Here is a 258,403-nt window from a genome sequence, read left to right on the forward strand (position 1 = left end):
TTTTTCTTAGCGACTGGCAGAACAAGAAGTAGGACTGAGGGGACTTGTAGGTTCTAAAGTTTTACATTATTTTGTTTTTGAATGCAGTTATGTAACCAAAAAAAAAAAAAAAAATCTCCATTCGTAAGTTGCACTTTCACGATAAAGAGATCGTACTACAATATTTGTATGAGGTGAATTAAAAAATACTATTTCTTTTATCATTTTTTACAGTGCAAATATTTGTAATATAATATAAAGTGAGTGCTGTAAACTTTGTATTTTAAATCAATATATTTGAAAAGGTAGGAAAAACATCAAATATTTAATACATTTCAATTTGGGCCTTTTTCTTATATAGAATTGGTATTCTATTGTTTAACCGTGTGATTAAAATTGCGATTAATCGCTATTAATTTTTTAATCACAATTGTTTGAGTTAATTGCATGAGTTAACTGCAAGTAATTGATAGCCCTAATTACTACATTTTTTACTTTTTGTTCCAGACCAGTTGTAATACAGTGCACCCCCACATCCAGTGGACATGGTTAGAAAGTGGCTGTACTGTACAAAAATCAGCTGCAGCCCATAGGAGAGTGTAATCGCAGCTGTTTCTTGGTCTCAGGCTCTTTCATGGCCTGGAGCCCTCATTTATAGCCTCCAACCAGGAATCCGATCTAATCACAAAATGCTGTCTTGCTGGATTGGCTGATTCTGCCTGCTGGGCTTCTCTTCGGAACAGGGCTGACTGCTCCCTGTAACGTGGCCAGATAGCAAGTTTGAAAAATTGGGACGGGCTGGGGGATAATAGCCACTTATATAAGACAAAGGCCCAAATATTGGGACTGTCAGTATAAAATCGGGACATCTGGTCACCCTAGTACCCTGCCCCACAGCCTTTAAAGGGACAGACCACTCTGTTACACCTCTTTTAATCTCAGTTTCCCAGGAATTTTTCTAGAATGAGGCTGCATTAATGTATCAGGTTCTTTTATTCTTTGTTTTCTTTCTGGTCTTTCCTCCCCATTCAAATTTTAAAAATCAGATTGTTTCCATTTTGTGGAAATGTTTCTCTTTTCATCTTTCTTAGTCCCCTGGCTGCTGATCTGCATGTCTCCAGCCACGCTAAATTAACTCTTGTGGGAACAGCATGTTTTGTTGCTCACTCCAAAAGTGACTCTTCAGTGCCAGGGGATGAGCAGCAGAGACACAGGCTTATGTGAACTTTTTAAACCTATCAGTAGTACTTGAGCTCAGCAGCCGGGCAGTTAATAAAGATGGTTTATTAATGGACAAAGGCCAACAAGCAGGGGATGAAACAGGAATGCCTGTTTCTTTTGGCTGTTTTATATTTATCAGTGGGACATGGACAGTAAAATGTGCTGAGATTTATAGACATCTTAAAAAGAGTCAATACCTTTGGGTGTGACTTAAAAAAAATCACACTCTTATTTCATGGATTGCCAAATGAAATAATATGTAGCACACAATCAAAATGGCAAAACAGGAAACCTCTGGTTTCCAATCTCAGCTGCTTCCATACCCTCTTAACCCTCTGTTCATATATATTCCTGTGTACTTGTGCTGGGAGCACAGCCGGACACAACACTTGTGCTGACAGCAGGATGCCTGAGGCAGACATACTCTAGGAGCTTGGATGTGTCCATAACTAGTATGCACTGTTAAATAGTTGGCTTCATGTTAACAATAATATAAAAGCTGAAATAAGACTGAAAATTTAAGCCTAGCAACAATGAATCAAATTTGTTAAGATACATTCACTTTATATTTTTTAAAAGCTGGTCAATAGCATCTTTCACTGTGACATATTGAAATTACCGAATGCATAAAAAAAATAAAACAAATTAATGAAACTGAAAATTATTTTCACTTGCTAAAGTGCTAATATATCATTTTTGTTTCTGGGCTAGCTGGAGAGGGTAAATGCATATTTAATATTATAGAACTGACTACTCATGCAATCATTACAAACAGCATCACATAAATGTAAAATTATTAAACTATTTGTAAGACATCATGAAAACATTCATTTTTATTATACCTTTCTTCAGATTTAACAATACCACTTGATCAGATTTTCCCATGAAATACTGTCTCTTCACAGAAAATTACTTCTAGTAAGTAAAATAAGCAGGCACTATTTGGAGCCAACTTTTCCAAAGCAATGAGCAGCGTAGCTCATGTGGTGATGAACATCTTAGAAAAACATTAGAGAGGGTGACTGGGTTTCTTCTTTCAGAGCTATAGGTACTAAATCAAACATACCGTACAGTACTCCCTACTGAACAAAGGTGGGCATTTGGAGACTAGTGACCTGCATCAAATCTTTTTTATATACATTCAAATGTTGCTACAGGAATAATTACATGATCTCTGCATAGCCAATTTTAACTTCAATAGCAATCCCACAACATCAGCTGACTCAAAAGTAGCCTGGCTATATATGACAGAGGATGAATATTTGAGTTGTATTAGTTTTGTAGAGGAATACTTGCAATTGTCAGGCTGTAATGTTAGCATGAATATTTAAAAACAAGTTGGTAATAACTGGGGCAAATAAAAATGGTCAATGCTGCCACATCCTGAGTCCCCATTCAACCCAGGACCAGAGGAATTAAAATGACTGCTCCCTTTAGGGCAAGAATTGCAGTGTTCACCTGACAATGCTGGGACCTGATAACTCTTTCAGTGGGTCCTGATAATCTCCCCTGCAAACGGGCTTAAACTCGTATTTATGTCCCAGAGTGAAGAATGCTCTTGTGAGAAGTGCAGTGTGTTCTGGTCTATCGGTACAGGGGAAACCCCAAAGTGCAGAGGAATCTGAATGGAGCTGTGGGACTCAGTGGAAAAGCTCCTGGCTCCCACTGGAGGGAGATGGCTCTTGGCTGGCTCCCACTGTCACTGTGAAGAGGTGGGATTCATTATAGTCCGTTCAGAGAGGGGAGAGAGCATGGTCTAGTAGTATATGATACATTCCTAGGTTTAAAGAATCACTTTTATAGAGCCCCTTTTTTATTTATACAACTGTTGATTTGATTTCTATTAAAATATATAGGATTTTCCTGTAAAATGATATGTAATATTCATTAGTGTTTTTTTTTTAAATAAACAGTCCCTTTAATCCATTAAAGATGATGATAGAGAGTTGTGTACTGGCAACGGCATGTTACTTTGTTGGGAAGTAGGAGCCTAAGGGTTGATCTACACACAGTTTGAATCCCAGTTTAACAAAATCAGTATAGTGAAACTGGTGCAAAACCTTTGTATGGACACTCTTTTTTTAGATTAGAAAAGTCCTATTTCACTCTGTTTTGTATATAAATGAGCCCTTAGAAAACTGGAGCTGAGTTGCGTATACCTCAGCTGCAGTGTGGTTTTCCTGTGATATGCTAGGCCAACAATATAAAATTTTTGTGGCTTCATTTTACAGTTAGTGTAGGTGTTGTGGAATCCAATCATGTGATCACAAAATGCTGTTCACACAGTAAATGGAAATCATTGTCTAAAGATTTCTCAAAATGCCAAGGACATTGTTCTAGTCCACATCTAGTCTAACCTTCATTTAAGCAGCAGGAACACCGGGAAAACAAACACTGCCCACACAGATATGATAAAACGTCAGCAGAACAATGATATGTCATAGCAACAGGGGAGGCTTCTGATTTCTGAAAGTGGGTAGGGAAATAATGAACAAGGTTCTGACATGCAGTTTCTCTCTGTCTCTCTAAAGAGATGAGGATTGGCAGCTATTGGGTTATGGAAAGGTGAGGCATGGTACCCTGTGCTGATTTCCTAAAGAGCCTGTTAGCTACAGCTTTTAGGATCTATACACTTCATTACTTTCAGCTTACTCTAAAATAAGATTCTCCTATAACCAACTAACAATATGGTACATTGTTTCTGATAATGCCAACATAAAACGTGAAAGGAATTTTGCAAACTTGCAGTCTCATGGGTGCATATTTTAAGAAGCTGAACTAAAATCCTTTACACATCACACACAGCAATACCTTCTTTTGCTTTAGCTGAGATTGAAAATAAGAAAACTTCAGATAACTATCTGTTACCCAGCACACAGTACATTGAAAAAGTATGCACATTAATTATGTGTATAATTAGCATATAAACTCTTGCAACAGATTTACAATAAAAGTGAGTTACTTCAAGTTGTGTCCATGTTTTGTGCTTCCTTCATTCTGTTTTTCCCCTTCAATATCTTTGCTTCAGATTCTTTAGTGTGTCTTCCCTCTGATTAATGTAGTTTGCATACTTTTTGAAATTGCCACTTTTCTTTTTCTTGGCAACAGGAGAGCTGACAATTGTAGGCTTAATGCAGAAATTACTGGGTGAGGTTCTGTGGCTTGTGAAAGAGGTCAGACAAGATGATCATAATGACTTCTTCTGACCTCCAAACCTATGACTCTGTGAAAGAATGGTCTCAAAGATACCTTCCTCTCCCATTTCCCCCCTCCTCCTCCTCCTCGCTATTTATCCTGCCTTAGGTGAACGGATGTACGCTGGCTACCAGAAGGTTGTTACAACATTTGCTTCTGATTTAGAATCCAGAGTAAGTGGGTTTAATAGATCACTACTGAGATGTTCCCCTTGGTAACTCTGACAAACCAGTGTTCAGAAGTAAATATAGGGTCACTTGTAAATCCTTCAGAAATCCCTGATTATAGTAAATCCCTGAATATCTTGTCTTGGGAGCTCAGTTTTATATAGCATTAAAGGACAGTGTAAAGAAGTGAGGAAGTGATTCTATGACGTATAGGGCCAAAATGTAGGGGTCCTCAAAATTTAATACAAGAACAAATGTTTTCATAGAATCATAGATCATCAGGGTTGGAAGGGACCTCAGGAGGTCATCTAGTCCAACCCCCTGTTCAAAGCAGGAACAATCCCCAACTAAATCATCCCAGCCAGGGCTTTGTCAAGCCTGACCTTAAAAACTTCTAAGGAAGGAGATTCCACCACCTCCGTAGGTAATGCATTCCAGTGTTTCACCACCCTCCTAGTGAAAAAGTTTTTCCTAATATCCAACCTAAATCTCCCCCAATGCAACTTGAGACCATTACTCTTTGTTCTGTCATCTGCTACCACTGAGAACAGTCTAGAGCCATCCTCTTTGGAACCCCCTTTCAGGTAGTTGAAAGCAGCTATCATATCCCCCCTCATTCTTCTCTTCCGCAGACTAAACAATCCCAGTTCCCTCAGCCTCTCCTCACAAGTCATGTGTTCCAGTCCCCTAATCATTTTGGTTGCCCTCCGCTGGACTCTTTCCAATTTATCCACATCCTTCTTGTAGTGTGGGGCCCAAAACTGGACACAGTACTCCAGATGAGACCTCACCAATGTCGAATAGAGGGGAACGATCACGTCCCTCGATATGCTGGCAATGCCCCTACTTATACATTCCAAAATGCCATTGGCCTTCTTGGCAACAAGGGCACACTGTTGACTCATATCCAGCTTCTCATCCACTGTAACCCCTAGGTCCTTTTCCGCAGAACTGCTGCCTAGCCATTCGGTCCCTAGTCTGTAGCAGTGCATGGGATTCTTCTGTCCTAAGTGCAGGACTCTGCATTTGTCCTTGTTGAACCTCATCAGATTTCTTTTGGCCCAATCCTTCAATTTGTCTAGGTCCCTCTGTATCCTATCCCTACCCTCCAGCGTATCTACCTCTCCTCTCAGTTTAGTGTCATCTGCAAATTTTCTGAAGGTGCAATCCACACCATCCTCCAGATCATTTATGAAGATATTGAACAAAACGGTGTGAGGACCGACCCTTGGGGCACTCCACTTGATACCGGCTGCCAACTAGACATGAAGCCATTGATCACTACCCCTTGAGCCCGACAATCTAGCCAGCTTTCTATCCACCTTATAGTCCATTCATCCGGCCCATATTTCTTTAACTTGCTGGCAAGAATACTGTGGGAGACAGTGTCAAAAGATTTGCTAAAGTCAAGGAATAACATGTCCACTGCTTTCCCTTCATCCACAGAACCAGTTATTTCATCATAGAAGGCAATTAGATTAGTAAGGCAAGACTTGCCCTTGGTGAATCCATGCTGACGGTTCCTGATCACTTTCCTCTCCTCTAAGTGCTTCAGAATTGATTCCTTGAGGACCTGCTCCATGATTTTTCCAGGGACTGAGGTGAGGCTGACTGGCCTGTAGTTCCCAGGATCCTCCTCCTTCCCTTTTTTAACGTTGGGCACTACATTAGCCTTTTTCCAGTCGTCCGGGACTTCCCCCGATCGCCATGAGTTTTCAAAGATAATGGCCAATGGCTCTGCAATCACATCCGCCAACTCCTTTAGCACTCTCGGATGCAACGCATCCAGCCCCATGGACTTGTGCTTCTCCAGCTTTTCTAAATAGTCCCAAACACTTCTTTCTCCACAGAGGGCTGGTCACCTCCTCCCCATACTGTGCTGCCCCGTGCAGTAGTCTGGGAGCTGACCTTGTTCGTGAAGACAGAGGCAAAAAAAGCATTGAGTACATTTAGCTTTTTCCACATCCTCTGTCCCTAGGTTGCCTCCCTCATTCAGTAAGGGGCCCACATTTTCCTTGACTTTCTTCGTGTTGCTAACATACCTGAAGAAACCCTTCTTGTTACTCTTAACATCTCTTGCTAGCTGCAACTCCAGGTGTGATTTGGCCTTCCTGATTTCATTCCTGCATGCCCAATCAATATTTTTATACTCATCCCTGGTCATTTGTCCAATCTTCTACTTCTCGTAAGCTTCTTTTTTGTATTTAAGATCAGCAAGGATTTCACTGTTAAGCCAAGCTGGTTGCCTGCCATATTTACTATTCTTTCTACACATCGGGATGGTTTGGATCAGGATCTGGTTTGTTTTCATGATGTTTCTTTAGATTTCAGTGAAAATACATGTTCCTGGGGGATTTAAACATTCCCCTGTGGCGTTAGGAACCCAAACACAATGGCAGTATGTGAAAGAGAAAGTTCTCACTTCCTGTTCCTGCCAAGATGTCTCTTCCAGTGAGTTCTCTGCTTGTGATGGTGGAAGAGTCTGTCTATTTGGAAACTGATGCAGAAGTTACTGTGTACAGATTGGTGGATCTTGTGGTGCTTCCTCATTTCCTGAGCTCGGGGTAGTCAAAGGATTCCAAGCAGCACTGCAATGACTGATGAAAGCCGCACTTTGAATGGCAGAGCCTCTCTACTTGTAGGGGGAAGGACCTTGTCCTTTACTGATACAGGATTGGGAAGGGTGAGGAAATGGGAACCTTCGAGAACCTGGACAATACAGATGGGGATATGAGCACTGGTAATGTGGGGGAGAATACTGGAAATGGGGAGGCAGAAAAAGAGAAACTAGGGAAGGGACATCCACAGACAACTGGTTATGCAGGAATCCCAGTCACCAAGGAGAGATTGGCAGGCTATGGGTATAGCAGATGCTCTTGCTGGGGAGCAGGTTTCGATGTGCTCAACTTCAGGAATGGAAAAATTTCTTGAAGTCAGACAAGAAAAAGAGAATCCAAGGAGACTGCTGGGGTTACAGTAACTGAGGGTGGCCTACCAACTGTCCAAACCATGTAGCATTTTCATAGTTCAAACGGATAGCAGGTTCTCTGTATCAACTGGAGTACAGACAACATGTGGCCCAAGTGCAACCGCCAGCCTGTGCTGAAAATAACCACATCATTGAGGGATCATAGATGCCACTGCAAACTGGCAATGATGGCAAAGCATGTGGTCCAGGAGGTGCTGGAAGCGGGCTGTGGCTCTGTGCAAGCCAAAAGGCATGGTGGTGAACTGAAAGAGCCCAAGGGGAGTGGCAAATGCTGTTTTTCCCTCAAGTCTCGCATAAGGGGTATTTGCCAGTGCCCTTTTGTCAAGTCTAGGGCTGTGATATACTTGGCCTTTTCTAGATGATCCAGAAACTAATCTAGCCACAGCAAGGGGGAAGTGTCAAACTGGGATACAATATATAACCTCCAGAAATCCATGCAGAACTGGATAGTGTTGAGTTCCAGCATTGCCTGTACCTCCCGCTTCACCGAGCTACTCAAGGATTTGATAGGTCTTGTGGAAGGGAAGAGACCAGCAAGTTCAGACCTCCAGGGGATGCCTAGAGATGCTCCCATGATCAGATGGAGGCAGAACCAGAGAGAGATGGTCATCTGGCACCTGCAAGGGAGGCCAATCAGAGTCCAGCTGGCCAGATAAAAAGGGCTGGCTGCTTCTACTAGGGGCCAGTTGTGGGTGAAGCCAGGACACAGAAGAAAGGCTCTTGCCCTAAGCCATGTAACCTGACCTGATCCAGGGCCTAATCTTGATAATGCTGGCCAGCGGTCTCTATGAAGGACTAGGGTACACATTATGGACTCTATCACCCAGATGGCTATTTTGAGTTGCGGTTCAGTTTGTTTTCTGTGAACCCCAGAAGGGGTCTGGGCTGAGAGCTGACCTGGCTGGAGGGCTGGGCAGTGCTGACTGTTGCGGAACCAGGACAAAGGGGCACTAGAAGAAGAGTCCCTGCAATGCCGCATTCTCACAGAAGAAGGTGCTCCGGTGGTGAGTGCACCCTATACCACAGGTATGGTCCAGTCCTTGGTGCCATGGTGATCAGTTTCTTAGATGTACCTCAGATAAATGGAGGGAAGTGCAATGGACTGTCGTGAATGTAATGTAAAATGTAAACAAGTACCATAAGTTGTGAAAAGCATATTCAGTTTAAAAAATCAATAGTCCAAGTTTTAGTTATTGACATGGGTAGGGAACTCTTTCCATTTAGATGTGGCTTTAATCTTGAGTATGTGCCTTTAAGATCACACCTCACATTTTCAGTTTGTGATTCATGCTGTGTGGCACCCAACCCCACTTCTGCATGCCAAAGCCATGGCAGAACAATGAGAGAGCCTGGCACATGCTGTCTGTAGCTCACTGAGCCACTTATGTGTCATGAACTGTCACATACCTTTAATAAAACAACTGCAGAAGAATAAGGTACTCCAGCAAAGGTATGGATTTTCTACAACTACAGTAGAAAATAGGATACATCCTAAAGGACAAAATGGGTTTTGAAGCAAAGATGTAGAATGGCCATCATTTTGAATTAATGGAATGAATCCTGAGGCCACTTATGATACTTTAAAAACTTAATTTTTGCTTTAAATGTGCTATTGTCTTGCTGTTTATAAATCCTACAGTAATTGCTCAAATAGACTTTTTAAACAGAAATTAGGGTTTTTAAAACTTCTAAAATGGCCCAAAGGGTGGTTGTGAGTAGTGTCAATATGTGAGAAAGAAATACTACAAGATTGTGAGTCCTCTGTATATTATTTGTGAATGTGTTCTTCTAGATTCCCTCCTTTTCTCTCCATTTTCTTTCTCACCTCCACCTCAGCCTGTGATTGGGCTACACTGTCTCTCAGGAAATATACAGATACTGAAACATGCAACAAATAGATTATGGAGCAGGTAGGAGCACAGTTATGAAGTAAAAATATTAGAGGAACTTATAGTTTACTTTAGAAAAGATCTGGCAGTCAGATACCCCAGTGATGAACATGGTGTAAATGCCTAGGTCGGAAGACTTCTGACTAGATTTCCTATACAAATAATACATGGAGACCTGGAATTCTGGGGATGTTTTCCCGCTTTTTTTTTTTTTTTTTGGCGCATCTTAATGGAATGGCAAACAAAAGGAGACAAGAACTTAAAAAAACACTGACTACTGTATTTGCAATCTTGTTCTTTCATGCCTGGTTACGAATATAAAAAGAATAGAAACTTCATATTTTTGAAAGGAGAGGATTAAAAAAATCCAAACCTTAAATTAGAAACTGACTGAGGATTTAAATAAGAAATAAAAGCTTTTTTCCTTTTTTGCAGGGGAGGATGGATGCTATTGGGAAAAGGAGTAGAAAATGAGTGGGGAGAATTGTAACACTAGGGCCTGATTTCACTCTGTTATACCACCGTACATCAGGTATAACAACGGAAATCAATGGAGGTACACTGGTGCAAAGGGGTGGAGAACTGGGCCCCTTGAATAAAAGGAATCGAGAAAGAGGCAAAATAAGAGGAAGATAAATTAAAAACATTGAAACGCTGTGATCAAGGATGCAACTGACTTAATTGTTTATTGGAAGGGCCAAGGAGATGGGAAGTTGCTACTCCACTCTGTCCTTTCCCTTGTGTAAGTTCTCTTATCATTGGTTAGCTCCTGATGGGTGGTTCTCTTGGTAAAAAGATGAAAAGTGGTGTTCTCCTTGAGGGCCAGATTCTCCACAGCCCCTTGCAGCTTGTGTAGTCATTGACACCTGTGCAAACGGAGTATAAAAGGCTACTACTGGTGTAAGTGAATGGAGAATTCTGATCTGTTAACATTTTACATGTAATCTGCCTAGGTGTAAAGGACACAGAAAATGCAAGGTAGTGGGTAAGTAGGACCACAAAGTCTCCCCGCTTTGGATGTGCATTGTGTAAGCTCTCTGCCCACCAATGTCTGTATTGTCTCTGCTCTAAGCTTGCCTCCAGACATGAGGTGCAGTGATGCTACCCTCAAGTGTATAAAAATCACAATACAGGTCCCCAAAATCATGAGATTTCAAAAAGTAATAAAGATTGGGTTCTATTTACCTTCTGGCTTTGGAGCCTTTAAGGCTCATGTTTTCAAGCTTTTTCTCTGTAATTAGAGGGCTAAAGCTTAGGTTTTTTTAAATGTAAGATGACACTTTCAAGTAATCAAACGTCTCCTGGGGGTGGGGCTTTAAGAAAAATCTCGAACATTGAGCAACACAGCAGCACTGTGTCTAGCGGCTCAGCTGTGAGCCTACAACTGGTGTTTAGAAGGCAGTCAAGGAGAAGGACATCAGCTCTTCACATCTGCTGCAAGAGAGAAATAGGCGGGCTAACCAACCCTCAGGACCACAGCAAAGGAGACAGCCTGGAGAAGTAAAGGAAATAGGACCAGAGGGAGTGTCTGTTTTCCTGGGCAAATAAGTCTCATCTCTGCCCATTCACAGCCTAGCCTGTCAAGCTTGCTTTCAACTCAGGTTTCGCACAAGTGCTCACTAGGCAGGGATGAAGTCTCCTCCTCCTCCCTGCTTAATGGAAGCCTGCTGGACCCAAAGACTCCGTGTCCTCTGTGGTTGAGTGTAAATCAGTAGAGCGCTGGCAGCAGCATCTGGACCATGAATTACTTGTCAGGTATCACTCAGCTAGTGTGACTGTTGCCCACTCACACTGCCTTTGCTCTGCCTTTCATCCCAGCCCACGTGACTCACCAGCAGAGCTGTGAGGAGTAAGGAAGGTTTCCTCTCCAGCTCCTATGCTCAGCAGCTAGAGGCTCAGCTCAGGGCTGTTGAAAAGTCAGTCAAAGCTTGCCACCTCCTCCCCCTCATCTCCTCACTGTCCCCATGCGGATTCTGAGAGTACAACAGGGGGAAGGGGCATGAAGTGAAGAGGAGGAGGTGGCGGTTCACACTGGTTTGGTTCAGGCTTTCTTGCTCACTTGTTTCCTGGCCTTGAAGGGGCATCTTCTGCCACCATATATTCCAACTTCCTAGGAGCCGGTCATCATGGTAGGAAGGAGGAGATGGACAATGTGGAGGAGAAAGAACCAGAAAGTGAGAGAGTAGTGATGATGGTAGGGAGGAGGTGAAAGAGAGAGAGAGGCAGGAGAGAATACACTGAAGATAAAATAAGGGAGGCTGGAAGTGTGGCTAATGCAAAGCTCTGGTAGTCAGGAATTCAGGAGTCTATTTCCAGCTCTGTGTGTGGTATCTTAGATAGGTCACAGTCATCTCACCCTGGTTGTGGTCATATAAAATACAGTAAGGATGAAAATTATGGTGCTTGGAACTTAAGTGGTTAATTGGAACAGATAAATCACATGACTGACAATTTGATCAAGGGAGGGAGCTTGCTGGGGAAAATATGAGAAGAGCTCACAGAGAAAGCTTTCTCTGATTTATGATTAAAAAGATAAATAAGGAAGGTGCTGTCCCTATAAGCGTCTCATCAAAACGTCAGTGAGAAAGGTTAAGGACAGTGGTGTTAGAACAGTAGCTGATTGTGGAAAATGAATGGGATAAATAGTGGCATGAGAAACAAATTGTTTAAATGCTTGAAGGGCACATGTGCTGCCGGCAGTAATGCTGCAGGAAATTAACTTAAACAAAAAAGAGCTTAGGAAGCTAAAAATCAAATGGGGGAGAGAAATGATTTTATGATGTAGCCAAGTTAGGCACAGGCCTGATAAGGTTTCCTGAGTTGTACTGTAATCACACACTGAGGAATACAGTAATGCAGTTTGGTTTTTGCTACTCAACTTTTAAATGAAGCATCTGTGTTTAAAATTCAGTCAGCACAAACAGAATCATGCCTGCACTAAAGATGCTTTGTTATATATTCAGAAACTGTGGTCTAGAAACTTTTCTGTTGCTTTCAAGTTTGTGTTTTCAGTGCACGGGAGCAGCATTGTAGCTCTAAAGCCCAGTCTGTTAGTCTGAAATTTAAATAATTGCATGGTCATTAAATTTTAGACAAAAAGGAATTGACTCTAAAACCAGCTGATATGTTATGATTAGAGCAATAGCAATGCCTTCATTCATCACAACGAAGTTACATTGTTGGAGAACATAATTCACATTTTTTTATTGAAAGATTAAAAAGAATTTGTTGACAGCTTTCAAACAAAGAACTTTTAATACAACAAACTACAGCAGGAATAATCAGTAAGTAGCATTTTTACCCAACAGGTGTTTAGCTCTTTAACTATGGCTTGCTGCCAATAGAGAAATATGAAAGATTTAATAGCTCAATATGCTGCCCAGTCAAGTGTGTCCCATGCTGACAAACATCAGAAAGCTGACAGGGAGAAACTTAAAGAAATGTAAAATATTACATTTGTGTAAAGAAATGGGAAATATTTAATATTAGCATTCTTTTAGAAGAAGTCCTGGCTTTCAGCATTCAGTTTGACATTCTTGTCATAAATATGTCAAGGTATGTTTCTGAGGATGTCTTTGCTAAAGAGCTTTCAGGACACCTGTCAATTTAAGTGTGTACTAAAATATCTGGGTTCCTTTTTTATTTTGTTCATGGGATAATTTTATAGTATGGAACTAAATGGTATTGGTAGTTAAAGGTGGTATTTACGGATGGTCTGAAGTGTGTGTGTGTGTTCATTCATTTAGATATTCTGGATACAAGCAGGGCATCCCAAAAACTGAACTCCTGTCTTCCTTCAGTCGAATGATAAACTTAAGTATAGAGAAGTCTGACTAATTAAATGAGTCTAGTATTCTGCTTCTGCCAGTGGCCTATGCTTGTCTCATTCTCTGTGTGTATCTGTTACAAATCTCAGTTTTATCCCCCCAGTTAAAATCAGGGAAGTGTGAAGTTGGTGTTTCCAGCCCCAAGCAGAAATTTGTTTTGAAACATAACTGTAGGGTTTATTACACACATCAGATCAAAGATTCATTGAGCCAGGGATCCATTTTCAGAAGGTGAAAATCCCACATAATGTACTTGGATTTTTGGTGCTGGCTATCCTTACATAAAAGAGCATTTGTAAAACTGTTACATTACATTGCTATACATGGGGGAAGGAGATCTTTTCTGACTTCTGGCATGATCAGCCAATAATCTGAAACCTGCGATTTGATTACCTTTTTCTTAGTATGAATATATCACTCTTTATATATTTATTTTAAAAACAGCAATGGAAAGAGATTGATATTGATGCTGGGTGATATAACAACTTTAGGGGTCTTCTGGCTTTAAAAAGTCAGGTCTTTTGGGGAACAATGGTTCTTCCCCAGTATTGTTAAAAGAAGGTTACATCTTATACTGTAGACTGGATCCAAGTATGTTTGATGGTGTTCCCGAACTGTGCTGCAGCTCTGCTCTGTCCCTGGCTGAGGCATAGTTAAGGACTGTGGTTAAACCATAGCTACCATACCTGGCACATGTCAAAGCAGAACTGCTTTAACCATGTTGGGGGAGAAAGATGCTTTAAGTGGGTACCCAACTCAGTAGGTGTTATAACATAGGACCAACAGGAGAGTTTTTACTTATTTCAGCCTTAGCTATGTTACTGTTGCACATGTTACTCTTTCTGCAGAGCAAGATTGTCTCCAATTAATAGGAGCACCTCAGCCATTAACTTTACTGAGGTGTTTTATTCCAGAGTGTAGATACTGACATTATTATTAAACAGGGTAGCATTAAAAAAAAACAAACCCTAAACAAAAAAACCCCAAGTCACTTCTGAAAAGAATATTCTCTTATACATCTTACCTTTCACTTTTCTGGCATAGGCTTTTCATTCTCTCTCCAAAGTCAGACTGCTTAGGAGATTGGGAAATAAAAAGAAGGAACAATCAAGAGAAAACAGACTCCCTTCCCCTGTTGTAACTGCATTGTGGCCCTTTGTTCCCAGGATGCAGAACTGCTGGCAGGGACAAACAAACCAGTTTAGATTAAATAAGAACCCTTTCACCCACTGAGATTCTGGGATTCAAAAAAAATTTCCTCTCCCATTCTACTTCATTTTTGTACTCCAAGGATCTGGCTGGGACTGAAAATATGAAAACACTAAGCACAAGGCTCTTCCTGCTTCCTGGGCTGGAAATACCAGAAGCCTCGTAGGAGGGAGAGAAGGGGGATGGGGGGGAAGCCTATTGTTGTGTGATTTACATCTAAAATCTGCAAACCCACCGGGTTCTGATAGCACCCAAACTTCTGAGGACTTTATTGAAGCTGGACTTTGAATCTTTTGACCTTCACCTGTTATCAATAGGACAAAAGCCACTTTAAATGCAGCTTGAATGTCCTGCCAGTGAATTCAGTCAAGTGACAAAACTAGTGCTTTGCTACTGGAAACTCTGCATATACCTTTTCAATGCCGAACTACTGTCTAGATAGTAAATAACTTGGTAATGAGTGCAATGTAAAAACCTTGATTGAGTGACTAAGTACAGATATAAGCTTAGATCTCTCGATTTGTTGTTTGATGTTGCATTATGTGAATTATGCATATTTAGGCATAAATGTTAATAAGACATACCATGTTGAATTGAGGCATAAACCTCCTGTCAAATATAAAGTGAAGGGTAACCACCTTTATGTATGCAGTAACATCAAATCCCTCCTGGCCAGAGGTACAGAATCACTTACCTGTAAAGGGTTAATCAGTTCCATTAACTGAGTTGGCACCTGACCAGAAGGATGAATGGGGAAAGAAGATACTTTCAAGTCGGGGGTGGGGGGGAAGAAAGGCTTTTTCCCTTTGGAAAAAGGTTTGGGCTTTTTGTTTAGTTCCCTCTTGGGACAAAGAGAGGGACCAAGCAGCTAACCCAGCTCTACTGAAATGATACATCTAAAGTTACAGAAATTGTAAGTAATAGCAAGGAAATGCGTTAGATTATCTTTTGTTTTAGCTTGTGAATTTTCCTTATGCTAAGAGGGAGGTTTACTCATGTTTTTGTAACTTTGAAGTTGAGCCTAGAGGAGAATCCTCTGTTTTTAAATATTATCCTGTAAGATTACCTTCCATCCTGATTTTACAGAGGTGCTTCTTTTACTTTTTTCCTTTTATTATAAAGTTCTTCTTTTAAGAACCTGATTGATTTCAGTGTCCTAAACATAAAGGGTCTGGGGTCTGTACTTTTATTAAAGGCAATTGGTTCGTATATTATTCTCAAGCCTCCCCAGGAAAAGGGGCGAAGGGGTTTGGGGGGATATTTTGGAGAAATAGGAACTCCAAGTGGTCCTTTTCCTGAATCTTTATCTAAATCGCTTGGTGGTGGCAGCAATACCGTCCAAGATCAAGGGAAGGATTTGTGCCTTGGGGAAGTTTTTAACTTAAGCTGGTAGAAATAAGCTTAGGAGGTCTTTCATGTGGGTCCCCACATCTGTACCCCAGAGTTCAGAATGGGGAGGGAACTGACATCTCCATTTTCTTGAATCTTTAACTCTCACATACATCACAGATGACTGCCCTCTGACCAGATTTGATGGTGGTCTGAGGGCTCTGCATTTCACTGACCAGGCTGCTCCAAATTGGCTTGGCAAGCTCCACATCCAATAAAAATACTGCTGTGCCTATTTATTTAAAAAAAACATAGTATGGGAAATCACTGGCTGATCTGAGAACTCTGAGCAATGGGCCATTCATATGAGGGGAATTTGCTACAACATCGCTCTGGGACTTTTCCCTGCAAAGTCTTTTTAAAAATTTTTTGAGACTGACAAAACAAAATTCATTGAGTCTGAGAAGGTAATTTTTAAAAGTTACATATCCAGAAAGGAATAGTGGATTGGGCAAAGTTTCTGTATGACACTGCAGATTCAAGTGTTGTGAAGAGGTCTTGAATTGTCAAGGGCTGACTTTATTGTGAAATGCTGAATTCATTCAGAAACTGTACGCAAAAGATTAAAAACTTCATTATATCCTTACAACTTTTGGTGTTCACCAGCTCTTGCCTCTCTCACCTACTGGCAGGTATGTGGTTGGGAGTAGAAGGGGTGTGAGGGGAAGGAGTTCTGTTATGCTGATTCTCCACTGGTGTAGGTCCTTTAGGAAACCCATAGGAACCTCACATCAGTAGTGTACGTTAGAGCAGTTCCTTCGCTGCTCTAATTAATGCCAAGGCTGGGCTGGTGCTGAATCAGGGAACCATAACTGGATTGCGGATGGCCTTAATTTCCCCTCAACAGAGCAGAGCTTGGACACAGAGAAACAAGCCTAAATCATTATGTATACATGCAAAGAGAGAGGTAAGGTTGGTTGTTCAATCTTAGGCCTCATTCCTGCTTGTGAAACGTAAGCATGTGAGTTTTCTACACTGGGGAAAGGATTTTTTCCCCTCACTCAGTGAAACTTGGGGGGAGGAGGGGAGTCTTCTCTAGGAAGCAAGCAAGGATGGAAAATATAATCCCCAAAAGTGAATTTTTTGGGAGAGTTAAGCATATGAAATAGGAAACAAAAGGAAGTGCTCTGCAACTTATTATAGCAGGTACTGAGAATGCCTGTTTTAATGAAACTTTAATAGCAACTCCATTAAAAGTTAACTGATTTTCTACCAACTCCTTAAATTTCCACCTATTACATGGTAGCTGGCCCTCTGAAAGGCTCAGGCACTCAGCCTACCTGTGACAGGTTCTGCTGAGGAGAATGAGTCAGCCCACATCCACCTGTGAATACCTAGCTAAGTTAATTTGCTAAGAAACATCTGGACCTAATAAATCTGGGCCTAATAATAGAGAGCTCAGTCAGAAGCCCCCAAAACACAGAGGAAATTCCTGCGGAGAGGGACTTCTCAGGGGAGTTAAGGAACTGTTAAGGCTGATTCCCCAGTCTGGCACTTTAAATGCAGAAAGTGGGGGCCCACAAGGACTCTAAAAATTAATACTTGCCACTCCAGGCTTGTATTAAACCCCCAAGGTTACAGTTTAAAAAAAAAAACGCAAAAACACACACACACCTTTGATTGGTAAATGCTGCTACTGCCCAAGTGCAAAATCCCTCTGAGAATCCAGGAAGGCATGCTTGGGAATTCCTTCCTGTGGGGTATCCTGAAGCCCTTTCACCCCCTACCCCCTCTGGGGAAGAGCTGGGGAAGAAAAACAGAGGAAATCAGCTGTTGCCACCAGTTAATTAAACAACATGTGCACATACCTCTTACAACACAAAAATCCAATCCTGTTCTTAGAAAAGGTAAGTTTTATTAAAAAAATAAAGAAAATACATCTGGAAACTCAGGCTATTGCTAGCTTTAAGAAAAACACTTAAAAGGATTAAGCATCAAGACTAACATTCTTGAGGTCCAATTTAAAGGTTACAAGCAAAACAGAAGTATTTGGGGTTAGCACAGAGGAGTGCACAAGAAATAAAAGGGATAAACCTAATCGCCTCTTCCTAGACATTTCCTGATCTACTTACATATCTGGGGGTTTAAATGAGTAGCTTCTAGGTATAATTCTGATTATTTTTTCATACCTGGCCCCAAGCTTCTAACAGCATAGTTCTGCCCTGTCCCCTTGCTCTGGGAGAACAGACAGACAAAAGGGGAGTCTTGTTTCAATTTTAAAAAGTTCTAACTTCCCATTGGCTCTCCTGGCCAGGTGCCCACTCACTTCTTTTAATCCTTTACAGGTAAGGCAAGTAAAGAACAGCTACTAAAAGGGATTTTATAGCTAACTGGCTGGGTGGGTCCATAAAAGGAAGCTTACCCCTCCTCCCCTTCATTTATCACAGGAACTCACCAGGAAAGGCAATTTAGGAGAAATACTCTTAGATGAAAGAGGTTTTGCAAGGGACGAGCTATGAGTGCCAAGCTCCCAGGGAGACGTGGTCCGAGTGAAAGGATGTTACCAAACAGGGACAGGTGGTCCAGATCACAGAGGAACCACATGTTGCTCTGGAGAAGAGCTGAAGTGGTTTGGACTCAGCACCCTTACAGAGGTCAAAGAGGGAATGGTTCCACAGGTGGTGGCAAGAGGCCTGATTGGGGGTATAGGGGCAGGTCATGAGGGCCTTTGTGGTAAGGAGCCTGGATGGAGGAGATGGATGGACTCAAGGGGGGCAGATGGAACAACATTCATTCAGCCCCCCAGCTAGGGAGCTGGGGAAAGGTTTGTTTGTGTACCATATTTTGGCCTTTGGTTAAATAAATTAGATCTCTGAAGGGGCCCTGTTTCTTATGTAAGCCTCATTGAAAGCCCATTAGGGAAAACTGAGGCATGGATGCAACCACAGTTCTGCACCAGGGGGTTCTGCATGCTGCATTGTTGTTAAGCAACACTGTGCCAGTACATGGTGCCTTGGATTCTGTGAAGGGGCTCGGGGTTAAGCTGGGTAGGGCTGAAGTAAAAGAAAAGAGCCTGAGAAGAAAGCCACTTTAGGGCAATGACAGCTATCGCTTGTCTGTGTGACTCTGTATATATTCCTGTTAGAGTTTGGAATCCAGCCTCTCTGTATCAGATTATATTTCTTCTGCTAGCTACATACCTAATGTACAATCAGTTCCTGCCGCTAGATGCCTTCATGACTAAAGATAAAAGGCAGTATTGACCTTGCAGCCTGAGAAAGGAAGAGATGAAGTACGTACTGTGCATGCCCTATGTCAGTCCTTTGTTATAAATAAGGCTATGATTATGTCATGGAATCCGTGACTTCCATTCACCTCTGTATCATTTTCTGCCCTAGGGCTGGAACTTCCAGCCAGTCCCACCTCTGCAGCTCTCAGCTGCCCAGCCGTGGCAGGGGGGCTGCCCAGGCAGGGCGGCTGGCCGGCAGGGGGAAAGACCCCTGTCAGCTGCCCACTTGTGGCAGCTGGTGGGGAGACCCCCACACCTCCCAGCTGCCCCAGAGATGAGAGGAGCCTGCAGCAGCCCAGCCCCCAGACCTCCCATGCACCACAGCAGGGGGGACCTGGGAGCCCCAGCAGCAGTGGGTGTTGAACTCACCTACCCCTTTTGTTAGGGATATTTTTACTGAAAGGCAGGGACAGGTCACAGGCTTCCATGAATTTTTGTTTATTGCCTGTAACCTGTCTATGACTTTTACGAAAAATATGCATGAAAAAAACGTAGCTTTATTTATAATTTACACAAGATGCCTATTCAAGGCTCTAGGTGCCCTGACACATCATTAATAATACAGTAAAATCCCAGCAGCATTAAAATAATAATTTCAATAGTAACTTGGCCAGCCAGCTGCCCACAGAAACTCTTTCCCGCCCCGTTATAGTAAGTTTTGTTTTATCACTTTCATATTCTGCTTTCCTAATATCACATTGGCTCATGTATTTTTCAGCCTTTCTGACTAGTAATCACTGGTTCCTATAGGCATATTTCAATTTTTTAAATGTAAGTGAAAAATAAAGTTGCCTTGTTACCTGTTGATGCTTGTTCTCCTCATTGTACCTCTCAACTGTACCTTAGATTGACACAGGTCACTTATTGAGTCCCAAATCTCTGTCCTAACTAAATGTGGTGTTAACTCACTGTGTAAACTGACATAAGAAATATTGAAACCTCATGATGCTGAGGTTATAGAAAACTTTATGGGTGAAATCTTGGCCCCATCAAAGTTAATGTCAGAACTCGCATTGATTTCACTACTGCCAGATTTTTTTGATACTGTATTTGGCACGGTCATTCCTAGTCAAACCAGTTTTGTAAGCTGGCTGGAGACAGAGGCAAAATCATAAAAGTTAACAGTTCTGGCATTGTCCCTTAATGATTCTTGGTTAGTTAATAGGTGGCTGTCAGGAGCCATCTTCTCCTTTCAGATCACCACCAAGTCAGTTAAACCAAAGGGGACATACAGAAAATATTTCCCTGCCCAGGCCAAATTCCAAGCTCTCTTTCTGCTTTCTCTCTCTGCTTCTCTGTTCTTTCTGCCTCTTTCAGATACACAAACCTTCACTAAACAGCAAACAGGTGAAATTCTGCCTCAAACATGTGCCTTGTATTTGCCTGTGTTCTGGGGGGAGGCTGCTATTGTTTCAGCTATCTGGTTCCATAAAGGATCTTACCTGTTGCCTACATTTATGCCAAGTAAAGGGTGGCTGTTACACCTTCTGGTTTCAGTAAGGTTTAACCCATAACAATAATATTAGAGAAATTAGTTCAATAAGTGTCCTATCCAGTGAGGAATCTCTTACCCACAGGGCTTGTCTACTGTGACAAAGCTCTGTCCTTGCCTCCATGGGTCCCGCATTTCCTGGCAGATTTCATTAGCCTCAGAGGCTCACTGTGACCCTCCACCTAACCCTTCTTTCTCTAGAGACAAGGATCACAGTCTACTGAACCATTTTCATCATAAGCCAGCAAGGGAGGGGAGGAGAAGCTATTCTTCCTTGCGCAGTCTCTGTTGTCTCCCAGTCTCAGTGATTAATCAGGGGGTAAAGGGGGGGGGGGGGAGCCTAGGCCCACCTTCTACTCCAGGCTCCAGCCCAGGGACCCTAATAGTATCAGCTATGGCAGCTGATCTTTTAGAAACAGGACATGTACAATTCCCTGGGCTACTTCCCCCACAGAAGCCCTCAAATCCTCAAGCTCCATTTCACCCTTAGCTCAGGGCCTCCTTCCTTGTGCCTGATATGGTGTGTACTACTCAGCCTCTCCAACAGCACAACTTCCTCCCACAGCTCCTGACATGCACACCCACCTGACTAACTGGGAGGCTTTTAACCAGTTTCAGCCAGCCCCTGATTGGCTTCAGGTATCCCAATCAACTTAGCATTCTCCCTGCCTTCTGAAAAGTTCTTAATTGGCCCCAGGTGTCTTAATTGACCTGGAGCAGCTACCATTTCACTTATCCTGGTACCAGGGATTTGTTTAGCCTGGAGCCAATATATCTACCACTACTTTTCTATAGCCAACTGGCCTTGCCCCGTCACACTACACGTGGTAATTTACTGAATCAGCTATTCTAGAATAGCTGTTTTGGGTAAACTTCCTCAAAAGAAGGCAAAAGCCAAAATACATAAATTGATTGATTTGACTTGTTGTTTAGATCCTTGAATGCATCATTGTAACCAGTTAATATCTGGATCATAAGGCCTCTAGCTGTGTTTTTAGTTGTATTACTGTTTGTAATGTGTGTATTTAATAGGAAAGGAATATATGTGCAGTTTGGGATAAGAGGAAGTGTTGAAAACCTATATTGCTACCTACTTTCTTTTGCACAGCCACTTGGGATTGTAATGTGACATCACAAGACATGCTCCAGCTATGGCCACAGAGGAAGAACTTAAAGCCTTAGATGAGTCTTACTATTGCTGTTCCTCAGAATGCAAAGTAAGTGACTAATAAGCTAAAAAGATACAAGGTAAAGTACATTGTATGGGTTAGAGGTTTCAGTTTCATTGAGTAAAGAGGAAGCAAGATGATGATTACAGTAGCATAGAAGAGGAAAAACTTCCTTGACTTGGGATATTTTCATCTCTATAGAATTTTGTCTTAAACCATAAAACAGAAAAATAATTGCATTTTAGAATTTTAAGTCTTACTAATAAAGAAAATCAAATGCCAACTCTTTCTGGTAGTAACATCACACTTATTTTTGACAATTTCAAATACCCATTTGTGCCAAATTAAGTAGAATTTGTCCTATCCCAGTGTGACATACCAGGGTACAATCCAGACTAATGAGCCACTGTGTCACCCCAGCCCTACAACCTTAGGTGCCTTACAAAGCCTTGCTGAAGTAGCTCCACCTGGGCTGCTCTCAAAGAGCCTCCAGCGTGCAGGCCACATCCTCAGTGTCTGTGAGGTGCAATGTATCTGCAGCCACCCAGCCACTGGGTTACACTCTGGCTCTCATCAGCCTTGGTTATACTTCAGGGTGACCCCAACGCTTCCCCAGTCCCAGATTTCCCCCCAGAAATGTATGTCCTGTACTACCCAGCCCTCTCTTGGGCAGAACAAAGTCTTTTAAGTCCATTATTCCTTAAAGGGAATAATGTGCCATTTTATTATCTAAAATAGTTATTCAGACACATCAATTTAAACACACTGGATTAGATAAAACAGTAAAACAAGTTTATTAACTACAAAGAGATAGGGTTCAGGTGAGTACAAGTAATGAGGCTTAAAAGTCAGAAATGGTTACAAGAAAAATGAAGTTAAGATGTTTACTAATACCTAAATTAACAAACTATATCAAGATTCAAGCAAAGTTTCTCACCACATGCCTTCAGCAAACATACTGGCCAAACCTTGTAGGCCAGGATCCCACCTCAGAGACCAACAAATGCTTCCTTCATTGTATCAGGTGCAATGAATGAGATGGCCATGGAGAGGCGGGAGGGTGCCTTGGGGTGTTTGCCCCTCCTTTTATAGTTTCAGTCCCTCTCTTGAAAAACATTTCCAGCTGGGCACTAGGAGACAAAGAATCTATGTGGAAGCATGTTTCCTGCTGGCTTTTTCTCACCTGCTTGAGATTTTTTTGTTTCCCTTCCTGCTTGATGACTTTGTTTACTGCTTAAATGCAAATTAAGCAGAGCACACATTTGTTTGTTTAGGACAGACCTGTTTGCCAACCTCAGTTTGTGGAGGACTGTGGGGTATGGAGTATGGGTTAATAACATCATACAGGGAAATCTTATAACTTTACACACAGTATTGCCACACATTTTATCAGGACAATACTGACCAGCAAATTATAAGTTTTCGAATGATACCTTACAAGACATGCCTTGTACAAAAATTATTACAATAGTTTATAGGGTATGAATGGGGGTGGGAGTGGTATGCTGTCACAGCCAGCTTTTAAACATAATTTCTAAAGTGCCTGCCTCTAGATAGAGGGAGAGAGCTCTGCTTCACCATTGTGTTGACCAAGAAAAAGCGCTTCAGATCATGAGTCTAAAGCAGTCGCAAGACCTAGGCTGTCTCCTGCAATTATTTCCTGATCCCTCAATTCCTATTTAAGCCAATGGGAGCTGAAGGTGTAGGATTGATCCTCTATTGCGTGAGTAAGAGTGGTATGCTGTGTGCGCGCATGAGCGCTCCATAACTGAAGACAGCAATTGCAACTCTGACTGTGCAGCCTCTCAGAGGAGTGCAGGAATCTGGCCCTCAGAGGTCCAGAGAGGCCTGGGCCACTTCCAGCTTTTGAGGCCCCTAGCCATGATAAAAATAAAAAAATGACGACACATGAAAACAAAATAAGGCACCAAAAAAAGAATGAGACATAATTTGAATTTTTTTTATTTAACAAATGCTTTTCTGGTCCGATAGGGATGAGCATAAAAACAAGTTGCAAAACTTATCAAATGCCAAAAAATTAACAAGTGTCTAAATTTGAGGCCCCCTTTGAGCTTTGAGGCCCAGGCCAAATGGCCCTCCTGGCCCCACCTCTGAATGGCTCTGGCAGGAATAACAGGGTGGGCCTGGGTGTGCATAGTCATTAAAATTAAGTATGCCAATTTCATTTTCCAAGTATAGGCTCTGAGTCAGCAAAGCACTTAGGTATGTGCTTGTCATTTAGAATGTTCTTAAGTATTGTTAAAGTGCTTAAAGTTAAGCACATGCGTAAGTGCTTTGCTGAACTGCACCCTTAGCCACTTAATTGTCTGTCCAAATTTAAGAACTTGCCCATCAGAATCAGTGGGTCATGATGTATTTTAAAGTACTCGGTACTGCTTTGTTCTGTGTTTTCTTAAAAATCAAATTACCAGCCAAGAAATTTGATTGTGAAAACATGTTGAAAATGTTTCCTTTGTATAAAATGTTTACAAAGTTAAAAGATGACAACTGGGTAAAAGAACTAGCACTGACAATTTCAACAAAACAAAAACAGAACAAATGAAATATTTATTCATTTCCATGTAAAGTGTCATGTATGATACTGTGGATCAGACTCCACTTCATCCACCTGAATCACTAATCAAAAAGATATTCGGATAATTATCTGGAGAGTTCCAAAATCATATTAAATTTATTTAATAGTACTGCAAAAGTATATTAGAGTGCAGCCAGTTTGCCTGTATATTAAAGTTAAAGATCTCAAATATTTTCATCATATCAGGTGCTGTGCTGTGCTGTGTTTTAGGAAAATATGTATTCCAAGATCCATAAAATACCTGTTTATTCTTTGCCTCAGGAGGCAGGGAGAGGGCTGGACAAGGGATGCATTTGGCCTCAGACAGAACTACTCTAAGAGCACAGATGCACATACGCACTTTCTGCTCTGTTTTACCAGTGCTGATGTTGACCCTGGAACAGGGTGCGGCTTCATGGTCCACTATCCATGTGACTGGTCCTGGGCTGCCATTGCACGAGTTGCACGTCACCAGAACCAGCATTGCCTTACCCATATGTTATGTGCAGGATGAAGACGTGCAAGATGCATAAAAATGTTGCAGTTTTGTCACATATGTTGTAAAGCAGAGGAACTAAAGTGTGTTTACTCTCTCCCCCCCAACCAATTGGGTTTGAGGACAAAGGGCCAGGTTTTGTTGAACTCTTACCAAGCATGGGTATTTTAGAGGTATAGGTTTGACAAATTATAATTAAAATGTGTAAGGAGTTGAAGTGGATTTGGGAGAATTTAAAAAAATGTTTAAAGTAGTTTACATTCCTGTTTTTTGAAAATCTGAATATGTAATTGCCTCCTCAGTTAGCTGCATTACTGTCTGTGAAAAAGTTTTTCCTATTGTGCTGCCTCTCTCAAGAATGAAGATTTGAGTCAAATAATTTAAACTTTCTTCCTGCATTATGAGATTTCATGGCAATTTTCATGTTGCATTTATGCCCATACAGCCCACAGTTTTTTTTTTCTTTATGGGTAGTAAGAGATCTTTGCTTAAATCTGTTTTCTGTTTCTCTGAAATCAACAAATGTTTATAAAAGGTAAAATGTTTTGTTGAATTTTGGTCAGGAAAGATGAGCTATTAATACTGGGTTTCTGTTGCTATGGTGATCTGTCAATGTAAAAAAATTGTCAATATGCTTCTCTGTGAGCAAAATGTATGTGGCTTGCAGGAATTACTAATTACCAGAGCACCAAAGAAGGCAGTTACTTGATACAATAGTTTTTATCTAAAGGGACAAATGTTCTATTAATGCAGCACAACCATCTGGACTAGAAAGCTTAGGATAGTTATAGCTTTTCTTTGGGGTGACTTAAAATGACTTTGCAGTTCTGTTGACAGCAGAGAGGGTTGCAATGAATACTCATGATGAATGGCTTACATGAGCGGAGTAAGAAACCAATTCTGGGTTAAATTTATTCATAGTGCATTTTTAATGTATAAATGAAGGAATCAGCTAATGAACTTGGATGACAAAATACGAAGTAGTGTAACATTCTTGTATATGAGTTGTCCTGAAAATCCATCAGGTCAGAAAATGTTTGTTACACCCTGAGACCCCAATATTCACCATTGTCATCTAATTAGGATATATCTTATACAAAGTATGCCTTGTGAGGTGTCATTCTAAAAGTCTTGATCTGCTAGACGGTAATATCTTGTTGGATTGTATGTGCTATTGTTGTGAGTGAAGTTATGAAGTTTCGCTATGTATGTGTTGCTGAAACACTTCCTGAGGTTGAAAACACCCTCAAGCAGCCTTTCAGATACGACAGTAAAAAGGCCAAACAATGTTAATAGCTTATTGAGGAAATGCACACAAGCACAAGGATTACCCCAGGAGCTGTGTACAATAGAAACCTCTCAGAGATAGCACTTCACAATGGGAACTGTTTGATCCAGATCACATAAAAGAACTTTCCAGCAAGTGGGGAGAAGATATAAAAGGGGGGAAATGATATTATGGGGGGACCTCACTCTGTCTTCAACAACACACCTGGAAACACCTGAGGAACCGTGGGAAATGACGGTCCCAGGCTAGAAGGATTTTTAGCCTATGTATGAAAACCTGGGAAAGCCAAGGCAACTTGTACCTTAAGAATCTGCCAGCCTGTTTATCACACAGGGTGAGAATTTGTAAATTTATATCTTACCTATCTAGAGTGTTAAACTCAGTTTGCAGTTTTTGTTTATTTACTAAGGTAATCTGCTTTGATCTGTTTGCTATTCCTTATGATCACTTAAAATTTACCTTTTGTAGTTAATAAACTTATTTCTTGTTTATAACATAACCCAGTTTGTGCAATTCATTTCGGGGGCAGGGGAGGGGCAGCAAGAAGCTGTACATCTCTCTCTCCACTTGAGGGACAGGGTGCATTTTTATGAGCTTGCACTGTGCATATCTTTCTATACAGTGCAAGACAGTATTATTTAGGGTTTATCCCCCAAAAGGGGTGTGCACGTGAGTGCTGGGTGAGTCCTCTCACACAGAGCTGACTTCAGTCTGTGTCTGCAGTTGGGTGTGGCTCTACCTGTATGTGTGTGCGTCGCAAGAGGCCAGAAAGCCTAATTCAGCAAAACAGGGAGAGGAAGTCCAGGCTGGTGGAGCAGGAGAGGCTCAGTGACATCCCAGTACATCAGGTGGCACCCCTGACGAGGGGGTCCAACCCGTCACAGTGTTGACAAACACATTTTAACTCGGATGATATTAAATGTGACTAGAACCTCATGTAGACAAGGACAGTTTGTGTTTTAAAAGTCTTGGTTGTTTTTTCATCCCTGAGATTGACCAAAAAGGAGGCAAAACAACCTTATCTCAGATCTTCCTGCTCTGATACCAGAAGAAATGGAGGCTACTGGAATAAGTGATATGCAGCAGCATCCTTAGGTGAGCTGCTAGGCAAATAGCTTGATATAGGCCTATCTACACAGGTATATGCTTATGTAAAGATTCTTCTTTGATTGCTGGTCCCTATGTGTATTCCACACAGGGGTGTGCATGCGAGACATAAGAGACAGCATGGGCTCATACCACTCTAGTTCATTCTTGCTGCTGCATGACTTGAGTCAGAATCCTTGTGTTCACAGATTTCTCCAGCTTTTTTCTCTCGATAGAACCTGTAAATAGATATGTAAATAGTTTTTATATTAGTATAGCTTTTATATTAGTATAGTTAGTATAACTTGTTCTCCCCAGTACTGGGGACTCCCTTCCCATTGTCTGGGACTACACTCAGCGTTCTGGGGTTCAAGAATTGCGTCTCCTGTCCTTGATCCTTCTCTGAAACCCCCCAAGTCTGGAGGGTAAATTGTGAAAGAAGAAAGATCTCTTGGTGACCCCAGCTCCAAAACACAAGGACTGTCATCCGCTGGTTCAGTCTAGGGCAGTAGTTTTCAACCTTTGGTCTGCAGATCCCTGGGGGTCTGCAGACTATTTCTAAGATTTCCAAAAGGGTCTACACCTCCATTTGCAATTTTTTAGTGATCTGCAAATGAAAAAGGTTGGTCTAGGAGTGTGGTTCTGGACTTGGTACCAGCTGTTGTTGGTACCAGCTCACTTGTCCAAGGACTGCAGAACCATCACTTCTGACTATTGGAACTCCCAGACACTGGAATGTCTGGAGACATATAAAACACTGGAGGATATCTTTCTCCATTATCCACCGTATCTCATCCTCTCCAGCCTGGCCCTCCTGAGGGATGTTACTTTGCTGGAGGATGATATTATTTCAGTGTTTCAGGAACTGTCTCATCTCCAACCATGAGGCAGGAATGCCCTGGTACCAACGGCCCCACCATTGAAAGGGGAGCAGTTACAGATTTGGACTCGTCAGATGTTCCGGCTGCTCCTCCATCCCTTCGGAGAGAGCCGAGCCCTGACAGGCAGTCATAGAATATCAGGGTTGGAAGGGACCTCAGGAGGTCATCTAGTCCAACCCCCTGCTCAAAGCAGGACCGATCCCCAACTAAATCATCCCAGCCAGGGCTTTGTCAAGCCTGACCTTAAAAGCTTCTAAGGAAGGAGATTCCACCACCTCCCCAGGTAACGCATTCTGTGTTTCACCATCCTCCTAGTGAAAAAGTTTTTGCTAATATCCAACCTAAACCTCCCCCACTGCAACTTGAGACTATTACTCCTTGTTCTGTCATCTGCTACCATTGAGAACAGTCTAGAGCAATCCTCTTTGGAACCTGCTTTCAGGTAGTTGCAAGCAGTTATCAAATCCCCCCTCATTCTTCTCTTCCGCAGGCTAAACAATCCCAGTTCCCTCAGCCTCTCCTCATAACTCATGTGTTCCAGTCCCCTAATCATTTTTGTTGCCCTCCGCTGGATGTTTTCCAATTTTTTCACATCCTTCTTGTAATGTGGGGCCCAAAACTGGACATATTCTCCAGATGAGGCCTCACCAATGTTGAATAGAGGGGAAACAATCACATCCCTCGATCTGCTGGCAATGCCCCTACTTATACATCCCAAAATGCCACTGGCCTTCTTGGCAACAAGGGCACACTGTTGACTTATATCCAGCTTCTCGTCCACTGTAACCCCTAGGTCCTTTTCCGCAGAATTGCTGCCTAGCCATTCGGTCCCTAGTCTGTAGCGGTGCATGGGATTCTTCCGTCCTAAGTGCAGGACTTTGCACTTGTCCTTGTTGAACCTCATCAGATTTCTTTTGGCCCAATCCTCTAATTTGTCTAGGTCCCTCTGTATCCTATCCCTACCCTCCAGCGTATCTACCACTCCTCCCAGTTTAGTGTCATCTGCAAACTTGCTGAGGGTGCAATCCACACCATCCTCCAGATCATTAATGAAGATATTGAACAAAACCTTGGGGCACTCCACTTGATACCGGCTGCCAACTAGACATGAAGCCATTGATCGTTACCCATTGAGCCTGACAATCTAGCCAGCTTTCTATCCACCTTAAAGTCCATTCATCCAGCCCATACTTCTTTAACTTGCTGGCAAGAATACTGTGGGAGACCATGTCAAAAGCTTTGCTAAAGTCAAGGAACAACATGTCCACCGCTTTCCCCTCATCCACAGAGCCAGTTATCTCATCACAGAAGGCAATTAGATTAGTCAGGCATGACTTGCCCGTGGTGAATCCATGCTCACTGTTTCTGATCACTTTCCTCTCCTCTAAACGCTTCAGAATTGATTCCTTGAGAACCTGCTCCATGATTTTTCCAGGGACTGAGGTGAGGCTGACTGGCCTGTAGTTCCCTGGATCCTCCTTCTTCCCTTTTTAAAAGATGGGCACTACATTAGCCTTTCCAGTCATCCGGGACCTCCCCCCGATCGCCATGAGTTTTCAAAGGCTCTGCAATCACATCCGCCAACTCCTATAGCACTCTCGTATGCAGCACATTCGGCCCCATGGACTTGTGCTCGTCCAGCTTTTCTAAATAGTCCCGACCACTTCTTTCTCCATAGAGGGCTGGTCACTTCCTCCCCTTGCTGTGCTGCCCCGTGCAGTAGTCTGGGAGCTGACCTTGTTCGTGAAGACAGAGGCAAAAAAAGCATTGAGTACTTTAGCTTTTTCCACATCCTCTGTCCCTAGGTTGCCTCCCTCATTCAGTAAGGGGCCCACACGTTCCTTGACTTTCTTCTTGTTGCTAACATACCTGAAGAAACCCTTCTTGTTACTTTTAACATCTCTTGCTAGCTGCAACTCCAGGTGTGATTTGGCCTTCCTGATTTCACTCCTGCATACCCAAGCAATATTTTTATACTCTTCCCTGGTCATTTGTCCACTCTTCCACTTCTTGTAAGCTTCTTTTTTGTGTTTAAGATCAGCAAGGATTTAACTGTTAAGCCAAGCTGGTTGCCTGCCATATTTACTATTCTTTCTACACATCGAGATGGTTTGTCACTGTAACCTCAATAAGGATTCTTTAAAATACAGCCAGCTCTCCTGGACTCCTTTCCCCCTCATGTTATTCTCCCGGGCATCCTGCCCATCAGTTCCCTGAGGTTGTCAAAATCTGCTTTTCTGAAGTCCAGGGTCCATATTCTGCTACTCTCCTTTCTTTCTTGTGTCAGGATCCTGAACTCGACCATCTCATGGTCACTGCCTCCCAGGTTCCCATCCACTTTTGCTACCCCTACTAATTCTTCCCGGTTTGTGAGCAGCAGGTCAAGAAGAGCTCTGCCCCTCGGAGAGTGCATCCAGGAGATCTGGATACTATCCCTCCAGACATGACTTCCCCAGGGAACGCTTGTACCTGATACCATGTGGTCCCCCCCACAAAAAGTTGACCCCCCCCACTTTCTGGCCCTATCGGGGCCCAGGGATCCCTATGGCAGGTGCCCATGACCCGTCCAGGAATTTTACCACACTTCTCCTTTTCTGCACCCACTGGAGCTGTTGGAGGATGAGGATATTGACCTGGATCCTCAGGTACTGTTGGGACTGTCATTGTCGTCTCTGGATGAAGCAGTCACTCCTTCCTCTCCATCTCAATGGGACAATCATAGGCAGTACCAGGAGCTACTGCGGAGGATTGCCAATGACTTCCAGTTACGGCTGGAGGACGTCAAGGATGCTCAACTCCAGCTCCTGGATATTTTGCAACCTGCAGGCCAAAGTAAGATAGCACTTCCAGTCAACGAGGCCATCACGGAGCTAGCTAGATTGGTCCAGCATACTGCAGCATCCTGCACCCCCACCCATAGAAGAGCTCAGAGGCGCTATTTTAACAACTATTCCAGGCTGACGGACTTTGAAGACAAGCTTCCCCCGAGGCCAGAGCCCAATTTCAGTTCTTCATAGAGTAGGGTAAGTTAATGGCAAGATCATCCCTTCAGGCTGCAGTGGATGCAGCAGATATGGCATCTGGCCACTGGTATAGTCAGAAAAGGGTTTCTTGGCTACAGTCTTTAGATTTCCCCAAGGAGGTACAGAAATACCACACAGGACCTTCCCTTTGAGTCAAATCTCTTCAGTGAGAGAACAGATGAGTCCATACATGTATTGAAAGACTCAAGATGGACTCAACACTCCCTGAGGATTTACACTTTGGCCCTAAGGAGAAAACACCAGAGATGAGCCTATAGGCCACGGTCGCCCTCTCCTCAAGTGTTCTACTACCAACATCCTGCCGAACCTCTGTGGAAACATCAAAGGGTTCAGAAGCCTCACTTCTTGGCCCCCTTTACAAAGATGACCTCTACCCGTTCCCAGCCACCTGCAAAGGGCTACAATTGATGTCTTGGTTGAGACCTGCCTATCAACACTGATGCCAATTACCTCTTTCCCCATTATTTTGAAGGTCTGTTTCCCACTCTTCACCCTCAGTTGGCACTTTGATCATCACAGACAGCTGGGTCTTGGAAATGATCCATCGAGCATACTCCATTGAATTCCTCCCCTTCCCCTCTCCTAAGTCCCCTTCCCAGTTCCCCTTCAGGAACTACTCTCATGAGGTGATTCTTCATTAAGAGGCAGACTCCCTCCTACAATGTGGGGTGATAGAGCATGTCTCATCTCAGTTTTAAGGGAAAGGGTTCTATTTCCCATATTTCCTCGTCCCCAAAAAAGACAGAGGGTAGACACTCATTCTGGACCTTCTTCAACTGTGGCTCTTGATATGAAGGATGCATACTTTCATGTAGAAATTCATCCCTCTCACAGAAGGTTTCTGCAATTTATGGTGGGCCAAGAACAATTCCAGTTCAGAATTCTTCTCTTTGGCTAGCAATAGCATCCAGAGTGTTTACAAAAGTTTTCTCTGTGGTAACAGCCCAAACGAAATGTTCAAGTTACACAGTCGTCCTATAGCTAAACGACTGGCTCTTGGTAAGTTGCTCCTGCTGAGAGGTCAAGTTGGTGTCGGAGTTTCTGCTCCATCTTCTAGCAGCCCTGGATTTCTGCATAAACAAAGAAAAGTCCATTTTATGACCCATGAGGATGATAAACTTCATCAGAACAACACTGGACTCTGTTTCTGTGAGAATTTTCCTTCTCACAGAAAGATTTCAGATAATGAGCAGCCTGATAGCACGGATTACTTGAAGACCAAGAATTTCAGTCAGAATGTGCCTCTTGCTTTTAGGCCATATGGCCTTGTGCACTTATATGATACCATACATCATGCTTCATCTATGATGTCTACAGTCTTGGCTCTGGTTGGGCCGCTCACCAGACAAAGATCCCAACAACTCTAGAGTGACTGTTCCCAGCAGAGTCACTGTCTCCCTCACCTGGTAGCTGAACCCAGAGAAAGTGAGAGTGGGTGTTGCCTTCAACACTCCCACCCCAATGCCACCATCCTAACAGATGCTTTCCTTCTGGGTTGGGGTGCTCATCTGAACAACAAGGTACCTGGACCACATGGAAGGCCAGACTGTGCATCAGTATTTTAGAACTGAGAACAATTTGCCAGGGTTGCAAGTGGTGTCAGACAGTATCACCACAGTCATTTACATAAACAATCTGGGTGGAGCCAGATCTCTTCCCCTTTACCTGGAAGCAGTCAGGCTTTGAAACTGATGCATCAGAAACAGCATCACTAACAAAGCTGCATACCTCCCAGGTGCTCAGAACACTTCAGCAGCTAACCTGAGCAGGTGCTTCTCTGTGGCCTATGAGTGGGAGATTGACATCTCAGTTCTGAGCAAGATATTCACTCAGCGGGGTACACCTCAATGGGCTCTCTTTATGTTCCAAACAGAAAAATTTCCCTGTACTGCTCCAAAAGAGCTATGGGCTATGGCACCCAGGGTGATGCTGTCCTGTTGTCGTGGATAAACCATCTCAGATATTCCTTTTCTCCCATTCCCCTACTACCACAGGTCCTGAGAAAGATCCATCATGACAGGACTAGAGGCATTTTCCTAGCACCCAGTTTGGTTCCCAGAGTTCCTGAAAATGTTAGCCCTCCCTCAGTCAGGATCTGCCTCTTCCCGGACCCCTTAACTGTGGAGGGGGGTAGAATCCAGATTTCTCCATCTCATGGCCTGGTGTTTGGATGAGCATTGGAAAACAGAATGCTTCTATTCAGCACCTGTTCATTCTATCCTTAAACCCAAAGTAGGAAAGATTCAATTAGGACCTACTACCTAGCAAAATGGAGGTGTTTCTCTACCTGGAGGCAGCATCATCAACCTTCTCCGGGCACTGCAAATATTCTGGTCATTTTAGAGTATATCCTGGCTCTAAAAGAAATTTGGGCCTTTTCATTAGCTCACTGTGAGTCCATCTCTCAGGAATTAGTGCCTGCCTTCATCCGGTAGAATGATGTTCTGTTTTCACCCACCCAGCTACAATAATATTCATGAGGGGCCTAGTCAGGACCTTTCCACCCAGGGTCAAACCTACACCTCAATGGGACCTCAACTGCATCCTGTCAATATTCACCAGACCACCGTTTGAACCTTTGGCAACATGCTACATGTCGCACCTGTCTATGAAAGTTGTATTTTTAATTACTATTACTTTAGCCAGGAGGGTGAGTGAGTTTGGGAGCCTTCATGGCAGATCCCTTTATCCTTTTGCCTCCATCCAAAGTTCCTCCCCAAAGTTATTTATGAATTCCACGTCCACCAAAGTATCCACTTACTTGTCCTTTTTCTGAAACCCTAGGCTTCTGCAGAAAAGACTTCATTCCCTTGACATCCGACCTGCCCTGGTGTTCTGCAAAGGACCAAACCTAACAGAAAATCACCAAAACTTTTTCTCGACATAGTAGAAAAATTGTGAGGTCAAGCAAGATCCTCTCAGAGAATCTCTAAGTCAGTTACTGGGTGCAACAGTGGGTGCTACAGGTTAGAACACATACCTCCTCCTGAAGACACATCCCACTGGGGCACAAGCCACATCACAAGCATCCCTGCAGGACATTGCAATACTAGACATATGCAGATTGGCCACCTGGAGCTCCAGCCACATGTTTGCTAGTTCAGGCTTCTGCTGCAGATATAGCAGTGGGAACTGCAATACTGCAAGCATCTTTGCTGCTGGCTTCCTTGTACCCCCCCTCCAGCCTGAGCACTGCTCGTAAATCACCCATGTGTGGAATACACATAGCGACCAGCACTTGAAGAAGAACTAGAGGTTATTTACCTGTAACTGGAAGCTCTTTCAGATGTATTGTCCCTATCTGTATTCTACTACCTGCTCTCTGTCCCCTCTGCTTTGGATTTTGTTGGATTTGTGGTAAGAAGAGGAACTGGAGAGTCACTGGTCTACACTGCCTTGTTTGTCCTCAGTTGGGAGCATGAGGAATGCTACTATACATGTGCAGCCCAATGGACTCTGCTTGTTAGAATTTTTGGACTTGGGCACATGACGCACATGTGTATCCGTGTGTGGACTACAGATAGGGACCACACATCTTGAAGAACTACAAGTTACAGGTAAGTAACCTCCATTTCCAATACAAACGTTAGTACGCAATAACATTATGAAGTTTTGGGATGTTCCCTGGAGGATTTTGATTCCAGTCAAAATTGTTTGACATTTTGGGGTTGGGGTAATCCTATTTTCACATGTCATGTAATATGAACTTTAAGGGAAACTGTACACATTGATCAGATGAGCATGCTGACATTTTGAAAGATAAGCACCTCTCAGCATTAAAAAACTCAGACATACATTTGTTGTTTCCTTTGGTATCATCTTTTGAATTGGCAGATTTCTGGGTTGTGGGTTGAGACTCTGAATTTTTTTGAAGGCTGTGATAGACAGAACAAACTGAATGGAACTTGTTTATCCGAATTATGAGAGGGGCCTGTGGTATATGCATGTATCCAGGCAATAAAGGGCATGTTTTTGGGTGCAACATGTATTTAGACGGATAGACCTTTCATTTGATTGACATGCATGCAGCTTTAATAAAAGCTGTCATTGCTGTTCACTTTTGTAAATTGACCTCTTTGCGAGAGGTGAACATGAATGGCTGGAGTTTGGACTGTCAATGGAATGGTATGATCTTTGACTAACATGTGAGATACGGGGGTCAGATTCTAACTCCCGCTTTGGTCCCTTTGTATGGGGGCTTGGGAGGGCGAGGTTATCATCCCCAGCTGACACAGATGGCTCCTACTCCATCCTCGTTGCAGCCTACAGTATAGGGGATGTGCATGGCCAGAGTGTGGTATACTCTGGCTATCCCTAGCTGGCAGATGGTCCCTTCAGGGGATGGGAGCTGCTCTAACCTGCACGTGGGACCAAGCAGAGAGTCAGGGAACTATAACTAGATCCCTGAGAGTGACCCGTATAAGCTGGATGCATCAGGGAATCTGGTATGAGATTGTTGTTGCTGTGTCTGCACCAGGCCATTACTGACCAATCTTTCAGGTTCAATGTTCCTTTTCAATATACATATACCTAGTGAATAAGTTCTGGAGAAAGGGATTTGATTAGCCGTGTTAGAAAATTGTCTTATTTATGCAGACTAGGGAGTGATCAAACAATTGTACTCATTTTTGGCTTAACAGAAAATTTTAAATAAGTTAGGATTGTTGTGATTTAATTTTAACTTAATTATCAGTTTTGCTCCATACCTTACTGCAATGTCACTAAATCAGGAATGCTGACCCAGGAATCACCTTATACAGCCCATCAAATTCTTTTAAAATGTACGATTGATTTAAAATATTCTGTGAACTCACTATTTGTGCACAACATGTATATTTTGCAGTAGACACAATTCTTGTAGAAAGGACTGCTCATGAGTGTGGATATTTTACTTACTGCTATCCTCCACTGAAAAAACATGGCTAATTTTAATTACCTTACCTCTTCTACATCTGGCTGCTCTGCAATAGCTTTTTTTCTTTCTGTAGAAAGTTGGCAAATGATTCTCTGATGCTGTTTTATGTTTGGCCAGCAGGGGAGGCTTGTGCACAAAAAGTGAAATTGTTCATGTTTGGAAAATGTATAATGTAGTATCATCAGATCTGTGACATTTGTAGTGTCTTAAATGAACCGACTTTCTTGACTTAATCTAAAGTTGGCAGACATTTTGTAAAAACAGCCACTACAAAAACTGTTAGACATTTGAGCGCTGGCCTGAGGCTACCATCAGGCCTTTCAGAATGATTAGTACCCTCCTCTGTGAACCCATATAGCATTACTTTGCTGTACAGTATGGAAGCTGTAATTGTTGCGCACACTTTTATTTCAGAGAGTTCTGTTTTTCCCCCCTTTCTAATCACAATGTGAGGGCTTGGAGAAGTGAGATAGGTTTTGCGGGTCTTTTAGGCCTAGAGCCACAACAGGATTTAGATGTGCAATGCTCAGTGTTGCAACATGTAACTTTCAGGCTTCCTGTACAATGCATAGGGAGAGTTAGGTGCCTAACCCACTATCCTTGGAAGCAGTGACTCTGAAAAAGACTTGGGGGTTGTGGTGGATAAACAGCTGAATATGAGATCCCATTTTGATGATGTGGCCTAAAGAACTAATGTGATCCTGGGGTGTATAAACAGGAATCTCAAATAGGAGTAGAAAAGTTATTTTACCTCTGTATTTTGCACTGGTGCAGTTGCTGTTGGAATACTGTATCCACAATTCAAGAAGGATGTTGATAAACTAGAGAGGGTTCAGAGAAGAGCCATGAGAATAATTAAAGGATTAGAAAACATGTCTTATAGAGAGAGACTCAAAGAACTTAATCTAGTTAGTTTAACAAAGAGAACATCAAAGTGGGCTGATTTGATTACAGTCTATAAGTATCTACATGGGGAACAAATATTTAACAATGGGCTCTTCAATCTAGCAGAGAAAGGTGTAACACAATCCAATAGTTGGAAGTTGAAGCTACACAAATTCAGACAAGAAATAAGGTGTAAATTTTTAACAGTAAGGATAATTAACCATTGGAACAATTTACTATAGATTGTGGTGGATTCTCCATCGCTGACAATTTTTAAATCAAGATTGGATGTTTTTCTCCAAGATCTGCTCTACGAATTATTTTGGGGAAGTTCTGTGGCCTGAGTTATACTGGAGGTCAGACTAGATGATCACAATAGTTCCTTCTGGCTTTGGAATCTATGAGGAAAACAAGAAGTAAGGGACACTCAGAAGCCAGCCAGCAGGCTGAGCAGGAGCTGCCGAAGCTAGCCAGTAGGAGATGCTGAGGAGAGAAGGGTATGGCCTAAGCCCTGCCCCACCAAGGTAGTTGGGCACCCATATCGTCTTGGGTAATCACAGCTGTGAACCCTCTCTGGGAGCTAGGTACCTAAGCCAGGTCAGCTCTTCCTCACAAAGACAGAAAGACACCCCCCCAACACACATACCTCCCACCCCCATTCATAGCCAATAACCTGTGACTAGGGCACTCACCTATTTGCAGATCCCCACTCTGCCTTAATTGGAACAGAGACTTGAGTCCAGGTTTCCCCTATCTGGAGGAGAGCCCTAACAACTGGGCTATTGGCCATACTGGGGTGAGTTTCTCTCAGTCTTTCCTGTTGAAGCTCTTCCACTTTGTATACGTTAAATATTCACTGCAGCAGGGATTTGAACTTGCATTTCCCAGGGAGTGCTCTAACCATTGGCATATACAGTTAGTCTCGTCCTGATCCAATGACTTGTTCATGATTTATACAAAGTGGACCAGCTTCAACAGGAGAGACTGAGAGAAGACCTGTGCCAGAATACCCAATAGCCTGGTGGTTTGGGTGCTCACCTGGGATGTAGGAGACCTGGGTCTCTGCTCTGAATGAAGCAGAGTGGGGATTTGCAAACAAGCCTAGACATCCCAGGTGAGTGCCTATCTAGTGGGCTATTGGTTATTCTGGGGGATACACATGCACATGTGATCATGCCACTCAGCCAGCCCCAAAAATTCCTGAACTGGTCACCTCTGGCTGTCTTGTGTGTGAGGTCCAGTCTGGTAGGCATGCTCTGAGAACACTTGTTGGATTGAACCCCACAGGTGAGGCAAGCAAGGGAACACCTAATCTGAGAACTCTGCCGGGGCCTAGGCATGAGCTAGGATGACACTGAGCTGCTTAGCGTTGTTAGGACTTGAGCAGTTTTGCACGTACCCACCAATTGAAATTTAGTGCACCTAGTGGACTTCACTGGCAGGAATTTAGACACCCCCAGGGTTAGATGGCAACTGAGTGGGGGTTTTGAGGATCTCAGTGGCATGTAAACATTGGACGTAGGTGCCTAAATCTCTTTTTGTGGATTTAGTGCTTAGTGCCCAATAGAGAAGACTGCAGTCCTGCCGCCGTGGTCTTGTGGTGCACCTAAGAGGAGGGCCGCTGACCACAATGACTGTTAGGAGGCTTATTCCTTCACCCACTTACTTCCCTGGTCTTTCTCACATGAACAGAGAGCAACAATACCCGAAGTCCTAAGGTGCAAACAATTCAATGTTTATTGGGGTGAATTTCCAGCAAGCATGATTCCAGTTTCCTTCCTTAGTGTCCCCATTCCCAGGTCTGACATCACAGAGCCTTACCTGTGTCCCTGTTCCCATTTCTGCCCTTAGCAAAACATGATTCCCATTTCCCCACCCCTATTCCCTGTTCCCATTTCCCCCCTTAGCAAAACATGATTCCCATTTCCCCCACCCACTTCCTGGTTGACTGCAGACTATATAGTAAAACTTGAGTTCTGCTTAGCTATACCTTAACCAATCATTTTCCTGAAATTTAACTAACCAATCCTAACATATTGTAACATGATTATGTAACCAATTATATCCCACCACCTTAACTAGTTTACACCCAGCAAAATTAATTATACGGCAGACAGAAACAATCACAGAACCAGACAGAGACCATGCAAATAAACAATAGCAAAGTGACAGGTTTCAGAGTAACAGCCGTGTTAGTCTGTATTCGCAAAAAGAAAAGGAGTACTTGTGGCACCTTAGAGACTAACCAATTTATTTGAGCATGAGCTTTCGTGAGCTACAGCTCACTTCATCGGATGCATCTGCAAAGTGGCATAACAAAGTGGGAACTATAATGACAAAACAGTACAGAAGTGAGGATTTCACATCCCAGCTATTGATAAGTGAGTTCTTGCCAGACAGGATGCTATCAAACTAAGTTTCCTTTTACATCTTCTAGGCACTTCCCTTTCTCTGGAGGCGATAGGCATTATCAGGACAGGATTGTACCTAACAGCCCAATAGCACCTGATTGCAATGTGACTGGTTTGGAATGTGAGGATGTGACCGTTCACTTCCCAGCTTATGGCTGCCTCTGCTGCTTAACCAAAGGCCTTAGCCCAAGAACAAGGCCTCAGACTGTCACAGTAAGAGAAGACTCTTACGCTGGCAGACAGTGATTTTGATTCTTTCTTTTATACCTCTATAACTAGCTAAGTGATAAGAATACACCTAAATTCTTAGAGTATAGGCCTTTACAGACAGGCCTGAATATCTATATCCTAACAATGACTTGGGACTTTGCAGGTTAATTCCCAGCCAGAGTTAAGGATGATCACAGGGTGGTATTTCTACCTGTGAGCTAATTTGGTCTGCAGGGACAGGATTACTCTCTCTCTCCTCAATCCTGACACTACAATAAACTCCATTCATCCAAGGAGATTAAAGTAGGATATAAACAAACATTAAGATTCCTCACCCTGTGGAACCATTTTAGTAAGTAAGCTAAAGACCAGCCAGGGTCATTGACTTGCCCAAGTTCAGGGCAGGATTGCCAACCCCTAGCATTCGGGATTCTGCACAATTATAGTATGACCCCACCCAGGTCTTATTCGGACCCTGCTGCCTGCACTCTCCCCACACCACCAATGACCAGCTAGACCCACTGGAGAATGAGCAGGAGGATGTGGGAAAGGAGCTGCCCTCTGAGAGCCAGGATCTTTTTGGGACTCAGGAAGCTGTTGACAGCCAAGTGGAGAGGCAGCCGCAGTCCTGCCCTGCTACGACAGACCCTGATTCCTACCCTGAATCAACTGATGCCAAATCCCAGCCAGAAACCCAGCCTGGGAGTGAAAAATCAAATCCCATGGAATGAACTTGGGCATGTAAGTACCTATTATTATTGGCGGATGTGTGCTAGGAGTCCCATTTCCCTTCCCCCTTTCTGCTGCTTCAAAATGGCTTCCCCCAGCGCGGTGCAGGCACAATCTGTGGTCCCTCCTCCTGCCCCGCCCTGTGGCAGATTTGAATAACAAAGCATTCATTTGTGCAAAATTCAACAGTTTATGGAGGCAGAACTTATAGGGAAAGAAATGTGGTTCGTTTTTGCAGTTTACATGAGGTCTCAGTGCACATTGCATGGCTGGTCACGGCACAGACAATGCTGCTTCCCATGCGTACAAATGCCCTGTAACACACACTGTAGTGGACAGTCCATTGCAGGGCCCTATCTATTTTCCTCTGCACTTTCTCCGAGTCTGCAGGGGAGATATAGCAAAACTTTTAACACTGAGAAACAGCTTGGTTTTGTTTTGCACATTATAGGGAATAGCCCCTCTCGCATGTCCCCAGTATAGCTTGCAAGCCCTTCCCGCTCCTGCAGCACTTCTGGGGGACAATCCTGGTGAATAACTTCACAGCGTATCTTGGTGGTCTGTCCTTTGCCTTTTAAATAAGACCACCTCGGCCTCTTAGTTACATGCCTCAGCGTAACATCGTTGAGTGTCAAAACAGCTTAAAGATGTAGAGGGGATTACTGGCTCTCTTGCTCCCCATAATCTCCCTCCTTTACGCCTCTGAGGCCATAGTAAGCCAAAATACCCTCCTGCAAAACATGCTGCTGCTAGGCCAGTGGCTCTGCAGTCCCTTAATTTGGGATCCAGTCATGCTCTTCAACCCCCAGACAATGCTAGCTACTGGGACCAGCTGCACTTGTAACCTCTGTGCTCCTGCAACAGTGCTCTCAGAGGCTCCCATTCACCTCTCAGATCCAACCTCTGAGAACCGGCAACACCAGCACCTGGGAGTCCAGCTCTTTTCAGCCACAGCACTCAACCCCAGAACACATGCAGACGAGAAGTGCCAGAGACGAGGCGTGTACTCACTCTTAACTTTAGAAAGACCTTATCCCACCAATTGTTGTATTTGAAATGTTCACTTTTGTACTCTGAGCTTTGTTTGCACTGTTGCAGAAATTAAAGGTTTGCATATAGCTGGTGACTGAAGACGACTGATTAAATATATTTCCAAATACAAAGGTATATTCTTCCATTGTCATTAAAATTTTATTATCTGTTTACAATACATCCACTATAAGTTGTCTTTGCACTTAACACAGAAAATCCTTTAAATAAAGCTGAAATAATTCAGAAGGCTTTACAAAAGCACATAGGGAAGTTTAAACACAATACCCCAGTGCACACAATGTCTGCATCCCAACATGCCCACCACTGGCTGACAGGTTTATGCAGGAGACTCAAACTATGAACAGTAGGCATCCCTGACAGAATTACCCCTGGTGTTTGTTCTCTGTGGGATGTGTTGCTGGCTTCTCAAACCTCCAAGCAAGTCTTTGCACCTCAGCCATCAGCAAGGTTTTCCTCCTTACTATCACAACGATTGTGTAAAAACACAACATGCAGTGGAACATCTTTTTTCCTGCTACTTCCAACCTACTCCATTGTCAGCGCCATCTGCTTTTCAAATGGCCAAGTGGACACTCGACCACTGTGCTGCAGCTACTCAGGCAATAGTTAAAATGTTCCTTCCTTCTGTCCAAGCAGCCTGTATGTCTCTTCAAATTAGCCAGGGCATCAGGGGAATAAGTTGGGCCTCCCAGAATAACCGGACCAACCTTCACACCATTAATGTCCACATTGCTCCTCGGGGCAAACAGTCCTTTCTCCATTAATTTAAATAGTACTGCATTCTGAAGGATCCTAGCATTCTAGACCCTCCCAGGGCACGTGCATTTATGTCTGTAAACCTGCTGAGGTGGTCCATCAGTCCTTGGAGCACCATGGAGAAATACCCCTGTTATATATTCTGTACCCTGGCTCGGGAATGATGGGCACATAGGTTCCATCAATTGCCCTACGAGAGTTTGGGAAACCATGTGTGCAAAGCCATAAGTAATCTCCTGAGCATTACCCAGCCTCAATACCTCTGTTAGACAGCACCTTATTAATGCCATAGCAGACCCGCATGAGAATGGCCTCAGCAGTTGATCTCCCTGCCCAGAATTGGTTGGCTACAGACCAGTAACATTTTGAGGTGGCCAGCTTCCAGATGATAATGGCGACCTGTTTCTCCATGCGTACAGGACACCATGTATTGGTAGTCTGTCACTGAAGCTTCAGGGTCAGTTCTGCAGAGATCTCAAAAGAGGTAGCCTTCCCCATCCTGAAGTTCTCTTGCTTCGCCTGGTCTTCCCAGCTTTGCAAACCAATCCTCTCCCACCAGTCTAGGCTGGTTTCCCAGTTCCAGAAACAGTGCTGAATTCTGTGTAGGTGATCCAGAAACCAGTCCTCTTGTTCCAGCACCTATTTCACCCGGTGTTGAGTAATATTTAAAGAGGAAAATAACCTGTTAAGTGCTATTATTATTATTACATGCGGTGCAGCTGTAGCTGTGTTGGTCCCAGGATATTAGAGACACAAGGGGGTGAGGTAATATCTTTTATTGGACCAACTTCTGTTCGTGAGAGAACAAGCTTTTGAGCCACACAGAGCTCTTGTCTCATTGTTGTTACTGTTGTTGAGTTTGCTTGGAGTTCTTACTTATCAAACTCAAAAAATAATTCTTTACTCATCAAACTTGAAAAAAGGGGGAGGGGAATGGGTTGATAGTGAATGTGCTCGTCTTGCTGTCTGAACAGAGAAGGATTAATTCAAGCAGCCCCTCTTAAACATTTTGTCATATGTGAAGCAGCTCATTATATTCCCTCTACTGGAACTTATAAATGCAGCCACAAAATGGGTGGGGAGAAGTGTAAAGATCACTTCCTTTTGCAAATTTAGAAATCTGATTATCTGGCACTAAGTTCTGAGCTAGAGGAGTCTTTGGGAGAGGAACTGCTCTAGTTGGGGAGACTGTACAAGTCTAGGTAAGCAAGTAGGAACAAGAAAGGTCTGGCGTATGTAAAAAGAATCCCCTGCTCCTTAAACACAAGATTGCTGCTGGCTGCTTAGTAATACAGCTGCAGATTGGGCAGGGCAATCCCCCCTTCTTCTTAAGCATGCTTAGGGGAAATCAAGGATGCTTGCCCAACCCCCTCCAAACAAAAGAGACAGAAATAAGGTATGCAGATCAGTGAAACTCTTGATGGAAGTGTCACAAGAACTGAGCTTATATAAATACAGAAATCTAGGGAATGAAATCCTACTCATTGAGGCTGACTTGCCCAAGATAAAGAAAGATAAGCCTTGCAAAGGAGTCTGAGAATTTTGGTTAATGCAAACAACTGATTTCACCAGAATAGCTCTGAAAAGGAAGCCAACACCTGCAGGCCAAATATTTAATTACTTGGCTGCAGTAACTGACTTCAATGCAAACATTGTCAAGGCAATGTTTCAATGTCTAGGCTGTCTTTAGGGAATTACAGGCTTTCTCAGTAACATCTAATGTATTCAGCGAATGTCCCCATATTGTTAATTGCAGGGAACCTCCTTCTGCCTCTGGTAGCAGTCAATTTAGTGCACATATTCTGGCTTCAGTCACTGGAGGCTGTTCTAGTTTAAAGTCAGTGGGAGCTGTGCATGCACACTAGAGAGTGAATTTGCCCTTCAGCATGTAAAAAGGCTCTGACTCACTATTATTAATTATTTGTATTATCGTAGCACCTAGGAGCCCCAGTCATGGACCAGGACCCCATTGTGTTAAGTGCTGTACAAACACAGACCAAAATACAGTCTCTGCCCCAAAGAGCTCACAATCTAAGTAATTACAACCGAAGCATCTATTAATAGGCAAATTGGTGACTTTTGCTGTGTTTGAAACCTTTTCCTCCTCTGTATGGATAACATGAATTATTCAGATACTATGGTGATAGGAGCTTGTAAGAACCTAGCTAGCTAGTAATTAATGTAGCGTATATAGTGCCTTTTGATCTGAAAATCTCAAAAGAATTTGTAGATATTAATTGCTTACATTTTAAGCCTCACAAAATTTGAAATGAGTTCGGGATGATGTCCCCTCCGGTAGCCCTTTCATTTCATATTGCTGTTCTAGCAATGGCCAGTATTTTGGGTTATTTACATAATGACCTCCACTAGATGGTGAACAATGAGAAATAAGTTTGTTTTCTTCTCATTTCCTTTCCTGTCTGGTCAACGGTGACATCTAGGTCACCAAAGGCAGCTCTGCTTTGCCTAGCAGAGCAGAACCCTACTAGCAATACTGCTTGGGAAAATCAGCCTGCAGACAGTGATGAAGTGAGATAGTTTCAATGCTTTTCCTTGGACTAGAATACGTTGTCTTTGTAATGCACCAGCCATTCCCCCAGCCATAGCTGAAGTTCCAGTGTTGCTGCCAAATCTTTGTCTCATGCTGAGCAACATACTGCTAGCAAGCCACAAGGCCAGATATTATGCTGTTGCTGTAAGATCAATGTAAGTGAGCTTCTCATTTCCATATGTAGTAAGATCTCTGAGCACAAAATCAGGTATCAGTTGTCACCCATTTAAATGCTTGTTTGTGAGCATGCATGTGTAGTGGAGGCTTAGTGACCTTTCTTTTGATGTTAGCTAAATGTTGCTGCAACCATTCTAATAGTTTAGGGGGAGATATTTAAAAGGCATAAATGATAGTTAGATGCCTAACTCTTATTGATTTTCAATGTAGGGGAGTAGGAGAAGGATTAGATATTTAGCTTCCATTTGTACCTCTGAAAATCACCCTTTTAGATTATATTTTTGGATAAGGGTCACTCTTTCTTGCGGGATGGGAAGGCAGTTGTTCATTCCTTGGTGAAGTCCTGGCTATATATTCCTCACATCTCCCCCATCTCATTTTAAACTTCCTTATCTTCAGATCTTTGTGTTGCAGCCAGTGTGTCTCTGACTGATGACTCTAGTCTACAGGATTCCCTTCAGAGTCTGTCTACGCTGTTCTTAAATTGGTTTAGAGGTCACTGATGAAAAACACAAGGCAGCCTGCTCCCAACAAAGTTGAACTTCCAACTCTGCAGCTTCCCTAGTCCCCGCCAGAACAAGGGACAGTAATGAAAGGCTCTTAAGTCAGTGGGCACAACTTCCAGTGACTTTTAGAGTCGTGCCACTTTAATCCAGGGAAGAAGTTGGCCCTTGGGATCAATCACCCTGAGGAGCAGAGCACAGGCATTAGGCCACCAGCTTGGCAACTTTCAGTCTTTTAAGTCATTAACTCCTTCACGGTAGCAGCCTCTACTACGTTGCCTTGTGTGCAGATGAAAAGCAAACTGTCAAAACACAGTGGAGTATAAAATTAACTCTAGTGGCTATTTTTCCTCTAGCACAATCTCTAACTGGCTGAAACCCTGCTATCTCCTTCAAAGATTTCCAAGTGAAGAAGGTCTTCTAAAAATAACTGTGACTGTTCATTTTTAACATGTACTTTTACTCTTCTGACATAAACCCAGGTTATCTGTCTGGTTAAACTGAGTTTATGGTTGGTTTGTGTCACTGGATTGGTGCAAAACTAGAGCATACTGGTGAATAATATGGCCACTAGAGTGTGGTGGTCATATGAGGCATTACAAATCAAAGTTTTGTCTGCTTTCTGTGGTCCATACAGATCCTACAGCACGTTCCATAATGGTAGGGGTTTGTCCTGCTGTCCTTGGCCAAAACTCCCTCTTACATCAAACTCTTATGCTGGTTGCTTGCTTCTCTTTACCTTAGAGCTGGCTGTGTTTTGAAAAGAAAGTTATTGTAGACATGCAAACATCATCTTTTAAATTCTTCTAAAAATTGCATTGCGGTGTTCTCCATTTTATTGGGAATAACCTGAGAACATAAACCATCTTTATATCTGATTTTTGTTGGTCACCTTAGCCAGCCTGGTCTGTACTATTTATAAATACTATCTGAACAAATACCCCAAATAATCTTTGACACATGATTTCTGACTAGGGGCTAGAAGGCTTCACTCATTAGGGAGCTAGCAGACAGTATGAGGTTTTAGTTACATTTTTCACAGTAAAGGCTAGGTTTTTAACACTGCTAGTTAGGACAAAGACTGTAATTCTTCTTCTTCTCCTCGATTGTAAAATGTGTCCAGCATAAGAAGGTAGCTGCCATCTGAATTGAATACACGGCCTTGATAAACGAGGGAGCAAAGGAATGTGGTTTAGCAGCTATTCAGAAGTAGCCAAATGACTTGCAGGAGCTATCAAGTGTGACAAACTAGGGTTGCAAACCTGCCAAGATTCATTCACTGGCGAGGAAGCATACTTCTTTTGGAGTAATTTTCATGCAGTGTCTAAAATACTTCACCTTTGTGATGATGATTTTGTAGTGTGAAAGCTTTTCAGTTATAACTTTATTTTGAATAGTTTATTTTCTGTATTTATTTATTTTCTATAATTATTTACATGGCTGCCAGAAGACAGCCCTGAAATTGAACAGGAGTACCGGTGGCACCTTAGAGACTAAGAAATGTATTTGAGCATAAGCTTTTTGGGGGGGGCTACAGCTTGAAATTGAGAAATCTCGTGTGTGCGAAGCTTAGGGACCCCACTGGAAGGTAACCATCCACTTTACTGCTATTTGCTTACACTTGTATCCCTGTAATCCCATTTAATACCTTCCAACACACCCTGCCGCCCTAATCCCAGAGGGAGGGCGCATGATCACCCCGGCCCATAGGAAGCAGCATAGGGCCTAGTAGTGATGCAACCGCCTCCCCGGTGTCCAGGCCGCGAGGGTGGGGATGCTGCGGCGGCGCCAGCGGGTCACGTGACAGGGAGCGGCGCAGCCCCGACCTCCTCGTTCCGCCGCCTGCCGGCGAGCCCTGCAGGAGGCGGCGCGGGCCTTTCCCGCTCCCTGCCAACGTCAAGCGCCTAATGGCGCCCCGCGCAGCTCTGTTCGCGACGTGCCCTGGGCGGCGCGGGCGTGTTAAAACAGAGGGGCCGCTCCCCGAGGAGGCGGCACGCTAGGCTCCTCCTGGGTTTGAAGCATCCCTGTGGCCCCAGCGCGGCTCCCGGGTGTTGTGTGTGTTCCCACCGAGCCTTGCCCTGGGCCGCGGGTATTTACGTGCGAGAGGCTCTCAGGGGCCCCTCGGCCTTTAAGTGCAGGAATTTCCCCTGGCTCGTCTTGCTCTCGCTGTAAGTGCCATGCCCTATGCAGGAAGTGATGGCCGCAGGCTCGCTCGCTCGGGCTGGAGCTTCGCGTAGCCGCCAAACAAGCAGGTGTCCCAGCGCGCCCGAAATAACTAACGTACGTGGGGAACGTGCAGTGATGTATCATTTTTGGGGCGCTGGGAAGCCCACCTTCTTTTCCTGCACATCGGCTGTCCATCACAGTGCCTAGGAGAGGGCTTGTCTCTTCCCCAATGCTGCAGAGCCCTCCCGTAACAGCCAATCCCAGCGCAGGAAGTGGGCAGGTTTTACTCTGTCACTATCCCCTGTGTGGAAAAACCCTCTGCATCCTTTTTTTGCTTGGTGGGGGGAGAGGAGGAAGAAGCGGTTCCCCTGCAGTTTAGAAGCTTTTCGTGCAAGGCGGGGGAGAGGGGAAAAAAAAAAAAAAGATCCTTTAAATCGGTCCTGTGAGAGTTGTGTTTGTGTCCTGACTGCTTTGGTGTTCAGCAAAATCCTTCAATTATCTTACTTAATCAGACAGGATGATAGCTGCCCAGCTGCTGGCCTATTTCTTCACAGAATTGAAGGATGATCAGGTCAAAAAGGTAAGTCAGAAACCGAATATTTGCACCCCAATGGCCAATTTATTTTTCATAAAGATGTCTTTGTGTTGTCAGTGGGCGACCTGTGCTTCCACTTGATGAAAATATTTGTTAGAAAAGCTGAATGTAGCAAAATCGGAAATATTTGCTTTAATAAAACGAATTATCTTCTCTAGTGCATGTGGGGTGTTTTAGAAAAGCAGTGGAGCCTTGAGTTTGTAAAATGTGAAGGATATAACCCCTAAAAAGCTGTGTAATATGCTGCAGTGTCCTTGAAAGAAGGATGTAGATGTCATTTCTCTACTGAGCAGTCCCTCCAGGGCCTTTGAAGAATAGTCTAAAATACATGAATACAATCAGTCAGTCTCATAATATGTGACTGTATGAACGGTAAATATGTTTTATTACACTGGGAATTCAAGGCCCAGGACACTTATTATTTAAAAATTAAGTTATCTTAACTGTAATTTATTCATTTTTAAAGTAGAGTCCTAACCAACAAAATCTGCCTATTTCTTGTTGTTAATCATTGCTAGCTAAAAAGATTACTTTAGAGTGAAAGAACTGAGTTGAATGTAACCTTGAAAATGTAGACTGATAATTTATTCACAAATTTGAAGCAATTTATTTATATTCTTATTAAAGTGGAAAAATAGGGTCACAAGAATTTCCGCTAAGGTTATTTTACCCAGTTATGCTTTGTCCCCATGTCTCATAGGTGGTCCCTTAGAGAGACGGGCCTCTATATAGAGGTGAAATATTTTGTTTTTAATATCATCAGAATAATGTCCTTAGGTCTCTTACGGGAGGAGGCCTAACATTTTATTATACTAGGTGTAGCACCACTGCGGGTGTAGGCTATAAACACAGACTTTGCAGAAATATTAAAGAAAAAATATAAAAGTTTCCTTATGCTGCTGAATTTGTAATGACTGTAAGGTATTTTAACTACATTTGATGTAGTTTTGTTGTCAGTGTGTTATTGCAGCCTCGTATAAAAACAAAAAGAGCTCTAATTATCAGGAAGTCAGTTCCACGTGCATCACTTCAATACATTTCTTTTTATTTTTTGCTCTTTGTAAACAGCAGCATATATAGAGGTGGTCACTCCTTTTTTTTATTAGTGCTTGCACAGATGTGTCTTTCAAGAATGTGAGTTAAAAATAAATTCAAGTCACAAACAATTTTGGATTTTATGTTGTTGTCACTTATGAATGTATGGGCCAACAGTAATATTTTTATAGTGAATTGACAGAGGCTGGAAGTTGTGTTAAAAGCATGATTTTTAAGCACTTAAAGGAGAATATTGTTGTGTGCCAGTTAGTTGCATGGTGTTACTGTTTAACAGCATAGTACAAAATGGGTGTGGAGTTCAGTGTAAATAGATGGTAAAACAATATTACCTTATTTCTGAGTATTACTGGTTGCATGGGCGTGGTGGCTTAACATGAAAAGGAAAAGCATAGTAGTTTAGTTGAATAGTTAGGAATGCTGGAGATTTTGGTACTAGGCCAAAAAAAAAAAAGGTTGACTCTCTTTCTGAAGAAGCTCAGTGGCCTTTCACAAGCAGGTGCCATAGCCTGGAAGATTCTGCCAACCTTTTCTGTACAACGTTTGTCCATATTATGTGGATTTGGGGGGAGAAATGGGGAGAAGGAGAGAGGAATATTGTTAAAGGTGCATGTAAGATTTTTTGTTAAACTCTGAATAATGTGGCCTTGTCCTTTTCTGTTAATGTTACAAATGTGCATTTTTGTAGTAATATCTGAGCTTGTCTGCCTAGACTACGGAAATTTGCACCTGTGTGACTAGATTAATGTTGCTACATTAGTGCAAATGGTCAGCGTAGATGCACTGGATTTGTACAATTTAGCCCAGTAACTAGCCAAGATGAGTCACGTTGGTGCATGCCACATCTTAACGCTGGTATATCCCATCCATGCTGGGGTTTTCTCCTATGTAGTTAAATCAGTGTACTGGTAACTACACCAGTGAGCAAAAAACAAACCCCCCCAGAAAGCTATTCTCCCTCTTCCCCCAATAAAATAAAATAAAAAAAACAAACCAATAAAAACTCCAAACTCGGACAAAAAAACCAGTTAGGCAGGGCCTAAGAATGTGCTGTATTTTTAAAAGTTGCTTCTTGCAGCTTTAGGTCTCTTGTTTGTTCCATTAGGTTTTCCCCATCAAAAATATCTGTAGGAGGTAGAGGATTAGGAGTAACTGTTTAGTCTGGAGGAAGATCCTGAATCTGCCTTCTCACTGAATTTTTCTATTAGCTGAATCTATGTAACATGTATATTTGTTTTCTTGAAACACTTTTGCATGCCACTTACTGCTCCAGATTTACAAGCCTGTGTAAAGTATAATCTGTTTTTTTTGTTGTTACATTTAACAATCCAAAATAAACAAAAAATCACGACCACAGTGGAGGTGGTTCGTACAAAAGATGTCACAAGCTTTACATTTACTGCATCTGAAATGCTTGTTATGATGCATGCTATCGGTGAAGTTCTGTGGTGTTGTCTCACAGATATTGTTATAAAAATATAGACAGTGTGTTTGTAAATTTTGTTACAATGAGAATCATAATTTTATTTGACTGCACTAGAAACCATTGTGATTGGGTATTTTAGAAATATAGATTAAAATCCCATTTAGATTGCACACAAATCTAAGCATAGAAGTAAAATATTTCTATATGTGCACCCTAAATCAGAATCTATTGATATTGAAGCTAAGAACAGCGACCCCTCCCCCCTTTAAAAAAAAAAGATAAATTAATAAAAAATCAGTTTGGGAAGGTTTATGAGGGGGCTGGATGGATCAGAATTCTAGTCCTGTTCTGACCCTCAAAATACTGGAGATCTATGCACCATGTTGACCCGTGATAGTGGTACAATTGTACTTATCCTCAGTATATTGCACACAAGAATACTTGCATTTATTTCTCATTTTCAGCTCCCTCCTAGCTGTGCTTCCTCCTCAAAAGGGGGAGGTCTCCTTTATTCTACTACAGACTGATTTGTTTCCACTCCTCAGTCACAACCCCTCTATTACCTGCCTCCCCTGTAACTTCGTACTGTTCCACATCCATATAGTTCCAACCCTGAATATAGGCCTGAATTTTTAATCTTAGTCTCCCTTGCACTGGTTCTTGGCCTGAGGTTTAGGTGACAGCTGGTAGTGCAGGTGGTGAGTCACACTGAGAATGCCACTATAGGGCATGGGGGATAAGGAAGGATTATCAGCAAAGAAGAGACAAGGTAGGCTGGAACTTGTTCAGCCTGAGTCCCACATTGGTCTGTATCTCAGTGACTAGAAATTTTCCCTTCTCCACAGAATCTTTGTGGTCACGTAATACAGGCAGTACTCTAGTGTCATTCACCTGGTAGTTAACCAGTTTCCTCAGAGTCAGTAACTTTAAGGATCTGTACTATAGGAGTTACCTTCGCATAGTGCGATTCATTGTGGAGATGATATGGTTCTGAGACATGTGCAGTACCTAGGTATAATGAGTTAAGAATACTGCCTCCAGCTTAACTCGAATATAGATATAAAATTTGTTTTTCTTTGTTTAAGACAGGCCCTTGAAGGAGAGATCCACTAATTTTGCTTAGTACAGTGTCTGGAAAATTTTAAAGGCAGGAATCACTATAGTGTGGAAAGAACATAGTGTGTGTTTCATGGGCAGAAATAGTATATGTGAACAAAATTTGTGGGGCTGTAATATATGAAAAAGGAGTCACTTCCATATAAAATCATGTGTCAATATATGATCTCATGCAAGTCCAATATGTAAACTAAGCTAAAAGTATACCATAGCATTAATAGGTACATAAGATGCATATAGTTTTGTTCCATGTGGGATAAACTGTGAAATGAATTGGAAAACTCACTTTTTCATTATAATTGGTATTGATGAGCTTTTGCTGATAGCAGCTCTGGTGGCAGTTTTAGGGCAAAATTTTAGGAGACGTATGGTAAGTTTGTCTCTCTGCACACATGCTGATTAAGACCTGATCCTGCAAAGAATTAAGCATAACTTTATGTACTGTGAAAGACCAGGGGGGTGAAGTAATATATTTTATTGGACCGCATTCTGTTGATGAAAGTGTGGCGAGAGTGTCACTCGAAAGCATCTCTCTTTCACCAACAGAAGGCAGTCCAATTAGGGTGCCAGACATCCGGTTTTAGACCGGAACGCTTCGTTGAAAAGGGACCCTAGTGGCTCTAGTCAGCACCAGTGGCTGGGCTGTTAAAAAGTCAAGTCAGCAGCGCAGCAGGGCTCATGCAGGCTCCCTGCCTGCCCTGGCTCCGTGCGGCTCCTGGAAGCGGCAACGTGTCCCTGCAGCCCCCGGCACAGGGGCCAAGGAGGCTCCATGTGCTGGCCCTGCCCCAAGTGCTGGCTCTGAAGCTCCCATTGGCCAGAAACTGTGGCTAATGGGAGCTGCGGGGGCGGCGCCAGTGGGTGTGGGCAGCATGCACTGTGCAGAGCCGCCTGCTCGTGTCTCCGTCTGGGGGCCAAACATGCTGGCCACTTCTGGGAGCAGCGCGGAGCCAGGGCAGGCAGGGAGCCTGCTTTAGCCCCACTGCACTGCCAACTGGGAGCTGCCTGAAGTAAGCGCTGCCCAGCTGGAGCCCTCACCCCCTGCCCCAACCCAGTGAAAGTGGGTGAGGGTGAGGGAGGGGGGCTGGAGGGAGTGGGGGTGGGGCCTTGGGGAAGGGTAAGGGTAGGACTGTTAGGTTTTGTGCAATTAGAAAGTTGTCAACCCTAAGTCCAGTAAAAGATATTACCTCATGCATCTTGTCTGTAATATCCTGGGGCCACAACAACACTGCAAAGAACTTTATGTACTGTGATCATTCTCATTGACTTTCGTGTAACAGCTCACAGTACATAAAGTTGAGCAGGTGTATAAGTCTTTGCAGGATCAGGGCCTGGTCCTTCAAAAGGCTGAGTTCTTTTGTTTTCTATTAGATTTACAAATGCAATGGTAAGCTGTGTGTGAAGTTTAAGATTTTGCCAATTTTCTATCTAGTCAAGGAGCGGTTAATTTTTACTCATCGGGTGCCTGACAAAATCTCGAAATAGATAATGAAATAAAAAGGAAAAAACTCTGAAAAGCATTTTGTTTTTTAAAAATGCAGGCAATGTGATGTAAATGGCAATTGTTTGGATATAATAAAATTAATAGAATTAACTACCTGGAATCACTGCTGTATAGGAGCCATTAAAAGGTTACAAACTGAAGCAATATGTAATTGAAAAGGGAAGAGTCTTGCAATGTTTAAACTATTTTCATTAGTGCATCTTTTACTCCTGATGAATATTCCTCACATTTAAATGAGCATGCTACATGAACAACTGTATAGTAGGAGTGTTTGCATAAGTTAATGACTTCCCTATAAGGACTGTGTGAATAAAATAGGTGCTAATGAGTTTTGGAAATCTTTATAAGAAGGAGGCCTCTCTCTGTCCTTGGGTATGCCTGAGACTCCCATTGGTGTCAGTGCAAACTAGATATGCATCTAAGGGCAGTTATTGGGCCTTAGTAACTGAGTCGGTGTTTACGTAGAAATGTGAGCACATACAGTTATATTTATCTACAGATCCCCCAACAGATTACTGCAGTTCTTGGAATTCAAGAAGTCTTTTCTAATGTATGAAAATGAATCAGCATTACATGTTTTAGTCAAGAAAAATTACTAGTATACTATTTTGTTTATAGCACTCTCCATTTAAAAAATAGTTAATATACTTTTAAAATCAAATGGAAACTATTAAGTCTTTTGTAGGGCTCCATGCTTCCATTATCATGAATTATGTCATTTCTCAGGACATGCCAGCTGTTGGTAAAGGTACAAATTCTGCTGTTGGCATCAGTGCAGCCGTTCACTTCAAAACTTCAGAGTCACTCTGCTGAACCTTTGGAGGGCTTCTTCCCTTCCCTTCCCTTCCATATAAGTTCCTCAGGACCATCTCCCAGCGTGCGCAGGCAGCAGCAGCCAGATCTTCACAGAAGGTCTTCCCAGCTTGAAATCGGGATAAGCTCCACTGGTGCAAGCATGGGCTTTGCCTGCCTGCACTAGGGATTGTAGCAGGCAGCTGCACCAATGGGTGTGTAATCTGGGCAAATCCTGTTTCAAGTATTGTATGTTGGGCAATAATGAGAGGATGCCACGCTTGTAAAACTGAACAGGCTCTTTAATGAGAGAACTGTGTTACAGAGATGCTGCAGCTTCAGTTAGCTGTCAAGCCATGTGCGTACAGACTGACTTGCCGATGCCTCCTCCAAACTTTTCTGCAACCTGAGCTCAGGGCTGGTCCTCAGTGTTTTGTAACTCAGGGCGGAAAACGTTTTTGGTGTTCCCCCAACAGCTGAGCTACAAAACCCAAAAAGCCAACAAAAAACTCCCAACCCAAACAAACTAAAATCAGACCAGCACCTCCCCAGGTGTTCATTTGGCACCACCCTTAATGTTTGTCCCTGTGGCTGGCCCTGCCTGTGCTGCTGCCTCCTAATTCCACACAGGTTGCTTCATCGTCAGTCTAGAGAAGGTCTAAATAGTTTCCAGATGAGCTCTTGTGGGGAACACCTTATTAAATCTCCTATTCAGTAAAGTGGCACTTTCCTAATTGTGGCCTCTCAGCAAACATTTTCCAAAGTGTCCCTTAACTGGATATTGTGCATGAGCTATATTTGATACTTAACCAGAAAAAGGAGAGTGTGTATTGTTTGTAGTGATTTTTCTTGTAGTTCGTGCTTAATTAGTAGCTCTGTAAGGGGGATGACTTCAAGAAAGCAGTGTCCATCTCCTTCCCCTCCCACCACACCCTTATACTTGGTAGAATGACTGTAACCATTTTCCGTCAACAAAGAGAGCTGGCTGGTTTGTTAGAAGTGGAATGCATTGGAGCGATCTGTTTTGAAGTGAGATTTTCCATGGATTTCAGTGTGCATCTCTGTACACCCAAGATCCCTGCCATAATTGTGTAACTGTGAGAAATGTTGTCATTGGTTTTTCAGAATGAGAAAAATATCCACCTTTTACTGTACATGGTGTTTGTTTAGCTTTATCAAGGAATGGTACATTGTCCAAGAGGTGGTCAGCTCAGGCTAGTTTGATTTTGATTTCCTTTCTTCGAACACCCTCACTAAAGTTTATGCAAATAGTATAGGTGGATCACTTCTTTAGCCTTCAACACGTTATTGTAAATGGGAGGCAGGAGGTGGAGCATCTACAGAGTTTATTTTAGATGCATTACAAGATATTATAAAGCATCTAACAGCCAATTAGATCACTACAAGAGCAAGGAGATTATGGACAGTCAAGACTTAGAATGACGGTGCAGTCTGATGACGGTGCAGCCTTAATTAGTGTCCCCCCCCCATTCGTTTTAAAAAGACAATACCTCAGGCCTCTTGCATATGGCTGAGTGCTGGAGACTGATGCCTTCTGTTTATTCCCAGAAAACCTGCGGCATGGGTAGCAGCAGTGCAAGGCCCCTCACCCTTTCACCGTTATGCCTTAGCTGTTCTGGAGAGACAGCCTTGAGTAGTGGTAGCATAATTCACTCTCCAGAATCATTGAGTTCTTGGTCTGTTTATTGAAACTGCCCATGAAAGCGCCATCTGTGGTGGTTTCGGTAATGAGGATACTCCTCCACTAGGAGGGGGACTGAGCACCAACTCATTCCAATGTTCTGAACGTGAGATTGTAACAGCATCCACCCGCTACTGATCTGGACTGGATTCAGACAGATGATTTCAAGATCAGATGGCTAGTTTTTAGGTGGAACCCTGGATAAATTAATATAATCTCCCATTTATGGACTCGTGTATAGTATTATTTCTTGTAATTGCTGTGTCTAATTTTTTTTCCCAATTTATCTTTCGGTAACTTTCCAATTTTCTTCTGTTAAGCTGTGTATTAAATGCTTTACAACATATTCAAGGATTGATAATAAAAAAGGTTCAACCTAACTTTGACGCAGAGGGATGAGGATGCAGCCCTATCGATTTAAGATGAGACCAAGTGAGATCTGACAGGCTAAATATGGTTAGACCTGGTCAGTGCAAGAGAAATCTAAGGTGCTGCAGGAAGTGTTGTTTTCGGTGGTTCAATAGTTCAGAGCACTGGTACATGAATGCTTGGTAATTATGTTAGGGTGCCTTGTTCTGTCACATGTGCCATCTGCGGTTGAGATGTCAAACTGAGATTTCGATCACTTGGGATTGAAATACTTTTTGCAAGAGTAATTGCATTGGGACTGGTTTCCTGTCCAAATTCCATTTTGGGCCCTAATTACATTCTGACTGGCTATATTCTCCTTAAGCTGGACAATAGTAGAGTATTCTTTGTCACTTCCTGCCTTACACCCACACACTAAACAACAGTTTATGTTCATCTGTATATATATGTGAGAGTACGTTATGGTGCTGGTGTGGTAATCAAAGTCGGGTTTTTGAATGATGGATATTAATATTACCTAATCAAATACAAGATTAAAGGAGAGGGTCTTGGTAAAGGACCCTCATGTATCTGATGTGTTTGCGCCACTGCAGGCACATTGATTGTCAGGTACATGGGTTGCATTTTAATGCTCTGGACCATGTAGTAAGCTGTGGTTAGTACAGAGAGTAAAAGAGGCCATGTGACGTGGAAAGTGTTGCTTCAGGCTGATGAATTTCTAGGTCAATATTTACAAGCCAGACAGTAAACTGGGATAGACTAGAAGCTGATGGTAAACAAGAATGGGACACAGATGTCTTTTAACCAGATCTCTGAAGGTTGAATTGTTTCTCTGAAGTATCATGCTGCTGTTATCCTCTTCAAAGAGGATTTGTGTAATATTGTGAACAAAACAGTGCTGGGCGTCAGGGGAAGCTGGAACTCACACCTCTTTCCAGTGGTATAATTTCCTATTTCTAACTATGTAGGGTTGTGAAATAATGAACTGTAAAACTGACATTTTTGTGTACTGAAAGGCTGGCACTGACCCCGGACTGAGTTACCCTTGGTCTTGGGCTGGGGTAATTTTAGAGGGGTGTGTGGGGATGTGGCTCTTTGAAGTTGGTCAGTGGTTAGAATGCTCTAATAAATTCTGGAAACGTGGATTAGTGAGCAAGGACAGATGAGTCAGTCAGAGGGTGCGTGATAAGCTGCAGATCCATGACATTAATTTATCATTTTGCCTCCACATATTAGATGTGTTCTTATGCTTTTATATAATATACAATAAATATGTTTATAAAGCATTTTTGGATCCTTTGTGATGAAAGGCACTAAATATGAGAGGATAATGTATAGAGGAAACAAATCCCCCCCCCAATCCACTGAGATGAGAATAGATGTTAAAAAGGGAGATTTTTATCCTAAACTTTCCAACAGTCCAAAGAGTTAAATAACTTGGGAATGAGCTTTCCTTGCCTCTTCAGATTAATCCAGGTGGTTTCATTAATAATTACAGCTGTTTCTGTTGCTTTTTGGCAATGCGCTCTTGTGATGTGTAGCTGTGTGCAGATGTGGCCAGGAAGTTTTGTAACCCTGAGTCTTGCAGGGTGGATGAAGCTTAGCCAGACTGACTCCTTTATGGTTCCCACAGAAGTCTGAATGTGTTGCTCTTTGATGCATTTCATCTTGTGATCACATGGCAAATGCCTCTAGTTTGTCTAGCTGTCTTGGTTGCTGTTGTCTCCTGACATCTCTTGCTCTGGGGAATGTTTGCACAGATAATATCTTTGGCATACCAGATGGGAGCAGACGCCCATATAGTGCTGCATGCTGGACAGTGGACTCAATCCTTCCAGCAGTTGTGTGTGCAGCTATCATAGACTTGGGGCAGAATTGGGTCTATTATTGTTGAAATGCAAGTTTTCCTTATTGTGTGGAAATGCAAAAATTGTGCTATGTCTTTGTCAAAGTTATCACTGCCTTGAATGCTCCTGTAGTTTACTGCACTACTTCATTTTTTCTTGGGAGAGAATCAGAGAAATGAGGACTCTGCTCGCTGGATATTTTCTAATCAAATAAGCTATTGAATAGTTCTTCTGGTTATTTTCTTGCTCAGCTTGATAAATATTGTAATTGCTGAATTGTAAAAGAATTAATTTGAAGCCTGTTGGGGATTTATTTCATGCCCTTGGGGCAGTTGCTTTTGTGGACGAGGGAAAAGATTTTTAAAAGACGCAAAGCAGAGATTTATTCATTAATATTTCTGTGCAGAATAATGTAATACACAGATATTTGTATTCAGAGAAGTGTGTACCTGAATCTAGAAAGGATCCAAATCTGGAATCTTGAATTCAAATCTCTGTACCTCTTTGGTATTGGGTTTGTTTCCATGGTTCTAAATGTGTCCCAGTGGTTTTGGTGCCATTCTGGATTCAAAACCAGACTGGACATGCACTATGTTTGTAGTTTGGATGTGATCTGTGATCTTGCAAGATTTTCTGCATGTTGTTTTTGTAAATGTTAACCAAACTAGTAATGATCTGTTTGAGCCTTCTAACCTTGTTCAGAGCCTGCTGTAGACAGCCCTGCTATGTCAGGTCAGCCTTCTGCAAAATGTGTATAATAGAGTCTATGATCCTGTAGCTTCTGGGGAAGTAGCACTCGGTAGATACTCTGGTGAACTGGAGAGTAGTGTACACTGTACCCTTGATTCATTCTGAGCTATGCTCCACAAAATTATGAAGAATTCAGATTCAAAAGCTTTTTGGAACTGTTGCATAATGTATTTAAATGCCTTAGTGTCACTCTACTCTGGGAGCCCAGATCTGCAAGCCACTGTTACCTCACTACCTTAATAAGAGAGCGCTTTGCTGGAGACAGACCAGTCTGTCTGCTTCACTAGCAAATACCTTGAGACTCTGCCAGTTTTAACTGTGCCTTGCATAAGTGATCCCCAATTCCTGAGTTCTCCAGGGATGTCTGTCTGCAGTGTCCATTCCCTCTCACTGAGCACTCACAGAAATTAAGTTTGCTACCTCCAAAGAGCCAGAGCACACACCAGTCTGTTAGTTTGGCTGAAATCCCTGCACTGGGCTGACTTTGTAATAAAACAAGAATAAGCTTATTAATAAAGAAACAGATTTAGGTGATACCAAGGAAGAATTAAAAAGATAGGAAAGGATTACAAACAATACAAAAATAACACACTTTCTGGTGCCTACACCTTAATTTTAGCAAGCAATGTCTTTAGCTAAAATGATTTCTCAATTACATCAAGCTACCAGCATTTCTAGCCTTCCAGGCAAGAGGATCCAGTGCTGCCTCCTTTCCCGCCAGGGGATGGATAGCTAGAATGTATTTTTGCTCCCCCTATATTTCCCAAAATCCATTGTTTTTGTCTCAAGAGCCAGGAAAACCTCCTGAAAATTCAGAATCTGGTGTGTATGTCCCCTCCCTCAGTGTGCTCATCCAGCTGTTTCCTCTGCTACTTGTTAGCTTGATTGCTTTGTTTACCTTATGTGCAATTTTACTTTAATTGTCCTTAACTTGCAGTCAAGCCATGCAGACAGACAAATTTGCATTCCCTTATGTAAGGCAGGCTCGTTTATCCACTGCTGCTAAAAGGAAAAGGAGTACTTGTGGCACCTGAGAGACTAACCAATTTATTTGAGCATAAGCTTTCATGAGCTACAGCTCACTTCACTGGGTGCATAAAGTGGAAAATACAGTGAGGAGATTTATATACACACAGACCGTGGAAAAAATGGGTGTTTATAATACACATTGTAAGGAGAGTGATCACTTAAGATGAGCGATTACCAGCAGGAGAGTGGGATGGGGGGGGAGAGAAGCTTTAGAAGTGATAATCAAGGTGGGCCATTTCCAGCACATTTCTAGGAGTTAACAAGAATGTCTGAGGAACAGTGGGGGGGAAGGAGAGGAGAGGAATAAACAAGGGGAAATAGTTTTACTTTGTATAATGACTCAACCCCTCCCAGTCTCTATTCAAGCCTAAGTTAATTGTATCCAATTTGCAAATTAATTCCAATTCAGCAGTCTCTCGTTGGAGTCTGTTTTTGAAGTTTTTTTGTTGAAGAATTGCCACTTTTAGGTCAGAAATCGAGTGACCAGAGAGATTGAAGTGTCCTCCGAGTGGTTTATGAATGTTATAATTCTTGACATCTGATTTGTGTCCATTTATTCTTTTACGTAGAGACTGTCCAGTTTGACCAATGTACATGGCAGAGGGGCATTGCTGGCACATGATGGTATATATCACATTGGTAGATGTGCAGGTGAACGAGCCTCTGATAGTGTGGCTGATGTGATTAGGCCCTATGATGGTGTCCCCTGAATAGATATGTGGGCACAGTTGGCAACGGGCTTTGTTGCAATGATAGGTTCCTGGGTTAGTGGTTCTGTTGTGTGGTGTATGGTTGCTGGTGAGTATTTGCTTCAGGTTGGGGGTGCTGTCTGTAAGCAAGGACTGGCCTGTCTCCCAAGATCTGTGAGAGTGATGGGTCGTCCTTCAGGATAGGTTGTAGATCCTTGATGATGCGTTGGAGAGGTTTTAGTTGGGGCCTGAAGGTGATGGCTAGTGGTGTTCTGTTATTTTCTTTGTTGGGCCTGTCCTGTAGTAGGTGACTTCTGGGTACTCTTCTGGCTCTGTCAATCTGTTTCTTCACTTCAGTAGGTGGGTATTGTAGTTGTAAGAATGCTTGATAGAGATTTTGTAGGTGTGTGTCTCTGTCCGAGGGGTTGGAGCAAATGTGGTTGTATCGTAGAGCTTGGCTGTAGACAATGGATCGTGTGGTGTGGTCTGGATGAAAGCTGGAGGCATGTAGGTAGGAATAGCGGTCAGTAGGTTTCTGGTATGGGGTGGCGTTTATGTGACCATCGCTTATTAGCACTGTAGTGTCCAGGAAGTGGTTCTCTTGTGTGGACTGGTCCAGGCTGAGGTTGATGGTGGGATGGAAATTGTTGAAATCATGGTGGAATTCCTCAAGGGCTTCTTTTCCATGCCTCTAAAACATATTTTAAGAACATATTTCTAGCACACATACATAATTCTTTATACACAACCCGTATATACATCAGGCAATGAAATTCATGACCAGCATGTCACCAGTTCTTATGATACCTTACAAGACACTGTTTGACTAAATCAACTGTATATAGCCAGTGGGCATAAAAGGCACTCTTAGGCTTTGTCTACACTGAACCTGAATTTTTGTTGTTCAGGGGTGTGAAAAAAACAAAAGTTTTACCGACGAAAAGCGCTGGTGTGAACAGCGCTTTGTCAGCAGGAGAGCTCTCCTGCCAACAAAGCTACTGCCGCTCATTGTGGGTGGAAGCTTTTTGTTGGCGGGAGAGCGTTCTACAGCTCTCAAACAGCGGCTACACTGCGCACCTTTTAGTGGCATGGATGTAGCGGCACAGCTGTGTCGCTAAACAGTGCATAGTGTAGACAGCCTCAGGGTCACAGTCTCCTATCCAAGGATCTCAAAGTATTTTCCAGACATTAATTCTTTTTTCCCCAGATCTTTCTCCTTTGGTCCCCATTGTTTACCCAGCCCAGTATTTATGGGCCCTAAATTGCAGTGAAACCTTTTCATAATGAAATTAGAGCCTCTTTGCTCTAAACTACTCCTTGTCCTTAAGCTAGGCTGATGATGATGATGATAAACAAGTTCCAGGCTTCAGGGCATAAGCTGATTACCTTCAGAGAGGAAGGAAAGGAAGGAATTTCCCTTCTCACTCCAAATGTATAATATTGTATACTACAAACAAGTGCATTATCTTGGGGGGGAGTTTCACCTAGTTTTAAACCTGAGGAAGGATTCAAGGCTAGATGTGCCTCTGCTCTAATTTGGTATGGCAGTTACTGTGTTCTTTTCTTTTTCTTTTCGAGTTAAAAGAATAGAAAACTTGTTGGTATTGGTTGTATTTCTCATTCGCAGAGTCCCAGAATCAAACTAGAAGAATCATATGTTCAATATATAAACATATAATCTGCTGGAAAAGTCCAGTTAAAGAAAAGAGTGTCTGCATTCACACAAGCAAATGCAGGATTTTAACTTTACTTTTTCAGAGTAACAGCTGTGTTAGTCTGTATTTGCAAAAAGAAAAGGAGTACTTGTGGCACCTTAGAGACTAACCAATTTATTTGAGCATGAGCTTTCGTGAGCTACAGCTCACTTCATCGGATGCATACCGTGGAAACTGCAGCAGACATATGTCTGCTGCAGTTTCCACGGTATGCATCCGATGAAGTGAGCTGTAGCTCACGAAAGCTCATGCTCAAATAAATTGGTTAGTCTCTAAGGTGCCACAAGTACTCCTTTTCTTTTAACTTCACTTTTATTTTCTTTATTTCCAGATTGATAAATATCTTTATTCCATGCGGCTCTCTGATGAAACACTGGTGGATATTATGGCTCGCTTCAAGAGGGAGATGCAAAATGGTCTTTCTAGAGACTTCAATCCAACAGCCACAGTAAAAATGCTTCCTACATTTGTAAGGTCAATTCCTGATGGCTCAGGTAAGGATTAGAATATTGTGTGATGTGTTAATGTAAGACACTGCATGAAAATGTCTTTTTAAACACTACTGAAACCAAACAAAGCATTTTACTTTCTGGAAAGCCTCATATGCATGTATTCATTCCAATGCATGGAACTAACTTGCATAATTTCTTTACAGACCTATGCAAAATGGGTCACATTAAACCTGGAAGAGATTTTTTTACACTTCTTTCTAGGTATTCTGTCTATCAACACTCCCACACTGTTAGTCGGATTGAAAACCTTGTTTTCATTACAAAATTCTTGTTGGTAAAATTACAGATTTTTTTTTTTTTTAACCGATTAGCAGTGGTGTATAGTGGACTAGGGGTTTTAAAGGTGGACATATGAGTGAGTGTCTTTTAAAAATACCACATATCCTTCACAACCCAAGGAGATGGTGCGTTGGTATTTTGGTAGCAGATTTTGCCCTTATTTTAATTCTCTCAGTGATTCATTTTCAGTCTCTGCGTTATTTAATATACATGAGTTAGTAATTACACTGCATTTCTGCAGTAGATTTAAATCTTTGTTTGCAGCATAGTTGTGCAGTCATGTTGGGAGAACCAGTTGGGTTAAAACCAAAAAGTTAATATTAGGCAGTGAAACACTGGGCTGTATTGTGAGTGGAAATCTTTTATGCTTCTGCTCTGCTTTCGCTTCTTGTAGCTTAATACTAATTTTTTATGCTTGAAATTAGAGAACTGTGTTACGCATATTTTTCAAGTCCCCCAGTTTCACTTTTGTGCTATTGGCTACTATGTTGAAATTTACTAGTGTGCGGATTGCCAGCCCAAAGCCATTTATCCGCTTAAGCCAGACATAGAAGCTGCTGTGGCAGACCCTTGGTGAAGTGACCATGCATAGTTGCTACGGGAATGGGTTTTGCCAGGGTAGTGGGAGTGATCCTGGGTTGGGGGTCCATGTTTATGTAGATTCAGTAGCCCCAATGTCTCATCCAACAGATATGGAGAGTATATGGCTGCCATAGAGGGGTGATTCAGGAGTTCTGCACTCTGGCTATGAATGGGATGGAATGGATTTCATTTTTCCACTCCCTCTGCATGCTACCACACTGAACCCAAATACTTTAGACTTTCTACAGAGGGAGTAAATTTCACTCTATGTGCATGTCTTGAGTTGTATGTTGGCCTAAGAAGGAAGGAATGACATGGCTGTGACTGGCCATGCATTCTGTTCTCCTGTTCATTGCTGCAGAGAATGTATGTTCCTGGTGCCCTATGGCAATTCTAACATTTTGCTGACCCTGAGCTTCAGATTTTCCTGCATCTTCACTTCTTCCAGGCAAGCACAAATATATCCCCTATCTCACCAACACTCAGTCTCTATTAGATAAAAACCATGACACATACTGGTAAGTGAAACAGATAACATTATGAATTATTAAAAGACATAAATACAGAACCAGGAGACCTTTAGGCACAATGCAGCATGCTGCAGGATGGCCTAGGCCTGGAATAGGTGGGAGGTATTGGGCGTCAAGATTTAGAAACCATCGGGGTTGGACCTGGTGCAACAAGCCTGGTTCCAGGCAGTGCTGTTAGCGTCTCACTTTCATAAACAACAGCTTAACTTGGAATAAAAAACAAAATATAATAAAATAGTGACATTAAAATCCAATCCTTAGGCAGAGCTGAGACAGGAAAAATGTAAAATTTAGTGTCTCCCCTCATCAGGAGTGTACAAATGAATTAAAATATTGGTTTCATCATAAATATTACATGACTTACAAAAAGAAACGGCAGATATTATTCAAGAAGTGCTTTTATTGCTCAACTCTATTCCCATTTAAATTGGTGATAATAAAACTCCCATTGACTTCATTGGTGCACAAAGAAAGTGGTGATAGTACGTGTGTTGCTGTACAAACATAGAAGATGACACCAGCCTTCTCCAAGGAGCTTGCAGTCTATATCTAGTTCAGACACAGAAGTAGACTGTGCACTCTTGAAGTAGTGTAGGTTTTTAGTATCTATCTTTGGATAATAATTGAAAAATTAAATGATTATGCTGCTCAATATTTGTATAAAATGCATGTCTGACTTAAAATATGAAAAATACAATATTTTCTGTACGTAACTATTGGTGTTTGTGTTCCTGAAATTGCAAATACATTGTCCGTCATGTGTCTTACATTCTCCACAAATGAAAAATCCAGTATTGAACTAATGAGACTAGAGTGCCCCTTTCATTTTTAATAATAGAATGCTGAATGAAGATTTTTGCCCTTACTCTTCTGTACAAAATCCTTTACCACAGTCATGGAAAAGTGGCTGTTATATCTCTGTTTAGACTCTGGTAAAAGATGTTGGACATAACTCACCCATTGTATGAGCCAATAAAAAGCGGCACCAGGTGAAACTGGAAATGGGAAAATATTGAGCAGTTCATGGATTTCTGGGACCTAGAACCTAATGCACTCAGACCAGAGACACATGTATCTAAGGCCTTGTCTACACTACTGGGGTAAGCTGACCTAAGTTGCGCTACTCCAGCCATGTGAGTAATGTAACTGGAGTCGACGTAGCTTAGGTCGAGTTACCACGGTGTCTTTACTGCGCTGTGTCAACGGGAGACGCTCTCCCATTGACTTGCCTTCCTCTCGGGGAGCTGGAGTATCGGACCGGAGAGCACTCTGCCATTGATTTAGTGAGTCTTCACTAGACCCACTAAATTGACACACACTGCTGCATCGATTGCAGAGTCGATCTCCCCAGTAGTGAAGATAAACCCTAAGATCAGAATAGAGTCCTGTGGGAACAATCTTGCTAACAAGATTTACAAGATTGTTAAATCTTGTAACAACTGTGAAAATTTAGTGACAATAATTTCAGTGCATGAATTAGCTGTAAATCCCAAACCATGAAGGATGAATGAAAGCTTAATATTCTGAAGAAATTCTGTTAATAATAAACCTTTTGAGTAATATCTTTTAAAGACTTTGGAGATGTTCTTAGAATTATTATTATTTTTTAAAATTCTGAAGTCATTAATTTGAGAATGCAGAAATGTTCTTGGCCATAATGGTCAGGAAAGCATCTGAAGCTATTTAAAATGCTTTACAAAAAGATCTTTATGAATTAACTTCTGGTATGCTTAATTGCATTTTTGTGTTACAAAACTTAGACTAAAGGCTGTTACTTAGGTTTAAGTTGTGAAATAATCTAAATCTGAAACATTAATATACTCATAGAATGTTTTTTTTTTTTAAACTGAAAAGCCTGAATTTCTTATTAAACTTTTGGTTTGTAAGGAGAGCCAAATATATTTGCAAACAAATGTGTTAATTTGTTACCTATTGCCGGAATAGACGTTTCTGAAGTGCAGTATTTGTTTGAAGTATATTCCAGGGTGCATTTAAGCTTGAAAAAGGACCATCTGTTCTAGTGTTTGTTTATCATTCATTATTGAAGGTAATGGCTTGTACCAGACAAATGATGTTTTCTTATGTTATGGCTTATTCAGGTATTTCATTTAATGAGGTGACCGGGGTGAATACTTTAACTTCGATTCTGTGACAGCTGAGACAGCTATGAAAACCCTTTTTACTGTGTTAAATATGATAAAAGAAGCTACATGAAGAATTTTGAGGCTATGTTCAGATTTTAAATTATGTTCATTTGCACAACTTAAATAATTTCTAAAACTGTGTAGTTTTAAAATACATGTGAAAGTACTAAGGGAGCTTTCTTCCAGTAAACAAAACAGGATCAGCCCAATGTTTGAGGCAGCAGAAAAAGAGAGCTTGAAGTTATGTGGTAAAAGTATTAGAAGAGACTTAGATTATAAATTTTGTCTTTAATATTCAACTTTACCAGTTGTAGTTTATTTTTTATGTATGAATTGTTTTTGATGTCTCGCATATGGTGGTTTGCTTGATACTAGATGCTGCAACTTGGGAGAACTTGAACAACTTCTGTAGGGAACTTACTTACCCCTTTAGGAGTTCCTAATTTCCAGGATGGAAAATGACAGCTGGTAGGTGTCTCAGACTGGCCCAGTAATCCCCTGTACAGTCACCAGTCTGTTGCAAGTGGATCCAGTCATTGGGCCCCACATGTTTCCAAAGCAACTGGGTCTGGGTAGAGTCTAGTCACTATTTCTAGCTCTGAGACTCTAGAGAGCATGCTCCCAGGGTCAGCCCCCTTGTCTGACATCCTTCCGTGAGATATGGAAAACTTCTATACAGCCACCCTAGATGCTGAAACCAGCGTGAGACCTCCTGACCTCCCCGAGTCACTTACACATGCTCCCTCCATAGTTCCCTCTAGGCTGTGGGCACTCTGGTTTCACTCACTTAACCCCTTGAGAGACAGTGTGGCAGAAAAGCAAGGAACCCAAGTGTAGCTGAGGAATTGCTTAATCACAAAAAGAAAAGGAGTACTTGTGGCACCTTAGAGACTAACCAATTTATTTGAGCATGAGCTTTCGTGAGCTACAGCTCACTTCATTGGATGCATACCGTGGAAACTGCAGCAGACATTATATACACACAGAGATCATGAAACAATACCTCCTCCCACCCCACTGTCCTGCTGGTAATAGCTTATCTAAAGTGATCATCAAGTTGGGCCATTTCCAGCACAAATCCAGGTTTTCTTGCCCTCCCCCCCCTCCCCCCCACACAAACTCACTCTCCTGCTGGTAATAGCCCATCCAAAGTGACAACTCTCTTCACAATGTGCATGATAATCAAGGTGGGCCATTTCCTGCACAAATCCAGGTTCTGTCACCCCCTCACCCCCCTCCAAAAACCACACACACAAACTCACTATCCTGCTAGTAATAGCTCATCCAAAGTGACCACTCTCCCTACAATGTGCATGGTAATCAAGGTGGGCCATGTCCAGCACAAATCCAGGCTTTCTCACACCCCCCGCCCCCTTTTTTTCCGGACAGTCTCTATGTAAAAGAATAAATGGACACAAATCAGATGTAAAGAATTATAACATTCATAAACCAGTCGGAGAACACTTCAATCTCTCTGGTCACGCAATCACAGACATGAAGGTCGCTATCTTAAAACAAAAAAACTTCAAATCCAGACTCCAGCAAGAAACTGCTGAATTGGAATTCATTTGCAAATTGGATACTATTAATTTAGGCTTAAATAGAGACTGGGAGTGGCTATTTCCCCTTGTTTTTTCCTACCCCCCCCCCCCCCAGACGTTCTGGTTAAACTTGGATTTAAACTTGGAGAGTTGTCACTTTGGATGAGCTATTACCAGCAGGAGAGTGAGTTTGTGTGTGAGGGTGTGGAGGGTGAGAGAACCTGGATTTGTGCTGGAAATGGCCCAACTTGATGATCACTTCAGAGAAGCTATTACCAGCAGGACAGTGGGGTGGGAGGAGGTATTGTTTCATGATCTCTGTGTGTATATAATATCTGCTGCAGTTTCCACGGTATGCATCCGATGAAGTGAGCTGTAGCTCACGAAAGCTCATGCTCAAATAAATTGGTTCATCTCTAAGGTGCCACAAGTACTCCTTTTCTTTTTGCGAATACAGACTAACACGGCTGTTACTCTGAAACCTGCTTAATCACAGTCATTTGAGGCCTTGTCTAGAGGGAGAAAGTGTGTGGTAGCAGGATCCACATAGCCAGTTAGTGCACAGCATGCTAGTGTGCCATAGATTTATACCCATGTTGCCGTGTACTAACGCTCAGTGTAGACAAGCCATTACTCTTAAAACACTTGAGAGTTATAGCACTTGGAAAATAACAAGTCCTGACATGCCCCCTCTCCTAGTTTGAGCTCCTCCTTTCACGTGAGTCTGTGGTTCATCAGGGCTTGTCAACATTGCTATGCTGCTGTAGTGCTTCAGTGAAGATGCTACCTCTGCTGATGGGAGAGCTCCACCTCTCCAGGAGGTGGTAGCTATTGCGACAGGAGAAGCACGCCTGTTGACATAGCACTGTCTACATCAGGAGTTCGGTTGGAGCAACACAGTTATACAGAGATGTGCCTTTTCCATACCCCTGAGTGACGTGGTTATACCGACCATAAATTCGTAATGTAGACGCGGGCTCAGTGTTTCAGATGGGGCAGAGTCCCTCCTGCCCTCTCTCTCCTGCAAGTCCTCCTTATGTGTGGTGGTGGTCAGTCCCCACAGAGCAGAATCCCATCTTATATAGGGCCTTGTTTCCGTGCAATGCGCTCAAACTGTGGGGTTCTGTGTTCACCAGTCTTCAGCAAGGTGTCAAATGCCTTTCCTAGGCAGGGCAACTGCCTGGAATGCAGCAGAGTAGGCTGCCCCTGGACAAGTCTGAACTAATGCAGCTATAGTGCCAATATATCAACACAGGTACAAAACAGATTTCACAATTTGATGTAGTCCTATCACACTTTGTCACAGTGGGATCATTCCTTCTTGAAAGTTACACTGCCTATGGAAGCTTAGTAGGCAGGTTTCTGGAAGACTCTGTGCACATAACATCAAAGCGGGACAGATGAGGAGAGGTGGAAGTATAAATAAGACTCTACTAGCTTTTACAGAGGAGTGGTCAGAATAATGTCAGATGTAAGTTCTGGTAGCAGTAGGCAAATTACAGACACATGAGTTGTGGGACAAAGATTTGGGGTCAGTCAAATTAGATTCTTGACCATATAGATGGATGCGAGAGTTGAGTTGAAGAGAAGCTGGAGATAATGAAGTTTCAGGGATGATACTTAGCAGTTAAAAGTGCATCAGTATTGATTTTAGACAGACACATGGCTGAAACAAGCAATGTCAAGGGAGTTGGGAATTTCCTTCATAGGAATTATACAAGAGGTTGAATTCAAAAGAAAGGTGAGATAGATATTTATATGGATCAAGGATTGAATCCCGTGAGGCATCATAGTAATGAGGACAAGTGGTGCAATTGGGTCTGTGCTAACTGCAATGAATGGTATAATATGTGGCAAAGGATTTATTCTGTTACTCTTGATAAGTGAAATCCTGGTCCAGAAGAAGTCCGTGGCAAAACTCTCATTGACTTCAATCGAGCCACATATGTATATGTAGTTTCTGAAGTTTAACCAAAGTGACAAATCAGTGAAGAGGTGGAATTTGGGAGAACACAAGAAAGTGCAGTGTTACCTTAACTGTGCTGCTAAGCTGGAAACAGCCTTCTAAAATCCATTGGCTTTTCTGTGTGTGTGGGTGGGGAGGAGGAGCGTGGCTCAAGGGCTTCAGTGTTCATGTATTGCACATACTGGCCTGTAGCTCATTGTTATAAAGATTGTGTAAGTGTTTCCCTCATTATCTCTTCTTTAAACCGTTAATGATCACTGTCCTGGTTTGTTCCATTGTCGGATAAGACAAGACAGTTCAAGTGTCATCACCTGGATCAGTCAAGTATATTTACACAGCAGTAAAACAAGCACTGAAAGTGTGACCTTTTCAGATATATGCCAGTCTCTGTAGCATGACTGGGTCACATTCTTAAGGCTTTTTGAACTGCTCTTGAGGTAGATGATCAACTGAATTGGCTTCGAAGTTTTGAAACCCGTCTCCTCTCCTTTTGAGATAGGGACGGAAATGTCCTAATATTTTCCCTGGTTTGCAGGAGGAGATCATTTTAGGCAGCTGTATCTGTGTCAGATTCAGCAGAAGTCACAAATTTTGAACTCGTCTGTTGTGACAGCTATCGGTTTGTCGAGACAGTTTTTAGTATGACTTCTCTCTGTCTGACATCTGTTGCATTACTGTAGTTTTCAGGGAAATTTAGCTCCCATGAATGAAACTCTTGGTTTATAGGTTTCAGAGTAACAGCCGTGTTAGTCTGTATTCGCAAAAAGAAAAGGAGTACTTTTGGCACCTTAGAGACTAACCAATTTATTTGAGCATAAGCATTATCATACACATTGTAAGGAGAGTGATCACTTCAGATAAGCTATTACTAGCAGGAGAGTGGGGTGGGAGGGAGAGAAAACCTTTTGTAGTGGTAAACACCCATTTTTTCATGGTTTGTATGTATAAGAACATCTTCTGTATTTTCCACAGTATGCATCCGATGAAGTGAGCTGTAGCTCACGAAAGCTTATGCTCAAATAAATTGGTTAGTCTCTAAGGTGCCACAAGTACTCCTTTTCTTTTCTTGGTTTATAGTTAACTGTGTTCCAGTGTAAGTTGGAGTGATTTAAGGCTAAATTGTATCCAGATGCACCAAAACTTCAGAGTTCTCCCAGAAATACTTTAGGTCCCCCTGGAAAGACTCTTCCTCTCAGTCTGTGCCCTCCCCCACAGAAACACTCTTTAATCTTCCACACATCATGATTCCATTCCTTCCAGATTTATGATGTTTTCAGCTTGCTCCTCAGATCTTCCTCATTGAGTCTGGTGAGCTTAGTCATGATGCCTGAACCCTGCATCCAGTGGCACTTGCCAGTAGCCCTTTGTAAGATCCATGGTGGTAAGGTATCGAGCTCCTCCCAATTTGTCTAGGAGCTCATCAGGCCTGGGCATGGGGTAGGCATCAGATACAGTGATAGCATTGAGCTTCCGATAGTCCACACAGAACTGGATCGACCCATCCCTGATTGCTGACCACTACTCCGTTGCCCTCTCTCTGGATAAGCCACACTATTATATACTTGACATCACTGATGTTCAGTGTTGCTATGGCAGTAATCTTAGGTTGAATTGCAGGGAATTAGCTTGACATACTGTGTATAGGCATGCTGGAGATAGAACTTATTTGCCATAAGCATAGTACATGTATTTATGCTTTGTACATAGATTGATGTTTCATAGGTCAGAGCCATTTAACAATTCTGATTACTTGAATCTTGTCTTCCAAATAGAGAAAGGAGATTTCATTGCATTGGATCTTGGTGGATCTTATTTTCGAATTCTGCGAGTGAAGGTCTCTCATGAGAAAAAGCAGACAGTACAAATGGAAACTGAGATTTATAACACACCAGAAGATATCATGCATGGCACTGGAACCCGGGTAGGTTTCTTTTCTCAGGGATACTTATCTAAAATATTAGATCTTTTACATTATCATTTTAAAGAAGTGTAGAAAGAAAAATCTTATTAATGCTTTAATATTCAAAATTATGTATTGAACTCTCTAATTCTTATTGATATTAAGAATAAATAAGCAGCCTTGATAATTATCCAAGGGAACTAGAATACAGCCTTCACTGCACAAGTCACTTCCTGCTGAGTTTGAATTTACAGTTCTAAACCAATTTCTGTGTCTTACCATGTTCTGAAAATGTATGGGAACAGGGTTGAAAAACCTCCCAGTCTTTATAAAGGATTAGCTCAATCTACCTTACAATTGAAATGTAGGGCTGTGCCTAGAAGCAGATAAAGATTGGTGACAGGACCAAGTATTCATCCGCCTGGAAGAGGACTCTTGCATGAAAGAGTATGAGGACTGTAGTGTGTTTAAAAAAATATATATACTGTAGGTGGCAAAGTGTTTTATCACCAGATAAATGTGACTTGGTGGTGAATGCTGTTTGAAACCGGGTAGGTGTAATTTTTTCAATCTCCTGTGTTCCTGGAATACCAAATTTGCCTGTGGAGAAGCATTTACTATATGGTCAGGAAATGGGATTACAGAGAATATTTTACATATATATAAATACTCTGCTCCACTGTAACACACATTATGGGATTTTCATTGTTGGGCAAATACAGTTTTTGCTACCTCTCTTTTATTTCTTCATAAGAAGGAGGAGCCATTGAAGAATGTAAAGATTGCCATTTAGAAAATTCAAAGTCCATTTTTTAAAAGTTGAAGAAATGGTTGTAAAGGGATTTCCATCCTCTAATTTTTGCAGATCTGATGACAATTGTTACATAGTTATGATATACAGTATCATCTGATGATCACTCAAATTATTGGGATTAATTTGTATAACAGTTATAGTGATATTTGATCTACACTACTACTATTACAAAGGTTTAAAAAGTTGTGTGTTTTATTACTTTGGCTAGATTGAATGGGTCGGGATTTATCTGAAAGCATACATTGATGTTCATGTACATTTTTAAATTGATTTATGTTACGATTTTTGTGGAGAGGTGGGGTTAAAACTGTTGGGAGGTTTCAGGTGGAAAAGTACCAGGAGAAATGGGTAGACCCATGGACAGTCTGCAGTATACATTTAACACATACAGCTCTACTCTCTCCTTATCACTTTCCCTAAATTTTGATGGTGGCTCTGCCATTCTCCTGACCCCCAGCCCCACATTCCACCGGTGGCTGGTTGTATGTTTTTTTTTGTTTTTGTTTTTTAAACAAAACAGTGACCAAAAAAACGCTAAAGCGTAATGCTGCTGCCTGTTACTCCCTGTGTGATCAGCTGGGTGGCTTTCCAAATGTGTTGCTCGATAGGGTGACCAGATATCCCAATTTTATAGGGTCAGTCCTGATATTTAGAGCCCTGCAATTCTGCGGATATCCGCAGATGTGGTTGTCCGTGGACTATTTTTGTGGATAGTGGGTTGGATGCGGATACAATCACACAAGGCTGTGCTCACCAGTGACGCCTGGCCCGCAGTGTCCGGCTCTGGCAGCTTGGGGGGCACAACACGCTCAGGGCCAGGAGCCAGTGGCTGGGGCTGGGCAGCAGGCTGAAGTCGGGGACATCCAGCACCTGCTCGCTGCGCTGCTTCCCGTCCAGCGGCTTGGACCCCTCAGCAGCACCAGCATCCTCATCATGGCCTGGCCCGGCAGCACTGGCAGCGCTCCCGCCTGCCGGCTCCTCGGCAGTGGGGCCTTCCCCCAGCTGTGGGGATTGGAGCAGGTGGGCCCTGGCGCCACACCCCCTGCCCCGCTATGAGGCAACACGCACTGCTGCTGCCGTCGTTCGCGAGCCCCCGGGAGCAGCATGTGATGCGATGCTCCTTCCCCCCAGCCTCCGCACCGCCTCTTCCCTGCAAGACACACGCTTCCCCGCTTGCTCATCTCCACTCTCTCCTCTCCCCACCCACCAGTCGCTTGTCCTTGTGAGACAGCTTGCTGGTGCAGCTACACGGAAAAGACAGCTAGTGGATTGCAGGTTGGATCGTGGGTTGATTCTGGCAGATGCAGATCCACATTTTTGTGTCTGCTAGGGCTCTACTGATATTTGCGGCTTTGTCTTACATAGGCGCCTATTACTCTCTACCCCCTATCCTGATTTTTCATACTTGCTATCTGGGCACCCTGTTGCTCCAAGATGTGCTACAGAAGTTGGGGATTTGGGTAGCTTCATGTAATCTATCAACTTTTTTCCTGGCCCCATGGCAGCAGCAGGAGGAGCTTCTGTGGAGGAGTTGGGCAATTGCCAGCTTTTCACAAGACTGCTCATCCTCTGCTCTCCAGCATCCTCTGCTGCTTCCCTTTCTGCCCCTAACTCAGAGGCCAATGAGAGACTGGCCAGAGCATGATTTTTCTCCCTGTTGCCACAGTGGCTACCACATGGCTTTTTGGTCTTGTGGGACTCTTAAGCATTTCTGGGATGCTTGAGGTGACATTTACATCCGTTGCCTCTTTAGAATCCTGTGGCGGATTGGATGAAGAGAGATGGGAGGAAGAGTGATTCCCAAATCCTATCACTTAATCATGCTGATCGAACTAGCACACACTAAAAGTAGGGTGTAGCCACAGTGTCATGAATGGCAGGAGGGTCTCACTGCTCAAGTACATGCTTAGCATCTTGGGTGGGTACGTTCTTGGAGTGACTAGCTCCTCTGTGGCTGCACTCTGTTTTTAGCAAGCTAGCTTGGTCAGATGTCTCCATGATATGAAATTTGCACCTGCAGCTTTAAGGGTATGTGTAGACATACCCTTAGAGAACTCAATGAGGATTGGAACCCATTGTGCTAGGTGCTGTACAAATACATAGTGAAAGGCTGTCCCTGCCCTAAAGGGAATTAAGTCTAATTTATGGCAAGATTCCACAAGCAGGTGCTGCAAACAATGGGAAAAAATAGAGGAGAGAGGGCACAGGAAACACTAAATGTGTATTCTTATTACTTGGGCTAGTGGTGTGCGCAGTTAGATGGTTAAGGCCAGTTAAATATGATTTTTAAAAGTAAGTCATAAGATAAACAAATAAGGCAACTATTAGAAGGCCCTACATATATTAAGAGACCAGCTGCCTGGGCTCAAAACTAAAAGGAATTGTCAAGAGGGCTTTAAACTGGGAAGAGAGGTAGGAACGGTAGTTATAACTGTACTCTAATGACTAGATACTCTCTAGTCTATCTAGATACTGGTAAAGAAAGAAATAAGCTGGAAAGATCATCAGAATTAGATCCATTTCCTTAGTTCTTGTATGACAATGTAAACATGACTAAAATTTTCAGTGGTGGTATGTTAGTGGCAGAATTCGTGCTGTACTTCTACAAGGGCATCTGAGGAAACTGATAGGCACTCAGGTAGTTAATGATTAAATGCTTTTGACTGATTCTTATGCTAGTGGTTCCTTTAAATTTGTGAACCAATTTCACAATTACCTGAATAGCTGTTCCATTGACCTTCTGAACAGGATTGGTTACTAGCGCTCGTTAACCTCAAAGATTTATCCTCTTAAATCCCATTCAGATTAGTGGAGGAATTGTGAATGATGACTTCATGTCTAGCTGGCAGAGCTTATTTTGAGATTTTCCATGTTAGTGTATTCAGACTTTTATCCTTCCCCATCTGTCAGATACAGACATATTTCGCTTTTATATAAGTAAATTTCATTTAATCTCCTGTTGAAGTCTCGGGCAAAATTCCCATTTACTTCAGTTGTGCAGTATCAGGCCCAAAGTTTCTAGAGATTCTTCCAAGTCAGTCTAAAGAGCTAGAGCTAATTTAAAACCTGATTTCTGTATTGATCTTTATACTCAACATCCTACTGAAATAGTGTTTGAGTCTGAGCGATACACATTTAGCTGTTTTTCTGCTGGGTTCCTTATTCCTGAAGTTTACTCTAGCTCCCTAACTCTCTCAGATCTGTAAATTCCTTCCAATTAGACATTAACCCTTAAAAAAATACTGATTTGCAAACTTCCAGCCAAATGAATCCTTCGGAGGACTTGTGTATGAGTCAAAGTGACACTTTGGAAAAAATCATAAACCCAGTAGTAATAAAGATGGTAGCAAAAATTGTAAGCATGTATCTCTCACTTCGTTACTCTGCCTAACAATCCATTTCTCTCTCCTATAGTTCGTTGGTTTAGTTTTATTTTTTAATCTGGTACAGTAATTCCCGTACAATATAAATTAAAGACACTCCTGACTGTGCTTTCATACTCGTAAAAGCATAGCTAATAGCTAGTTAATGCACTTGATTTGCCTGTGTAGTTTTTATGTATTAAAATACCTTTTATGCTGTAAAGATGTGCTCTGAGCCATTGGTGCACATTTTGTGGTTTCAGCTCACTCGGGCGTTTAGTGAGGGTGGATAGTTTAGCAGTCTAACAATTACATACAATATATCTATACTTCTTGGAACCACAGGTTTAAATCCTGTCAGGTTGCCCTTCATCTTCTCCAAGACAATGCATGGAGTTCCACAAAACTCACCGTGTACAGTAGGGGATCTTTTTGAATTAGAATTTAAAAAGCAGGGCCTGTGTCCTCCTGGTGGCCCTGGCTGTTTGCCTTAGAGCAGGAGTTTGTATAGGGTTTCCAACTTGCACAAAACCAAATACCCTTGCCCTGCCCCCTGCCTCACCCCCTCTGAGAACCTGCTCCTTCTCACTCCATCCTCCCCTCCCTCTGTCACTTGCTCTCCCCACCCTCACTCACTCGCTCATTTTCACCGGGCTGCCTCTGAGGGCTGAGGTGTGGAAGGGGGCTCTGGGCTGGGGCTGAGGGTTTCGGAGTGCGGGAGAGGGCTCTGGGTTGGGGCAAGGGGTTGAGGTGCAGGGGTATCTGAGGGCTCTGGCTGGGGGTGCAGACTCTGGGGTGGGGCTGGAGATAAGGGTTTAGGAGGGTGCTCTGGGCTGGGACTGAGGGGTCAGAGGGCAGGAGGGGGATCAGGGCTGGGGCAGTGGGTTGGCGGGGGGGGGGGGGAAGTGAGGGCTCCTGCTGGGGATGTGGGATCTGAGGTGGGGCTGGGTATGAGGGGTTTAGGGTGCAGGAGGTGGCTCTGGGCTGGGATCAAGGGGTTCAGAGGGCAGGAGGGGGATCAGAGCTGGGACGGGGTTGGGGCACGCGGGGGAGCTCAGCGGTTCAGGGTCCGGGCAGCGCTTACCCCAAGCAGCTCCCAGAAGCAGCAGCATGTCCCCACTCCAGCTCCTATGTGGAGGCATGGCCAGGCAGCTCTGTGCACTGCCCCGTCCGCAGGCGCTGTCCCCACAGCTCCCATTGGCTGAGATTCCCAATGGGAGCTGCGGGGGTGGTGCTTGGGTTGGGGGTAGTGTGCAGAGCCCCCTGGCTGCCCCTATGGGTAGGAGCCAGAGAGGGGACATGCTGGAGGGGGGATATGCCTGCTGCATCGCGCTGCCAACCAGACAGTCAAAGGCCTAGTCAGCGGTGCTGACCGGAGGTGCCTGGATCCCTTTTCGACCAGGTGTTCTGGTTGAAAACCTGGTCACCCTAAATTTGCACCAGTGTCCTTGGCTAAAATGTCCTCTTCCTGGACTGTAATTTAATGAGCTCTCTGCTTGTTGTTCACCTGGCTAACCCTAGTGGGGGCAACATTTTAGTGGTGGTATGTATAGTTTGGAAAGCACTTCCACTTGGAAGACAATATATAGATGTATAATGTATTATTACTGTAACAACTCATTTTATATGAACTGTAATACTCTTTTGTTTAATTATAATTCTTTTTATCTCTCATCTGGACAGCTGAGCATGATGTTACAAAAGTGAAGCCTCTTTGATTTCCTTTGCTTTCTTGTTGTGTATGAGGGTACTGGTGCTCTCAATTGCAAAAGATTATAAATTGCAGTGTCCTCTCTGAAATGACCATAATAATGCTTAATCAGATTAGCTCTTATTTTAGTTATGTGTTTAATGTAGTCTAGTAAGTAGAAATGTCATGCAAACCACTTTTTGGTTCTTCTGAACTGAATAGTCTTGTAAAAAAAATCCCTTTTAAGTTTCATATTTGCTGCTGTCTGTAGTATTTCCTTTATCATTGTGGGATCTTGTAAATTATTTTGATTACAGCTAGTTAAGTACATGGCAACCTATGAGTGATAAAAGGGCTATTTTGTAGTCTCAGTCAGTAGCCCTTGAGTGCTGGTATTTTTCCAGGTTTGTAGTCTCCAAAGAGTCACAATGTGAAAGAAATATAATCTGCTGATACAAGGGGAGAGATTTGTTATAGGTCAATTTGAGGCACAGCCAGCCTTTTGTACTGATAGATATGAATATATTTCTTTTGACATTTCAATCCAAGGAGCTGAGTCAGCTCTATGGTGTGCTCTGTGTATTGCTGTATAGTTAATCACTTTGGCTGGCGGAATGGTCCTCAGTAGACTCTGCGTTTGATGATCTAACTGGAGGTTTCATAGTAATTGAAGAGAATGATCACACACACACACTTTCCATGTGTACAATTTCTGATGTCAGTAAACTGAGAAGTGAATAGCCACAAGAATGAGTGGGTAAAGCCAAGGGGGGATGGAGATGGCAACGACAAGTGTCTCCTGCTGTCTCCTCAAAAAAGCCCAGTGTAAGTTAAAGCTTCCAGAGTCCGCTTTCATTCATGCTACACTTCTTAGCTGACCTCTCAACCCATCTACTCCTATTTTTCTGGCTTTTTCTGGGAGAAACAAACCTGAATGTTCATTTATGGTGTCCTGCATCCTGGCTAGCAGCCCCAAATGATTGTCATTTTAGCAGCTAAGCCATTGTATTAGATGTAGATTTGTTTGTTGATATCATTGCTGGTGCAGAAAATGACACTCGAACCAATAAAGTTCATAATACCCTCGTTGTAACTGACTGACCACTGATAGGTTCGGCCAATCATTTCAGCATTCAGATGGAGTTTGGCCACCGATAGTGTTCTGGACTCTCTTGTTAGGTGTCATCTGAAAAGGAGAGATCTGTTAAAAGATGGAGCATCAGTCACTGGCCTGATTTGCAGCACAGGGAGCAGGTGTATGGGTATGCTCAAACCAGACTGGCGCTCCAGTGCTTCTTATTTTGAAAAGGCTATGAAGTGCTTTGACTCTTACCTGGTTTGAGATTGGAGAGTTGGACTACCATAGTAAGAACCCCAGTAAGGGGTTCCCTTCCGCAGTAAGGGGGGAAGAGAGGTTTTCTAGTGTTGCCTGCCCTGGCCATCTTGTCTTGCTGTGCTGTCCTGGCTTTTCTCTTTGGCTTGCAGTAATGCTGTAGTGCTTGTCACATCTAAGGAGCTACAGTACTGAAGATGTCATCAGTTGACAGAATGTACCCTGCCTGCATAGCTTGGCATTTTAAAAATTCTGTTTCCATCACAGTTTGTCCCTTGGAGCATGTGCAGTATTTTAAAAATCTGTTTTTTCATGCGGTTTTTTTTTTTTTTTTTTTTTTTTTAAATGAGACGATGTTACTCAAGGGTTCAGTCCTGCAAGGTTCTGCTGTTTGTGGTCTCAATCTAACAACGCTTCAAGGAATATGAATAGTTTAATTGACTAAAATGATTATTTCAGCTGCTTAAAGTTAAGCTTGTGTTGATTTGCTGTGTCAGCTTCTTGTATGATCAAATGCCAAATATAAGCCCTTTCAGGTAACTGCATTTACCTAATAAATGTATTATTAATAATCTCTTAAAAGAAACTGATTTTTTCGTCTCATCAAATTATTAATAGATGTGTTATACTAAAGAGGCACTTTCCATCATTTTAAGTTTTGCATTTTTTAAAGAGTGGTGGGAAAAAAAGTTAAGTAGAATTTGCTAAAAGAACAATTTCTTTTCCTTACTTATTGAATATTGAAATATTTATCTATTTTGCCTTAATTTTAAAGCGTTATCAGTTCTAAATGACACATGGAAAATGTCTTTTTAAATTTATGAATTGGTTGTTTATAACGGTCACTTTAATTGTTTCCAGTGTTTCCTGTGAGGGTCAAGGCATATTTTTTCCTGAAAACTGTCTTTCTGACTATTGTCATTTTATGTTTCTCTTTTTCTTACAGCTCTTTGATCATGTTGCTGAATGCCTGGGAGATTTCATGGAGAAGCAACAAATCAAGGACAAGAAATTGCCAGTTGGGTTTACATTTTCTTTCCCTTGTAGACAATCCAAGCTAGATGAGGTAAGAATATTTCAGAATTTTATTAATGTAAGCAGAAACACTGTGCTATTAACCCTTCCCTCCTCTCCTCCCTGTCAACAAACAAGCAGTATTTCAGCTGGCCTGACTCTCAGTGTAAGAATCAATTATTGAATATTTCATTGTGGTACTTCATCTCAAGATGATTTAAAAATACTTTTTAACAAATGACCAGTTTCTACTATTTTTCTGTTAACCTTTTAGGTTGAATGATGATGTTTTAATTTAAAGTATAGTATACGGGTTATAATTTTGATGGCCCAATTCACCAATACTTGCTCATAATGACTAGCACTTACTCATTGTGAGTAAAAATTGCAGAAATTGGTCCTAAGTTAGGACCTAAGCTTGAGAGGTGGTGAGCACCCTTAGCTTTCTTTGAGCAAAAATGGGAGTGTAAGAATCAGTCCACTAGATTGGAGTGGGGGTGGAAAGCTATTTGATATGGTTTGAAAACAAACATGGCTACAGAATGAAATCTGTCTGGCTGTGTTGTTACTCTGAATGCATAATGATTGTTATGTGATTCCCTAAACCACAGAGTGCTCTGCAGTATTGTATTTCTGCATTATTTCCCATCTTTTACTTCAGATAAGTAGAATGCCTCAGTGACTTGCTAATACAGTATTGCTGTAGAAACCATGTACTAATGCTAATGTACTAAGAAGTAATGAGAGTGCACATATTGATAGACCTTCAATATTCTAAACATAACATTAGTACTAGTTCTAAGGAGCTAAATGCTATGGAGAATACAACAAATCACACACCTTGTCATATCCCTCTGGACATAGAGGTTCCAGCAGAAATTTGTAGTGTAGACTTGGTCTCAATGTGTGACCTTGGGCAAGTAATTTACCCTTCCTGTGTGTGTCCCCATCTTTTAAAATGGGGATAATATTTATCTCTCAGGACTGTTGTGAAGGTTATTCACTAATGTTTTTAAGAGATCTTTGGATGGAAGTTGCCCTAGCAGTGCAAGGCACCTACTTTTAATATTCATAGTGCATTTCACATTGCAGAATGGGGCCTGTGCTGGCAGGCAGAGGGTCATTTAGTTTCTGAGTTTAGGTATAATTAGAAGTTCCAGAAGGAATATACTTTTCCAGACAATGTCCTTGTAATGAGAGCAGTCTTCAGGGAGTTTATAGAGTTCAAACAGCAGCTGGAAGCTTGTCAATAAAAGAAGCAACTGCATCAAGCTGTATCCTATGTCAATCATCAAATGAGAATTAGAAGCAGGCATATGACTGAAGAGTCTCATGGATAGTATCTGAGCTTGAGAAATATCAACTGTATATTTAGTGCTTCACCCGGCAAGAGCCTGAATAAAATGGATAGTAGGAATGTATAACCCACGAGACACAACACAAGGGCAGAGGTCAGTGGAATTATTTACATAGTGTCATACATGTACATGGTACCATATAACAAGCAAAATGGACTAGTCCAAGAACAGAGTACCTGTACTGAAGAGTTTCAGTGTAGCAGCCGTGTTAGTCTGTATCCGCAAAAAGAACAGGAGTCCTTGTGGCACCTTAGAGACTAACAAATTTATTTGGGCATAAGCTTTCGTGGGCTACAGCTCACTTCATTGGAGTGTATACTTGCAGGTTGTGGTCTTGCATTGAAATATGCAAGGCTGGACCCCTGCACTCACATGGAGGCCTATTGACTTCGGTTCTGGAGGATCTTGTCGCAAGTTGTGATGCTTCTTAGGGTTCTGAGACACCTCGCTACTGAACCCTGTAACACTTATGCATCCCTGTGCCCTCTGCTGGTTGGCACCAACAGGTCCCTAGGTCACACAGGTTCCTTAATGACTTGTGGGCAAGAGCAGTTATTTAGGAGTTAGTGACAGACTATATACATCTTGCTGTGAAACGAGCACTGACGTAAGCAGAGCTGCCATGGCAAACCTTTCTCCTGTATCCACTGAAATAAATACTGTCCAATTTTGAGGGGAGAAAAATTTAACCTTCTGAAAGAATGTATAGGAAGAAGTGGTAGCCAGCTTTTAAGAGGAGAACCTTGCAGACATGCAGGAGTATTAGATCATAGACCATTTGTAGATTTGTGTATTAACTCTTTGGAAGGCACTCAGACTCTGCTGTGGTGGGTGCTGCTATAAAAGCCTGGATGGGTGGATAGCTTGGGCATGTGAGAGAGAAAGAGAGGAAATAAATGATGCTAGTTTGTATCTTCTTTTTTCTTTTGTTGATCAGCAGCTCTTGTCTCCTTCCTCCTTTCATTATTATTTATAATTTATTCACTAAATGCCCCAAAGTGAGCTAGGCGCCATCCAGATACAAAAAATTAGACATGGTCTTTACCCCGGAGAGCTTACAGTCTAATTAACACAATTACAGACCAGGTGATGGGTTAGGAATGCAATACAAGGGAGGGTTTATTATTATTATTTACTATTTGATCCTTGCTTCCCACTTTTGTTACTTTATCCCATAGTTAGCCATCACTGCCTTGATTATTTAGTGAGCCTAGACAATTGTCCATTGTTAAGTAATTTAAACCTAACATTTATTCAAATGCATCTATTTATTTTGTACCTTATTTTTGCTTAATTCTGTTTAGTTTTTTTATTTTATTTTATTTTTTACCCTTTTTTTCTTATTTTTTATTCCTCTTGAGTCTATTCCTTTTCAATGTTTAAATTATTTTAACCCTTATTGTTTTAAGGCTTTTCTTTCTAATTAACCCTTGCATATTATGTTTTTAAATGGTTTTTTAGCTTAGTCATTTGTGATTTTTAAAAATCACATAATTGATCCTTGCATATTTAGCTTTTTGAAAATATTTTAGCCCACTACCTTTTTAAAAATTGTTTTTAACCCTTGCCACATTTCTAATATTTCAGTTTATTTCAACCCTTGAACATTTTCTTTACAATTGCAAGATGCTCATCCTCCTCTCTCCCTCCTGATGCAAATCAGTGATGCCGGATGCATAGCGGTCTGATTCCTGGCACCATCTCCGCTGATCAAGTCTTTCTCTTTCCCTCCACATGAGTTTACTGTCATTCTTCTTTCAGTCATGCCTGCATGGTGAACCCCCTCTGGGAACTGCAGCATCCTAGTGCCTTAACGGGAGAAATGGGAAACTGGAATGGGTCTTAGAGAAGGAAATCATTCAGGAACAATAATAATCAGTGGAACTTGTAGAAAATTTGAAACTTCAGCCAAGCTCTCTCACTCTTTCACACAAAATCTTTGATGGAAAAACTTTCCCCATTTTTCAACCAGCTATAGTAAGAAACAAAGATTGCCAGTCACATCAGATTAAGATGCATTGTCGGGGAAAAAGAATGACTATCCAAATCCAGGGATTTATAGATTTTTTTTGTTTGTTTTTGTTTTAGAGAAAAAGATAATTTTTTTGTTTGGCTTAATATTGTACTTAATGTTGCTCTCCTTTTTTATTAGGGTATTCTGATAACCTGGACAAAACGCTTCAAAGCAAGTGGAGTTGAGGGAGCAGATGTAGTAAAGCTGCTCAACAAGGCAATCAAGAAACGTGGGGTAAATTTGTTTAGTCTTTTACATACATATGTACGCACATATATATATATATATATATATATATATATATATATACACACACACTCATATCACATTACGGACTCTAGAAAATCTCTCTCTCTCTTTGTGTGTGTTTGTGTGTGTGTGTGTGTTTACTCACACACACACAAAAGGCTTGAGAGACAGAGATATTTTCTAGAGCCCATAATGTGATATGCAGTGGGGAAACAAAATAATTTCATAGTTCCTATGTGAAAATTTACAATAACTTTAATAAAATTACACATCTCATCATTACACCATTTGTGCCATGAAGCAAAAATTAAGTTACTGTCTCACAATAGTTAACCTGAAAGCTCAAGCAATTTTATCACTCTTGTTAAATGTGAAATTACGTGTATCACCGTGCTAGTTCTCTAGCAGTATCACCCTGTAGCTCAGCAAATTCTCTTCCTGAGCAACTACTTATACATCATATGACTATTACAATCAGGTGAGCCTACTGATGTCATAAAGTGTGACTTGGTCTGAAAATGGAACTCTCTGTTGAAACTGGATACTTTTTGTTCTATTTCAGTAGCAGGAAAACCTTTGATAAGTTGATTTTATCTTCACCAAGACATGCCACTATGTAATCAGTTACTATTTCAGACTTTGAGGAAGATAAATAACACCCCAAATGAACTGATTAATGGAAATGCCTTGATTTTTATTATTTACCGATTACATGCATACATTATAATCTTTACTCAAAGTTTTCAATTAATATTAATTAAAGAAATCTTTACATCAGACATTCAATAGGACAGTTGGAGACTCATGGACTCCTCAAGAAAAACTTAGCAAAACTTTCTATTGTAAGACAATTTGATCTCTGCATCATGTAACTGTGGGTTTTTTCCCTTTTCAGTTACTAGGGACTTTATATAAAGACAGAATCTTGATTTCTTAGGAATTACTCTTTTACTGTTACTTCTCCTTCACCTGGAACATTAATCTTCTTCTAGTGCTCTTGCAGTCTTCTGCAAATAAACTTTATTACCAACACAAGATTGTGACTTCAGATGCACAATAGGCAGGAAGAGTAGGGGTGATTTTCTTAAGAACAATATTCCTGTTTACAAGCAAATACTGTATCTGTAGTAATAGAGAAATTGATTGATATAAGCAGAGTTGTCTTTAAATATAATGTTTTTCAAAGTTCTGTGGGTCAGTGACATTTTACATTGACGTATTGATATTAAATTTTTTTAAGAAAAGTGTGTGATATAAGTAAAATTCTCTTTTCTCTTTCAGGACTATGATGCAGACATCATGGCTGTTGTAAATGACACAGTAGGAACAATGATGACCTGTGGGTTTGATGACCAGCGTTGTGAAGTTGGCTTGATTATAGGTGACATTCATTCCTCTGCTACAGTGGACATACTGCATTTTGTTTTTTGTTGGCTTGTTTTGTTAATATCTGCTAGTATCTTTTCCTAAAGGTACTGGCACGAATGCCTGCTACATGGAAGAAATGAGGCATATTGATCTGGTAGAAGGTGATGAGGGGAGGATGTGCATTAACACTGAGTGGGGAGCCTTTGGAGATGATGGGTCACTAGAAGACATCAGAACTGAGTTTGACAGGGAGATTGACCGTGGATCCCTCAATCCTGGAAAACAACTGTAAGTGAGACTTTCATTTGCTTATTTAGTGGCACAAAATGATTGAGACTAATCTATAAAATCACAGTAGAGCAATCTCAGGATTAGGCATTTTAGTGAGGCAGGTATAGGAAGCAGCCTGTGAAGTCTGTTACATTTAAAACTGTTCCACCTTGTGGTCTACAAACCATAGGCCAGGGGAAGCTTTGAGATCTTACTGAGGGATGGACAAAATGAAATATAACACCCCCCCCCCGGACTCTTGCCCGTGGCTCAAGTGAATTGATCCAAAGCCTTTTTATTCTAAAGTCCTGTTCCTACACTGGCTGACCCCACCATCACAGGTCTTCAATAAGATTGGGCCTCATTCTTTTCCAATCCAGAAGTTTCCAAGCAAATTGCCTTTTTTCCTCTTCCCTCGCTGTGAACTTCCAACAGGTCTCGACTCCTTTCTTCGCTTAATACTTCAATAGGCCCAAATTCCCACTTCACCACATTCTTAACCTGTTAAAGTTTGGTTTACAGGCCCAAAAACTCAGGCACTTGCTGCTGTGCTTTGACTCCAATGAATTTAAATATCTTGCACTGAGAGATCTCAGTGAAACCAGTGATATTTTTTTTTTCTTCTCCATCCCCCACACCACCTCTCTTCTCACAGCTATCTATATGGCTCATCCCATATACCTGTTTTCCCTTTCAAACTTCCTGCACCCTCAGCAGGCTCTCAGACCTTTGTCCCATGTAAATCACCTCTCTGCAGCAGGCTGTAAGAATTTCGGTGAGTCTAAGGTTGGTGAAGGAGAACAAATCAAGTTGTACTTTGGATGGCTCTCAGGTCTTTTAGCTTTTGGTGTCTCTCTGATCTTCAGGCTGGATTTACAACTTTCCTGCTGGAATTTATTGCTGCCTGGTGGCTGCTTTAAACTTGCCCAGCTGGTTATGACTCCAAGTAGAGACTGGGTGCAGCAGAGGATTTGGATCATGGTTCATAGAACAAATGTGGGCTGTCTGAACTGGGCAGAGGGAAGCAAGATAGCTCTGTTTTACTACCTGGTAATTAATGTGTTAAGATGGGGACTGCAGTAGGTGGAGGCACTGGTGCTAGCTATGCTGATAATATGCCCATAAAGCAGTGGGGCTAAGGGAGGTTTAGTACTGCATGTTTATGAACCATAGAAAAGGAGGAGGAAACACTCCATCCACTGAACTTTTGTTAGCACTTGTGAAATCGGTTCCTGAGACACCATTGTATTCAGCATCATTTTTAGTCAGGAATATCTCTGATTCCCCTGTACTGTAGCCTGGAAACCCCCTACCACACAGCCATGCATTTCCTCCCTTTCATTACTGCATGGTCTCTAAGTCTTTTGCTTCTCAGTACTCATCATTGTTTGGTCCAGATAGAATCCTGTTGCCTGAGATTTTTCCTTGTAAACAAGCATGCGTACACCCACCCAAATAGCTTTACTAGACAGGCTGGGTGTGGTTACAGCGCCCCATCTAGCCTGATTGTTTGAGAGTTTATTACTGGTGGAATAGACTAGTCATTCATTTTACTACCACCTTGGTCATAGCAATATTGTCAGGGTTGGTCCTTGATAAATAGTAATGGTTATAGTTCTTTCTTTCTGTCTTGGCTTGTTCATTTTCCAGGCTTGTCTCAGTGATCACTGAGGGAGTCCATTTTACAGTATTAAACAGCCCTATTACAGTGCAATACTTGCTATAGAATGCTGGCTAATGTGCTAAAGTTAACCAGAATGATCTCTGTTGTTTGGTTTAATATGGAAGAACGATATTTATAAATTGTCTTTGATAGTTGGCACTTAGTCTAGGCTTAAGAGGTTAGAGAAACATTTTGCATGCTGCCATGCACTTGGAAGGGTTAAAACAACAGTTAAAAAGGGGAATGAAGAAGCACTTGTCTCTTTGCTAGAAGAGTATGGTGACAGTTCAGTAGATTCTGCTTCTGTCATTTTGTTTAAAGCTACTCAGATCAGTATTTGAACTGGATCACATAAAACCCAGTTAGTTTGCTCTTTACTTCAAAACTATCCTGTAGGCCATTGAAAAGGATAACTTCCCAGTGAGTCTCAGGTGCAGGGTTTTGTCTGAGGGCTGGTCTGCTCTGCAAAGTTACATCTCTCATGGCTGTGAAAATCCACACCCCTGAGAGATGTAGTTAAGTTGACCTAACCCCCAGTGTAAATGGTGCTAGGTCAGTGGAAGAATTCTACAGCCTCTTGAAGAGGTAGATTACCTACAGCAGCAGGAGAACCCCTCCCGTCACTGTAGTAAGCATCTACACCAGGGGTGGGCAAACTTTGTGGCCTGAGGTACCAAGTTGGGGTTGCGAAACTGTGTGGAGGGCCAGGTAGGGAAGGCTGTGCCTCCCCAAACATCCTGGCCTCTGCCCCTTCCCACTTCACGCCCCCTGATTGCCCCCCTCAGAAGCCCCCCTGCTCCTTGTCCCTTGACTGCCCCCTCCCGGGACCCCCGTCCCTAACGCCACTCCTGGGACCACACCCCCTATCCGACCCCCCCCCCGCTCCCTGACTGCCCCAACCCCTATCCATACCCCTGCCCCCTGACAGGCCCCCTGGGACTCCCATGCCTGTCCAACCCACCTGTTCCCCATCCCCTGACCGCCCCCCAGAACCTCCGCCCCATCCAACCGCTCCCTGTCCCTTGATTGCCCCCTGGGACCTCCTGCCATTTATCCAACCCCCCCGCTTCCCGCCTCCTTACCATGCCACTCAGAGCAGCAGGACTGGCAGCTGTGCTGCCCACGCAGTGGGACGGGGGACAACGGGGGAGGAGCCGGGGGCTAGCCTCCCTGGCCGGGAGCTCAGGGGCCAGGCAGGACGGTCCCACAGGCCGGAAGTGGCCCGTGGGCCGTAGTTTACCCATCTCTGATCTGCACTGAAGCATTTCAGTGGCACAGCTGCAGCAGTTGTGTTCAAAGTGGAGACATAGCATGAGTTATGGATATCATTGATGCTGATGTTGAATTTACTTGTCAGTTTCAGTTCAGTCTAATTTCCTGCATTCAACCTGTGTTAGCACAACCTTGTGAAATTGTTTGCCCCGCCTCATCTGAGGCAGCTAATGTAAAATAAAATCCTATTAGCTTGTTCATTATCTTAATTATCTTGCTGGTAAGGGTGGATGAGTAGACACTATTCCTGAGCAGGTACCTTTCCGTGATGACTTTGAGGTTCTGTTAGCACCCACTGCTGCTACTTTGCCCTGAATCTCGTCTGAATCCAACACTTGGTTTAGTCGCACCTTTGCTTCCAGTGCCCTCAGTAGCATCAGATGTTACCATGTTATGCTGACTGTTTCTTGTCAGCTCTAATTTAGTATTATTTCCTGCATTTAGAGTCCATAGTTAGCCAGCCCTCCCTATCCCGAATCCTGATCCTCCTTGTCTGGTTCTGTTGATGTGCTATTTTCAGAACTATTACTGTTGACTCAAAAATTCTCATTGTGTCATGTGGTGGGGGCATTTATGTACATAACAGTCCAGATTTTCAGCCAGGCCTTAGCCCAGCTTCTCTGCTAGCATGTATTTGCAGTTCTGCTCTTGCATGTATTTGCAGGTGCAGACCATACCACTAAGTATTGTAGATCAAGCAGGTGACTTATAGATGCAAATCAGGTACTGTACTTAACCATCTAAGTGACAGAATTTCACCCACCATTATTTGCAGATGCGTTTTTGGCCTCTCTAAGGTTTCTCTGTATAATGAGGGCACTTTCCACTCATAACCCTTATCCTGTGTCTGTCACATATTTGAATGGTTTTAATTCACTAAATGATATTGCCGGAGTTGTAGCAAATAGCAGCATATGGTTTCTCCTCTTAGTAGAAAAGATGGGAGGTAGAAAAGCATCAAAGGTGACTTACTTCTGAACTTTAGATATAAAGTCTGAATCTGAGAGTTCACTGTGAAAACTTTCAACTTGTGTATTTTTTTGTTGTTGTTACAGATTCGAGAAGATGGTCAGTGGACTGTACATGGGTGAGCTGGTCAGGCTTATCCTTGTAAAGATGGCCAAAGAGGGGCTACTGTTCGAGGGACGAATCACTCCAGAGCTTTTAACCAAAGGAAAATTTGAAACGAAACATGTGTCTGCCATAGAAAAGTGAGCAACTCATTTCTTGCTTTCTTTCTTTCTCTTTTTTTTCTTTTTGTGATTTGTAAAAGCATCAGCATGTATGCGATTTTGTGGCCATCTCTTCCTTTCTTAATTCTTTGCTGGCCATTTCTTATTTGGCAGTGGCTTGGGAAGTGGGATATAATAATCTTGGTGGCTGCTGTGTGAACAAGGAGTTTCAGGGAAGGCTCTTGGTTGGGCTGTTGCAAACAGCCGCTTTCTTACTGTAGTGTGAACAAGTAGTGTTTGTCCAATAGCAGTGGACTATAAATGTACTTAGTCTTGCCTCCCACAACCTTTTGGCTAATGTTCCTACATTTACAGAGTTCTGGGTCGCAATTGCCAAATGCGTAAAGTAAAGCTGGGACATTGATCTCAAATGAACCTAAAACTTAAGTATAAAATTAGATCTAGGATCTGATTCTTATTTACATGAGGGCCCCCTTTACCCTACTCTGGGCAGTGTGACGGGATCTTAAAGTTGGTTTAAAGGTAATTGCATTTGCATCCACTTTAAAGTCCACTTACGTTGCCAGAATTGTGTAAAGGGGGCTTTAGTGTAAATGAGAATCAGATCTCAAATCTGTTCACCAATTTAATATGGGAGCTCCAGTTTAGTAACGTACTTTATTAACTCAAAGTGCATTTATTAATCTCATTGGGAGTTCAAGCACCACTGCCATCAATAGTTATTGTTGTGTGGTGGACTCCACTATTTCCAAACAGAGTCTCTTCCCGGAACTGACTACCTGAGTGAGTGGTATGCTACCCGTGCCTACTCTTGTTCGTGTTGGCATTGTGCATTTTTGACAGCATTTCTGGCAGTTTGCTGACTGTCATCCTTTCAGGAATGAGAGGTCAAAAGTAGAAACTAGAAATACCGATGTGCTGATGCACTTTGCCATTCTAAACCACTGTGCTTTCTGGGGTAGGAATGATAGTGAAGCACAGTCTGTCGGCATGCCTGTGGATGTGTGAATATTTTTGAAGTGCTATCAAGTCCTGGCAGGTGGTTTAGGTTTCAGTAGAAACACAAACCATCTCTACTATCTAGAACATTGCAACTACCGTGTATTCCACCATGGTGTACCAGAAACATATTCTCCTAGCATGTGATTAAACCTGCTAAAGGCCTTGCTTAGTGCATCCCAGTAAATGCTTGTGTGACACCCTCTCCCATCTCCATATTACTGTCATGTAGAAAATAAATAAATGTGAAAAGTATACAGAGCATCCCATCCAGTAAACAATAATAAATATTACACTGACCTATAAAATATGATGTGTTGAATGTGACAATGTCAACACCTTTTCAGTCAATGCTTTTCAGTCACTACCCATTTTTAAAATTTGTGTGACTGTATAATACTCTCCCTGAGCCAAATTTTTAAAAATCTGTTTCTGATTTTTGGGTCTACAATTTTTGGTGTGATATTATGGGAACAGTCAGTAATTTCTGAAACTTCTGTGGAGCCAACTTTCTTTCCCTACACACCTCCCTACATCATATTCCATAAGCAACTCCACGTTAAAAGTGAAAATGGATTCAACTTACATTCACATGCATGTATAATCAATAGAAAGCTGAGTGAAGAGCATTAAGATATTTTGGTGGTTAAAAACCATCAGGTGAGAATCACTGTGGAAAATTTCAGCACAAAAGGTTTGACAAAGTTATAAAAGTCTGAAAAACATGCTTTAGAATGAAAAATGCTATAGCCATCTCTGTTCACCCTGGCCCTAATTCAGGAGACATTTAAAGCATGTGAGTATGGAATTACTCATGTGTTCCAAATTAGGAAGATGCTTAAGTAGCTTGCTGAATGGCGGCCTCCGCTTATCATTCAAAATTGTGAATTAGTTTATAATTTAAAAAAGTCAACAAGTCATAAAGAAATTTACTCCTGGCCTGTTGAGGTGTACAGCTGAGACGCTTACTAGTTCCCTGGGGCAATTAACCAAAGGAACTTTAATGGCATTGCTGCTGTCTTTTTGCTTTGGAGGTGATAAACAACTAGCTTCCCCAGGCTTCTCCATGTCTTTTACTATCCTGCTCTTACATGTACATGCCATGTTATCAGGTAACACTTGGCAGTAGCAATATAAATATGATTGCCATAATTCAGACATGTGTGAAGCCAAACCAAAACGGCGGACAAAGTCACTAGAGAGTAGAATTGCTCATACAACCTGGCACAATGAACAAACTTGCTCCCTGTTGGAGGTGAATCTTATAAACTCATCTTAATTAAGACGTGATACACTTTTTGTCAAAAAATGTACTCGATGCCCAATGGCAAACAAATTTGGAGGGGATGAATAGCATTTAAATACATATACGAGAGTAATCCAGCATTTTAAATATATATACATGAGTAGAATAGTATTGACAGAACTGGTGGTAACAGAATTGTTGAAACTACGTTGTACCACTGATAGAAATGATTTCATAGACTGTATATTTCCATTGGGCTTTACTGAAAAGCTGAATATTCTTAGCAAACATTATTTTGGCTTTACTCTCCCTTGTTTTGTACTTTGTGATTTTTGTAGTCCAGTTAATAGAGAGATTGACGTGGGCTGATACGGCCCTCAACTGCTTTTTCTAAGATCCTTCTGAGACTTTCAGAACACTGTCATGTGGCAAAGCACTTGACATCAGATCATGTTACTTCATTATGCATTTTATAATTTAATGATAAAGAGTTCACTATTTAAATTCCTGTTTGTAGAAGCAAAGAAGGTCTGAATAAAGCCAAAGAAATTTTGACACGTCTTGGGGTAGAACCATCCCATGAAGACTGCATTGCTGTCCAGCACGTCTGTACAATTGTTTCATTCCGTTCTGCTAATCTGGTGGCTAGTACTTTGGGTGCGATTCTGAATCAATTGCGTGATAATAAAGGAGTAACCAGGCTGCGCACCACGGTGGGTGTGGATGGTTCCCTTTACAAGATGCATCCACAGTAAGTCCTGCTGTTTCTATAATTAACATTTTGGCATCTGTTAGGATTCATATTTTGCAAAGGTCAGACATGTAACATGAGGCCAGCATCTTGATGTGGAGTCGTGAATGAGATAAGTAAACAGAAGTTATGTGTGTGCATATGTATACTGAGAAATAAACATCTCTATGGAGAAATGTTGCCTTCAACTGTAGGACTATGCTGGTAATTCAAAGGAGCCTAAGGGAAGTAGGTTTCAGAGTAGCAGCCGTGTTAGTCTGTATTCGCAAAAAGAAAAGGAGGACTTGTGGCACCTTAGAGACTAACCAATTTATTAGAGCATAAGCTTTCGTGAGCTACAGCTCACTTCCTCAGATGCATATCGTGGAAACTGCAGCAGGCTTTATATATACACAGAGAATATGAAACAATACCTATTCCCACCCCACTGTCCTGCTGGTAATAGCTTATCTAAAGTGATTTCCAGCACAAATCCAGGTTTTCTCACCCTCCACCCCCCCACACAAATTCACTCTCCTGAATTTGTGTGGGGGGGTGGAGGGTGAGAAAACCTGGATTTGTGCTGGAAATCACTTTAGATAAGCTATTACCAGCAGGACAGTGGGGTGGGAATAGGTATTGTTTCATATTCTCTGTGTATATATAAAGCCTGCTGCAGTTTCCACGATATGCATCTGAGGAAGTGAGCTGTAGCTCACGAAAGCTTATGCTCTAATAAATTGGTTAGTCTCTAAGGTGCCACAAGTCCTCCTTTTCTTAAGGGAAGTAGGTAACCAAATGTCACTGAAAGTAATTGGATGCCTGATTCCCTTATGTGCCTTTGAAAGTCCCAGCTGTAAAGGACAATTTATTTGATCAACAATACAGTTAAATATCCAAAGACTGTACTTTTGTGTCTGTGGACTGGGCTCTGATGAGGAAACCCCAGTAATAGAATGTTATTCCTTATTACTTGTTTAAACTGAATTGTTCTGAAAATGTCTTTGATAACCTCATTTTTCCAGTCTTCCCTTGCTTATACCTGGAAGTTAGAAGGAAAAAATAGCATCTGCCTTTCCTTGTCCTTATAAAAGCAGCTTATTTGTTTCTCTATTTCTAAGCTGCATTTTTATAATGTACTAGTTCAGATTTATGTAAACTTGATAGAGGAGGCACTTATTTTTTTAATGTGTATCAAAGTTACCATGAGGCTTGTTTACAGTTACTTGAAGATATTCTAGTTCTAACAATTAAACCAGTGACCAAGGCTTTGGTTCTGCAGACACTTACCTGTGAAGTCATTGGGTTAGAGTTAAGCACGTGCATAAGTGTTTGCAGGATCAGCACCAAAACCACAAAATTGACAGAAATAACAACAGTGCAGGTTTGATTTTTTTTTTTTAGTATTCTTCGTGTACAAAGGCTGGAATGGTTTTCATGAGGTGATAATCTGTTTCATACATTAGTTAAAAATTAGTCCTAACAAATGGTTTTACTCTAATCTGCAATACCATTGAAGTCAGTATCAGAATTTTGGTGTACACAAAAGCTGGAAATGTGTACCACCTCTAATGAAAAGTATCTAGTTGGAAAAGTTAATTACTTAAAATATTTTGATACTGCTTAGGGGGGTGGAGCATATAGTATAGATACATTGTAAATGGAACATAAAGCAGAAGGATCAGTATTGTGTGTGGAGTATTTTTGGAAGAAACAAAAATCTTTACATTTCTTAAATCTTTTTGTGGAAATTTTCTGGTATTTTGGTGAATATTTTTTTTTAATTTTTTTGTTCAAAATGAAAATATTCCCTGAAAATGTTTGTTATGGAAAAAACTCCATTATTTTTATCACCTCTACTAGATGTAAGATATCTAGTGCATGCTGTTTGTTTGTTTTCTGGTGGTTTTTTAGTTTATAAGCTGATATTTTGAGCTTTTTTAATTAATTTTTATACGTTTCCCCTTAAGTATTAAAAATAAAAATAAAAAATATTGTGATACCAGCTAAAAGGAATCTGTAGTAACATAAGAGATGCCATAGTGGCTCACACCATAGGATGATCCAGTTTGATCCTGATATATCCTTTTAGGAGGAGGATATTCTGAGAGTTTTTTTTTTTCCAGGGCTTTTGCTAGGATTTTATCTGAATTCAGGAAAAAAAATCTGTCTATGGGATGAATACTTTTCCACTCTACCCTTTCATCATGATGATTCCTTTTACATTGGAAGATATACTTCAGCTTGTATGATATGAGGAAAAAACTGCCCAAGGAGGCTTGGGGTTGGTGCATGCTTGGTTGGGGCACTTGAAAGGAAAACCCCATTGTGCAGCAGAAAGGAGGGATTGGCAAATTTCAAAGACAGAAAAACTAATCTATTTCCCATGCTCCTTTCATGTTTTATAGCCAGTGATGACCAGTGCAGATTTTTGAGCTGACCAGTGAGAGATTATGGTTTTACGATCTTCTCTTACAGATATGCCAGACGCTTGCAGAAAACAACGAGGCGATTAGTTCCTGACTCTGAAGTGCGATTCCTTCTGTCTGAGAGTGGCAGTGGAAAGGGTGCTGCAATGGTCACAGCAGTAGCATACAGGTTGTCTGAACAGCACAGGCTGATAGATGAGACTCTGGCTGAATTCAAGCTTACTCACGAGCAGCTGTTGCAGATTAAAAACAGGATGCGAACAGAAATAGAAGCTGGGCTGAGGAAGAAAACTCATGAAAATGCAAAAGTAAAAATGCTGCCTACCTTTGTTCGCAGCACACCAGACGGAACAGGTAGTTTCATTATAATTGATGCAAGAGCAGCATGGTAAATACTAGGGCTGTCGATTTAATTGCAGTTAACTCATGTGATTAACTCAAAAAAAGTAATCGCAATTAAAATTTTTTATCATGATTAAAAACATTAATTGCGATTAATCGCACTGTCAAACAGTAGAATACCAACTGAAATGTATTGCATGTTTTTGATGTTTTTCTACATTTTTAATATATTGATTTCAATTACAACACGGTATACAAAGTTGACAGTGCTCACTTTATATTATTATTTGCACTATAAAAATAGCAAACAAAAGAAATCGTATTTTTTAGTTCAACTCATACAGGTATTGTAGTGCAATCTCTTTATCGTGTAAATGCAACTCACAAATGTAGATTTTTTTGTTTTGTTACATAACTGCACTCAAAAACAAAACAATGTAAAACTTTAGCACCTACAAGTACACTCGGTCCTACTTCTTATTCAGCCAATCACTAAGAGAAACAAGTTACTGCTGCCAGCTTCCTATTTACAATCTCATCTGAAAGTGAGAACAGGCATTCACATGGCACTTTTGTAGCTGGCATTGCAAGGTATTTACGTGCCAGATATGCTAAACATTCGTATGCCCCTTCATGCTTCGGCCGCCATTCCAGAGGACATGATTCCATGCTGATGACACTTGTTAAAAAAATAATGCGTTAATTAAATTTGTAACTGAACTCCTTGGGGAGAATTGTATGTCTTCTGCTCTGTTTTACCCGCATTCTGTCATATATTTCATGTTATAGCAGTCTCGAATGATGATCCAGCAAGTTGTTCATTTTAAGAACACTTTCACTGAAAATTTTGACAAAACACAAAGAAGGTACCAATGCAAGATTTCTAAAGCTATCTACCTCACTTGACCCAAGGTTTGAGAATCTGAAGTGCCTTCCAAAATCTGAGAGGAATGAGGTGTAGAGCATACTTTCAGAAGCCTTAAAAGAGCAACACTCTGATGCGGAAACTACAGAACCTGAAACACCAAAAAAGAAAATCAACCTTTCTGCTGGTGGCATCTGACTTAGATGATGAAAATAAACATGCATCAGTCTGCACTGCTTTGGATGGTTATTGAGCAGAACTCATTATCAGCATGAACACATGTCCTCTGGAATGGTGATTGAAGCACAAAGAGACATATGAATCTTTAGTGCATCTGGCACATAAATATCTTGCAACACCAGCTACAATGGTGCCATGCGAACACCTGTTTTCACTTTCAGGTGACGTTGTAAACAAGGTGCGGGCAGCATTATCACCTGCAAATGTAAACAAACTTGTTTGTCTGAGTGATTGGCTGAAGGAGAAGTAGGACTGAGTGTACTTGTAGGCTCTAAAGTTTTACATTGTTTTATTTTTTAATGCAGTTTTTTTTGTACATAATTCTACACTTGTAAGTTCAACTTTCATGATAGAGATTGCTCTACAGTACTTAGGTGAATTAAAAATACTATTTCTTTTGTTTTTTACAGTGCAAATATTTCTAATAAAAAATAAATATAAAGTGAACACTGTACACGTTGTATTCTGTATTGTAATTGAAATCAATATATTTGAAAACAGAGAAAATATCCAAAACCATTTAAATGGTATTCTATTATTAACAGTGCGATTAATCCCACATTTAATTGCAATTAATTTTATTAATCACACCATTAATTGCAATTAATTTTTTTAATTGCTTGACAGCCCTAGGAAATACATAGCAGACTTCCAGCCAAGCAGGACGCTGTGGTGGAAGAAAACAAAAACCATAAACTTGGAGCTGAAATGCTAGTTTGTAATTTAATGAATTGGATTCAGCTAATGGATTTGTGTCTGGAGTATAGTCTGTGTTCACTACAAAACTCTTAAACCACCAAAAAGAGGAAATTCTGAGTCAAGGCTATAATTCCTCTTTTAACACAACATCTTCTGTAAGTTAGAGTGGCAGTTGTGAGCCTATACATAAATATAAATGCAGCTCCCTGCCCCACTGCTTTCCGTTAGTTGAGAGCTTGCAGGTACTTTTGCCTCCTCTAGTACTTGGTGCAAAATCTGTAAGTCAGTGGGAGTGTTTCAGAGAACTTTTGAATCCAGTCCATGAAAAGTGGCTGGTTCCATTCTCATCACTCCTAGATAGCAATTGACACATCAACCAGTAGAGGCAGCCTCATGCTTTCTCTTGTCATCCATACACAGCAGAGAGAAAATGGCCACTCCCTTTTCTTCTTCCCTCACCTCCACTGTCCTGTCTCAAGCACATGTACTGCTTAAGAAGACCCCACTCTGCAATTGCTGAAGCAGGAACATAGCACCATCTGCTGGCTTCCTGGAGATTCTTCACTTTTTAGAAAAAAGAAAGGGAGTACTCCTTTTCTTTTTGCGGATACAGACTAACATGGCTGCTACTCTGAAACCTGTCACTTTTTAGAGAATGTGCAGTTGAGCATGTGCAGGGGCAAAGACCACCCAGTTGCTGTTGTCTTTTGAAGGAGCTGAGTGGCAATGTATTTCTTCTGCTCCTTTCAATAAGCAGGGAGAAGGCTTAGAATGAACATGAAAAATCTTTAAAGCCTTCAGACGATTGAGAGAACTTTCAGAGCCTTATGCCAAAACTCCTGCTTGGAAAATGAAAAGTGGACACCTGCTTATGCTTTTTTTCTGTGTTCCTAAAATGTATAAATACTTTGTTACAGAGAATGGAGATTTTCTGGCTCTCGATCTGGGAGGAACAAACTTCAGAGTTTTGCTTGTGAAGATCCGTAGTGGTAAAAGGAGAACGGTTGAAATGCACAATAAAATATATGCTATTCCTATAGAGGTCATGCAGGGTACTGGAGAAGAAGTGAGCATTTCCATTTCTTTTTAGCATTATCACTTATTTTCAAAGAATGTGTAAATATATATTTAAATAAATATGACTAATTGTAATAATGTTTATATATTTCTTTTTAAGCTGTTTGATCACATTGTTAGCTGTATCTCAGACTTCCTGGATTACATGGGAATAAAAGGCGCACGACTTCCCCTTGGCTTTACATTTTCCTTCCCTTGCAAGCAGACCAGTTTAGATGCTGTAAGTTTTATAATATCTTGTATCTTTTGAATCTGTCCTTTAGTGTTGCTTCTGGGCCTGATTCTCCACCCTCACACAGGCTACGTGCTACTTCCTCACAAGAGTAGTTCTATTAAAGGTTGCAGTGGGAATGCTTGTGTGAGTAAGTCTGTGGAAAGAGTTGAAGAATTATGTGCCTTGAATGTAATACTGACTTCTGTAGTAGGTTAACATTATTCTATTCAACACTGTTTTAGAAAGATGGCTTTCTCTACCATATTTTCAACATATACCACGTGTGGTTACATTCTGGGCAGTAACATTCTTTCCCTGTAATGTGATTTTTCTTTGGCTAAGATTGTAGCATCTTCAAAGTGCAAATGATCCTTTATCTGGGGCAGTGGCACCCCCTATTTCACTTTTTGTCTTGAATTTTCAGTGTTGAGCAGAATATGGAATGATTTAATTATCAGATTGCTTTTTAATTTTTGGAGATTTTGTCATTCAATTAGCATTCGTTGCTTTAGTCCAAATTAAAAAGTCGATGCAAATTTTGAAGAAGCAAAGAGACCTTTTCTCTAAATGTAGCTTCACAGTAAAATATTTGAAATTTGGAGTAAGTAGAAAATATATATAACATTCATATTGAAAATAAGAATAATACTCGTATGTAAAGGAGCACACCAGTAATAGGTGCTCCGTGACTCTGAATATATGAGGCTTTTTTTTCCACTGTAAAGTGCTTATTTGTCTATGTCAGGTAGGCATTTTTAAAGTTAAAAACAAAGCCATAACATGGTGAGCTCTGTATAGAACAGGGGTTCTCAAACTGGGGTCGGGCCCCTTCAGGGGATCGTGAGGTTATTACATGGGGGAGGGTGGATCGTGAGCTGTCAGCCTCCACCCCAAACCCTGCTTTGCCTTCAGCATTTATAATGGTGTTAAATACATAAAGTGTTTTTAATTTATAAGGGGGGGGGTAGGACTCAGAGGCTTGCTATGTGAAATAGGTCACCAGAATAAAAGTTTGAGAACCACTGGTCTAGAAACTATGGTTGAGGGTGAACCACTTACAGTATCAGGGAACAGAATTAATCACCTTCAGCTTGAAAAATGGTCCTTTTACCAAATCAGTTAAAAGAGCTGTTCCAGCCAGGAGAGAGAACCTGAGCATGACTGAAATGCACATTATATGCCGGGGTGGCCAACCCATGGCTGCGGAGCCACACGCGCCTCTTCAGAGGTTAATATGCGGCTCCTTGTACAGGCACCGACACTGGGGCTGGAGCTACAGGCACCAACTTTCTAATGTGCCGGGGGGCGCTCAGTGCTCAACCCCTGGCTCTGCCCCAGGCCCTGCCCCCACTCCGCCCCCTCCCCCAAGCCTGCTGTGCCCTAGCTCCCCTCCCCCGTGCCCCCCTTGAGCCTCCTGCATGCCACGAAACAGCTGATGGGGAGGTGCAGGGAGAGAGAGGGAAGTGCTGATCAGTGGGGCTGCTGGTAGGTGGGAGGCGCTGGGAGCGGGGTTGGGGAGCTGATGGGGGTGCTGCTGACGCATTACTGTGCCTCTTTGGCAATGTAAATTCTGGCTTCTTGTCAGGCTCAAGTTGGCCACCCCTGGTATATGCTGTTCCGTAGAGGGTTGTGGTACATTCCTATACTTGTGGTGTATTTTCCGAGAGAACGCTGGAGATGCTCTTCCTTGTTTCAGTGCTCCATATCTGTGGTTCACAGGTGTACAATCCAACAACTGGGTTCCAGTCTGTAAGAGCCATGGTCATGTCTGTGAGATCACCACTGCCATCTGCATATAAAGTGGTATCCGGGTTAGAATATACAACCTCTCACAGTGGAACACTGTTAGTTTTGTCCCATGGGTTTAACTGCAGTTTGCAACAGATATGTTTGATATGTATGTGCTTTTATGTATGTTTATGTATTCAGTCTTTTAAACCTAAGTACGTGTTTCAGAATGTTTTTCATTAGAAAGTAAGAGAGTTTTTAAAAAGACATACTCAGAAACTTAGTAATGAATGCCTTTTTCTTCTTTTTAGGGTATCCTCCTCAACTGGACCAAAGGCTTTAAAACTACAGATTGTGAAGGAGAGGATGTAGTGTATTTGCTTAGGGAAGGCATTAGAAGGAGAGAGGTGACATTTCAATCTTTCATTATTTTCTTGAATGTATTTGTTAACTTGATTTTGTGTGATAGAATTCTTATGTCTCTGGCATTCTGGCATTGATGAATTGGGATGCACTTTCCTTTTGTATTTACACAAATGGTACACATCTTACAACGGGGCTAGGAAATACACAAAAGAGAGATTCTTGCCAAACAAAACCACTTGTTTCTCCATGCTTGGTTGCTTTGTGGGGATAGCGTATGTGGAGTCCAGTTGGTATGTAGGAGCTATGAGGGGATGGGGCGTGCTCAGTGCAGATGGAATCTTCAGGGAAATTATTTACCAAACTTTAACATATCTCTCTACTGAGCATATGTGAACTGACATTTTTCAGAGTCTTGTAATTTGGCCAAATTTAGGTGAGTTTTTGTTGGGATGACAAAAGGCACATCCCTGACACCAAGGCAATACCCCAGCCAAATTTCAGGTCCCTGCTCCAAAGAATGGAGATACTAGAGTTTCTCAACAAAATGCTTGTAAGAGGGTTTTGTTGTTGTTGTTTTAAAAAATAGGCAAAACATTGTATTTTTCCCTATTGTATTCTTGGAAATGGCAGAACTTTTCTAGGCAAAATTTTCCAGAACAATTCAGCCTGAGACAACCAGCAGGCATGGAAAGTTTCAGCCTGCATGGTTTAAGCTTGACATAGTTTCTTATAATGAAAAGCTTTGAGCAACATTCACTATATCACTGCCTATAGTGTGTGTGTGAATGTGAATGAATAGTGAGTGTTCTCTTATCCCTAGATAAGAAGTTAATATTAAAAATGTCCTAACCTAAATTTGTGTTTGCATTGCAATAAAGTAGTATACTTTACAGCTCCAGCACAATATACAGTACCAGTAAGTCATGATACCTGCATACAAATTATATTACTACTTCTGGTTTTAAAAGAAAAAAATCATTTGATTCTTGCATATTAAGTTTATATTTGTATTCATTTGTACGCAACACGTTTTAGACAGTTGGTTAATTCCTTGCAGGCTAACAACCATTGCAAGGGTTGGTTTGATATATTGCAAACAAAGCAATACTTTTTCTATAGAAATGTATTTTTTTTCTTCAAAGGAATTTGACTTAGATGTTGTGGCAGTGGTGAATGATACAGTTGGCACGATGATGACTTGTGCATATGAAGATCCAAATTGTGAAATAGGACTCATTGTGGGTAGGTATTAGTTACTTTTTTATTTTTATTTCAACTGTAGTATATTCTTCTAAACAAATAATTTTGTTCAATTAAGACTATTAGGACACATGATTGGGTGTGTTTCCTCTAATTCCTATTGTTAACTAAACCTGTACCTGCGATGTTTTTGGAGTTTTTCAAACCTGACTTAACGTTTCTTCTCCTGATGAATAGGATAATAGTTTCCTTGAAAAGTGTAACCTGAATCCATCCGATAATATTATATATCCAGGTCTAGGTTTTAAAACTAACAGGAAAAATGTGCTGTTTCCCCCATTGCTATTTTTGCCAGTTACATTTTAATACAGAGAATACAGAAGTGAAATATAGCTTTTAACTAATAGACATTCCCCGAGCCATCTATTTAAGTCAGTTAGGTGAAAAAAATCAACAAATATATTAGTTCTTTTTTGTTTGATCATTAGAAATATTGGCTAATAAATATGAACTAATACTAACTATTTTAACTTGAAAATCAATCTGTTTCACAGAATTAATGCAAAAGTGACCACATAAAATTGCCAGTACGTGGTTACCCATTAGTTTATTCTGTAATATGTATCCCTAATTCACTAGTATGCTGACCCACATCTTGCCTCGGTCATGTGGTCTGCCCAAGACAGACTTGTAAAGCAAAGCACACCAATCCCCAGCAGCTGCGCATTCCGCAAGCCTTGGTAAGCAAAGTGCACTGTCCTGCAGCTGTATTCCAAGCAGTAAAACAGCTTTAGAGTTGCCAACCCTCCAGGAGTGTCCTGGAGTCGCCAAGAATTAAAGATTAATCTTTAATTAAAGATTGTGTCGTGATGAAACCTCCAGGAATATGTCCAACAAAAATGACAATCCTACCTGAGATAATGCCACAGGGGATTTTACTAGATTTAGCTAAAATGCCACCCAGGGGATGTAAATAGGTGCATGTGAAATCCCAGAGCTGCTTTCTTTTTTTTTTAATTTAATTTTCTTTGGGCCAAGTTCTGTGAGATCGAGAAGGCCAGTCACCAAGTAGTTTTTCCCACAGGGAAAGGGAATGGAAGTTGGAAGCCTAAACAGAAATTTTAGATTGCAAAACTCATTCTGTCTGTTGTGAACATTTGTGGTAAATTGCTAGGAATTTCACACCCAGATAGGATTTAGCAAAATATCAAAAACTAGTCGGTGTCACGCAGTTTGGGCACGTTTTGTCTGCAAAACTCTGACTGTGTTATATGCTTGAGTACAAGATTGCCAGGATAAAGGGCAAATTGTCTTTGGAGTCATAAAAGTCTACTTGTATGAATATTCAGTGTTGTAGATGCATTGGTCCCAGGATATTAAGGAGATAAGGTGGGTGAGGTAAATCTTTTATTGGACAAACTTCTGTTGGTGAGAGTGACAAGCTTTTGAGCTTACACAGAGCTCATCTTCAGGTCTGGGAAATGTACTCAGTGTCACACCTGAACAGAAGGTGGAATAGATTCTTTAGCGTAAGTAGTTAACGAACATTTCAAAGAACCATTCAAGTCATTAGAACTCATACAGAAGAATGATAAAAAGACAAAAACATCGTATCACCTCTGGGCGAACACTTTTCACAAAGTGATCGCTCTGTATCTGACCCCTCGGTCCTCATCCTCAAATGAAACCTGCACAACACCTTCAAAAGATGAGCCTGGGAGCTTAAATTCACTTTGCTAGACACTAAAAATCATGGACCGAATAAAGACACTGGAATTATGGTTTATAATAACAGTCTATAACCCATTAACAACCCCCCCCCCCAGCTGTCTTCCCCGTCCCCCCCCTTTTCCCTATGACTGGTGGAGTGTTAATGGTCCCTTGAAATATGTGTCCTTCGAGTGCTTCCTTACGTCCATCCCATGTAAGGTGTGCGTGCGCCATGTGTACTGCTGCTGGAGATTTTTCCCTCAGTGGTATCTGTTGGGCCAGCTCTAGTGCCTCTGGAGCTGCACACTTATGCGCCGGAATAAAGGGCACCACTGGCCCCGCATCCTGTTAGTTCCTCCTTACCACCCCGGATGGTTGCTGGAACAACCTTTTTTGCTGCGGCAAGACTTCTTCCCAGTGGTTTTTGGATTCCGTCGTCGTCGTCGTCATACTTTAGTGGATATCATTTTTAAAAGTAGTGTTAATGTATATAGTTAGTCCCTGTCATTGAAGGACTTCTTCACTGCAAGGGCTGGGCATGCCCTGGTCACCAGGCTTCAAGCCTTGTACCTACTGTGGCAAACCATGAGTAACCCTCACTCCAGCTCCTTAAAGTGCTTTGGAGAAACCCATGTGAGGGACAAGTGCCAGATCTATCGGGACTTTCAGACCCTGTACTAAAAAGGACAGGGACATTGGGCTGAAGGCTATCCTCATGGAAGCCACCCTCAGACCAGTCTCAGAACCGAGCTGCTGTAATTCGGCACCGAGTACTTTGGCATCGGTGCAAAGTGCTTCCCCAGCATGGAGCTCTTCCAGTGCCAAGGAAGAAGCACAAGAAGCAGCACACCGACAGAAGGCACTCACTGGTGCAGACGAGAGACAAGCGGGCAAAAGGCAGCATAGTGAGACCTGTGCTCGGCCACTCTTTTGCTCCCAGACTGTATCGGCACCATCAACTCTACCTATGGTGTTGAGTCTGGTGCGGAACCCTCCACCGACGCCAGGAAGCTACCACAGTGCCAGTGGTCTGACAGTGCCATTGACCTTGGAGGCTTTCCAGGCAGCTAGGGACCTTCTTGCTCTACTGATCCCGCCAACCCCAGTGGGACACCTGTCACTTCCGGTATCTGGAAGCAGGACGGAGCAAGGAACATTGGGCGCCTTCCTGGCACTGGGCCCCCTGGCACCTTCTAGGGGCAAACCTTCCCTGATCCCAGCATCCTAATCTCTGTTGCGTTACCGGTCCCTGGAACCTTGGCACCATATGAAGGTGGATGCAGGTCAAGTTTAATACTGTGATTTTTGGCAGGCTAACTAGAGAGACAATGGAAACATTAACACGTGGCGTTCTCTTGTATGGGATTTATGGCAGTTGTGTTCTATGTGCATCAGGAAAACACTACCACACGTGAAATGGGTTTCTTTTTTGTTTAGCTGAGCAGTGGGCTTTTTCTGAAAATTTGGCTTTTTCCTCTTCTTTCTCAAATTAGAATTGGACAGCAATATGGAGAGATTGCAGCTACAGAATAATTCAAGAGTTAGCCATTAACACTGGCAGGTGTACAATCCCTGTAATTTTCTTTCTTTTTTTTTTTTTTTAATTTAGATGGATGTCAGAACTTTGGAAAAATATCCTAATATTAGGCCAAATACTGAGGTCCTTACTCGGGCAAGATTCTTATTGAACCCAGTGGGAGTTTTGGCTTAGTGAGTCAAAGCTAACTAATAACTTCAGGATTGCGATTTTGGCTTCAGATGCACATTAACTAGAGTTGCATGTTAATCTTCTGTCGGATGTTGTGCTGCTTCCCTCTTGTATTAAAAATTCTTAGGAAGCACTAGCCCAATTGGAATTGAAGAGCCCGGGTTCATCTGCTGCTAACTGTGTCCTGTACTGCATAAAGCATGCTCCTCTCTGCCTTCCCATATGCAGTTCAGCCCTGGCCAGCTGGAGACTTCTTGCAGAGGAGGCACTGCATCCCTATACCTCACTGTACTAGCAAAGGGAGTATTTAGTTCCATCTCTTCATAAGTACTGAAGATTTATTATTACAATATGAAATTATTTTATAAATATGAAAAAAGCAGGTGAAAAAGCTCATAAGGGGTTCTAATGCTTGTTCTGGTATTTAAAAAAAATAATCTTGTTTTTAGGCACTGGCAGCAATGCATGTTACATGGAGGAAATGAGAAACGTAGAGATGGTAGAGGGGGATCAAGGACGAATGTGTGTGAACATGGAATGGGGTGCATTTGGAGACAATGGATGCCTGGATGACATCAGGACAAGTTATGACAAAGCTGTTGATGATTATTCGTTAAATGCTGGAAAACAAAGGTATTTAATGCTGAATTCTAGCAAGAAATATGTTGCAAAATTTATGGAATACTGATGTTCTAGGAATAAGTGATATTGCCTTCAGCTGATTTTAAAAGTGGTGTAATTACATCTCCATTTACGGAAAATGGAGGGATTAAGAGGACATAATAGTTTGCACCGTCACTGTCCCCTGTTGGATTGCCCTTGTTCCTGATTTCCCAGATGGATGACTTTCCATCTCTGACAGGTCAAGTGGTTGCAGTTTTTTCTCTTATGTCAACTCTGTGTTGGTCATCCTTGCCTTTGTCACCTCAAAGCTGTTAAACTGTACTGCACTTTGCTTGGGACTACCTTCTCACAGTCATCTGGAAATTTCAGCTACTGCAGAATGCAGCTGTCCGCTTTTTGAATGCGGTGAGCTGTTACATGCCCAGAACATCTGCTCAGAACTCTGTACTGGCCTCTTATTTGTGACCAGTTTAAATTAAAGGTTTTGGTGAGAACGTGGAAGCGGGAGTATGTCAGAGTAGGCTTTGGAACTCTCAGTGCATGGTAACAGGGTGTGCACAATGAGTTAACGCGTGGCAAGCTAGTGCGCTCCAGATTCACGCTGCAGCTTGCTGCACACTAACTCGCTGTGTACACAAGCCCTCATATAAATATACAGTAATATATAGAAATATGATTGAAGTGAAAAAACACATGAGGAATACGGAGAAGGTGGCAGACTGCCTGGGAAGCTCCAAAATTTGAAGTCCGTAAAGCTTCAGTCACTGAGGGAGCTGGGAGACGGTTCTTTGCAATGACAGCAAAGTGAGCATGGAACAAACTGTGAAAGGAGTATATAATTCAAAGAGTTAGGCACTTGAGAGAGGCCATTTATAGGATACAAAACTGTTCATGGAACTAATTGGACTGTACGGCCCCCTTCCAATGTGAAATGTTACTTTGTACCTAGGTTGGATATAGGATCCAGTAAAATATCAGATTTGCACAAAGGACTGAGAAAGACACTGTCATGTAGTGAATTATTGATTAAACAAAAAAAAAGCAAAATGTACCTTGCAGTGAATTAACAGATGTGGAGCCTGGAGTACTGTGTATAATTCTGGTCACCGATGTTAAAGAAAGATAAATTCAGACTAGAACAGATGCAGAGAAGGTGATCATGGGAATGGAGAGTCTAGTCTACAAGAGGAGACTGGGTGGAATGTTTATAAAGCAAATTAAATTGTGATTGTAGCACAAGTAAATATACCTGTGCAAATCTAGCTAGCACAGATAACAATCATAGTGAAGACTTGGTGGCACAAGCTTTTGCATGGGCTAGCAACCTGAGTACATATCCAGGGTCCCCAGTGTACTAGTGCTGTGGTAGTTAACCCATGCTGAGGCCTGTGCTGCCATGGCTTCACTACTGTTGTTACTGATAATAGCGCGAGTATACTCTCACCCCATCACACCTTTGTTTGCTCTGTAGACTTACCCTGTAAGAGCTTGGCTTGTTTAGCCAAATACAACAAAGGCTGAAAGAGAGGACATGATTGTTCTCTCTGGCCACGTCTACACTACCAGCCGGATCGGCGAGTAGTGATCGATCTATCGGGGATCAATTTATCACGTCTAGTGTAGACGCGATAGATCAATCCCTGATTGCTCTGCTGTCGACTCTGGAACTCCACCAGGGCGAGAGGCGGAAGTGGAGTTGACGGGGAAGCGGCGGCCATCGATCCCGCTCTGCAAGGACGCGAAGTAGGTGATTCTAAGTTGATCTAAGATACGTCGACTTCAGTTACGCTATTCTCGTAGCTGAATTGCGTATCTTAGATCGATCCCCCCATAGTGTAGATCAGGCCTATAAATACACAAGGGCAGGGGAGTAAGCACCAAAGGAGCAGAAGAGCTATTTAAGCTAAAGGCCAATGTTGGCACAAAAACAAATGGGTATAAACTGGCCATGAACTAATGTAGACTGAAAATTAGAAGACGGTTTCTAACTATCAGAAGAATGAGATTCTGGAACAGCCTCCTAATAGGACTAGTGGTGACAAATAACCTAACTAATTTTGAGGCAGAGCTTGATAAATTTATGAATGAGATTATATGATAAGATAGCAGGCACGTGGCCTTCATGACCCAGGAGGTCCCATCCAGTGCTGTGCCCTGTGTTCCTATGTTTAGTTTTAATTATTAAAATAATACTTCATCCTCAGCCAATAAATGTTTATCCATGTCCATCAGCAGAGCACCTGATAGCAATAAAAATGCTGTTACAAATGAAGAGATGTATATCCGATCCCCTGCTTTTTAAAAGAAAAGTTTATTAATATGTGACCTCAACCCTGCATTGTCTGTTACTGTATTTCTGCTGAGAAATGGGAATTGACCACGGGCTTCTATGTTTGTTTGTGTGTGAACAAAGTGTGAATTAGCAAAATTCTAACAAATTAGTAATTGTCAAATACGTTAAATGTTTGAGAATCATGTTAGCAATTCAACAATAGCTTAGAGAGCTAACAGGAATTGTAGTAGTCACATCTAGGGGCAAAACTGACAACTAGTTACAGGAGCAGGGCAAAGAGGGTTGGTAAGCATAGATTCCAATAGTATACAGTAATTGAGTTTGTATAACACCTTTTATCTCAAGAACCTAGCATGATTTGAGTACACCTAATGACACTTCACAACACCCGTGTGAAGGATGAGGATAAATAAAATACTGCTCTGGCTGCGTGTATATCCAAAGAAAGGGGGATCAAATTTAATACAAAAGCGTTTCCTCAGAGAATTCAGTTATTCCTTTTCAAGGTCTGTCCCAACTGTTTATTGTACACAACTATAATATTATTAAAGAGCTAGTTTAGGACAGAGATGCTCAAACTTTGCCCAGTTGAGCATGATCTTAGCAACTTGGCCAGAATTCTAAGGAGGCAAAGATAATATGGATAAAATGGAAGACCTTTCATTTTCTATAACCTTTAGTACAGAGGCATGTCCTTGAGAAATTGCAAGTCCCGACATGCAATGTTTGGATCAAGATGTGTTGGGTTTTTTTTTAACTCAATGATTTGTTATGCATTTTGGCACATTTGCTGTTGCCTCCACATCTGGACATGTACAACAGATTAAGTGCAGCCAGAAATTGATATGAAATGTTCAGTGATACAGTATAAATATCTGTACTCTGTACTCTCTGTACTGATGAATTAATCCACAATGAAATCAATAAATAATGATAAGTAAGCTATACTCCTGGAAATACTCATGAACACGTAATATTACATTTATCACTTTTTTCAGAGCGTTACCCAGTAGTTTCTGCTCTTTGCAGAACTCCTCTATGAAAAAAAGTAATGAACTTCCAGGAACTGAAACTCCGCTCTAAACGCACATTGTCTGTGTAACCTACCAACACCGAGGCAGCTCCATTTAATGTTCTAAGACTCCAGTTATGAGAGAGTTACCAAACTCTTCACTACTGTTCTGCATATCCTTGTAAACTAGCTGGATTATATATAAATAACATTCCTTCTGAACTGTACCATTGTCTGTAATTCCAGGTATGAGAAAATGATTAGTGGAATGTACCTGGGAGAAATCGTTCGCAATATTTTGATTGACTTCACTAAAAGGGGATTCCTGTTTAGAGGTCAAATTTCAGAGTCGCTGAAGACCAGAGGTATCTTTGAAACCAAGTTCCTTTCACAGATTGAGAGGTAAGATTGATACACAGTAGAATTGCTGGAGTTGAAATAGTGCATGTCTAATTTAGTACTGGTGCTTGAGGGGAGGAAACTAGGAGTGCAGTTCAACTCTGCTTGTCATTGGAAGGTATCTGTACCATAATCTTCATTGAAGAGCGATGAATATCAGCAGATCGAATTTTTCGAGTATTAAACTGTGATTACACAACATGTGTCCTCATTAACTAAATCTGAACAACTGCTTGGCATTCAATTCTTACTAAAGCACACACTAGTTTGTAAACTGTAAGGCCCTGCTTTTGAAAACATTCATGTATGTGCTTAATTTTATTTGAGTAGCCTTACTGAATTCAGTGTCCCCATGTTGCATGAGTAAAGTTGACCCCTAGGCAAATGTTTGCAGGATCAAGGCCTGAATTAAGTAGATCTCAGATTCTTTGTTGTCAAAACTTATACACATTGGTAACTGTTAAATGGCAGATATGTCAGTGGTCATGGAAAGCCTTACATTATTTGACCTATATCTTTTGTGTATATTTACGTAAGATAGGTGTTACTATTTTCCTTTTCATACTCTGGTGAGATTCAGGCTAATTGCCTCAGCTCGCAGAATTTTAAACTGTTTAACTTGCCTTTATAACATATGTTTAAAACTTAATCATGTATTTTGGCTTCTTTTACCTTTTCTGAAAGTAAGATCCGCTAGCAATTTAGGAATTCTAACATTTATAAAATGCACCATTTTCCTGTTTAAGTGTCATACAGTAGTTTTACCTGTCCAACTGAATGTGCACATGATAACCTGGAAGGAAAAAAAGATTTAGGTCAGATTAGCAAAACTATTTATAGAGCACAGTAATGAAATGGGAAGTTCACCTTAGAATTATAGGACTTTTACATAGGGAAATAATGGGAGCAGAAATCAGGAGACAGAAAAATGATTTTGTGCTCAAATACTTCTTCTGTAAATACGAGGGAAAATATTTTGTTTTTATTTGTACTAGAAGCCTATAAAGGCTGCAAGAAGAATTCTTTAGAAAGTCTTCTCAGTTCATAAGAGTATTTCCAACTAAGGCCATGTCTACACTACAGTAACTCCTGGCTTAATGTTATAGTTATGTTCCTGAAAAATGCGACTTTAAGTGAATCCAATTTCTCCATAAGATTTAAAGTAAATGGGGGCGGGGGTTAGGTTCCAGGGAAATTTTTTTCACCAGACAAAAAACTATATTTTATTTATTTACACACACACACACAGAGTATAAGTTTTAAAGAAACAATTTAATACTGTACACAGCAATGATGATGATTGTGAAGCTTGGTTGAGGTGGTGAAGTTAGAGAGTGGAAGCGTGTAGGATATTTCCCAGGGAATGCCTTACTGCTAAATGATGAACTAGCATTCGGCTGAGCCCTCAAGGGTTAACACGTTGTAGCCTCACACTCTACAAGACAGCACGAATGGAGGGAGGGGAGACAGCATGGCAGACAAAGACACACACCCTGTTTGTGGGAGAGAGAGAGATGCGCATTGCCCCTTTAAGTACGCTGAGCCGACTCCAAGTACATTGCCTTTAAAAAGATCAGGAAGTTGAGACAGCAGCTGCAGTCTCTCTGTCCTGAGCCCTGTCCTGTCCTGTACCCACCCTGCTCTATATGGAGAAGGGGTAAGCGGGGGGCAGAAGTAGTGGGGAGCGGGACACCCTGACATTAGTCCCCCTCTTCCCCCCTCCCCTGCACAGCAAGCAGGAGGCTCCCAGGAGCAGCTCGAAGGCAGGAGCAGCACATGGCAGTTGGGGGAGGGACAGCTGAACTGTCAGCAGTTGATAGCCTGCTGTGCGGCTGCTGCACAGGGAACTTAAGGGGTTGGGGAGCTGATAGGGGGGCTGTTGGTTCCAAGCCCCCACCAGCTAGCACCAACCGGCTGGTCTTCCTGCAAGCAGTGGACAAAGCAGGCAGCTGCCAAACAACGTTATAAGGGAGCATTGCACAACTTTAAACGAGCATGTTCCCTAAATGATCAGCAACGTAACCATGAAACATCATTAACCGGGACGACTTGAAGTGAGGAGTTACTGTACGTCTTATGTTGGCAAAACGTATGTTGCTCAGGGGTGTGAAAAAAACACCCTCCTGAGCGACGTAAATTACGCCAGCATAAATGGTAGTGTGCACAGCGCTATGTCGGCAGGAGAACTTCTCTCGCTGACATAGCTATTGTTGCTCGTAGGAGATGCTGTAATTATGTTGACGGGATTGCTCTCTAGTTGGCATAGAATGGCTACACGAGAGCTCTTACAGTGGTACAGCTGCTGCTGTAAACTCTCTAGTGTAGATATAGCCTGAGTCATAGTGATGGTAATCAAAGATGCTTTTGCTGGTTTTGGTGTTTCATTTTATTGTTTGTAAGTTTTAACACAAAAACAATTTCCTTGTTCTTATTGAATACATGCAGTAGTATGTAATAGTAGAGATCTAATTATTAATCTATACTAGCAATAGCTACTCATTGATTATTTATTTGTATTGTACTATTAGTGCCAAGATAGTATGTTGTAAAGTAATTTGAAGGCCACTTGATGTTTCAAGGAAAAGCATTATATAATGGAGACTTATAAATACTTTTTCTCATGGAAATATCCTTTAGAGGAAATGATGAGGGAAGAGACATGCAAAAAAAATAGTCGTTGAACCAATATTACTTCTAAACAGAATGTGCTGTAATGTTTGCCATGACTCTTTATATGATTATTGGTGCTTGAATACAGCAGCATAGGGTGGAGAAATGAGCTCAAGATTGTGAGACACTCTTGTGAGTCCTAACCTGGCTCCAACAGCAAATACTGGCCAGATGTGCCTATGATGCTTTGGTGGTTCATCCAGACCAATAAGAGGTTCTGTCAATGCCTGCTCTGTAACCTTGGGGACCTCTGTGTTAATGTAGCTATGGTTCAGAGCCCTGATATCAGGAGCATGCCCACAACACAGTGGTCTCACCCTGGCTTTCACCAGTCCAGTCACTCTTTTCAGGGTGACACCCAACAATTCTTCTAGTCCTGAGTCTCCTCAAAACTGTCTCGCCTGCAGTGTCCTGTCCCTGTTGTTGGGTGCTCCCAGAGGTAACACCAAGTTTTCCAGTACACATAACAGCTTGTTAGCCCAGCTGGGTTTATACCCAGCACTGAGATAGCTTGTAGTAAAACTGAGAATAAGCTTATTGACAAAGAACATGGATTTAAGTGATTTCAAGTAAGAGCAAAAGAGATGGGAAAGGGATATAAACAAAACAAAAATAACACTTAATTCTAGCAAGAAGAAGTGCAGCTTTATGCAGTTTCTTGCTCACTCCAAACTGCCAGTATTCTCAGGCCTGTTTTAACAGGAGGATTCAGCTTTTATAGGTACAAAGCACTGTCGTCTTTGTTCTCTCAGGTGATGGATTATTCAAATGTTTCTTCCCCCACCTTATATTACCCCGAAGTTTCTTGTCTCTGTTTCAAGAGCCAGGAAGGCTTCCTGGGTGTACAGACTCTATCCCCCATTGTCATCACCCCCACTTTTTAGCTAGTGGCTTTGTTTACCTTATATGTAAATATACTTTTCATTGTCCTCTGTGATCAAGTGGGTCAGACAAGTAAATACATGTTCCTTTGTCTAGGGCAGGCTGGGATTTATGGGCTGCCTGTCAAACACATTTTAAGGACATCGTTTCATCCTACGTTTATAACTCATTCTACTCACCCCATACATACATCACACAATGGTTTTGGGACTAGCATGTCTCCAGTTTGCATATGATACTTTCCACAACATCTTTCAGATACAGATTATGACAATAGTGTGTTGGGGCAATGAGTTTGTCAGGCCTAATGTGAGTCATGGTATGGTGTGCCCTCTGCTCATTGGCATTCATGGGCTCCTAAGCTCACCGTGCCTCACAGAGGGATTGTGAGAATTTATTAGGTGTAAATTGTTGTATAAATACTAAATATTGTTCTTGTTAAAGGGTTCATTCAGTAACCTGGTCAAACATCTTGTTCTCCTTTCTTTTCAGTGACAGGTTAGCATTGCTTCAGGTACGAACAATCCTCCAGCAGCTGGGCTTGAATGGTACCTGTGATGACAGTATAATTGTAAAGACGGTTTGTGGAGCAGTATCGAGAAGAGCAGCTCAGGTGTGTGGAGCTGGAATGGCTGCGGTTGTAGATAAAATAAGAGAGAACAGAGGATTAGACCACCTGGAAGTAACAGTTGGTGTAGATGGGACTCTGTATAAACTACATCCACAGTAAGTATTATTTTTCTCTGCATCTGTTTGCAATAAGTGCTTCATTGCTGTAGGTTTGGCCTTTCTCTGAAGTGTCAGATACTGGCCTCTGTTAATTAAAATGACTATTCTTCCTCTAATAGCAGGCAAAAACAGAGCTTGAAAAACAATTATGGTTGGAGCTTTATATGGGGAATAAGAGACTGTAAAAGGAATAATAAAGCACAAATAGTTAGCAATAGTATGCCAAATAAAAAGTAATAAAACTCATTAAATAAGTCGGTCAGAAATACAGGCGAGAGCAATAGGGCCATTGAATAGGGAAGAAAACAAAGAATTATTGTTTCCTGAAAAAGAAATGACAGAAGAATTAAATGGTTTCTTTGCATCAGAGTTTGATATTGCAACTTTGGAGGGTGTTTGTGTGTGGTAGTGAGGAAGAACTGTAGAGACTGACATTAATGAAACAGTGGTAGGCAAAAATAAAGGAATACAAAACAGATTACTTCCATGAAAGATATGGCATAAGCTATCAAATAGCTGAGCCATGAACTCCTGCTAAGTTAATAATGGTATTGCAGTAGTGTCTAGATGCCCCAGTCAGGGTTTGGAACACCATTGTGCTAGGCACTGTCCACACAGATGGAATGAAGAGACAGTCTAGAGATGATACAGTGTGTAAACTGCTGTGGATTTGTGAAAGGTAAATTGTGTTGGAAAATGTCATGACTTTTGCAGGGCTGTGAGGAACCAGTAGATTCAGTATATCTCAACAGTCAAATGTGGGCCTGACAGATTATCATATGAAGTATCTAATAGTAGGGGTAGATAATAAATTAATAAAATGCTAGTGATTATCAACTCATGCTTTTTGTAAACATGTAGTTTAGGGTCTAGGTCATATATTGCCCATAACTTGCATATTTTTGAAAATATATATACATTTATGGGTTCCCAAATCCCCTGCTTGCATCACCCCACTCCCTGCTGTGACATTCCGGGGAGGAGAGCTTCTAGGATTACTGTGATATTCCGGGGTGCAGTCCAGACCAATGAGGGGCTGTCAGCCCTGCCCTGCAAACTTGGGTGCCTCATAATGCTTTGTAGCTCCCACCTGAGCCATCCACAACAGCCTTCCAGCATGCAGGTAACACCCTGAGTGTCTGTATATAGCTGCAGCCTGCCAGCCACACATCAGTCACACTCTGGCTTCCACCAGCCTGGGTTACCACTTGCAGGGTGACCTGAACACACTCCCAGTCCAGGTTTTCCCCCAAAATGTCTGTTCTGCACTGTCCTGCCCTCTCCTGGGCAGTCAGACACATTCAGTTCATTGTCTCTCTAAGGGGATCCATATACAACAGTTTGTCTCCCTAAGTGGAGTTACCCATACAGTTCACAACAGTGAATTAGTTTTGATTAAAGAATAAAATAAAACAAGTTTAACTACAAAGGGAGAGGTTTTAAGGTAGTACATGTGTAAGGCATTAAAGTCAGAAATGGTTACAAGAGAAATAAAGATAACGCCCTTTCTAGGACTAAAACTTAACAAACTAGACTTGGTTTCAAGGTGAAGTCTAATACCACATGTTTCCAGTAACGTTGCTGACAAAACTCTCAGGCCAGGACCAGTGGCTGTTTCTTTTGTTGTCTTAGGTGAAAGAGGGAGAGATGGATAGGGAGAAATATCTTGGGGAGTTTTTCCGCCCTCTTTTATAGTCCAGTCCTCCTTTGAAATGCATTTTTCCGAGGGTTACTCCTAGATAAATTTCATTCCTGCTGGGAGGTTGGAGTTGTGGAGTATTGTGGTGAAAGAGGTTTCATACAGATCTGTTTGTTCCTGCACTCCCCTCCTTGCCAAAAAAATGGCCACTTGATAGGTGATTGCTCATCAACTTCGATGACACCTGGCTAGAGACGTCAGCTTGTTCTTTCTCTTTTAGAGAATGGTAAACATATTTCAGACCTAATTTCAGCTTCTGTTTATAACTTTGTTACTACACACGTTTCATCATGATATTAATGACCACTAAGTTATAAGTTTTCAAATGATACCTCACAAGGCATATTTTGTACAAAGATTATTACAGTAGTGTGTAGGGTGTGACTACAGGGGTGCATTTGGTCACAATTACCTCATAGCAGCAGTGGTGGGAGGCAGGAGCAAGCAGCCCAGGTGGTAAAGACAACTCTTCATCAGCTGTGGGGCTTAAGGGAGCTTCCCCATTGACCTCCCAGAGCCAGTGACTGTATGGAGAGGTAGGATCAACTCCTAAGTCTCAGTCTTGCATTAATGATGGTAGGAGGGAAGGGCAGAAGTTGTGTACGTTCAGGCAACCATGCTCCCTACAGCTAAGGGGTGGAACTAAATAGTTATCATTTAAACTGCTTTTCCTTTCATAGCTGCCATGGTTATATTGTCTCCCAATCACCTGCACTCTCCAGCAATGTTCTTCATCTCTCTTTATGTGCCTAGCCAGTGTTCAGAATTTTGTTGGACTATGTTCCTCATGCCAGAATCCTGTAGCGATGCTGTCGCCCAGGGATGGATGCTGAATTACACTTACATCCGTATCTGTTTGTTTTGTAGCTTTTCAAGGATCATGCACCAAACAGTAAAGGATCTTGCACCAAAATGCAATGTGACATTCCTCCTTTCGGAAGATGGCAGTGGGAAAGGAGCAGCTCTCATTACTGCTGTGGGATGTAGACTTCGTGATGCTGAGCAAAACTAAACTCCAGAACACTGGCTTTAATTCTGCCTTTCGAGCACTTTCTTATAAAGCAGCGACTCTGTAGTCTGAACTGGTAGAAGACCAGAATTCACTGCTTTATTGAAAAATACAACTAATGACATAAAAAATAGGATACAAACTAGAGTGTGTGCTGTTGATAATATCACCATCTCTGGACCCCCAATCTGCATGTTTCTTTTCCACCTGGTTGGCACATACATTCCCCATCTCTAGGTCATTAAAACCAGTTTATTATTTATGCAGCTGTCAAAATAAGTTATTGTTTGAGATAAAATTACAGCCAAATGATCTACATTAATGAGCTACTTTTACTTCATATGAAATGTATTCGCTCCAGCAGATACTATGTCCATGTTAAATGCACCACTGATATACTGAACATAAAATCAAGGTGTTTATGCTTATAGAAGCAGAAGTAATAATTCCCTCCTGCATTTCTGCCCAATGTTGTTTCACTTAAAATGACTCTGGAAATATTACAGTGTGTCAGCACTGGGTGCTCACGTAACTGTACAGTGGGACTTAGAATATGATTTATTTGCCTCCTTATTTGCTTCCAGTTTTATTATGGTAAAAGTAAATGGCACCGTCCCACAAATCTGGTATCACTGACATTTCCCATTGCTTCTGTGAATAGTGTTGTGTTATGAAGTACAATAAGTATTGTTTAAAGAGGAAAATCCGTACTAGTAAAATCAAGTGATTGATTGGGGTAATCCAAATCTCTGGACATAGAAATCTGTGGTCCTTAGCAGATTTTGCTGTATTCTTCAGAGTCTAAGATTTCTTGTAAAAGTTTTCTATCCCTTTTTTACTAAATAAATCAGCACACTGCTGCTGTTTTGCTGAATCTATAGCTAAACAGACTGAAACAGCATAATACAGAAATGTAAAATTCCCCTTCTTACTTTAAAGAGTTGTTTTGCTTTGAAGCAAAAAAAAAAAAAAGTTTTAATGTTTAAACACCTTCTCAAAACACAAACACCCAGCTAAAGTTAATGATCCTAGGGAAATACCAGGGTCTGGCTTTGGTTTGGACGTTAAGGAACCACACAAAGAGTGCCAGGCCCAGTTATTCTATGGACTAAAACAACGACAAAGATTATATACATACTTCGTATCCCTTCCTATGTTGAATCGATTCTGTCATTGTAAGTATTTAGCCCATCTATTGTTTTTAAATCGAAAAGCAAGTTAAGCCAAGTTACATTAAATAACTTTTGCATGTCACACTTTTTTCCTGCCAAAAAAAAGGAGAGTCCTCTGTAGTTAATTCCTCCTTTTCTACCAAAAATAAATTGAGGTCTCTCCAGCTTGCTCTTCCCTCTTCCTGTGTCACCCCCAAGATTTGGATTGCCCTAGTTATTGGTAACATTGCACTGTGGTTGAATGTTGTAAGGTAACATGTGAGTCACAAATAGTACTTGCAGCTTTAAGTGTGTGTGTCTACCTGAAGAATTGCATGCCTAACTGGTTTTGCAAAGGTAGAAAGTCTTTTTACTTTGCACACTAGTAATAGTTATACTAGTGTTAAGTGATATTTGTGAAAATATTAAACTTTTTTTGATGTGTGTTAACTGGTGTCCCGTGATTCTTTCTGGAAGAGGCTCTGTTGGATGATGGCTTGGTACTTTGCAAAGCTCTGCTGTTTTATAAAGGTATAAAACGTAATCACAGCAATGTCCGAGGTTTTTATATTCCTATGTACTCTATTACTAAGGAGGAGTTCACAGGCACGACAAAGACTTGGCCTATTGTATTAAAGCAAACCTGCTTAGGAATACATTTGGCCAGCTGTTCAGTCCTGGGCATAATAGATGCACCTCTGCAAAACTGCACATACTCTTATGGAGTCCACAACCTCCTTGTTTGTGCACACCATCTGACATTTGCACACCCACATATGTCAGGTAATTACATACATTCACTGGTTTGCATATGCAGTTACCTGATTTGTATGTTGAAATGTCAGTTTGCACAAATGTTGAGCTCTCGCAGGTGTGCCAATTATGCCTCTAGTTGAAGCTATATAACTCATAATCTCTGCACAGCTGTCAGCCTGCCAAGGCCCAGGTAGGCATCTATAATCCAAAATGATAGACAAAATAAAGTGAGAAGCTTGCTATGCTGAACAAGGTTTTTGTTTGCTTGTTAGTGTAAGTTACATTTTCTATCATTTTAATTTCACAAGTCTTATTTATGATATCGGCAATCTTTTGGAGATGGCTTGAGCCATAAAATTAGGATCTGACTTTTGAACACTAGTAAATGTGGGTCTGTTTGAATCTGAGAATTTGGTTCAATATACAGAGACTGAATGGCAGCAAAATTCAAATCTGGATCAAAGGTTAGATTGTGAAACCTCTTCCCCTAAAGTTGGAGGTGCTTGGTTATGTGGATTTTTGGTTGGGCCAATCTTCATAATTTATAATAAAATTGGGATGACAATAAGCATGGAGGTGGCTTTGTGTTTATAACAGTGGAACTTTCCCTGTCATGGAGGATAGTTAATATGAGATAAGAAGCCCTAGTTCTTTTCTAAGCAGAAGATGGACGTACGCAGACTTTAATCTCTAAACTGCTTCTTACCCCTGAGAAGGGTGTTAAGAGTGAAGTGCAAGTCTTGACTGTATTTTAAAAAATGTCTTAAATTCCATGTTGACCAAGCACTAATTGAGTTGTCTTACAGTGCATTATTTAAAGGTTTATGGCTTGAAGAATAAAACTATGATCCTTACTTTGTAAGATGTTTGTTATATAAAAATGATCATATAAACCTTATTTCAAGGAAAAAGTGCCATTTACATACCTATGTTATGCTGTCATCTGCTCATACTGCTACAGTTGAGGGTCCTTTAGTGTTTCTCTTACAACGGTCTCATCAGCATTTTAATGTTTTAAAACAAGCAATTTTTGTTCTTTTTAAATTAGCAGAAGGCAAAAATAAAGAGTTTCCTAATTTCTGAAACTGTTTTGTGCTTTTTATTTGTTCATTTTGTTGGAATGACAAGATTCTTCAGACAATTTTTCCTTAATGAATACAACGGACTCCTTTTTTGGTATTTAAAAACAAAAATAACTTTAAATGGCAGTTCTCAGTAACTGGATATTTTAACTGCAGTTTAATATTTAATCATTTCTATATATATTGTGAAAGATTTCATTTATTATTATGGAGAGCCATCTTCTTCTTACCTCATGAATTGCTATAAATAATGTAACCTGCCTTACACTGTACCGTCTTATTGCTGTGCCTACAGAAAGATGGGGAAAGAGTCTCCACTTTCAACGATTGCATCAATGACGTGACACATCTTACCAGAGATCGTATTCTGATTCCTGCATAGAAATTTAGTGATGTCTTCTAAAACTGAAGAAATTATTCTCCGAATATGAACCAGAAACAGGCTAACAAAAAACATCAGTGATCTGATCCATCAGAAAATAGCTGCAACCTTCATAGCAATACAGGTCAAGGAAGGATGGTGATGCTAGCTCTGCAACATGCTATCCCAGCCCTTCAAGAAAAAGAGCAACCTGACACCCAGAAGGGTAATCTATATCCCACTCTCTCAATACAGCAACCCTTCAGTTTCTTACTAGGGTATTGTAGAGCTGTTTAGTAGGAGGAGAACTCAAGTTAGTCCACCTAAAATGCAAACAATCTGGTTATATGTCAAGAAGAGATGGAAGATGAACTAGCTTTCTGGAAGAATGGACACAGGTCATTGTGGATTCTCCATCACTGACCATTTTAAAATCAAGATTGGATGTTTTTCTAAAAGATACATTCTAGGAATTATTTTGGATCACAATGGTCTCTTCTGGCCTTGGAATCTGAAATTGTTGGTAAGCACAGTAAGTGAACAGTGCTCTCAGTTTAGCTGCTTTTATCAATGCAGGTTAAGGTGTCCTTAACATCCCACCTAGAGACAGTTTAACATCATTTCAGTTAAGTTAACTGGGTCATGTTGTAGCTGAGGAAGGGACAACTAACACAATTGTGAAGAGGTTATAGGATGTTAATGGGGCTTTCCAGTAGTGTTAATCTAACTCAGTTGAAAAAAGCACCTTTTTGCATCATCTAGGGGTAGACCCATAATGATATGTAACTCAGGCTTGCGATGACTAGGAGCACTGACAAATTTCTTTAGCAGAGAATCTCTCCTAAATTGCTTTTATTTCCTGTAGCAGAAAGAATCGTGATGGTTCTTGTTAAACACAGCTGTCTAATCAATGTGTGTGTGTATTTAGTAGCATCATTATAGGTGGTTTCTTTTCCAGCTCCCATTCATTTTCTTAAAATAATGGTAAACACTTGCATGCCCCCCAAAACCAGCTAAATAATGTCCAGATTAAAGATCTTGAATGGTAGTGTACTGTTTAAAAACCCTATTCCTTACTGCAGTTACCCATGTGCTACAGTCTTCTGGGAATTAGTGCCACCAGAAATAGCCTTGTCTGTCACATGTGGATGAGAAATGCTGTCTCTGGAAAAATCAAGCTGTCTAGTCAAGGGGCAGCTGACGAGGAAGAGCTTTTGGGAATTTTTTTAAATCTTTAAAAACAAAAACGAATCTTTGAAAGATGTGGGCAGGAGAGAGACAGTGCCAAACTGCAGTTACAGTGGTGTGAACCCATGGAATTATGGGGTCACACTAGTGTAATTTTTAGCAGAATTTTCTACAGGGTGCATAAGTGGGATTATTAGGCAGATATTGAAGAGGAACCCATCCATTCCCCTACCTAAAACAAAACTGGGAAGGAAAATGATGTCCCTGTCTACTCTTTCAATCTTATTTACAACATGGCTGCATTACTCTTTATTCATTATGGGCCTGATTATAGCTCACTAAAGTCAATAGAAAGAAATCCCATTGATGCAAATGGGGTTTGGACAAGGCCTTAGTAATTCTATTTTTGCGAATGAAGAGATTCTGAGCCTTTAGGGCTTTTCTCACCTTTGGTAAAACTTGGAAGTAACACAAATTAAAGTAGCAAATGAGATTGGAAAATAAAAAATAAGGAAGGGGAAAAGCAAAGTTCACATCCATCCATTCACGTTGCACATGATACAAGCAAACCGAAACAAACAAAACAATATCATGCATGTAACTGGATGTGTATATATAAGTATAAAAATATATATATCTGTATAACATTCACTCTCAAACTAGTCTTTTGATTAAATGATTGAAACATATAGTCATTTGTTAAAATGTTTGATATTTCACCAAATTTCTAAAATGGTGGTTGGACAAGTAACTGAAAATCTGAACATTATTCAAGACTGTTGCCTATATTGACTTTTATAAACAGGCAATCAAACTACAGATTAATGTACTGTGTAATGAAATGTATAGCGAAGTCCAAGTATTTCACTAGCCTACTGTTTGTGGGTGTGGATTTTCAACTCTCCTCCTGGAACTACCTTGTTTTCAAACTGCTCTTCAAACACTGCTTGCAAGTGAGCATCTATGATGTCACCGTTTATCACTGTGAATGTTGGGGACCTGGCAGTGCATCAGAAGTCTTTTCTTTGCTTCCCACACACTCAGGGACTCCAGCTAGGTATGTATCCTATTTCTACTGCTTATAGGGGCCTCAGGAAATGTCTTCATATTTTCAGTTGCACTAAGCCTAGAAGTTTTCTTTCTTTCTTTCTCCTCCTTTCTCTTTTCCCATTGCTCCAGATGAGCAGAGGAGGAGGGGGAGGTGCTAGTCCTCTAAATCCCCATCCAGCCCAACACTTCATAGCTACTAAGCTTTTAGAGCAAAGGTGGAATATTTCCAAATGACTGACAAACTGGAGGCTGTAATAGAAAAGAAGGAGCTAAGTCTCACCAGGTGTTCCATTTACAGTCACGGTAAGGCTCTTTAATATTAAAAAACACTGCTTATGATAGAGAAGGTGCATCTATTCTAAACCCTTATCAGTCACTCACTGTGTTTGTATGTCTTGAATTTATTGTGCTTAATATCTCTAACTTTTAACATTGCCTCCTTCCCCTATTCACCCTTGCTTTTTTATTTTTAATATGGGGAGGAGAAATGGTGTGGATAACTAACACAGGAAGGGAGCTGAGATGTCTGTAGGAGTGGGAGTAAATGAGTTAGGCAGTCAGGGTGCTTGGATGATCAAAGTGGCTGTGCCAATTCAGGGCAACCACACATGCATTTCCCCTTAGTGGTCCAGGAAGGGAACCCACTCTCAGGCTGCTTGCTCCTGCAGCTGTTGCCTTTCTTGGGTGGAGATACAAGTCTTTCTCTCTTCTGACTGGGATATTTCCAGGCCCCACAGGTCCCTGCCTTCACTGTTGTCAAGGTTCCTTCCCCACTCTGAACTCCAGAGTACAAATGTGGGGACCTGCATGAAAGACCCCCTAAGCTTATGCTTACCAGCTTAGGTTAAAAACTTTCCCAAGGTACAAACTTTGCCTTGTCCTTGAACCGTATGCCGCCACCACTAAGCGTTTTAAACAAAGAACAGGGAAAGAGCCCACTTGGAGATGTCTTCCCCCACAAAATATCCCCCCAAGCCCTAGACACCCCCTTTCCTGGGGAAGGCTTGATAATAATCCTCACCAATTGGTACAGGTGAACACAGACCCAAACCCTGGGATCTTAAGAACAATGAAAAATCAATCAGGTTCTTAAAAGAAGAATTTTAATTAAAGAAAAGGTAAAAGAATCACCTCTGTAAAATCAGGATGGTAAATACCTTACAGGGTAATCAGGTTCAAAACATAGAGAATCCCTCTAGGCAAAACCTTAAGTTACAAAAAGACACAAAAACAGGAATATCATTCCTTCCAGCACAGCTTATTTTACCAGCCATTAAACAAAAGAAAATCTAATGCATTTTCTAGCTAGATTACTTACTAACTTAACAGGAGTTGGAAGGCTTCCATTTCTGATCTGTTCCCGGAAAAAGCATCACACGGACAGACAGAACCCTTTGTTTCTCCCCCGCCTTCAGATTTGAAAGTATCTTGTCCCCTCATTGGTGATTTTGGGTCAGGTGCCAGCGAGGTTACCTTAGCTTCTTAACTCTTTACAGGTGAAAGGGTTTTGCCTCTGGCCAGGAGGGATTTTATAGCACGGTATACAGAAAGGTGGTTGCACTTCCCTTTATATTTATGACAACTTATTCCCAGCGAAGACAGAGTGCCTAGACAAACCTGCTTGTTTTCTCTTCAGAGACAGTTAACAGGTGTAATTGCTACAGTTACCAGTTACCACACAGCACTTCCTATGCAAGCCTACTTTATTCTTGAAGTGGTAAGATTACAGAGAAAATATTAAAAACAGTAAAAGGCCCTACACAAATGCTAATAAGCTTACCAGAGATCACCCCAACCCTAACATGGACTCTGGCAGCAGCAGACCTTCAACTCCCCACTCAAGGGGAGTCCTTGTGGTTCCAAGTTCATTACAGCTTGGGATCAGAACAAGCACACAGTCTAACGTCATGCCAAGCCTTCCCTAAGGGTTGGGGATCTCTGTGGATAGGGGTTCTGTCCATTCAGAGGATCAGGAAAAAGCCCCTGAGCCTGTTTAAAACCAGGCTATTTGTCCAAAAATCCTTTGTCTGTTGGTCCCTGGAGAATCAAGTTTAAACTAGTATGTGCAAATCTCTCCAGGGGTCTGGCTTTAAAGGGCTGAAATGTAATTTCTCTGGTTAGTTACCTCCTCTTACTAGAGCAGGTACATACAGTGCCGCAAAAGTACATACACAATTGTATTTTTAATTCAATGGACTCCAAAGGTATGAACCCTAATTCAATAAGGTTTAACCTAATAAAGTTCATTCAGGATATCATAGGAAACTGTCAGTCTGTTTACAGTGCTTTGTTGGGTTAGAAGGATTAAAACAGTTCTCTGCGTGGACTATTCATTTTATATTAAACCTAGCTTCTAGCAGAGGTTGCATTTGCATGTATGTGTTAACTTGAGGCATGGGTTGGGGACATACCATCCCTACTAAATGTTGTTAGTCATACTAACAAGCAATTCTCAACAAGTGAATCAGATGAAATACATTTGAAATAACTGCTAGTAAGGAGGGAGATGATCTAGCTGTACAGATTCTGCCTCGAGAGGTTTCTTCCTCCAGTTGTGAAGAACTCAAACAGAACTATTGTGCTCCTGAGAAGTATTAAACTGAAAGATAAGTCAATGTCTCTCAAGCTTCATCTGTTTCCTTCAGTGCACAAGTACTGTTACAAGCCTATATGACGTTTGAATGGGAGACAGCATGGCCAATACATAAAGCACTGGACTGGGGGTTAGGAGATCTGTGTTCTGCATCCAGCATTGCCAGTGAACCTGGTATGGGTCCATGGATAAAACCTTCTTGTGCCACCATGTCTTCACCTGTAAATTAGGGATAATTGTATTTTCATTTACAAAATGCTTTGAGATCTGCAGAGGATCTCGGAGGCTCAGGTGCTTTATTCTGTTAACATGGGTGTTAGTTAATGTGCACGTTGGTAACTTATGTTTTGCTTGTGTAATAATGGCTATTAATGTTTAATTTCTGTGATAAGTTTATAAAGAAATGATGCTGAGACTTTGGTCCTACTTCCTATAAATAAGAATTCCAGCAATAAAGATTCTTTAAGGAATGGCTTCCCAATTTATATTGATAAACTATAAGGCCATATCAGAACAAAGGCCCAAACACCCCAGAACTCTGGAAAAGTTCAAAGCCAAACTTTGCAGCTTGGGTCGAGCTCTAATTTATGGTTTATAATTTGTCTTAGTTACATCTCCTATGGCCCAGTCTTGCAATCTCATCTATGCGGGTGTACTCCTGATCGGTGTGAGTGAGGGTCCAGCTGAATGGATCTGATTGTGGAACTGAGACCTATAGCAGTATGCTGGTTCTTCTCCATAGAAAAGTTTCTTAAAAAACAGAAAAAGGAAGGACATTTCCATCAGGATTTTTTTTATTTAACCCTTTTGTCCATCCAATTTGGCTATTTCCCCCCGCCCGCCGCCATTTTTTAAATTGAATTCTTCCCTATTATGATTTTCAATCCTGGAATGGGCTGATATGAAATTCGTAACTCAGTGATGGTCTTTGGAGAATACGTGGCTGTGCAGCTTACAGACACTGTAGCAGGGTGTGGGTAGAGGTGTGTGAAGAATTGATTTTCCAATTATTTGGGAGTTTATCAACACCAAATTCAGCTTGGGTCAAACCAAGACTGAATTTTTTTAGAATTTTTGGTGAGTGGAAAAAGTCAGAAAACCCTGTCTTGGGGCAAAGGAAATATTGATTTCAGACATTTTAAGCACGTATTTAATTAATTAATTTGGATAAAGGTACAGAAAGCAAGGGGCTAGATTCACAAAAGAGAGGAGGAGATGGCTAGGCCACTTACCTGGGGAACTGCATTTGAATTCCTACTCTGGAGCAGGGACTTGAACCCAGCTTTGTTTTCTCCCAACTAAACACCAGGCAACTGGTTGCCCACTTTGTATGAAATACTTGGCTAGCCAGAGAGAGAGAGTGAGAGAACTGCAAGAGAATGATTGTATAGCCAGGTAGCTGCTCGCATGTTGGTGGGAGAGACCTGGGCTCAAATCCCTTCTCTAGAGCTGGGATTCAAACATGGGATCTCCCACATCCCAGTTGAGTGCCCGAACTAGTGGGTATAAGGCTACCATTGCTGCTGCCATCATCTCCATTTTGTGCAAGATGCCTAAATCCCCTTTGTTTCACTCTTGCTGAAACACCCCACTTAGACATTTCCAACGTGTTTTTTGTTTCAGCTGAAACAGTTTGACAAAATCCACATACATTTGTGATATGTTTTGATGACTCAAACCTGCATTTTTTGGTGGGGAGGAGGAGGAAAGGGTTGGCTGAAAAAGTCCACCCAGCTCTGAAACCGATAAATAATGACTACTCTTATCCTGTTTTCAATGTTCATGGCACCTGCCACAGCATGGTACAAAAGAATCAATTAAAAATGGATCCCAGGCTTCAAAAATCTACTACACTATCTTTTAGAGACTATATTTTGAACACTATTCCAGAGCATCTAAATAAAAATCCAAGTGTTAAATGCATGCAGGTTAATAATGTCTTTTTCTCATTTCAGTGTGTCTGTTTTTCAATTAGCTTTGTTTGACTGGCTGGTTATGGATCAGCTGTGAAGTTGATGGGTAAATAAGTTTGTCTCCCTCCGTTACTTTTATACATGGGCACCATTGGAAAGCTAATCTGAAACCAGAACGAAACCTGTAAACATGCACAAACACAAAAAGGAAATTAAATGATACAATGATCATGCTAACTGCAAAGAGAGAGAGCTGGGGCATGCTCCACCCTTGAATGAGCATGGGGATAGGAAAGGCTTCCATTGAAGTCAATGAGAGCCCTGTGCACTTGTCTGAGGGAAGAATTTGGTTGTTGCGGGATTGAATGCATAAAAAGAGAGAAACACTTTCACTGCTCAGATGGACGAGGCAGTGATCAGGTCTCTTTCTATTTTATGTATTGCACTATCAGAGAGAATGTGCCTTCCTTTCAAACACAAAACATAAAAACCCCTACAAGTTTGCGTTGTAACAAGACTGTACTGGTTAGCTAGTTTTTCATTCTGACATTTACAGATGGATTGTTCATGTAGGTCCCTTGTGTGTTTAATATAGTCACTCTTAATAAATGCTAAATGACCGTGAGCTGTATTGAGAAAATTCCAGTTAGAGACAGGACATTAGAGGAGCAGCTTTAAAGAAAGAAGAGTAGTTGTTAATTCATTAGGTCTTTATTTTGCAAACCTGCTTACGTGGATACCTGAATAAGCAATGAGGATGACTACTGCTGCTGTGCTCTTGCCTGCTTTAATTTTAAATGTGGAGAGCTTTATTTTGTTTGTGATTTATGTTCTAGGGCCTAGAGTCTCGGCAGCCATAGCTAGACTCAGCAATGTCAGGTGTTACTGCATCAGGTAGGCAAACAAGAGGCAGATAATACAAATGCCTTTTGTTACTCTATTCTCAAATGATCCTACACCATGGAAGTGTAATCACATAGTAACTCTCTGAATTTTACTGAGGGCAAAACATTTTAAAACTGATTTAAAATGGCTAGCAACACGCAGCGCGTGTTCAGAGAACCCCGGACTAAATTCGCTGTGGGTCTAAATGGGCAAAGCTCCATTGAGTTCAATAGAATTCCTCCCATCCACACCTAAGGAATTTAGCCACTTGCCTATAGGATGGTGGGATTTTTTTGTTTGGGTTTTTTTTTTTTTGCTACTAACCTTTGGTTAAGGCAGCAGTAAATAATTGGATTGTACATCGTAGAACTCATAGCAAGCAGAAAGACTGCAAGATAGACTTGCTGAATATACTTTTGCTGATAGATGTCTTCCCTGAAGCTCCCCAGGATGAAGTAGAGGTGATAAGGTAACCATCAGACAGCAAAAGTTATCACAACAATGACCATGGTCCTCACAAACTAGAAATGTAAAAGGAATACTTTACTTCATTGTCTCTGTGCAATTATCTGAAGTTTCATGTTTATCTGATTTAAAACAATACTGTTCTTCCTCCTGATTTATTAAATCCGTGCATATTTTTATCATATGTTAGGGGTTTTATTATGCTTTAGATCAATGAGAACTCCTCCTACATTATTGATGCTGATAGGAGTTCTGAGTGCAAGAAAGCGGAAGGGCATATAGTGACTGTAGATTTTATGTTTCTTTGCATTAATACATTTTAGCATATTAAGGTAGCCTGTTCCATAAGAATTGTTTACAGTCAAATTGGAAATATTAGGGAAAGGTAGATAAAATATTAGGGAAAGGTAACCATCAGTTGAACTAGTGGTGATGTATAATGGGAAGAGAAATTTCTTCCTGTTGGCAGCATACATAGATCTATTCCTTGAAGCATGAATCCATTGGACACTACCTCCTCCACTCAATGTAGCCTTGGGCAAATCAGTAAATTCTCCCTGATTGGAAGGTCTCTCTTTTAGAGACTGTCTTATGACAAATTATTGCTTTTCACACTCAGGAGGTCTGTGAAAAGAGCACCTCATCCCCTCCTCTGACGCTATTTTGTCACTTTTTCATACATTCTTAATATGCCAATGTGCAATCACACAGCATCGCAAGACTTTGCATGAATGTAAGGTACATTTCACAGCTAGAGTCAGAACTGCTGGCAAGATAAAAGATAATTATTAAGTTTCACTTCTAACCTTTTTTTTGGGCAGTAACTTGATGGTGATGATAGACTCTATTAGTGTGGTCTCTGGGAACTGTACTACTCCAAAGAGTAATTCCTATAATGCTATATGCGACAAACATCATTATTAAAGGCAGCAGGTAAATCAAGGCAATCACTATGATGTGATACCTGAAAAAGAAAAACAGATACATCTTCACATTTAATGTGTGTCTCAAAGACCTTTTGTCCAAGTGTTATACCAATAAAATAAAAACCAGCAGGATCTTATTAAAGGGGAAAAGGCAAAATGCCACATTTATTGTGGATACAGAAAGAATCCGAGTAAGCAGTTAGTTATAGCTATAACATTCGATTCGATTTCATATTCATTCTCTCTCTCTCTCTCTCTCTCTCTCTCTCTCTCACACACACACACACACACACACACACACACACACACACACACACACACACACACACACACACACACACACACACACACACACGTTCTGCAAGGTTGTTATCATAGTTACCAGCCTTAGAGTTGCTCATGCCAAGCCACTGTCCAGGTGGCCTGGACATGAGGAGGGAGCAGGACCTTGTCAGATGCTCATCGGATGCTCCTGGAAGTTGGTTTGCAGAATCAGACCCCAAAGTTCTCACTTTCTAGAGTCCATTTGTATAGGAATTTCTTCCTATGCCAGTCTATGGGAATTGCTTCATCAGCAGATGGCACATTCCTGACGGCTCTGTGCTGCCAGATGTTATCTTGTTCTTTGGTTCTCCCATTCTTGAGGCTGTTGGGTGGATTCCAGTCTGCCCTCCGGTTATTTCCACTTGATGCCTTCTTCAGCCAATGGACACTGGATTCTTAGGCTGGCACCTCTCTGATCATTCAGTTATTATCCACACCAAGCATCCATCCACATACATCCTCTATCTCTATTCTAATTGTTAACAAAGCGAGATGAATACAACAAAAGGGCAGGGAGTCTCTGGGTGCTGTTTCTGTTGTTACAGAGTATTGCTTTGAGTCTCTCTCTGTGTGAGTAGTTGTGACAAAGAATTGCTTTGAGAACAGACTCTGTCTTAGAATGTACTAACACAATTAGCAGCTTGCAAGTTTCAAACAGAGAGGGAGAGAAACAGTACCAGAAACCAAGATACCTCTTAATTAGTAATACCCTGGAATTTAAACTATGGGGAATCAAACTCATTTGTGATTTTAATGCAGAACTTCTTTAATATGATCCAACACAAGTGTCTCATACTTCCCAGGGATGTGTGTGCATGGTTCCCATTAACTTCCATGGGAGCTGTGCACCTGCATCTGAGAACAGAATTTCACCTTAAAGCCTCAATGCAGATGGAAGGAACTTCCACAAACTGTAAAAATGCATTTCTTTCATGGTCCAGTGATCTTTCCTCAAGCTGAAGTCTTGGCTCTTTTTAAGGACAACATTATTTATCTTTTTAACAGTGACTTAAATTTCACGTCAGCTTGTTCAGGGTTCACTGCCTTACTGGGGTCATGACAGAGGGATTTATAGCATTTGTGGCTATAAAAAAGTTAGCTACAAATTATGGAAGATATAAAATCAAAATTTTATAAAATCATGAAGTACCTTCCAGTACATAGGGCTGAATTCTGAGGTTCTTAATCCTGCAAATTCCTGTTGAAGTCAATGGGAATTTTGCTGGATTAAGTACTTCAAATTTCAATGTATTGGAAGCAAGTGTGGCTGGACTTTTAAGAAAGATAACCGGGAATACTGCTTTGTAAAGTTTTGATAAGCATTCAAACTTAGATTATTATTTATATTGTTTTTTTATTTACAAACAAAAATAAATACTTAAACCAATGGTCAAAGCAGGCGACCTAGCTGTCGCTATTACCGAAACCAATAGCATCTGCTTCAACTGTATATGAGAACACTATTTAATGTTACCCAACAAGTTTCATTTCATGTAAGGAAAATATAAATGTTATGCTTGGTATGATTATTTTAAGCAATCACCATTTATGGGGAGGGAACAACTGATTTAGTCAGTTACAGCAGATGTCATTTTCACATAAACTCTGTAAAAGGATTATGCATTAAGCCTTTGGCACACACTTCTGGCATTAACCACAAAAGGCTATGTATGTGTTTCTTCTCAGAATGATGACATTATGTAGTTATTTGCTACATCAAAGTGGATTACATATTTAGCTAAGTATGTGGTCCCCAGATTATAAAAATACGTGGATTCTTCCTGCCTGAAGTATGGGGTGAGGGGGATTCACTGGAACCAAGATTTATTGCCTATTTAGCAGACTTTACATTCCGTTTTCTCTTATCACATTCACACAATATAACCCCCATTTCCACCCCTTTGGTTGTCTCCCTCTGCAACATCAGCTGGGTTACAGCACAAATTCTCTGATCAGGGAGATGAACAGCCTTCTCCTAGGTTGCAATGCTGTTTTATTTCTGGCTAACAAGAAGTGCTTAAGGGTACAGTTGTCCTTCCCTTTGCCTCATGGAGTCAGAAGGGTATTACTTCCTTATTGCTCTTGTAACCAAGGGTACTGAAATTAGAAAAACTTCCAGTAAACTTTCAAGTGATGCTGCATCAATTTCTCATTTCTATTTTATACAACTGAGAAGTTCTTACATGAACTGATGCTTCCGTCCAACATCATCTGGCCAGGCAACAATACATTTAGTCTTTCCATTATCAATCATGATCTCAGCATAAAAGCACTACGGGAAGGCGAGTCCAAAAGCCACCAACTATATTATTCCTATAATTACTTTGGTGCTCACAGCAGAAAGTTTGGGCTTAAAGGGATAAATTATAGCCATGTACTTAGGAGAAAAATGGGGTAACATCATTTTTATTGTTGCACCAATAAACTAGTCAAAAATTATAATGAGGGCAAAAATATCCCAAATCATGTATCAATACATAATCAAAACTACATATTTCAATTGGTGCACATTTTTTTTTGTTTGTTTTTTTGGGTTAGTAACTTCCATTGGAAGGAAAAATTACAACATTTTATAACAAGTCACTGCTAGTTTATCCTAAGGGAATGCACTATTGTGTGTGAAACTTATTATACCTTGTATCAACAGTTCCTCGCTCTCTTGGTTAGTACAACAACATTCATAAAGAGAGAGCAATCCTTTTGTGTAAGAGTACATGCATAATAGGTTTGCAGTGATCCTCCTTCTTTCTAATCTTAATTGCTGCCTCCTCGCTGTATCTTATAATTTACGAATTTGGAAAGCTTGAATGAACTAAGCTAAACAAAACTTTCTGCAAATACCAACACAAACTACTGTCCATGAATGAACACAGTCTACCTTAAATAACGAAGACAGCTGAATGTGCTGCTGTGTGGAACTGATGTTAGGCCCAGCTGAATAATTGCAAAGCCAGCTCAGTCCACAAGAATGATTTGCTCCATCATTGCAGCTGTCTCTCACTGAAGCCAGAAAAAAGTACTGAAACTGTGATATGTGTTTGGTCTGAATCTTGGTAGCATGAATTGCATTCACATTTTCAGTAGCAGATGTGTATATATATTAAAGCTTTGAGTTACATATTGCTTTGTTGCATGGAATCTATTTCCTGCTAACAGGGAAGATTAAATTAAAGCAGGGTCTCCACCAAAGCCTCCTATTTTATTCTCAACAGCAGTTCGTGGTCTTGCAAGTCATTTGCCATGTATCTGAACTGTTGATTTTTAGCAGTGGAAACTCCTTGTGTCACCTGCCTCCTCTTTCTGTAACCACTCTCGCACTTGTGTTAGCAGTTTAAGTGGTGTACTGTTGATTCTTTTCTCCCACACCTGTTCAGAACAATCATGTCAAGTATCTGACTGTAAAATTACTTGGAGGAGCAATGCCTTGTTTTTAACGTCTCTGTGTAAAAACGCAGTTGTATCTTAGAATATGTAATCAATTATTCACATCTGCCTTACTCTGTATCATGGTTATTTCAAAGTCCAGCTAGAGTGGAAAACTGCAATCACTTCCTTGATTTCATAGCAAAGGAAGACTGTGGCTATTGAAGAGAATTCTGTGCAGGTCTTCATACAACATAGACATGATAAAGAATACATGAACACAAGCACCATATGTATTGCATATCTGTCAGAGCCTTATTTAGAGAGAAGTAATGTACAATTCCTGTGATACTTTTTGTTTCTTTAGCCTACAGTATATTAAGTTATACTTTGCTAGAACCCGGCCAGGAAAGAGTCAAACAGTAAACAGTCCCCTAAGTGTTAGATTCATAAACTTTTGTAAGCAATCTGTGTTCTATTCCGTTTCTCATGATGAAAAGCAACTCTGAAATAGAACAGTCAATTATGACACTGACTGAGCTGTCAATGAGGAATTGAACCAAGTGCTGGAGCTAAAGAAGGTATTACAGCAATGCAGAGCAGATTACTGAGATGATGGCTTTAGATAAACACCAACAAGTTTGGACACTCATCCAAATTTAGAGATTTCTTCTCCCTCCCTCTCTCCTTGCTATGTCCCTGAGCTTCCCTTCTCTTTCTCTTCCCCCACTCCCTACAGGCTTCCATCATGCCCCACTCTACGTGACTTCCTCCCTACTCAGACAAAACAACTGGATCAATTGCACAAACTGTAAGTTTGAACACTATGTGCTTATGAACTTTTCCAAGGGAGCCTGGTGGGGTTTGTTATTTGGAACTTGAATCTCCAGCTACTGATACACCTCTGCCTGGAGGCCTAGGTGTAGCTTGTCTGCATTAGCCATACTGTGCAGGTTCTACAGGTATTGTAATATACAGTGCAGCTGGAAATATTAGCAGATCCTTTGGCTGGCAAGAAAGAAACAGCTCAATGCTAAACATTGTGACAAAGGCAAAATGACTGGAGTCCTTCCCACAGTGATGACTAACAGTACGGTAAGTGACTTTTAGATATGCCACTTTTAGGATAAACTATTTTAAATTACAGTGTTTCATCAAGGTCAGACAACCGAGGTTGAGCAGACATTAACATCTATAACAATAAAAGGAAACAGAATCTTTCAGTTTCCAGGAGACAGTGTCAGGATCTATTTAAGGTCAAGTAAAGGATAGCTAAACATGGTTAGGCAGAGCTGCCAAGTTTTCTTTTTGAACCTTAGCATATGACTACAAAGGTTTTAGTTTTATATTTTTAACAAGAATTCCTAAGAAGTAAAAGTAGATACAGATGAGAATGGGTTGAGGTGGAATGGATTTTTTAAAGTGTTCTTTGGTCAGCTCTAAGGATATACATAAAAGAGTTATCAAAAATCTTTGATTTAAAACCAGAAAAGCAACCTGTCTGAATTCTAAAATCAAAATACTGTTCCCTCTTAAAACATATTTACTTCTATTTGTACTAGCTATGGGCTAATTATCAACAGCACCAATCTGTGTGATGATATTATATTAATGTCCGTTAAAATTTGGTAACTCTGTTAATCAGGACATGTTTCTATTTTCAAGTATAATTTTCAGCATATGTTGCCTGTGTAATGTTCTGCAAGGGCACAATGACTTATTTTGCAGGATATTATGTAAGCAAATTTGTTTATCCTGAACTTGATTTTTCTATCACAAGGTTGGCAGGGACTGAGTGTGTCACAACAGTTACTCTCACTTCTGAACAGGACGACTAACTGCAGAAGCTGCTATGAAAGCAGCTCCTGATGATTAATTAAATAATGCCTTTGGAAGGGTTCCAGAGGGAAGCATGCCTTACCCTTGTAGATAAAGGATGTCATAGAATCATAGAATATCAGAGTTGGAAGGGACCTCAGGAGATCATCTAGTCCAACCCCCTGCTCAAAGCAGGACCAATCCCCAATTTTTGCCCCAGATCCCTAAATGGCCCCCTGAAGGATTGAACTCACAACCCTGGGTTTAGCAGGCCAAAGCTCAAACCACTGAGCTATCCCTCCCAGGTTTCTGACAGAGACAGGTGGCAGAAGACTTATATGTTACCCTTGTTTGATAGGAGGAAAAATGATCAGACATTGCAGTCCCACTGAGAAGAATTGGTGAAACCCAGATATTTCCTGAACTGTGGACACCGAGTCACTGCCTTGAGATGACTTGGGGAAGATAGGAGACTCAGAGAAGGTAGGAGGGGAAAGATTAAAGGTGTTTCTGGTGCTTGGTGGAGAATGGAGGAGACTGGGGAGACGATTGATCAAAAAAGGATCAAGGAGAAGATCAAATAGGTCTGGAGAAGGCCTGGAGGGAACTGGAGAGTTTGGGAGTCAGTTTAGCTTCATTTCACTCCTTTTCCTTTCTTACAGACCATGAAAAATGACTTCCATTGAATTTAGACTACTTCCCAGTACAGAAAAATGTTAATTCATTGAACATGTGGACCATAAATGTACTCAAACCTTGCAGGTTTCTCCCATTGTGAAATAAATTTTGCAAATCTAATAGAGCATTTTGAAAATATTAAATTGCCTCTTACTTATCAGAGACATTCAAAATCACAATGAATATAATCTAAGTTTTGTTCTTGAATAATAAATCCTAACAACTTGTGGATGCTAAGTCTAGTATCTGAAGCACATTTCTTTGCCTTTTCTTTGTAGTTGCATCTTGATTCAGAAATAACATTGTGGATTATGACCTTTTCAATAAGAGATCATATAAATTCCACCTCCAACCAAATGATGGGTCTTTCTGGGGTGAAAAACGCATTTGTATTTACATAAAGATTTAGGAATCTCCTATGATATTTAACATTTAAAACAAAGCAAAACTCAGAAATGCAAGCCACTTTCGTCCATTACAGTAACCCAGGCTTGAGTCAGATCAATGACCTAGAGCTGAAAGGGTCTATATCCCATTACCAATCTCCTAAACTATCCAATCCCTCAGTAAATATGCAGATATTAATCCTTTTTGTTAATAAACCACTGAAGTGGCAGGCTGTGAAACTGTTCCATAATCCAAGTCTTGCAATAAAATAATCTTCCTTTATCTTTAATTTTTTATTTACCTTTCCATTGCATCTGTTACCTCTCAGCAGCAATTGCAGTCATAGAATAAATATGCACAAACATTGCAGTTGTAGAGAAAAAAAGTTCTGAAACCTGCAGAATATTTTGCCAAAATACCCAATGATCTGGCTGGCATAAATAAAATTGAAAAGTGTATTGAAAGCAGCTATAAGTAGATCAGAAAGAGCCATATTAACAATAAAATATTTGGTAACACTACTCATTCTTTTGTGTGCTAAAATAATCCAGGTGACAGTCACATTGCCAATAATTGATGCAGTAACTATGAAAGAATAAGTGGTAGCCCAAAGAGCTATTTGCCATCCAGGCTGGGTAAACATTGTTACAGTCCAGTTGTCATGGTCCTCAGGACAGTCAGCCAGAGAAATATTGTTAAAGTTTGAAAAGGAAGCTGTGCTCATTTCTTTATTCAGCTAAATTTGGCATTTGATGATTTCTTACAATAAACATTGGTGTTATGAATTCCTTATTTAGATAATAATTAGAAGTAATTAACAAAATGTATCAGAATTCAGTGCATAACATCCTTTTGCCCTGTTTTTCAAGTAATATAATATAGTTCCAAGAGGAAATGTTATATATGAAATACCTCCTACCCAGCCCTTTAATTTATGACACGTTTGAATAGATGAAGGGGGGGGGGAAGGAAGTCCACGGTGATTTAAGATCCTTTTGTATTTTTTTAACAATTCCAGACCTGTGGTTGATGACTTTTTCTTTAGATTTTCAGAGGTAAAAAAAAGTAAAGTGTCAAATCATAAAAAGTTCTAATCCAAATGGAAATCCTTCTGGTTCTGAAAAGTGAATCCTTGATATTACAGAATGATAGAAATACAAAGACTTTGTGGTAGGAGTGATGGTATTTTGTTGTCATCTCTGTGTGTTATAAATTTTCTACAGGGGCTTAAAGGGACTTTTGAGAGGAGATGGAGACTACTGCATACAAGAGCTAAACAAACAATTTGCCATCATATGAAATTTCATGAGGTGGTGCTTAAACTTTTCTGTGTGGGTTCTTCAAATAATCTCTGAGACTAGTCTATTCCTGTCAAGTTTTATAACCCTAGATGTAGATGGTAGCATTTTACTAATCCCGCATTCCTTTTGCTTCCAAAACTCTCATTGACGTCAGTGCGCATTTCAAGTGTTCAAGGAGTGCAGAAATGGGCCAGTGGAATACTACAGATGTAAATGGAAGTGAACAATACTAAAACAAAAATCCACAGAACACACTAGAATAGTTTTGTAGCAAAATAGAAAGTTAAAAGTTATGGGAAGTTCATTCAATACTATTAGCCAAGGGGAACTTGAGAAAGGTATTCTCTATCTCTGATGGACACTAACCTGGAATGTGAGAGACCTGGGTTCAGTTCTTTACTACATCAGGGACATCATGTGTGACTGAGCCTCTCTGTGCCTCAGCTCACCATCTGTAAAATAGGAGTCCCAGAATGAACGCAGACACTGCTGGAATAAAACCCTGTCCATTATTGTCTAATATGGAGTGATCTTGATCTTAATGTGCACTACTTTTATATTTTTTTAATGATTTATACTTTACATTACTTTACAAAAATGTCACGCTCTGTGTGATGTTGTTGAATCGACCTAACTCTCCCACTGTAGATGCAGCTAGGGTGATGGAAAAAATCTTCCGTTGACCTAGCTATCCCCTCTTGCCGGGGTGCATTTACTACAAGAATGGAAAAACGCTGTCTGTCAGTGTAGTGTCTACACTGCAGTGGTTGTGTTGCTGCAGTGCTAGTAGTGTAGACATACCCCGAGTCAATATGCTTATTGTGTTTTATAGGTCCTGCTTCAAAAAACTTTAATCATAAGGCACAACATGTATAGGATGGGATTTTAAAGAGGGCTCACCTTTTGGCCTAACTTTGCTCCCCTTGATGTAAATAGACCTTCAGGTAGAAACAGTTGTCCTTCTGTCCCTCCACAGCATACACTTTCCTTAGATAATCATTTACGATGGGGAAATGGAAAGAAGAACTCTCCATTTTAGTTCCACATTGTCATAATGATAATATCCAAGCAATAATAGTTTGTGAGGTTCCGTACATGCCCCTTTAAGGCTCCTCTGCAATGGAGCAGTTGGTATTATTTCATGATCTTTTTTACCAGCAGATCCAACCATATAGAATCAAATGATCTCTCTCTTACTGCATTAAGATGTGAAGAAAGCCTCCATTTAACTCACTGCATGATCACAGCAAATATTTAAACCAGGTGTTCTGTGAGACAGTATGAGTATGAAGGAAAAGTATAATTATGTATAAATAAATGCATACAGAACTATGCATACCAGGCCTTGTGCTGTTATGGTAGAACCGCACAGTTATGAATATCTCAGGAATGGAGGCTATTCATAACTCTGAAATGTTCGTAATGCTGAACAAAACGTTATGGTTGTTCTTTCAAAAGTTTACAACTGAACGTTGACTTAAAGCAGCTTTGAAACTTTACTATGCAGAAGAAAAATGCTGTTTTCCCTTTATTTTTTTAGTAGTTTATGTTTAACGCAGTACTGTACTATATTTTTGTTTGTTTTTTTGGTCTCTGCTACTGCCTGATGAACTGTGTGGTTGACTGGTCAGGTCGTAACTCTGGTGTTTGTCTGTATCTGTTATACTCCCAAGAAAACATCACACTCTCTTCATCTTGAAATCTACCCTAATTCACTCCTTCCATTTCTTTCTCTAGGAACACATATACAACAATACATTTTTAGATGTCCTGTCATACAGTTTTACACACCCTTCCCAGGCTCTTCAAAACTCTGTTCCACTCAAACCTCACCAAACAACTTACAAACCCACAACTCTCTGCACGCCATACAGGATAACTTTGATCTATTCTGCAAGATAGTTTCAACTGTTAATAATAATCCTCAAGGTTTTTCATGGCCTGGTTGTAGTCTCATTAAATTCCAAAGATAATCTGAGCAAGATTCTCCTGATTTAAAAAAAAAAAGAAAAAAGACAACAGAAAAGTGCTGTGTTAATTGTACTTACCGATTGTAGAATACAATAAAAGATTAGAAAAGAAAGTGCAATTTCAAGATGAAACTAAATTCATATGGATTACTTGAAATTCTAAAGTGACCAGTGTGTCAGTCTCTTTCATTAATCTCCACAAACAGGATAAAAGACTTCTCCCACCCACATAATGCTCCATTACAAAACTTTTTAATCTGATCACAACCATCCTTGTGTCAACACTTCCGCATATTAGCCACCTCATATCTTCACTCTCATTAGTACATTCCCACCTTCCCATTCATTTTCTATTTGTATAGTGCCTGTATTATCATACCAGAGTCCTGCCAGTTACATAGATTGTGTTTTTTTTTTTTTATGGGCCAAATGTTCTCATGGCTTGTTCATTGAAAATGGAAGTAATTAATTTAAAACATGCCTCTAAATTCTTCACAAAAGCCAAAACCTCCTGGTTAGTATATTATTTATAACACAAAGAAGGTCCCTCTCAGAAGAACTGAAATTTTACTGTAAAATGAGGTTAATGATCCTTCCTTCCTTTGTAAAGCACTTTGTGATCTACTAATGAAAAGAGCCGTAACAGTTGGGTAGTATTATTTATTTATTTATTTTCATTGCAAGAATGTTTAAATCTTGAACAGTATTAAATAAGTAACCAATTCTAGAGGTTATTATCTCAAGAAAAAGATCTGCAAGCTTGTAAAAATGTTAGTGGTTGAGCAGTGAAGCATGTGTCTTATATGTTTGCTATTTTGGAAAAATAATACAAGATATTACAAGAAGTAGAGCCCGTTCCTATAGCTGTTACACACATTGAACTCTTGTTGACTTCAGTGAGGACTTTGTATACGTAACAGCTACAAAAGCAGGACTTAAGCAACATTAACCTCCTAGCAGCCGAAATACACCTTGGGTGTGGCAAAATAGAGTTTGATTGTGGCTGTATGAGTCAGAGCTATGCTAGGGGAAAGACCGTAGAAGACCCACTGCACTACTGGTAGTTCCTGAGGACAGGCAGAGTACTTTTGCTAGCAGGGGGATGTGTGTTTTTGCGTGATGCTTTTCACGGATACCCAGGGCTGTGAGGCACCTCACTATTACTTGCCCTTGGCATGAGGAAGCCTTGTCTGCATGCCAGGGATCAGTTCCCTGACTATATCAACTACAAGCAACACAAGCGCTGCCCATGCAGCTTTGTAGTTAAGCAATTGGCACACTCCAACACCCGAGTTCTCTGAGTGTCTCCCTAAAGTGCCCAGTCCTGTTGCGCTAGACACTCAGAATTTCCAGATTCTCTGTTCCCAAAGGAACAGTACACCACAGCTTACCAGTTACACTGAAGGACACAGCTCCGCTTAACACACAGCACTTAGATTTGTTTATAGCAAAAATAAGAATGAGTTTATTGAACAAAGTTCAGAGATACTAGTGATAGTGTCAAGGTTCCTTCCCCACTCTGAACTCTAGGGTACAGATGTGGGGACCTGCATGAAAAACCTCCTAAGCTTACTTTTACCAGCTTAGGTTAAAACTTCCCCGAACTATTTTACCTTTTGCCCTTGGACTTTATTGCTGCCACCACCAAACATCGAACAGGGATATAATTGGGAAAGAGCCTGTTTGGAAACGTCTTTCCCCCCAAAATCCTCCCAAAAACCTTACACCCCCCTTCCTGGGGAAAGTTTGATAAAAATCCTCACCAATTTGCATAGGTGACCACAGACCCAAACCCTTGGATCTTAAGAAAAATGAAAAAGCATTCAGATTTTTAAAAGAAGAATTTTAATAGAAGAAAAAGTAAAAAGAATCACCTCTGTAAAATCAGGATGGTAAATACTTTACAGGGTAATTAGATGAAAAACATAAAGAATCCCTCTAGGCAAAACCTTAAGTTACAAAAAGACACAAAAACAGGAGTCTACATTCCATTCAGCACAGCTTATTTTCTCAGCCATTTAAAGGAATCCGAATCTAACGCATATCTAGCTAGATTACTTACTAAGTTCTAAGACTCCATTCCTGTTCTGTCCCCGGCAAAAGCATCACACAGACAGAGAGAGAGAGAGAGGCTTTGCTTCTCCCTCCCCCCCAGCTTTTGAAAGTATCTTGTCTCCTCATGGGTCATTTTGGTCAGGTGCCAGTGAGGTTATCCTAGCTTCTTAACCCTTTACAGATGAAAGGGTTTTTCCTCTGCCCAGGAGGGATTTTAAAGGTGTTTACCCTTCCCTTTATATTTATGACAGATAACAAGTAGAAATACTGGAAAAAATGGTTACAAATAAAACAAAATCATAACATTCACTCTAGAATATAAACTTATCTAACAAGCTGCCCTTTTGCCTAATAAAGTACTGCTTACAAACGCCATCTCATAATGTTTTCAACAAGATGCCTGAGACCATCCTTTCATCAGACCAAGCCCGCTGGCAGATTGTCTTCCCAGAAGAAGGATGCCGAGACATTGCTCTGCACCCCCTAGCTATATTAGACCAGTCCTTTTTTCTTCACGTATAAACTTCCCTCTCCCATCCTGACTGGATCACATCTTCCTGTTAATTTATTCTCATGGAGTCCCCGCAATCTCTTCATTTGCATTTGACTCACTATGCAAATAGACTTCCACTCTAAGACACATAATATATGTGTCTCCTTCCCCCTGTCTGGTGGAACCTCTGGGTGACCTGCCTTTAACTTCAAGGATTTTAGAACATAATTTCATATATATATGACAGAGAGGCCGTTCCACAGCTCCTTCATATTGACCCTGCACTGCAGTGTGTGACCGGGACACACTGCAGTGCAGGGTCAATGTGAAGGAGCTGCGGAACGCCTACCACAAGGCGTGGGAGGCCAACCGCCACTCCGGTGCTGTGCCCATGAGCTGCCGGTTCTACAAAGAGCTGGACGCAATACTCAGTGGCGATCCCACCGCCACGGCATAGGCCACTGTGGATACTTCGGTGGCTCGCATGCCAGTTGAGAGTGGACCAAGCCAGGAGGAGGAAATCTTGGACAAGGATGTGGAAGGGGAGGGGGACCCAGAGGCAGAGGATGACTTGGAGGTCAGAGATGCATGCAGCCAGGAGCTCTTTTCTACCCCAGAGGAGGTTAGCCAGTCACCGCTGTCAGAGCTTGGTGAAGCACAAACAGGAGAGGAGGCCCCTGGCAAGTGGATTTGATTTTGGGAATAGCTGAAGTGAGTTATTGGGTTCAGGAGGGTTGCAGAAATCTTGTCTTCCACCGCATGCCTAGCCTGAGCAGTGGAACAGGCTGTTGATTGACTCCCTCACTTCGTGAGAATCTCCCTCAGAACTCTCCAGGAAATTATCCTGGAGATACTGGGCAATCCGCTGCCGCAGGTTCGGTGGCAGAGCTGCTTTGTTTCTTGCCCCATTAACAGTAACTTTCCCGCACTACTGTGCCGTCACGGGGTGGTGGTGGGCGGAAGCCATTGCTGCACACAGGTGAGCCACATAGGGGCCAGGGAGGAAGCTGCAGGTTTGGAGAAGACCCTCCCTTGATTTCCTGCTCATCCTCAGGAGTGGGATATCTTCTATAATGATCACATCCTGTGGAAAGTGTGGGGACAGGAATGATTATCAGGCTGCCCCTACAGTGCTGGCTCTCCCCAACAGTCGCGTGCCCAGTGTACAGCAGGGTCTGGGAAGGGTGATTTTCCCTCCCGCTGCGGCTACTCACCATTTTGGGGGTCTTGCGGCTCATGTGTGCTTGTCTGGGGTCAGCCAGTTAGTGACAGGCATGTGAGTACTGGCTGTGTTTTAAATCACTGTTCTCTGTGTTGCAAACAATGCTGCTTCTGTAAAATGTTGTGTTTAAACTTCACAGAGATGACCTTGGGAGCCCAGCCTCCCTCTTTATCAGTGGCAGAAAGGGTGCACAGAATTAGAAAGCGGCCAAGAAGAACTAAGGAGGTCTTTCTGCGTGATGTTATGATGCCTTCCGCCACCAAGAAACAGGATTTGAAGGAGTGGCTGGACAGCGAGAAGAGGGACTGAAAGGAGAACACGGCATGCCAGAATGAAGCGGCTCTTAAAGGTTATGGAGCGCCAAGCAGACATGCTCTGGGCGATACTAGTTCAGCAAACCGAGGAGCTCCGCGCCCGCCCTCCCCTGCAACCGCTGTCGCAAAACTCTTTTTCCCATGCTCCCGCCCTCCCCCGACAACACCAAAAACTCTTATCAACCTCCTGACTACAGTCTATACTCACAGCATTCCACTCCTCCCCGCTCACAGTTCAGCACTGTGGACTCCCACTACCCACTGCACTCAACATCCATCCCTCTGAAGTTTGGCCCTGCTGAAGTACAGCACCCGCTCCACTGTACTCCAAAGGAGAAGGATGGAGATGATACCTGGACATACACAAATCTTTAGATGTCCCAGGACCCCACCTCCTCCTGGGACCTTCCCTTCCCCCACCCCCGTCACTGCTGATGTTTTTTTTTTTTTTCTTTGACGCTCTCCTCGAGTTGTTTTTTTAATAAAAGAATGGCATGGGTTTGAAAGCAATCTTTATTCTACTAATTGAAAGCAAACAGAGCCCTGCAATGCAACAGACAATTATGTTAAACCATCATATTCCATCATCTGCACCAACCACAATCACCTCCTAGCATTACAAGCACTGCACTCCCGAACATAGCAACAAATATTAGTGGCTTTCAGCGCAAACAGGAGATCAAATGGCTGCCTCAAGGCATCCCTGATCCTTATGGCCCCGTGTTGTGCCCCTCTAATAGCCCTGGTCTCTGGCTGTTCAAACTCAGCCTCCAGGCGCTGAGCCTCAGCGGTCCAGGCCTGAGTGAAGATTTCACCCTTCCCTTCACAAATATTATGGAGTGTACAGCATGTGGCTATAAGCATAGGAATATTGTCATTGGCCAGGTCCAGCTTCCCAGAGAGGCAGGGTCATAGGGCCTTTAAATGGCCAAAAGCACACTCAACAGTCATTCTGCACTTGCTCAGCCTGTTGTTGAACTGCTCCTTGCTGCTATCAAGTTGACCCATGTATGGCTTCCTAAGCCATCGCATTAAGGGGTAGGTGGGGTCTCCCAGGATCACAGTGGGCATTTTGACTTCCCCTACAGTGATCTTCTGGTCCGGGAAGAAAGTCCCTGCTTGTAGCTTCCTGAACAGGCCTGTGTTCCAAAAGATGCATGTGTCATGCACCTTTCCGGACCAGCCTGAGTTAATGTCTGTGAAACGCCCAGGGTGATCCACAAGTACCTGGAGAGCCATTGAGAAATACCCTTTGCGATTAACGTACTCGGTGGCTAGGTGGTCTGGTGCTAGAATTGAAATGTGCAAGCCATCTATCGCCCTTCCGCAGTTAGGGAAGCCCATTTGTGCAAAGCCATCCACAATGTCATGCATGTTGCCCAGAGTCATGGTCTTCTGGAGCAGGATGCGATTAATAGCCCCGCACACTTCCATCAACAGAAGTCCAACTGTCGACTTTTCCACTCCGAACTGGTCAGCGACCGATCGGTAGCTGTCTGGAGTAGCCAGCTTCCACAGTACAATCGCCATGTGCTTCTCCAGTGGCAGGGCAGCTCTCGTTCTTGTGTCCTTGTGCCACAGGGCTGGGGCGAGCTCATCACAAAGGCCCATGAATGTGGCTTTCCTCACCCAAAAGTTCTGCAGCCACTGCTTGTCATCCCAGATGTGCATCACGATGTGATCCCACCACTCAGTGCTTGTTTCCCGAGCCGAAAAGCAGCATTCCACTGTGGTCAGCATCTCCATGAATGGCACAAGCAATCTCGTGTTGTAGCTACTATGTGTGGGAAGATCAATGTCGCACTCCTCTTGCCTTTGTAGTTTAAGGAATAACTGTGTTGCTCAGAGCGAGCAGCACACTGGTCAGCAGTTAGAGATCCATTCCTGCAGCCCAAAGAGGCAGGGCGCGCAGTACACAAACTGTTGAAAGATGGCATCAAATGTGGATGGACGCACAGGAATTGTTGGGATGTGAAGCAATGCATCTTGGGACAGGACCCAGGATGCCCCACGACCCCCCTCCATCTTCCCACAACTTTTAGTGGCAGGAGAGGAAGAAATGCTCTGTGGGTAGCTCCCCAGAGTGCACCACTCCGAACACCACTGCACATGCCGCAAGTGTGAACATGCTATTGTGCAGGCAGCTGACAGCATGAACGCACAACAGCAGTTTCCCTTCAGTGCTTTCTGAGCGGCGCTGTAACTGCTGGCGTTGTAACTCTGCCAGTGTAGACATGCCCTAAGACTAACCTATTTGTGTGTCTGCTTGCTTTAACCTTGTCAATAACTCTTTAATTTTCTTTTCCTATTTAAAATGTTTTCATGTTATTTACTATAGGATTGGCTACCGCTGTCGTCTTTGGTGTGAGACTAAAACTAAAACCTCTCGATTTAAAGGGCCCCAGGCTCCGGCTGCGGTAGTGGTGGCTGGGAGCCTGGGGCCCTTTAAATCACTGCTGGAGCTACCAGTTGCAGAGGCGGCTGGGAGCCCCCCGGCCTCTGGGGCCATTTAAAAGGCCCAGGGCCCTAGCTGCCACTACTGCAGCAGAGCTCCGGGCCCTTTAAATCACCGCCTGATCCCTGCTTCCAGAGCCCTGCAGTAGCGGCGGTGGGGCTCCGGCGGTGATTTAAAGGGCCAGGGCCTCCCAGCTGCCGCTACCGCAGCGGAGCCCTGAGCCCTTTAAGTTGCCGACGGAGTCTCAGGGGTCCCGGCTGCCGCTGCTAGCCCAGGGCTCTGGCAGTGGGGCTCTGGCGGCAAATTAAAGGGCCCGGGGCTCCAGCCGCTGCTGGGAGCCCCAGGCCCTTTAAATTGCAGCCTGGGGAAGCCAGTTTGGTATGGTGTACCGGCTCTTGCCGGCTTACTTTCACCTCTGCAGTTAGGGTTATCATACATCTGGGTTTTCCCAGACAGCCTCTTTTTGTAGCCACCTTTCTCTGTCCAGCGCGGGGGTGAGTGGGGGTGGGATGGGTGGAGATGAGAGGGATTTTAAAAATAACAGGCAAAGTTCAGTGTTTTTGCAGACCAGACAAGCTGGCCCCAATTGGTCTGCTTCCTGATTGGTCGCTCCCCTGCATCTGCAGCTGATTGGTCCATTCCCCTGCAAGCCACAGGTGCTGGATCCCGCCCCCCACCCTGCCCCAGCTCTCAGCCCTGAGGAAGGGGTCCCACGGGGGGTGCTGACTGATGGCTGTTGCTGCATCCTGGGCTTGCAGCAGTCGCCCTGCCACCGTGACAGGGAGCGACACTGCCCCCCCACCTCCAGTAAGCACCCTGTGGCAAGTACTCCCTCCAGCATGTGAACTGTCATCATCCCCCGATCCCCCCTATTTCTCCCCTCCTCCAGCAGTGTCCTCTTTTGGGGAACCTGAAATATGGTAACCCTAGTCACAGAGAGATGCTTAGCTGGGTGGCAAGACAAACCAGAGTATCCAAGGGGACTGTTTGTGACTTTATGTTAAGGTGGTTAAAGTGACTGAGGAGTTTGCTCTTGGTGCAATTGGTTAGTGAAATCTAAGTTTAGAACTCATGACCAGTTAGGGGTTTGTGCCCTGGTTTTTAACAGTCTACCCTGAGGTTGGTACTCATGCTCTTGTGTCACCACTGGGAGCTTCACAAAGTTTATACTCCTTCCTCTCTGTTACCTAAGTGTAGGGCTGGCCTACACAGTTTTTGTGAGAGTATAACTATGTTGGTTAGGGATGTGATTTTATTAACAATATAGTTATTTATATCAGTACAACCCCCGGTGAAAATGGAGTTATACTGGTGGAAGTGTGCTTATACAGTGTAGTGTATTCCTCTTTTTGTAGAAGAATAAACTAAACTGTTATAAGCACTTCTATACTGATATAAGTATGTCCGCGCTGGAGGGATTGTATTACTTTAAATTTACTGGTATAGTTAAAGCAGTAGGACTTTTGTGTATAGACAGGGCCCTACACATTATGATCCATGCCTTTATTACTTCTAGGCGGTCGTACTGCAATGCCTTCTACCTAAGGCTAAAATACGAAAGGCTACTTTAACACTTAAGCCATCATGTTAGTAGTGTTCCCTGTTACACCATACCCTTCTAACCCTGCAGCTTAACCAATTTAACCAGTAACTTACACCAATTCAACTTACACCAGTAACTTACACCAATTTAAATTTACTTATTCCACTATTTACATCACTTCTGTGTTATATTTGCTCATGAATATAATTATGTTTACTGTGAATTATATATATGTTGTTCACATACGGCCTTTGGGCATGGATTTCAAGCAGAAACACAGGGCATGTCTACACTACCCGCCAGATTGGCGGGCAGCAATCGATCCAGTGGGGATCGAGATGCGATAAATCGATCCCTGAGCGCTGTCGCATTGACTCCTGTACTCCACCACGGTGAGAGGTGCAGGTGGAGTTGACGGGGGAGCGGCAGCAGTCAACTCACCATGGTGAAGACACCACGGTAAGTAGATCTAAGTACGTCTACTTCAGCTATGTTATTCACGTGGCTGAAATTGCATAACTTAGATCAATTCCCCCCCTCCGCCGCCCAGTGTAGACCAAGGCACAGTTTATCAGAAACCTGTTTTGTAAAATTGGGTCTGCTCCTTTTCCCACTAAAGACAACAGGAGCAGGGGTGGGCCCATTGTGCCAATTTCTCCTTCCAGCATGTCATACTTTGAAGTTTCATTTGCAAAAATCAGAAGTTATATGAAAGATGAGATGAGGGCAGGCTTTGAAAGTATAAAAAAGAAATGTGTGTCCAGATTTGGATGAAGTATATAATAGGGTAGACTTTAATGTAAAGGATTGGTATAAAATGCAATGTAATTTTATTGAACAGCATCTGACTGGCAGATTTCAGGCATAATAATTAAATAAAAGATTAAGAATGTGATCTGGAAGCCTTATATTTTGCGGGGTGTGTGTGTGTGTTTGTATAAATACTAGAACTTTAACATACATACATACCAATGCTACATTTCACACATTCTTCCATAAATGTATGGGAGATTTCAAAGTGTAATTTCCACTAACAATAATTGGAGAAATACAGGTAAATCTTTTGTGCATTAGTTTGAAAATTATTGTTCTTCACATTTTAGGAGATGAATACTTATAAAAAAGCTGTATTACATCTTATTGATAGATCTGTGTAAATGGATGACATATTCTTTGGCTGGCACGCAGGCTGGGCCGTTCTTCTTCCAGAAGCAAATATGGTTCAGTATTGTATATAGGACCAAAGGAGTCCAGGGAAATTATTGAGATTTTACATAATTGATTAATCTATAAATATACAGCGTAATACATAGCTAATGATTTCGTAGTGTTTAAAAGCTAAGGTCTTTAATACTACCAGTTTGTTATAAGTATACGACAAAGTGATAATGACTGACCATGCAAATCTTGATGAAAAGGGCAAGAGATTATGAAAATATTGAACCCTTTTAATTTCAGAAGGATGCCTATTGTATAACTATTACTGCTTGCTGTTTCTCACATTAGTAAGACTTGGGAGAAGCATCTGCTTAGTCCAGAATGCTAGAGCACATGACCAATACGATTGCTGTGGCTCCAAACTAGTAACTTTGGCAACAATCCTTCAACTTACAAGACTGCTGCGCTCACATGTTGTAAATTACAGGATTGGTGCCTTTTATTATGTAGAATAGCAAACATTATTACATATTATAATGCACAATAATAGTGAAAGACAAATGATTAATTGCAATAGTGCTTAGAGATCCATTGTAGCAAGCATTTTACACACACCTAACAAAAGAACAGTCTCTCCTCCAAAGAACTTGCAATCAAAGTTTCCTATTTTACAAAGACTTAAGTATATGCTTAGCATTATGCACTGAGTGGAACCATTAAAGCAAATTTCTTGTGCTTACAAGATTTAAATATGTGGTGCCATGTTCAGTTAACCTCAAGCTGACCCATAATTTTTAGATCACAAAAATACATTTATGTTCTAAATGTTTATATTCACTAAATTGGATATGTACCCGTGTTTGTGTTTGTAGGTTTTAGGTGCAAACATTAATATATATATTTTTGGTGGGAAAAGCAGAGCGTATAGCTGAAAATTTGGCCTTAAATATTTGTGTTGACAGTGTCTTAAAACAGCTAATTGTCAACTGCACAGGATATATTGCTAAACACGTGAAACACTGCTGTATAGTTACTAAAGCTCTGCGGATGATGCACGTTCTAATTCGTGATGGATTTTGACACTTTGAAATCTGGCTTGGTTCTGAATTGGAATGAAAACCAAAAAGTTTGAGATTTCCTGAAGGAAATTCTGAAAAAAAAATTTGTTTCAGGTCAAACAATATGTTTTGTTTTAACAAGTTTCATTTCGAGTTTGACTTTTTTACATAATATTATTTATACAAGATAAAAAAATTTGAAAAGTTGTTTCAAAACAAAATATCAAAGTATTTAATGCACAAAAATGTCAAGTTGAGATGTTTCAACACGGTTGAAACTATTTTTTTTTGTTTGTTTCTTCTGAAATGAAATTACAGCAAAATTAGGTCAATTTCACAAAGCATTTTGATTTAGACAGACCTGCATATTCTGACAGAATATGGTTCTGCTGAAGTTTCTCCAACCAACTCAGTTGTTGTTGTTATGTCTTTTAGGCTTAATATTTGGATAGTCAGCTTTATATTTGAGAACAGGATTCTTGTAAATAGTAATATTCTGTTTGCTTTGGAGAATGGAGAAAGCTGGCAAAATGGAGGAATAATGCAGTTTGTGTATTCGTGTACCCATGACTGGAAATAATTGTTATTGTTGAGCTGCTCAGCTGAGAAGCTTTGTTTTCTTTTGTTTTCCAGTTTTGTTTTAAAACGCTGATAAATTTCTTAGGAATAAGAATATTTAGCACATATGTAGGACTTTATATGTTCAAATATTTTATAAAGAATAACTAAATGGAACAGTAGGGGATTAAGAAAACAATAACAGTGGGCCAAGTTTCCTGTGACTTCAACTCAACCTATAGCTTTGTGGATGAATAGGGTTACCATCTTTGGTTATACAAATTCCTCGAGGTTTCATCACATGACATTATCTTTAATTAAAGATAGGTTTCAGAGTAGCAGCCATGTTAGTCTGTATCCGCAAAAAGAACAGGAGTGCCTGCCATCTTGATTATCACTACAAAAGTTTTTTTTCTCCTGCAGATAATAGCTCATCTTAATTAATTAGCCTCTTACAGTTTGTATGGCAACTTCCACCTTCCTGTATGTATTTTATATGTATATCTTCTTACTATATGTTCCATTCTATGTATCCGATGAAGTGGGCTGTAGCCCATGAAAGCTTATGCTCTATTAAATTTGTTAGTCTCTAAGGTGCCACAAGTACTTCTGTTCTTTTTTTTAATTAAAGATTAATTTTTAATTCCTGGAGACTCCAGGACAATCCTGGAGGGTTGGCAACCCTATGTATGCAGCATTGCATGCACCAAAGTTCCTGTGTGCAGAATATGGAGATGTAAAACTCCCATTACCCAGAGTGATGAATGCTCAGAAGAAATAAGTGGAAGCTTTGGTTGGGTAAGGTGAGTATTCCAGCAGAGGATAGGTCCATCAGTGGCTATTAGCCAGGATGGGCACAGATGGTGTCCCTAATCTCTGTTTGCCAGAAGCTGGGAATGGGCGACAGGGGATGGATCACTTGATGATTCCATTCTGTTCATTCCCTCTGGGGAACCTGGCATTGGCCACTGTCAGAATGCGGGATACTGGGCTAGATTGACCTTTGGTCTGACCCAGTGTGATGTTGCACTCCATATGCTTTATGAAAATATGTTTATGAATGTGAATATAATGCAACTGGAATATGCTTTATGCAAAAGGTCTCTTGTAAGGTATCATTACAAAGCTTATGATCTACTGAGTGTGTTCATCCTATTTGTTTGCATGTATTATTTCTATGTCTGGAGTTAGGAGAATAAGATATAAACTTTTATTACTGATGTAAACGTATTAAGTGGAAGCCATTAAGGGTGCTTCAAAATCAATGAACAGTGAATGGCTCTTTTCAGAGTAACAGCCGTGTTAGTCTGTATTCGCAAAAAGAAAGGGAGTACTTGTGGCACCTTAGAGACTAACCAATTTATCTGGGCATAAACTTCCGTGAGCTACAGCTCACTTCAGAAGATGCATACTGTGGAAAATACAGAAGATATTTTTATACACACAGACCATGAAAAAATGGGTGTTTTTTACTACAAAAGGTTTTCTCTCCCCCCACCCCTCTCTCCTGCTGGTAATAGCTTATCTAAAGTGATCACTCTCCTTACAATGTGTATGATAATCAAGGTGGGCCATTTCCAGCACAAATCCAGGGTTTAACAAGAACGTCTGAGGAACGGGGGAGGAATAAACAAGGGGAAATAGGTTACTTTTTATAATGAACCAACCATTCCCAGTCACCTACTACAGGACAGGCCTAACAAAGAAAATAGCAGAATGCCACTAACCGTCACCTTCAGCCCCCAACTAAAACCCCTCCAACGCATTTTCAAGGATCTACAACCTATCCTGAAGGACGACCCAACACTCTCACAAATCTTGGGAGACAGGCCAGTCCTTGCCTACAGACAGCCCCCCAACCTGAAGCGAATACTCACCAGCAACCACATACCACACAACAGAGCCACTAACCCAGGAACCTATCCTTGCAACAAACCCTGTTGCCAACATATCTATTCAGGGGACACCATCACAGGGCCTAATAACATCAGCCACACTATCAGAGGCTCATTCACCTGCACATCTGCCAATGTGATATATGCCATCATGTGCCAGCAATGCCCCTTTGCCTTGTATATTGGTCAAACTGGACAGTCTCTATGTAAAAGAATAAATGGACACAAATCAGATGTCAAGAATTATAACATTCATAAACCAGTCAGAAAACACTTCAATCTCCCTGGTCACGCGATTACAGACATGAAACTTGCGATATTACAACAGAAAAACTTCAGAAACAGACTCCAAAGAGAGATTGCTGAATTGGAATTAATTTGCAAATTGGATACAATTAACTTAGGTTACTTTTTATAATGAATCAACCATTCCCAATCTCTATTCAAGCCTATTTCCCCTTGTTTATTCCTCCCCCCCCCCCCCTGCTGTTTCTCAGACGTTCTTGTTAAACCCTGGATTTGTGCTGGAAATGGCCCACCTTGATTATCATACACATTGTAAGGAGAGTGATCACTTTAGATAAGCTATCACCAGCAGGAGAGTGGGGTGGGAGGAGAGAAAACCTTTTGTAGTGATAAACACCCATTTTTTCATGGTCTGTGTGTATAAAAATATCTTCTGTATTTTCTACAGTATGCATCTTCTGAAGTGAGCTGTAGCTCACGGAAGTTTATGCCCAGATAAATTGGTTAGTCTCTAAGGTGCCACAAGTACTCCTTTTCTTTTTAGTGAATGGCTCTGTTTATGTGCAAACCTTCCTGTGTATGTGTGGGCCAACCCAGGAAGAATAGAGGCTGGGGTCCCACAGGACATGTGGCCATGTCACATGATACTGGAATCCATCTTAAATCTGATACTTTTCCATTTTGGAGGGGTGGGGACCCAGGAAGACAAAAGATTCCTGCCTGGTGCTAAAGCTATAAAAGAGGGTGGAACAGGACAAAAGGAGGCCAGTCATGAGAAATCCCCTGCTTACCATCTAAGATGTCTGCTGGAACTAACAAGGACTGTACCAGGGGAAAGAATTGGGTTCAGACTAGGAAGGAGTCTAGTCTATGAAAGTAGCTTATTGGAACATCTCTGAGGGTGAGATATTACCTGTAATCAGTTTCTTAATGTATTAGGCTTAGACTTGCATGTTTTTTTTATTTTGTTTGATGACTTACTTTGTTCTGTCTATTATTACTTGAAACCACTTAAATCCTAGGTTTTATACTTAATACAATCACTTTTGCTATTTAATAAACCCAGAGTAAGTGATTAATACCCAGGGGAGCAAACAGCTGTGCCTATCTCTCTGTCAGCATTGTAGATGATGGACAATTTATGAATTTACCTGTATAAGCTTTATACAGAGTAAAATGGATTTATTTGGGGTTTGGATCCCATTGGGAGCTGGGTGTCTGGGAGCTGGAGGCAGGTAACCTGCTAAACTGTTTTCATTTAAAGCCTGCAGCTTTGGGGGCCCTGGTCCAGACCCTTGGTCTGTGTTTGTAGCAGGCTGGCCCTGTCTGGCTCCAGGAGAAAGGGCTCTGAAGTCCCAAGCTGGCAGGGAAAACAGGATCAGAGGTCATTTTCTGCAGGTCAGGTGACAGTCCCAAGGGGCTCTCTGTGAGGGAACCCCACACAGCCAGTGTGGTCATAATTATGTTCCTAACAGGGCCACAAAGAAATTAGAGGCAGTGTAAATTTGTACTCCTTTGGCAGGGAAGGGATGCTGTCAAACTCCAGGTCATGACTGAAGACACAGCCTGACTTAGAATCTTTAAGTTCTTGAAGGACTCGAGCTGTAACTCCTCAACTAGGAGCAGAAAGGCTCCGTGGTCAGAGCCCTGGGAGCCCGACTTGTCTGGTCGAATCGTTTGCTTTCCCAGCTTGCATGTAGGATGGATGGTTTGAAGTACGGGGCAGGCTTCTGTCCCCTCTACATTCTGCATTCTCCCCGCCAAGCGACACCCCCCGCCCCCCAACTCCCCGGCCCTCGCTCATCCCCCCCCCCGGGTCGTCCCCCGCCCCCAGCTGAGCGACAGCTCCCGCGCCGCTGCCACCCAGTGGTGCTGCCCGCGGCTGCGAGACTCCGCCGCCGGCTGGGTGCCGCTCGCGGGCTGCGCTGCAGGTGGCGGCGGGAGAAGCAGGAAGCGGGCCGGGCCGGGGAGCAGGATGGCGGCCGGGGACTCCGAGAACATCCGCTACTGTGCGCGCTTCTCCTACCTCTGCCTCAAGTTCACCCTCATCACCTACTCGACGCTCTTCTGGGTGAGCGCGGGCTGCGCGGGGGGCGGCCGAGGAGAGGCCCCGATCCCCGCTGTGAGCCGGCTGCGCGGGGGGGCTACGGTCACCGCCCTGCCCGGGGGCCGGGGAACAGCGCCCGCCTGGAGATGCTGCGCTGAGGCGAGCTGGCGCCGCGGTCGGTGCGGTCCTGGAGCCCAGCGCCCCCAGGCCGGGTGTGTGCGGGGGGGGGAGGCACCGCTTCTCCAGCCCTGGCAGTGCGCCCGTGTGTCACACCAGCAAATACCCCCCTCAAGGGCGAGAGCTGCCCGCGCACTCCGCGGGGCAGAGTTGTTGTGTTGGGGTTTTTTGGGGCCGGGGGTGGGGGCGGACTCTCGAGTCCTCCTCGGCGTGGATGTGGGTTCCCGGCCGGGCGCACCCGCTGAAGTGCGTGAGAAGGCCAGGACCGTTTCCCCCTTGGGCAGGGCTCAGTGGATGGGCACATGGAAGAATTCTGTCCCTGAATGAGATCTCTGGCGTCAATGCACCGCGTGCCCTAGAAGGAAGCCTCTGGGGTGCAGTTTTGTGGTTGTCACTACTGGTTTTGGCACTTAGCGACTTCCAGAGGTGGAAGGGTGTGGCAGGTAGCGTGAAAATCAGTTGTGTACGCTGACAACAAAACATTGCTTTATCACACTCAGATGGGAGTGAGAAAGCTAAGAGGGGGAAAGGCTTCAGCCGCTAGAGAACCAGTTGTTTTGTGTCTGATTAATGTAGGATGATTTCAATTTTAAGCTTGTGGGCTGTTCAGTGATATTTCACCTGCTCTGTTCTCTGCTTTTAAAAGAGGAACGTGCAATGTTGTTTGATGTCTTTTACTGATTTTCATAGGAAAGATAGTACAAACTCTCCGCTGTGTGGTATTTATACTATTGTGCAAAGCAGCAGACCGGCTCTCATAGTGCTGAAGAAAATTGTTCAGGCTTGTTAGGTGAAGAGAAAGTAGTCTAATAGAAAGAAAAGGAGGACTTGTGGCACCTTCGAGACTAACAAATTTATCTGAGCATGAGCTTTCATGAGCTACAGCTCACTTCATGGGATGCATGCAGTGGATCCGATGAAGTGAGCTGTAACTCACGAAAGCTTATGCTCAAATAAATTTGTTAGTCTCGAAGGTGCCACAAGTACTCCTTTTCTTTTTCCGGATATAGACTAACACGGCTGCTACTCTGAAACTAGTCTAATAGAGTTTCTGTTGAAAGAGACATCATCCAGGGTGTTACAGCCCAAATCTGACTTACATGTCTGTCCTTCTCAAAAATGGCAACTTCACCTTTGGTATGCATCCCGAGTTTGAAAACAATGACCAGTGGTGACACTCATTTAACAAAAAAAAAAATAAATAAATTAGCAAATTTCCATTTTCAGGGTATGAAGTTCTGTATTTACAGTAGAATCTGACAGACCGTTTTTTGTGCTGGGAACTGTCACATATGTTGACATTTCAGATTCCTAGATGAGATTTGTTTCTGTCTTTGTCTTCAAAAAGCTCCAAATTCAAGACTACTGCATTTCTTGTTTTGAAGATCTGATAATTTTTCCCTAGTAGGGATAGATGTTTAAAGTAAGGCTTTTTGTTTTTAAAGCGTGAGTTGGGAGAACATGTTACCTTGAGTTTCTGAGTCTTAATAGTGTAGTATCCTTTTAGATTTTGTTTTGAAGAAAAACTACAATTTGACGAATGACTGAAAATCAGAACATAAAGCACATTGCCTTTAGTTCAGACTTTTTTGGGTATTAGGTATCTTTTAGCCTTTTTCATTTTATTATTTTTTCTGTTTTTAATAGAAAATTAACCTTTTCTCCTCCTTGGACTCCTAGTTTCACTCCAGCAACCATTCCATAAGTAGAACCTTCTGCAAAAAAAGGTCAGGGCAACAATAATTATAGCCTTTCCACATTAGAATACTTGTCCTACTAATAACATTTTACTGATTTTGTTCTGTGTTCAAAGGGTTTCTAATAAATTGATTTATACACAGGTATGCCTTCTATTCTTAAACACCACATTATCTTTTTTTCTGTAAGCAAGCACACTTGTACCTCATTTACTTGTCTGCTCTTTCATTTGGCATGGTAAGCTTGTTCTGGTGTGGCATAACACACCACTTAGTAACAGAAAAGTCAACTCTGATATCACTGAGTACCTGTCCAGACCATAGTAGCTTTCAAACACCTTAAGAAACTTAGTCTTTATTTGTAATTCTTCCCTCCCTCCCCCCTGGATTTTCAACTAGGAAAATATGCTAAACTTGTTCCTCCTATCATATATCAAAATACATAAGGTACAGTCTAACACCATGGAATAGTTGTTAAAAGGAAATTAGATAGAATGTTTTGGTAATTAGAAATGTTAGTTCATAGAATCATAGAATATCAGGATTGGAAGGGACCTCAGGAGGTCATCTAGTCCAACCCCCTGCTCAAAGCAGGACCAATCCCCAATTTTTGCCCCAGATCCCTAAATGGCCCCCTCAAGGATTGAACTTACAACCCTGGGTTTAGCAGGCCAATGCTCAAACCACTGAGCTAATGTTCGGGTGAACTAAGATTAGCTTATGTGAATGGAGTTTGCAAACATATAGTTTTCAAATCAATCCTGAAGAGACGGAATTTAAATTTGTATGTTAATGGAGAAAAGTTTATACACACTGTATCTTCCTTTAAATAACTCCTTGTCACCTCAGCACAGAGTCCAGGCAGGTTTTACCATGCCACCCCACCCTCAACAAAATGACTGTAAATGTTGCAAAAACGAAAAGAAGAAAAAACGATAAATAACAGACCTGCACATATAGAACTCCCAAGGCATCTATATTTTAGTGGTCCTTTCATTTTATTTATTTTAACCTTATTTATATCTAAATTCTTAACTCATTAATATATTAAGAAGGCAGTTTGCAACTTGAAAGTGGGACAGAGGCCACAATGAAAGAGCTGTTGGAGGAGGAAAGGATGGGGGCTGATGGCATTTATTCTTGCAGAGGGCTTCCTTTGTTAGTATAATTGTCTTCTTTCACAGCTTTAACATATGATGTATTGTTTGAAATATGTTGCAGGCTTGTTTTCCCTCTAAATTCTGCATTCTCCCAGTCAAGTGAAACAGATCTCCTTACTTGTCCAAATGTGTAATAAGTACCTAAGGCTGAATTCTTTTTTCTGTTATGCTGACACAATCCCATTGACTTCGGCGAGAGTAGAGTTTTGTTCTATATAGTGAACAACCGTTTTAACTTGTGAAGGAATTTCAGTATGTTATACTCACTTGCTTAAACCTTTATTCACTGTACTTAACTGCTCTATACTTTCCCTTTTGTTAGGGTTATATTTTGTTTTGTGCTTAGCACATTCACCTCCCATTTACTTCCATTAGTTTCTGTGGGCAGTACCCTCTTAAGTACACTTGCAAAGCAAGCTGGCCTACTGGGGCAACTGGAAATTCCTCTGGTGTCAGAGTTTTGCTAACCTGCAATAGGGGTCAAATCACCTGCTGGAAGTCTCAGCATACAATTGAGGCAAAGGTTATATAAAGCTACCTTTACCCCTTCTTTCTCCTGGTAATTGCCAGAATTACTGTTCTCGTAATATTTTTTAACTCTTAACATTAATGATTTTTTGCAATAATGGGTCAGGGCTGGAGCATTTAATTAAAGAGTAAGTATGAAATTTGTAAATTGTAAGACTTTTTTTTCTTAATTTGTGGGTTTGATCAAGCAAATGGGTCTCTCAAAATCTAATCCTGTTGCTTGCGACATGCGCATTTTACAGATTTTCTGAGACACATCTGTTTGATTAAACTAAGTTTTGCTCCTGTCAACATTATTGAAGATGCACAAAGAAGAATAAAAGTAGTCTGAAAAAACTTGTTTAGACTGTCAGAATGAATAAATTTGTTGCAAGGTCCTGTCACTGCTACGGTTTCAACTGTGCATCTAGAACTCTCTTCAAAAACTGCTGACTTTTCTAGACAATTGATTTCCAACACTTCCAGCTAATCAGGTAGTAGCATAATTTATCTCTCCAATGTGAAGAGGTATTTATGTTATGCTAGCCATAATAACATTATCAATTCTCTTCTCCCCCAAGGCCTGCATCCTAGGTTGGCCTGTAGTAAGGTTTGTAACAATAGTGGGTGTGATGAGAACATAAAGCATTTTACAACACTGTTAGACTGTAATTGAGTTTTGAAATTCGTGTCAAACACCAATACAACCTTAATGCAGACAAGATCTTAGTCACTGATACAGTTTCAAAAAGCTGTTTTTCCAGAGGTTCTAACCATAATTATGTTTTAAAATAAAACCCATTTCCCCCTCCAAGGTTTCAAGATGAAAATAACTAGTGCTGATAGTCACAGAATTACTTGACACACTTAAACTTTTATATGTGAATTAAATAGTAAATTTAGTGCTGGGACTAGTAGGTAAAAAACTACTTTTTCTTCCACTTGGGAAAGTGACTCCACTCTTTCCCACACACAGAAAAATACAGAGGATGTCCCTATCCTTTGGTGATACATATCCAGTTAATACAAACAAGGCCAAATCACTTCTGGTGTGAATAAAATATGATTTGCCAAATTTAAATTCAGTTGTGAAGGGACAGGATGCAAAATATACATAAGTCTATTTTATCTACAGCCTTGTCTACACCACCAAGTTTTGTTGCCAAAACTGCCCTTTGTCGACCAAAACAGTGAGTGCATACACACTGCGAGGTGACTTTTGTCGGGAAAAATGCCCAGATTTGGTGACAAAATTCATCCATCCTCATGAGAGAATTATGTCTTTTTCCTCTACATTTTTGTCGACAAAGTGCCAGTGTAGACACCAGGCTTGATTTCATCACTTTAATTGGCCGCCAGGAGGTGTCCCACAAAGCCCATCCTGACCGCTGTGGTCAGCAGTTTGAACTCCACTGCCCTGCAGCCAGGAAAACAACCATCCTCCCATCCCTCTTAGAAGCCCCGAGAATTTTTGAAATTCCATTTCCTGCTGGCTCGGCATGGAGAAGTCTCATCACATCTTCCCAGGTGACCTTTGCGAGTTATTGCACCAAACGCTCTCCTGCTTGGACCACTGCGGAGCTGTTGGATCTGCTCAGTATATGGGGAGAGGAGGTTGTGCAGTCCCAGCTGTGCTTGACCCGTAGGAATTGGGATACCTATGGGCAGATTTCTTGAGGCTTGTGCAAAAAGGGCTATGATCGGGACATGCTGCAGTGCAGAGTGAAGATCAAGGAGTTGAGGTAGGAATAACATAAGGCGAGGGAGGCAAACCATCGCTCAGATGTTTCACCTAAGACCTGCCTCTTCTATAAGGAGCTGGATGCTATCCTCAGTGGCAACCTCAACTCCATTGCTAAGAGCCCCATGGATACTTTGGCAGGCCTGTAGGCAGCGGAAAGAGGACCTAACCTGGAGGATGAAGTTATTGATGAAGAGGTGGAGTTAGACGAGGATGTGCAGCTCCTGGCAGGGTCGCCCGGTGGGGCAGGCAGCCAGGAACTGTTCTCCTCTCCAGTGGTGTCTAGCCAGTCTCAGCGGTTGCTCTCCAGGGAGCAAGAAGCAGAAGATGAGACACCTGGTAAGTGGCTGTGGCTTGTGTAATCCGGAGGTGGGTTCAGGATATAGTAATGTGGGAGGCCGGCTGTGTTTCTGTGAGCTGGACATTTCCTTGTGTAGCTAATCGGTATAGTGGAACCAGGTGTTGATGCATGCTGAGATCTCACGAGAATCCTCCAGAGAGATCTCCAGGAAAGTTTCCTGGAGGTACTCGGTAATCCTCTGCTGAAGGTTCCTTGGCAGAGATGCTTTGTTCCTTCCTCCATTGTAGGAAACTTTCCTGCGCCATTCGGCAACCACTTTTGCAGGGACCAAAGCGGCAGACAGGCGAGTAGCATAGGGAGCAGAGCAAAAGCCATGAGCATGGAGTAGATGTACCCTCATTTCCCTGCTTACCCTTAGTGACATGTCTGCTAGAATGATCCCCGCCTGTGAAAAGTGTGGGAGAATTTTAGAATTTGTCCCTAGAATGCTGCACCATGAACCTTGCAAAGAGTGTGTGCTCTTTTCCCCATGTGGAGCACTCCCGCCCACCCCAGCCAACACTCACCATACTTTGGCTGTTCGCAGAGATGTGTGCCTGGCTAGGGTCAGTAAAAAAGTGATGGCAATGTTGCAAAAGGTGTATTTAACCAAAATGTTTCAATGCTGTGTGTGAATTTAACAATCCCGCTTTTATGCATTGTCTCCTGTGCTTCGCCAGATGTGGCCTTCAGGAACACCCCATGCACCCCAGCCGAGCATCTCCACCACGCAAGAAAGCGCCCAAGATGCAGCAAAGAAGACATGTTCTGGGAGGTCCTGCAGTGCTCCAATGCAGAAAAAAGGGAACACAAGGAGTACTGGGAAGCCAAACGGCAGGACAGAAAAGAGAATCACCCATTTGTTAAGGACAGAACTGAGCGGATGATTAAAGTAATGGAGGAGCAAATGCAGATGCTGAAGTCCTTAATAATGCTACAGACTGAGCAGACCAGTGCTCCACCTCCACTGCAGAACATTCAGAACTATTTTCCATGCCTCCCCAAACTCCGCCCACACAATCTTTTCCACTCTCTGGGACTTCTCGATTTTCCCTTCACTCCACCCCCTTCGACAACTTTCACAATGATAGCTGGACCTACACACAGTTGTGAAAGTGTGTCCTTCTCTGGTTCCTCCTTTCCCACCAAGCATCTATGGGTTTGTGTGTGCTGATTCTTGTGCAATAAAAGCCAGGTTTTATAATGGTAAATCATCTTTATTTGTTTCCTACAAATTGAGATAGCAGGCTCTACCAATACATGAACTGGCAGTTTAATCACTTCCTTACTGGAATATAAGGCCCCAAATGTCACCGTTGCCCCCTAGAAAACTATATGTAATGTAACATTGAAGCACCTCTGACAGAGATGTGTTACTGGTGTGCATTGTCAAAGTGCTGCCTCAAAGCCTCCCTGATTCAAATAACCCCACTCTGGGCTCCTCTGACAGCCCTGGTATCTGGCTGCTCAAAATCAAGCAGCCAAGCAGTCTGCCTCAACACTCTACCCCGGAGCAAACCTTTCACCCTTAGCTTCACAGAGATTATGCAACATACAGCACATGGCTATGACCATGAGAATATTATCCTCAGTGAGATCTAATCTGCCATAAAGGCATCACCAGTGTGTCTTTAATCCGCCACAGACACAATCAGCTGTCATCCGGCACCTACTAAGCCTGTTGAACTGATCCTTACTGCTGTCCAGGTGTCCCATGTAAGGTTTTATGAGCCATGGCTGTAAGGGATATGCAGGATCCCCCAGGATCTCTATGGGCATTTCAGCATCCCCCACTGTAATCTTCTGGTTTGGAAAGAAAGTGCCCGCTTGAAGCTTTCTGTACAGGCCAGTGTTCCTGAAGATGCAAGCGTCATGCACCGTTCCAGAGCACCCTGCATTAATGTCAATGAAACACCCACAAGTGCTTGCAACACCATGGAGAAGTACCCCTTCCTATTAACATATTCTGTCGCAAGGTGGTGTGGTGCCAAAATGGGAATATGTGTGCCATCTATCACCGCTCCACCCTTAGGGAAACCCATTTCTGCAAAGCCACCCGCTATTTCATGCACATTTCCAAGAGTCACAGTCCAGGACGCGATTTATTGCCCTGCACACTTGCATTAATGCAGCGCCAACCATCGACTTCCCCACTCCAAACTGATTCTCAACCGACCGGAAGCAGTATGAAGTCACCAGCTTCCACACAGTGATTGCCACGTGCTTCTCTACCGAGAGGGCAGCTTTCATTCTGGTATACTTGTGCCGCAGATCTGGAGTGAGCTCTGCACACAGTTCCAGGAAGGTGGCTTTCTGCATCCGAAAGTTCTGTAGTCATTGCTCCTCATCCCATATCTGCATGACAATATGATCCCACCATTCAGTGCTTGCTTCCCGAGCCCAGAAGCGACGATCTACCCTATGCACTTGCTCTATGAATGCCAAAAGCAATCTAAAGCTGCTCCTATCCATATCACGCAGAATGTTGGGTGCCTGCGAGTCTTCCTCAGTTAAGAACTTCACGACGAACTCCACTGCCATCCACGAAGTCTTCATGACAGTTAACAGAGCATAGGCGAACAGGGCAGGATCCATCCCTTCTCACAAAGATGTCAGGATGCACAGCAAAGAAGGGCCGTTTCAAAAATGCTGCCAAAAAAAGCCAGAAGACCCTGGAGTGCTGGGACAGAAAGCAACGCATCATGGGACATTTAGCCCTGCCCCAAAATGCGCTGTGATCTGCAGTGATTTGCTGGTTATGATTTTGCCATTTGTATGCATGTATCATTTTTGTATTTGAAGTTATAAGTACTGACTCTATACCTGGATTTCAAAGGTTTGCTCCTCAGGGAACATCCACAAGGTAGTTAGCCAGCACATCTTGGAGGTACTATTCAAATTGAGTGGCCCATCAAAAGAACATTTAACTGACAATGAACCATGGGAGATGCCTATTACACTTAGTGGAATTTCCTGCAATGACTAGGTGAAATGCATGGACATGTGACTTGTCCATGTGACTCCAACCACCATCTTCTTATTGTACTTTTCCACAGTAAGAACTATGGGATTCTCTCCACATGGCAGAAGATATCAAAGGCTCTGGAAACACCTCCGTTTTGCCTCTTTTCTGCTCCAGCCTCTGGACTATGAACTTACATTAATGGAAGCATTCTAACCAAGGAATTGAGGACCTTCCAATGATCTGGAAGCAGCCAGAGACTTGACGTAAGCCAGCAGTTTATTCCATCACTGCTATGAGCCTGAACCAAGAACTTTGCAATTATTGTATGTATTTGATTCCTTTAACTACTTTTAACTCTCACCTTTCTTTCTTTTTATGAATTAACCTTTAGATTTTAGATACTAAAGGATTGGCATCAGCATGATTTTTGGGTAAGATCTGGGCTATATAGTGACCTGGGTGTGTGGCTGGTCCTTTTATTTGATGAGACTGGTTGTAAAGAACCACTCACCTTTAAATCCAGTGTTTTTAGTGGTGATATAAGAACTGGAATGTCTAAGGAAATGCTTTTATGACTTCTTGTTAGCCAGTTTGGTGAAACAGAGGTTTACTTTCGTTTCTAGTTTGGTATATCCTATGGGGGATTAGCCATCAGTCTTGGGGTGTGTCTACCCTATTTCTCATCAGTTTTTCCTGAATTTGGCATCCTCAGTTGTGGCCCAGTGCTCACACTGTCGATGATGGTGCCCCCACTGTGGACGCGATCTGCTGACAGAGGGAGCAAGTGTGAACATGAAATTGCGATTTTTATTATGTCGACTTTTGGGTGTCATTTTGTTGACACAGATTGGTAGTGTAGACATGGTCTATGTGTGGTTTGGATTTCTGCAGCATCTGGAAGGAGGAGAAGAATCAACACTGGCCGAAAAGGGTAAGTTGGGAGGGGTTAAAGTTCTTTCCCAAACTGTTGCCTCTTGGTTGAGGCAAAGCAATGATGCTGGGTTTTTTAGCCATCTAGGCTGTGAGTTTTTGTTTTTTAATGGTTTGCCAATAGAAATAATGAGTACAGTAATAAAGCTGGTTTATTATGCACATTTTACAAAAAATTATTCCAACTGTGTGTAAGAGAAGTGCACACGAGGACAAGTTTATTCAAGTAATGGTATTGCTGGGCAGAGGGGTAACTATATTGTCAACTTCATACTTTTTAATCTAGGATTTAAAAAAATTTCATGTTTTAAAAATGTACAAGTAAATATAAACATAACCCACATGCACAAGGATTATAATAAAGTATCTATTCTTTCTTTAGGAATTCCCTCTGCTAAAAGAAAGCCTTTATACAGTATGGAATATGTGTGTATTGCATGATGGTATAGTATAAATGTTTTATTAGCATGATTGTGGGAAGGTTGCATTACTCCTGAATAGCAAAGCTACAAATGAGTGCCAATAAATGCTTTATACCTCCCACATTTCTATATGTATTGTTTTGTAGAATAACTATTTTAGAAATATTCTAGTGAATTTTTATAAATTTTATTGGCACCAAGTTTTGTAACTGTCTACCTGTCAAGTGCCACTATTTTGAAGTGCGAAATGTTGGAGCCTTCCAGAAGTAGAAGTTCTTGCTGCATGTCCTGTTGGGAAGCTCGGACTATCCCTATAGTTTGCATTTCAAGTCTTGATGAGTCATGAGATATCACATCTTAAACCTGACATTTTTCCAACACTGAATAGTGTCCGTTCTGCTTCTCAGGCAGGCCAGTGTAATCTTTTGGGGAATGGGAAGAAAGGAGACATAGTTGTGGTATGTTGATTTAATAGAGGAAAATAACTGAAACTGCTCCTAAATTTGGAATATCTAAAGTAGTCTTGGAGGAGATGGATGGGCAGAGTGCAGGATTAAGTGGACAAAAGTGCATTTTGTCATATGGCCCTGCAGTTTATTAGTTAGGTATCATCACCAGATATGCAAAATTTGTGTGTGGAGCATATGTTCCTACTTCCAGACAAAAGTCTTTAAGAAGATGTGGTTAGGTTTGCAAATATGGATCAATAACTCAAGGGACAAATCTTTCAACAGAATTTTTTAGTGTTAAAATAACAAACTTCTGAAAACCTGGGAATTCAAATGTAAGTTTCCACAAAGAAACTTAACTCTGACTTTATATCCCCACCACCATACATGCCCTCTCTATAAGATATATACTTGCTGGACAAGTATTTCAGCTACTAGACAAATCAAATCCTCAAATCTTGATGGTTTGGCTACAAATGCTGACAGTTGAGGACATCTTAAACACCGTATATTGTACTTTAGTGTCTTGAGTGCAGTTGCTTACCGTAGTGCGCAGTAAGTTCTACCAACTGTACCTTTCCTAGCAGAGTACACTTGGTGTAACTGCAAGTCTATAGTAGGTTTAAATTATCTGCAGTAGTAGGGAGCTTGAACAGTGTATAGTAAAGGGTTGTAACATTTACAATTTCTAAGCTATCAGAGTGCAAACATACACCTGAAACTTGTTTTTCAGCTCTTACAATGTATACATTTCAAGAGATTATTGTGGACAGATTTCTTATTTTCTTTTTAAACAAATTAATTCCAAACAAGAAACATTGTATACCAGATTTCACTCTGGAGTAGATTTTATTGTTGAGATTTAAGTTCCTGAAAGTTGGAGTTTGTAATGGAAAAACTGACACAGTCCTAACTGTGGTGGCTGTAAGAGGCTTTGATATAGCAGAGTGTAAAGCAGGCATTTGAAATCATGACAGATCTGAAGGTGCTGATTTAATCAAATTCAGATTTAGACCTGTACAACAGCAGCAGCATGTAACAGAAAAAGTCATTCTGTTTCTGGGCAGTAACGCTAGGAACTTTATTGGCTTAATAGTGAGTGTATCTATTCTTCAAAGGGCACGTTTTTAACTTTTTATTGCAAATCATTTCACTGCATATTTATTTTTACGGTCTTGGATAGGAAGATCTAACACACAAATTAATATAAAACTTTAAGCCAAGTAAGGAATATAGGGCTGTAAGGCTAGCCAAACCCAGATGTATATATTTTATCACAAAAAGGTATTCTCTAGACATTTATCAGTTATATTAATATACATGCTGTAATAGCCGAAAAGCCTGCAATTTATCCATTAAGTTGGTACTCAAGATTTTTGATAAAACAAACTGTTTAAGGAGTGAACTTGAAAAATCATATACAATAGTATTCCACTGATGAGAGACAGATTTTAAATAAGCACAAGACTAATCCATTTGTGTGTTCTGTTATTGGCTTTTAGCAAACTATTTTCCCCATCTCAGAGTTCTTTGTAAACTGCAAAGCATTATTCAGTATCAACATTTTTAGAATAAGATTAAAATGCTACATTACATAATAATTCTTTTAAAATTAGTGGACTTTACAAATCTACTATTACACAATTGCTATTATAAGGTTTATTGAAGATTCTTTGGGTTGTTTGCCAATGTTCCTAAGTTTCATACCAGCTAGAGAAATATGAATTATGATAAATAATATAATTTATAACTGATAATTCAAAACATTTTGCTTTTTAAAAGCTAAACTAACATTAGAGATCAGCCTTTTAAAGATGTAAAACCAGTTAAAAATAGGTACAGTAGAAAAGGGCTTGTAATGTAAATAGTAAAGTTGAATAAGCGCTGTCTGTCTTTTCTCTTCTGTGATTCATAATCTCCCTTATACAAAAGGCATTCTGAATTGAAGGAAGGGTGTTAGCCTGAATTCAGTCTTATTTAGTTATTTAATGGTTGAATTCAACAAGACAGCGATTAGTGTTAATGCACAAAGAGAAAAAGACACTAATATCAAGTACACCATCTATAGAAGTGTTGTGTGGGTGAAATTTGCTATGGCAGCAAAAGGATCAAGAACTTGCAAAGCTCTTGGAAGTTGCATAGTATTACTGGCTATGTCTACGCTACAGACTTTACCGCGAGCACAGAAGCTGCACCGCGGTAAGGTCTCCTGCATAGCCGCTCTTTGCCAGTTAGAGAGAGCTCTCCCGTTGGCATAATTAAACCACCCCCAATGTCTGGCAGTAGCTATGTTGGAGGAAGATCGCCTCCCTCCGACATAGCGCTGTCCACAAAAGGCACTTATGTCTGTCAGGGGAGTGGTTTTTCACACCCCTGGCTGACAAAAGTTTTACTGACAAAAGTGCTAGTGTAGGCATAGCCTAACAAGAGTAATAGAAGCTGTGACCAAATACATGTGTCCATAGCTAATATGAGTCCAAATGCAATCATCTTGTGGACTGAATTGTAGAGAATTTGAATTGGCAGGTTGAAATAGCCATACAAGAGCAGAATAACAAGTCTAATATTTTTTTCCTGAAAGCTTTCATTTATGATGGAAAATTGCTCATCTTGGCAAAATTGAATTATTAGAGTAACAGTCATGCCTGTAGTTTAAAGATACTTAAGTTTGACTCTTTCCAACTATAATAAAACTTTCTCCTGTTTTTGACTGTCTAATCCCAAATTTTATTTTGGGATAGCTAAGAAAATCCACTATATTAAATGTGCCAGGGAAAATGTTTGAAAGAAATGTGAAGTCCTCTAGAACTGTTGCTCATCCTCTGTTTAACATGAAGTAATATATAGACTTTTTTTGCAATACTGACATAGAAGCAGGAAGATCTGGTCTACCAGGAACATAAAATTCTCTCTTCAAATTCTGTTGGAGGAGGGAAGGAAAAAAGGCAGGTTGGTAAAACTTGAACATGGACTAAGCCCGTGTACATCCTATGCAGAGTTTTGCTAAGTGGAAAAGTGCCTATGTGACTGTTCTTGTCAAAATGTGGAGCTATGAGACTGGCTCCCAAAACAGTATTGTTTGTCAGAGGTGGCCAAGATTTATCCGATTAAGTGGAAAATGAGAAGTAGCCTTTGCACTGAAAGATAATTGAAACTGGATGATGCTTAACCAAATATTAGTCCTGGCTGTCCTAGAAAATCCTTCTTTGTATTGAGCCTGAGCATGCACTGTAGAAGTCAGTGGGAGTTTGGTTACTGATGTCAGTGGAGTATCTATAGGTCCAGTATCTATAGTAAACTTTTTTAATCAACTTTTCTTAAAAAATTTTTTGGCATGAAGTGGTGTGCAAATGATTAACTATGTACAGGGTCACTTTGAACTTATTTGTTTGCCGTGTACTTTAATGTTGGGGTCTGTACAAAGAGAACATTATACAAGTTAAATTTAGAAGCCAGTACTTTTAATTTTTTTCCTTAACCTAGTGCTTGGTAATTGTAGAAGTAAACGATTTGTAATTCATTCCAAAGCAATTAGTGACAATATTTGTATATGACAAGAAGTGACAAAAACAAATTTAATACAATTCATCAAATAACATCTCTGTATTTAAGGTAAATATTATTTGAAAAAACAATAACACCTGCTTTTCTTTTTTTCATTGCAGTTGATAGGAGCACTTGTTCTTGCTGTTGGAATTTATGCAGAAGTTGAAAGACAGAAGTATAAAACCCTTGAAAGTGCCTTTCTAGCCCCAGCAATTATTTTAATACTCTTGGGCATTGTAATGTTTCTTGTATCATTTGTGGGTGTATTGGCTTCTTTAAGGGACAATATATGCCTTCTTCAAGCAGTAAGTACTCTAGTTTTTTACTGTCTTTTATAGTTTTTGTATTTTTTTATATTACTTGAGCTCAACCTCCCTAATCATTGCGTCATCTATCTTTAATGGAAAAACACAGTATTTTTTCCTCTCCTTCAATTAAATAATAGAGAGAAACTATGTAAAGCAAGGCTGGTACACACAACTTTAGAAGCAATACAATCAAATCACTTTTCTTACTTTTAATTAAATATTATAAAATCCTTTATGTTGATCTGATCTTACAAATATTTCATTGCACAGGTATCTTTGTAATGAATCATCTGGATTATTATTTAATATGTACAAGTGGGATTTTCACAAGTGCTCAGCATTGGCCCAGCTCTGCTCCCACTGAGATCATTATTGACTTCTGTGGGACCAGAGTTCAGCCAGTGCTGAGCACGTCTGAAAATCTCATCTGATGTGTGCATAGCGCCATAAGTGAACAAATGATGAATAAATAAAAATGTCAAATATTGAGAGGTTAGATTGTTTACTTATAAGTAGAATTAATATTATAAATACTTGTAATATTTTCTAATTAGTAGTAAGGTAATAAGATTCACATTATCATAGTATCTGATCTCACTTTATATGCCTTGAGATTAGAAATGTACCAAACTGCATCTTCTAAAAACAAAGAGCTTATTCTTTGCAGCCCTTTGTAGCAAAAAACCGAGCTTCTCTCAAGGGATCTATGTCAGTTGAAAGTTGTAAATAAACAGTTTTAAGAGATTCCAAGGCTTACAGCTAGAGAAAAGCTAAATAAAGGGATACCGTGTATCTCACTTTAAAAGCCAGGGAATGCCCAGTGATATCTAATTCTAGAGGGTTCACCACTATGAATGCCCTACCTCAAACTTGTGTGAGCTTCACCCTTGAAAGAGATAGCTGAAGCATTCTTTCTATGTGTTGTTGATATAACAGCACCTAGGAGGAGAGTCAGTCTTTGATGAGATAACTGGGACCTAGAGAAGTAAGGGCTTTATAGATAATAACCCCAATCATGAATAGGCAGTCAAAATGGATTGCACTGACTGAAGCATACAAATACCCTTCAAAGTTAGCCCCAGGTACACTGTGTGTGGCATTTGTGTAGCCTAATGATAACAAAGGCATGTATTGTGGTGAGGACTGCATTTGAGAGGAAATGGCACAATCTCTCGGCCAGTTGAAAATGAAAGAAAAAATATCTGGCCACTGCTACTATTTGAGAACAGAGAAGAGTAGAACCTTGAAACTGTGAACCACTTTGATAGATGGATTTTGCAGCAATTCTCAAATTGTGGGTTGGGACCCCAAAGTGGGTTGCAGCTCTGTTGTAATGGGGTTGCTAGGGCTGGCTTAGACTTGCTGGGGCCTGGGGCCAAAGCCCAAGGGCTTCAGCCCTGGGTGGCGGGGCTCAGGTTACAGGCCCCCTGCCTGGGGCTGAAGCCCTTGGGCTTCAGCTTTGGCCTCTCCACACAGGGCGGTAGGACGCGGGCTTTAGTCCCCCACCTGGGGTGGCGGGGCTCAGGCGAGCTCAGGCTTCTATCCCCCCTCCTGGGGTCATGTAGTAATTTTTGTTGTCAGAAGGGGGTCGCGGTGCAATTAAGTTTGAGAGCTGCTGGGTTAAGGCATCAAACTGAGAGGGTTGTTGTCAAAAGAAGCATTTTGAGGAGATGGCAGACTCAGACTGAATCTAAACAAGTTGGTTCTCATCCAAATCTCTGTCTACCATTCACTGGGGAAAGCAGGGGGCATGGTTCTGGGGGGTACATTGAAAAGGAGATGTACAACTGTGTATTCAGAATATTGATGGCATTGTAGCACATAGCTCCTCAAAGCTGAGACCCCTGAGGAGGAAACAGCAGTAACCTAGCACTTCTCTGCTATTTCTGTGAAAGAATGAGTGTAGCTATTTGAGGGCAATTCCATTCATCCCTGCAGAGTTCTGTGGTCTCAAACTTAAGTTATAAACATAAATTACAATAAGGAAAACATATAAACATAATTTTTATTCACCTGCCAAATTTTATTTAAGGAATAGTTAAATGTGATACATAATGTAGGCTAAAATCATGGGTGGTTACGATTTTAAAAAGTACACTGGAAATTGACAGATACCGTACAGATACAGATAAAACTGCTGAGAATCTGAGGTTGAATGATTATAGTCTCTAATTGCACACAGTATTGCTTACCGTTCTATGGCAGGAAAGTTTACCATTCTTGCTGCTGTTCATGGTGCTTCTTTCTTAGACTAATTCTGTCTCCAGCAGAGGAAAGGACTTTAATGTGCAGTAGTTCCAGGTCGTTCACAACATTCTGAATAAGCTCAGTTTATTAATGTGGGCAGTCTGCAGTGTTTACTTCTGGGCCTTGTTTACCCTTGGTATGTGTTTGTGTTCACAAGTGACAAACTGTATCTTCCTGGTTGGGGGTTGGGAGAGGAAGGAGTAGGTCAGTAGCAGGAAGTACAAACATTTCCAGTGCTCTATCAACGTAGTACAGCACTAGTTTTTTGCCCCCATGTTTTTGAAAAAGGGAAGTGTGGTGGTAGTTAACATCTGACCCTCTTAAAGTGCTCTCACTTTGCTATCAAATGTACTAAGTCCCAGATTTGACTGACTTTGAATACTACTGATCTTTTCGGGAAGCACAAAACCATAATGTTCCGTGTTTTTTTAGCAATTCATTAATATGCTATTCCAAGAGCTATGATGCTGATATAAAGAGAGGGGAAGAGGTGTTTTGGCATGATAAATGCAATGCAAGTCTTAAAAAAGCTTTTAAATTTCAATTCAGTTGAAAAATTTTCAGTGTTGCCAAATGGAAAAAGGTACAATTAGCAATGTGGGGAAAGGGATCTCTCAAACCACAAACAGTTTATATATATATATATTTTAACCTTGATTTTTCCTGTTGTCTTTCAAAAGTACATTGAGATTTAGAAAATTGTTCAGTATGTTGGAGGTTAAAGATTCCTGACTTAAAGCAGAATAATTGAAGGAATAACTGAGGAAATTTGAGCCTAAGCTTATTTAGGATATTTTTTTGCAATTACATTTTGCAGTTTATGTACATCCTTGGCATTTGTCTCTTCATTGAACTGGTCGGTGGAGTTGTGGCACTGATCTTCAGAAATCAGGTGAGCAAAAATTAGTTAACATTACTAAGGAGTAAAAATGTAATGTGCAATATGCAAATGTGTGGCTACACTGTTTAGAGGGTAAAAGTATTTAAATTGTCATCTGAACACTAAAAAGTGAGGGACTAAAGAAAGGTACTGGTTTAAAATTTTTTTTCAAATTAGTAGAAAAAAAGGAATTGTCATAACTTGTGCAACTGATTTTGAGACTGAAGAATAAGGGAAAAGGTTATCTGTGTAACCCATTAGTAAGGATCTGCAATATGTGCAGAACTGGTTTGCAAAAGCTTTCTGTGTTGTGAAATGCTTTTCTTCATTTTACTTCCCATGTCCTACCCTTTGTTGCTCTCTGAAAATTTCAGCTGCCTAGGGAGACTTGGGCACTTTTGGGTGAACAATCTGTTTTGCATTTTCACCTTATTCATGTATATTAGTACAGTAGTGCTTACATTATCTCAGTTCTGTTACTAGGTTGGAGTATGTTTCCTTCAATAACCAAACTACTTTGCTCGGACAGACTAGATCAACCAAACACTTTGCATATTGATTAAATTAAAAAATGGACTGATTAATCTACATGTGTGTGGGTAATCTACATGTGTGTGGGCAGATAGGTCATAGATGACTCTTTTCTGTTAAAGCTTTAGGACATAAATGTATATGCCATGTTAAGTAGCAGAAGCCTATACACATTTATTTTTATTTTTTCTATTTTTCTATTGGCAAAATCAGTAAGAACATTCAAAAGGAACAAAGGAGCAAAAAATAAATGGCCACCCCCCCAGTGTCCTACATCTGTCTCTTCTAAAGAAAGTGTTCTTATGGATAGCTTTAAAACACATAATTTTTAAATGATAAATCTTGCCATTTTACTTCTCACCGTTGTATTGAAACAAGCTTTCCCTTTCCCATCACTGCTCTTTCCACTTGATGCTACAGCGAAGTTCTGAAATTGAATGGTAACATCAAGAGATGGGTTATCTTCACTTTAGTGACCGTAACATATACTTAACATTGTGCAAATTATTCTTCTAAATTTCACTTAAAGTGAGAAACTAGACATCAGAATGGAACCCATCAAATGTGTTTACACTGTATTAGAATCAAAATGAATGGACATTATAGTAAATAGAAGATTTGGTTCATGGTAAATAAAATATCTGGAATTCAATTTTCTGTTTTTTGAGTGTGGGGGAAGGGTTACTATTGATTTTCATAAAGAAAAGGTTCCAAATGATCATTCCTCTAACTCTCCCCTCACAACTTTATTTCTATTGGATTAATTGGCTGTCTCAGCAAGGAGATTAATAACTGAAGGGATCTGGGGGCTGTACTACCCTCTTTTAGGGTTGGCGGAGAGCTTGGTGCTAATGGTTTATGGATAAGGAAATGATCTGTATTCAGTGATGCACTGAATAAAAATGCTGGTGTTTTGCATAAGCCACTTCCCTCTGAAAGCTGAAAAGTTAAGTTGCTTTTCTTTGAGTCATACTTACTGTAAGAAATATCTTCTTATGGCATTTGTTTACCATCTTTTATCTTTAATAACAGAGAAAGTATCAGTTATGTATTTATTTTTCATGCAGTTATTGTGTACAACCTGTCCCCATTATTCTAGTGTCTAGGTGATGTTTGAAATTGTTATAACAATTTCATTTTTATGGGGCCATTTGTGTATTCTCTAGGGGATTCTGGTTGTTCATCGAGATTTGGCATCTTTTTTTTTCATGTTCATTTTACAGTTTAATTGTGGTTTGAAAAATATCATGTAACACTGAAATGTACATCCTTCTTTTTTAAAACAGAGGCTATGTATTGTCCTTGAGCTTCTGACATAAAGGATGATTCCATGGAGTACTGACTTGCTTCTTCAGCTCAGTGTTCTTTCTTGTTCTTGAACAAGTATATTTTATACTTCCTGAAAGTAACAAGTACATTTTATATTTATTGCTACTGATTCTCTAGATGGCAGCATCAAACTGCACCAGACTTCATTAGCTCTGAGTTTCCCATGGGATAGCCAAAATTGAGAATTTGACTAAGCACAAGTAGCATCCTTTCTGGTATCTAATTAGCCAGACTATTGTTTTAATTTGATCAAGAAAGAAAACCATCATGAACATGGAAATATGAAAGTTTGGTGGTGTGTAGATGTAAGATATACATCTCTTCTAGAAAAGCATCTTCTTCTCTTCTCTTCCTACTTCTATTTGCCTGTGGAAGGTTGTTTTATTATTTCCTTTTGTGCAGCAGAAATGAATTCATTAGGGCAGCAGCACAATGGCTCTTGCATGCAAGTCTCAGCCATTAAGATACACCAGTTGGATCTCAACCTTCTGAAACATTATCAAATATAACTAAGATGGAGAATCTTTATTCCCTCCCTCCCTTAGCAAATATCTGCAGACTTTTACAGATGTCAAATGAGCCCTCTCCTTTGCCTTTCTAGCCAAGGGTTGAGCAATTACATTTAACTAGAAGAGAAATAGATGAGGGCTTCAGAAGGGAAAATGAGATTCCCAGAATGACAGAGGTAAGATGACCACTGGATCATCCTTTGGGGAATAAGGCATGGTCTGTATTACGAAGGTAGATTGACATAAGATGTCTTGCGTTGATCTAATTGTGCATGTGTCTACACTTAAATTTGTCTTCCTCTGATCTATGCACCCTGTTATGGCTATGCAGTAACACCACCTCCCCAAGCAGTGCTGAGTCTTGTTCGATGTACTGGGGTCGACACAGCATGTGTGTAGATGCTGTGTTACTTATGTTGACCCTAACTGTCCTCCAGCAACTGTCCCACAATGCCCAGTGCTGACTGCTCTCATCACATTTGTGAACTCCACTGCCCAAGGGACATGGAGACCAGAAGACCTCTCCACCCGTAAAACCCCACAAATTTTTGAAATGCCTTTTCCTGATTGTTCAGCTTGGCGAGCACACATGTTGGCTCTACATTGTTGGGTGCAAGTGCCCAGCTGTCCATGCCGGCTACATATTCCAGGCATACTCTGGCCTGGAGTAGACTGGAGATATTGGATCTCTTGGGACTGTGGGGAGAAGAGGCTGTGCAGGCACAGGTATGGACCAGCCACAGAAATGTCGATATCTGCAAGCAGATTGCATGGAGGATCAGCAACAGTACTGTGTGAAAGTGAAGTATCTGCGGCAGGCATACCAGAAGGCCAGGGAGGCCAACAGTCTATCTGATGCTGAGCCACAGACCTGCCCTTTATACAATGAGTTGCATGCCATACTTGGTGGAGACCTCACCACAGCCCTGCAGACCACTGTGGATACCTGTGAACAGCAAGGATGATGATGATAAGGATGGGGGAAATGCAACCAGGGGGTCCAGCTATGCCGTGAGCCAGGACCTTTTTGAGATTCCACTTGCAGTCCAGTCAGTCATGGCAGCTGAGCCCAGGTCAAGGGGAAGGAAACTGAAGTATGTTTATAAACGTATTTCTCCTTTCAATGATGTACTGATGACACCCCCAACTTAGCAGGACACAGCCAGTGATTTACTGATGCTGGAAGAAGCATTGGTACAACAAACAGTGATAGCGTTGCTATCTGCTTTTCATCCCCCTATAGAGTTATGTGGTGGGGGCCATACAGAGCACTTTGTGTGTGTACACAGGAATTTCCCTTGAATCCTTCTGAGAGAGATCGCTGAAACTTTCATTGAGGTACTCTGCAATCCTCTCCTGAAGGTTTCTGTGAATGGCAGCCTTATTTCTTCCTCTGCGGTACGATGCTTTCCCACGCCAGTCGGCGATAACTTTGGCATGCACCATTGCAGTAAATAGGCTAGTGGCTTATGGACCCATGCAGGACGCCGGCTGCAGCTGTGTTCTCTGTACTTTTGTTACCCTCAGGGGGGAGATATCAGTTAAAATGACCACCGCCTGTGAAAATGGTGCCAGTTTTCAGTGCCATTGCTCTTTACTTATAGTCTCATGCAATCAAGCAATTTCCTTCTCATTTCCCTCACCCCGGTGGCCGATACTCACCATGGCTGGTGTTATGAGCAGTGCTGTGCACAAGCACTCTGAAGCAGAAGTGTCAGTAAGCATGTTTTGTTTAAAACTTTAGGGGAGTGTGATGGGGTATACAAACCCCACACTGGGCAACAAGGGGTTAAGGGACTGCTCTAGGTTCAGCCAGCCCTGCCCCTCCACACCTGTAGGAAATGCACCAATTGGCAGAGGAGTTAAAAGGCAGGGGATCAGCTCATTTGGTGGCAGAGCAGGGAAGAGACCAGACTACAACCAGCAGCCCCAGCAGAAGAGAGTGGAAGGAAAGGCAGAACCTTTCCCCATGACAACTGAAGGAAGGGAGGACCTGCTACAGAGACAGCCTGAGAAGGAAGCATTCCCCTCTTCCTCTCATATGGACTCCCAGTTCTATTAATTTCCCTTTGTTTTTTTTGGACTACCCCAGCAGGGAAAAGCCCTAGGATTGATCTGGCCCAGATGGGTGGGCTATACTGAAGAAGGAGGCAGTTGCCACACGAGAGAGAAAGAGAGCTACCACACTACATGCAGTTGCCAGAAGGTGGCACAAAAGGCACAAAAATCATGGGATATGGATGAAATGATGGGATGGAGAAAGTTGCATGCTGGGAAGTTGATCCGTTGCTCCCAGTCACCCCTGCACAATTCATTACTGCCCCAACATGCATTGCCAAAACTTCGCAAAAGAGTGTGCTGGATGGTGGTGAGTTGCACATTGGGTTACCTGCCCATTGGGTTACCTGTGCACCACACAGTGCATCGATTCAAGCAATTCTGGTGAGTATGTGCAGCTCTGACTCAAGGAGCCAAGTATTCATGTGAATGAGTGATATACTACTTGGGGCATGTTTATACTGATATGTTGCAGTCAAAGTTTGTAGTGTAGACATGTAGAATAGTGTAGCCTTTGTCATGATGAGGAACAAGCCATGCTGACAAGCTCATGGGGCCTTCCTTGTTGCTGTAATGAACATCCTCTGTTTCTGTTTCTTGAAGTCTGAAGAAAGGTGCTCTCATGAAGGCTTTTTCTGAGGAGCTGACAGCTGAAGAAAATGAGTCCATCTTCTTGCATAGATATGTGTTGGCTATAATGTTAAACTACAACTAATGTTAAGCTACCAGAGCTATGGGGAAAGAACTAGTGTGGCCTCAGTTAGCTTCTTCCTTGGCTGTCAGAACTGAACAAAAATGTCAAGAAAGAAGTTGAGGGCTTGGAGAGAGAGAAATTGGGAAGATAAGAGACCAAATATGTGATTAATGTGTGCAGAACTAGGTATACAGATGTATTATACAACTTTAGCTTGCTTTATGTGTGCTCCCTCACTATTGCTTTCTACTAGGTATAAAGAAATACAGGTTTATAGACTCAAACTCTAAACTATTTATTTAACTTTCAGTTTTTCATAGTTTAATTTGGATATTGGAAGACAAATTTGGTTTTCTTATTGATATATTCTTGACTTTTACAGTGTTGTTCTCTTCTTTTGGGATGCTCTTATATAAGTGTACAAAAACTAGAAATTAAAAGACCCATCAGTTGAGTCCACCCACTTGCAGGATTTTGACTCTTGGATGAAGGATGTATTTGATATTGGCAAAAAGATGAAGATTAGATTTCTTATATAATCAATTGTTTTCTGTAGAAGTTTGTTTCATTGGGATTTAAGAAACCTAATGTTAACAGAATAGAAGAAGTGAGCACAATACTTTATTATTTCTACAGACTTTATTTATTGTGGGGCATTCTCTACATATGAAGGAAACTACTGTACCTATTTCTGACCAGAAGTCTAGTCTTGATAAATTTCTTAATTATGAAAATTTTATTTGTAAGGAAGATGGAGGTGTTCTGAAGGCTGCCCATTTCAGGAAGGCTATGACTGTATTGGATACTTAAAAGAGAAAAGTTCCAGACATTTTTTCTTACCTCTTAGGCTCATTTATGTAATTCCCAGTACATTGAGCTTAGGAGACATCGCTTCTTATATCTACATCTTCTTTTCTTGATGACTTTTATATGTGCTCAATGCCATGATTGTAAAGTATGCAAATATTCATTTCTTCCCTCTCCTTTCTAGTCCATCGAAACTGAAGCTCTTTGTTTCACTAATGATCTTTAGCACAATTATTTATTTTCGTGTTAGACCATAAACTATTTGTATGTTTGATGAGAGATTATTCAGCTTTGTATCATTGGGAATGACAGGGGAACAGTGAGGATAGAGACAGGAATTAAAATATTTTGGCTAAGAAACTAGGGTTGCCAACTTTCTAATCCCAAAAAACCAAACACCCTTGCTCTGCCCCGTCCCTTCCCTGAGGCCCCGCCCCTGCCTTGTGCCTTCTCCGAAGCCTCACGCCCGCTCACTCCATCCCCCTCCCTCTGTTGCTCACTCTCCCCCACCCTCACTCACTCGTTCATTTTCACTGGTCTGGGGCAGGGGGTTGGGGTGCGGGAGGGGCTGATGGCTCTGGCTAAGGGTGCAGGCTCTGGGGTGGTGCTGGGGATGAGGGATTTGGGATGCAGGAGGTGGCTCCGGGCTGCGGGGTGGGGCCAAGGGGTTTGGAGTGTGGGAGGGAGCTCTGGGCTGAGGCAGGAGGTTGAGGTGTGGGAGGGGGTATGGAGTCTGGGCTCCAGGGGGGAATTTGGGTGTGGGAGGGGGCTCAGGGCTGGGACAGAGGGTTGGGGCGCAGGAGGAGGTTCAGGGTGACGGCTCCGGGTGGCGCTGACTGGGAAGTGGCCGGCATGTACCTCCGGCTCCTAGGTGGAGGTGCAGCCAGGAGGCTCTGTGTGCTGCCCCTGCCTGGAGGCGCTGCCCCGCAACTCCCGTTGGCCGGGCGGAGCCAGTGCTCGGGGCTGGGGCAGTGCGTGGAACCCCTGTGGCCACCCCTATGCCTAGGAGCTGGAGGGACATGCTAGCTGCTTCCCAAGAGCTGTGTGGAGCCTGGTAGGGAGCCCGTCAGCCCCGTACCAACCGGACTTTTAATGGTCCAGTCAGCGGCCAGGGTCCCTTTTCGACCAGGTGGTCCAGTCTAAAACCAGACACCTGGCAACCTTACGAGTGACAGGAACTGTACTAAACCTTCAACTTAAACAAAGTGTTTTCTAAAGGCAGTTTTCCTGGCAGCAGTGAAAAGGAGGGAAGACCACTTTCCAGTGCTCAAAGACAGAGCATCCTAACATATTCTGGCCCAAAGGGAGCCCATGTTACTCTAAGATAGTGGTTCTCAACTCTGGTCCACCGCTTGTTCAGGGAAAGCCCCTGGCGCGCTGGGCTGGTTTGTTTACCTGCCGCATCTGCAGGCTCAGCCGATTGTGGCTCCCACTGGCCACAGTTCGCTGCTCCAGGCCAATGGGGGCTGTGGGAAGGGCGGCCAGCACATCCCTCGGCCCGCCGCTTTCTGCAGCACCCGTTGGCCTGGAGCAGTGAACCGCGGCCAGTGGGAGCCGTGACTGGCCGAACCTGTGGACGTGGCAGGTAAACAAACTGCCCCGGCCCGCCAGGGGCTTTCCCTGAACAAGCAGTGGACCAGAGTTGAGAACCACTGCTCTAAGACCTACCAAGTCCTGCAGCTGTTCTAAGGTGATCAAGGCCACAGTCTTGTGCAAGCTACTTCATGAGGCCTTACATAACAACAAGGCCTTACATAAGCAGTATTGCCAACTCAAGCATACAAAAATTGTGAGGCAGACCTCATAAAATGTGGCTTTTTAAAATAAAAACCAGATCCACTTATTGCCCATCTGGTTTTACAGCCTTTAGGATTCATGTTTTCAATCTTTTCTCCGCAACCTTGAGGGTTAGAAACTTTTTAAAACATGGAAGATGAGAGTCTTACATAATCACATGGTTCCATGAGCTTGGGATTTAAGAAGAATAACCAAATATTGCAAGGCTTGGGTAAAATTATGAGAGTGAACAACATTTTCTAAGTGCCTGCATGCATCTTCAGGCTCTTTCTTTAGGAGAATTGGACTGATACCCAATGTACTAGTAAGGGGCATTACTCTAACTCCTGACCACTGTGGGGTTGAGAGCACCAGTCACGTCTCTTTTTTAATTTTATCACCTGAAGGGGAATCTAACCCATTCTGCCAGGGCAAACCAGTCAAAGTTGTGATTTTGCAAATCAAAGACAAATTAATTCTACCATGTGTACCCATGAAATCTCTTCCAACCCAGGGGACCCCACAGCATGTTGTCCTAACCCACTGCGTCTAAATAACTCAGAACAGATAGAGCAACAAGAAACAAATACCTCATGCAAGGAATAACCCTGAAGGAAGGAGGGCAACAGAGGATGGGATGTGCAGCAGCAAGGAAAGTAGAGCAGGAAGAAGCCTGGTTCCACTTTGTGCCTCCCTTTAGGGAGTGTGCCTGGGTCCATCCAGTTAATCCTGCCAGTTGTAGGCATAGATCTTGCTGGGCATGAGTAAACTTGCATATAGCTTGATTTGAGTGCAAGGTTACACTGTAAACAAGGGTGTGAGAGATTGTGTGCTGGAGACTGGTTGCGATAAGCGGGAACACCCTGAACTGATAAGCTTGTAATATTAAGGTGAGGACATAAGCAATATGGGTTTACATGATCTGCAAAGTGATTGGTCCTGACGTGATCGATACAATGTAGATTCAAGAAGTATAGATATTGGTAGCTTGAAAAAAAGTCTATATACTGTGTAGTGTGTGACTTGCTGTGTAATTATGGTTCCACTCTGTACCTAACCCCTCTGTGTCTGGGCCTGGCCAGGATGGGCATAGAGCTGTTACATGCCTAAAAAAGTAACCCGAATGAGTAGCTGGAGTTGAACTGAGTTTTTGGATCCCAGAGAACTGGATGAAGTGTTTTCCCAGAACTGGACCAGGTGTTCTGGGTAAGCTGAGTGGAAAAGTTCTTGGCAAGCATTCCAGAAATGATATATTGTGAATTTACCATTTGTAGCTCCTCTAACCCAGGAGGGCTGCCTTTGGCAGGCCATTGCCCTCGAACTGCCAGGGATCTGGACCATTCCCCAATCCCACAATCTGAGCTGGCTTGTTAAGGGTCAGGTTGCCCTGGACTTAGTCTCAGATGACCTGTGCAGTTTCCTGTCTCTACCACTAGCCTGCTGGGTGACTCTGGGCAAATCACTTCATTTCTCCATCCCTCAGTTTCCTTATCTGTAAAATGGGGATAATGATACTTGCCTCCTTTGTAAAGTGCTTTGTGTTCTATAGATGAAAAGTGCTATGTAAGAGCTAGGTAATGTTAATTATTTATACTATCATAAAAAGTGACATCTAAGACACTGATTATCCAAAAACGTATGCATGTGCTTAAACTTTAATCAGTGATGTCAATGGGACTACTTATGTGCTGAAAATTAAGCAAGTGAATAAGTCTTTACATGATCAGGGCTTAATTTAGTTACTACCCGCATCTATAATGACATAATATCTGTTTGTGCTAGTTTTATGCCCATTAGTTACCCTATCAGTAAGTGCTGAGTCTTAAATATTGTTGTAGAATATGTAAGTGATACATCTTATTTTGCTTTTGTCCCCTAGACAATTGACTTTTTAAATGATAATATCAGAAGAGGAATTAAGAATTATTATGATGATCTGGACTTCAAAAACATAATGGATTTTGTTCAAAAGCAGGTTTGTTTTTTCTGGGAGTATTTAATTAAAACTAATTCTAGAAGGGAACGTGGTAAACCCCTGAATGTTACTCTTGATAATAAATATTACGGAGAATATTCTTCCTTGGTGTGTTAATCTAACTCCCATTAATGGGGGGAATAGACTCCCTTGTGTGAGCTGGAAAATCTCTTGTAGACTTTCTGCTGGCAGGGATTTTATGGAGTTCTAGTTGGCTTTTAAAGCCCCCTTTCCCTCCCAGGTGTGAGGAGTGCAAACTGCAACCCCTACACCTCTGAATGTGAATCTGGGACTAAGGGCACGATCCAAATCCTGCTGAAGACAATGCAAAGATTTCCTTTGAAATCCACTGTAATGGGCATTGGACTGGGTTTCACTTACAAAAGCTATGAATTACTGTATTTTGCTTAAACAAATTCTTCAGATTTCTTCTTGAAATGCTTACTGAAGGAAATATATCTGTTACTAAAATTCAGAAATGATGTTGAGCGCAGCTGAACAGTATTTAATAGCATACGTAGTTGACTCATCGCCTTTATTAAAGCTGCTGTGTTAAAATATTTATTGGATTATTGAAGAATTCTGACATATATACTTTTGAGACTATAGAAGAAACAGAAAGTGTTCAGATGTGTATATAGGGAGCCATACAATGTATAGATTTGTTAAAAACTTTTTCTTAAGTTTTAAGTTTTTATTTAAGTTTAAGCTTAGATGCTGCACAAATTTTGTAACATCATTATGGAAACACCACGGTACTTTCAAAAACAAAGTAAACATGGAAAAAGTTTTCAAAAGCAAACCATCTAAGCTATCTTGTCATTTTAGTTCATACCCTTCTAAGAGTTTCCATGTTCTACAAATAGTTTTATATATGGACAGTGATTATAAGTACCAGTGATAGATAAACTCGCGCTTTTTCCTCATTTTGAAAAAAGCAATAGCGGGGGGCTTTTTTAATTAACTGGACTACTGTAAATTAACTAGATTTGTTTTGTTTGCAGGATCACAGTCCTATTCTGTTAATTAAATCACTTTGAAAACATTCTGCTGTTTTTTATAATTTGCAAGAACATCCCTAGATAAAATATCTTTTTTGTGTTTAAAATCTTTTTCATTTTTTACAGGAACCTGGTCAAAATTGACCAGCTCAAAATTCAGCTAAAAAAGAAATAAGTTTTGTGTTATTCAGATCCAAACCAAAATCTATCATCTTTCAAAAATAGAGCTGGGACTGAGTATCAGTTACTTTTACTGTCAAATATAGAGTAATGGCTTAATGAATGATGGAGGGACACGACACGTATCCATAATGCTGCTAGTCCTTTTGAATAGACAGCATATTGAAATTGGATCCTGCTCTTCAGGAGCCCGATTCTTTAGATGTCTTAATATTCTTTCTATTCTGAGGGGCAATGCAATGTATGTATGTACACGCATGCGCGCGCTCACGCACACACACATCTGCTAATCAAAGCAAAGTTGATAGTCCCATTATAACCCCAGCTTCAACACTACCCATTAATGGCATATGTACACTAACAGCAAACTGGATCTTTCAATTTAGCTTTTCCCTCCTTGTCAGTCAGATAGAAACTTTCCTGTGGATACAATTTTATATAAAATAAAGTATTTAACCATTGCTACAAACATGATGAGAGCTTTTCCTCTTTCATTTTGCCTCTAATCATTTGATTTTACTGGTTTCTTCTATAAATGATGCTTGGGCTTTTTACCTGAAACGTTGACTCTGATCCAATGCATTTTAAATCTGATTTTCCCTTATCCTGCATATTTTATTTGTGACTTTGACTACAATTTTGGGACATGCTGTGCTATAACTTTTGCTAATGAGTCAATGGTATGACAAGCAGACGTTTTGCTGCCTCTTTTCTCTCTGATACTTGAGCTTTCTTAAAATTACCAGTAATTCATTTTTATATTTGATTCATTCTTCAATTATTAGAAACATTTTTATTAAGACAGATTTTTTTTTCTTTTTTTTAAGTTTAAGTGTTGTGGTGGGGAAGATTTTAAAGACTGGTCAAAGAATCCGTATCATGAGTGTTCTGCACCAGGGCCATTAGCCTGTGGAGTGCCCTATACTTGTTGTATTAGAAATAAGGTATGTATACTCTATTTGTTCTTATTATTTTACCTGGTTTCTGTTAAATCTCAGTGATTTACAGAAAAATAACTATCCTAAATTACTCATTCTCTTAAAGAATAACTTTTCATCAATTAAGAATCTTGGGAAGTATGTCTGTTAGTTAAGCAGAAAGGAACAGATTTTTATAGTTGCTAGGTTTTTATGCTAAGCATAGTCTCCACAAGGTTGTTATGGGGCCAATATAGTATATAGTGGGGTGGAGCTTGAAGTGGGAGCTTGTGATCTGTGACTCTGAGGAACTTAAAAAGGGGAAAGTAATTCTGATTTGGCTGCATACTAAATGCTCCTCTTATCCTTGCTAATTTGCACGTCAGCTCTAAGTTCTTATGACTGTTCATGCTTTCCCTTTAGCATTGTATGCATTCTCATAAGTTGCATTCACATGTGTACGTACACACATACTCTTAACTAGCAGTTCATCCCCAATGATCTGAGAAACCTGAATACATACAATGAGAAACTAACCTCTCCTTTTCTCAAATGGCATGACACACAGCAGGAAAATTGGTCTGAATAGCTTGAAAATACCCCTGCTCTATCTGCTGCGTGCTCAAAAGCAGTGAATGTCAGCTTGCTGTCAGAGAGAGAGGCAGAAACTAACTTTTCTTTTTTTCATCTGAACCCTTCCACAAGTCCTGGTTTGGTTAGAGATTTGGAACAGTTTTTAAATCTATCAGACCCATCACGAGCATTCTGTAACCAGTGCTCTTACTTTGAAGGCTAAGTGTAACATTAAGTTTGATAAGGAAATGATCCACAATTAAAAAAAAATACTGGAAATGCCTTTCCCACTTTGTTTCAGTCTTTGGAAGTGAGGTCTGTGTACAAGACAGAAAAATAAGGTACTTGTGTAGTTCCTCAACTTTGTTCATTGTGCAGTTCTATGTTTTCCTGATCCTGACCAAATTAGTTTTGAAATAAGGGCATTTGGCATTGACATCTGTACTTGCTGCATACATCTTTCTGCATGTGCCCAGGTACTTCTAGTTCTCCAACTTGGATAAAAGGCTACCCGATTGTCTTTTATACTGTATTTGTCATGCCAAATCTAAATGTTTGCTTTCTGCACAGATCCAGTCAAAGATCTACTTGTAGATAACTTATTTTCACCTGATATAAATAACCCTTTTTATGTACTTCTTTAAGTTAGTGCTCCTATAAAGAATTTTTTGTTAAAATGGTTTGCAATAATTGGCTCAGAAGTCTTGCTGTATGCTGTTTATACTGTGCATATATTATATAAAAGTGTGCATGTTTATTTTCCTTCTTTTATGCCTATGTTGTTTTTGAGAACTGAAAGGAAAATATTTAAATATGTATCACAGCTTGGATAGACTCATTCAGAATTCAAAACTAAGCAATTAATATTTTAAGTCTTATCTGTTTGAGAGTAATAAATTCAATTGTATGAAAATCATTTAGGTTCAGTAATTAGCTGCACTGAGGTAACATGGCCATTGCAAGGACCAGGAACTAACCCTTTAAATTGAGGATGCAGAGGGATGGTGGTGACCAATAAAGAACAATCTAGATTCTTGTTAATTCACAATAGTAATTTTATTTCTAGTATACAGGTCTAAAGTGCAACCTCACTTTTAAAATTGGTTACTTCAAATTTGTGCGAGAACAGTAGTAGAAACTACACAATACTGGTTACTTTCATTAAAAAGCTTCCATAATTATCCACTTAGATTTATTAATTCATTTTTGGTCAACTTATACTCCTTATGTTCAATTTTTGCTAATATTTGAGTGATGGACTTTTTTTCTGGCATGAATATTGCAGAACAGTACTTTGAGAGTTGCATGCCAGGGTATTTCCACAAAAAATATTTTCTTCTCATCTATTCAGGGAACTGAAACAATATCATGTGACTTTCCTGACCCATCACAAATAAAAAATACAGCATGGGTTCGAAATGTAAACAATCAGTCCATAGAGTATTAAAAAAGAAAAGAAAACTAAAACTTTGTTACATTAAAATACAGAATGTAGTCCATAGATATTTTATGAGCAGGAAGAGGCTGAATTCACAGAATAAATGTAGTCTTTGAATTATTTACTCAGCTCTGTTTATCAAAGAGCAAGGTCAAACACCAAAACAAAATACAATCTTTTGATTTAAGGATAGACTACTAGATTGGATATTGTAGTATGTTTTACATTTTTTTAAAAACTTTTCTGTTATGAAATAGAAGAACCTTGAGTCATGAATGTGCCACTGTACGATCTGTGGAATCTTGCAGCACTGACTCTTTGATCTAATTTGTATAGAAGACCTTACCACCATGTCCATAAAGCAGAAGTCTTTTTAAAAAAAAAAATCAAAACATTAATCAAACTTACATGTTTGACAAATGTTTCCAAATACAGCTTGGTTTCTGTATGGACGTCTACAGGTATGATTTATAAATACTCATTCACTCTGTGGTCATGGAAAACTTCTGTTAACGTGTGATGGCCAAATTCGGATCTGATGTAAATCTGAAGGAACTCAGTTGGAGTCAAAGTAGTCACCCAAACCATAGCATTTATCTGATGCATTTATCTTACACTGCTTTGTTTTAGCCAATGTTACATCTAAAATTAAATGGTGTAATGATGTTCTGTGTTTTGAAGCATTGTGTTAAAGTCTGTGTTTATGCATATGGCTAAAATGTTTTGAAAAGTATTAAATCACTTGCAGCAGAAGTTTCATCACATTTATGGGCCTAGTCTTGAAAACCTTTACTTATTGGGAGTATTGTCAGAACACTTGAGCTACTCCTGTTGACCTAGGTAGGATACTTCTCTGAGCAAGGATTTTCAGAATTGGCCTAAAGACAGTTCGGACAAAATAAATTTTAATGACTCTAATTTTGTGCCCACGATTGGTGCTGCCAGTTTACTTGCAAGTTCAAAATTGGAGGCCAGGTTTTTATGCCTTAAAAAAACGGCCTGACTCTTTGGTTTCTGCAGTTTTATTGAGGATTGTCAGCATAAGATACTTACTGCATGAGACATCTTGAGGCTTCAAAATAGATCCAAGGTTTTTGAAAAATATAGAATAAGTATTTCAAACAAAAACCTAGAAATTGTGCATCCAAATGAAAGCTGTGTGAAAGAGGCTCTGTATCTCATTTATTAAAGTAATATATTATCATAACAAAATCTCTGAATATATGACTTCATTAGGTCTCTGGACCCCTATTACAAAATCAATGTTGTCCTCTTTGCCAGAGGTAAAATATGTCTAGAGAGATGTAAAACAAAGGAGCAAAAAGGACTGAGTTGTATTAACCTTAGTCTGAAGGGTGTCTACACTGAGACACTACCAGTATTTAGGAATCATAGAATCATGGAAATGCAGGTCTGGAAGGGACCTCGAAAGGCCCACAACCCACACTGAGGCAGGATCAAGTATACCTAGACTGGCTGGTGTTTACCTAACCTGTTCTTTAAAACCTCCAGTGATGGAGATTCCACAGCCTCCCTCAGTTAACCTGTTTCAGTTCTTAAATATCCTTATGTGAGAAAGTTTTCCCTACTATCTCATATAAATCTCCCTTGCTGGAGATTAAGCCCATTACTACTTTTCCTACCTTCAGGGGACATGGATAACAACTGATCACCTTCTTTTCTGTAACAGCCCTTAACATATTTGAAGACTGTTATCAGACTCCCACTCAGTCTTCTTTTCTCAAGACTAAACATGTCCATGTTTTTTAAAAACTTTCCTCATAGGTCAGGTTTTCTAAACCTTTTATCACTTTTGTTCCTCTCCTCTGGACTCTCTCCAGTTTGTCCACTTCTTTCTTCAAGTGTGGCATCCAAACCTGGACACAGTATTCCAGCTGAGGCCTCACCAGTGCGGTATAGAGCAGAACAGTCACCTCCTATGTCTTGCATACGATATTCCCGACAATACATCCCAAAATGACATTAGTGTTTTGTGCAACTGCATCACGTTGTTGACTCGTATTCAATTTATGATCCACTATAACCCCCAGATCCTTTCCAGCGGTACTATTGCTTAGCCACTTATTCTCTAGTGTGTTTTTGTGCATTTGATTTTTCCTACCTAAGGACAGCACTTCACAGATGTCTATGTTGAATTTTATCTTGTGAGTCCAGTTCTCCAATTTATCAAGGTCCTATTGAATTCTAATCCTGTCCTTCAAAGTGCTTGCAACCTCTCCCAGCTTGGTGTCATCTTCGGATGTTATAAGCCTACTCTCCCCTCCATTATGCAAATCATTAATGAATATATTGAATAGTACTGGACCCAGGGCAGACCCCTGCAATACCCCACTAGATAAATCCTCCCAGTTTGACAGCGAACAATTAATAACTACTCTGGGTATGATTTTTCAACAAGTTTTGCACCCACTTTATAGTAATTACATCTAGGCGACATTTCTATAGTTTGCTTATGAGACTGTCATGTGGGACTGTGTCAAAAGCCTTACTAAAATCAATATATATTTCGTCTACTGCTTCTCCCGTATCCACTAGGCCTGTAATCATGTCAAAGTTTGGTTTGGCATGTTTTGTTATTGACAAATCCATGTTGGCTGTTTTTTACCACCCTATTATTCTCTAGGTGTTTACAAACTGATTGTTTTGTAATTTGTTCCAGTATTTTTTCAGGTATAAAAGTTAGTCTGACTGGTCTATAATTCCCCAGGTCCTCTTTGTTCCCCCCTCTAAAGATGGATTCTATGTTTGCTCTTCTCCAATCATCTGGGACCTCACCCATCTTCCAGGAGTTCTCAAATATGATAATCCCTAGTGGTGCTGAGATTGCTTCAGCTAGGTCCTTCTGTACCTTAGGTGAATATCATAAGGCCCTGCCAACTTGAATACATCTAACTTATCTAAATATTCTTTAACTTGTTCTTTCCCTATTCTGGCTTTTGTTCCTTCCCCCTCATTGTTAATATTAGTTGTATTAAGCATCTGGTCACAATTTATCTTTTAAATGAAGACTGAAGCAAAACAGGTACAAAACACCTCAGCCTTCTTGGTGTCTTCCATTATTAGCTCTCCTTCCCTGTTAAGTAGTGGACCCACACTTTCCTTCAATCTGGTCTACACTACAAAGTTAGGTCAACATAAGTCACTTTGTGTCAACCTATTTGGGCATGTGTCTATGCTCAAATTTGTATCCAGACGAAATAACTGCCCCATTACAGTGATGCAGTAAGCAGTAAAACCACCTTCTTGAGTGGCGTGAAGCCATGGTCAACCTACTGTGACTGACACAGTGTAAGTGTAGACACTTTGTGACTTGTGTCTACCCTAACTGTCCTCCAATAGCTGTCTCACAATAATCCAATCTTTGTGACAGGGACTGCTCTAGTCACCATAAATTCTACTGGCCAGGTGTTACAGACACCGGAAGCCACCCCCTCTTTAAATACCTTGTATTTTTGAATGCCTTTTCCTGACTGCCCACCTTGGCAAGCACACCTAGCAGCTCACCCTAGTGTGCAACTGCCTAACCAACCATGCCGGCTCCATGCACAAGACATGATCCTACCTGGACAAGGAAGGCCTGTGAGGAGAAGAGGCTGTGTAGGCACAGCTATGGCTTCACTGCAAGTTTTGAAGTTGCTTTTACATAAGTGAAAAGTAAAAATAAATTTGCTTTTGTGATTATTTTTTCCAATTTTTGACATTTATTTTTTCTTTTCAGACAGACATTATGAACACTATGTGTGGATATAAAATGATTGACAGAGAGGTAATTTAATTGTAAAGTCTCTTAATTGTAAAGTGTTTCATATTTCTTCTTTCTGGATTTTGTTAAGGTTAAGTAAATTATTAATATAATGCTTACATTATTTAACTTTTTTTTGCCAATTTTTGAAATATAAAGAAATCAAAGATTAACCTGATTTATCTAGAGTAATCCGTGAGGAAACATATGGCTTGCCTGTGAAATGCTCTCTTTCTTCCACCTTTAGGTTTGCTGGTTTGACTCAGATGAGAAATACAGACCAACTTCTAATGCTGCATATTTAGTATACAACAGACCATTTCAGTAATGCTAATGCCATGACTAAAACCAGGAAATTATTTTTTAGGAAAGCCAAGGCTTCTCACTAAATAAAAACACATCTTTGTAAAGCTTACTTTTAGTTCTTACAGTATCTTATATACCATAATAGTTGGTATAAAATATAGAAAACTTCACAAAATAATGTAACAGTGGAGAGGAAGTAGGACACTCTGTATTTTTGGTGGGCAGGCTTTTAATGCTTTTTAAGTATAGTTGTGACATATGGCCTAGTCCTGTAGATCTCAGTCATGGGACTAGTCCATTGACTTCAGTGTTGTGGGCTTTGTTGGGACTAGCCACGTGAGAAAGGGCTGCAGGCTCAGGCCCATAGTACAGTAGTGGAGTTCATACTGAACAGAAGCCAATAACTTGATCTGCCACAGGTCTGTACTTCATAGGCTTGTAGAACAAGAATTACTGTTGGATTAAATATCTCTCTCATAAGGCATTTAGCATAAAATGCCAATTTCAATTGTTAATTTTTGTAGATTGGCTATCACCTTTAAATATGATCTTTCTCTTCATTTAGGCTCATTGACTGGGTGCTTTATCCTGCCAGCTGCTAAGCATTCCAGTCTGGCCCTGATCCAGCAAAGTGTTTAAACATGTGCTTAATTTTAACCATGTGAGCAGTTCCATTCATTTCAGTGGGACTACTCATGGGCTTAAATGTCTTGTCGGCTCAGGTCTAGAGTGCTCAAAATCTTGTAGGATTGAGCCTTATATTCTTTTGTCTCCAGCCTACTTGGAGCCTATTGCACTTTGGCTATGGTTTTGTATTTTTAGTATTCCAGCAGAAGCAGCTTGGAAAGTAGGAATGAAAGGGTGGATAGATACCTCTGTATTCCATATGGTCTAAAATTAGGATCAGGTATATTTTTTTCAGCGAAGTATAAATGGAATGTAAAAAGCACTTGTTTAGCCTTGAAAAACTTCAGAATGCATTATCTGAGAGTTGGTGATAAGCCCTCTGTGCCAAATTCAGAGGGTTTGCGTGGATGTGAATGAAACAGAATTTGACCCTTTATATTCCAAAAATATATCTGTTCTCTTCTAAGTAAACCGTTGTTTGAAGGTATATTTCATTATTTTACAGCGCCTGAGTGTTCAAGACATTATATATATCCGAGGATGCACAAATGCAGTACTCATTTGGTTCTTAGACAACTACAGCATCATGGCTGGTGTCATGCTTGGCATATTGTTACCCCAGGTAAGGCTAGGCCATTACATTGTCCGTTAAAGGGAATATTTGGTTCATTGCTTTGGTAAACAAAATGGGATTTGATTTTATAGTTAATAAAATACATTTTTACTTAAAGTTTATGTATTCTGTAAACTTATGTGGCTGGACCTTTGTGCCTGTACAGAGCCCCACTGATTTAGTGACAGCAATGTCATATTTTGCATTTTTTCATGACCCTAATCACCTCACCTGAACTCTGCCCACTAATCTGTCTCCACTAAGACTTATTCTAACATTCCATACTCCAGAGTGGTTTCAAACAGCCACTGTTGTCTTTTTTTTAAATCAGCTGGTCATTAATATATGTCCTTCATTCCCCCAAATGTGGATTTTCCCTTCCCCAAGATTGCACTGGCTTGGTGCCCCAAATTTTATATATGAAAATGTAGAGTGAGAGATGTTGGATAAGCAGTACTTTGTCTCCTATTTATATTTGCTGTTTTATTTTACAGTTCCTTGGAGTGTTGTTATCTTTACTTTACATAACTCGCGTAGAAGATATCATTGCTGAATACAAACATAATGAGGGTCTTTTACAAGAAACACAGCAGAAATCAGAAACTGAATTTGCAGGCACAGGTTGCTGTATGTGTTATCCTGAGTAACGTAGCTGCCATGCAAGACCTCAAGTGCTGTTTAAAAAAACAAATCTTGTGTTGTGGCTTGTATGTATTTCTGCAGCTCTTAAAGATCTTGAGCTAATTAATCTGTAAACCTTTCTGATTTTTTAAAAAAACGTGTACTTCAAAAACAGAACCTTAACTCTCTCACCATGTGTTCTTAACTGCTTTTCCTGTGTATTTCAATTTTGAGTATGCTTTGAATTTTCACAGGATTTCTCAAGCTGTGCACTCTGGGGCATTTCATACCCTGGAGAGTGCTAAATCTCTTGCTAATTGAAACGTGGGCCAGGTAATCCAGTGTGTTCAAACATTTATTTTGGAGCTTTCCCCAACTCTGCTCCCCAGGTGGCTGTTTGCCTCTAACACAGGCCCTCTGTCTCCCATCCTGTCCTCATTTATATCTCTAAGGCAGCAAATGGCCTCCAAGGCTGACACAGGCTAGCTGTGGATGGTTAACTGCAGTGTAGACCTATCCTCAAAGCACAAGCCCAGGGGCCTACCCTGCTTGACAGTGGTTGTCTGAACTTTTTCTAATGATTACTGAAAGATCTGTGGTGAGGAATGCTTTATGTTGGGAAAACTCAGAGCTAAACTTTTTTGAAAGAGTTTTTGTATTCTAGTTTGACATATTTAAATGTTTGTATTTTCGTATTGATTCCTAATCAGAAGGGAGACTTGTGTGTCTTTGTATATTGAGCTAAATTGTAAATCAAATACATGTTTAATAACTTTTTCATGCTGGTCCTGACTAGGGCTGCCAATTTTGGTTGGACATATTCCTGGAGGTTTCATCGCATGACAAACTTTAATTAAAGATTAATCTTTAAGTCCTGGAAACTCGGCAACCCTAGTGACTGATTTAATGATGTAATATAACTGCATGTAATGCAGCACACTTTCATAAATGAATCTTTTGTGCCTTTTAATAATGTAGGTATACACTAGTGTTTGAGTCAGTCAGGTAACGCTTTGACAAACTTTTAAATGCAGTTTATTACTGTACAGATTTTGTATGAGAGTTATTGAATGTTTGGCTAATTTAAATTTTGTAAATCTTGTATTTTCCCCTCTAAGTAAATTAACTAGATTGCCTATTGATTTTTGGAGTTGTTCTGTTATGTGCAGATATTTCATTTTTAAATTGGATTGTTCTCATAAACAATAAATTTTATGATTTGTTTTAAAAAACAAACACTTTATTTCAGGGATGGGCAAACTTTTTGGCCTGAGGGCCACATCTGGGAATAGAAACTATATGAAAGGCCATGAATGCTCACAAAATTGGGGTTGTGGTGCAGGAGGGGTTGAGGGCTCTGGTTAGGGGTACGGACTCCAGGGTGGGGCCAGAAATGAGGAGTTCAGGGTGTGGGAGGGAGCTCTGAGCTGGAGTGGGGGACGGGGTGAGGGCTCTGGGGTGGGGCTGGGGATGAGGAGTTTGGGGTGTAGGAGGGTGCTCTGGGCTGGGATGGAGGGGTTCAGAGGGCAGGAGGGGGATCAGGGCTGGGGCAGGGGTTGGGGCATGGGGAGAGGCTCAGGGATGCAGGCTCCCAGCGGCGCTTACCTCAAGCGGCTCCCGGAAGCAGTGGCACGTCCCTTCTCTGGCTCCTACGTGGAGGCATGGCCAGGCGCCTCTGCACGCTGCCCTGTCCGCAGGTACTGCCACTGCAGCCCCCATTGGAGTGCCGGAGGGGGCCACTGGAACAAGTAGGAGCTGGAGCGGGATGTGGAGCGGCCCCTGACTCTGCTCCCCGTCTGGAGCGCCAGAGCAGGGCCATGCCGCTGCTTCCAGGAGCCATGTGGCGCGGCCCCTGATCCTGCGCCCTGCCTGGAGCGGGGCCATGCCGCTGCTTCTGGGAGCCATGTGGAGCGGCTGACGACCCTGCTCCCTGGCTGGAGCGGGACAAGCCCCAGACCCCACTCCCCAGTGGGAGCTTGCGGGCCGGCTTAAAACAGCTTGCGGTCTGGATCCGGCCTGCGGGCCGTAGTTGGCCCACTCCTGCCTTATTTAAATCTGATTTCGATTATAGTTTTAAAGGGGATCTGTTCGATCATTAACTTTACTAGATTTGAGATACTGACAAGAAAAACCTCTCTCTAGTCTATTTTTCATGAACTCTCAGGCAAGTGCAGAGAAGTTCAGTTGTTATGCAGCTGTAGGAGTAGGGGCTATATTGTGGTGTTATATTCAACTACCTGAAGTAATAAGATTTTTAAACAGCAACAGAACCCGTTTTTTCTTGAGAATTTTGAAGATTTGGATGTCAATAGTCTGCATAGTATCTTGGCCTTTTTTGACTGAGTAAAAATATCCATTTTTTGTCTGAGTGCCTTCTCTGTAGTATTTCCAACCCCTGTCATACTCACAGGCAAAAGGTGAAGATATAATTGGGTTCTGCAAATAAATAAAAGTCAAGTGTTAGGCCAAGAAATCTTTTTCTGGTGTTTTGTTTTTACCTTCATGAACCCATCCCTTTTTTCTGTGAGTGTGGTGTTGTTGATACTCTAAGTGGCATGGCAAAAATCCAGCATCACCTTTTTTCTCCTTATTTCTTCTCCCATTCCTGTTTATTTCCTTTCCATTCACTTCTCTTGTTCTCTCTGCCCTCCTCCTGCATTTTCCCACTAATTTCTTCTTAGCTTTTCTCATTTACCAGGGGTATCTAATATAGAAAGCTCCATATTTCTTCAAGGGTCCAGAAATTTGTGCCAGAAATGTCCAACTTGATTTTAAGCTACTATCATAGGAATTAGAGAGGGGAAACTCCTACTGGATCATCCAGTCTACTCTGTGTCAGTAGGATCATTCCTACAGTACATTTTCTAGAGTTCTGTTCAGACCAGTGTTAAATATTTCTGATTATTTCAGTTTTATAGATCTTAGTGCCATTAAGTTTTTCCTGATATTTATTGAGTTGCACACATCTGTCTCTGATGGGTCATCTTTGATAAGTTAAAGGGAAAAGGTGTGTTTTAAAGAAGGATTTGAATAAAGAGGCAGAAGGAATTGTAAATGAAAGGGGCATCTTGAAAAGAGGAATCAAGATGAGTACTGGTGAAGGATAAAAAGGGACATTTTGGAGGGGTTTAAACAAAATCAGGAAGCAGAAAACAATGAAGGAAGGAAGGTAGGGGCATGGTATTGAACATCAGGACATACATCTTGAACTTATTATGGAAAGCGAGAGGAAGCCAATGTCAGATTGACCAGCAGAGTACCAACCTCAGGGCAGACTTAAGAGCTAGTCGACAAACCCCAATTTAGCTGTGACTTCCATACTTAGATTTCACCAACCAATTATCAAGTACAAACTCATCAGGCACTATAAGAGTCACAGACAGCTCTCTTGGGTACTCCAATCTACCTTGTCACTTAGGTAAGCTTGCCTTTGTGATAGATGGTCCCTTATACCACGAATCAGCAATATTTAGGTTACTTCCACTCCTAAAAGACCAGTCACTTACCCCAGGTCATTTGCACCTTACATCTCACACCAAAGAGAATGCTTGTAGCTAATCCGATAATAAAATATACACAGATTTATTATATAGGAAAAGGAAATTAAAGAGTTATTTACAAGGTTAAAGCAGATAAACATATACAGACAAATGAGTTCCAATCTTAAATTTCAAAACATTGGAGACACTTTTGTAATAAGCAAGCTCTTTGTCCTTTAGGGCTAACTCAGGCTTAGCGGCTGAGGATTCCTTGCTTATGCCTATAAACCTTGCCACTAGAGTCCAAGGAGCAATGAGATACAGTTCCTCCTTGTTAGGGCTTTTATTCCTGTTCCCCCTTCTGCTTTGAGCTGTAAATTTAGCTGATGGGAGGAATTCACTTGCAAGATTCATCTTCATGGGTGGAAGGAGAGTAAACAACAAAATTCTTTTGTCCTTTTTAATGTTCTACTCAATCTGTCTGGTGTTGATGGGCCTTCCTTGTTGGGCAGGACATAACACCTTCCGTTGGAGACTAGCATTTCACACTAGTTAATGTCTCTCTCCTATCTCATGATTTACGCAGTTATAGAGGCTTACAGTGCAAATGCTCAAATATTACCTTATAGTATGGGATACAGATGTTTTAAGTGAGATTAATGCATACAGCAACTCACAAGCATTCTATAAAGTCTAAACACATTCTTATAATTCTAATCTGTATTTTTAACAATATAAACACACAGGTAAGCCAGACTGATTTCAACTATGTATTTGTCAGTATTCAATTGAGGCATGGGGACCTTGGTGTTTGCTGACCCCTGGTCTGCCAGCATCACAGCCAGCACAAAGTTATAAAGAGGTAAAGTGATATAAGGATGATTGGGGTATTTTGCATAGTTAGTGATGAGCTGAGATGTGGGATGGCCAGAAAAGTTGGGGTAGTCATAGCAAATGATGACCAAAGCATAATCAAGAATTTGTGTAGTAAGGATGAAAATGCAAGAACAATTATTGGTAGCTAGAGACAATTCTCCTTTAGCTAAGGGGTTTGTGGCTTGTCCTATGTTTTAGCAGAAAACTATCTTGTGTTCTGTTAACCACACTTGTGTGAGGTTAGCTGATTATTATGGGCCATGGATTGTTATAAGTGTATCTGACCATTTTCTACATTAAAAGGTAAAATACATTTGTATTTAATGAATGTTTTTACACATATGTTGACACTTTCCAATCTGTCAGTCTTGGTCAAATTAACTTTGCATTTACAGCCTTCTGGTGACTGAAGGGAAGAACTGCACAAATCAGGAGGTATCTGAAATCAAGACTATACTGATAGCAGGGGCCAAGGTGAACTCTGCATGACTGCTGCCCTGGTGGAATGTAGCTGGAAATTGCCCGTTTTACTTCCAGCGATTCACTCTTAACAGCTGGATGTAGGCAAAGAACAGGAACACAAGTGACAAGCACAGGAGAGCAACCTCATTCTCCCACAAGCCCCAGGTGCTGTAGTTGATGCCTTGCTGCTGCAAGTACACCTCTCCAGGGACCCTGCAACAAACAGACACGCGTGTTCGGCACTGTTCAAACAAATAAAACACAATTGGTTTTATGTGAAATGTTATGAAGATAAGTTTTAGTGGTGATAAGTGCGAACGTATTAATTAGAACCAGGTGTAGCAAAGGAGGGCACTGTGCAAGTCTCTCCTTCTGTTCCTTTCCCACAGCTTTGCTAATGCAACTAGGTCCTGACCTTGCAAGGTTGTCACTTCAAGTTATTCCAGTCTGAGCCGTGGCTCTGTCAATGCACGGTGATCCTGCCCTGAACCTCTCCTGGACAAAGGCTGCTCCCTGGAGGCTATCTGGAGAATACCAAACTCACTAGCTCTTTTAATTTGTGTAATTAGTCACAATAGCTACTAATTAGTGAAAAATGGAGTGCGTTAACTTTCTGCAACATCTAGCTCTATGATAACCCCTGTAGTGAAGTACTGCAGTGCTTCATTCAGGGAGTGCCATCTTCTCTTTACAGTTGCTTGGAAGCAACTGTGGGGAAGCCTTCTGCTTGTGGACTGCAGTAGATAAGGCATGTTATGGAAGTGATGCATTTGCTCTTGTGGACAGCTGCCAGCCTTGACCCACCCACCTGGATGCTCCCTGAATGAAGAGATGTAGTCCATGTTCAGATGCCTAGAAGACCCTTGACAAATGAACCTGGTTTTTCTAAATAAATGAGCTGTCCTTGTTAATGGGACATTGTACTGGTTTTTAATGGGCCTATTGTATGTCTCTGTGTATTCTGTAATTCTACAGTAGCTGTTGATGTTTTATCAAGGTATATAACTCCTGTAAGGGTGTATTATGTGTCCTGCCTAGTGAGTTCCTATAATGAGCCCTTCTAAGTACTGATGATCTGACTATGTGAGTTCCCAGGTGAGCCATTAAGTGTTTGCAAGTACTTTAACCATAATACATATGCTCCTGTAACATCCCGCTATGAACTTCCTGTGGGCCCACTCTGCGTGAACCTCTGTGGTGTCCCATATGTGGCCTGTCAATCCCTAAGTTCCATAAATGCTTAATATGATCTTGTTGTTCGCTTGCTATATGCCTCCTGTGTTGCCTAAAAATGCCATGTAAAATGCCGCCATGTATTTCTCTGGTCTGAAAATGCTTTGTACTTCCAGATAGGTGACTTCTGTGATATCCATGTTCTTTGTTTCCTGAAAGTGCCTATGTCTTGCATCTGTCCTGACAAATTTTGGTGTGGAGGTACAGGTTATCTGCATGAGGAACAGCCAGAACCAAATTCTAACCTAATAATTACAGTGACTCTTTTATTACCATGCCTGCTGATTTACAATAGAGAAATCTAGTGACATTTGCAGATTCACCTTCCCTTGTGTGAGGGAAGAAAGAGATAACTGGAGACACTGCACTGACTATCACACTTCAGAAGGGGAAAAAATATTGTACACAAGGAATAAAAAAACCACTACTAGTTAGAGACATCTACCTATGCATTTTAAATAATTTTAGATTATACATATTGGGTGAGATTCAGAAAAGTACTCAAGTTTCTTGAGCACTTCTGAAAATCTTACCTGTGGTGCAGTTTATATTTAGTGCAGCATTTAAGGTTATATGTACTAGGATGTGAAGAAATGTTACTAAAGCATTTTGTACCCTTTATGCAAGACACATTGTATTAAAAGAACATTTTAAAAATGGTGAAGTTAGAGATTTTGGAAGAATATAGTTATATATTGGAATGACTAACAGCTCCCTCTATTGTGTAGTATTTATTACAGGATATTCCTGTGTACCGTTCTTCCTGTTTATAAGTTAGTTAAACATTGGCTCACTGAATATGTATTGACACTGCAGCCTCTCCTTCAACAGATATGACATCATGGCCTCCTCTATTTATACTCCATTGGGTACCTGTGTGGTATGTCAGACTCCTGTATATCCAAAAATACTCTATAAATTGAATGCTTGTATGCACCCCTGTGGTGAAGTATGTCCGATATGACAGCCTCTACCTTCCCTTGGCTGTTTTGGGTTGTTTTTGGTGGTTGGTGAACAGAGTGAGTACTTACATGGAAGAGTTCAAATGGAAAACTGCTCCTGTGAGCTCATTGATGGTCAGGGCCTAAAACAGGAAACATATGTTTAAAAAAAATCTCATCTGTTAGGAAATGGCAGATGAATAAACTATATAGCAAGAACAGAATTTCCTTCCCAGAGACATGGAATGTTCCATTTTGGTTGTGGTCCCTTTCCAACCTTTGAATAGAGGGTGGTCCCAGTATGGAAGAGATTTGGGAAATGCAGCATGACCGTGATGCCCTGACACAATTTTAGCAATTGGGGGATGAAGTTCACTTTACTTTTGAACCTGCTGTTTTGTACTTTGCCACATCTCCCCTGTGAGGGCTGTGACTCACATTCATTCCGTAATGGAAGATGCTGATCCATTTGATCCAGGACAGCCAACTCAGCATGGAGTTCAGGTTTACAAGGAACCCACCAAAGACCTGTAGGAGACAGTGCAAAAAAACAATGTAGAACATATTATTAACTATATGCTTGCCTTTTGTCCCCCAAAGTGCTTGGGAGTTGTTCCTCAGTACCAGACACCTTGAGCCAAATAGTAGCCCTCATTCATGAAAGGAAGAATAGGGAAATTATTTTTTATCAAATATATGGTGTTCCTATCCACTATCTTCTGAGTAGGAAAACAACAATGCTACGGATGTTTACCCAATTTCTGCGTTGTTTAAAAAAAATCTAGTTTAAGATTACTAGTATATTTATTAGCTAAAAATTAGTCTGAAAAAATATTTTACAAAACATTTGTCCCTAAAGTTTACTAGGACTTCCTAATACTAGTAGCTTTCATTTAAAATGATTAGCTTAGAACAGTAGCTAATGTGTGTGTTCAGAAACTACTTTTTCCATAAGAAATGTCTTTAGTTGTTTTAGAATATAGTGTTTTAGGCATCTCCAGTTGTTTGTTTTGTGCAGTGTATTACAATAAAAAATACAAAGGCCATTAAAGCATGGACTGAAGCCTCTTCTAATCATACATCCTAGTGGGGAGAATAATATACCATTAGACTGTTACGAAGGACATGGAATACAAACATGCATATTTTTCGTACAATATGTGTGAGAAGTTAAAAAGTCTGTAATGTTTTCCATTTTTAAACTGCTTTACAAATATTTAACAAACATCTCAAATCACCCATTTGAAATAGGTAAGGATTACCTCATTTACAAGTGGAAAAACTGAGTCAGAGACTTTGCGACTTACTTAAGATCACAGGTATGGTAATGGAACCGTAAACTGTATTATACTGTTCAGTCACTAGGTGCTGCTGCATGAAAATACCTTATTTAAGCTAAACTCAGCCATACCTGGCAGAGCCTTAAAAGATCTTATGATTAACTTATCTGGGGTGTATAATAAGCAAGCTCTGTAGCCAGTCCATATCTGGTACAGGAATGTGACATGGTATATGGAGTAAACTAAGAACAGAAACGGGGAAAATAGCAACAAAGGTTGCAGGATCTCACCAACATGCCACTCTTTAATGCCCCAGAGAACTTCAGCTTTGACAGACTGGAAACTATATTCTGCAAGACTTCATATTGCTATCCAGCTGCACAAAGAAACTGGAAATATACAGGTATCAAATCACCTTTATGCTATGGGGAAACAGGTAGAACATATCTTTAAATCTTTTTACTTTACTGAAGACCGTCACAAAGATGACTCTGAAAGGGTTCTGGCTATGTTTGGTGCATGCTTTATACCTCAGAGAAATGTGGTTTATGAAAGAGCAAGTTTTCACCTGAGAATTCAAGAACCAGGGAAAATGTTAAGAGCTCTGCATACATTGGATTTGAGGAATGCAAAACAAAAAATACCAGAGACAGGATGGTTTGGTTATTGGGTTAACCGAAAAAAACCTTTCACAGCAGCTATAGTTGAAGAGAGATTTAACCCTAACCACAGCTAGTGAAATAGCAAAACAGTCTAAAATGGTGACACAGTAAAATAGAGAAATTTGTTTTCAGTTTCTAAGCTACTTTCAGGTTTTTCAAGTTTTTCAGACACTTGAGTGTTAAAAGTCCTTACCATAAAACCCCTGAAGCAAAGAGCAAGAACTCCCAGGCTATGAGGGACAAATTACCAAGAGATGATGCATGTCCAGACAGATGCACACAGTGTAATACATACAGGAAATATGGACATGTTGCAGGTGTTTCATCACACCAAAGCAGTCTGGAAATTGACTCATATTACAGACAAACAAGAGCCATTGTTTCTTGGATATATCACTTGTGATGCCAGAGCCTGCATGCAGAGTGAATTTAATATTCAGGACAAGACTGTTGACTTTAAAACTATCTCAGGAGCCAATGACATTATCTCAGAAGGGACTTACAATCACCTTTAACCTCTTGTAGAGATGACGAGACACAATTCTGACTAGCCCTGGAGGTATTCTGAACTGCATGGTCCAATTCACCACAGAAACAGCCTACACAGTGTGGCAAAGTACCTTGTTCTCCTCAGCAGACTCAGTCCTTGTTAGCCTTGGAGACACCTGCTTGGGCAAGGCAAATCCTTACAGATAGCACAGGATCTAGTTATTCCTTTCCCTGATCAGTCCCTTGTGTTTGTTTTCATTCCCTTCTGGGGAGGGAGTGCAGCCTCCCTTCCTGGAAGGGTTCGGTGTCTTGCTGCCCTTAGCCTACTGGCAGCATCCCTGCTTTTCTCACTCCTGCCCCCCTCCTTCCAGGATGGGGAGGGTTTAAAAAGGACTCCAGCAGTTGGAGCTAGCTGAACCTAATTAGCTCCCTAGCAACCCCTTTTCCAGCTGAACCTTATTTCCCCCTGGTTATCTCCTCAGGGGACAGGGAAAGGCCTTTTAATCCCCTGGGACTAATTACTACCCCTCCCTTTTTTGTAGCTGTTTGTCCTCGGTTTACCACACTGTTTGTCCTGGATTTACCACAATAGACAAAAGCTATGCATTCAGAGTGCATGTGACTAAAGGATCAAAGACCAACAAACTTTGCAGCTGCAGTGTGGCAGCCATGATGGGCCTAGTGAAAAATATGGAAGAACCTGATGGAGTATTTGATGATATTGTACTGTTGAAAGGACATCTAGTGCAAATCAACTTGAGGTAATACTGAACCATACAGTGTAAACACTACTAGCAGAGAAACCTTGAAAGAAACTAGCTGCAGGATTTATGCAAATTTAGAGGACATCATTACCTGGTTGTAGTGGGCTATTTTTCCAGATATATAAAAATAATGTACTTGAAAGATATAACATGTCGCAGTATTATCGAGAAATTCAAATGCACTTTTGCTCACTTCAGTATTCCAGTACAGCTAGTGACAGACAATGGACCACAGTTCACTGCAACAGAATTTAACTGAATCCAAATGAAATATGTTTTTGACCATATTACTAGCGGTCCATGTTACCCACAAGCGAATGGAACGGGTGAGAGAGCTATACGGATAGCCAAGAAAATCCTACAGCTGGAAGGTCCGTTTCTTGTTCTTCTGAGTTACAGATAAACACCAATAGTGGTTACTGGATATAGTCCAGTACAACTCCTGATGGTAAGATACCTCGGAATGATTGTAGATACAGTCTTTTCCAAAACCGGAACAAAGTGCCCACACATGAAGAGAGTAGCCAAGTCAGATAAAAAGTCTAAAGAGTTTATGAACACTTTTACAACAGACATCGTTCAGTTAGAGGACTGCCAGGTCTACAACTTGGTGACTGTGTTCATGTCATGGATGGAGAAAAAGGATGAACAGCTCCAGCTCTTGTAAAGAAAAAGAATCCAGCACACAGATTATATGTGATTGAGACTGACAACGGAGAGTTCAGCAGAGACCATCAACATCTACAGTTTCTTTCCTCAGAAAGAAAAATCAGCAGAGCAAACTGTACAGATGGCAGATGCAGAACAACAAGAGAATACTCAAGGATTCCAAACCAACTACAGCCTGTCATTGAAACTAACAGACAGCTAGATGACCAAATTGTTACACATTTGGGTCATATAATTAGAAAACCAGTATGATACAGACACACTTAGCAGACTGATATGTACTGAATTTCAAAGACAATGCGACAGTGTAAATATTGTAAATGGTAAGAATATAGAACTTAAAGGGGGTGATGTAATGGAATTCTAAACTGTACTATGCTGTTCAGCCACTAGATGGCGCTGTGTACAAAATACAGTAGAACCCTGTTTATCCGACCCTCCATTATCCGGCTCTCCATATTAACCCAACAACCAGCGCACACAGGTCCAGAAGCGGGCAATCTCTCCTGTGGCCCTAGATGGTGCTGCAGCCTCACAATTTCCCATTCTCCGAATTATCCAAATTTTTGATTAGCCAATCTGGCTCTGGTCCCAATTAGATCAGATAAACGGGGTTCTGCTGTACCTTATTTACACTAACCTCAGCCATACCTGGCAGAGTGGTAAAGGATCTTATGATGATCACATCTGTGTGCATGAGTAAGCTCTAGTAGCCAGTCCACGTCTGGTACAGGAACATGACAGGTGCAGAGGCAGAATGAGAACTCAGGCATTGCTGACTGCCTGTCTTGTGCTCAGACCAGACCTCTCCGCTTAGACCAGCTGTACTAATAACATATTGTTTATAGCTACAGTTGCTCTGTATCTTGCTTTCTTCAGATCTGAGCACCCCTGGAATATGGGATATTTGAAATCCGGATCGGAACTGAACGTTGAGATTTCGGCCCATCTCTGATTCCAGTAGGCGCTGTACACCCTGCAAGGCTGCCCTTGAGTGGATAAAAAGTTCTCACCATCATGAAGACGAAAGGCAGTGCGATTAAGACATTAGCGATGGCGAAGGTGCTGACGCTGGCGCTCACCAGGAAGGCCATGCTCACGGCTGCCAGATTTGTCAGACTGAGGGAAAGAACATACAGGAAGAAAGATCCTGCATCCTGTTTCAGACCTGTGTATGGGGACAGAGAGAAAGTGACTAAGTACTGTGGAAAGGTCTGGATCCATAACTGGTATTGCCATGGAACTGCTACAGGCTAAGGTGGTTCCCGCTACAGGACTCCAACTTGGCATTTTCTGGAATTAAAGGCTTCATAACAAGCACTGCAGTGGGGATGCTTTCAGTGCTGGATCCATAGCGTATCCCTCCAGGACAATGTTGTGAGAAATCTCCCATTACTAAATTTTGGTTTGTATTTTGGGCATGGTTATGACAAAGCTCAGTGGATCCATGAGGAGTTTGCAGGGTGGGGCTGTGAGTGCCAGATTTACCACTAAAGAGCAGCTAGAGAGTGCATCCCTCAACATGTTTCTATTTACTAGAAATCTGGGCCTGTTTTCATCCTAGTGTATATAATCATGCTAAAATTAGCAGTTTGGCTGCGTGGGTTTGTTTAACTCTTCACATGTCTCAAATATTGAGATCATTTGACTGATTTTCCTGCACTGTTCGCTAAGCTCTGGGGGAAACTTAGAAGGCCACACTGCTGGAGTCCTGTCGGGAACTGATACAGCACTGCTTTGTGAAAACGCAACCAACTGGAGTCAGAGCTAGTGATATACTAGAAATAAGATGATTTTGTGTGTGGGTGTCTTATTATTGGGGGGGGGGGGAAGAAAAAATAATGAATAGAGGCATCCTAGGAAGTTCTATACAAAGTTTGTACATAAAAAGAGAATTTTTTACCTCTGATTATGAGCAATGTGACCTAGCGGCAAAAATTAATAACAAAGCACAATCACCACAAAAATCTGTGCAATATGACATTTCAGACTTGCCAGAGTTTGATATTACCCCCAAAGTTTTTGTGGCATTTTCCCATGGTGATTTTTGTCCTGAATCACTTCCTCAAAGAGGTGCTGAGCTAAAGGAAATTCAGTACTTACCCATCATGAAGTACGATATGGCAGAGAACATCAACAAGGGGATGATACGATTGGGAATCAAATCAGCAAACACCTTGGCCAGAAAATATGCTGAGGTCCTGTAGTATCCCCTGGAGCTCTCATGTCTGGAAAAATGTATGCAATAAATAAAAACATTGAAAATCAAAGAGCTACTTCATACATTTACGAGATATAACTCTATAACCACTTTAGTATTTCAGTCCTTTCCTTACTTCTCTCTCCCTCAATTTCATCAACTTCTGTCTCCATCAGAACTTTCTTCATCTCCAAACAGATATGCCATTAAATAATTAGTAAGCACAACATCCTGAAGAAAAACTATTGCCTTCATCTTCATCTTTGATACACCTCTCTCATTTACCCTTACTTTCATAAACATATGCATTCAGCTTTATCTTCTACTATTTCTGCCTCCTGTTTCTTCCTAGTCTGTAAATCTTCCTATCACATCTAAAACATCACCACATATGATTCTATCCTGACTTCTCCTCTGATGAAACTCTCCTCCATGCTTCTATCTCCTCTTGTCTTACTGCTTGTAACTTCCTCCTTCCTTCAGTGGTCTTCCTCTGACCCAAATTTCAATTTGTCCAAAATGTGGTGGCCAGTCTCTTCATCCATATCTAGAAATGTGAAAACATCAGAAATCTTCTCCAGCTTCAAGCTTCTTGTCTGCTTCAGAATCCAGTAATGCAATTTCTCCTATTCAAGGCAGGGCTCTATCTTACTTTCATTGATTGCAAATTATGTAGGATTATACCTTAAGTTCTTAGATGAACATGCCCCAAATACACACACACAAATACACACACTCTCTTTTTTTCTTCAAAGTAATCTTTCCCTTTTCTGTCACCCCGTCCTCGCTCTCCTCAAATATCCAATTCCTTTCTTTCCCGCCATCGTGGTTTCTCCAGAGTAGAATGTAGAAACTGCACCTTTCCTGTATTTAGTCTTTTCTTTCTGAAATGTGTCCATTCACTTCTCTCTGCTGTTATTCTGCCATGTCTGTAGATGCTACTTGCATGCTATACTGTGATTGACCGAACAGAGTGTCCTTATATTTGCATGTATAGATTTCAATTGGCTATGATTGTATTTGTTTTGAAATAATACTGAGCATTTTAAAGTTGGGAGCTGAGCCAGACTTTCTCAGCTTCATGATCTTCTGGCGATTTCTAAGGTCCAGCTGGACCTAAATTCTGTGACATCCTTATTTCTGAGGTGTTCTGGTGTTGAAATCTGGAAATTCTGTGGTGAGGTTTAGAAAAAGTGCACAATTTTTTTAAATGAGTGAAACCTGAAAATGAATAATACAATCTATTCATTATTCCTGTGTCTTTTTTATTTTGATGTCAAAATCAAGACATTTCACGCTGCCACAGATTTTTAGTTTTTAAGGTGCTGCTGATTTTGGTGTTGAAAATGCATAACTGTTGTAAAAGCTGTTGGGGGAAGGTGAAGATTTCGGTAACAGGACAAGGAACAGATGGGGCGTTTGGCATCTTGGGAAGGCATTGGAAATAGTTTGGGATCTGACATCTACAAGGCATCTGAGGCTTTTGGCATTAGGAGTGGTGATTCATTTTCTCTTTCCCTTCCTTTTTTAGACAGATATGGACATGATTTGAAATTTTGGGAGGGCTTAATTATTGGAGCACAATTCTGTGGTGGTGGGTAGATCTGCAGCAAACTCTGCAGCCACAGCCTGTTTATGCCTGTTTCCAGCATTTTGATTTGAAGGAGTTTTAGAGTCACTCACATGAAGAGTTTTCTCTCATTGATGAAGAGCTCCACTGCAGACAGATTCCCAAAGACTTGATTGATGACCAGGAAGAAGAAAGCTCCTAACCTGCAGAGAAGGGAAGAAAAGGAAAAGAGATTTATTTGGAGTTCTCTGCTGGACTTGTACACAAAGGGCAGAGAGTTCTCTCATGCTTTTTACGGCTCTCACATTATACTGCCTTGGAAGTTAGGTTTGGGAATCAGGTCCTCACCAAGGTAAGTGTTCAATTACAGGTGGAAAATTTTTGAGTCTGTCACTGTCCTCCCTACTGGGAATATTCCCTGATGTCTTCAGCAGATTTTGGTTCCATATCAGGTTCCCTCTCCTAACTCCTTGGGTGCCCCAGGATATTATGCTCACTTGGGCTACTTGAAAGGAACTTGTCTGCATCTCTTCATTCATTCTGGAAGTGAGCCACTCCTTTCATCTATCCATCCATCCTCCCTCAGACTACCAGCTGGAGGAAGGGACTAAAGATTCTGTTCTTTCTCTCACCTGTTCTGAAAGGCTTCAGGCAGAGTGGCTGGTACTTGGTAGAAAATGAGCCCCACCAATATGGAGAAGAAAGTGCCCAAAAGGAGCTGACCAATGGATGTCTGAGGATTCCTCAGGATGTTCTTCACATTGCGATTGCTCACAACATACAGCTAAGGGAACATACATGAGTGCATAATTTATACATACATACATTAAATCTCCTCCTTGAAATATCCCAGGCCAGTCCATTGGACTTTATTTTTTATTGAGGATTCTTTACAACCCTGATGTTTGAATCCTGATGTTCTCTTTGTTTTCTCCCCTGCTTTCTCCATGCTCAAAACTGCATGTTGAAGCTACCATCCATCCTAGCAAAGGAAACTAGCTGCAAGTTCCTTTCAACTGCACTCTTCACAGGGATTTCTCTTGAGTGAAATGATGCTCAACCTCCCGCCCCAGACACTGAGCAAGACTGAGCCCTCCCAAGATGTGCCTGCTCTAATTGATTGGAACTATGACCCATCCCCACACACCATGCATGGCAGGTGCATAGCAATATCCACAAGGCAACAGCCTCAGATTGGTGCGATATGAATTCTTTGAAACCAAGTACTTGGGATTTCCCAAGCTCCCATTAACTATTATGTGCAAGCTGTAGCTAGGGAGCCTGCCTCTAGTGGAGAATATAATCTGGAAAGTTTCGCATCAATCTCACTTTCATAAAGATGGCTTCTAAACCAGACACAGGCAAATGTCAGAGAAACAGTCTCTCCATTGTCTGCAGCAATTGTCCATTCACCTTTACTCTGGAACAATGCCAAGCCACTCAACACCTGAGAGGAGTGTTTCCCAAACTTGGGAGGCCGCTTGTTCAGGGAAAGCCCCTGGTGGGATGGGCCAGTTTGTTTACCTGCCGCCGCAGGTTCGGCCAAATGCGGCTCCCACTGGCCGTGGTTCTCTGCTCCAGGCCAAAGGAGGCTGTGGGAAGCGGTGGCTGGTAGGTCCCTCAGCCTGTGCTCCTTCCCGCAGCCCCCATTGGCTTGCAGTGGCGAACTGCAGCCAGTGGGAGCCACGATCAGCCGAACCTGTGGACACGGCAGGTAAACAAACCGGCGCGGCCCGCCAGGGGCTTTCCCTGCACAAGTGGCATCCCAAGTTTGGGAACCACTGCCCTAGAGCATACATGTTTTACTTATGTATCTCCACATAGCTATTCTTATTTAAAAGTACTTCAGTCATCTTCAGTAGTAGTTCAGTGCACTATAGCAATGGTAAACTGCAGTATTCTGGATAATTACAGTAGAATACGGTAAGGTGTTTTTTTTAAGGTATCTGACTTCTAATACATAATTTTCTGGTACTTAGTTAGGCTTTTAAACTGCCCTCCTTTCCCGTAGATATGTTATCTTGGTGTGATGATATGTGTAAAGGTTAGGAATTGGGTACATCTGTGCATGTCAGAGAACATTGCCTTATTTTCAAAGACTGTAATAGAAGTAGAATGAGCTCTGAAGCTCTTGTCATTTGTTCACACATTTGCTCACACAGAATTACATTTGCAATCAGAGAGAGACTGCGTATCTGATTTTTCTCATGATTTAAAAAAATTAACACCACGCTCTCAGTGGTGCATTCTTTACAACTCCCGGCTGCCTGTGCCTGAGATGGAAGTCATTGTCATAGGTAAACATTCCCTTTCTGATTTTTGTTTTAATCTTCCCCACTTTCCCTGCCCACCCCCCCGACTCAGTGTACTCGGTTACTTTGTAAGATCAGTAACATTAAACATAAACCCCATCAATATACAGGCCAGATCCTTAGATGGTGTAAATCAGCATGGTGGCCTTCACTTTAATGAAGTGATGCCAATTTACACCAGCCGAGGGTCTGATTCATGTTGTATAATGTAATTTACGTATCTCTGAAAAAGTTTATTCTGTTCCATCCATTATATTATTTTTAAGGAAAGTTTTCAATTTACCTGCCTTAAATTGTTCCTTAATTTCACAGTTTATTTTGAATGATGGACTATAGAAATCCTTCCCCAGCATGACAGCAAAAGTACCTGCTTCTTCACTGTACATTGCAACCTCAAATTACTGAAGGGGAACCTTCTGAGGTGAGTACGTGGGGATATGCTTTCCTAAAGGAAAAGCAGGGTTAGGCTCCTCATTAAGGGAGAAGTTCAACTCTGTGGCTGTGGAGGTTCCTTGGCAGTGGCACCTGTGCAAGTCTGCGGCACAATGGGGTTAAATATGGGGGGAGGCTAGTGCGGCGCACGGCCCAGCTCCATTGGGTCTCCCTGCACAGCACAGTGTAAGGAGGAGTAGATCCTGAGGATCCACTGCTGTGTTAATCCTCTGGTTTTCATTCCTTAGAGCAGGGAAAACTGGGGCCTTGCAGAGCTGCTTCAGCCCAATGCCTCTGCAGAGTGACTCAGTGGGTTTCTTCTCCCAGCGGCCTCGTGGAGATACTCAGCACACAACTTGCTAATTGGCCAGGGCACAGGATCCCTGAATCTGGTCCTATGTGGTTACAAAAATTAAGAATATTTATGTTGCTGGAAGGATTTAGTCGGGGTTGGTCCCGCTTTGAGCAGGGGGTTGGACTAGATGACCTCCTGGGGTCTCTTCCAACCCTAATATCTATGAAGTCTTAGACTCCGAGGTCTCACTGGAATTGCTGCACAGTGAATAAGTCTCACAAGGTCCTCTGCAAGAATCTACTGATTGCTGCTTTAAGACCACAAACCCTGAAACCTTCCTTTTCTTGTGTCTTTTATGTTGCATTTTCCTCCCTTTTCCCTCACCTGGCGGAAGAATGAGGTGGCATAGGTGGCTTTTGTTGGAACTGCATCGCTGAGGTGGCTCTTGAATGACTGTAGGTTTTCCAACTCTTCCTGCAGCTGCTCATAATAGTGGGACTTGTGGTAGTAGACGGGCAGTGGATTCTTGTCACTACAAGAGCTGCTATGAGAATCGGACTCTCTCACTAAGGCTGCAGACAAAATGGGACAGCCCCAGGTCAAAACTTTCCATTCCTGCTTCAACTTTGCTTTTGAAGGATTTTGAAAGTGTTAGCCAACTCCCAGAAAGGCGACAAAGATTGCTAATAATCACACCAGCATTTTTATCACTGCTAGTAACTTTCTAGTCACCATTTGCATACCCTTAAACACAACTGAAAAGCAAAAAGAACCACAGCAATCTGCATATGAATTCGATGATGCCTTGGCAGGTCTGCTTGCTAAAGGGAAAATATAGCATAAAAATGTTACTCTGAGACTGCATCTGTATGTGCGTAACACTGGCAAGTGATTGAGGTAGAAGGGAATTAGCACCATGCGTGAACAAGAATTATTTTGAGGAGAATCCAGTATGTTGTGTTCAGGCTCTGAGCTAAATGCTGGAATGGGCACTGCAGAAGTTTGGCTACCTCTGTTTTACAATCCCGATGTATTTTTTGTTGAAGTGGATTTGCAAGACATTGTCCTAGCTTCTGTCTCACCACCACCTCTCTCTTTCTCAGCCAATGTAATTTTACAGCACTCACCTAGCTCTGGACTAGGCTGGGACTGCATGATCTCTCCAGCGATGACATCCAGGAAGAAGTCCAAAGGATTGTTAAATGCTTCACACTGGTAACCTGAAATGCACCATATCACAAGAGAAAATAAAAGCTAACCTCACACCCAACTAGCAATGTGAGAAAATGACAAAATCTCTGTGCTAAATATCATCCAAAATACTATGTTTAGTCTCAGGACATTTTGTGGCACAGAAGTTTTCCTTTTTGAGATTTTGGGAAAATGGACAGTTGCATATTAAAACCTGTGAAAATCTGAGTTCACACATTTTAATATGATAATTTGTCTTGATTCAATTAAAAATGTTGAGATTTTCAATTAACCTATTTCCACTCAAAAATGCTTCTAATGTTGAATGCAAAAAAAAAAAAAAAGTGAAATTACATCAAGTAGGACTTTAAAAAAATTAAGAAGAAAATGCAAAAACCTTTCATTTCAAGGGTTTTGAATTACATCGCAAACATTTTGTAGTGCCCCATACCCCGCCTTCCCAGAGAGCCAAAGAACCGTTCAGATTAACCAACCAGCCTCATGTCAAACTAGTGCCTCCTTAGCGACAATAATTACCTTAGCCAAACCAGCCTTCTCTTAAAACACATCAACCAGCTGGGCCCTCTCACAGATCAGTCCTTCACAGCCAACTTCACTCCTAAACCAACTAACTTACTGGTCAACACAATATCTCACAAAGGAACCTGAAATAAACCTCTTGTTTCTTTTAAATGGACCTGTCTGTCTTCCCGATGTATCATGCGTCTGTATGTCTTCTAATCTCGTGTGAATTGAACCATCTACACTTCTCCTTGGACCAGTTAAAATATGTTGCTGTGCATTGATGCCTGTCATTCCTCTTCCTCAGGATGCACATGGCACCCCTGTAGGGCAGCACTTTCTTATGTTTTCCTCGTCTGCTTCCCCCACTTTACTATCTCCTAAATATACCCAATCTCTGCTGTCTTTGTGAGTTAGAGTCCTGGACAGAGAGTTAAATCCAGCTCTTTTGCACGGGTTGGGCAAAGCACAACCATGAAGCAATGAAGTTGGCCTTTGCACACTGTGAGTTGGCGGATGCAGTTAAGATTTGAATCAAAACCGTTTTCCATGATGTCCTTGAATAGTGAACTGCTTGCCTGTCTGACCGAGGTTCTCCTGGTGCATCCTTTTATTTGCACTAGGTTTGTGCACCTAGAAACCTTGTCTGCTACTGTTAAGGGTTTCATTAACAAACACCCATGCGTAGCTGTCCTGTAGCAGTAGGAAATATAATTCTCATCCTGCCGCAGTCTCACCCCCTACCAATACTGTTGAAATAGCCAGTGGACTCTTCGGCTGGTCCTGCATAAATGATTTCTCCCTTGTTCATCAGCGTTAGATGATCAAGCAGACGGAAGATGGAATAACGTGGCTGGTGAATAGAGAAAATCACAGTTCTTCCTTTCCTGGAGAGTCTGCAAAACAGAAGAAGCACGTGGTAAATATCACAGTCCCAGGCCAGCTAGAATTTAGGCCTTAATTTGAACTGTATTTTGGAGGCAAAGCCACATTAAGGTATTTGCTGCCTATGTCTCTAAGGGCTGTCTAGATGGAAACTAAATGCCTCAGAGTACTATTTGAAAATAAACTGGTGTGAGCCTAGTTTTCAGACTATAGCTTTATCTCAAAACAGGTGTTAATATGCCTGGCTGCATGCATTATTGTTGACCTGCCTTTTCAATATTTATGCAGAGCCTATGCTGTATATAACCTGTTGATTTGCTAGATCATTGTGAGACAGCTTGAGCATGGAAAGGGGGATAATATCAAAATGAAATTCCAAAGATCTTAATGGAGTGGAGCATCAGAAACAGAGAATGGCTCACTGGTGCAGCAGCTGCATGATGGAATTAGCTGTGTTGGCATCCAGTCCCGTAGTTGGCTCATCCAGGAATATCAGTGAAGGTGCAGTGATTAGTTCCATGCCAATGCTGCACCGCTTCTTCTCACCCCCTGAGACACCACGCAAGAACTCAGTGCCAATCTGATACCACAGAGAAAAGAAAGAAAGCAAAGAACCTCAGAGAGGAGGCAGATGAGTTTAAATATAGGCCGTAGTGAGTGGGTTGATCTGAGATGGACACAAATGGTAAACATATAGCTAGGGGCGCTCCTGTCCTTTCAGTCATCTTCCCACATTTTAACAGGGGGAGCTGTATCCTCTCTTGCGTCCCATCACTCTGAGCTCCAGAAGCCATGCTGGTTTCTCCTTATCATATCATGTTCACTAGATGATTTATAATTCCATTTGTCTTTATTTCAAACAATTCACCTGGCATTGAAATAATCCTTACTGGTCTGTATTTCCCAGGATCAGAATCACCCTCGCCAGGGGGCAAACTGGAAACAAAGAAGTCGTGGTTCTCATACAAGATCTGCCCAAAGAGCCCACCTCTAAGCTCTGTGAGCCTAACAAGAGCACAGTATTGCTCTCTTACCGGACCTACCCTGCTCCCCATCCCATCTCCCTGTCTCCCTCCCATTAAGGGGAGGGAGTTAGAGAGAGAAATGGCAGAAGAGGCCTGCATCTCCAATGTGTAACCCACTCTAGGAGATTGTGGGACTTTGTCCCTCTCTAATGGCTGGCCCATATGAAACATTTGAACCTGCTTCCAGCTGACAGACTCAGTCCTTTAGCTCAGGCAGTAAAACCTCATGGTTTTCAAAACTGAAAGCCCCAGATTGAAACCCTGCTGTTGGCCTAAGCAGGGTTGGATGTACAGTACATGCAAAGTTGCAAAAGCAAATACCTGTGTGTGCTCTGTTCACCCTGTGCATGCAGAGGATAGAATCTACACGTGCAACTCAAATCACCCACCATATCATACACCTCTGTCACTGTTAGTGTGTGAAAAGGGTCCTATCAGGTGCTTGTGCACACACATAAGGAAGCTACTGCTTGAAATGAGAGGTGGTGTTGCTGTGTGAGTACATGTACAACCTCTGCCTTGTTTTAATAAAAAGATAGTACAGTAACCTTGGTGTCAGCACACTCCTGTAGCCCCAGCTCCTGTATTACTGCATTGACCTTCAGCTGCTTTTCTGCTTCACGGTTCCGGCTCTGTGGGAGGCGCAAGCTGGCAGAGAACTGAAGGTTCTCACGAACAGTGAGTGTTCCCATCAGAATATCCTCCTGTGGCAGCACAAAACAATGGAAAACACTTGATTTAAAGAGGAAAATCAGCCAGTGCTTTGAGAGAAAAGACCTCCTTAGTGGGTCCTAGTATCATCAACACTGTTCTAGTAATGTGAAGTCCTTACAGATAGACTGTACCCAAAGGGGATTCCTGGTGAGAGGAATACAGAGGTCTAATGGCTTCCATAGAGTTCTCAGGGCTGGCCTTGCCATGAGGCGAACTGAGGCGGCCACCTCAGGTGCCAGACTGTGGGGGTGGGCACCACTAAGACTCAGAGTGTAGAAAATTGTGTCTGCTGCCGGTGCATATGTATTCTCTCTGCTCTAGTTGCACAGAGATGGTGGAGTGCTGTCTTTGAGGAAGGAGGGCACAAGAGACATAGCAGACAGGCAGGAGAAAAAGTTAGAGGGAATAACAGAAAGCAGCAGGAGCTGCAGGGAGAGAGAGGAGGCGGAGCCTCTTATGTACCTCTCTAGCACCCCCAGGAGCCTGGACTGATTAACCCCAGCTTCTCAGGGAATTTCCTGCAGCTTCCCTGAACCCATTTGAGGAGAACAGTCAGTCAACTGAAGTAGTAGGAGCCAGTTAGGCCCTTAAGACGCTGATATCTTCCCTCACTCAGCCCCTGCTACCAGCCTGCTTATTTGTCTCCTTCAACTGAGTGTTGAGAGCCACTATAGCTGGCACAGAACAGCAGTCATGAGTGAAAGAAGAAAACGCCCCTCTGGGGCAGCATTCAGAAAAAGAAAGAAAGCAAAGGAAGCTTTTCTATCTAAGCAGGAAGGAGCTCTCCTGAGATACATAGACACAAATGTTCACGATGAGCCTTCCGGCCTCCGTGAGGATGTGAGTGGTGAGGAGATGCCTGATCTTCCAGTTCGTCAGAGTGCATCATTCATATCTTCATCTCATATGGATGTAACCATGCACATTCCTGAAGAAAAGTGTAGATCAGAGAAGAGTGTGGTGGAGGCGCAAGAAACAGCAGCTGCTGAGTTTAGTTCTTTAAGTCTAGATGATCCAGGACTGTGGACCCACTTGAGCAGTAGCCTGAGGGACTTCCTTGTACTGCATGGGCCACAGCAAGTGAAAAACTTCATGTTCTCCAAAGACAATGAAAATAGAAGTTTCCATCCAACACATTACTGGCATGAAATCCCCAATGGTGACCAAGTGGAGAGGCCATGGCTTATGTACTCAAAAACCCAGAATGCTGCATACTGTTTTTGTTACAAACTCTTCCAGTCTAATGTTCCAGGCACACTGGGTTCTACAGAAACAAAGGGCTAGAAATCTGGCATGCCATGAGAAGGCAGAAAATCACCAGAGAGCATTCCATAGGTAGAAAGAGCTTGAGATGAGACTAAGGTTAAAGGCCACCATAGATGATCAGCATCAAGAGAAGGTTGCATCAGAGTCTCTTTATTGGCAAATGTTCTGAAAAGGCTCATTGCCATTGTGAGAATGCTTGCTACCCAAAACCTGTGTGGCGCTTCAGATCAGCTGTATGTGCCAAACAATGGAAACTTCCTTAAAACTGTGGCGGTGATGGCTGAGTTTGATGCTGTACTCCAGGATCATCTAAGAAGAGTCACGACCCAAGAAATGTACACCCACCACTACCTTGGAAAAACAATTCAAAATAAGATCATACAGTTACTGGCAACAAAAGTCAAACAGAAGATTGTGGCAGCTCTGAAGTCAGCAAGATATTACTCTGTTATTCTGGATTGCACACCTGACATCAGTCATATGGAACAAATTACTTTAATGGTGTGTTTTGTAACAACAACAGAACCTAGTGAAAATGTCCCTTCAGTGGTGACTGTCAGAGAGCATTCTCTAGAATTTATTGACATTGATGATACTACAGGAGCTGGTATGACAAATGTGCTTCTTAAAAAGCTGGAAGATACGGGAATTGCAATAGCTGACAGGAAAAGTCAGGGCTACAATAATGGTGCCAACACGAGAGAGGAAAGAACAGAGGAGGGGCAGACACGGATCTGAGAGTTAAACCCTCAAGCTTTTTTGGTCCCATGCAGTTCTCATTCATTGAACTTGGTGGTCAGTGATGCAGCATCAGCTTCTAGTGAGGCTGCTGAATTTTTTAATGTAATTCAAAGCATCTATGTATTTTTCTCTGCATCAACTCATCGATGGCAAATTTTGAAGCAACATCTGGGGAACATCCTCTCTGACACTGAAACCACTGAGTGCCACACGATGGGAAAGTTAAGTGGAGGCAATAAACCCTATCAAACACCAAATTGGGAAGATAGATGATGCCATAGTTGCCATTATGGAGGATAATGCTTGGACAGGACCTGTTCATGGGAGAACAGTGGCAGAGGGAAATGGAATCACCAGAAACATACATAACTTCAAATTTCTGTGTGGCTTAGCATTGTGGCATGACATACTGTTTGAAATAAATGTTGTAAGCAAGAGACTCCAAAGTGTTGACCTTGATATATCTGGAGCAATGGAACAACGGGACAAAGCAAAGTCATACCTACGGTCTTACCGGTCAGATGAGGGATTTCAAAATGTTCTGAAGAGTGCACAAAAGTTGGCAGAGGAACTTCACACTGAAGCTATTGTCCCATCCATTCAAGAATACAAGAGTCACTGAAGAAGAAGACATTTTGATTACGAGGCACGGGATAATCCCATAAGAGACCCCAAACAACAATTCAAAGTTGAATTCTTTAACCAGGTTCTAGATTGTGCAATACAGTCTGTTGAAGAATGTTTCATGCAGCTCAAGGAACACAGCAATATATTTGGAATGTTGTATGATATTCCAAAACTCCTCACTATACCTGAAGAAGACCTACACCAGCAATGCAGGGCACTAGAGACAGTGTTGACACATGATGACATGTGCAATATTGATGCCGTGATTTAGGTGATGAACTGAAAGCCCTTTCAAGATATATTTCAGCAGGATCAACTCCAAAGGCTGTTCTGAAATATATTTGCACAAATAAGATGACCACCCTCTTTCCAAATGCTTTTGTTGCTCTGCGCATACGTCTAACACTTCCTGTAACAGTTGCCAGTGGAGAACGCAGTTTCTCCAAGCTGAAGTTAATAAAAACTCATCTACGCTCCACAATGACACAGGAGAGACTGGTCGGCCTTGCAACCATCTCAATAGAGCATGAGCTGGCCCAGACTGTGGACCTTCAGGAAGCAGTTCAAATCTTTGCAACCAAGAAGGCAGGGAAAGCACCACTTTGATTATTCAAACAGATAAAGATGCCAGTGTTTACTATGCAGACAAGAAAAGTTACATTTGCTGCTCAGGCATTTGAAAGTTAAGTGTTAAAATTTTTGAACAAGGCATTTTAAGTTGTTAGTTCTCCTTTATTGGGGTAGGTAGCAGAGCAGTACCATGAGAGGAGTAGAACAGGAAGACGGCAGAATTGAGACCTTTCAAAGTTTTGGCCCAAGCAAGGAGGTATGGGGGCGTCATTTGAGCTCCCCGCCTCAGATGCCATAATGTTGAGGGCCAGCTCTGAGAGTTCTCAGTGGGAGGAAGAGACAGAGACTTGTAGTCTCTTAAGGAAAAGACAATGCTCCAAATGGAGAAAATGCCTATGATGACAGAGTCATGTGGTTATGGCTGAGTGAAGTGATATTTCAGAATCCTAAACTTATACTCTGCTGTAGCCATAAGGAATACACATCTGCAATTAACCAGCATCATGAATCCTTGCTGCTGCACGTCCTGGGCATTTCAGGCTCAGCATACTATTCCAGTGGAAAATCAGATAGGCCTGTGCACAAACTGGGAGGCATCATGGATTCTGCCCTGACTCACCTGCACTATGTAAGCAGAGCATAGGTGAAACTGTGAGTTTGCTGTCTTCCCATCCATGAAGATTTGTCCACTTCTAAGCCCCTTCGGGTCCTTCCACCCCGCAAGTACATCAAGGAGTCTGAGGAAAAAAAGGTGACTTTTAACAGTTTCTCAATACAGGGCTTCTCCCCATATCACTCCAACCTATGGACCCTTCCAGCCCAGTCCTGCATGCACTCTCCAAGTTCGTTCAGCTTTGGATTTCCCAACACTGCTCTACTAAAGTAGCTAAGCAGTTGTCTTCAGGAACCAATTTTGTCCTACAGGTATTGCTGTTTCCTGTGGTGAGAGGGAAATGAATCCCAGTATTCAGACTCTGCTCTGCCAATGTACCCAAACCCAGAGCTGCAGATACCAACCCACCCTGGGGTGGGTGGGTATTGAATCTCAGTCCTTTTTCCTTCTTTGCAATAGAAGAGATATCAAAAGTGATGCAAGAGGCATTAATTTATACAGCCACACTTACGAGGTTTTGCCACTTCCAGTTGGTCCTAAAATGGCATTCATTCCAGGCTTCATAATGCCACTGCGAAAAGAAATAGTATTATAAACTGTTTAGGGAATGATTTCACATGACAAGAAACCCAGAGTGGGCAAGCTGGTTAAGTGAAAGCAAGAGGCAGTTATTGGCTGAAAAGGGAATGAGACAGAAGACAGGCTTTCTGATAGAGTGTGTGCTATTTGTGAAAAGTAAACTCCAGGATCGGCCTGGGCACAAATGGCTGCCCATGCTGTGTGATGTGCACTGAGCTGTTCTCAAAGCTGGTACAGACCCCCAAAGGAATGTCTGTGTCACAGCGTGACTTGTTGTGGAGGTACTGAGCTGGAGGCATGGGCACTGAGAGCTGGAGGTAATTGTACAAAGGTAATTTCCAAAGAAAAACACCCACTCAGGCCCAGTCGAAATGTTGCTGCTAAGATCAGCTTCCTGGCTTGCCCTTTGGACCACATCATTCCCAGCCCCCCGTTAAATCTCTTCACAGCTGCCCCCATCTCCACCACATCATATAGCTCCTAATTCTTATCTTTAAGGCTGTTCACAATTTAACCCCACTTTGCCCACTTACTTTGTCTTTATAGTATTGTCAGCTGCCCTCTTTCCTCCACTGATTATGCCAACTCTCACGGCCTATTTGTTCACTTCTCCCAAGCCATGACTCCCCTTTCTTCCATGACTCCCCTTATGTGTGAACCACCTTCCCGAATCTAATCCATAAAGTGACTACACCATCTCCTTCAGATCCATCCATGAGATCACTCCTACTGTGATCCTACCAAACACGGCCAGGTGATGCTGAGCAGGCAGGCAGGGAACTGGGATTATTGCTACCAGTATCTTCATTTAGCTCAAAACTCACCCTTTAAACACACATCTGAACCTTCAAACTAGTGCCTGTAGATATGTGTGAACACTACTGTCACCCCAGCCCCACCATCCCTCCATTTGTTTGTTACACCCACTTCTGGCCTCTAATCTTAAACTTAAATTGTAAGCTCTTTAAGATACGGACTGTCTCATCTCTCTGGACAATACACAGCACAGTGGGGACCTGATCTTAGCTGGAACCCCTTTGTGCTACTAAAATATAAATAATAATAAATGATGGTCATACTAAACACGTAGGTGTTGTGTGTTAGCTGGAATCTTGGGCTCCAGTGATTGTTCATAGATCTCCCATATCCCAAGCAAAGGCAGAGCTCATCTGCTGATGCTGGCAATTAAATGATTCACAGTAGCGTTACTGCAGCAGATATGAGGAACCATTATGAGGGGTGTTTTCTGTGAGGCATTCCAGCTCTCATAAAGTATGCACACCAGCCTGGTCATGGTTTCAGAGGGCATCAATTAATCCACAGCAAAGCACACGCACTCGCTGCAGAATCTGCCCTTTGATACTTCGGGACTTCGGAATCCACGGCAGTGCCAGCCTCTTATGTGCTATTTCAGATTTAACATGCTTACCATTTACTCTTGCAAGCCTGGGATTTGGCATCTGCAGCTTTGTGCCTTGAAGCCCCAGGAATAACTTGGGGTCTCTAGCTCTCTGGTCCAACGAAGCTCTGGGTGGATAGCTGAAGAGATGTGATGGGTGATGACAGAGGGAAATGATAATTGCCATAGACATGAATATCCCGTAGCAATTGATAAGTGCAAGGGTACTGGAGTCACTCCCTGATTGACAGGGCATACAGAGGGTGCATAAGGGTGTTTCATCTTCAAATGGTTGGTGTTAGGAGGAAAGGGGATCTTCCTCTGTTGTGCCATGAAGGAAAACCTTTGTGAAATTCCCCGTCTGCCTGCTGTCCCACAAACTGGCAGGGGCTGGCAGTGTAATGCAGCCCACGTTGTTTATTATTTAAGCCCCTTGTTTTAGACACTGTACAAACATATAACAAAGAGATGGTCCCTGCCCCAAAGAGCTAGCATGCTCTGCCTCTTGAGGGAGGGGTGCCTTGTGTTCTTCATCAATGACCCCTTCAGTCAATTAAGGATCAGCCCTGATGGGTTGATAGAGGGCACCCCTTGCTCCTCAGCAGGAAGGATGAAGGGCCTGGGAGATGCGGATCGATAAAACAAGGGGAAAGAGAGATTGGGGATCTGGATATTTCTGCAGGATTGAGGAGCATGTGTTCCTAGGACACTGCTGAATTTCTGAGCTAGCTTTGGTTGGACCAGACACAGAGAGTCCCACCTGCTTGCACTGGCCCCAGAAATATTAAAAATGTCGTTTTGTTGTCAACAATAAGTTGCTCATGAAACCACTGACACACAAACAGTGCTATGAATGTCACTGCCCCTGTGGAAACCTGACTGGTGGTACCTGGGGCCTGCGTGGGAGGGCAGAGGGCTGGGTCTCCAGGTAAGACTGGGTTATAATAACTGGGCCTGAGCATGATCTCCCCCAAGAAGTTGAAGCTCACACAGCAGCATGCACACGATCCAACAGAGCCTGGTGTGAGCACTCTTCCTTTCCAAAATGAATTTAAATCACCAGTACTGATCTAGGAGGCACTTAATGGTCAGGGTCCAAGCTGTCTCACCGCTTACCTATCTTCCCCACTGACCACTATTTGCTACTCTCAGAGATAGCAATGCTCCACAGAGGTGCTTCAACCAAACTGGCTCAGGATAAGGCTCTCCTGTGTATGGGACACTGCAGGAGCACCTTATTGCCGGCAGAATCCAACCCTCTTTGATGAGACCTTCCCTGGTGATGGCATTTCCCTTGGACTATCAGAGAGATTGGAAAGGAGGAAAAAGAAAGAAAGAAAGAATAACTCAATAATCACCCAGAGAAGCAGACAGAAGCCAAGCAAGGCCATGAGAATATTGCCATTTAGAGCACACTCACTATGAGTATTAATTTTTGGGCAGTACTTAGACATTGCTGTGATAGGAACCACAGACAACCCTGAGACAGATAACTAATTTTATTATGCAATTCAATTGTGCTCTGTCAAATATGCGGTGTTCAATACTCTGATATTTAAGATTTCCTAGGTCTCTATGGCTCCAGAGCCCCATGATTCCTTATTTTGGCTATGCCTTTACAGGGAAGAACCATTCCTTACCTGACATCCCTGAGAATTTCCTTTTCTTCTACTTCTTTTGAGAAAAAGGACTTGGTGATGGGGACAAAGTAACTGATGTTTTGGAAAGCCAGAGCTGGCCCAGGAACATTCAGCTGGGTAACAGCTTCCTGAGAATCAGAGAGTTCCATCCCTGGGAGTCAGCAATCAGTTCAAATTGGAGGGGAGAGGGAATGTCCAGATGTTTCCCTTAGGATTAAAAACCTCTTCAGAAAAAAAAAAAAAGACCCTCAGAAGATTTTGTCAGTCTCCTTGCCACCAAATCTCTGTCTTGCTCCGTCTCTGCTTTCTCATGTCCTATTGTTGGGAAATCTTGCTTTTATCTGTAAAATGTGCTACAAAATCTTATTAGAGCCAAAGTCCTTCTCATCCAAACTGCAATATAATTGTGCAGCCAATAGTATGTTCAGCAGGGTCACAAATGCTGATATCAGACTGTAAAATACAGAAGGCCAGATTCTTCCCTGATGAAACTCCACTGACTTCAATGGTCTTTACACAAATGAGTTTGGCCTAATATGTGGGACATCACAAATGAATGGAACTTTGACACTAGAAAATAACAATAGAACAAAATCATTTGTGAAAGGACCAAAAAGGGAATCCTCAGCAGGGGAAGGTGCACCCCGATCTTTACCTGCTGCCCATCTCACCATCTCCCTGCCTTTGTCAGTCTTGGAACTCCACACAGCTCTGCCTCAGTGTATGAAAGAAAAAGTAAGAAAATGCCAAGGTCTATGAATATTATAATGCACTGGAATTTCAGCCAGAGAGACATTGGTGAAAGAGGCCCAGATCATGCCTCCTTAAATTACATTTTCTTTAGTATGCAAAGGGTAGAGGGGGCATGGGAATGTCATAATACCATTTGGACAGTAGGTGGCACTGATTACTTACAATTTTGAACTTTGCTTTTGGCATCCGCTCTGTTCCCAGCAGGCAAAGAGTGTATCCAAGTAAATCTACAGTGCTGTCTCCTTGGAGGCATTTTAGTCCTAGACAACTTCAGAGTGATGCAAAGTAAAGGCAGGGCTTACTGTGGTGTGGCATGTGTGTGTGCTGTGTGAGTGTAGGCCATGATGAAGGGGGTTCATATGTTTGAGATTTCTGAAGGCTGAGGGGGCACAAAGATAATCTTGTTCCAGGCACTTCCTTCCTGTCATTTTCACAACAAATGTAACATAAGATGTGACATGCAGGGGGAAAGGATACAATTCAGAAATGTCCAGGGGCAAGGACCCGGAGGAGTCTGGAGAGGTGCAGCGATCTGCATGCTGGATAAATATTAGACCCACCATCTTATCCAGCAGAACCTTACTAATTGTACAACAGGGAGACCCCTGCTAATAGGGTTGCCAACAGTTCCCTTATTTATATAGAAAATTGCCTGTCCCATACTAAATCAGTACAGGACGGCTTTTAGCCTGTATTTCAATAGCAGGGGAGCTATTCTCACGGGTGCATCTTTCCACTCCCCTCCCGACTCTGGCCCTTCAGTGCTGCACAGGAAAGGCACACATGGCCATGTTCAGGAACTAGGGTTGAGAGAGGTGTGGAAAGATGTACCCGGGAGTCCTGGCTCTCTGCTGGAAAGGGCCCCTTGCTGACTCAAGCGCTTGGCCCAGTCTGCTTTCCCTGTGCAGGCTCTGTCTGGCAAGGCAAGTGGATGGGGATGTGTGCTCTGGCACTGTGCTGAAGGGCCAGGGTCAGGAAGGGGCTCTATCTGGCAGGGGGTCAGTACTCTCCGGGTGTAGCCTCCCTGCTCACAGAGTCTCTGCCAACATCCCCAGCAGGATGCACAGCGCCGCAGTAGGCAAATACCAGCCACTGCAGCCTCCGAGTCAGCTGCTGGCACCGTGCAGAACCTGAACAGAAGTCGAAGTGGCTGCTCGCCCTGCACCGGAGGCCCTGGGTTCTCAGCGGCATCCAGAGCTGGAGAGAGAGAAACCCTAGAAAGTATGGTGGCGAGGGGAAAGGGACTTGCCACCAGAGGTTCAAGTCAAGTTTGGGGACATCTAAGGTCTAACCTGTATTTTTTAACAACCCTAATTATAAATGACTGATTTTTGCTAATTAGCAATTAAGGGGCCAGTCCTGCTCCCTCCCTCCAAAGTGAGGATGGTCTTCTGGCAACAAAACTCAACTTGGTCTGGGCTACCTGCAGCGAGCAGAGTCCAGCCCTGTAGGGTGGTGGAGGGGAGGTGGGGCAGGCTGGAAGATCCATTGCTTACTGGATTTTCTAGTCCTTTCCCAGTAGTAGACAGGGGTGGTGAGAAGGGAGCATGGGAGAAGGGATATCTGGAAGGCACTGAATGCGGCTTGGTGACGCAGTAGTCAGGGACATTCCACCCCTCCTGTAGACCCTCAGGGATTCATCGCTCCCTCTGTAATGATCACCAGGCCTCCTCTCCCGCCACTCCATGGCAAACCAATCACAGTAGGTTTTTCAGGGGGTCCTGATGCACATGCTCCGTCCATAGGTCCTGATGACCCTAAAAGTGATGGTCAGCACCCCAGAGTAGCCTCGGTAGGACTGCTGGGACACTAACCGGCCTATTCAGGCTTGTCTGGTAGTGGACGATATAGTTTAGCTTATCAAGGGCTAATAGGTTTCCTTGTGCTTGCAGGGAAAGGTGGGAGATGTTGGTTGTGGCATTGAATGCTAGCAGGAGGGCTGGGCTACTCTACCAGCCTCCCAGGGCTCATAAGTGTGGGCCTTCATGAACCTTTTACCATCTGCAGGTGGGTGACTGGGGGCCTCAACGAGTATTCTAATACCTGTGGGAGGGTGTGGAGGGGATGCCTGACAAGCCTCCTAAGGCTCACTGGGGCACTGTTGCATGTACCCAGCTGGAGCTCTATTCCAGTGCACCCTCTAAAGTCCACAGGAGAGAATCTCCCCTCACCAAGCCCGCAGGAGATCCTGTGGAAGGGAGGAAGAAGGCTTCCTGAGGTTGTCCCCCTCAATCCCCTTGCCCACCTCCTTTCCCTCCCTCCCACAGACATCCTCTTTCTGTGACCCCTCCTATGGTCTTTCCCAGCAGAAGAGATGTTCTGGGCCAAAATATATGCTCTATAAATTCAAAAACTATCCTTCCCAAAATGCTATGGGGCCATCCATAAAGTCCAGGGGACCCACAGAAGGATCATCCTTAAAGATCAAAACCTTAGGGGAATTCCCTTTTCTCTCCCTGAACTTCATGAATCCATGATTGCATTTTAATGAACATTCACATAATGATTTGTCTTCCAAAGCTCGCAGGTTTAATGACTAGCTCCGAACGCCATCCAACAAAGACTAGTAACATCATTACTAATGGTTCCTCATATATCAGGTGAGTAGGTCCGTGTTTTTCTTGTGTTCTCTGCGTAGGCACATCCCCTTGTCAGAATGAAAGGAAGTATCAGGAGAAGGTTTCCTTCCTGAATCCCTGGCTTTTGAACTGGAGGTGAATCACTGACAGGACTGCCATCCAATGGAAGCTGTGGTCTACAATATGCTCAGTTATTAAAGCATAGTCCATTGTACTTATGAATAACTCCATGATTGTTTTCAGTAGAAGACAGCCTGGAACATGGTAACTTTGGGCTTATAGTAATATGCATTTCATACATTATGATCAGTCTTAGGTATGAGATCCTGGGCAGAAACACGTGGAAGCATCACACCTCTTTTCTCTACAAGGTGAGCCTTTTAAAAAATGACATATTTGGTACTGCTGTCCCAGTGTTTGCAGAATCCAGTCAAGCAGGTTTAGTGATGGGTCACCCTGTTGATTCTCTGGGTGGCTCTGCTTCAAGAAAATGTGAGTAACCATAAGGTAACAGGCAGTCCCTGTGAGTTTGTACAGTCAGAGCTCATGTCCTTCTCAGGCCACACAACAAAACCCAGGCTGTGTGAAATTCTTCTTTCTGTTACAAACATAACTCTCTCACTCACCGGACCGTGGGGACCAAATTCATCCTGGAGTAGCTTCATCCTTTTATTATTTGTCCCTGTGGATTACAGTGTATAACACCACCTATCTCCGAGTTGCACTGTACTTTCTTATCAGATTTAACCTTATCTTTTCTCCCACTCTCTCTGAATTTTCCGAGGCTAAGGTTAGCCCTCTGGCAGTCTGTGCTTTGAGCTCTTTACATGTTCTGAGTGCACCTTAGTCATATCCTTCAGGGTTTATGCCCAAAGTAAGAGCTTTGGTTCCTTTCCAGCCGAAAGTCTGGTAAGTAACTATTGGTGTCATTCTTTGTACAGGCTGGCATGCAGTTGAAGGCATAGACGGTTGTGCAGTGCAGTGCAGGCCCCTTAGGCCTTTCTTTCTTTGTATAACAGTTATGGCAGTTTTCTTTGATGGTGGCTGCTGTTCACAAACTAGGAGCTATGATGTAGGCAGGAGCGTGAGAGGCCACAGTGGTTCACTTTGTCCTGGTAAAGCCAAATGATAGCACACCTCTATCCAAGGGTTTAGTACTGCTGCCCATCACTGGATGTAACTGAGCTCCTTCCAAGCGAAATAGAGTAATATTTCTCCCCAATCCTTGTGCTTCCTGTAAACCTCGCTCTTTATTAATCCTAGTTTGCCTCTTCCTCTTAGAGGTAATTTGATCTCTCAGGTTTCAGTGTTTTGTTCTTTTACAATAGCTGTGTTTGTGTCTGTCCACAAGTGAAATTACCCACTGTGCCTGCAAACAGTCTTTGTGAGCCTGGTTTAGAGAGTAGATTTCCAGTTTGTGCCTGACCTCTGCATGTCTAAGGATAGTCAGCATCCTCCACTCACTCAGGCTGAGCCCTGGTCTACACTATGAGTTTAGGTCTAATTTAGCAGTGTTAGATCAATTTAACCCGTCCACACAACGAAGCCATTTTTGTTGACTTAACCCTGGTCTACACTAGGACTTTAGGTCGAATTTAGCAGCATTAAATTGATATAAACCTGCACCCGTCCACACGATGAAGTCCTTTATTTCGACTTAAAGGGCTCTTAAAATCGATTTCCTTACTCCACCCCTGACAAGTGGATTAGCGCTTAAATCGGCCTTGCCGGGTCGAATTTGGGGTACTGTGGACACAATTCGACGGTATTGGCCTCTGGGAGCTATCCCAGAGTGTTCCATTGTGACCGCTCTGGACAGCACTCTCAACTCAGATGCACTGGCCAGGTAGACAGGAAAAGAACTGCGAACTTTTGAATCTTGTTTCCTGTTTGGCAAGCATGGCAAGCTGCAGGTGACCATGCAGAGCTCATCAGCAGAGGTGACCATGATGGAGTCCCAGAATCGCAAAAGAGCTCCAGCATGGACTGAATGGGAGGTACGGGATCTGATCGCTGTATGGGCAGAGGAATCCGTGCTATCAGAACTCTGTTCCAGTTTTCAAAATGCCAAAACCTTTGTCAAAATCCCCCAGGGCATGAAGGACAGAGGCCATAACAGGGACCCGAAGCAGTGCCGCGTGAAACTTAAGGAGCTGAGGCAAGCCTACCAGAAAACCAGAGAGGCGAACGGCCGCTCTGGGTCAGAGCCCCAAACATGCCGCTTCTATGATGAGCTGCATGCCATTTTAGCCATTTTAGCCCCAGCCGTGTTGTTTGACTCCTTCAATGGAGATGGAGGCAACACGGAAGCAGGTTTTGGGGACGAAGAAGATGATGATAATGAGGTTGTAGATAGCTCACAGCAAGCAAGCGGAGAAACCGCTTTTCCCGACAGCTAGGAACTGTTTCTCACCTTGGACCTGGAGCCAGTACCCCCTGAACCCACCCAAGGCTGCCTCCCCGACCCGCCAGGCGGAGAAGGGACCTCCGGTGAGTGTACCTTTTAAAATACTATACATGGTTTAAAAGCAAGCATGTGAAAGGATTAATTTGCCCTGGCATGCGCGGCTCTCCTGGATGTACTCCCAAAGCCTTTGCAAGAGGTTTTTGGGGAGGGCAGCCTTATTGCGTCCTTCATGGTAGGACACTTTACCACTCCAGGCCAGTAACACGTACTCGGGAATCATTGTACAACAAAGCCTTGCAGTGTATGTTTGCTGGTGTTCAAACAACATCCGTTCTTTATCTCTCTGTGTTATGCTCAGGAGAGTGAGATATCATTCATGGTCACCTGGTTGAAATAGGGTGCTTTTCTTCAGAGGACACTCAGAAGAGCCCGTTCCTGCTGGGCTGTTTGCCTGTGGCTGAACAGAAATGTTCCCCGCTGTTAGCCACGGGGAGGGTGAGGGTTGAGGGGGTAGCCACGCGGTGGGGGGAGGCAAAATGCGACCTTGTAACGAAAGCACATGTGCTATGTATGTAATGTTAACAGCAAGGTTTACCCTGAAAGAGTGTAGCCACTGTTTTATAAAATGTGTCTTTTTAAATACCACTGTCCCTTTTTTTTTCTCCACCAGCTGCATGTGTTTCAATGATCACAGGATCTTCTCCTTCCCAGAGGCTATTGAAGATTAGAAAGAAAGAAAAAACGCACTCGTGATGAAATGTTCTCTGAGCTCATGCTGTCCTCCCACACTGACAGAGCACAGATGAATGCATGGAGGCAAATAATGTCAGAGTGCAGGAAAGCACAAAATGACCAGGAGGAGAGGTGGCGGGCTGAAGAGAGTAAGTGGTGGGCTGAAGAGAGTAAGTGGCGGGCTGAAGACAGGGCTGAAGCTCAAATGTGGCGGCAGCATGATGAGAGGAGGCAGGATTCAATGCTGAGGCTGCTGGAGGATCAAACTAGTATGCTCCTGTGTATGGTTGAGCTGCAGCAAAGGCAGCTGGAGCACAGACTGCCACTACAGCCCCTGTGTAACCAACCGCCCTCCTCCCCAAGTTCCATAGCCTCCACACCCAGATGCCCAAGAACGCGGTGGGGGGGCCTCCAGCCAACCAGCCACTCCACCACAGAGGATTGCCCAAAAAAAAAAAAGAAGGCTGGCATTCAATAAATTTTAAAGTTGTAAACTTTTAAAGTGCTGTGTGGCATTTTCCTTCCCTCCTCCACCCCCCCCCCCCCGCCTGGGCTACCTTGGTAGTCATCCCCCTATTTGTGTGATGAATGAATAAAGAATGCATGAATGTGAAGCAACAATGACTTTATTGCCTCTGCAAGCGGTGATCAAAGGGAGGAGGGGAGGGTGGTTAACTTACAGGGAAGTAGAGTGAACCAAGGGGCGGGGGGTTTCATCAAGGAGAAACAAAGAGAACTTTCACAACGTAGCCTGGCCAGTCATGAAACTGGTTTTCAAAGCTTCTCTGATGCATACCGCGCCCTCCTGTGCTCTTCTAACTGCCCTGGTGTCTGGCTGCGCGTAACCAGCAGCCAGGCGATTTGCCTCAACCTCCCACCCTGCCATAAATGTCTCCCCCTTACTCTCACAGACATTGTGGAGCACACAGCAAGCAGTAATAACAGTGGGAATATTGGTTTCGCTGAGGTCTAAGCGAGTCAGTAAACTGCGCCAGCGCACCTTTAAACATCCAAATGCACATTCTACCACCATTCTGCACTTGCTCAGCGTGTAGTTGAACAGCTCCTGACTACTGTCCAGGCTGCCTGTGTACGGCTTCGTGAGCCATGGCATTAAGGGGTAGGCTGGGTCCCTGAGGATAACTATAGGCATTTCAACATCCCCAAAGGTTATTTTCTGGTCTGGGAATAAAGTCCCTTCCTGCAGCTTTTGAAACAGACCAGAGTTCCTGAAGATGCGAGCGTCATGTACCATCCCACGTTGATGTTGGTGAAACATCCCTTGTGATCCACCAGAGCTTGCAGCACTATTGAAAAGTACCCCTTGTGCTTTATGTACTCGCAGGCTTGGTGCTCCGGTGCCAAGATAGGGATATGGGTTCCGTCTATGGCCCCACTACAGTTAGGGAATCCCATTGCAGCAAAGCCATCCACTATGACCTGCACATTTCCCAGGGTCACTACCCTTGATATCAGCAGATCTTTGATTGCGTGGGCTACTTGCATCACAGCAGCCCCCACAATAGATTTGCCCACTCCAAATTGATTCCCAACTGACCGGTAGCTGTCTGGCGTTGCAAGCTTCCACAGGGCTATCGCCACTCGCTTCTTAACTGTGAGGGCTGCTCTCATCTTGGTATTTTTGTGCTTCAGGGCAGGGGAAAGCAAGTCACAAAGTTCCATGAAAGTGCCCTTATGCATGTGAAAGTTTCGCAGCCACTGGGAATCATCCCAGACCTGCAACACTCTGTGGTCCCACCAGTCTGTGCTTGTTTCCTGAGCCCAGAATCAGCGTTCCACAGCATGAACTTGCCCCATTAGCACCATGATGCATGCATTGGCAGGGCCCATGCTTTCAGAGAAATCTGTGTCCATGTCCTGATCACTCACGCAACCGCGCTGACGTCGCCTACTCGCCCGGTATCGCTCTGCCAGGTTCTGGTGCTGCATATACTGCTGGATAATGCGTGTGGTGTTTAATGTGCTCCTAATTGCCAAAGTGAGCTGAGCGTCCTCCATGCTTGCCTTGGTATGGCGTCCGCACACAAAAAAGGCGCGGAACGATTGTCTGCCGTTGCTCTGACGGAGGGAGGGGCGACTGACGACACGGCTTACAGGGTTGGCTTCAGGGAGCTAAAATCAACAAAGGGGGTGGCTTTACATCAAGGAGTATTTCAGGCAGGACTTCACGGAGGGTTCCAATAAGAAATGGTGCACCTAAGTTATTGTTCTTATTGGAACAAGGAGGTTAGTTTGGCCTCTGATTGATACATGGCTAGATTTACCTCGCTGCACCTTCTCTGTGAGTGACTGCAGTGTGACCTAGAGGAATGAGTCCCCTAGACGGGGGACGGGGGGGAAGCAAATGAGTACAAAACAAATCTGGTCTATTTCTTGTTTTGATCCACTCCATCTATCTTTTACATCTTTGGCTGGCAGCAGACGGTGCAGAAGGACTGCATGCCATCCACATCTCAGGGATGCTCGGCAGAAGATGGTACAGTATGACTGCTAGCCATCCTCATCTCTTGCCTGCCTGGCAGAAGATGGTACAATACGACTGCTAGCAATCCATATTGCCTGCCTGCTCACCATAAGATGGTTCAATAGGACTGACTGCAGGACTAAAGAGAATGACTTGATCAAGTCACTCCAAATTTAGTCCCTGCGCCCATGTCTGCCCAGGCGCTCCTGGCCGACGTGGCCAGGAGCACCTCAGACATGACAATGACGGCTACCAGTCCTATTGCACCATCTGCTGCCACAAGGCAATGGGTTGCTGCTACTGTGTAGCAATGCAGTACCACGTCTGCCAGCACCTAGGAGACATACGGTGACAGTGAGCTGAGCGGGCTCCGTGCTTGCCATGGTATGGTGTCTGCACAGGTAACTCAGGAAAAAAGGCACGAAACAATTGTCTGCCCTTGCTTTCACGGAGGGAGGGAGAGAATGGGGGCCTGACGATATGTATCCAGAACCACCCACGACAATGTTTTAGCCCCATCAGGCATTGGGATCTCAACCCAGAATTCCAATGGGCAGCGGAGATTGCGGGAACTGTGGGATAGCTACCTTCAGTGCAACGCTCTGGAAGTCGACTGTAGCCTTGGTGCTGTGGAAGCACTCCGCTGAGTTAATGCACTTAATGCACTTAGAGCATTTTCTGTGTGGACACACACATTCGAATATATAAAACCGATTTCTAAAAAACCGACTTCTATAAATTCAACCTAATTTCGTAGTGTAGACATACCCTTAATGGGCTCTTAAAATTGATTTCTGTACTCCTCCCGGACGAGGGGATTACTGCTGAAATCGACATCACTGGGTCCAATTTGGGGTAGTGTGGATGCAATTCGACAGTATTGGCCTCCGGGAGCTATCCCACAGTGCTCCATTGTGACCGCTCTGGACAGCACTCTCAACTCAGATGCACTGGCCAGGTAGAAAGGAAAAGCCCCGTGAACTTTTGAATTTCATTTCCTGTTTGGCCAACGTGGCAAGCTGATCAGCACAGGTGACCGTACAGATCTCATCAGCAGAGGTGACCATGGAGTCCCAGAATTGCAAAAGAGCTCCAGCATGGACCAAACGGGAGGAACTGGATCTGATCGCTGTATGGGAAGACGAATCCGTGCCATCAGAACTCCATTTCAAAAGACGAAATGCCAAAATATTTGAAAAAATCTCCAAGGGCATGAAAGACAGAGGCTATCACAGGGACCCACAGCAGTGCCACGTGAAACTTAAGGAGCTCAGGCAAGCCTACCAAAAAACCCAAGAGGCAAATGCCCACTCAGGGTCAGAGCCGCAGACATGCTGCTTCTACGATGAGCTGCATGCAATTCTAGGGGGTGCCCCTATAACTACCCCACACCTGTACATGGACTCCTGCAAGGGAGTCTCATGCAACAGGGATGAGGATTTTGGGGATGAGGAAGATTATGAGGAGGGGAAGGTTGAAGATAACGCACACCAGGCAAGTGGAGAAACTGTTCTCCCTGACAGCCAGGAACTGTTTATCACCCTGGAGACAGCACCCTCCCAACCCGGGCTCCCGGACCTTGTAGGAGGAGAAGGCATCTCTGGTGAGTGTACCTTTGTAAATATAATACACGGTTTAAAAGCAAACGTGTTTAATGATTAATTTTCCCTGAAAACTTGGGATGCATTCGCGGCCAGTACAGCTACTGGAAAAGTCTGTTAACGTGTCTGGGGATGGAGCAGAAATTCTCCAGGGACATCTCAATGAAGCTGTTCTGGAGGTACTCCCAAAGCCTTTGCAAAAGGTTTCTGGGGAGGGCAGCCTTATTGTCATGTCAGCCATGGTAGGACACTTTACCATGGCAGGCCAGTAGCATGTAGTCTGGAATCATTGCATAAGAAAGCATGGTAGCATGTGATCCCAGTGTTTGCTAGCATTCAAGCAACATCTGTTCTTTATCTCTCTGTGTTATCCTCAAGAGAGTGATATCATTCATGGTCACCTGGCTGAAATAGGGGAATATTATTAAAGGGACATTCAGAGGTGGCTGTTCCTGCTGGGCTGTTTGCTTGTGGGTGAAAAGAAATCATCCGCGCAGTTAGCCACCCAGTGGGGGGAAGGGTGAAGCGATCATCCCAGAGAATTGGGTTTAGTTGGGTTTGTGCTGCATGTTAACCCGAAAACATCAGCCCCTCCTTTTAAATGGCCAATGGGGGGAGGGATAGCTCAGTGGTTTGAGCATTGGCCTGCTAAACCCAGGGTTGTGAGTTCAATTCTTGAGGGGGCCATTTAGGGATCTGGGGCAAAAATTGGGGATTGGCCCTGCTTTGAGCAGGGGGTTGGACTAGATGACCTCCTGAGGTCCCTTCCAACCCTGATATTCTATGATTCTTTTATCAGTTTTACTCTCCCTTTTTTTCCTCCCCCAGCTGCAAATGTTTCAACGCTGCTACTAGCATCTCCATCCCAGAGGCTAGTGCAGATAAGAAGGTGAAAAAAACGCACTCACAATGAAATGTTCTCTGAGCTCATGCAGTCCACTCAAACTGAAAGAGCTCAGCATAATGCGTGGAGGCAGACAATGGCAGAGTCCAGGAAAGCACAAAATGAACGCGAGGACAGGAGGCGGGAGTAACAAGAGAGGTAGCGGGATCAAGAGGAAAGGTGGTGGAAGCATGATGAGAGGAGGCAGGATGCAATGCTGAGGCTACTGGAGGATCAAACTGATATGCTCTGGCATATGGTTGAGGTGCAGGAAAGGCACAGATGGCCACTGCAGCCCCAGTGTAACCAACTGCCCTCCTCCCCAAGTTCCATAGCCTCCTCACCAAGATGCCGAAGAACACAGAGGGGGCAGCCTCTGGGCACCCAACCACTCCACCCCAGAGGACTGCCCAAGCAACAGAAGGCTGGCATTCAATAAGTTTTGAAGTGCAGTGTGGCCTTGTCCTTTCCTCCTCCCCTCCTCCCCTCCTCCCCTCATCCACCACCCCACCCAGTGCTTCCCTCCTCCAGCACTCCTCCCAGGCTACCTTGGCAGTTATCCCCCTATTTGTGTGACGAATGAATAAAGAATGTATGAATTTGAAACAACAATGACTTTATTGCCTCTGCAAGCGGTGATCGAAGGTGGGAGGGGAGGGCGGTTGGCTTACAGGGAAGTAGAGTGAACCAAGGGGGCGGGTTTTCATCAAGGAGAAACAAACAGAACTGTTACACCGTAGCCTGGTCAGCCATGAAACTGTTTTTCAAAGCTTCTCTGATGCGCAGAGTGCCCTGCTGTGCTCTTCTAACTGCCCTGGTGTCTGACTGCGCATAATCAGCGGCCAGGAGATTTGCCTCAACTTCCCACCCACCATAAATGTCTCCCCCTTACTCTCACAGATATTGTGGAGCACACAGCAAGCAGTAATAACAATGGGAATATTGGTTTCGCTGAGGTCTAACCGAGTCAGTAAACTGCGCCAGCGTGCCTTTAAACATCCAAATACACATTCTACCACCATTCTGCACTTGTTCAGCCTATAGTTGAACAGCTCCTGACTACTGTCCAGGGTGCCTGTGTATGGCTTCATGAGCCATGACATTAAGAGGTAGGCTGGGTCTCCAAGGATAACTATAGGCATTTCAACATCCGCAATGGTTATTTTCTGGTCTGGAAAGTAAGTCCCTTGCTGCAGCTGTTCATACAGACCAGAGTTCCTGAAGATGCGAGCGTCATGAACTTTTCCCAGTCATCCCACATTGATGTTGTGAAACGCAGTGCTTGCAGCACCACTGAAAAGTACCCCTTGCGGTTTATGTACTGGCTGCCTCGGTGCTCCAGTCCCAAGATAGGGATATGCGTTCTGTCTATAGCCCCACCACAGTTAGGGAATCCCATTGCAGCAAAGCCAACCACTTTGACCTGCACATTTCCCAGAGTCACGACCCTTGATAGCAGCAGCTCAGTGATTGTGTTGGCTACTTGGATCACAGCAGCCCCCACAGTAGATTTGCCCACTCCAAATTGATTCCCGACTGACTGGTAGCTGTCTGGCGTTGCAAGCTTCCACAGGGCTATCGCCACTCGCTTCTTAACTGTGAGGGCTTCTCTCATCTTGGTATTTTTGTGCTTCAGGGCAGGGGAAAGCAAGTCACAAAGTTCCATGAAAGTGCCCTTACACATGCAAAAGTTTTGCAGCCACTGGGAGTCATCCCAGACCTGCAACACTATGCGGTCCCACCAGTCTGTGCTTGTTACATGGGCCCAGAATCAGCGTTCTACGGCATGAACCTGCCCCATTGCCACCAGGATGGCCAAATTGCCGGGGCCCATGCTTTGAGAGACGTCTGTGTCCATGTCCTCATCACTCTCGTCACCGTGCTGCCATCGCCTCTTCGCCTTCTTTTGCAGGTTCTGGTTCTGCATATACTGCATGATAATGCGCGAGGTGTTTACAATGCTCATAACTGCCACGGTGATCTGAGCGGGCTCCATGCTTGCCGTAGTATGGCATCTGCAGGAAAGCAGCGTGCCAGCGGAAGCTGTCATTCAATGATAATGATGATTTGCAGACCTATTGCACCACCTGCTGCCAGGACACAACAGCTGAGCGGGCTACATGCTTGCCGTGGTATGGTGAGACAAGAGCAGCTGAGCAGAGTTGCAGTGGAAGCGGCCCTGCGAGACCACCAGGAGAGCAGGAGAGCAGAGTGCCAGCAGAAGCGGTGGATGACGATGGTCATATAGAGGACCTCTGAGGAGGATTCATAGCACCAGGAGAGCAGAGTTGCAGCAGAAGTGGTGGATGATGATGATGGTTTGCAGACCTACTGCACCATCTGCTGAAAGCAGTATGGTGCCCACACGGAAAAAAGGCACGAAACGATTGTCTGCCATTGCTTTCATGGAGGGAGGGGCGACTGACGACATGTACCCAAAACCACCCGCGACAATGTTTTTGCCCCATCAGGCATTGGGATCTTAACCCAGAATTCCACTGGGCGGCGGAGACTGCTGGAACTGTGAGATAGCTACCCACAGTGCACCGCTCCGTAAGTCGATGCTAGCCTCAGTACTGTGGACGCACTCCACCAACTTAATGTGCTTAGTGCATTAGTGTGGGGACACACATAATCGGCTGTATAAAATCGCTTTCTATAAATTCGACCTAATTTCGTAGTGTAGACATACCCTAATGTCTACGTACCCTAATGTCTAACACTGCTAATGCCACTTAATAGCCACGCCACTTGCTTTAAACAACCAAAGTGGAAGAGAGTCAGTTACATAGGTAAAAAGAACAGGAGTACTTGTGCACCTTAGAGACTAGTGAGCTTCAGGGAACAAAGAAGATCATGGACACCTACATCAGTTTGATGAGGTGGGATCTGATGGGAAAGAGGAGAAATGCTGCTGCTTTGCAGGATTTATGATTTGTAACTCTTTGTTTTTAAATGTATATCAAGGAATTCCAGACCTTTAGATAGGCACCCTTTAGTGTGGTGTTTCTTTTAGATCAAAATCCAAATAAAGAAAACCCCAGTTCAGGGATGGGGGAAGGTGGAGCTAGCAAAGGGGGAAATGTGGGTGGTTTAAAGACCTTCCTCTAGATTCAACACGAGATTTGCAGCAATTATAACCTGTTGCATTCAGACAGGTCTATATATACTGCAGCTCTACATAGATTTCCTTTCCCATTGCTATAGAAGCCTATGCATCAAATATATAAAGTGAAAGGACAATTCCAGAAAGATCTATCGGGAAATGGAAAAATCTTATAATTTCAAGTCCTGACAAAATCTGAGATCATTCTCTTCACAAGAAACCAGTGTCCTCGAAGATGACATCAAACACACCGATGAAGTGGGTTTTAGCCCACAAAAGCTTATGCTCAAATACATTTGTTAGTCTCTAAGGTGCCACAAGTACTCCTCGTTCTTTTTGCTGATTCAGACTAACACGGCTACCACTCTGATACAAGAAACACTGTGATCCTTGTACTGCTTTAATTACTCATGATTTTATCAATTATTATAGGGGAAGCACAGAATCACAAATTCAGGACTTGGGTGTAAGTGAAAAGGGAACAGAAAATGCAACTCTATCTGTAGTTTTAAGTCTGCACATCCATTCTACTAATGGTTTGGGAGCTTAAACATTTTTTAAATTTTAGCTTATGTCACCATTAAATGTAGAGTTTTGTTGTTGTTGTTCTAAAATGATAGGACTTTCAATGTCTGGCTTAGTTTCATGAAATGAGTAAATGTAGAGTAGAATACTGTTAGTTTGAATTGGCCAACTCCTCTTTTGGTAAAGGTTTTGTAGATTGAAACTACATTTGTGTGTAGAAATGTAAAGGTGCACGCTTGAGTTCTGGATCACCCCAAAACAGTCACCCCAAGCTGGGTACTCGAATTAGCCTGGGGTGCACAATTATGTATACACTCATTTGGAGGCTGGGTTGAGGCTCCTTTGACAATTTGGCCCTCTATATAGAACCGTAGAACAGTGAGCTTCCAAAATCAGACGTGCATGAAAGCAAAACTTCCATCCTTCAGGACAGGGAAGGCTCCGTTGTTTTAGTACCAAAACAGGTCAGCATGCCTGGATTTCATTATCCTCCCATTAAACTCTTAATTTATTCACCTGCAAGTGCCTTGTACTCTCAGATGTACAAAATTCATCCCTGCCTTTGAAAGCATCAGATAAAACTGCAGAAAGAATTTCCAGTCTGCTCCTTACAAGCGTATACCCTGCTGATTAGTAAAGGCCCAATCCCGTAAATAGGGAGCGCCTTCCATTCCCATTGATTCTGGTGGGGATTGTGGCTACTCAGCACCTTATCGGATCCAGTCCAATGAGCAAAGGGCGAACAAATCAGCAGAAATGAGAAATGGCTTTTGGAAAATGAGTATTGGCCAGTGTAGCAAAATCATCACTATGGGTAATGATCAGTGAAACCAAATGCCAGTGAAAAGAGAAAACTGTGCCCCCATGTTCTGGCCTGTGGGAATGAACAGTGAGATGAGCTGGAGAACCTCTGACTGACCACCTCTGTGCCGCATGTGGTATTCCTGGCCCTGTTTTCTCTCCCTGTCTGTTCTTTTCAATAAGGGGAAGTTTCTGAATGGGCCAGGCAGTGTCCCCGAAGCCCCTTGACCCAGCGACAGATGAGAACAGCAGGCCAGCATCAAGCCATGATTATTGTTGGGTGTCAAAAAATAAATGAAAAGCAAGAGGGAGAGCTGTGAAGAGGGTCACTCTAGTGGCTCTTTTATTTCTTGCTGAGGAGGAAGTTAGAAAAGCAGAGCCCTCAAAGCCTTATTGAAAGAGGGACAGAGATGGGACAATGTGTAGGGCTGAGGAAACGAATCTCCGAGTGCTCACCTCAGTGTCTTAATTATCTGACAACAATTACGCCTTTCAGGGTGGAACATATGGTAGATGGTTTGCTTTTTTTAAAAAAAGAAATTACTTTAGAAACTTAAATGATGTTAGAAAATGGTAGAAATTGCTGTAAAGAGATGGGGGCAGGGAGACATGCTCCGGACATGTGAGAGCCCAGCCTTGTCGGAGTCGGCTGGGCTTGGTTTTCCTTGACTCAACACACTGCCAAGATCTGCCATCTCGCTGATTCCCCAAAATGTATTTGGAGCCCAGAAAAATAATAAAGAAATGAATACATAACATCGTTGCCTGCTCAGTGCTCAGGCTCAGCTTGTCAAGGAGTGGGATGGTCTAGTGGGTAGGACACTAAGCTGGGAGTCCAGAGACTTGGGGTTTATTCCCAGTTCAGCTACTGACCTACTGTGTGAGCTTGGGTGAGTCACTTAACTTCTCTGTTCCTCTGTATGACCTTTGTCAGTCTGGTCCCTCCCCCCAGAGCTTACAGTCTTTTACTATATGTACATATAGCATAATGGGCCGCTGGTGGGGTCTCGTAGGTCCCAGCTGTGATACAATAAATGTTCTGTATAAAGCTGGTCAGAACATTTCCAATGAAATGCGTTTTCCTTGAAGTATGCTGTTTCCCTGAAGCTGAAATGTGTTGTGGAGATGTATCCGTTTTGATTAACTTCTTGATGGAAAGGTTTTGCAGGGCCAGGTCAGTCTAGGGCCAGGGAGAGAGAGGAACCAAAAACCTGACCTCTTCGATCTCAAAAGGGATGGTTTGACACAAGTCTGCTTGTAAAAACATGGAAAGGTTTGTATTCCATTCCAGTGCAGAACGAAACCAAATGTCAGAACTTCAGAAGTTGTCACAAAATGGAATTATCATCTTCTGCCGGCTCTCGTGCTATACAAATCATCACTTGGTGGACAGAGGCTGTATAAACATATATGGTCAAGGGGGGTTAATGGCAACAGGGTTTGTTCTTCTCATTCAGAAAGTTATTTGCAGTGAATGAGATGTTCTTGACAACCAGGGAATAGCTGCACCAGCTGGAGCCTAAGACAGTGCAAGCTGGAAGGGTGGAAGCTTCCCCCATACAGTTGGGAAGCAGTACCTGTGCACTTAATTCCTCCTGACCTGCAGAATCACTGCAGATTTTGCTCTCTCTTCCAACCCTAATCTTCTAGGATTCTATGATTCTAATGATCCTCAGTCCTGACCTACAAGATCCTTGATATTCCTGTCCTGGATCCTGCACATCTCTGCCAATGAACGTTATTACTGCCCTGTTGCAGTACCCTCTGCTATTCCAGTTTCAGGACACCACACAACTCGGCCAAGCACCTCAGTGTAGACTCGCAGGATATTCAGTTTTTCTAGTCCTCCACCCCGTACAGTTCTGCCACTGCATGTCAGTCTCCTCCTGCAGACCCGGGATACTTCAGTTCTGACAGCCAAATATTCTTGCCAGTTCACTATAACATAAATGTTAGAAGAATATGCACTGATTTAACTATTAAAAAGATGAGATTATATTTAAGAAAATCTCTCTCTCTCTCTTAAAGGTGGAGTAATAAATTAAGTTTTTTGAAAAAGTTATACTGAAAGAAATTTTATACCAAAAAACTATTCTGATAACAAAATAGGAAGTTTCACTGATCTAAATAGTATCTTCTTTATTATGTTACTATAATTGTTGCTGTAGCAATAACACAGAGACCCCACTCTATGATCAAAGCCCCATTGATCTAGGCACCCCCCCCCCCACAGACACACACAGAGATGGCCTCTGCCCCAAAGAGTTTACAATGCTATGTGTATGACAAGCGACAACAGGTAGATACAACAAATTGATGGGGAGCACAGTGTAACAGAAATGAGTATGATCCATGTAATAAGCAGTGGTAACAGCACATGAGCTGACTATCTGTGCTTTCCTGTTAGTGCCGTTCCCGTCTCTCTGCTTACTAATGGTGGACTTTTGTTTCAGAGTGAGCAGAGAAACATGGTGAGTGTATATATTTCATGCCCCGTAATAGGTTTGTAATGAACTTAAGAAATGTGGCTATGGACAATAGTTCCTTTGAAATGGAACTGGGCAAAGCTGAAAAGAGAGAACATTTATACAAAGCTGCTTACTTTGCCTGTATTTTTCTAAATAGATCATTCTTTTTTAAGTTACTTTCATTTAAAAGTGAGCTTTCTCTTGCTGAGCCCAGCTTCATCTGTTGTAACTTGCCCTTAACACAATATGATCAATTCAACATTATGATCAGTATCTAGTAAGAATAGGAATCGAAATAAGATGGAGCAAATCCATATGTAGAACGAATATTATTACTACAGTAGCACCCATAGGTCCCAGTTGAGATCAGGGCCCCATTGTGCTCGGTTCTGTACAAAAACATAACACAAGACAGTCCCTGCCACCAAGAGCCTACAGTCGAAACAAGCGAGACAAAGGGTAGGAGGGAAACAGTCACAGAGACTTGCCTGAGGTCACATAGGAGAGCTAAGAATAGAAGTCAGGTCTCCTACTTCTCAGTCCAGTTGCCTTTCCACTAGAGCACACTTGTCTTTGGTAAGATACAACCATGACAAAACTATTAATAACCAAATATCAGGATTTACCTTTTCCAATTTCCTGAGTGAAGTATGCTGGATGGAGACCTCTAAGGACTGAAGTCCTCTAGCCACAGAATAGGCTCGAGAAAGGAAGCAGTAGTGCAAGCTTCCCTGCATCACCCTACTATGAAATTAATATATTTCATAGCCATCCCAGAGGAGGCACACCTCTAAGATTGTGTCTTCACAGCACAGTTAGCTTGAGTGTTACTCCTAACTTGACTCCCATCCACACACACACATCTCGAGCTTGAGCTAAAAGGTGCTTTAAACTCGAGCTAGTTGGTCCGTCAGCAGGAGGGTGGGGAAGGGTGAGTGGGTGGCTTGAAGCTCCAGAGATACTGATGCTTAACCTAGTAATGCAGTGAGGACGCTACAGCTCAAATGACAGCAACTCCATCAGCGGTTACGTTGTGTAACTGCCGTGTTGTTTTGAAGAGTGGTCGTGCTAGGCTAGTTCAAGTGCAGTAACTTGAGTGTAGTAACTTGAACGAACTGTTGCAGTGAAGCCAAGCCCTGAGGGTATAAGGATAATTTGGACACTCGTAGCATAGAGAGGTTTTTTTAGGTCCTCATGCTGTGGCTGGGCTGAAGGCTCAAAGAGCTTTATTGTCCTTCACTGCTGCTTTTGTGCAGATCTGATAGCCAGAACTGCGGTGAGCAATTAAGTTAATCCAGGCTGCCTCCACTCAGAAAGAATCAACATTTGCTCTCTATGAGGAATTGTCCATCTGCTCCGTGGATCAGGTGGATCAGAGTCAGGCTGCAATATCTGGCTCTGTGGCAGCAGAGCTGTGGATGGAGGTGGCAACGAATGAATGAAGGAGTTTTTGTGAGTTTTGTTCATGGAGTTTCTGGAGTTGCTTGGAAACTGGAAAATAGAGTCAGGCCCTTCTTGTTTGGTAAAAACAAGAAGATTGGGAGGGGGAGTGTAAGGGACTATAATTGGTAGATATTAACCTCTCCTTATGAGAGCTTCAGTCAAATGAATGTCCAATTCTTCCTGAAAAAAACACATTTTGAGATTGACAAGCTTGCCACTTACTGCCTTGTTTTTACCTTCCCCATTTGAGGAAAGTTTATTGAGAAGATTGTGAGAATATAGCTCTGGCATCATCTGGCACCCACTGATTTCTTTCCCGCCTTTCAGTTCAGTGTTAGGTCTGGATATGGTAATCAGACTTTGTTAGTCTCATTGCTCTGTGCTCTCCTAGGCAAAGGTCAGATGTTCATGATGATTTTCTTTACTTCTGTCAGCACACAAAGTGGTGTTGACTCACATACAGACGTTGGCAGGACTAACACTTTAGTGGCTTCATTCTGGGAGATCTCAGAAGGTGATATTCTGCAGTTACTCATCTGCGCCAAGGACTCTTTCATGTAGACTACTGCAAAATTGCATTCTGTCAACCCTTTTCACCGTGTATGAGTGGCTCTCAAGGAGATAGTGAACCAATGTGGGCTGCACTGCCATCAATCTGTTGATTGTGTTCAGTTGTACATTTTGTTTTCTCAGGCTCTGTCATTTGTGCTCAGAAATCAGGCTGATGTGGGCATGTCAAAATAAATAGATAGACTAGATAGAAAGGATAGGAGCTGCTGGCAATCTCTTGAGTTTTCAGCCCATTTTCTGGATCTAGAATAAGCATACAAATATTTGAATAATTCAAAGCTCTGAATCTACTGAGGTTCACCCACCATTACTTGTTGTCAAAATGCTTTCCCATTCACAGCATAGGGGGCTAGCTTGCTCAAGTTTACATCTCAGTTCTCAAAGCTATGTTGCTGAGAAAATGACGTTCAGATTAGTGCTGGTCAAAACATTCCAACAAGAACTGGTTTTTAGTGGAAAGTTGGGTTTTGACTGAGTTTTTCATGAAAAGTTTCTGCTTTCTGTGGAAAATTTTGATTTTTTTTTTTTTTGGTAAAAAAAACCAACCCCAAATACAACAAACATTTAGATTCTGATATCCTGCTGCAGTGTAGTGGTAGTTTGATATCCTCATGTCCCCATTCTCTGCTATGGATCAGGCTCCCCAGCCAGATTACAACTCCCATGAGGCACTGTAGAAATAATTCTACATTTAAATATTTTATATTTTGGCTGAAATATTTTGATTTTTGCTGAAATGTTCTACAGGGAAAAGCACATTTTCAAACCGGCTCTAATTCTGATTGAATTAGCAGTTACATCCTGAATTAACACATACTTTGGAACCATGTGCATTTCAGCTTTTCTTGTTACAACCAACATCACATGCTGTCTGTCCACAGGGTGCATTCTGCTCTAACTTCAGTCAGAGCTGGGCTTGCTGTCAACCGTCACTATTTCCTATGGCACACTGCACAACAATCACCACACGATGTTTGGGAACTGTTATGCTCTTTCACCCTGCACACCACACACAATATTATTACATGGTGCCATTGATGGTCAGGGTGCTTTAAAGGCAAGTGAGAAGACACAGTTTTTGCCCTGAGGAGCCTGCAATCTATGTTAGGTAAGTCAACCAAAAAAGGGCAATAGACCAGGGTCTGTAGGGGGATGGGACTGAATAATGGAAGGGGAATAAAGTCATTGGGATAATATCACTTTGTAAGGGAATAACCTGGGATCCGTGTGGGAGAGAGGGTGATTGTTGCTATTTTCATTTGCATTTCTTGTTTGTTTCTGTGGATTTTTTGTTTTATTTTACTTTTTTACAATAAATATAAAGGTCTGGCACTGGAGCAGGAGAAGAAAGCTTCAGGTGGAGGTTAGTTCTGCAAAACTTCCAGAAATAAGTGAACTTCGACGCGGGAAGGAGGATAGTCAGTGAGGTTGCATGGTGGCAGAGTAGAGAGAGAGGTTGTTGGCTGGCATGGGGGGCAATATGAAAACAGAGCAGCAAGAAGTGAGGAGTGGGCACAGTGCATCACATAAATGGTGCCTAGGTCCAGAACTGTGTAAACCGTTGAAGGCGAGGACAAGGAATTTGAACTTGATATAGAAAGTTACAGGAAACCTGTAGGAAGGGTGTTTAGGGGAGGTGATGTGGTGGGAAGAGTAGGAGAGGAAGATGATTTTGGTTGCAATGGTTTGTCTAGGCTGGAGAGCTGAGAAGCAAGGAATCAGAGGACAAGGCGGTACAGACCTGTCTTTGATAATCTCCCCTCTCCCTTTCCTTCACAAACAATACTTATTATTGTGCTGTCGCTCCAACCTGTGTGTGAAATGTGCTACCTACATGAGGAGGTTCCTAAGGGTCTGAATAGAATTCATGACTTCACCCTCTTGTGCATCCCACTGACCACCCCACGACTTAAAATGTCCCGGGAATCTGCTGCTGGGAAGCGTTGGTTTTGTTTGATCTGAGATAACAGAAATCACATCAAGACCTCAACTTTACTGTCTGAAGAGCTGATCCCTTTACATGATTGTCTGGAACACCATATTCTGATATTTAACTCATTCTTGGTTGACACTATTATTAATTAGTAATTGCCCTTGTGCCAGGTTTTCCCTTACGTGGCTCAAACCTGGAAAGTGTTGAGCACACTCAATTGCCACTGAAGTTAATGGGAACGGAGTGCCCTCAACTTCTTGCAGGCACAGGACCCTTGAAGCCTATACCCCAACTGCTAAAGAACCCATCACTTCCAGCCAGATGCTGCCTTCAGTTCTCACCCACGACCTTTTCCTCTGGATCTTCATAAAACACTTGAAAGGTGATTACACTAGGGACTCCTTTACATTCAGATCTCTCTATTTGCTTTGGCCTTCTGTGAAATTCCAGTCTTCAATCAGACCTCAGCACATGCTTAAATGCGATGCTGAATCGAGGCCACAGAGCTAGCAGGGGATTGAAACTAAATCTTTTCTGTGTGAACTTTTCCCACCATCAGTCCTGATAATGTGTTTTCGTCAAGTGCTAAGCCCATTTCCTGTTCAAAGACTCTAGTCCTACTTTTTCTCAGTGCAGGCAACAACTGCTTTCTCCCAGTGGACTCTAATTAAATATCTTCCCAGAGACTGAAACAATTTTCTCTTCTCCATGGGTATAACTATGTGCCCTGTCCAAATGTGAAGTGACTTGATATGGTACCCATATATGCCTTTATTATAGACAAGGGTGGTGGCTCACCTATTATTAAGGTTGCCCAATACTTCCCATTGTAAGACCCTGTTTTCAGTTACTTATAATTTTGCCAAACATTAACCATTTGGGCTGAAATTTGCGATGCCTGGTGTCTGTTTTTTGGAAAATTTCAGCCAAAGCGGTTCAGTCATTGCGAAGAACAAAGCTCAGGAAAATACATTGTTTTGCCAAGTTAGAAAATTTTGGTGGCCTTTTTATTGAACAACTTTAGTGCCCCCATGCTTTGGAGCAGGGACTTAAAATTTGGCCGGGGATGGCCTTTGCATCAGGGATGTGCCTTTTGCCATCATCCCCATGAAAATCTGTCTAAATTTGGGCATGTTATAAACACTTTTTAAAAAATAACCACATTGTGCACTTGTTCATAGTGACTTCTTAGATTTTAGTAGCAAAATTCCCCAAAGATTCTGGCTTCACTGGGCACGCTCAGCCTGGGGTTGAGGAGGACTTTCCCTGCAATTGCAGCTCTGGGCTGCTGTGGGCTGGTCTGAGCCAAACACCTGAACTGAGAGCAAAGAGACTGTTTTTTCTGTGCTCTCAATGATTTCCCTGCTGGTCCTAGGCTGTGTGGAGGAGGAAGCTGCCTGATTTGAATGCAGAGGTGACAAAAACCAGGCCTCTGTTGAGGGCAAGGGAAGCAGATTGGGTCAAGAAGCTTTGGAAGGGAGGACAGACAGACTGCAGGCTAGACAAGGGAAAGAGGGAAACTGGGACTGGGAGTTGAGGTGGGAGGAAATTGGAATTAGGAGCCAGGGTGCAGACTAGGACTGGGAATGTCCAGGCAAGGAAAGTGAGACTGATAATCGAGGAGGGAAATGGGGAGGCGACACTGCAATCCAGCTGGTGGGTGAGAAACTGAGACTGGATGGGGAGACTGGGACTGTAATCAGTGCGGAGTGGGAAGGCAAGTGAGAGGGGTGGGAAGACAGATCAGACAAGGAGTAGAGGTGTGGAGCCAAAACTAGGACTGGCTAGGAAAAGAGATGGAAAAGGTGGGGGGGATGACACTGAGGTTGTATGGGAGGCTGAGGAGGGAGATTGGGATCAGAAACCAGTGAGGATGGTCAATGTGTGTATGTTGAGAGGAAGGGGGAATGGAAGATTGGAAGGGAGAGACCGATCAGATGAGAAGGAGATGTGGGGACTTGGAATGGGGGAGACTGGGATGAGGCATCTGGAGGGGTGAGACTAGCATTTGCTGAACAAGGAGACTCGGCCTGGGATAAGAAGCCTGAGGAGTGGAGACTGGGACTAGCTAGGTGAGGAAAATGGAAATGTGACTAGGAGTCAAGTGGGGGAAGAGACAGAAGTGGGACAGGTTGGAGGTTCTGGGACAGGAGGGTTCATGCTTTCAGGGAAAGGACAGAATCATCTGTGCCCCCCAGAGCACAGTCCTTCCAGAGCCAGGAGTGGAACATCAAGATTCCTGAGTCTCACCATTCCTCCGTTGAGAGCAAATATCTGCGAAACCACTGACAAAGTGCTCAGCCCCCTCTAATGCTGGTCCAGACAGAGAATGACAACCTACTACTGCTACTACAGTTCCTCCATTAGCTCAGGTGGCAGAGTTCTGTGTGATGGAGCTAAAATTCCAACCTTGCTGATGACCCAGGTGGGTATCAATATGATTTCTGCTTTTCTTAGGTTTTTTTTTTTTTTTTAAATCTAGGAAAGTACCCACAAAAATATGTTCAGAGAACATTATTAAGGTTTCAAAATCAAGCACTACAAAGTCAGGAAATGCCCAAATTAAGGTTGCCTGTGTAACCTTAATTTGGCCCTCTTTGCATATGCATTATGATACAGTCTTTAATTACATGATCAAATATGATGGTTTTCCCCCAGGACCTCTTCCTCATTCAGTGCACAGGATGGATCTGCTCGGAAGTGAATCAGGGTTGTGTAGTGAAGGAGGTTGTTGTCTGTAGGACCCCTGCCTCATTATTGCAGAAGTTGGAAGGTAAGTAGTGAAAGAGGCAAGGGTTTACAGAAAGAAAAAGGATGGTCTCATGGGTAAGGTAGTTGAATACTGCCCAGGAGAACTGGATTCTATCCCTGCCTGTGCTAGAGTTTCTGGTGTGAGGCCGAGCTAGTCACTTAAACCATACTTTTCACAGGTGGTCACTAATTGTGTGTTTCTCATTTGCTGAGTGCCTGACTTGAGACCCTGTGGTCTGATATGTAGAAGTTGAAAGACTGTGCAGAAAGAGTAGTTAATGATGATTCACTGTCAAACTGCGAGGATATATTTCGCGGGGCCCCAAAGAGGTCAGTCGTGGGTCCAATACTAGTCAAAATTTTCATTAAAAACTTGTATAATGGAGTGGAGAGTATGCTTATAAAATATGAAGACGCCACTGTCAAGCTGTCTAGAGTGGCTCACAACCATGAGTGCCAACCTCAGGGCAGACTGTAAAGGAACGGGGTGCAAACTCCAAACTGGCTGTGAGTTCTAGGGTTAGATTTCACCAACCAAGTATCAAGTGTGATCTCATCAGGGACTACTCAGGCCCTTATCGTGCAGTCACAGACAATACTCTTGGGTGCTCTGGTCTATCTTGCCATTTAGGCAAGCTTGCCTTTGTGATAGATGTCCCTTACACCAAAAATTACACCAATATTCAGGACCCTCCAGGAGTAGACAAAAGACAGGCACTTACCCCAGGTCAATTGCAGCTCAGATGTCTCACCAAAGACAACGCTTGTAGCAAATTTTGTAATAAACTAAAGATTTATTAACTAGGAAAAGAAATGAGAGTTATTTACAAGGTTAAAGCAGGTAAACATACACAAATGAGTTACAGTTTTAGGTTTCAAAAGGTGATAGAAGCTGTTATATATGCAAGCTCTTTATGTCCTTTAGGCCTAACCCAAAATAAGCAGCTTGGGGATCCCTTGCTTATGCTTAGGAATATTGCCCTCTCCAAATTCCAAGCAGCATAATGAGACAGTTCCTTTTTGTCAGGCATTTTTATTGCCTTTCCCGAGAGTTCAAGCTCATGGGATGAGTTCACACATAGATCCTCTCTTCCTGGGTGTGGGGAGAGCAATCAACAAAGTCTTTGTCCTTTGATGTTTCACAGTGGCTCATTTGGTTTCAATGGGCCTTTTTGTGTGCAGGTCCAGCATTTGGCACTAATTAATGCTTCTTTCCTTTTTGGTGAGTTATACAATTACAGAGGTTTATAATGTAAACACTCAATATAACTTTATACCATGGGCTACAGATGTTATAAGTGAGATCAATACATACAGAATCCTACAAGCATTTCATCAAGACTAAACACATTCTTATCAACTTAACATCTGTTTTAACAATGCTAACTCACAGGTGAGCCAGATTGGTTTCTAACTGTGCATTTGTCAGTGTCCAGGGAGGCTTGGGGGCCTTCTGGGGGCCTTGGCAGAAGCTGGCAGCTGGTCTGCCAGCATCATAGACACCAAGTTGGGAGGGGGCCGCAAGCACTTTGGAGGACAAGGTTAGAATTCAAAACAACCGTGACTAACTGAGGAATGGGTCTGAAATCAACAAGATGAAATTCGATGAAGATAAGTGCAAAGTACTTCACTTAGGAAGGAAGAATCAAATGCACAACTAGAAGATGGAAAATAACGGGTGGGTGGTAGTATGCTTAAAAGGATCTGGGGTTTTAGCAGATCACATATTGAATGAGTCAACAATGTGATGCAATTGTGGAAAAGGGCTAATATCATTCCGGGGTGTTTTAACAGGCGTGTCATATATGAGACATGGGAGGTAATTGTCCCACTCTATTTGTCACTGGTGTGGCCTCAGCTGCGGTACTGTGTACAATTCTGGGCACCACAGTTTAGGAAAGATGTGGACAAATTAGAGAGAGTCCAGAGAAGAGTAAAACAAATGTTACAAGGTTTAAGAAAACTTGACCTGTGAGGAAAGGTTAAAAAAACACCTGGGCATGTTTAGTCTTGAGAAAAGATGACTGAGGGGGACCTGATAAATCTTCAAATACGTTAAGGGGTTTTACAAAGAGGATGCGGATCAATTGTTCTCCATGTCCGCTGAAGGTAGGTCAAGAAATAACAGGCTTAATTTGCAGCAAGGGTGATTTAAGTTAGATATTAGGAAAAACACTTTCTAACGATAAGGATAGCTGAGCTCTGGACTAGGCTCCAAAGAAGGTTGTGGAATCCCCATCATTGGAGGATTTTAAGAACTGGTTGGACAAACACCAGTGAAGGATGGTCTAGGTTTACTTGGTCCTGCCTCAGAGCAGAGGGCTGAACCTGATGACTTCTTGAAGTCCCTTCCAGCTCTACTTTTCTATGATTCTGTGAAGTGCTGAGCATTCACAGTTGCAAATGAAATCAATGGAAACTGTGCTTTGGCCGTCTAAAATGTTATATAATGCTAAGTGTACTGAAAAAGCAGGCCTTACAGGTTTCAAATTGGCCCCCAGAATTAGTGGATACTTTTGCCAATCTTGTCTGGGCCTCAGTTTCACATCTGTAAAATATCACTCCCCCAACTCACAGGGGTATTGTGAAAATAAATTCATTGATAGCTGTGAAGCACTCAGATGCTACAGTGGTGAGTGCCATTGAAAAGACCTTGAGGAAATTAATAATTCTGTCTTCAGAGCAGGATTTGATTAGTTTGCAGGAAGTAAGGCGGAGGTCCACATACCGAGCAATGGGAATAAAACAAAATATTGAGTAGCTGCTCATTAAGTGAGCACCATCCAGATGCAGAATGACAACATAAGAACATAACAACAGCCATACTGGGTCAGACCAAAGGTCCATCTAGCTCAGTATCCTGTCTTCCAACAGTGGCCAATGCCAGGTGCCCCAGAGGGAATGAACAGAACTGGTAATCATTAAGTGATCCATTCCCTGATGCCCATTCCAATCAAGGCTTCTCTGGAAAAAGTGGCATGTGAACATTTAATTAAAGATTGCATGATACTGCATATGCACAAGGGGGGAAGGGTGAATTAAGGTTGTACAGGCAACTTTAATTCTGTCATTTCCTAACGTTTTGATGCTTGATTTTGTGACTGTAATAATGTTCTTTTAACAGAACTTTTTCTGTGTGTGGTTATGAAAATGTTATTCACTCTTCTGCATGTTTTATTTGTATCAGATTCTCAACCTTTTTGTTTTGCTAGCTGCACTTGTGTTTAGCATCTTCATTTTACATAAAGTGTGATGTGCAAAAACACAGCTAATTTTCACATCATGGCTCTTTCTCTTCCTCCTCTATGACTTATGAAATGGCACTTTCATACGGCAGGAGATTCCCTTGATACTATGTAATAATTCACAAAAGAAAGTTCCAACTTTGTCTATATATCTTCTGGCAGTGTTTTACTCTGGGATTTGGAGCGGATATTATCCTGGGACAGATCTAAATATTCACTATATAGAGGAAAATTCAGTTTTATAGACTACAGCTTTTAGTAATCATTCATTGCTATGCTTTGCCAATTCTCATGTGTTCTGGTGTGTTTAACTTTTGAGCAGTCGTGCTTTCATATTAGAGTGGAAGCCATTTCTTTTATTATTTTCAGAGGTCAGAAAGAATTGTGAATCTTTTTGAATGACACTTAGAGGCAGGTGAAGAGTTTAACTGCTTATAGGAGTACCAGTTGGAGCCAATTATAACTTGATTGACCTGTTAGGACCTCAAAATGCCTAGAAAAAATTGCTTTGTCCAGGATGGAGATTTTATTTAGGAAGCTGATAGTTTGATATATATAGTGATCATTTAGAAATAATGACAAAAGGGGGGCTTACCCACATTTATTCTTATATCAAAAATTAGTTTTCACACCAGGCTGCTAAAGGAAACTGGGGCAGCCAGAAAGTTCACCTGGTGAAAGGCTCCTTTTGCCTGAATTGTATCTGTATATGCCATTTTAATTACAGTTGCTCTTTAAGGCCCCAATTCAGCAAGATACTTAAGCACATGACTAACTTTAAGCAGGTGACTCCAAGTAAATGGAACTACTGGCAGGCTTCAAGTTAGGCGCATGCTTATGTGGGTGGATGAACTGGAGCCTAAGGGCCTGTTCCTCCTCACTTACTGAAAACTGCCCTTACTTTCAATGGGAGTTTGGCTTTAGTAAATTCTTCAAGATTAAGCTAGAAGTTTGTCTTACCATTTAAAAGCATGGCCCTTTGAAAACCCAGAAGGGAAGAGTATTTGATGTAAATATGAACCCCATCACTTTGCCAGGGCTTTCACACAGCAGTACCCCCATTCCCACAAATCTATTCACTAAATATGTACTCTGATTTGGCATTGGATACTGCTGCTATCTGATTCCCATTGACTCCTGTGGCAGAAGGATGGGACCCTTTAACCTGACAGCCGAGTATGTCACACATATTCCATATTCCTTCATGCATGGCTACAACTAATAGCTAATGCTACAACTGAGGTGTTAGACCTATTTTGAGGGGAGGGATAGCTCAGTGGTTTGAGCTTTGGCCTGCTTAAACCCTGGTTTGTGAGTTCAATCCTTGAGGGGGCCATTTAGGGATATGGGGCAAAAATTGGAGATTGGTCCTGCTTTGAGCAGGGGGTTGGACTAGATGACCTCCTGAGGTCCCTTCCAACCCTGATATTCTATGGCGACGTTTTGCAGCCAGTTGAGAAAGTGCTGTTTGAAGCCATTGGGGCCTGATCCTGCATTTCACACTCAGTGTCTTCCTTTGAGTTTTTGCCTGGTGGTGACGGCAGGATCCACCCCATTGTCAATAATTTTGCAACTGTTGAGCCCCATCCTGCAAACCCTTCCTAAGGCAGGCATCACAGGGGTAGCTGTGTTAATCTGGATCTGTAAAAGCGGCAAAGAGTCTGGTGGCACCTTATAGACTACCAGACATATAGTCTGTTAGTCTATAAGGTGCCACAGGACCCTTTGCTGCTTTTCCTAAGGCAGGTTGTCCTTACTCATGTGGACATCCAGTGGGTTACTCCCCTGAGTAATGATTGCTCTGGGAGTAAGGCTGTGCAGGACTTGGTCCTTTGGTGGCAAGCTGAGACTTTTCAATAGCACTGGCTCACGAGCTGGGGGTGGGCTGCCTGTTGCTAGCTAACCCACAAGCATGTGTGCAAGTTGCTCAGGAAGACCCCAGAGACCTCATTCTATGTAGACAGGGCTGTTTTCTCTTGAGCTGCCTTTTGGACTCGCCACACAAAAGACAGTTAAACAGCAGGAAGATTTACTGTGCTAAATGGGACTTGCTGGGGTTTTTAAAACATCCTTTGCTGCTTTTCCTATTCACTGACTTGGAGACTGATTGTTGCACAGCGTTTTAAAGTTAGCTGAGTAATTAATTATTTCCCAGGAAGACCCCAGGAGATGTCTTTAGGTCAGTGTGTGCGCGCCGGGAGGCTGGAGAAGCGCTGAGGAAAGGGCACAGTGGGACACTGTTGAGCTAGATTGCCCACTCTGCGTCGGTCTGATGAGAAAGGGAACGGTCCCCCTTCCCTCCTCATTCCTGATCAATTAAATGGGTAGCCCGGTTGTGGGGCGTTTGCCCCCCGATCTCTGCCCTCGTGTGTTTCATTCTGTCTGGAGGGGAGGGGGTGGCACGTTTCAAGGCCACGGATCCATCCCTGGAGGTGCCTTTTAGAGGCCTATGCTGAACTGGCCTTTAGAGCCAAAGACAAATAAAACTGCTCTGGGTGAACAGTCTCTGGGTTGATTAATTAGGAAACGAGGAAAGTGCATTTAAAGGACAAAAGAATCCATTCGCCAGCTACTGACAGTAAGGACCAGGATATCTGAGGTCCAGTAACCGGGGTCTTATGTTTGATCCCCTCTCCATACGTAAACCACAACTCATGGTCATTTGGAGTGTGTATTTATTTGATTGTACTGGTCGGTGTAGGAAAAGTCTTACTAACTTTTGTGTTCTTCACATTGGCAGGACCCACTTTGAAAAGGCAGGAAGATCAAGGAATGCGTCTGCCCTGAGCAAATAATCCGCACTAAGCGGCTTTCCCCAGGTTTCTTCCGGACGCTGCCCTTCCTTCTCGGCGAAACAAATCAGCGGCGGGCACCTCCAGGCATGGGGGTGCCTTGGGGAAGCCCGGTGTTTCGGAAGGTGAGGACTTTCTTTGCACGGTTCCCAGGAACCGGTTCTGGTAACGAGGACTGTGGAGTCTACGTTGAAACGTCAATGTCTCCCTCAAAGGTGTCTTGGGAAACTGACCAGCACGCGGAGGGGGAGACAAACGGGTCCTCTTCCCTTGTTCAGAGTGTTTTACAGACGAGTCCAGTTTGATTCTCAGGCTCCCCGAGGCTCGCTCCAGCCCCTAGAGTTTAATTTCAGAGCCGGCTCGAAAACTTGTTTCTAGAAATGCAGTGTCGTAAAGCCTTTCCAATTGGCGTCCGCTCTCACGCAAGGCCAGGTCTGGGGCCCCATGGTCTCCACCTCTTCCTTTCCCGCTAACTTCTCTATCCTACGTGTCAAGCCGGACCAGAGCACTGCCCAAGGGGCAAAGATGGCTCTGAGACCAAAGATACAGGATATTTTTCCTACCGCCCTCCCAGTGATTTGGCTCAGCTTTCCCAGTGGATAGGTAGGAGAAGGGGGCGCATGGAGCGGCTGGGACAAACACAGATTTCCCCGGAGCCCAGACCAGAGAGGTCTTTGTGAGCGTTTTGTCCGAACCCTCTTTAAGCCCCTGTTTTAGCGCTGTCACACCTGCCATGCCCCGAGAGTGAATGCTAAGAGGCTTCCCAGCCTTCGAGCCAACTTGCCCTTGTTGGCTCAGGTCTGGGTGCGCACCCTCGATGCTCGCAGAAGGGAAGATACAGTTCATGGCACGTGCTGAGCTCCACTTGGTGCAGTTTGGTTTGTTTTTTTTTCCTCGGGAGAAATATTGTTTGAATTAGCTGCCTTTCACAAAGGGGGGCATATGTGCACCTCGCGCCTGGCATATGTGGCCTTGTGTCCTAACAACACATTTGTGTATGTGTGGGTGAGAGTTGGGGTGGGGGGAGAAACGTACATCTGTTGAACTTGACAATAAAGTCACAAAATAGAGCCGTTGTCAGCAAGATTAGTTGGTCTGTCATCTCAAAAGAGGGCGCAAGGATGCCGGCCACAGGTATTATATTATGGGTAGGTATGTTAGCCAGAGCAGCTGCTCTCTCTGTGTCTGTGAAGAGTATGCACATATTCGCTAAACATATGTCACCACAAATCACAGTATCTTTTTAATAGGCTTCCACATCCTGGCTGGGGGGGAGGGAGGGAAAGCAGAGAAGTGGGGCTCTGAGACGCCTTCGCTCCCACAACAGGTGGTACGGTGCGCACCGCACCTTTTCACGCATTCAGTGCTGCCCAGCTCCTTCGTTTCCGCTAAAGCGATCTCAAGAGTTTGTTTGTCATTTGCTGAATGGGGGACTCGGGGACGTGTAAATAAAGGCTCTGGCCACTTTTGAGAACCCCATCGCTTGTCTCCCTTCTTGTGCGTTTCCCCTCCCAAGTGCTCCTCGTGCGCCTTGGGCTCGCCTGTAAAATGGCATATGGTGGCCCTCTCACCTACCCAAAAAGGCTCCCAGAGCGCATGGGGCTGTCCCTTGTGCAGACCGTTTATTTTATTTTATTAAATTGTATTTACATTCGAAGTTAGTGTGCGGGAGAGAGACAAAAACAGGCCAAGTGTTATCTCAACTCCCTTCCTTAAATTAAACAGCACCAGTTGGTCAGAGCAGCCTGCAGGCAAGCCCCAGATTGCAAAACATTCCCAACGCCTGGCAGATGAAAGATGGGATGGAGCTCAACTGGTTACCATATGTTTTCAATAAAATAAGACAAATAGGGCAGGGAGATAGGGATTGCAGTAAACCTGTTATAAAGTAGTATAAAATAGTCCAATGTAAACGACATAAGGGCCCCTCCTGGAAGGGCCATTTAATGCCAGCTCTGTACTGAAGCTGCCCAGACAGGTGTGAGTAGGAACCTAATGCAGTCCCCCCCTAGATTTTTATCACGTTTGTGGTAATATTGTGCTTGTTATGCTAACTATGAGTAAACAGAACCGACCAGTCATTGTGGCAATAGGAGAGAGTTATCAGAAAGTGCCAGTCTGAAGGTGATTTAACAATAAAGTTGCCTTGTTTCCCAGCAGGTGATGGCTGCCCCCAGCCCCATGATTAATGTTTCCCAAAGCACTCCACTTTACAATCTCTTGTAATTATTTATTAAACGAAATCTATTTATTATTATTTTAGCAAACAGTGGTACCAGGTGGGGCTTTCTTTTCCTCTTCAGCTTTTGTTTGAAGGACGTTTGAAGTGGGCAGTCTAAGGGTTGGAAACTCGCTCACCAGATTTTTGTCAACCATTTGCACAAGCACAAAAATCTGCCAGGGCCTTGCTATTCATTTTTCCCTTGTTGCAAATCTAAAAGGGCACACAAAATTCGAGAGGGAAGAAAAGTGTCCCCCCTTCCAGTCCCCCTGAAAAATGAACGAACAAGGCTTTCAAACCCCAAGCAGCGTCCCTTTTTAAAGCAATCACAGGCACTCACCAGATGCACATGCCGTTGGGAGCCTCATGTTAACCCTGCCTCTCTCCTGCGCTTCTGGAGACTGCAGTGCGCAAAGGGGCACCATGTGCCAAGCTGGGGAGGGGGGAGCCCAAAGATCCCTGCTGAAGTGGGCAAGCAGCGAAGGGCCAGAGGACACGTTTCCAGCCCTAGAGAAGGAGCTGTTTCAGCACCACAGCTTTACACATAGATATCCGTTATAGCTCCCAGCTCGAATCCCCACGGCCAAACTTCAGTGATGTCAGGAGTGGTTTTGGTGAAGGAAAGTGAACCTTTAAAGGCTTCCAAACCATATTGTGTGTGCTTTAGAAGCACTCTTGTCTCTTCCCCCCTCTGGTCGATGAGTGGCTTCTGGACATTTAGAAATGTCATATCCTTTAAAATCGAAATCCTGGGAAATTAAACCTGCCTCCGCACAGACAAATCATGCTGCTCAGAATAGCTATTGCGCAAAAACCCCTGGCACGTTTTGCGCACTGAAGTGGCTGCTCCTGATCCTTTGCTCTGAGCGAGTTCTTCAGGAGGGAAAAGAGTTTAGGTCTCAAAATTGGTGACATCAGCTTTCCCCGGGGATTCTGTCTGCAGCAGGGCTCCAAACCATTCCCTGCGGGTGCTGGGGAAAGCTCCACTTCGCCCTTGGGAAAGAAAGCATCTGGCTTTGCTCACGGGGCGCCTCCCCACTTCTCCCGGACGGCTCGCAGGGAACAAGCTTCTCAGCAGAGCTCCTTTTCCCTGGGCTCCCCCCAAAGCTAAACACGTTATCTTTTTTGGCCAAAGGACCTAATAGCTCTTTGTTTAGTACAGCTGAGTCTTGAGAGCAAAACCTTATACTCATCTTAAAGGGGAATGTTTTTTTCTCACGCACAGGCTGGAACACCAGCCTCCTGCAATGTAAAGAAAACCAAATTGTCCCACGACTGGGCTAATAGCTGAATGCCATTGGTTTCCATCCTCACTGCGTGGATCCGGTCTGTTTTCTATTATTTTGGTCTTCTGCCTAATTTTTAGAAGCCTGCATAAGGTTCTAGTCCAGAGCTTTTGTTGTGCTCTCAGCTATTTATAAGGTTAAGCCCTCACCATCAAGTGGTGTTCCTCCACCTCCTGAACTAGTGGTTCATTCAAACTAAATACAGGTATTGACTTACTTTTTCCTCATTCACATCATATATCTCTATATTTTTCAAGTTAATTGGGTCCTGTTGGAAACCAGGATCACAGCCTGGCATGAAAACCATTCTGTTCTTATAAGGGAGGGGATTGAGAGCCTGGCCAGAGAGGCCTTCCCTCTCAGATGCTCCTTGAATGAGAGGGGCAGCAGGCCTGCCTAGTAAAACTGCCCTCCTCCCCCAAGTATCTGATTGTAGAGTAATGGAGGGGGGAAGGGGCAGAACGGAAGCTGAAGGATGGTTCCTTGATTATTGCTGGGCAAGCTGCTCAGATACCACAGTTTGGGGTCTGTATAAGCACTTAGATATAGATACAGAACCTTTCTTTGGGGGTGTGGAATGGCCTAGGAGAGGCCTCCCCATCTTGCTTTTCTTTATGGGGAGTAGGCGAGCACACTCTGGGAGATTCCGCCTGCTTTGCATTCTGCTGCATAAAGGAGGTGAAGGTGAAGGAGTTCACAGGTGGCTGCTGTCCTTTCCTCTCATTCAGTGGAGAGAGGGGAAAAGGGGCCAAAAGGAGCATGTGATTTAGGAGGTCAATTTACATAGTGGGACAAGTGTCTCATGGGCAAGCGGATGTGAACTCGAGGCAGTTATGACGTACTATCTATTTACCTTGGCGAAGGCTAAACATATTACCCCAGCTCAATACACCTGCCCCCTGTAGGCTTCTTAGGATCCTTGTGCTGAATTCACCAAAGAGAAAAGGGGTATATAAAAGACTGTACTGGATGCAAGTGATGAAAGGGTCATCCAAGGCATCTGAGCCTACACACATAGAATCAAGTTGAAGCAAACATGGAAAAACATGAAGAATTTTCTGGGTGCCCCTACATTGGCTCTCTTGCTAGACCTCTCTCTGTTACTACTTATTTACTTTTGTCTTAAGCCTTATTCCCTCCAGCTGATAGGTTAATATATATTTGTTAGGAAGGTTGAGTATATCAAGAAGTGGGGACCCCACATGAGGAAGTGCCCCTTCGCGGAAGGGGACCACATATGGAGTTAGATGTCTCTGAAGGAGAAGTCTGCATAGGCATGGCAGATGTCTCACAGGCAGTCTGCATGAGAGGTATGTCTCTTTCAGGGGCAGTAGATGTGTATCCCGGGCATCACGTTACGAGTGTGAATTTCTTGGGAAACAAACCATGGGGAACATACCGGGGGAGCGTACAGGGCGTGATCCTGCAAGGGGAGTCATTGAGAGCTTTGCCATTGATTTCAGTAGGCACAGGATCAAGCTCCGAAAGAGAACAAAATACAGCATTATCTTTTTTTTTTAAGACAAGGAGAGGAAAAATAACTGGCAGTAACCTCCCACAAACATCCTCCAGGGCATCCCTTTTTGGAGCATGGGTGTCTTTTAGTTGCGTTGACTGTGCCATGGCTCTTGGGCACCTTTCTAGCAGTTACTCTGAGGCACAGCTACACGATTCCTTTAGCTTCGAGAAATGAAACGGCCCAATGAAAATGCCTAGATGAATGAGCTTTTATAGTGGTTAAACTCTCCATTTGATAGAGTTTGCCAGTTGGTACCACTTACCAGGTCATTTCGATACCATGGCATTTCACGCCAGAGATGGCTGCCTTCCAATGGTGGTGGAAGTTATCCCTACTCCTAATCTGCATATCATCCTGCCGAGTTTGCATGATATAGTTTAGCTTGTCTAATACCCAAATATAAATGTAAGATATAAGTATTATTGCCAGTAACTATGATTCCACAGAGATATTGAATCCCTACAGTTTAATGTCAGCTGATCTATAGAAATATTTCCCAAAGCTCCCTGGACAGTACAGGTGTAGCAAGTGCAGGAATTCTTACTGCTTCAGGCTATGCTTTTTCTTTAAAGTCTCTCATTGCCTATTTTCTCAGCGTTGGGGCTCCTTGTTTTATTTTGCTAATATGGCACCTACATTTTATAATATATATATATATATACACACACACATACATAGAGGCACTTAATTTAAATTTAAACATTTTAAATACCTCTAGTCAGTGTTAAGCCACGATGTGGATGTTAGGAGCTGCAAGTGGTCCACTTGGTGCAAGTGGAGGGAATTGATGGGAATTCTCTGCGATAAGACTACGCCAGCTAAACTAAAGAGCAAAGTGTATAAAATCGGGATTAGGCCAGCCATGAGGTATGGGTCAGAATGCTGGCCAATGAGGAAGAGAGAACAACAACTACTTCACACTGCCCAAATGAGAATGCTTAGGTGGATGCTGGGCAAGAGGAGAGCTGATAGGCTATGCAATGAAATACTGTGAGCCTGATGCAGGTTGCCCCCATCACAGAAAAGCTGAGGAGTATCTACTGAGAAGGCTGTGTCATAGGAGATGCCTAACTGTGATATATGTTGGCCAGAGAGTACAAGAGCTTGTAGTCAGGGGCCAAAGACCATGAGACAGACCTACAAAAAGGTGGTTCAAGACACTGAAATAGGACATGAAGAAGCTTGGTGTCAAGAATGCTTGGTGATGAAGAACACCAAGAACCACCAACCTGGATGGACAGGGCAAGGCAAAGGCAAAGAAGATATACATAGAACATTGTCATTTTTCTCAACATATTTTTTCTTCCTGGAAACTCAATTTCTTGTATGAATCCAAATTTTAAAAAGTGCGTTTCAAGTCTCCATCTGTGGAAACCTCCAGTGTCTCTACCTGCTCCTAAAACAAATTGTGAAGTTGCTTATTATTTCGGGGACTTGTCAGTATAAGGAAATTGTTGCTTAAGTATCTCTGAGATCATGTTTCACCATCTTTAAAATCAGGTGGGTTTACAGGAAAAAGAAAAGTTGGCACTGAGATCATTTAATTGTACCATTTAAAGTACGTTCCGAAGTGATTTACTAAAGAAAAGAAGTGATGTTGTTTGTTGTTCGTCCCACCATGTATTTCCCCGCAACCTCGTAGTTACTGGGCTACACCAGATCAGATATTTCAGATGCCCAATTCTCGGTAGGCGTTGAGCACAACAAGAGCTGTTTTGCCCTTGCCAAACCTGAAAACAAGGGATCAAGCGTGTTTAAGAATTTTGCCCCATTCTTGTATAGCTTTGAAAGATTGTTGCGAGTGGTTTATTGTTGGTGACGCCTAGGGGGAACCGGAAATCTGAACCAGTGTGCATGGGAACTGCTCGGGATTTTGTTTGACCGCAGGGCTAAGGGGTCCCTCTCCCCCCACCCCCAGAATGGAAGAAATGAATAAACTGTGACCTTGTGAGAAGCTGGCGTAGCTAGTTGGGTTATTTACTTTGGATCATCTCTCCTGGCTGGAGCAGGTGCGGGCAGCACGGCGCATGGGGCACGCCAGTTAATCAGTTATAGTGAAAGAGCAACTGTCTGAAAGACGAGGAGAAGCAACTGAGTTCAGGGGCTAAATGAGCACCGATCCTGTGTAGAGTGAGCACCAGCAGTGTCCTGCCACAGCCGGGGGGTGCAGAAACAAATAGTTGCAAAGGAGAGTTTTCCAGCTGAAGGGCGTGTTCTCTGGTGACCCGAGAGCTGCTGAAACGATCCTTTCAGGACTATCGCCGAGGGAGAATGGGGCTGTAGCCTCCCCAGTCTTCCTGCTCCTCCTCCCCACGCTGGCCTTTGTTGGGATTCCAGCTGTGCGAGGAGTAGTGAGGGGCTCGCGTGGCTCGGCCCCAAGCCGCCTCTCTGATTGGCCGGTGGCGGGCAGGAATGAGCCAGGCACACTCCAAACCGGGCTGATAAGATAAAGCGTGCCAAGGGGGCACACGCTGTATTGATCAGGAAATCCCCATTGTCTCAGGCCGGTATATATAGGAGCTCAAAGGCGGTCGTG

General features: G+C 42.3%; 4 protein-coding genes across 5 annotated transcripts; 2 read left to right on the forward strand and 2 right to left on the reverse strand.

Annotated features, from left to right (window-relative positions):
* Positions 1-47,169: 47,169 nt before the first annotated feature.
* Positions 47,170-118,750, forward strand: HK1 (hexokinase 1). Of its 2 annotated transcripts, XM_084634837.1 has the most exons (19): positions 47,170-47,483; positions 47,994-48,061; positions 62,397-62,559; positions 71,392-71,540; positions 79,665-79,784; positions 83,243-83,338; positions 84,635-84,734; positions 84,826-85,009; positions 88,982-89,137; positions 91,882-92,115; positions 94,573-94,877; positions 97,587-97,735; positions 97,847-97,966; positions 100,000-100,095; positions 101,197-101,296; positions 105,122-105,305; positions 108,848-109,003; positions 113,045-113,278; positions 115,848-118,750. In XM_084634837.1, the coding sequence occupies exons 2-19, from the start codon at positions 47,999-48,001 to the stop codon at positions 115,990-115,992; spliced, it is 2,754 nt and encodes a 917-aa protein (XP_084490963.1). In that variant the 5' UTR covers positions 47,170-47,483; positions 47,994-47,998; the 3' UTR covers positions 115,993-118,750. The 2 variants fall into 2 exon arrangements, with proteins under 2 accessions (XP_084490963.1, XP_084490962.1); XM_084634836.1 differs by lacking the exon at positions 47,170-47,483 and having other exon boundaries at positions 47,664-48,061.
* A 7,391-nt stretch (positions 118,751-126,141) lies between these two features.
* On the reverse strand, positions 126,142-135,653 carry TACR2 (tachykinin receptor 2; the record flags this gene model as incomplete). Its single annotated transcript, XM_084633015.1, is given in 10 exon segments — positions 126,142-126,265; positions 127,293-127,444; positions 127,448-127,489; positions 128,240-128,248; positions 128,250-128,397; positions 130,867-130,955; positions 130,959-130,985; positions 130,989-131,061; positions 135,251-135,300; positions 135,303-135,653. Coding segments are annotated over 10 exon segments (1,065 nt in total).
* A 17,391-nt stretch (positions 135,654-153,044) lies between these two features.
* TSPAN15 (tetraspanin 15) lies at positions 153,045-191,432 on the forward strand. Its single transcript, XM_084635023.1, has 8 exons — positions 153,045-153,268; positions 167,298-167,483; positions 170,551-170,625; positions 180,197-180,292; positions 182,301-182,417; positions 188,141-188,188; positions 189,603-189,719; positions 190,205-191,432. The coding sequence occupies exons 1-8, from the start codon at positions 153,173-153,175 to the stop codon at positions 190,355-190,357; spliced, it is 888 nt and encodes a 295-aa protein (XP_084491149.1). The 5' UTR covers positions 153,045-153,172; the 3' UTR covers positions 190,358-191,432.
* A 3,653-nt stretch (positions 191,433-195,085) lies between these two features.
* LOC311524278 (broad substrate specificity ATP-binding cassette transporter ABCG2-like) lies at positions 195,086-219,916 on the reverse strand (the record flags this gene model as incomplete). The annotated part of the gene is made up of 15 exons (XM_084635222.1): positions 195,086-195,361; positions 197,413-197,465; positions 197,761-197,850; positions 202,200-202,354; positions 203,290-203,414; positions 205,070-205,159; positions 205,589-205,740; positions 208,380-208,561; positions 209,114-209,215; positions 210,453-210,604; positions 211,016-211,173; positions 212,167-212,322; positions 216,156-216,273; positions 216,661-216,720; positions 219,768-219,916. 15 exons carry the CDS (start codon positions 219,914-219,916, stop codon positions 195,214-195,216), a joined length of 1,890 nt encoding a protein of 629 aa, XP_084491348.1. The 3' UTR covers positions 195,086-195,213.
* Positions 219,917-258,403: the final 38,487 nt, after the last annotated feature.

The sequence above is a fragment of the Lepidochelys olivacea genome, assembly GCF_965140295.1.
Source record: "Lepidochelys olivacea isolate rLepOli2 genome assembly, chromosome: 7".
Taxonomy (NCBI): Eukaryota; Metazoa; Chordata; order Testudines; family Cheloniidae; genus Lepidochelys; species Lepidochelys olivacea.

Excerpts from the sequence above, each read along its gene's own strand:
- HK1 (XM_084634837.1), top strand. The coding sequence starts at position 47,999 with ATGATAGCTGCCCAGCTGCTGGCCTATTTCTTCACAGAATTGAAGGAT. Across the intron at positions 85,010-88,981 it reads CTCAATCCTGGAAAACAACT|ATTCGAGAAGATGGTCAGTG; the intron begins GTAAGTGAGACT and ends TTGTTGTTACAG. Across the intron at positions 100,096-101,196 it reads AAGGCATTAGAAGGAGAGAG|GAATTTGACTTAGATGTTGT; the intron begins GTGACATTTCAA and ends TTTTCTTCAAAG.
- TSPAN15 (XM_084635023.1), top strand. The coding sequence starts at position 153,173 with ATGGCGGCCGGGGACTCCGAGAACATCCGCTACTGTGCGCGCTTCTCC. Across the intron at positions 167,484-170,550 it reads ATATATGCCTTCTTCAAGCA|TTTATGTACATCCTTGGCAT; the intron begins GTAAGTACTCTA and ends TACATTTTGCAG. Across the intron at positions 182,418-188,140 it reads CTTGTTGTATTAGAAATAAG|ACAGACATTATGAACACTAT; the intron begins GTATGTATACTC and ends TTTTCTTTTCAG.